Here is a 241996-nt window from a genome sequence, read left to right as displayed (position 1 = left end):
CCAATCCCAAATCAATGGAAATTTCACAAGTTGTTGTAATTGATAATTTCTAGGCAGATCGTTGTGGTTGAACCTTTTCGTTATATTTTGTGTTACAATATTCAAACACTGTACCGTCATCCGGGGATACTTGCAACACCGGGGTTACTTGCAACACTTTGGCGCATCGCGCTTTTGACAGCTCTAACGCATTTGTTTGTTAACATAACCATTTGTCTAAAAATAAAAAAATAAAAAAAAATAAGAAAACTTATCCAATTTAATTCTACTATGTGTATTTTATTCAATGACAGATACGTATTTCGCCTACGACTTGCAGGCTTCCTCAGTGTCTGTTTTCGAAGTTTGAAAACAGACACTGAGGAAGCCTGCAAGTCGTAGGCGAAATACGTATCTGTCATTGAATAAAATACACATAGTAGAATTAAATTGGATAAGTTTTCTTATTTTTTATTTTTAGGTTTCGTATTCTACTAAGACGCTCCAAAAACTTCAGATAACCATTTGTACCCAATGCCATTTTAAAGAAGGGATGTTTACCTATTGTTTAGTTAAGTTTAATCCATTACATCATTGTTTTGCTTGTTTTTATACGATTGGAAAGTAATTTCACTTTCAGAGTAGGTAAAATGGATGTGCAAAGTTGCGTCAGTTCATTGACATGGAATTATTTTTTATTATTTGGTTCCTGTACACAATAAGTGTATCATATAAGCTAACAAATAGCAACTTTGAGCTTTGTTTATATTTTGAACTTGGAGAAGAAACGATGAATTCGTGTTCTTACTTCCAATATGGTGCGGCTTGCAACTCTTGTAAAAATGAAAATTATCGTAATAGACAGTATGTACAAAGTAAGTTTGCATCTGTACGATGTTATTTTGTCAACCACCATCTCCAGAAAAATTAAAATTGTGAAAAATTCCACGTGCCTTGAAACGGCAATTTGGAGTTCGCCGACATGCTGCATATTCACCGAATATCTTTAAAAAAGCGATAGACGAAATTGGGAAACAAAAAACGCCTCCAGTATCTCTTGTTTTACTACAAATACATTCAAAATATCTCAAAATAGTCATTCGCGGTTTGAAATCAGATATAAAATCATAAGAAATGCAAAATAAGAAAAGTGTTGCAAGTAACACCGTTTACTGAGTAACTTGCAACACCCCTATTTTCGGTTCATTATACAGATTCATTTAGTTTATATTTTTTCTCATAATCATAAATCAAAAGTATTCACCACTATACAAGTTTTGGCTACTTACACTTGGACCTAAACGCTATACTTCGAAAGTTATACTAAGTCAAAGTTCAAAAGTGTTGCAAGTATCCCCGGATGACGGTATCGGCTTATCACTACTGTACCTTTGTTTTATGGTTGATATTGGCGAGACCTCATCCGGTTCAAGACAGTTCCTCAACAGGTCGTCATGACCAGTATATTAACCAGAAAAGGCGTGTTCGATATAATAAAGGAGCGGTAATGAGAGGCCTGAAAATAACCCCATGCCTAGGTCACTCAACATGGAAAGATTCGAATCCACTACCAAAACAGTCTCAGTACCCGGAATTTGCGGCACTTCTGGTGGATCTGGCGCAAATAAACAATTTGGTCCGTTGTAGACCTTCATAAATCGGGCCAAATAATTTCCCACAAATCTATTGATTGTTGGCGACAGTGCACGGAAGATGACTTGGGAAAGCAGTTCGCCTTAGCATGTTAGCATGGGCAGCAGCTTTGCCGGTCATTAGCGCCTGTCTCCGGGTCAGACTTTACATTCCTCAACCTAGTGAGTGCCTGCACTTAAGCTGAGCAGCGGCTCATGACAGCGTCTGATCCGGAGGGGACGGCTGAATTAAGAAATGTGATGTTTCAACCTGGTAAAGCAACCTGCCTAAAAAACAATTACTAAGAACATTCAAGCAAACACGGTTCAGATTATTTAACATCAATCAAGGCGACTAAACAATGACGATGAAAGAAAACTCGATGCTTGGAACCAGGGCTTCAATCGACCCTTTTTTACTACCACAGTCACACCACCACGCATTCAAATTCACACCGTCTGTTTAGTGGTGGCATACGAACGCTATGCATAATGCCACTAGCACCTTGCTCAGTCATGCCACCGTTTTGAACGCTAGAACGAACGCATTTTAAACCTTTTTAACATTTTCGTTTCGATCAAGTTGCCTTTACCGTTTGGAGCATGCACATGACTGCAAAACAGTCAAATGCAACGAAAAGCAACCGCGCTATCGTATGATTCAATACTACAAAGCAAACAACCACATCTTACATGTGCATGGAAGAAGTCGGTTGAACTCCGTCCAATACAAACGAACATTTTGCTTGCGTTGGACCGACTCCGGGTGACAAACTATTGCTGTGAGCAGCCGATTTGGAGAGAAAAAGAGAAACGAAAAAATACGTCATCTTATGCTTCTAGTCAGTTTGCAGTTTAGATTCTTCGAATGAACGCGCAAAGCGGTAGAACGACTATGGGTTTTTCTTGAGAGGCCATGAATTATAAGACGGCAGCAGCGCAAGCGGCAGATTGACTGGATTCAAATAATAGTCAAATGATCGTTCAAAAAGCGCAGGTTGAATGCAGAAAGCGTACGCATTCACGCAGTCACATTCAACTTGCGATCCCTTTTCAAGCCCTAGTTGGAACTGCTGCTGTATTTCGTAGATGAGTGCCGGGTACTGCTCGATCAGTTTGAACCCAGCAAACTCGGAAGCGTAACTCTGCAAGAAATCTGTCACAATGAAGTAAAGGGTTGGAAAATCCGTGGCGGAGAGTCCCAGTTTTACCAGAGCGGTGACATTACCCACGAACAGGGAACGGACTTTTAGTGTTGGGCAGAATGCAAGATCGTGTGCCTTTCACCAACAGCACAAAGTTTCGTAAGGAATTATCAGGCAAGTTTCATGGTAGCTCACGTCACTGCGGACCTAATTTTTACCTTCCAACGGATATTGCAGAAATGTCAGGAGTACAACGTGCCCACGCAACACATGTTTATCGACTTCAAATCAGCATATGATACAGTCGATCGAGATCTACTATGACAAATAATGCACGAATACAGTGGCTCGGCTTTTCTTTTATAGTATTTCAGTAGCCTTTACCCGTCAGGAAGGCGGGGTCTACATAAGTGTCGTAAGTTTATTCTGCTTCTTCTTCTTAAAACAACAGCAGCAGCCTTACGCTTGGTGTATGTAATGGTCGTCCGTGCCTGCAATCCAGAAACGTTTCGTCTGAAAAATATGCCGCATGTCACCTTGGAGGAATCCTGATAATCTGCCATCGTACGAGAACCTGCGCCTTTTAATTGGTATTGCTCCGTTTCAGCAACGGCGGAAAGATATCGTCGCTTATACGGCACACAAAATACTAGTGAAGAAATACGAAAGTCCTGCTATACTCTCATCAATCCTGATACACTACCTGCTGCGACCTCAACGACACCAACAGCTTTTACATTTACGAACTACAGCTTGCACGAACCAATCCGTCATTTGGCAACTGAATACAACGGCCGAAGGCAAAATTTTAATTTTTGACACTTGACCAATGTTATTACTATTTGTATTGCAATTATGTTTTATATAGGGGTCATTCCGTGCCAAGTGACCGAGAAAAAGATCAAATGTGTAATCGACCTTCACGGATTTGAATCAAATTTTGCCAGATTTTTCTTTTTCGGTCAGAAAGTAAAAATCAAAAATTTGGCACGGATCAAACATTCCTTCGATTAATGGGAGCGCCTCCATTTTTAAGCAAAATACCCGATTTTGTGAAATCCTCTTTTTTTCTATTTGGACATATAAGTCCAGAAATATTAAGTTTAGAAAGACACTATTTTCACATTTTCAAAGGAAATCATCCAAGGAATAAAAGATATTATTTTTGAGCACCAGTGCTGCCAAATAATTTTAAACTCAATTTGAAAACTAAATTTAAATTTTTCTCTCAATGAAGACAATTCTATCTCAAAAATTTCCACTTCGTCGTGTTCCGCAGATTTTTTTATACAAGAATCACTCATCGCCCCGTCGTATTCTTTGCCGATCCCGAGATACAGCGTTTTAAAGCAAGCAATTCCCCATTTTTAATGTAAAACTAAGAGAAAAATAACTTTTTTTTGAAGCAGTAATTCTCTACACAATGTAAAAATACTTTGGCATTTCGGAAAAGTTAGTTACATTAATTAAGGGAATATTAGTCTCCTAGCAACAATAAACGCAATAAACAAAGAAGGTAAGAGCTCATGTCTATTACCGAGATGAAAAACAGTTTAAAAGACTATGATCAAACAACTAACATATTAATATTTTTTTGAAACGACGGTTTTTACAATGATAACCTCCCCTTCCTTCCTGTCACTCTTTCCCCTCCTTTTCCAAAAAAAAATTCATGGCCTTCCACTACCGTCCCTCCGTCAATTGTAAAAACCATCGTTTCAAAAAAAAATATTAATATTAATGCCTGACCGCATTTCAAGGTCAAAGACTAAAACACGAGTTTGGTCAACTAACATATATTTTACGCCATTTTGAAGTAACATTTCCTCATCTAGTGCTATAAACCAAACTAAAAACTGAAAAGCTGGCAACACTGTTAAGAAAAACTTCGCTATATCTATACCTATAAAGAAGGATTTCTGTCTGGCTGTCTGTCCGTATGTTCCTTATAGAATCGAAAACTACTGAACCAATCGGCATGAAAATATGCATGTAGAGGTTTTTTGGGGCCAGGAAAGGTTTTAGTGATGGTTAGAAACCCCTCCCCCCACTAAGAGGGGGGCGGCCATACAAATGAAACACAAATTTCTGCATAACTCGACAACTAATCAAGCAAATAGAACAAAATTTGGCATGTGGGTGTTTTCGGTGACAAGAATTTATTCTATGGTAAATTGAGACTCCTCCCCTCTTTGTAAGGGGAATTATAACTCCTCTCCTCTTTAAAAGGGGGGGCTTCCATACAAATTTCCTCATAACTCGAGAACTAATCAAGCAAATGGAACCAAATTTGGCATGTGAAGGTTTTCGAGGGCAAGAATATTTTCTATAGTAAATTAGGACCCCTCACCACTTTAAGAGGGGGGGGGAATGTACCAAAGAAACACAATTTTCCTCATAACTCGAGAAGTAATTAAGCAAATGGAACCAAATTTGGCATGTGGGTGTTTTTGGAGACAAAATTTTTTTCTATGATGAATTAGGACCCCTTACCTTTTTAAGAAGGGGGGCTCTCATACAAACGAAATACAAATTTCCTCATAACTCTAGAACTAATCAAGCAAATTGAACCAAATTTATCATGTGGGTGTTTTTGTAGGCAAGAATATTTTCTATGGTATATTTTCTATGGATTTGCCCACTTTAAAAAGGGGGGGGGCTCCTATACAAATGAAAAACAAATTTCCTCATAACTCGAGAACTAATCAAGCAAATGGAACCAAATTTGGCATGTGGGAGTTTTAGATGGCAGAAATTTTTTCTATGGTGAATTACGACCCCTTCCTCTTTTAAGAGGGGAGCTCCCATACAAATGAAATTCAAATTTCCTTATAACTTGAGAACTAATCAAGCAAATGGAACCAAATTTGGCATGTGGGAGATTTTGGAGTCTTGAATTTATTTTAGGATAGTTAGAGACCTCTCACCCCTGTGGTAGGGGGATATGGACTCTCATACAAATAAAACAGAAATTTTTGCGAAAATCATCAACTAATCGAACTCGAGAAATTAAAGACTCTTCCATAAAATATTAGCCAATACTAGACAACAAAAACTATCTATAGTAACACTAGATCATTCAGGACGAGACGGTCGCGAGTGTTGCCGGTGACCCGCCGTCGGAAGCAAAACTCGAGATTGTGACAAAGATCATCCGAGATTCATGATTTATGTACAACACAGGTTAATTTGTGGCAATACGAAGTTTGTCGGGTCAGCAAGTATTGTATAAATGCTTTCCCGATATGGCAAAGTAGTTTCACATTGCGCAGAGAATCACTACTTAAAAAAAAGTTATTTTGCTCTTAGTTTTACATAAAAAATGGGGTATTGCTCGGGATCGCCAAAGAAAACCTCGGGGCGATGAGTGATTCTTATATAAAAACTCTGCGAAACACGATGAAGTTTAAATTCTTGAGGTAAAATTGTCTTCATTGAGAGAAAAATGAAAATTTAGTTTTCCAATTAAGTTTAAAAATATTTGGCAGCACTGGTGCTTAAAAATAATATTTTTTTCGAATTCCTCGCGCAATTTTTTTTTAATGTGAAAATAGTGTCTTTCTAAACCCAATACTTCCGGAGCTATAAGCAAAAGAAAATAAGACAAAAAAGGGTATGTCCCTTAAAAATAGAGGTGCTCTAATTAATCGAGGGAATGTCCGATCGGCACCAAATTTTCGATTTTTGCTTTCTGGTCGAAAACGAACAATCTGTGAATCTGGGGAAATTTGTTTCAAATTCATGAAGGTCGATTATTTGGAGTTCGGACACCGTGGAATGACCCATATTGTACACAAGAAACGATGTTGGGTTTTAACGTCACCTAGAGAACGCATAGTTTATGCAACTCCAGGTGGCTTTTACCAGCCTATTTCATTCAGACAACGAGTCGGTTGAAATTAAAGTGAATAAAGAAAAAATAAAAAAAAAATCTGCGAAAAAACACTTTTTTGATGTGATGATCTAGATCCACTATTACGGAGATATCCGGAATGTATGACCAAAACACTACATGTACCTCTAACGCTAGATGCAACTACGTTCTTTTTTCAATTGCTCTCACACAATGAAAAATGTAGAGACCTGGCAAAATTATTCTTCTGACTGATGTACACTTAAGTCTCGTTTTACGTCCACTAATGGTTGTAATGATGTTCCGCTCTTGAGTTGTATTTAAGGTTTGCCGCATATAATCTTTTGGAAAGCACCATCAACAATGCTCCGTCAGCAACCAGCGTATATGGTGATATTTTTGAACAAAAAAATCACAAAATGCAGTTTAATTCCTTGGTAATGATGTACAAAAGAATAAAACACATAAACATTTATCGTTGATTTAAGAAAATTTTACAAAAATTCTCCTTCAAGCGTGTATAACAGAAAAGATTTCGATGATTGCACAACAAAATGTTTACTATACGGTTTTCATCATTTGATCAATGTAAATCCCAAATTGATACAACGCATTAGATATAGGTATAGTAAGGCAATAATTCCACTGGTTCACAAGTAACTAATCAAGTATGTATTCAAAGCTTCCAGGTGAGATTAAATCATACATCGAACCTTGCTTTTCGTACCTGCCAGTATCTGTCCGAATCTGCAGACAACTACAGGTAATCAATTTGTTCGTTATCAACTACCTCCAAGACGGCGGCTGAGTAAGATTGGCAGGGTAGTTGATCCTAAAGTAGGTACAGTAGAAGACGTTTTAGGCAGATGATGATACGTGTTGTTGTTTGCCGAACCGAACGTGTCAAGAATGAATAAAAGCCATACACTAATGAGTACAGAGTATTATAGCAGCATTTGACCAAGAAGGGTGAGAAAGTATATCTCGCAGTCGATCATTATTATTGCTGTAAACTCGTAGCAAGAGTGTTTATCATCATCCATTCAGTTATCTGCGCGCTACGTTCGGTGGTGTGTCGGTCTGCAACTTCAGTAAGCCGTGAGCTTTTCAGTGCCGACATTTTAAGAAAAAAAACAACATGTTAAATCGACGTTTATTGTGCATAGTTTTGCTAGCTCTATTCGGCACAATTCACGGTCAGGACGATTTGTATAAGTTATCACTAATCCACGTCAATGATTTCCATGCACGTTTCGAAGAAGTCAATACGGCTAGTGTAACATGTGATCCGTCCAGTGATGAAGTTTGCGTAGGAGGGTATGCTCGGATGGTAACGGCAGTGAAAGATCTGCTCGCCAAACGAACGAACCCGCTGTACCTAAACGCTGGCGATAGTTTTCAAGGCACCTTGTGGTATAATCTGTACCGATGGAATGTCACCGTTGAATTTCTCAACATGCTCCCGGCCGATGCGATGACTCTTGGGAATCACGAGTTCGATCATGGACTTGATGGTGTCATACCATTCATGGAAAACATCCGATCTCCGCTATTGATGGTTAACGTAGATAATAGCGAAGAACCTAGCTTTAATAATTACGAAAAATCCATGATTATCGATAAAAACGGTAGGAAAATAGGTATTATTGGTGTCACCCTTCGTGGTATGGAAGAAATCACCGAAGTTGGCAGTACCGGAAATCTGATTTTCGAAGACGAAGTGGAAACGGTCCGGTTGGAAGCGGAAAATCTGACCAATCAGGGAGTCGATATTATTGTTGTTCTTTCGCACTGTGGTATCGAAACAGATATGGAAATCGCAAAACATGGAGGTCCAAACATCGACATCATTGTCGGTGGTCATTCGCACACGTTTCTGTACACCGGAGAGCATCCGCACATTCCGGGCACATCGAGAGGAGCATATCCGGAAGTTGTTGAACAACCGGACAGCAATCATCGAGTTTTGATTGTGCAAGCTGCTGCGTACACCAAGCTTGTTGGAGACATTGTGCTTTCGTTCGATGAGCATGGAATTATTCAAAGCTGGGAGGGAAATCCAGTGTATCTAAGTTCGGAAATTGTACCAGGTGAGACAGTTTTTTGTTAGTTGCTATATTGTACTATATCTAATAATTGTATTTCGATTGATTAACTTACAGATCCCGCTGTTGTTGAGGCCCTCATTCCTTGGAAACAAGCCATTGATGAAATCGGTGGTCGTCGCGTTGGCTTCAGTTCAGTTAATTTACTTAAGTCATCTTGTGGATACGGAGAATGCAATCTGGGCAGTTTTATAGCTGATTCGATGGTGGCAGCCTTTATCCCACGTGCGGAGCCCGGAAGTTGGGCGTATGCGTCCATTGCTGTTCTTTCCGTTGGAGGAATTCGGGTTGATATGTTTAAAGGAGGTTAGTTATGATTGTGATTAAAAAGTTCGTTATTTACTAATGAAGATTTTTCTCCACAGAACTAAGTTATAAAACACTAATTGAGGTGCTTCCATTCGAGAATCTGCTAACCGTAGTTGAGTTACGTGGAGATCGCTTGTTAGGTGTACTGGAATATGCTGTAGAGAAGTCCTGGGACGAGGATCGATTCAGCGGAGCCAATATGCTTCAGATTTCCGGTCTGCAGGTCGAGTTCAATGTTACCAATCCGATCGGTCACCGGGTTCTTTCCGTTGAGGTTCTCTGCTCGGCATGTGCGGTTCCCAAATATGAACCTTTGGAAGCACTGAAATACTACCGCGTTGTGACTAACTCGTTTATTGCCGGTGGAGGTGATGGATTCAGCATTTTTCCGGAGTTTGGTCGAAACAAACTGAACGGACCGATTGACGTTGAAGCATTGGAGAAATACGTCAAAGAACGGTCCCCTGTGATGCAGGGAGTTGACGGCAGAATCATAGTACATACGTAACGTGTGATAATCGTAATTTTTTTAGTGACAGAAACAAATACTGGTAGTTAGGCAATTTGAATGATAAGGCCGTCTTCTCATGATTGGAATAAATGAATGACATTTTTTTAACATGACAATGATTTATTGATTTGAAGTCGTTATTGGCGTGAGTATAAATTCACATGGTTTAACCGTTTAGTTATCTGGCATGAAAAGTAGCTTATCAAGTGATATTTCTAAGTGATCAAAATTGTAAACTGCTCTGGTATAATAATCAGCACCGCACTTTTTGTTATCAACAAGTTTGCACACATTACGGGCTATTTGATTTGTGAATTGATTTGTAAAAAATGGTTTAAGCATTTTTCCCACTCAAGGGCATGAAACATGTGATGCGAACAGTGCCTGTATACAATAGCCATTTGACATTTCATTGGAATACAATTATACCCATGCTAAAACGAAAAGATATTTCTTGTTTCATAGTCGTTGTACAACAAAATTTACGTAAAAATGCTGATTACAAAAACAGTAACACTTTTCCATTGAAAGCAGTGTGAGTTTGTTGTTATCGCTTAATTTTCTAGTATGTTACCTATGTGCATTCAACGAGGAACTAAGAAGAATGTTGTTTTTAATTTTACTACAACAAGTATTACGATCTTTACAGATAAGCGTATTTTGATAACCACTTGTAATCGACTTCAACGTGGACAATTGTGGTCTGGTATATCACTCACCGACCGTAATTCCACCACAATGCATGGGCTGCAAATCAGATAGATAAAATGCCACTTACCATAACCTTAAATTTCTGCATTTTGGATAAATATTAAACTTACCCGCATCTTGCCTGTGAAACCACAGACGCAGAGTATGACATGTTTTTCTGAAACTATGGTACAGAATTATATACGAAAAGCTTTTCTCCTTCACCTATCAATGACGCGGATCATCACAGAGTTGCGAGTGGAACAAAAGGCAATAGAGGGGAAAATTTTAAAGGTTTTTCAGTGGGATGTTCAGGGGGAGAAATAGATGAAAAAATTTATTCAAAATGGTAAGGTCTTACAACATTAGCAATAAAAATATTGTAGATTTGGGCATTTCGGGAAGATTCGACCTTTCGTGATTCGGCCTTCTGTGACTGTTGTTGGAATTCGGCCATTTGGATTTCGGCCATTCGTGATTCGGCCATTTGTGTTTCGGCCATTCGGTACCAGCCCATTTAGTGTGGTTGCTTATATTACCACGATAAAACTAATTGGCTGCACCACGTCTCTTATAAACTTATCATACGTGTGGCGTAGCCAACACAATACGGCGCACCAATCGAAATTGATCTTATTGCGGTTGCTTGTCAAACAGCAATAAATCTGTTAGTTATATAGAGCTATTAAAACGGTAACACCATGACCAATCAGTTTTATTAAGAATATTAAAGTTCAACACCGAAATCATTTTTATACGAGGCCATATTGCCATATTCTAGTATTCTAATTTAGCTCGCAAAGAAAAATTTATCAAAGAAAAATGTTTTGCAAAAAGAAAATTATTATCAATCGGTTTTCCTGTTACAGGAAGCAACTAAATAGATTTTACTGGAAATTGAGATTGACTAACTTAATAAATATTTTGTTAAAACGAGCAGTTTTCGAAAATTTGAATAATTTCGATGGCGCATTGATTTTATCCACCTATCTTATCAATATGCACGATAAATATTAATGCACACGTCGCACGTGCTGCGAACCAGTATAAACTGCTAAAATTTAAATATTCCATGTGATATTTTATTATGGTCGCTGCAAACCAAATCGATCAGGAAGATCTGACAGTAAAATTTTGACTGTTACTCACGAATATATTTTCAAGTTAACAAAGTAGGCGGACAGATTTAGCTTTTCACAAGAGCAAGCTGTATGCTTTATAGCTTTGTAGCGAAAAGCTTCATTCAATTATGGCGGCAGCTGTCAAGTAGCGAAAAATACAATCGGTTTTACTGCTGCTTTCAGCAGAGCGTGATAAGACTACTTCAACTTATGACCTGGTTTAATAGGGGTTATGAAAACCTTCTGAAGAGTCGGCCACTTAGGCGGAAAGCAGTTTTATAGCGGTCATCAGAAAGTTCTGGTGGAACTCATAGTTTTATTAGCGGTTTTATGGAATTGGTCATGAAAACTTTGGCACATTCACACTCCTTTTAGCGGGTGACATTAACCCAAAAACATAAAATGCCTAAACAGTGAACATTAGCATGTTTATAAACAATACACATAAATATCAGTATTAAGTAGTTCGTATAGGGCCGTCCATGAACCAAGTGGACTGTTAAAGGGAGAGGGTTGGCCAAAAATAACGTCTCATACAAAATGTATGAGCGAAAATAATCCGGGGAGGTTTAAAATAACTAAAAATAAGTTCGTAGTCTATGGACAACCTCTATATAACCAATTGCGTTAACAAGGTTAACCTTCCTAGTGCATTGGGGTCGTTTTCGACCCATCGGCATACTTACAAAGCTTGATACTCAGTAACGGTACGAGCTAGAGACTTGAAATTTTCTGACTTTTCCTAACTTTGGAAAATTAGCATTGTGGGGGAGTTTCAGCTTTCAGCGACATCTAGAAGAGCCACAGCAAAAAAAGTTACATATTATGCATTAAGGGTCGAAAACGACCCAAATTTTGAAATTACTCTCATTCATCCATTTTCAATCCGAATTTCGTTTTCTTTACCTCGTTTGAAAGATATGGCCAAAAACTAGCACCCAAGGTATGTTGGGGAATATTTGTTGACTGATGGCCACTTCTGCGTCGGTTCCGGAACACCCACTACCAGGTCCCGGGGAACATTTTTATATTTTGAGATAATTCATTTTGCGGCACATCAAATCACATTGGCTTGATAAAATAAGACTAGTAGAAGTACAATGGGGACATTTTGGACCCGAATGGCCACTTCCACATCGGTTACGGAACATCCGGTACCTGGTTTTTGAGGCCATTTTTGAATTTTAGGATGATTTCTATTGCGGCACGTCAAATTTCATCTCATTGATAACATAAGACTATTGAAATTATAATAAACACATGTTGAAGGCAAATGGCCACATCAGCATCGGTCCTGGAACATCCGGTACCCGGTTTTTGGGGACATTTTGTATTTTAGGATAACTCATAATGCGACATATCAAATCACATTGGCTTGATAAAATAAGACTGATGGAAGTCAAACAATGTCATTTAGAAGCCAAATGGCCACTTTACCATCGGTACTGGGTCATCCGGTACCAGTTTCGGGGGACATTTTTGGCTTTTGAGATAATTCACCATGCGGCACCTCAAATCACATCGCGTTGATAAAATAACAACAATGGAAGTATAATGGGGCGTCAGTCGCATATAATCCGGTACCCGGTATTTATAATGAACCGTAAAACGGGGTAACTCGGGGCAGATGAATTACCCTGTAATCCAAAAATATCCCCAAAACCCGGATACCGGATAGTCCGGAACCGATGGTGAAATGGTAATTTTGGATCCAAAACTTTTCCATTGTACTTCCATTAGTGTTATTTCATCAAGCCAATGTGATTTGAAGTGGCGCATGATGAATTATCCTATCCAAAAATGTTCTCATAAACCGTGCACCTGAGGTTCCGGAACCGATGATGAAATGGCCATTTGTCTTCAAATGGTCCCCATAGCTCTTGTAACTGTTTTATTTGATCAAGGCGTTGTGATTTGATGTGCCGCAAGATGAATTATTTCATAACCCAAAAATATCCCGCGGAACCAGGTACCGGATGTTGCGGAACCGATGGTAAAATGACCATTTGGCTTCTAAATGACCTTATTTTATTTTCATCAGTCTTATTTAATCAAGCCGATGTGATTTGATGTGTCGCAAGATGGGTTATCCTAAAATACAAAAATGGCCCCAAAACCCGGGTACCGGATGTTCCGGGACCAATGCTGATGTAGCCATTTGCCTTCAAAATGTCTTTATTATACTTTCAATAGTCTTACGTTATCAAGCTGATGTAATTTGACGTGTCGCAAGATAAATCATCCTAAAATTTAAAATTGTCCTCAAAAACCGGGTACCGGATGTTCCAGAACCAATGAGGAAATGGCCGCTTGGGTCCAAAATGTTCCCATTGTACTTCCATTAATCTTATTTTATCAAGCCAATGTGATTTGATGTGCCGCAAAATGAATTATCTCAAAATATAAAAATGTTCCCCGGGACCTGGTAGTGGGTGTTCCGGAACTGACGCAGAAGTGGCCATCAGTCAACAAATATTCCCCAACATACCTTGGGTGCTAGTTTTTGGCCATAGCTTTCAAACGAGGTAAAGAAAACGAAATTCGGATTGAAAATGGATGAATGAGAGCAATTTCAAAACTTGGGTCGTTTTCGACCCTTAATGCATAATATGTAACTTTTTTCTAACGCATTAGGAAGGTTAACAAGGGAAAATGAAGTGAGGACGTATAATATCCTAAGGGGCCTTATCTATTTGATACGTCGTTCGAGATCCCTTGGTCGCAGGACAAGTGACCCCCCCCCATCCCACGTTAAAACCGTCAGCTTATACACAGTATTATAACATATTTGTCTTGTATTACAGTGCAGCGCCTCTATGGTTCAAAGATACAAGTACCAGCGAGCCGTCGACCCATGCACCTTCCAGCATTGGACAAAAGGTAGTAGTCAAAACGACTACTTGTTAAGCGTAACTACCAATGCCTCCCCCCTCCTCACCTTTCCGCTCTTTCCCTTCCTTCACCAAAAAAAAAATTTCATTTCTTTCCCCTACCGTCCCTTCATCAATTGTAGCACCACCGTTTCAAAAAAATATATTATATTACAGTGTTTATTCAAACGATCTGAAATTTCCAGAGAAAAGCAAATTTTAGTTTAAATTCTTTTAGCAGACCTACGATGCTGTTGCCGCTTAGTTGGTTTCGAGGTACGATACTGGTGTATCAAGCCAGTCGCCGTATGTTCGAACCTCGGCTAGGCGGTTGCACTAGCCCCGTAACTGTCCTGTACTCTAATAGCCGGCTGCGAAGTCTGTCGATAAAGAAGGGTCAAGTTTTTAACAGGACGTTTTACCCATGTGGCTTTGCTTTTTCACGATGCTGTTGCTCATCCCCGTGAAGCTTGAAAGTATAAAGTTTGGAAAAATATTATTTTCGTATTCAAAAGCATAATAATCTTTCAATACAAAGCGAAGCCTAGGTGCTACATTCCGTTATCGAAACTTGAACTTCTGTTTTTTATGCGATAGACTTCGCAGTCAGCTTTTAGAATACAGGACAATTGCAGGGCCAGTTGCTACGATCCTATTGATTCCAACAGCCTCTCCCAGCCGAGATTCGAACATACTGGCTTATTAGACCAGCATCATACCTCGAGGCTAGAGTGACTATATACAGAGTGGCGACAATGTCAAAATTGGAATGATAATTATCTGTCAGTGTCATTCCAATCGAGCAGACGACCTATCCTAAGCGTATGCAGGAAAGAGAAAAAAACCTTGGAAAACCTGCATTGCATACATTTGGGATGACTTGTCGCCACTCTGTATATAGTCACTCTACTCGAGGCCAACTGGGAGGCTAAACTGTCAATACATTAAAAATATTTACCTTATAAACCTTCAAAATAGCAAGTTGATGCGGTATTTTTGGGTTGGTTTACATGGGACATTTTTTATAAGCGTTATTTCCGAGTATTTTTGATCGTGAACATTGAAACCTTGGTTGGGCTAAATAGGGTAAATTGCCAATTGTTGCACAGCTAAGCACTCGTCTACAGCAATTTGATGATTTAGAACACATGAAAGCAAGTTTTATTTGGCAAAACCACTTACTATGCCAATAAACTAATATAAAATAGGTTTCCATAGCAGTCTGTGTGAAATTCCTTACAAAGATCGTGTAAAATGCGTTTTTTACATAGGTACCCAATTATTGCTCACCAAAATAACCTTCAAATTTTATTATTGCACCTTTTATTTTGATTTTTTCTCATTATTACATTGGGTTTATTGTCAAGTTGTATTATTTGTGGATAGCCACTTACATATACATACTTCAGGATTACCTAAGCATCCATTAAAACCTGGAATTCTCGTAATAAACAGCGAAAACAGGAAAAATCGCGATACGGAAAACTACGGGTGCCACCGTTTGCGTTGACAAAAAGCAATACCGCAAAGAAGTGAACTGTCAAATGCTGGTTGCAGACAAACAGGGGTTAGGACAAGCAAAACAGGTGTGCAATAAAATTGGAAGGAACTTCGTTAGTTGCTCCAATTATTGAACTTACGAATTTATCGGTAATTTGTGTTAGAAAGACTCAATTTTATTCATTAATTGAGTATAGTCAGTTTCTATCAATGCCGCGAAGCATGTTTATTTGCACCCAACGTTCGCTGAAAGCTTATTTTATAAATCAACTTTCTTAATAATTTTGACAAGAAAATCGTTTGATGAGAGCGAAATTGTGACACATGTAAGAAAATTTATTATTACGCTTAAAAAGCACGTTGATTTACTGAGAAAACAGTAACATTCTGATGGATAATGAAATTATCTAGCCGATGTTGTTGTCAAATTACATTTATCACAATAAACCGTCGTGAAAAGGTGCAAACTCTACGGAGTGTGCGATAATCGGGTGATGTGTAATAATTGGAAAATTACCCTGTTGAGTATAATAAACGTTTGAAGATTCTTCTGCAAACCAGTCTGCTGCTAGATTAGATAGTCAGTAGGATTGTTGCACTAGCCCCGTAACTGTTCTGTACTCTAATAGCCGGCTGTGAAGTCTGTCTATAAAGAAAGGTCAAGTCTTAGAAAAACGTTTAAACCCAAGGCTTTGCTTTTTCGCAAATCAATCTAGAAACAGTTCACAATGTATTCAAAACTTTTTGGCAACAAAAAGAATGGTCACGATTATTGTATGAGTGCAGTTAACAGATTTTGAACTACGAAGACTATAAACAACCAGTGCTTAACCGAGTTTCCAGAACAAACAAAACCAAAATATTATGTTTAGTAATAAGTTACATCGGGTATATAGTTAATTGTAGTAAAGCAATAGACATCAATACATCAATCAATCAATCAACAAAATAATAGATAAAATATTGTAAAGACGACGAGGTTTTGTGCCTGTTGGAGAAGAAACCTGAAAGAGGTTTACTCCAAAGGGCTTTTCCCTGCTCCACAGAAAAAAAAAGATAATAATAAATAAATAAATTAAAAAAAAATTCGCAGAAAACCACTGTAGAACTATAATTGTAAATAGAAATTTTAATAAACACGACTTTGTATAAAAAAAGTTAGTGAGAAATATCAATTGATGCTATTTTTTTCAGGCAATCGAACGGCTAAACCATATAAATACATACTCACGTCAACAACGGTTTCAAAGCAATAAATCACTGTCATTAAAAAATGTCATTCATTTATTCCAATCATGAGAGCATGGTCTTATCATTCAAATTGCCTAGCTAGTAGCTACCTGTATTTGTTCCTGTCACTAAAACAATTACGATTATCACACATTACGTATATACCTTAATTCTACCATCAACCCCCTGCATAATAGGCGACCGTTCTGTTACATACTTCTCAAACGCTTCAATATCAATTGGTCCATTCCTTTTGTTTACACCGAACTCCGAAAAAATGGTGAATCCATCACCTCCACCAGCAACAAATGAGTTAGTTACCACCCGGTAGTATTTCAACGCTTTCAAAGGTTCATATTTGGGAACCATACATTCCGAACAAAGAACCTCAACGGAGAGAACCTGTTGACCGATAGGATTGGTAACATTATACTCCACATGCAGACCGGAAATCTGAACCATATTGGAAAAGCTGAGCCAATCGTCGTCCTGAGATTTCTCTACGGCATATTCCAGTACACCTAATAGACGATCGCCGCGTAGCTCAACTACGGTTAGTAAATTTTCAAATGGGATCACCTCAATCAGCATTCCAAAATTTAGTACTGTGTGAAAGAATCTCTTGTAGAATACTGAACATATTCATATCTGTTATAACTAACCTCCTTTAAGCATGCTAACGCGAATTCCACCGATGGCAATGACAGCAATGGACGCATAGGTCCAGTGCCCTGGTTCTGCAAGTGGCATAAAAGCTTCCACCATCGAATCAGCTATCAAACTGCCCAGATTGCACTCCCCGTATCCGCAAGATGACTTAAGTAAATCAACGGAGCTGAAACCGACGCGTTGTCCACCAACAACATCGATGGCCTCTTTCCAAGGAATGAGGGCCTCAAGAATCTCAGGATCTGCAAGTATGTCATTGTTAACACTCTTTGTGTAAATGAGCAACTACAAAGCTGTTATCTCACCTGGTACAACATCTGTACTTAGATACACAGGATTTCCCTCCCAACTTTGGATAATGCCACGTTCATCAAACGAAAGAACAATATCTCCAACAAGCTTGGTGTACGCAGCTGCTTGCACAATCAAAACTTTATGATTCCCGCCCGGTTGATCTACAACTACTGGGTATGTTCCTCTCGATGTGCCCGGAATGTGTGGATGCTCTCCGGTATATAAAAACGTATGCGAATGACCACCAACAATAATGTCGATGTTTGGACCTCCATGTGCTGCGATCTCAATATCTGTTTCGATGCCACAATGCGAAAGAACTATAATAATATTGACTCCCTGATTGGTCAGATTTTCCGCTTCCAATCGGACCGTTTCCACCTCGTCTTCGAAAACCAGGTTGCCGGTACTACCAGCTGCGGTATATTCTTCCATATTACGGAGAATAACACCAATAATACCTATTTTTCTGCCGTTTCTCTCGATAATCATGGATTTTTCGTATTTACTGAAACTAGGTTCTTCGCTGTTATCCACATTAACCAATAACAGCGGGGACAAAATTTTATCCATGAATGGTAAGACACCCTCAAGTTTATGATCGAACTCGTGATTTCCAAGAGTCATAGCATCGGCTGGAAGCATGTTTAGAAATTCAACGGTGACATTCCATCCGTACAAGTTGTACCACAAAGTGCCTTGAAAATTATCTCCGGCGTTCAGGTACAGCGGGTTCGTTCGTTTGGCGAGCAGATCTTTTACTACTGTCACCATCCGAGCATATCCCCCTAAGCATATCTCATCACTAGACGGATCACAGGTTACACTGGCATTGTTCACTTCTTCGAAACGTGCATGGAAATCATTGACGTGGATTATGGATAGTTTATACTCCTGACCATGAGCTATGCCGACTAGAGCAAACGTCACTATGCATATTAATAGTTGATAAAACATATTTTCTTTTTTCTTTAACATAAGCTCTGAAATCGCCACGGGCTGCTAAAATGTGCGGACCGACCACCTCCGAATGCAGCCCAAAGATTACTGAATTGATGATAATATACATCCATTCTACGAGCAACAATCGAATGCGAAATATACTTTCTTATCCTTCCTTGGTTGGTTATGTACTGTTGTTTGTTTGTAAGGTAGACTATGGTTTTTGTAATTATTTTATTGTTGACACATTCGGTTCAGTAATTATTTATAATCAATTTTCTAACAAATAATGTGAAAAAAAACTTCATTTCCTTGCCAGAAATATCCATTTCCTTGCTGCTAAAAACATAACACCAAAAATTATATCTCAAAAACAAAAAGGTTTACATCTCAAAATATTTGATATGTTATATAAAAATGTCTCAGCATCTTTGGCTCGAGCAGCACGTTCCAAAGATGCTCAGACATTTTTTATATAACATATCAAATATTTTGACATGTAAACTTTTTTTTACGATCCCAAAACATGAAAAATCCTACATGTTCTTTAATATAAAACTGAGGATTTTTCTACTCTACCTATTTTCGATTCGATTACCCTGCCAATCTCATTGTATTTTACACTCTTGGAGGTAGTTGATAACAAACATATTGATTGCCTATACTTGTCTGCAGATTCGGACAGATATCGTCATGTATGAAAAACAAAATCCGATTGTTGGTGGATGTTGTGAGTACATACAGCATACCTTACTACTTGCATACGAATTATCGGAATCGCTATTAAAACAAATAGGGGAATCTGTTTTGGACAGAGAATTACTCATACATATTTACAGATATCTGATGCACATTGCATATTTAATAATATCTTGTGTGTCTAAAAAAATCACAATAATACACTATTCCAAGTTCCTTAGTTACCCTATAATCCGTAAATCCATTTTAATTTAACACTTTTATATAACGAAAGCTGTATAGTAAAATTACAGAGTATTCCTAATTTCACACATTTATTTGGTTTCCTTCTAAAATTTATTTTTTGCGTTGCGATCAAACTGTTGAATGAAATCATAATCTGCCTGCTTTATTTGATAATTAAAGTCATTGTTCGAAATCAATTGTATAAAAATTGCATTTATCAAATCCCGCTGATATCAGTGGAATGCATTTTCATACAATCACTCAGTTACTTTGGTCCACTGGTGGCTAAACCGCTTATACGAAATAAGATTAGATTTTCGAATTTCAAACCAAATAATGATAAACCTTCAGGAAACAATGAATTCAGTCAGAAAATATTGTTCAATTATGTGGCTCACAGTCATGTGTATGTATTCATTATCTTCAAAACCTATTAAAGGCGGTTGTTCATAAAGTCCGTTTATAAAGTCGTTTACATGTGTACCGTCGATTCGGGCGAAATTGATCAGTCGGGTGAAATTGATCAGCTTGGACTAACGAGTAAAAAACTCTTTATTCTTCGTTTATACTGATTCATAAAGCTGAATATGCACCCATCCATATAAAGATTGAGTTACAGGTCAAAGTCACTTGGCTTTCAGCAAGATTGATCTTGTAAATGGCTTGATTTTTTAAAATTTACTATTTTGATCGAATCGCAATTTTCAACATGCCCGATAAAACTCCTTGCTGTTAACACAAATTTCGTTGCAGAAGGAAATTTTGATAGAACTAATTCGATTCTCTAATTATCTGGCTGTGCTTTGATAATTTCCATGAATAAAATTATGCGACAGAAATTGTTTGATTTGACCTTTTACGAAATAAAACGATTGATAACATCATGAACTGAGGCAACATAGATTTCTAGATCGCTATGGGTGCGAAATGGAGCTGCCACCTGCGAAAGTTTATTCTTTCTGTAAAGCAGAATGGAGATTTATAAAAGGGTGCAAAAGACAGACAATACTTTGCACAAATTTTACAAACGCTCCATATGGCAGTTGCATGAGAGTGCAAGAGATCGGTTTGTGCTTACATAGCGAAATGCAACTACACATTCAAAGAGACAGTCAAGCTCCCGTATATGAGGAGAATTAAATTATTTGTTTCACTAGATTGGTGAAGATTGTATACGAAAATCGTACATTTACACATATATACAGCAATGTTTAAACAAAAACAAACGATTACGATGCTAAAATTGGCTTAATATCTCTTCTATCGTTCATATTTATTTAGCAGATGCTTCAACCATGCTAATGTAGAGCTGACTGTTTGATTTTTGTGCTAGTTGCTGTACGCGACATTGTTGCCTACATATAGGCAATATCTCGATTACGCCAGATTTTATACTGCACGTTAGGTTATTGCTGTCAGAGCGTATGGTTTAATAGCAATATCGTCTTGATTTCTACGTGATCAATTTCACCCGTTATTTGTAAATTTTCAATTTCACGATTACATTAAGTTTTATCTAAAATAAAACTATTTATATAAGATATAAATGATACTGTCGTGTAGCCAGCACTACAGTACTTATTTTAAAATTGAATCATCTTCCTAAATATGTTTCTATTCAAAGATATTTAAAAAATACTCGAAAAAGTGATCAATTTCACCCGAATTCACGGTATAGTTCAATGTTAGGCTCAATATTTGCAGGCTGATGCAAAGGCGATTTACGAATTTTTAACAATTTTTTATAAAGCGCAAATCAGAGAAGGTACGCCAGGGCAAATGGAATTCCGGTGAGAACAACCGGTGAGAACAACGAACATATCCAGGTTCTTGTAGCTGAATCATCGCGTCCATTAATTTGGCCAAAACAGCACGGAACTTATATTTTCAGTAAGATCGTTGCACTAGCCCCTTAATTGTCCTGTACTCTAATAACCGACTGCGATGTCTGTCGATAGAGAAAGGTCACGTTCTCAGGGACGTTTATACCCATGACTTTGTTTTGCTTGTTTAGCACGGAACAATAGCATTGTTTCAGAGAAGCAAACTTTTTACTAGACATTCGTTCACGAAACTTTCCTGCTTGGCAGCCCGGTTGCAAAGTAAAGGATTACTTTCAACCCACAGCACAGGTACGCTTAGCATGCCAAACCAGATAAGTATTTCTTAGCGATGCTCGTCAGTTTCATATGGTTGAAAACATCTACCACCTCTCTCCTTCCGATTGCCACACAAAACTCCGGCCGTAGTAGCACTTTAAAGTCTGGCTTGACATTTCCTCGTCCATCATCATCACATCAATCGAACTTCGTTCGCATATCGTCGTGTAGGTACAGCTTCCAGAATCGTGCTTTGGTCGTCTTGTTTTGTGTATCGTCGCTAGTTGGAATCACTACATTCTTATAAGTTGACAGTCCGGTTCGCCTTGTCTTGCTCGACGCACGATTGTAGACAAAAGTCTCAGCTTTTTGTGATGTCTCAAAAGAAGTGGACGGAGATTATTGGATTATGGCCATGGATTATGCTGGTAACTCGATGGAGTTGGAGAATGGAGATGGAGATGGAGAATGGATGGTAGACATTCCCTTGCAGAACTTAAACTGTTCCTTCAAGAAGACACCATTCTTATCAGCGGAAGGAAATATTCGGCTTTGAATTGACTTTTCAAACAGCTTGTTAAGGGCAGAAAGCGATCTGATGGGTCGATATTTCTTGAAACAGAATCATTCTTCCCCGATTGCAGCACTGGGATGACTTAAGCCTACTACCATATTGAAGGGAGGAAGCGTGGGAACTTAGCTACTTCCCTTCAATGTGAAAATCCTCTAGCATCTGTGAATCTGTGCCCGCCCAGTTAACTTCGGGGTGGAACGAGGAACGTGCTGCTCGAGCCAAAGATGCTGATACCTGATAACTTCGGGGTACGATGCTGGCCTAACAAGCCAGTCGTTGTATGTTCGATGCTAGACTGGGCGGTGCCGCTACAGAGCTAATAGGATCATTGCAATTGCCCGGTCATTTTCCTGTACTCTAATAACCGGCTGCGAAGTCTGTCCATAAAAAAGGGTCAAGTTCAGAAGAACGTTTGTACCCATGGCTTTGCTTTGCTTTTTTGAACAAATTTGCTACAAAAGCAAATGAACAGCGGCTCAAGTGCTTAAACTCGATATTGAATGTGCCATCGGAACCGGGGACCTTCGTGTGTTTAGATCCTTTGGCATAGCACATCAGATCGTTCGCTGTGTTTTTTCTTCCTATGGAAACAAACTGTCTGATCGGCTAACCTCAGCGACTCCCTCAGCGACAGAATACTCGTGTGTGCTGACAATATTCTGCCCCAGATTATGAAACAATCCAAACTGCTGCCCCAGCGCGCCGCCCCTTCTTGAAGATCTTGGTCATAACCAGAACGGGTTTCAAAGAGGTGGATTTTGACCAAGCTTTTGTTGGAGTTACTTATTTCTTAGTTCTTGAATCTGCTGCTGGATAACCCTAGAGGCTGTTAATCATATGCTTTTTCTGTCGGTCAATAGTTTGCTGGTATTGGGGCCGATATGTATCGCGCAATCGCGTAAGATATTTGGTGGTAGAGTCCATTGGAAGAGAGGTTGTATTGGGCGACAGGAATTGCTCGCTAGAGGGATACCAGCACCTGTTTGATCTGCTCCGGTATCCGGTATCTAGAGGCTGTTCGGGATCGATACTGTCGTTGACGATACACCAAAACTCGACTCAGCTGGTACGGCACGGACCTATCGGCAATGTTGCGAATCGAGCGAGAAGCCAAAGTTGTCTACTTTCACGCGAGTGAGTATGAAAAGCATAGCTTACAACGCTTACACCGCACACGCAAGCGTAAAACAAACAGCCACCGTTGCTGTGTATAGACATTCTGCTACCTGCACACTCGTGCACGCACATCCTCATATCGTGTTTCTACATAGCTTATTCACGAGTCAAATAACTCCTGAGCAATCAGCTGCCCGCGAGGCATAGGAGCGCACTGGGCTACAGGGTTCGCATTACTTTTTCTTTTCTTTTTCATTCTTGCCTTCGATTCTACTCACGGGCGGGAGGGCAAACCTTCGCAAATAATTAGTTTCAACAGCTCGGGGTGCAACAAAAAACAAGAGCGACGAACGTAGCTGTTAGCTAAACACACACTCGCAAAAACTCGTCACAATGCATGAATAAATATTAGCGAGGGTCAGAAAGTGACGCTTATTCCGGCGTGTTCGTAAGAATGAGTACGCGTGTGTGAGAAAATTAGAGCAGATCAAAGGGATGAAATCAGAGATCCCCACTGCCGACGGTTACCCACCAGGACAGGTTTTCGTCAACACCATGGATGTCGTTGGCTATGTTGCATCGCCATGATCCTCTGGATCTGCTTTTTCTACGCTGTCCTTGTGGATTCCAGACAAAGTGCTGCTCTGCAGGTCTCGTTCGCTCCTCCGATTGACTTCTGTTGATATCGGCCATTGATGACATCGACAATGAAGTTTGAGTAGAAAATTCAAGTTTTGGGATGTAGAGTGAACTGGTTTGAACGCCAAATGTTTCGTTTCGTTTGAACGCCTAATGTTTTCGACCTGCAAAGGCCCCCGAGCTTGTCTGATCCGTGAGACTTCGTCTTAACTACATTGACTGTGAGACCTGTTGCCTGGCACCTCAGGTCGAAAATGTATGCACAAACCTTCTGTTGATCTGCTTCCCGTTGCGAAAGTCGAGCAGCTCGATGTGTTTGCTCCTCAGAGAGCAAGCGTTCCAATTACTTGACGGTCTATACTTGCTAATGATGGAGATTACAGCTTGGAGTTGTTCAGCTGAGATCTTCCAGGAACGCTTTATGCCCATACCTCCAGGATGAGTTGGACAAGTTCTCCCGTCGTTAGATAACCGCAGGCGGGCGCTCCGGAGGCGACACCGGCATACGAAAGTCTGAGCGCAGGATTAGAGCCTAGATATTAAAGGGCACCTACAGTGGCGAGACGATGCTGGAGCTAAACGAGAGTTGGAGGCCCTTTGGTGGGTTCATTGATGAGATAGTAGATGAAGATAAGTTTGAGACCTGTCGACCAAGCTGAAGATTATAATATTCGGTACCGTGAAAGTAGGAGCTTGGCGATCAATGTACCCGTGTCGGGTCTATTTGATATTAGATCGCTTGGAGCAGCCACGGTTGATGTAACGGGCGGTAAGACTGCTACCTCACGATTATTCGGAACAGATCCCGGAGGTTACCGATGGTGGTGGTGCCCTTGACGAAGTGGACCAGTAGCAACCGATCCCGAAAACTTCCCTTGGCTTCAGCCCGACAATTCATCTGATGGATGGCCTGCGGTTTTAGCCAAACGTCTCCAGTTCGGCTCTTCATCTCGATTGGCATAACCATGGAACCCTCCTTTTGGGGTTGGTTTCACCGGTGGGTTGTCGTGCGTGAAGTGCAGTGCTTGGAAGCCAGAAATTTCTGGAGGCTGAAGACTAGAACATATAATTTTTATGCTTACGCTGTACAGCTAGAAACGCGGTGTTTGCTGGAGTCAGCTCGGCCTAAAGCTCGACGATGACCTTGATGGGGTAAAAAGTGGCGATGGTATCGCAACTATCAGTGTCCTCTGGGATGATCGAAAACTAATTGCTTTCAAGAAGCCGGGTTGTTGTTGCATCCGCGGTAGCAATGGACTGCGTTCGCTTCTTCCTCAGAGGCGGCCACGGACCTGTTGCTTCCTGATGAGTTTCAAAAGCAACTCCAATGCAGATGACAGCAAAGAATCAGACAACGCGCTGGGAAACGAAAATGTAACAGTACATAATAGAAAACTTTAACAAGCAACTGCAATAAGACCAGTTTTGATTGGTACGCCATATTGTATTGCTACGCCCTACTTATAGCAAGTTTATAAGAGATAGCTCCAGCCAACTAGTTTTGTCGTTGTAATATAAACAACCACAATAGTTTTATTAACAGTTTTATTGTTGTTTTATAGTTGCTATAAGTAGTTTTTGACTCGTATCCACGATTAATACCGTAATAAAACTTTTATGAAGCACAAATAAAATCAAGCGGCTTTAGAATTCTTATTTGGATGTGCTCGGGAAGCAAAGCCAATGTACAAAATTTAAATCCTTATATTTCAAATGTCCCGCCATTATTTCACACATGCGCACATTCATTTGTTCATATCTATGGAGACTTTTACATCAAAACATTACCACAGTTGGTACTTACTTAGCTTGCCAATAGTAAAAAATATCACAATTCTAAAGTTGAATCACTATCCATTTGGCATGAAATCGTCAAATGTGGTAACCAGCAAATCCTGCCGAGCTCGCTCGCCGTCCATTGATCTGTCCACGTTGTCCCGTATCAAAGTTTTATCGCTAACTGAAATTAAACCCCCAAACGAACGTTCCGTACAGCAACACTGTGACAATCCGAAGGATAGTGGCAATGAAAGTGAGAATGAAATCGAACTTACCGGTTACCGTCGGATGCGTACGGTCGGGCAGGGTTCCTTCGGTATCGCTGTCCTGTACGAACGGCTGCTGGACGGTCAGGCCGTGGTGATGAAGCAAATAAATCTTTCGGATTTAACGAAATCGGAGCGAGATCTTGCCATGAACGAGGTGGAAGTTTTCTCCAAGCTGCACCATCCGAACATTATTGCCTATTTGGGAAGTTTCATACGGGGTGATTATTTGTTTATTGAAATGGAGTTTGCTGATGGCGGAACTCTGTCGCAGGTACTGATCGAAAAAAGCCATGGAGAGCGGCTGCCAGAACGATTTATTCTGAACATTTTGGAGCAAATAACCAGCGCGATTAATTACATGCACTCGCAGAATATTTTGCACCGCGATTTGAAGACAGCCAATGTGTTTCTTAACAAGAGGGGAATTGTTAAAATTGGGGATTTCGGAATATCTAAGATTATGAACACAAAGCTGCACGCTCAAACGGTTTTAGGGACTCCGTACTACTTCAGTCCAGAAATGGTAGGAAAATTTATGAAAATTTGATTCTTCTAAATATAAACGTCAATTTGATTTTTTTTAGTGCGAAGGTAAACAATACGATGAAAAAAGTGATATTTGGGCTTTGGGATGTATTCTCGGAGAAATGTGCTGCTTCAAGAAGACATTCTCGGCTTCGAATCTGTCGGAGCTCGTATCGAAGATTATGACCGCTAGGTATGCACCATTGCCGGTTGGTTATTCGGATGCCCTGAAGCACGTGCTGAATCTAATGCTGCAGATAGATCCGCACAATAGGCCTTCTGCTTCAGAAGTGCTTCAACATTGGATTCCGCTGGTTTACAGGAGTTTGGGTAAAAACAATGGGTTAGTACAAGAGTATTATTTATTTTGAAAATTTTAAAACCAAAAACTGTGGCTGTGTTTTAGATTTAAATATGTTTCAAATGATCTGAATGAAGAATTCATGGATGCTGACCAATCAGAATCTGCCACCCTGGTGATGGGAACGTCAACCCGTAATTACATGGAAGCATCGACAGCAACGATGAACAATCTACCGCTTGTAGAACGATCCGTCCTATATCAGCTTAAGTCATTTGGTTCTACGGTCAGCTTGAATCCATTACAATTACCACCGACGGCCAAGATAAGACAACTCGCAACAAGCGGGGCTCATTTCGTTGTCGTTATGTACGGTATGAAAGTATTTAAAATTTATCAATTGCCGCAATCACAAAATTGAAATTTTTTCGCAGATGGATCGGTTTATTCATGGGGTGAAGGAAACAAAGGTCAACTTGGTCACAATTCACTCGAAACATGGCGTCATTATCCGTCCCGGATTGAAGCTAGTAGAAAATATAACGTCGTCGGGTTTGTTACCAATTTTAAATGATGAAAATATTGTCATTAACCGCCATTTCAGATCAGCTACCGGTAATGGTTTCACTCTGTTCTGGACAGACCTGGGGATTGTCCTCAGCTGTGGTGATAACAGTGACGGATGCCTAGGACATGGTAATCGAACCTCCTTGCTAGTCCCAAAAATTATCCAGAAGTTAAATAATATAAAGATCGTGCAGATTGCATGCGGCACAAGCCACGTTGTGGCTCGTTCTGTCGAAGGAAACCTTTTTACGTGGGGTACCAGTTCAGAGGGAGCTTTGGGTCTTGGAAAACAATTAACAAGCAGTACAGAACCACGAAGGTTGATTGTCTCCCAACTGATACACGATATTACGAATATTTGCTGCGGACCAGACTGTACGATTGTGTTGACCGAGTGTGGCTCGTGTTATTGTTGTGGCAGCAATAGTCAAAATAAGCTTGGATTTGGATTGAAAGTAACCCATTTAATAGGACTTCAGAAGGTTTCGTTTATCGCTCAAAGAATAGTTGGAATAAGCGTTGCACAAAGCTGGGGAGCATTCGTAATTGAAGGGGGCTATGTAGTGACTTGTGGCGATAACTCAAATGGTCAGCGCGGATTGGGTCATAACAGTCAACATGTGCCGTCTTCATTGCTAAAAAGTTTGACGAATAGATTTATTACAGTAAGCGTCGATCATTCTCGAAAAATAATTCGGATTAAACATATTTTTTCGATTCCACAGACAGTAAAATGTTACTCAACTTATGCTGTAGCAACAACTGATGACAACTGTGTTGTATTTTGGGGAACCAGATTGGGAATTCCGGAAGCAGATGTGAATACATCAGCGACTGAAGCATCAAGCAGCAGGGTAAAAAAGCAATTATAAATTTAAATATAACCGTCGCAGTAAATAATTCTTTTTTTTTCTAGATTTCTGATAATTTATCAATTGGCAACAGCACGACTGCTTTCACCAATTTTTTGAGTTCTGTTTATAAATACGAAACCGTATTAGATCCCATCGATATTCTTGCGTACTATAAATATTTTGTCGTATTCTCTATACTATAATATCTAATAGATTCTATATTACAGATTATACTCTTCAAAAGAGCAGCAGGATAAAGGAAGTTTTGTTAAACTGGTTGATATTCAACCACTTCTACATAGCGTACTAATAATCGTTGACACAACGTGCCCGTTGATATGAGTATTTTCAATTTACAACGTAAAACCATAGGTCCATAGCAAAACTTCTTTTCACAGAAAATTAAGGTCTTTAGTTTATTAACTTTCATAGAAGTATAAATATAATATTTACATACTAATTTTAAAAAATAATCGAAACGCCACGAGAACCTCAACTAGAGATCTTCGTTCGATTTCTTATTTCGCTGCCGTCTTTTTGATTTAATCTTACTCAACACCTCATAGGCTTGCTGTATTTCCATAAATTTCTCCTGCGCCGCCCGACGTTGGGCTTCGTCTTTCACCTTATCCGGATGGTTCTCCCGCGATAGCTTCCTCCAAATCGATGTAATTTCGGTTTGAGAAGCCGTAGGGCTTACTCCCAGCACCTTGTAGGCGTTTTGCTCTCCATCGGCGTCCATCGAGTCTATAATCTGTTTCCAAACCTCTGCCCATCCGTTATGTTTTGCAAATTGAATTGTATCAGAAATGGTTTGCTTCAAATCCGTCCACCAAGGAGATTTGATAAAGTTGTGTATCGCTTCATGCACCGGAACTTCGTCGCCTTCCGAATCAGTTATAGTACCATTGAAGTAGAAGAAACATCCCCATAAGGATAAATACAGTATAACACAAGGAACGATTATTGCTGCTCGCCTGCAAAAGATTAAATATTACAATTGTTTTCTGCGAATCAGAAGAAAATAATACGTACTTCACAAGTTTTTCACGCTTTGGAACCTCCAAATTCCATTCTTTCGAGAAATTGTCAAATGCGAACGCCGAAGCAAATGCCATCAGGGTAAACCAATAGGCTTCGTCTAGCACAAAGTATCGCAGTGGATACGATATGTAAGCACCCACCAAGCTATGCCAGAAGACTCCTTTTTCTCGGCCAGTATTACCCACCGTCCAAACACCTTCAAACAATTCAAACAAAACCATCAAAAAATAAGCTTCGATAGCAAAAAATAAAAATCCCACTTACCAATTGCTACACCCAACGGAATCAACCAATGCAAAAAGCTCCAATCAACGCCGGCAAACACTTCCTGCGGAATCGAAATCATAATCATCTGCCCGAACAAAAACCCAACCATAATGGCCATCACGAAGCGGGGCGTGTTGAACGGCGGCTTCTTGTGGGTTCGAATCTTCTCGCGAAACTCTTCCACGAACCGGGGATCTTCGTTGCAATCCCGCACCATAGCCGGTATTTGGTAGATCTCCGAAAGCCATCCTACCCCGAAATAGCCACCCAGCGTACACCACCACACGAACGCCCGTCGATCCTGGTGCAGGTACAGATGATGCACCCCGAAGAAACCGCCGAAAAGCCACAGAACGTACGCTACGAATACGGATTTTTGCTGCGGTCGTTCGCTTACGGCGAAATCCGGTGGCGGTGATCCGAACAGTTGATTCAGTTTTTCCTCTCGGCTTTTGCGCTTCGGTGGAGTCTTTTCTGGAAGCTGTTTACCGTTTTGCTTGCCGGGTGATGGCTTCCGGGCCGTGACCGTGCTCGATGCTGACAGTTTTTCACCCATTGTTTGTCTGAAATGTTGAAATGTGTAAGAACCTTAAAAAGAATGTTGATTGGATAAGATAATTAAAAATTAGGAATAATTAAAGGTTGACCACGGAAAATTTCAGATATATAATTCAGGGGTAGTAACGTTTTAAATTTCAAAATTATAGCGAGTGTCTACATCCTTACATCACTCCTTGCGAAGGAAAGAGGACACCCATAAAATATATTGAAATACAACTAGGCTTATCGATTGTCGCCCATCGCGACGGATGTTTATTTCACGAAACATAAACTGGCTAACCCTGCACTTTGGCGCGCTGCTTTTATTCGCTTACGCAGCATACGGACACAATTCGATACCAGAGCAGCACCGAAAGACAAAATAATTACGAACAAAAATTTGATCTTACTTTGGCTGACATGGTTGTTAAAATAACAAAAATAAATAACAAAATTTTACTCTTTTAACACGACTGTATGCAGAGTATTGAATAACATGTTTCAGTCTTATTAAGGTATCAAATAGTTGGTGTTAAATCAGACCGAACCAAGTCACAAAATTAAAAAAATTGAGTTAATGACGATCAAGAATTTTCTAAGCTACATTTTACTCTAATCAGACTACATAAATTTGCAAACAGCAGGAGTTATGAGATGATGTCGAACGATTGATAGCTATAAACCATACAGAGCAACAAACTTTGAACGCGTTTTTCTCGAAATCAGAAATAATATCAGGGTAATGTCCTGAGCGTCGGGCAACTGTTATGGTCGGTCCATCACGATTTCCAAGTTTTAGTAACTCGTGCTATCTATGTCCTGTACAAGAATTGTAAGACTACTTACTATGACAGCTTACTTTTTACAATATTGTGAGTTTCAATCGTGTATTTAAAACTCGCGTACAGAATTCAGTGACTAAACCTAACAAAATAAAGTTTTTAGGCAGTGAACTTTCTTCAAGAAATGGAAATGCGATTATCAAGATACATAGTAAAAATATATTAAATGTGCTGGGCTCTACAGAATGAGTAGTAATGACTGTCAGTATAGTAAATGGTCACAAAAATAAAACGCTTGCGTAAATTATAGTTTTGTGCGTACTTCGTGTAAAGTATATCCATAACATTTGTCTTAAATTAGTCAAATCAAATCTTCCTCTCTTTGTGTTAATTACTCTAAAGTCGCAATCGTTGTCGAAAAGCGTTAAAACTGGCATGCACGATATGCTGAGGCATTTCATCCCAAATCTTCTCCAAACGTTGTTTGAAAGTATCAATTCTTCAATGCTCCCTAGTTTGCCTAGCATGTAACCCCATGCATAGAAGTCAATAGGATTCAAATCAGTCGAAGAGACAGGCCACTCTTTCAAAGAAATAAAATTCGTAAAATTGTCCTCACACCAAGTCTGTGTAGCTTTCGCCTGGTGAGACGGTGCAGAATTATGCTGGTAGCAGTAAGGCATTCTTGAACTATTTTTCGACGGTGGGAAGCAAATGATTCTTTGAAACACTATCGATGTTACATTTAGTGTTAATTTTAACACCATGTTCAATGAACAGAAATGGAACCTTCAAATTTTTGGGAAAATATCCGCATACCATCACCCTGGAAACATTCAGGAACCTTCGAGTCAGTTTTCCAAGCAGCACTTGCAACATCTTCCATGTTGCTATTAAATCTTATTTAAATTGCAAAGTACTTTGCCGGTCACAGTATTGAAATACATAACAAATAAGCAACTTTATGTTATTAATACGTCGTATTCAGGTTATCCAATACTTATACTGGCTGTCGCAAATATATTAATGTATAACCTTCATCGCAACATCATGTTATTATAATGTCATTGGTAAACAATAATGTCTCATGATGTTGCATTATGTTGATTCAGGCATATTTTTAAATTAAATGTAACCAAATAAAAACAATATATGAGTAATTCTCGCTGATACGGGGTCACTACTGACACGAGGTCTTCAAATATTGAAACTTGTGCTTAATTGCTTGAAAATGGTTGAAAAATAAGAACTGCACTTTTGATCAGGGATGGTTCGATCACTTTAACTCAATTTTGATTCATTTGATCCTACCGACTCAGTCGAGCAAAATTTGGCAAAGTTGCATATGGCACATTTGTAGCATTAGTTATTATCTACAATTTTGCTGAATGAAGTTTTGCTGAATCTAATGTGCTTATGGTGGTACAATGCTAGTATCTCATTAGTGACTAAATGAACGTTCATTTAGTCACTAATGAGGTACTAGCATTGTACCACCGTAAATATAAAAGATACAGCAAAACTTTGTTCAGCAAAATTGTAGATAATAACTAGTTCTACAAATGTGTCATATTCAACTTTGTCAAATTTAGCTCGCCTGAGACGGTACAATCGCCTGAGACGGTACTGTGTAACAATTGATTACACATAGGCTCCACCTCTTGCGCTTTTTCAGTCACATAATAGTTCAATAAAGGTAACGGATGCGAATTTCCACCATATTTGAATGTTTCAACTATAGTTACGTAACCCTTCATGCAACAAATGATGCTACTGGGGTTGTCCTGAGGAATATCAGATTGGTGCAATATGAGGTCTACAATATCAGTCAAGAGCAAGACGATCAATCATTCAGCACTGCAGTTCACGAATGAATTGTTTTGAAGGGTAGAAATCTGAGAAAGAGAAACACTGTTAGCAGTTCAGTAGTCATGTCCATGGACTGGCAGGTAGATTAATACTACCAGGAGTAAAACAGTAGATGTATACTACCAGGAGTAAAACTATAGAATTTCATGTAGCCATGCTCCACATCCATGTAGCAGCCATTCTAGGAAGGTCATTGATATAGACCAAGAAGAGGAGGGCCCCAAGTTACTGACCTGGGACACTCAAACGGTGGTATCTAGGCGATTACTAAACTAACCATGAATCATTTACGACTACGAATTGTGTTCTTGATGAGAGATAATTTCTTATCAAATCGTTTACTGGACCAAAACTTTCATCAATGGTCAATCGTGTCGAACGCCTTTTTCAAATCCAAGAAAAGTACGCCATTATTGTGGATCCAACGCACTGTAAATATCTTCAGCTATTTCACTAGCCATAGTTATGGTGCCAGATCCGGTGTGGAAGCTATATAGGTGACTATAAAAAAACCAAGACTTTTGATAAACTCGGTCATTCTGCTCATCAAAAGTTTCTCGAGTACTTTGCTTAGCACTAATAAAATGGATATTGGTCCATAATTAATTGGTCAAAGTATTAAAAGATAGTGGGGTTTTTACGCGCATTTGAGGGTTGACCTCAAGTGGGCTTTTCCCCACTCCTAAATTTCATTGAGACCCAAAAAGGTCAGATGAACTAATGTACAATAAACAATAAACAACAATTGCTAAGTTGCGTTGCATCACCTGTACAAGGGAGTAATTTATGCAATTTTAAGAAAATCTGGAAAGTTAGTCGTTGCTGCTGAATAGTTAAAAACTCACAAGAAAACAGAGAAAACACTGTGATGCAGCTTGACAAAAAAAACTGGAACTTCACCCGGGCCACAGCTTTTCTCTTTATTAAAAAGCCGAATTTTTGCCCAGAAGCAGGTCGTAAATAGATTGAAATATTGAATGGAGTGAAGACAGTCTGGCAAATTTGTTGATATTACGAGAACTGTTTATTGTTGGCGATTTGTCAGCTTGCTGTACTTTTTTGAAAATATGCAAACAATAGTATTATCATTACAGTGGATGGCAAACTCTGAGAACACACGACATGGTCCAAAATATCTCCACTACTAGGTCTAGTCGTGCATGAATTCGTCAAAGTAAAATTATAACATCGTACTTGGTTCGTATATTCTTACACATTCCAATTATCGGGTTGATTGAACGGCATGTAAGCATCTTCAACGATTATAAATCATTGCGCATATCTAACGACAAAACTGACTCTGCTTTCTCTAAGAATCTAGAACAACTGAAAGACGGTGGTCGGAAAGCCGCATGTATGTGAAACTCCTGTACATGAATGTTACAAGACCCTGATCATGGGTATTTGATACCGTTTCAAAGGGAATCGGCTCTTTAATACAGACTGCTAATCCAGTTCCTTGAGCTTCTGGTCTTCAGGAGAAAATACTTCGGTAAACAACGATTTGAGAACATGGGATTCTATCTTGTTTTATCCAGGTTTCACCAATGACAGTAACGTCGATACTAGGACTCCTAGTCTAGGAGGGTAGACTGTAAATAATATTTTGATGTAATGCAGTTTGTCTAGCTCATTCATGCCTCGGATATTGAACTGTAAAATTCCCAACCACCGGTATAAAGCAGACTGCATATTATACATTAAAATAACTATATCGAAAATCGACTGAATTGCCCATTCGACTATCAATTCACATCTTGCAAATCATTGCAGAGACATTACACAACCCAAGTAGTATATTTTAAGAAGAATTGCTAACTAAATTAGGCATGGATGAAAATATTTTTGAAATGATAAAAATTAATTAAGGCCATTTAGGGGTGGTCGAAAAAAAACAAAGAGAATTTTTTAATCGAGCAAAAAAATGGATTTTAGGCATTTTTGCTTAAAGTTTAAACGTGAAAACCAAACCTATTCTTGCTTTTAATAAATACGTTATTATTTTTCATGCAAAAATCTACGAACAAAAAGACAAAAACGAAAGAAAATTTTTTTGGTCGTGTTTCGGAAATTTCACTGTTTGAACTTCCATTTCTATTTCGTGCGAAACTAGAAGCGTTAACTCAACTCGTATGCTCATTTTTCGAGTTTTTCAGGCTGTAGAGCCCATAGACAATTGATTTTATAAAAAAATTAACTCATATCCTACAAATTATTTTTTTGCCCCCCGATTTTTCAAGCCGATTTCCAAGGGGGGGGGTGACTAAAACTTTGAAAATGATTCGCAATAGCCTAATTTTGCATGAATTCATGGTATCATATAGAGTAAGGAGGGGTAAAAGTGCGATGCGGGTAAAAGTGCGATTCAATGATTTGTCGGTGCAGATTTCGAGTAAATTTTCTACATTGGCATGGATGGGCGACTACTTTGACAGCTTGAATCTAACGTAAACTTTTGTTGCTTACGAAGCATAGTTGCTGAGTTATGTTATTTTAGGGCGGTTTTGATGTAATTTTTCGTTATACGGCAAATACGATATCAACAGGAGGATATTACTTGTTGAAAATTTGTAGCAGCGTTTTACATCACTCAGATATCTGTTTTGAAAATACGGCGAAAATAATTTACAAAATATATTTCGCTTTTCCGTAATTTTATCTAACCCCGTCAAGCGCCTAGCGGGGTAAAAGTTCGATTCACGGACGGGGCAAAAGTACGATTCATGGACGAGGCAAAAATGTATAGCTAATTATATACAGCTTTAGGCACTATATTACAAATACTAGAAATGAAAGATCTGCAGAAAACTGTGTGCACTACAGATGCTGGCCGAAGAAAAACAATGTGTTTCCGCTGATGAAACAAAAAACAAAGGTTTGGAAAAGTTTCGATCTAACGGAGGCTGCAATACACCAGCACAAAATAAAAAAGGTGCAAATTGAGAATATTCCTTACCGAAACATAACGCAGATTGAAGATAATATGGTTTTGTTAGCTACTGCTGGGCTAATTTCATGGATTCTAGCTTCGAACTTTTGCCCCGCGGTATTCGAACTTTTGCCCCGCTGGTGGGGTAAAAGTGCGAATCTGCACTTGATCAGAAGAAAGAAGAATTTATTTTGCAAAACGCTATTATCGCAGATGATTTATAGTTGAATGTAAAGACATTGAGTTTCTTCATCACTATAAAATATATTATGTTGTTGTCCTTCTTTATATCTCACGAAAATTGATGACAACTTCAAACATCGCACTTATACCCCGCCCTACTCTATAGAAAACGTCTGTTCTTAATTACTTCAGTTCGACGATATTTCAGAAAGAATTGTACACAAGAGAAATAATTCAATTAATTCGCTTTTTGTTAAAAAATTTTAGAACAATTATGCATCACTAACCCAATTCTGTTTGAATAAATAACTAAAATGACTGACATGTCGTTGTGTCCTGCGATGTCAGTTTGCAGTATTCTGTAGCTCTGCGTTAAATCACTAATTTATGCCAATTATTGCTTGTTTTGTTTAATGCAATGACTATGCAATAGAAATCATAGATGATCTTGCACTAATTATTATTCGTCTGTTTAAAACGTGAGCTGTCGCAGTCAGTAATATCGACATACCAGCCACGCAATTGTCCTTTAAAGTGAGTACTAAAGTCATCTCTGAAGACGCTTAAGTTCAAGGCTTTATGAAGTGTTTTTTGAATTTTCGTTTGTGTATTTGAAAATCAGCTACTAAGTAATAGTCCACCAGTCAACGTTTATGACTTGACAATTGGTTAAAATAAATAATATAACCACTGTTTTCAAAACTATTTTTCAATCCAAAACTATGGATTACTTCCATCCAATGCACACATATCGCGATCCATTTTCTTTATACGTGCGTTCACAACTTTCACTTGTCTCATTCGAAACTGTGTCAGCACAGCGTCGCATATGATGAAATGTATTAGAATTCACAGTCTTGAATGATCTTCAATCATTGAACATAATCAGCTTCCAAAATTATGCATCACAATCTAGGACTTATTAGATTCCATCGAATGAAGCCACATTTTATTTTTAAACCCACATACCTATAACTTGGGCGTTTCGAGCGAGTGGTAAAGATAATTGCAATTCACAAACCGTCTTCAAAATACCGTTAGCTTCATTCAGTTTTGTTTAAACTTACCTGAATTGGAAGTCTGCAGCCGCAAAACAAAATGTTTATTATTCCAATTTATATCCTTCTACTGATGTTTTGATCAACTTACTTATAAACTTCAATTTAGTTGAATTCCGATGACTTTCAACAGGTCTTTCTTCGGAATGAAAGTAGCTCAACCGATCCTATACGTTTCATTTTCTGGTAGCAACTAAAGAACCGATCGTTGCTGACGATCATCGGCAATGTCAATGCCAAAGAAAAGTGAGAGAATGAGAAGAGACGGGCTCAGCCGTAGTGAATGATGATCGGAGATGATCGCCATCCAGCCAACCGGCTTCGACTACGTCAAATCTTTGTACAGTGCTGAGTGCTGTGCTATGTTGATCTTGATAGTATGAGGAAAACTCATTCGTAACAACTTCGGAAGGTAGTGGAGTTTCTCACTTATATTTTGTTTATGTTCTTTCACTCGAAACTTCAAACGATGCATGCTGTCAAGTCTGCAGAGTAACCTCTTTTTTTCTCTCCACTGGTACGCAGGTACGAATTCATACTACATTTCGCGATCAATGCATTGCATATACGGGTTCCTCGTTGGTTGAATACATTGAAGTCTTTGATGTTTTATGACGTTCTTGGATTGACAGTGAATGTCAGTAAAAAGTTGACAATAAAAATAAGTGAAATAAATTAAACATCCATTTTTAAGTCAAATAAGTTAACACCGCTGACGGTGTTTCACTATGATTTTTATTTCCAAGTATCTGAAAGAAACTGTCAATCAAATTGAAGTTTCATTTTTACTTTAAATGGTCTAATCCTAGCTGATCCTTGAAATTAGCATTGTTTTCTTTTTTTTTTAATTTTTACCGTACATTATTTTGAGTATTCAAGCAACTCACTAATATAATTTTTCGTGAATTGTTCCTACATTTCGTCAATGATGTTAATCATATTTTTTCATTTGAGTCATTTTAGCTTCGATTTTGTAATTGATGTAAACTAGTCCTGTATCTAAGGGTCAGAGTTGTCTTAAAAATTGAAAGTCTATCTCAAAATACTTCATAAACATCACATTGACAATACACGTACTAATATGAACAAAATAAATGATGTTAGTACAACAAACTTAATGAAAGTTTATGATGACTGAAATATAGCGGGCAACCATCAAAAGCGTTGGTGCTACGTTACTGTTCTATTACACACATTGCGTTGAAGTTAGCTAAAAATATTTTAATATAAAAAGAGGCACGGTATATTGTGATGAAAAAATTAGTAAACTAATTATTGGAACGATATTCGCTTTTAATCTATGCCTATTTTACTACAACTTTTATCGAACACGACTACTTTAAAATGCGCAACCAACAAGCGAACAAATATGGTTGCTGAAAGACCTGTAAAAATGTCTGCATTTGTGTTCCGGGACATTTCTTCTGTTAGAACTTCAAGCTAGGTCGAGTATAACTGGTTTTGTAGTAAACATCTAGGTTTAATGTAGTTACAAAGAACTTGATTCGGGTATGTAAAACTAAAAGTAAATCATAAAAACCTGTACTTGCTGTTTCTACTACGTATGACATGCTTGACTGTGCTTTAAAATACAATTAACTAAATAAAAAACTGACTTTTATTATTCTTGAACGTGTTAGTTCTGATGGCATGTAAATTATGGATATCAATTGCATTAATTATGATTAAAATCTTACGCTTCCGCTATTGGTATTTTTGCTACTTATGATGATATGAGTATCTTTTAATAATAGCTCTCCTTTCGGTCTGTTCTACCTCACACTACATATAAAAGATACCACTCTTTTCGGTAAATTTGTGCACTCGCTAGCTGCAACCTTTGTCTCTTCGTCGCAAACATTCATACATAATATGTAGAACCGAATATGTAGAGAACACCATTGTATTGATTCACTGCCACGAATGTTTTTGCGTTGTTTGAAGAGAAACTTAGTATAAGTATATTTGTTTTTTTTTAAGTCTTGAGTCTTTTTACTTTTGGTGATCTCTCTGTGACTGTTGTTAATTCATCAGCTTTCTAGCAAGAACACCTACCACCCTCGCCACCGCTTCCTAACGTGAACGGTCCAAGACCGTTCGACCCGGGACCATTTTTGATCATGTCCTGTAAACCCTTCTGGCGATCGCCATCGTCGAAATTTTCGCCCTAGAATAAAATAGAATTGTTGACACAAAAAAACATCTAATTAAGTTAAGCTTACTCGATGTTCTCGCTGTTCACGGATTTTGCGGGCCAATGTTAGAAAAGATTCCTCAATGTTAATGTTCTGCTTGCAAGATACCTCGAAGAATGGCATATCGAAGTTTTCGGCGATCTGAAAGAAGTTATTAACAAAAATTAGTTTAGAAATTAGTTTAGTAAATAGAAAAATGAAAAAAGATTAAAATAAGTTACAAAAAACACAGAAAAAATAAAAACCGTTCACACAAGTAAACTGAAATGAAAATAAAATAATACAATACAAATATTAGACAGAAGTACTAAATAGATCAACTGAGAAATAAAACATTAACAAAATTAAACTAAATTAAATAAAAAAATATGAAGTTAAGTTACATAAAATGAATTAAAGAAAATTAATTTAAAATGAAATGAAATAAAACACATTCGTATAAAATGAAATAAAATGAAACTAAAAAAATTTGACTGAACTGACATGACATGATGCACCGTGACCGCCCCTAATTCTGCGCATTTTTCTTTATATAAGTATTTTTGAACATTGTGCATAACTATGATCATTGCGTTATATTTTTATAAATGTCTGTTGAATATTACGCCATTATTCACAAATGGGCCATAATATTTGAGAGCGAAATAATTTAACGTGAAACTGAAAGTATTTTATATGGCAGAAAACATCGACGTTAGCACCAACGCTAAGATTGTCCTGCTAGAAAATTAACAAATTTATGATCGAAATTCTTTGCAATGATCAAATTACCCAGCATAATTAGAAAGAATAATTAGTTTTAGTCATGTTTTAGACAAAAAGAGTGATTGCATGCATTGCTTTCCTTAGAAAAATGTGATGCAATAATGCGCAGATTTAGGCACAGATTTTTTATTCATGTTCCAAATTCTGCGCAGTAATGTATCCTACGAAGAAAGCGCGAAATAATACGCAACCTCACCCAATTGACTGAGGTATGGAGGCCTGAAAATTCAAGTAGAATCTTTAACTTCCATTGATTGAAATCCTGTGCTGTGTCTCGGGGTCCGAACCCACGAGCGCCAATTCATGAAACCATATCTTCTATTTTTTTAATGTCCAACCTCAAGGGGCTGTCAGAGAGTGGGGCAGTGGTTTCTATATGAAAACACAATTTTTGGTATTAGTCTAAAGTGTAATGTTCAGTATGCAGAAAACCCGAATCAATTCGCCCTTCACGTTATCGAGAATAAAATATTTAAAATGAAGCAATCAAAATGATAACAATATTCCTTTGCCACCCGGACAGCACAAGAAGGCCGGATCATGGATTTAATTATGGTAATGGCTAATGTCGGATTTTTTGGTGTGCTTTCAGCGTATAAAGACATAAACAGCATGGCAGTAGTATTTATTTTCACTTTTTGGGTGCGCAGAGGAGCAAACATGCGTAGAATTAGGAACATGGGCAAGAAAGTGCGCAGAATTAGGCACCGTGGATAAGTTTACAAAACGAAAAATATACTCAATTGTTGGTCGACTTATAATTCCCATATTTTTTGCCAGATATTATAGACCGTAACACTACACGTTGCTGCCATCCACGTTGTTAATTTAAATCTAGAATACTTAGAATAGCGGAAGAATCATACAAATGTCTTAACTGCGCAGAATATGGTACGTTCACGGTATATAATTCGTGCTTCATTCATGGCTGGTCGGGTTTTCCAACCATCATGATATTAAAGCAGTTTTGGCTTCAGTCATTTGAAAACCCCCCAGTTCAACTTCGACCGCGTTGATTACAGCCAGCGGCAAAAACAAGTGCGAACTCAACTTTACCTTCTCTCCCCGCTCTTTATCCACCGCTCGCTGGGGTGGATTGCACTCGCACTTGTTGCCCGCCAGTACCTTAACCACGTCTGGCGATGCGTTCTGCAAAAAAAAATAAAATAAAAATTTCAACAATCTCATTTCTCGTGCCACCTGAGTCATGAAAACTGAATTGCCACTGCCACCCAAGCGAAATAGTAATCATTGGGGCGGGTGGAAGGCACACTACACAGCACAGTCGCAGACATACACGGGTACATACCTCCTGAATGTTCCGTAGCCAGTAGGATAAATTGTTAAACGACTCTAGACTTGTGACGTCGTACATCAGCAGGATACCCATGGCACCACGGTAATAGGCAGTGGTCAACGTTCGAAACCGTTCCTGACCGGCAGTGTCCCAGATTTGCAGCTTAATCGGTACGCCGTCTAGGTTTATGAGTTTTTGTTTGAAGTCGATACCTATTGGAAAAAGGAAAAATATAAAAAGATTTTCATATTCGTGAGGAAACATAGATCAAGCGAAGAAATATCCAATGTGGGTGAGAAAATTCATTGCGTGTGGATAAGTAGGTGATTCATAAAAAAACTCGAGCTAGTGCATGAAACTATTTGGTTTTAAACTTCCGTGAAGATTTGTTTGAGCGGTAATAACATATTCCCCCAATAGTGGACGTAAAACGAGACTTGAGTGAATTACAATTTCTGTAGGTATTGTATTTGTATGGGGCCGTCTTTATGGCTTAAATTTATTTGGCATAATGCTATTTGACATAACGCCATTTGGCATAGTCATAAGGGACCATTTGGCATAATTTCTCAAACATGATTTTATGATCAAATGTTGACTGTTACTATATGATCAAGTGATAGCATTCAAATGAATTTTGTGATAAAGTACCCCACGAATTAACATTTAAAAAGTTTGAAAAGCTTGGTGTTCCTCACTGGCTCATCTCGTGTTTGCTGTCATTCGTATCGGAGAGATCTGCTGTCGGTCGAGTCAGGTAGTTTTTCAACTCCATCCGGTGTGCCACAAGGTAGTTATCTCGGCTCCTTAATTTTCATCCTATTCGAGAACGATTTGTACAACTGATTCAACTCTTACCACCTCATGTATGCCGACGACTTGTAAATATGCCGTACCATCATCTCGTTGATCGATTGCGCAAGATATTGACAACGTAACCAGTTGGTGTGTCTTAAATGACATGGAAATAAACGGGACGAAGTGCAAAATAATAAGTATGACTACCGAGTAAACGTCAATCCTCAATTTGGATCGTAAATTCTCAGTTTGGATCGTGATACATCGATAAATGACTTGGGAGTGGCCGACGTTCGCCGTTTGGAGAGTCCTGAAGTGAAAAAGGTGTTTGTCGAGCAACTTGAATCCCGAGCCTAGGAGTTGCCAGTTGGTGGAACCGTCGAAGAGCAATAGACCGGCATCAAGAACGCCTAAACAAGCTTGTAGGCGAAACAAGAGAGCCTGGACTAACTCCCTAGCCGAACTAGGGGAAACCACCGCCGTCAATGGTGATATTGGTTTGCTGTACGATTATCAGGGACCAACAAAACCAGCAGCGTATGACGCCTACATACGCGCCACCGCTGCATAAAATTGAAACAGCCATCAAAAGTATGAAATCCAATAGAGCGCCACGGATAGACTATATTTCAGCCGAAATGCTCAAAGCTCACCCATCTTTGTCAGCCCAGATGATGCATCAGCTTTTCAGAAATACATGGGAAACCGCAACTTTTCCGGTGGTCTAGATTTAGGGCATATTGGTGAAAGTCCCTAAAAAAGGAGACCTAACTGAGTGCGATACTCTCAAAGTACTCTGTAAGGTAATCCTCAACCGGATCCAGGAAAAGATTACTCTCCGGCAGCAGCAAGTTGGATTCCGTGCTGGCCGATCATGTGTAGACCATATCGCAACGCATTATATTGAAGCAGATCAACGAATTCCAGGACTCTCTTCCGCTGGTGTTCGTTGACTTCTGTAAGTTGCAGCTAACTACAGCCACGAGCATGATATGGACCCCCTGAACCAATATCTCAGGGTCGGCCTGCCTATCCTAGTTTTCGCGGGTAAAGCAAAATGCTCACAGTCCCCAGTCAGCATTTTCATATGTATAATTAAATTGCAAATAAGAGTTACATACTGATATGTATTCAACAAAACCGTATTCGACGCGCAAAAGCCGCTTATCCGTACCATTTTGGAGGCGATATACGCACTGAGGAACAATTTTGAGCGATACACTTATATAGGTATTTCAATACGATAAGATCCGATTAAGCGCGACCAGCTGCATGCAGCTATACGAATTTGTGCTGAATATCGTATGTTTGCCAGTTACTAGCATTATAAACGATAGAATATAAACTTGAGCGCGCTTTATTATGCTTTATTTACGAATCCGAGTTTGTTAAGAGATATTTACGATAGTTCGTACATCGATATACGAGTTGGTGCCGGCTGGGGATCGTCAATGGAAACTCCTGATTGGTTTACAAAGGTTCACAATTTTGTTTAGCGTTCACACCCGCTTCTGGCTTCACTATTCCCACTTTCTTATAGGTTATATAACCTTTCTATCTTCCTGACGTTGACGGGGTTCCGTTTCCACAGCACATCTTCCTTTTTCCTCCAGAAACCGGACAACTAGCCACTCCGTTCCTCTCCTCTCTTTCCGCTTCCACCACTATAAACTTTCGTTACACTGCGGCCCTTGCCGCCAAGTGATTCGAAGAATGGCCTCCATTACAAGAACCAGGATCCACCTAACTAGATTGTGGCCGGCTTAGCGTTGGTCAAAACTCCGGCGCTGGTGATGAAAGTTTCTAAATATGACACAGAGGGGTTCTGTAAATTGTAGCATGGACATTCCGATTTTTTTATATGGCGACGGGCAGCTTGACTGAGAGCGAATTAAGAAGGGTAAGGGGAAAAGGTGTACCATTTGGTATTTAAACTGTATCACTTTTTTCACGTATTATACGTTTAATTGTCGACTATTTCGACCAAGATAATATGCACAAGTGAGCATATTGTATCTTGCCAATACCTTTTTAATGCCTGCAGGTTATTCCCCTCAGCCGAAAGGACGTTGCCCTCTTCCAGTATATAAATAATCCCCGATCGTCATTTTTTCGCCACCTACAGCCCACGACCATCTGTGAGCGCTGTCCAGCTTTCTGCTTGTTTTTCCCCTGGTGGTAGCGGATGGAAACTCGATGGGTGATGGGCTGCGTGCTTGGGGTATATGGCTCGATTTCTGACTCTAATGGCAGGTATTGTGGGATCCGTGACCTATTTCTTCTTCTGTGGGATATCTTGTGGGAGCTCACATTAACCAGAACAAACATTTCTTACTTTTTTGAAACATCAAACATCAAATAAATCCATGAAACCTTCACCGCGGAGCCTACCGACGCTTACACTTCGAAAAGGAGTGCGACTGACTCAACCACGAAAACATCTGACGTGCGTTTAGGCATAGAGAAGTTCCAGAAAAGCTGATCCATCTCATCGAGGCTCACTACGAGGCGTTCTCATGCAAGGTTTTGCAGAACGACGTCTTGTCCGACCCTATAGAGGTTACTGCTGGCGTGAGACAAAACTGCATTTTATCACCGCTTCTGTTTTTCATTGTTATGAATAAAATATTAGTTGGAGCAATTGACAGTTGACCAAATCGAAGATTACTGTGGAATTCTCTAACGATGGAGCAACTAAATGACCTCGAACTAGCCGACGACATTGTCTTGCTCGCTAAGCAAGTTAGATGACCTCTGCGAGAGCTCCCAGGCAGCAGGTCTCACGGTCGAATTAGAAAAAACTAAGTCTATTGTAGTGAACTCTGACAGTCTCACCAACTTTACAATAGCGAGAAAACAGGATGATCAGATGCAAACCTTTCAATATGTGGTAGTCAGACTACGACCGGTGGTGGTATCAAGACTAATATGGCCAAATATAGGATCAGGAAGGCTACGTGGCTTTGAAGGAAACATTTGGCGCTCAAACTCAAACGTTAAATCGTATTGCTGTACGCCTGCGAAACGTAGTGCATCTCAGCGTGGTGGTGACCTCACAACTGGATATCCAACGCGCAAATCCATTGTCGACGGCATCAAGAGCCGATAGCATCGAAAATTCGATGGATAGACGGAAGTGGATCGGACACACCTTGAAGAAAGGAACGAACACAATCTCCAAAGAAGCATTCGAGGAATCTGCAGAGACAACTTCCGGCATTCCCCAAGGCAGTCATTTGGGACCGTTCTTGTTTCTGCTGTACATGAATGACGTGAACATTATCCTCAAATGTTCGAGATTATCTTATGCTGACGATTTGAAAATGTACTGTACAGTAAAAAGCCCTAATGACGTCCATCTCTTGCACCAGGATTTGGAGACCTTCGACGAATGGTGCCGAATTAACAAGATGTCACTAAATGTGTCCAAGTGCTCAGTCATCTCCTTCGGTCGCAAACGTAACATGTATCTGCATAATTACGCCCTTCGTGAGACGGCCCTAAAACGCGAAACAACTGTTAAAGACTTGGGAGTCTTGCTTGACTCGAAACTAACGTTCAAGAACCACATTTCTTTCGTTGTACTTCGTAGGGCTTCCTCGCAACTAGGATTTCTGTTCCGCTTTGCGAAAAGCTACAAGGATGTATATTGCTTAAAATCTCTATATTGCTCTCTGGTTCGTCCTATGCAGGAATACTCCGCCATTGTTTGGTCACCTTTTTACCAAAATGCAATTCATCGGATTGAAGCATTTATTAGGTTTATTAGGTTTATTAGGTTTGCTCTGCGACACCTACGCTGGCGTGACCCACGTAACCTGCCGAGTTACGAAAGCCGTTGCAAGCTGATTAATTTAGAACCGCTGGAAGGAAGGCGCAATCTGCCTAAGGAGTGTTTCTTCGGCGATCTCCTTGAAGGAAATATCGATTATCCTGAATTGCTTAGCCGCCTAGATACCAACACTAGAAGACGTAATCTTTGTTTGCACGCCTTTCTCGTCAATCGACATTCCTGGACTAACTATGGGTTACACGAACCAGTGCTTAGTATGTTCCGGGTTTTAATAGCTACTATAAAGTATTTGATTTTAATGTGTCTCGTAAAAACAATAAGCGTTGTTTTAAAAGATGTTTGTGCTAGGTTAGTTCATGTATGTTTAAATAGATATTTGTTATTGGGATTATACTTTATCAGTTGACTGTAATAATAAATGTAAATGTAAATGTCTACTGATTGCTGATTGTCGTTTGGGTTTGGTAGTTGATCCATTTGCAAGATAACTCATTAATATATTACTGAAAGAAAATTCAGGTTTTAAAAATAGCTACCTAATGAACATTTTCTTTAGTTTCTAGCGATTCAAAATGGCTATAGACGTTTACTATCGATTTCATGTAACGATAAATAGCATATGTCGCTTTATATTTCCGTACCAAAATACATTCGCATTTCTATCTTCAAATACCTCTACTCAATACCTTATACAGTTGAAATAAAAATAGCATCACTAGCTTCCTGTAACGTTGGGCAGCGGAACAAAGAATAATTTCTTTTAACCAAAAGAGAGCACAGTAAAAATCTATCGCTGTTTTACGATGTTATCTTCTTACGAGCATTTTTACTGCCACCAGAGCTAGTAGGTATAGACGACATGTCATTTTTTATTTATCTTACTTCTTTCGTTTCACCCGTACAGTATCGTTTGCTTGTAACGTAATGTAGCGATCGATTAAAATGTTTACTCCCGAAACACCCCCGGCTGCATCCTGTCATCAATAGCGAACAGGGAAATGGTCCATTTTTCCAATAATCTACGTTTGGAAGTATGAAGTTGCCGAAATTTCCGTTTGGATGGAAATTGTAAACCATATAACTAACTAGGTCCTTGTCTCAATGTAAATTTTATTCCAGCAGGCGTGAGTTTGTGAAAATAAAGTACAAACATTCATTCTTGATTGAAACTAAAATAAATATTTTTAAATCTGCTTAACCGTTATGTGTGCGACAAAAAAAACACCTTTAGCAGGGCGACAAGGGTACCCGGGTACCCAAAATTGATATTGTTATAACATCAACAATTTTAAACCGATTTCGACGAAATAGGTGTCATTTGATTCGTTTATTTATCTAGTTTTGAATCATTTGGCCATTTGGCCACTAAAAGACATACGGGGCCCGAAAATCCGGAATTCCGACAGAGTGTCCGCTGTGAGAAAGAGAAATGATTGTATTGCAGGAAAATCAGTCATGCGGATATAAAAACTATAAAAATTCATACAATGTACTATTTCATATAATGAGATGAATCAGGTTGGCCATTCCGGAGTAGGTTCCTGTGAGGTCATGGGTGGCCAGTCCAGGATTGGAGGTAAAACTTAGCAATATGGGTATCAAAGTTCTTGGAATTAGTTCGGTAGATGATATTTTTTACATTTCGATGTGTTTTGATTGGTTATTTCGAAAATGGTTTCTACGGGGTCACAGATGATACCGCAGGATTCAAGATAATGCTTAGCATTATCAAAACCGTTCAAAACGTAGAACCATCCGTTATACATTTGGAACCAGTTCCGAAATTATCAATCAGTACTAAACTGACCATTTCAGTTCAAAACATCTAAAAGATCCGCTAAACCAATTCTAATATTGGATTAGGCACCCAACTCGCCATCTGTATCCCTACAGGAACCAAATTCTGGAGTGGCCAATGCGATCAAAAGTCACCAATTTATATAATTAGATGAAAAAAGGGTCCACAGTGTCAAGTTCAAAGCTAATAGGTTTACTGAAAGCTGATATTCTTTCAAAACATGCGGCTTCCCACGTTTTACCGGATGTTGCTCCGGAATTACCGATTACCGGGAACTACTTGTCATTTGATGGCCAAATGCTTTATCTAATCAAAACTAGATAAATGTATGAATCAAATGCCACCGGTTTCATCCAAATCGGTTCAACATAACTAAAGTTATGAAGATAGCAAATCATGGGTACCCGGGTACCCTTGTCGCCCTCCTACGTAATAAAAAAATTCAAGTGACTCTCATTGCTAAACCCCTTTATGGATATGTACCAAAAAAAACCTCAATTACTTAAGATCAACGAGTTTTACGATGTCGCAAAATTTCAATGACGTATGTTTTAAATTGAATGAGTTATAACTATTTTAAAACTGAAAAGGTACCCGGGTACCCTGTCGCACACATAACGGTTAATGTTGTACCGATATTTGCAATAGCAAACAAAAACATTCGATGTTGAAAGGACGTTTTGCGCCTTCATGCATCATGCAACAACTTTTTCCTGTGTCCCCGATGTGTGCACTGCACCCGTAGAATTGCATATCACGCTCGAATTCCACCAACCAAACCTTATAATACACATTTGTAATTAAAGCATCAAAAGTGTATAAAATCATGAGTGCACAACGAATGCATGGGTATGCTAATGGCTGTCTGAGTGGTTTTTGCATCGTCCCGAATCATCGTGCGAATTAACAACATCTAGCAGGGAACGATGCTATAGGTGCCAACATAAAAGAAGTCTTGAAAATGCTACGCCGCAAGTTAGCATAGTCGGAGTTTAAAGTTTGCTGAAACTTGATATGCTGAAGTGCTTGAAAACTATTGTAAAATGTGGGGTGAACCCTGCATATATTTAATTGGTAGGTAACAGTTTGATTCTGCACTTATAAATGTTTCATACTAATCGAACTTGGCGGTCGTAAAACTGCAGTAAGAGTGCATTAAAACTCGAACTGTTGCATGTGTCATTGCAAACTAAAGAACCTTACTGTATCTTCTGGCAATCTGAGCAATCCGATGAAGCTCCGAATCCAATGGCGATGATATTAACACAAACTAAAACACAAAATCCTAAATAACGGGTACAAGAAGCATACCAATAATTTCAACTACTATCACCTGCCCTCAATGCCGGTATAGATTGGAAACGCGTGATATTATTAAGAAACCCTATATAAAAATCAGTGATTTCCTCCATAGCTCGTCCTGAATCATACTGCTTAAAAAGAGGACGTTATGCACATTTAATACGTTACAAATAATTAATACCATAATTATTTATTACTCATAGCATATATTATGTGCAATGCATAATGTGCATCAGTTGCACAGGGCATTAATTACTGCTACTGGAGCGTTATTATGCTTAAGGCAAAGGACCCCCCCCCCATTTTGTTTGCCACAAGCCGCAGGCATCCCTATACGATTGGCGCCTTACAGGAAACTTTCATTTACTAGCTAATTTTCCTTATGCATCAACCACCTACAAGTCAGTCAACATGTACAATTCTAGACAACTTACCGATAGTTGAGATGTATGTATCATAATATCGTTCATCGCAGTATCGATGAACAATGCACGTCTTGCCGACGTTAGAATCACCCAGTACCAGCACTTTGTAGGTTGCTGCAAAATCCAGTGCCATCCCAGCTGATCCTTTCTCGCCGCGTAGATCCCTGAAATTTCTTTCCTAGGAACCAAAAACCACGAAACCTTTTTTTTTGGTTCAGTTAAGGATTCACTTTTCCGCCGTGCAGTATTCGCAGCCTAATTCAGTCGATTGTCGTCTGATGCTTTGTTTGATGAAAACAGATTGAATAATTAACTCACTCCTTTCTATCGTTACGATTAGTTTCAATTCCAACACAGGTTTTTTATCAGTAACTGCAAAATCGATTAACCGTTTGCTACTGTATATTTTAGTAATTGGCGAAGAGCCTGAAAACAGTTCCAGGAACAGTAAAAACTGAGTCACGACTTTTCGCTTTTCACTTCAAACGAAATACGCGAATATGTATTTCGCTCACATTTTCAAACCGAATTTCGCAAAAACTAAACTATGCACGAGCGTTAACCAAACTATAGGAATAAACTACCGGATAGATGGAAAATCCTGAAGCAAAATGGAATTGCTGCTTTTTGCTCAATCCAGTTACCAGCAATGGAGACGATGGCTATGATTCAACAAACAACTTTCATGAAAAATCAATACAAATTGGGCGCATGCGTCACATCATCTGTTTCGCATCTTCTATTTTGTAGTGGCTGTAACGGAAGGGAATGTCCTCCTCCCCCACTTGGCTGATAGACGCACTATTGTTCTATTGTTTAATCAGTTTTGTTTTACAAATTTGATGTTAATGATCAATACCACAGTCTTAGTACCTTACCATCAATGCGCAGAAGAAATCATTACAGGTTATCGCTTCTGACTAGTCCTTTTAGTAGCACATTGTAATGCACAAAAAATGGACTAATTTCGGATGGCGATGGGCAAAAACCAACAAAAGATAATTCAATGGAACAAATTTCTCTTGAAATTGGCCGCATTATCAGTTGATTTTTGCAGCCATGGCGAAAAGGGTCAAGCAACTATTTACGCTCGATGCTTTGTTCATAACTACCAGCTCCATTTCGGAGCATGGCGTGGGAGGTATATCTGACCTCATCACTTACCTTCTTGGCGGGGAGCTTAAATTTCCTGATCCCAGTCCCCAAACGACCAGTTGTCAACTAGGTCTCGTCATGCATTATGACCACGACTTCGTGCTTCGCTGGAGAGATGTTTTTCATCAGCACCTTCAGGCGCTCCTCCCGAGTGATTACATACTGCTCAGACACGACCTCGACTAACGCTTCTGCATAAAACTGTCGCTAAGCGGCATGCAATCGACAGGAACATAGTATGCGTCATAATGAAACAAAGGATCGCAAGCTGCATTGTGAACGATTAGGGTAAACCCAGAGCTGTCGGATTATGATATCGCCAAGAAATTCAATGCCAGCCAAAGTGCTATTATTGCTTTAAGGTGCAATGATTAATCTTCATTAGATATTATTATTTCATTCACATGTTTCCAAAATTGATCCGTTTTTTGCGTCCAAATATTAAATGACTCAAGCTTCTTCAAGACTCAATAACTTTCCCCTAGTGACAGAAAACTGAACTTGTCGTGGGTTCGAATCTTAGTAGAATCAATCATTCGATGTCAAGTGGCATTAGCATGGGTTTATTCTCAAGCCCCTCATTTACCCTTCCTTCATGCTGAATTCTATGGGGTATCGTATATGCTTTGGCCAAAACGTTGCCATCAGTATATGTTATTGGCCACTTCCATTTGATTTTACCGTAAGTAGCCAATAACATCTAACGGCAACGCTCTGGCCAAAACATATATGATACCCCATAGAATTCAGCATGAAGGAAGGGTAAATGAGGAGCTTGACAATAAACCTATGATAAAGTCACTTGACATCGAATGGTCTGAATTTCTCGGATACCAAGTACTCTCCGCCAGATCTCACTCCACTTGATTTGAGGCGAACACCATCTTTGCAGGGTAGTTGACCGGCATTCTTGCAACATGCCCTGCCCATCGTATCCCTCCAGCTTTAGCCACCTTTTGGATACTGAGTTCGTCATAGAGTTGTGCGAGTTCATGGTTTATCCTCCGCCTCCATACTCTGTTCTCCTGAACGCCGCCGAAGATCGTTCTTAGCACTCGTCGTTCGAAAACTCCGAGCACTCGGAGGTCCTCCTCGACCATTGTCCATGGTTCATGCTGTAGAGAACAACTGGTCTAATAAGCGTCTTGTACAGGGTGCACTTTGTACGGGGACTTAGTGTGCTCGACCGCAATCGGTTGTGAAGCCCATAGTAAGCACGACTTCCGCTGATAATACGCCTCCGAAGCTCACAGCTGGTATCATTGTCCGCCGTTACCAGTTAGCCAAGGCAGACAAACTCGTCGACTACCCCAAACTCATCGCCGTCGATCAATATACTACTGCCTAAGCGACGTCGTTCGGCCTCGGTTGCGGTGGCCAGCATGTACTTTGTTTTAGACATATTTATCTTTAACCCAATCTTTTCTGCTTCGCGCCGATAATATCATAATGTCATCGGCAAAGCAGACGAATTGACTAGATTTGGTGAAGATCGTGCCCCGTGTGTCGATATCCGCTTGGTTCATAACACCTTATAACATAACATAGCACTGTGTACCATCCATCGTAGAATTAATCAGTTTTATAAGCTTCCTGGGGAAACTGTTCTCGTCCATTATTTTCCATAGCCGTTTCCGGTCGATGGTATCATATGCGGCTTTGAAGTCAACGAACAAATGATACGCGGGAACTCTGTGTTCCCGGCCTTTCTGGAGGATCTGCCGCAGAGAAAATATTTGAACCGGTGTAGACCGACCTTCGACGAAGCTGGCTTGATAAGTTCTCACAAACCTGTTCGCAATTGGTGATAGACGGCGGAAAAAGATTTGGGACAGCACTTTATAGGCAGCATTGAGAACGGTGATCGCTCGATAGTTCTCACAGTCCAACTTGTCGCCCTTTTTATAGATCGAGCAGATAACTCCATCTTTTCACTCCTCCAGTAGCTGTTCCGTATCCGAAATTCTAACAATTACCGGTGCATACAAACGGCCAGCTTTTCTGGTCCTATTTTAATAAGCTCCGCTCCGATGCCATCTTGCCCAGTTGACGCTGTTCTTTAGCTGCATGATGGCCTCCTTAACTTCGCCTATCGTTGGGGCTGACACCTCTTCCTCGTTTATTGCACCATCGATATCGCTTTCTCGCCGCCATGGTTCTCCACCTGGACGCCATTCAGATGTTCGTTCGAAAAACCAATCCGTTCAAAATATAGAACAGAGGTGAAGGTCTCCTATTTTGATAGAAAATTTCCAGGAAAATTCCGACTTTCTCGGATATTGCTTACTCAAAATTTCATAATTTTTCTACCAGCGTACAAAATTTTGTGGAATTCAGGGACCCTCGGAAAAAAAAACCTTAAACTGCTCAAAATGTTCTACTGGGAGGATATTTTTGGCATCCACGAAAGAAAAATCGACTTGGAGAGATCGATTAAAACTATTGACAGTAGTCTAAAGCGTAGGTTTTCAGCATTTATGACTCAAGCAGTACGTTCCTCACAATCGTATCAATAACGTAGACTCGTATCCTCTATACATTAACTATCTAAATGATATTGAAGTCGAAGAAAAATGTTGAAATCTTATAGCCTCCCTTAGAAATCAACGCTTACATTAAAATCATAACGAGACAATGAAGCACAAGTTTTAACAATCTTTTATACTAATTATCTATATACAATTTCGACTAGATTTATAATTTACTATTTTCCTCTATCACTGCATTTTTTACTTCTTGGTGGAGGAAGCTTTGCATTCGGGTCAAACATAACATTGTCCAGCTTTTTAGTATCTCCAGTGATTTTGGCTTCTGTAAGATAAAAATTATGTATTGTTAACATATAGGTATTTGACATATTCCACTTCGATACTAACGATAGAGGTTCTCATCGACCTTCACGGCTTGCACCACTGTGCTGCGTAGTTCTACGTCTACATCTTGGGCAATCTTCAATTTCTGCAATATTCAACATTATTATTACTCAAAAATCATTGAAACTGCACACCCCAACCTCTCGGATATCCTTCTCGCTTTGCAGATCCTTGTTTTTTACAAACTCTTCCCGTATTCGTTGCCGAGCGGCTTCGATGGTTCTGCGATCTCCCTTGAAAACTTGATCCTTGGTGCGTTGCAGTGTTTTGTACAGCTTCAAAGCCTGCAATTGAATTACGTTGATTATAATTTGTACATTTTATTTTCGTTGGATTACCTCTTTCCGCAATGCGCTCATTGTTTTTTGGTTCCTAAAAATATCCTCACGAACTGTTATTGAAAACTAAAATTTGTTTGACAAATTGGGTAGGAAAATGAAATGAAAATATAGCCACATAAATACATAAGCCTCACTGTAGCTCACTGAGTCACTGTGTACGCCGTACGTGAGAAGCATAATAGGAGGCGGGCAATTTTCACAACTCTACTCATAAACCGTGGCAAACAAATTCAAAAAATGCAAAAATGTACAGCATATTTAGCATATACTTAGAACAAACAATATAAAAATTACTATTCCTTCCGTGTGTGATAAAAATGGTAAGAAAAATATAACATGAATACGAAGGTTTCACATTTTTCTCATGAGTTAAGAATATAAATTGTGTACACTTTTGCACTCGGGATACGGCGGGATTTACGATTAACAAGTAAACGTCAAACGAAGTTGGGTTGCTCGTTGCTGTCCTGTCAGATCTCTGATTAAAGCACCGTCTTCATAAAAGTGTGGAACTTCTGAGAAGCAAATAAAGTTTATTTGGTTCTCTTACTACATTTTTCAAAATTATCCAATCCCAATGGCTGATCTAGGAGCACCAGTTCGCGTTTCACCACTGATCAAGGTAAGTATTATTGCAATAACTTTATTACGGCTGTGATTGGCGAATCTATTCGCCTTGCTATTATGTAATGGTAATCCGGATAGCCTCCGTTGAAAACATTTTGACAATTCTTTTATTATTCAACAGTTTGGTCGGTGGTCGTTCCTTGCCCTTGGAGTTGCATACGGTGCGTACCATCAATCGCGTCTGTCTAAGCGGGAAGTAGGTATCCGGGAAATCGAAGCACAGCAGAAGGTGATTCGAGACGCGAAATTGGCTGAGGAGAAGAAGCGCAGTGCGGCAGGTTAGCTGGAACTAGCAGTATTACTGGTTTTAAATATTTCTAACTTATTTTTACTTTTAGCTGAAGCCAAAGCCTTGGCCGAACTCTCTGGCCCTGCCAAGAAGTAAGCTATAGGGAGAAAATGTTAGTCCCTTACGTTTTTAATTTCTCCCTGAAGTACACATCTGTTCAACAAAGCGATCGTGAAACAATAGAATACTACTCCCATAAAACCGGCGTGAATGAATAAATAATTGGTACTACTAACTACGTAGGTATTCTTATCTGTGTCGATACTGAGAAAGTCATGATCGTGTAAAATGCTGATTTTATTAATATTCAAAAAAAAACTACAACCCTTCTATGACGTGAAACTACATTTTGCTACGTTATACCGAAAAATGATGATTTACCCCTGGGGGGACTTAGTGGAAGAAAAATTGCACCGAAAATGTGACTTAATTATTAAATAGGTAATAATCGAAGAACTACGATTTCTATTGAACCAATGAAATAGTAATAGACAGTCCTACGTCTACTTATTATGCATTGCATGCGGATTAACCCTCTCTGTCCCAAAGATGCACGACTGGTTTGCAGCGTTTGGTTATCTGCAAAGTTTATTAGCAATGAACTACTACGTTCTAAAACAAATATATTCATCTACTGATTTTAGGGTTGCCAAGTGGCCGGTTTTTGGCCGGCCCGACCGGTTTTTCACCTGCAAAGCCGGTGGCCGGTCAATCCTGCAAAAAAGCCGGTTTTCCGACACAGGAAAGCCGGATCGGTACTTTTTTCCTGATTTGTTAAATTTTCTGATAAATTTATAAGCAATCCTGAGCAGCGGATCATTGAAGATTGCCAGTTTTGCAGTGACAATATTTTGCTTCTGGCGGTAATATACATTAAATTGTCCACCAGCACCAGAAGCAACTAGTTGTCTTCTAGTATTCTAGTATATTCAATAATCCATGCAATGTTCGTTGTGGTTTCGATTCCGACGACAACCTAAATAATAATTAACGCACATTAAGTAATATGCTGTCTTAATATAACTCACACAAGCTATTGAATTGTGCCGAAGTAATATGGCTTAGTGTTGAACATGCTTTTTAGAAAATAATCCATGAAATAATTTTTTCTGAGTAGTCTGAAAATCATTGAAAATTATAAATACAAATACAAAATAGATTCTCGGATATAGGAGATACATTTTAATGCACGTGGAAGCTGCAATGGAAGGAAAAATTTAGCAAGATCTTTTCAAAATAATACTAGTTCCCTGCAGTAAGTCTGATATGATGCGACTCTGTATGAAACTGTGGAATGGCAACAATAAACCGAAAAAATAAAAAATAAGCATGCAAGCCTAACACACGTGTGAACGAACGCTCGGACAGCCAATAAATTTCTATAAACAGACAAGTTAAGGCAAAAATTAACTTTTTGGCGGTTGTAGGTCAGAATTCTAAATATGATAAGTTTCCTGTTAAAGCAGATGTGCCTCAAGGCTCGATCCTAGGCTCAATCCTGTATAACATATACACATCTGACCTTCCTGAATTACCGACTGACTGGACTAAGTCGTAATCTGCGACGATACAAGCATTTCTGTAAGAGGAAAAAATCTTCGCGTCATATGTTTAGTAGTCAACTGCAGAAAAGCTTGGATATTTTCTCCAAATACTTGCATAAGTGAAAAATTTCTCGAATGCTTATAAAACTCAATTATTTTTCCTCATAAGCCAAGAGCTTTGTCCCTCAAGCCAAATAATAATCACGTTATCCAGATGAACGGAGTTCAAAGTTGGTCTAACCAAGTTAAACATTTGGGATTAATTTAAACATTACAAAATATTCACTTTTAAAGACCACATTGAAAATATACAAGCAAAATGTAATAAATATAAAGCAATTGAAAGCCTAGCTGCTACATTCCTTTATCGAAACTTGACAATTGCAGGGCCAGTTGCTACGATTCTATTTACTCTAACAGCACTAACAGCCTCTCCCAGTCGAGCTTCGAACATTCGACGACTGGCTTATTATGTAATAAATATATGAGATGTTTATATCCTCTCGTAAACAGAAATTCTGGACTTTATCTGAAAAATAAACTATTGATCCATACTGATCTATAAACAAATTTTTAGACTGGCAATGTTAAATGCCGTTCCGATTATAGTTACTATATATATAGTTCGGCGGATAGAAAACCAGGCGAATTGGCATCCCTGATTTATGAAATTAAATTTGAAATTATGGTGAAATGTGCAGGTTTTTACGAAAAATAATCACTGGCGGGTGTTGAAAATGACTAGTTCTATGAAAATAAAGTGTATTTTTTTAAAACTACTCCTGCATTTTGGATTTTGAAAAGCTTTTGGCTCCGCTTTTGACGTTTATTTGGCTCCCGATTTTCTATCCGCCGAACTATATATATAGTAACTATAGTTCCGATTTGATCAAGTTGTTGTATTGCTTTATTACTCTAATAGCCCGCTATGAAGTCTGTCGATAAAGAAGGGTCAAGTCTTAGAAAGACGTTTAACCTATAGTTACTATATATATATAGTTCGGCGGATAGAAAATCGGGAGCCAGATAAACGTCAAAAGCGGAGCCAAAAGCTTTTCAAAATCCAAAATGCAGGAGTAATGTTAAAAAAACACACTTTATTTTCATAGAACTAGTCATTTTCAACACCCGCCAGTGATTATTTTTCGTAAAAACCTGCACATTTCACCATAATTTCAAATTTAATTTCATAAATCAGGGATGCCAATTCGCCTGGTTTTCTATCCGCCGAACTATATATATAGTAACTATAGTTTAACCCCAATGCTTTGCTTCGCTTGACTGATATAGTTTGGTATTTTTTCAACATTTAGGGAACATAAGTTTACTGTTTGAAATATTGTAAGAATCAAAAATTTAAAGATGATTCTCAGAGGGTTAGTCTTAAAAGTGGTGAAAAATCACGTGGGACTGTTACACGTTTGTGGGCTGCGCCCATCCCAATATGCCGTACACCATTGTGCTCGTAAAAAGCTGGATAATGACCGGATAATTTTTTATTACATAATGAATTATCAATGCATAGTAAACTTGGTATATTTATATTCCATTGAAAGATGGCTGAGTTACGTGTTTGCAAATCGTAATCACTCTTCGTTACATGTTCATTTCTCGTACTTCTAAAGTGCACTCCAATATAGCAAAGAAAAGCGTAGTTCTGCGTCAAAAACTTTTGAAATAAGTATTTAAAAATAATAAGATTTCAATGCGCGCCCCCTTAATAAAAAATAATTTTTCACGCACTTTACTTGATGGTTCCCTAGCAACAAAACTGACAACACTGACATCAAACAAAAATCCGTTGCATTTTTCTCTCTTGCCCGCCTAGCAGGTCACAAGAAAAGAGCGTTTTTTTTCGTTTGTTTGTGCACCATCGGAGATCGGACGAACATCGCACGCAGAAGATGATAGGAAAGCCAGGTAGAGGCTAGACAGTATCGATAATATTCGTTTCGTCGGTTCATCTAATCATTTTGCTTCGAAGTGCAGCAGAGTAAATAGTTTAGTGTTTACTTCATCGTGTTTGATAAATATCGATTGCCGTTTTATCTCGTCGGAAGTTGGTGGCACTAAATTTCCTCATACCTATTTGGACTGTGAACTCGGGAGGTTTAGTTAACCAGTGTTCGAGGTGGCCATCATATTAAATTGTATCCTGAGGATACTGCGTTGCTGCTTGCTTGTCGAAATACATACGCAAAATACCAGCAACATTTGTGCGGATAATCCCCAAAAGTGGTGTATTGTGAACGAAATCGAATAAAAATGTGTTGAAGAAATCGCTTTTTGTACGGAAAAAATAGTTTCAGCAAAGAAAAATATTCCCAAATGTACCTAATATTTTGACAAAGTGAAAGTGCGATGAAAATAGAATACCCACCAAGAGGGCACTGCATATAATTTCTGTACCTGTGTGTTTCCTTAGCTAAAAGGGAAAGTGTACCTACACCTAGTGTCCGGTGGTCAACAGGATGTGATAATTGTGAAAGGTTATTTTTGAAAATAGGTAGTGTACACTCACAGAAAAAGCTGACCATTAACTGAACAACAGTAAAAGAACTTTCCAAAATGGACGAGGAGGAGGATGTGGCCGATATCCGCGAGCAAATATTCCACAATACCGTCCGGGAGCATATCGTAAGTGTCCTATTATGAAGTCTGATAACATCTTGCCCTTTGTGTGCGGTTTTGTGTGCAGCAAGACAAACAATTGTACCTACAGTGGCATTCTACGGGGCATTAAATATGCCTTCCTAGTTTATAAGTTACCAGCTTGGCGATATAAATTTTATTTTGCTATTACCTAGGTATGAAATAACTATAACTATAATTAACGTATAACAAAAACAACAAAGAAGAAAAGATTTGGACAAATCTATTGGAGCTTATTTTTCAACAACAAACTAAACTAACAACCGTCAACCAAAAAGACCATTTTCTTTTTTTACGGACATAGGTATCAAGATTGTAAAAACCCAGTACAATTTACCTGGGATTCGAGCATGAGCCATTGATTTCTGAAATTTCAAAATGGGTTTTAATGCTCAATACAATAATAATATTCATGAAATTGTTTTCACTTCTTCCTTTCTATCTATCAGGAATTCAGAACACAACTGCATATATTTTTGTGTTTTACCTAAATATATTTTGAGCATAAAAATTACTTGAAAACTTCTACTAAGACGCTCCAATAACTTCAGTCATAAAAATTACTTTTGCAATCACAAAAGTCAATGGTTCGTGCTGGAAACATGAGGTTTTATCAATATTGGAAACACTTTTTTGTAATGATGGAAGTTGTTACGATTATTACATCACTGGAGTTTCATTTCCGTTTTGAATGGTCAGTATTTGAACGTGCTGGTTGATGTTCCGAACTATATATGTATTTATACGTGATTTTTGAAGCGCCTCTATACCGTACAGTATAATTTGGGTATCAGATTCAAAGCAATAATTGATAAGTATGCATTGCTTTTAGTTGTTTTATAATTTTTATAATTTTTTTGATAGATAAGAATTATTTGTTGCCTATACATTTCTACACCTGTTGAAGAGATATAATGTTCCGCGATTAAACATACAAAGTTTCAATTTGAATAATAAGCTCCTTTTCAATGAAACACTACTGATTTACTGCCTCACTGTACCTGAATACTACAGCACTCATTAGTTCTAGTGACTGAGCTTTACAGCCGCGCCTCGGAACAAATACGCGACGTGCCAACAAAAACAAAAAGTAAACTCGACGAACAATCACATAATAACTTGAATGTCCGAAACGAGTTTTGCTTCTTCTCAGTGAACTCTTGTCCTAAATTTGATTTCGAAGCATATCTGTGACATAGAAGAGCTATATAAGATTCATTTGGACTTTTTGCTTTGCAAAATAGAAACTGCAAACAGTACCGCAAAAGGGAGAGCTCAAAAAATTGCTACTTCGTACAAGAGATAAGCTTGCGGGGCACCCTAGCAAAAACCGCAAAATCAACTAAATACATACGTGTTCCTTCTGCACTGGCTATGGCTACAGCAGTTCAGCACTGATGAATGCAAGCGCACCTGGAGATAAACGTCACACAATACCCACATTTTTGTGTGCGAGTGGATTCCCGTGCTTCAATTTGTCATTGTTTTACTATCTACGTTCTGTTTACATAGCACCGATCGGAGGCTTTATGTAATTACAGCCAGGGTTGAAAATTTTAATTGATAGACTATAATTCAATTCAGGTGATAGCCGAGAACTTTTCGCTCAACATCGATGCTTTGGTAATCGACTCATTTGTCACGATTTGAATGGAAATTGTGGAATATTTTCCTATTTAATAGTTGATCTCTATCAAAATGATATTACTAAATTACAACAGAAAGAGTTTTCACACCAATTTTTTTCAATATAATAACCCTTTTTGCGTTTTTATTCTAAGCTTGCATAACCTTGTTTTGTTGCTCCAAAAAGAAAAAATATATTTACTAAAACTTTCACGTGTCGCAGGATTTTGATAAAAATATCAACATTGTTGAAGGTCTGTTGTTCCAGCGAGTTCTGATTAGGTTTCTTTGTGTACTGATATGACGCAGCAGCATAGAAATGAAGCACAGAAAACATTCGACAGAAATAATCTCAAACTCAAGAGAAGTTCTGATACGAAACCCGTTCTGGCTGATTAATACGCAGTGAGTCGTGGACTTTGTCGTCAACTCTTTGCAGAGAGCATTGGGAATAGAAACATTTGAACTTGCCTTTCTGATCTGAATTTAAAAAAAACTTTGTCTTATTTTATCTCACACTAACGCAGCCAATACTTGAAGGCATCCTGGAAAATGCCGATTGCTTGAATCGATCATTTTTCTTGTCAATGTACCGCAGAGAGAATTCCAAAGAATCAAGTGGAATTAGAAATGATACTTAATTCCATTCAGTTCATTGAAATCAAGGGAAAGGAAGAAAGCGTGTACCTCCCGTATCAAACGCTTTCCATGAAAATATTGAATAATTTACAGATTACATTATGTATCATGCAGTCGTTGGGAGTATCTTTGTTAATAAACGTTAAGTGATATTCCGGACCCTCGGGGATGAACTTATGACATAGACATTAACCAAAGTCAGGCTATAATAGGCCAAGGTTATAGCGCCTTATTTCGCTCTCTGAAAATCGATAAAATAAACAGGCATCCCAGAAACCCTTTTGCGTTCAGAAAACTATAAGTTATGTAGTACGGTTTTCACGCCAATTGTAAAAATTCTATTAGAATCTAACTTATAAAAACAAATGGAAATTTTTTCACTGCGATTTGCAATTATCTGAAATGTCACAATACATCTCTGAACGACTTTTTTTCATCTTGATGCAACATGTATCAGTGGAATCTGATTGATTTCGGAAGCTTCACAAGTAAGTCAATCAAAAATTCTTATTGAAGTTGAAAACTGCATTATTTCGCCATTTGATGTGCTAGTTTCATCCAATCCAATATCCTCAAAGCATACCTTCTTCTTCAAGATGCTTTTCACAGAGCAGAAATATAACTTTATCCAACTACGTCCACTGAAGGTCTTCTAAGGCCGTAAAATCCAGGTGCGTTGAAAGATCTTCTCTTCATTCACTAAACTTAGAACCAAACTATTATCACAATTGCGCATAATTTTGTACGTGAAAAATGCACAAATTATCACTTGCATATTAGTTTGAATAAAAAAAAACGAAATTCTAAGACTTCCACTAATTTTTCAGTGAAAAAAAATTCAAAAAAAACTAAACTAATGGTTATTTTATACCGCTTTTGCCATCCAGAAGGCCGTACATCTGTTATACATTATGTCTATTGTCGAGATATTGGAGATCAATTTTTTTTGTGTGCCAGAAGGGCAAAGCAAAGCAAAACCGTGGGCTTAAACCGTCATTAGACATTACCCTTCTTTATCGACAGACTTTGCAGCCGGCTGTTTAGAGTACAGGAAAATTACGGAGTCAGTGTAACGGTCCTACTAACTCTAGCAAGTACCGCCTAGCCGAGATTCGAACGTGCGACGACTGGCTTGTTAGACCAGTATCGTACCTCGAAGCTAACTGGGCCGTGCCAGAAGCGCATGGGGATAAAAATGCCTCTACGATAGTCATGTAGATTGTCTTTTGCAGCTGGAGATTACATAATACTGCATTGAAAAGATTTTCGTTTGTTTGTTAAACAATATTTTCCAATGGAAAATGACAATATTTCAGATCATTAGAAAAGGGTTACCGAGAAAAGTGTCTATTGAAAACAGCCAGTTCTCCCAAGTGAGATGGTTATGTCCGAAAACATCTAAAAGATTGATAGATTCTACTTGAATAATTCTGCAGTTATACTAGATACAATGCTTAGCAGTAGGTGCTCGTGCACCACATAAACAGAAATTAACGAGATATTTTGCGTCTGGATTTTTTCGAAATATACCTGGAAAACCTGGAAAAGTCAGGGAATTTTATTTTCGCTGGATAATCGACACCCTGTAAACAACTGGTTTCAGATTAAAAAAGGATTTCGAAAACTGTTACGTCTGATCGTAAAGTGAAATTACGTAAAAAACCTGAAAGCAAATTGTATTGGCTTCTGCCATTCATGATACGCAGAAATTATGCTCGTCGACTTCCCTAACAAAAGACCAAATGGCCAACAACAACTACTGCAGTGGATTATAGAAACGATTGCACATCGAAATCGTACAGAAAAGACTTCACACTTCACATAAACAAGAAAGCACCTCTGTTTCTTTAAGACAGTGCACCGGTTTTAGAAATCTATGAAAGCGATGGTGAAATTGAACGATTTATGTTCCGAATTGCCTCGACATATGCCATACACTGTGACCATTTTCTAAGGCCAGACACACACATTTCAGGCTTAAACTCGTAAACTAGGAATGATATTGATAGAAACTATTGATGAATCAGAATGAAGTATTTATTTGAGGTTTTTCAGTGGATAAATTCAGTGGATATTTTTTTATAACCGCGCTTAAGTTATGTTCAGATGTTAACGGGATATAAACAACTAAAAATCTTTTTAAAAAATACCTTCGCTTGCTTAGTATTTCGATCCTACAAACTTTTCCGCTTATTTTGATACCAAGTTTTTGTAATGATCCGACCACGGGACATGAATGAAAAACGGCCATACACATAAATACATAAATATTCCAGTGCCGAGTGAAACGAATCGATTTTTACAACCTTTGAGCTTTGTATATTAAACACAGCCAGGAAAAAAAGAAAAGTAAAAAAGAAATTATTATTTTTGTTATCTCTTTTAATTCTTTTTCTTTTTACTCAAGCTGTGTTTGGTTTATAAAGCTTGTTGCAGTACGTTGATTAGTTTCCGAGAAAGAGGTCCACACAGTTTGGAAATCGTGTTTTTACAGGAGCCCCGTTTTGTTAAATCGACTATGTTCCACTCATCCATTTTCCATTCCATTCGAATCATTACAAAATTAGTAGTAAAAGTAAGTCGTTTAAGGGCTCTGAATATTTTCAGCATTTGGTTATTCACACTATTTTGTTATGCAAGTTGAACAAACTCGGCTGCTCGGTGAAATTCTGCAACCAATCAACTGTTTGCAATTCGTGGTTCTCCAGTTATTTTTGTACACCAAGGAACTCAAAATCCCGAAGAAATCTTCGATTGGGCGCACTGAGACAGGTTTTTCGGGTCGTGGTTCTTGAGTAAAAATGGGATCGAATGGGTATTCAGGAACGATTGTGTTTTTTTTTGGCGTAATGCGATGATGCTCTATCCGGCCAAAACACGTATTGTCCATCTGCATGATGTTTTCATAGAAACGGGATCAAAATTTTGTTCAAACATTCGTCTGGTGCATCTTAATTGATAGTCAAACCAAAGGTCTTGTTGTTGAAGAAACGAGAAAGAGAACGATATCCTTCTGCGTCCATAATTTTGGCTGGTCTTCCACTACTTTGCTTGCGAATAGTTGTTGGGCATCTCTGGACATGGTAAACAGTCGAAGCTGCAACATATTTGCTTTTTAAATGTTGTACCGTATACTTTTTGCCGAGATTTCTGTTGCAGTTCGTTGAAGTGTACAACGCGCTCCCGAAATGCTTCTTGTTTCGATGCCATTTTTAGCAAAACTGGGCAAGCAGAAACAAAACAAAAAATATTAACAGAAAGAGGAGAGAAAAGGCTAACACATACATACTCTCATTTCACTCTGAGCTCGTTTGTTGTTGAGCATAAGGGCCGCAAAAAAATTCCAAAATTTTAGTTGCCACCCGTTACTTATGTGCTCATTGAACCCTAATTTCGAGTCGATAGTAATGGCTAGATCAAGGATGGAGTCAACACAGCTCGGACAATCCGGTCCCATATTATATTGATGGAGCAAAAAGGTGCTGCAACTACCGTACGTCCCGTACGATGTTACTTTGAATTAACACGCATGCCGTTATCACTGCACCAGACTAGCAGACGATTATTATCTTCTCGTAGTACGAGACAACCGACTGGCGTAGCAATCATTCAAAAAAATTTAAGATCGTCGGCAAAAGAAAGTTTCGATGATGAGAACAGCCCAGCCGGATCATTAAAATAAATTATAAAGATGAGAAGGCAAAGCAAACTGCCCTGAGGTACACCAGACGGTTTTCTGTCAAATTTCCGCAACGTAGTAAAATCCGTATGCATTGTGTCTGGGCCTTAATGGAAGCTTTGCGGTCGAAAAAGTATGAACAAGTGTGGTGCAGTGTCAAAAGATTTCGTAAATCGAATCGAAATCCAATCCACTTGCGGCTCAGATTCTAGCTCACACGATATCGCTGTAACATAGCACATAAGATTTGATGTAGTTGAACAATGTATCATAAATTCTTACATGCTATTAGAGATGATCAGTGCAACTGACAATTGTATCGATTACTTTTTAAAAAAACTTTGCTGAGGTAGCAGAGTATGGATATTCTACGATAATTGGGTACCGATTTGTAACTTGCGGACTTATGTGTTGGTACTACGGACGTCATTTTCCATGGAATTCAGAAACGATGGTTCTACAATTGATGAAGGGACGGTAGGGAAAGAAATGAAAATTTTTGGTGAAGGTGGGGAAGAGCGGGAAGGAAGGGGGGGGGGGGTATTGGTAGCTATGCTTGACAAGTAGTCATTTTGACTCCTACCTTTTGTCCAATACTGGAAGGTGCATGAGTCGAACCAAGCTGTAATCTGAGATTACAACCGGATTCGAACCCACAACACCCGCCAGGGCATGTGGTTCGCTGGTACTTGTACCTTTGAACCATAGAGGCGCTGGACAAAAGGAGACCGCAAAATCCACTTCTCAAGGATAGCGACGCGTTAGGTTGGGTTATCGACACATATTGTGCCGCTTCCTACATCAATTGCAGATTACCACCGAGCGAGAAGTTTTAATCTAACTACTGTTTACTTTCAGGACGACGACACTATGCCGGCCCTTACGACTTGCAAGGTACTGCACGTGACGTTGTTCGTCTGTCAGCTTGTGTTAGCCGCGTTTCTCAGCGCGGTTTTTCGAGGGAAGGCCCCGTTCCTATGTAATAGACTAATCTCAAGTTTTTAGTCTTGACCTTGAAATGCGGTCATACATATATATTAATATTTTTTGAAACGATGGTCCTACAATTGATGAAGGGACGGTAGGGAAAGAAATGAAAATTTTTGGTGAAGGTGGGGAAGAGCGGAAAGGAAGGGGGGGGGGGTATTGGTAGCTATGCTTGACAAATAGTCATTTTGACTCCTACCTTTTGTCCAATACTGGAAGGTGCATGAGTCGAACCAAGCTGTAATCTGAGATTACAACCGGATAACCAAGCCCAGATAACCAAGGATAACCGGACTGCACTGTCATTTTCTGTTCCGCGTCCTAAACATGAAGTTTTGTGTTACGTCAAATCTAAATTACTATTATCAATTCCTGTTATTTAGAACCTTAGGTCCTTTTGAAAAGTTTCGCTTGCATCATTAAAGTCGACATGTGTTGAAAGGCTTTATTCAAACCTATGCCACATAGTAAAACTTGTTTTGTTTTGAGTTGGAATTTTGCCAGATGTCAATACTTTAGCAACCCTTCTAAAACTGTGGATTTCAAGGCAGCGTAGGACTCAGTTAAACAAAATAAGCTGTAGTTGGGAATGCTTGAATATAGTTACCCGACGCAACGAATTGTGCTGATTTGAATGCCACCGATTGCCTTCAGAAACTTGCGTGACATTGGATGACATCAAATAAATGATTCGCTTTTCATCTTAGGTACTATTCAACATTTGTTTTAAAAGTAGAGTACGTTACCATTATCACGGGATCACACACATTTCTTAGTTATATGGATGACATCGAGATCAGCCGTAGAGCTGCTTCACTTCAGCGCGACATGAGTGGGAGCTTTAGTAGTTTTCGCGCAGAGATGAAGCTGGATGGAGCTCGATTTGAATTTGAAAATTAATATATTTTCGTATGCTCGTAGCGTGTACCAACGCCGTAAAATACCTAATCAAACAACGAGTTGCAGCTACGAAAAGATTCCGAAGTCACACAAAACTAATGGCTTTACAAACATGATGCATGGACACTGATAAAACTTGGTCGACGAGAGTACGGATTTAATCATCGTAGGGTACTGCATAGGAATGGTCACGTGGTCAAAATACCTGACGAGAAAACTGCCAAAATTATCTTCAGTAGAGAACCGGGTCATCGACTAGGCGTTGCACCCGATGGCTGGGCGCTCTGTGCGGGAAGATGCACGGTCAGTTAATGTTCGAGGTGGTTGGTTAGAGAACGGCTGCTTGAAACCGGCAATAATGGCCCACTAAAATTCGTTCAGCAATGGATCGTTAACGGAGCTTTGCCGTGAAAGTAAAAGTAAAGTGACTACTAGCAGTCGGAGGCAGTCGAAGAGTTAATGTGTTTGCGATTTGTTTCACAACACTTATGAAATTTGAAATGCTTGAAATCCATTCAGGAATGCACGAAATTACGAAACTGAAGTTTTTCAATGAACTAAATGACTTTTGCTCATATTAAAGTTATGCAAATCTACTTTCAATCAATGTCTGAGAAAGGGATGATTTCTTATTTAACAAAAAAACATTTTGTAAAGAAATCCAAATCGACTGCATCGCCAGCAAACAATAACGAATAAGGCAGATGTTATTTATATATCATACAACCATCAAAGGATTCCTTTTTTCTTTACTTCGACGCTCATTATGTGTAGAAAGAAAGAAAAGAATCTTTAATGGTAGGTGCCACGGCTTATGGTTAAATGTTCAACAGATTCAACAATTATCGAACACAATTATGGCCTTTTATAATTAAAAAAAATGAAAAAAGTGGTATCGAGTTGACCTTCAAGCTAGGTTGTTCAACATCCGTTGCATTCTATTATAACGATGAATGCTTGCTAATCAACGGATGCTGCTTCCGACGTGAATTAAACCGAGAGTGAACCTCGCTCCTCTGTACGATACTCATGATTCTCACCTCACGAAAGAAAACAACGCTTGCAGTAACAAACTGGAAATAGGCGGAATGCAGAAAAAAGGCGAAACATCTGTGATTTGGTCGTTACCTTTTTCGTCTAATTGCTAGCCTTCTAGGCTGTACCCAAGTCTGTAAGATGAGGGCGACTATGTACCTGCAAAGCATTAAATGTATGTGTGCCGTTGCAACTAATCTTCTACCTATGGTAATGGCACAGGGTAATTGGATGTGACAATTACACTACAATTGTACATGAAGTATGTAGCTGTGCTACCTGCGACTAAGATGCTTTTTTTGGTTATTGAAGTCATTTTCTGGTCTCTTTGCGAAGTTTTGATATCAAACATACATCTACTTCGGTACAAAGTTTTCTCTGTAACTTTCCATGAAATCCTGCTGAAATAAAATGTTCGAAATAAAATCGATCCAAGCTGAGTTTTACTGATTTTACTCAAAATAAATTTGCTTTTCTCTTACCAAAGCAGAGGTCCTCTCGGTAACCTTGATACCTACGAAGGCCCTCTTGAGTAAGGTCTTTAATACTTGAACTGTCGGTTATTAAAATTAAAATCGTCTTTTTTTAATCTCACGCTAAGTTACTGTTACCAGATGAATAGAAACTTGCGACCTAATTAACCTTTCAGATTGCTATATACTTTTGTTTTATCGTGAATGCAATCCACCCGCTTTGTAGCAATGCTCTACAATTAACGATTTTGTGCGAAAATTTCACGGCCACATAAAAATGATTCTACGTTAACCGAGCTTTGAGCATGGCAATTTATGTCGACCAATAAGCGATAACGGTTTCACTCGAAATCAGGTGAAACGAACGAACGAGTGGATTATAGCCTGTATTTTTATTGCCCGGTAGACTCCTGCCTGGCCGACGCGCTGAACCTCAAAATATCAACAGCCATTGAAGCGTTTGCCGTTCGCCGTCTTGTGAATCAAGCGAAAAAGGGGAAACCACTGAAAGCAGCCGCTGCTGGCTGGCTGCCTGCCTACGATATCCATTTCAGATAAGTGCGAACGAAAGACAAGGAACCAGAGCCAACGCTTGTTCAATGACCTAAATAGCGTTTTCCGCCAACCGCTTCAGGGGAAGTGTTCGCCAGTAGACGTTCCGTGGATACCATGTAAGGTGAATGTTCCTTGCGATCTGTTGCTTATGTAAGGTGTAAGAGAAATGCCATGCTTCTTAATTAATTCATATATACATTGGTACTTTTATATAATTTCAGACAAGCAAGAAACAGTGTAACGATTCTCGCCTTGACAAAAAAATCGTGCATTTATTATGCAAATTTATGATTAATTTTATCTAACAAAGAATAAAATTTCATGAGAACTTTCAGCTATCGTCAAGCTAAATCAAGTTGAGAAAATATCGTGATGTATAAGGCATTCCTTTACTTGAGTTTTTATCCGGTTCATTCGAACATTTATTAGCATATACCTACTAAAATAAAAATCACTATAATCAAAGCGCGAAAAGGAGTGTGGCAGGTTGAAAGTTTGTTGCTTAAGTGCAACAAGAAAAATAAATACCTGCACGACAACCTTTTGTGGCTTTCAAAAACGAAGTGAAAGAGTGCTTTTAAATTTCCCCAATCGAACATGGAAACATGGACACAATGAAATCTTTTCTCTTCCCGGCGCAGCGTAAACATTCCACCTTGCTCATCGTTAAATTTGTTGCATCCATATTGCCAACTTTAGACAAAATTCCTCCGTTGTTGAAGAAAATCTGTTAACGCTGTGCAAGCAAACAATTAATTAACAACATATTTGCCATGTTCCTGTGGTGATGTGTGTTTGCTCTCATACCTAACAAAGTGAAAATCCGTTTTACTGATAGGATGCAACAAAAGGTAGCCAGTGAGATAACTTGCGAAATTGGTACATTTTCACTGTCAATGCTATTTTTGAATTCATTGCACACGTTCGACAGCAATAACAACTGTCACTCTTGCTCAAATTAATAAAAAAAAACAAACGTACAAGTTTTATTTTTTAAGACGCAGAAGCATTAGATACATGTCTAACAGCGTGAACGCGAATTGCACATTCTCTGCAACAATTGGTAAATTGTTGCTCCGTTGCTTGAAATATTCAAATTATAAATACTAATATAAACAAAATTAATTAGAAAAACGCGGCTCCTTTTTTTGTCTATCGCCAATGATAAAATTATATTTTTTCAAAACGATCGCTATTATTTTTTTTAACTCAAACATCCAATCAGTGTCGAACGAAATGATAAAATTAGAACATAAACATATGTCGGCAGCAGTTTACCTCCGACTCTAGCAAAAAAAAAACTCGTCGAAGATAAAAATTGTATTTATCTGGTACTAAATTTAAATCTATACCAAGCGCCGCTGCTTGAAATATTTCTCACTTTCGCTTTCCTTTTCCTCGGGGCTGGCTTTCTGTCAGTGTGAAACAGGAGGCAAGGGAAAGCCGCTTTAGCGAACCGGATTCCACCCGCGCTCGCTTATGGCGGTGTCGTAGGTACATATAACCGAACAGACTCGGCGGCTATGCTGATGACGAGGTTGTCGTGCTTGAGTAATTATTAGTAGAAATAAATCAAATCTCCTCATTCACTCGAGGAAGAAGAGGTGTGGAGGTATATTACACCCAGGCACCTGACTCCACGTGTTGGAAATAAAAATAAATCTTCAAGTCTGTGAGCCGAACCAGTAGCAACACGTATACAAACCATTGTGCGCACGCCAAACCTAAAAATTTACTGTTACTGGAGTGCATTAGTCTTCAAGTAAGAGCAATATTCGAATTGGGAATGCAGGCAATGTCTAATGGGTGTTTACGGTATGCCTTCTTGAAATTACATTGAATGGATTAATCCACATGCTTGTAGCGTGCATTCAGCTTTGTCTGTGATTTGAAAATATTTAAATTATTTTCGAAAGCCGAGGAACCCTAAAACGTGTTTGAAATTGGACACTTACATAAAATTTTCACTGGCTTTATCAGTAATCTAGTCTGGCCCTCATGATAGGATACTGCTGATCTTGTCACGGCCCCTGTGATACTGCTTGGAATTTCCCATAGTAAATCAATATGAAGGTTACCTCAGTTAAAGTTTCAAAAATATAGTTAGACAGAGCGCAAAAACAAAGTCAAAACAGGATGGGGAAAGTTGACAAGGTTGAAATGTTTGCATATACAAATCCGCAACTCATATTACTCTTAAGAGTAAGACATGGTGTTGTTAATAAGTGTTGTGTCTTGTCCGTCGATATTTGTTTAAGGTGGTCTTACATTGGCACATAAGCTCAAAATAGTGTTTGCATTTATTTGCAACTAAACACTGTCGGAGAACGATACTAGTACGATCAGAAAGCCCTGCAGTGCATTTTCAGGTCTTTGAAATATTTGACACTCAAACCAAATCAGTCTGCATTTCAAAAGCTGATTTAATCAGGAGTTTAATATTTGCAAACCATATTTGTTCTGAAAGTATGATAAATTGGTTATGGCTTTCCGTCCTAAGACAAATAAATTAAATAAATAAAATAAAACCGGGCGTTCCTCCACCGGATCTCGCTTTAACTGGTCTAATCATTACCGTCACCCTTTGGTTCAGGTGCCAGTGGGGTTGTTGAAGAGAACGTACTACTGACTTTCGCCGAATATACCATCCCTCCAAGCAGTGCACGTTGTAGCCCGTGATCCATACGCCTCCACCACTCTCCGCTTTCAGTTTGCGCTCCGCCAAATATCTTCCGCTCGTATACGGCAAGGCCGTATATGTTTTTCATGAGGAGTGTCACAGCTACAAGTCCATAAAGGACTACCGGTCTAATAAGGCTTTTGTACATTGTCAGCTTCGTACGACGGCATATTCCTTTTGGTCGTAGCGTTTTGCGAAGGACAAAGTAGGCCCGATTTCCCCTGACAGCGAGCATAACAGTACTTTTTAGGAGCTATTAATCAGCGATATCCCGTGATGGTTGCAGCGATCGAACCGATCACCCTTTAGGTAGATGAGATAAACAATTCCTTCCATCCATTCCTCCGGCAGTTTCTTCTCCGTCGAAATCTTGAAAATACGAATAAAATCCATGGGCCCCTCCTTCCATGGGCATTCCTAGGTTAAATTTCGTGTCGCCTTCTTCTACAACTTTGTGCTTATTGAAGAACTGCTTCCACCTGTTGACCACCACGCACTCGTTTCTGAATAAATTCCCTATCTCGTCCTTACACATGTCACCTGTCGGTGTGTAGCTGTTATGAGATTGGTTCTCGTAAAACTTACCCGTAGCATTAGACCGGAATAGTTATTCTAATTCCTCTCGATCTCTGTTCTCTTTATAGAGCTTTTGACGTAGGACTACGTCTTACGGCAAGTTTTGAGATAGGGTGTCATTCCAAAAAATCGAAAAATGCAAGCGTCACGAAAAATGAAAGGTTTTGAGCGCTAATAGCTCAGCGGTTTTCCGATCGATTTTCAATATTCTTACACCAATCGATCGGATAATCTTCTAAGAATTGACCCAAATGAAGAAAAGTATGGATTCTTGATGAAAATAATAAACCTATGTTTTACCAGAATTCTCGCTTCGTGATTGGTTGGAAGATTCTTTACGATGATCTAAACCTATACCAATTGGATATCTATGCTTGGGAAGTAAGCCTAAACAAGTGACAAAGTTTCCTCATTTCAACAAGATTTCTTAACACCGCGGTTCAACCTAGATCATTTTGATGTCCTTACTTGGGAAGTACGCCAGAGAGAGTGACAAAGCCCCCTCGACTTAAACTTAGTCCAATCCGATGTCTGTGTTAGGGAAGTGTGCCAGAAGTTCGTTGTCCCAACAGATCGCAAATTCTTCACTGCGAGACGATTAAACCTCGGCGAATTTGATATCTGTGTTGGAAAAATGTGCTACAGCTGTAGTGTTCGGTTATAATACGACTCTGTATGAATACGCATGCTTGCCGTTTCATTAGAAGTGTAGTGAAAAGATGTGCTGTTGATAAAATAGGATTGAATTGGTAAAATCCCTTCAACGTGGGAAACCGTAGATAATAAAAACAGTCTTTAATTTCAGTAAGGTAGCAGAAAAGCAATAGTTTGTGTTCTTGATTTTGTTAAATTGTTTTTAAATTCACAATCTTTTGAGAATTGAGCGTATGCAATGCTACTACTTTGATAAACGTTACATACAACGCATGTAGCATGTATGTATGTTGCATATAGCATGTATACATGAAGAATCGAATGATTACAAGCATGAATACATGTTACTATCACTACAAAGAGACTTACGTAGTCCTGCGTCACCTATATATGCGGTCATGTCTTGTACACAACCTCTCTGATTTTTAATCCTCATAAATGTGAACAACTGGTTCCATGCTCATTGGTATTGTGCCAGGTTCTCCCTAGTGGCAATCCTCATATAATTTTTCCAAACCATTTTTGACGTAGGACTACGTCTTTGTTTACTATACTAAGACTGGGTAGCATTTTGTGAAAACGAAAATAGAAGCGTAACGTTTGAATGAAAGATATCAAATGCTAATAACTACTAAACTACTGAACGAAACTCTGCAACTTATATGTCGCTGGGTAGTTAAAATGATCAGTAATTTTATGGAGGGGGTAAGAGAACAATTTTATGGAGGGCGTAAGAGGGGGGGGGGGCTCCTATATAAATGAAACACAAATTTCCTCAACACTCGAAAACTAATCAAGCAAATGAAACCAAATGTGGCATTGGGGTTTTTTTGAAGATAGGATTTTTTCTGTGGTGTACTGAGATCCCTTCCACTTCTAAGAGGGGGCGTCCCATACAAATAAAATACAAATTTCCTCATAAATCTCGAACTAATCAAGCAAATCGAACCAAATTTGGCATGTAGGGTTTTTTGGAGGCATGAATTTATTTTATGATGGTTTGAGACCCTCACCCCTGTGGTGAAAAGGACTCTCGTATACGAGGGAATAAAACAGAAATTTTTGCGTATGTGCCATATTTTCTGCTATATAACAAGCGGTAAGCTGTGAAAGTAAACTAGTAAAACCTTCTCGGAGGACAGTGAAACGATGCCGCTAACTTACGTACCTGTTGCTATTCATGTCAAAAGAGAACCACATTCGAATGGCACGTCATATTTGCGATGAACGTGTTTTGACTTGTAACCAATGACATTTGTAACCAATGGCCCTTTTAAAGGCCACAAAAGAGTTAAAGTAAGATTATTGAAACATGTCAAGCTACGCATAAGCATATTTAATACAATAATCTGTGGGCTGGTCATTCATTACTATTTCAACCTTTATGATGCACACAAGTGATTTTTAAAAGACATCTCTATGTCTCAATGGTTGCAGGCGTTGTACATATGAACCCCCATCCACTTATTTTCAAAGCCACCATTGCATTCAATGAAAAATTGAATCTGAATATTTCGATATTCTCCTTTAAACACTCACTTAAACAATGGCACTAACAGATTCTTATAAACATACATATGCCAGAAATGCAGTTACATTAGTCTTTGATCTAATGATCTGATATAGTCCTACGTCACCCATTTGTACAACCCTTAGGGCTGTATACGTTGTAGTTTTTCCTTTCCACAGCTCTTTGGCATTCCACAATCATTTTTTATATTTTGCATTGTAACAATTTGTAATTAACCACATATTGATGTAGTTTGCACCCGAATGATATAGTAGTTCTTCAAAGAAGCCACATTAGTCCTTTGCTATTTCTGATATTCATAAATGATATAGGAAGTCTGAAGCTTGTTCATATCAAGACTTTTTGCAGATGCCTCGGCTTTATTCTTCCCTCATTCTTCTATTCAATCCATCATAATAGCAATGACATCAGATCTATCGTCAAAAGGAATTTGTCCATTTAATTCTACTGTTGTATTAGAATAAGGGTGTAAAAATCTTTTATAAACTTTCTTATATCCTACTACGCTTTGTAGCGTACTATTCTTATATCCACATAGGATCATTCTTATCATAGGATATATTCTTATATCCTTATATATTATTATTCTTAGCACAATTGTGGGTTTTTTTAGTTGCAGCAACTTATTTTTGACTGGAATTAGTCATATATCGGTTGTCATAACCACTTTGTAACAAGCGTGTTACAAGGGTACAGATACTTCTTATATCCTACTACGCTTTACACTATACTCCAGAATCTTTTTTTACGTGCATTCACTTTACGTGATTTCGTTTGACGTCCGAAATTTGAATTAACGTCCTCTCGTTTTACATTCAAAATTTAAATTAACGTCCTTTTTTATGTCCTCTCGTTTTACGTCCAAAATTTGAATTAACGTCCTCTTTTCTATGACCAAACCTCGTGATTTTAGTCATGACCTTGAAATGCGGTCAGGCATATATTAATATTTTTTGAAACGTTGGTTCTACAATTGATGAAGGGATGGTAAGGGAAAGTAATGAAGAAGGATTTTTTTGGGAATGAAGGGGAAATAGTGGAAAGGAAAGGGGGGGGGGATAATAGGTACCTACGCTTAACAAGTTATCGTTGTGACTCCTACCTTTTGTCCAATGCTGGAAGGTGCATGGGTCCAACCAAGCTGTAATCTGATTTTATAACCGTTGGTACCCGTGTACCTATGAACCACGGAGGCGCTGGACAAAAGGAGTCTGCACAATCCCCCTTATTAATGTAGCGACATGGGTTGGGCTATTTTAAGACACAAATTGTGCCTCTTCCTCCACCGACCGATAAGTTTAATCTAACTTTGTGTTTACTGGCGGGACGACGACACTATGCAGGCCCTTGCGACTTACAAGTTCGTCTGCCAGCGTGCTAGCCGCGGTTCTCAGCGCGGGGTTTCGGGGGAACGCCCCGTTCCTGAAATGGTTTGTAATGATGGCGAATATTTAAATGCTATCCGCTTTATTTTATCAGGGTAAGCAATGGAGGAGTTGTTACTGTGTATATGTACTGTACTGTACTGTACTGTATGTATTGTGTGTATTTTACTGTGAGAAAAATTTGTATATTACAACACCCATGAACTCCTCAGAAACTTGCAAAACTCGCGATTGTAATAAAAGTCATCCGAGAATCAGGATTTATGTACAACACAGTTTAATTTGTGGCAATACGAAGTTTGTCGGGTCAGCTAGTATTAGTATAAAAAGCAATGTTTAGAATACGAAAAACTCGAGTGGATTTGCCTTTCGCGTTATCGAGAAAAAAATATTTGAAATAAGGTCAAAATATGGTGTAAAAAATACTATGCCTCCTAAAGTTTTTTATCTAAAAATAATCCCGACTAGTGTGACTTAATTACAGAAGCTCAGCCTGACATCAATCAGTATAAGAGAAGTAATCAGGCTTGTCATTTCCTCACTCATTGTGCAAAAAGTGCAACTTTTTTTATTCAACACAATGAGCAGAACTGCTGCAACAAATGAGAAATACATCCACGCAATGAGAGACAGACCAAAAATAAAGAGAAACATAAACAAACTTTAGATTCACATTGTGCGCTCGTGCTGCAGCAGGCAACGGCACGGGAATTACATTGCTGCCATATCTATCATCCACCATCGTCATATGCAACATTTTTTGCACTGTTGCCGCTGCGAGAAGTCTAAACAGTTATTTTATGCCATATCATGGGCAGCCAAAAAGTGTATTAACACTTTGTTGCTCAGTTTATTCCTCAATGAGAAGAACAATGAGCAGGCTGCTGAGCAATCGCGATCAGTAAAAAGGATAAAAGTTCAAACAAAACGGAGCAACATAAATCGCGACTGAGTAAAGTGGGAATTTTTCTCTTCTCTTTTTTTATTCTGAGGAGGAATCATCCCTGAGTAATAATTTGTTTTCTCCATCCAGTGAATGTTGTAACGACTGTTTTTGTGGGTTTTATATTAAACCTGTCTTGTAAGCATCATCATGGTGGTGTTCAGAGCTCCTAACAATTAACATGACAGTACTGTGTCAAACTTGACTAGTTCTGCATTGACGGCCTAAGCAATAGTCTCGTGACCAAGCTGCGATATCATGTAACTGAATGTGTCGGCAACCAGTGTCCAAAACAAGGGAAAAAGAACTTTTTGTATACATCACGTAGATTTCACTGCTCGAAGGTAATGCTTAAATCCTGCTCATTGTAGTGTGGTTGATTCCGTGTTGAAAGAGAGCCGTAATAATTGAAACGAAGGACGATAAATCGTAAGCTCCTTCAATATCAAGAAAAGCACAAAGTGTCGTCTGCTGATATTTGAGTGATTCTCAATTAATGTCACTACAACACAGTACAGTGCATTCGTAGAATCTTCGCGTATCCGTAAAATATTCGCGATAAAGCTTTCGAGCGCTTGTTTTGGCCGTCGTATTTTGCTTATCATTACGGTTTGGCACAGTCCTCGCCTTGAAAGACTTCATGCCTTGTCGTTGTTTAGAAGTGTGCACGAATGTCGGGGACATTTTTATTTTACGAGAAAGATCTGGTCTCCTCCTTAATATTTGTTTTACCTTCGCATCCTTGTGGTGGTTCCTCAGATCCGTTGTTGTTCCACTTCCCTTCTTCCTAGCTGTTGTCAAGCTAGTATCAAACGATTTTAAAACACTGTGAACAGTGCTTGGAGGAAATCCAAGCTTTTTGGCAAGTTTTCTTAACGAGAGATCCAGATTTTCATTGCGATCGCACACAATTGCTTTTCGCACCTGCTCTTCTTTCGACGCTCTTTTTTTACGCTGAGCGCTTGTAATATAAACAAGTGTTATATTTTCAGAAAGAACAGACATACGTCTACCACTCTGCAAAATATTTCACTCATTGTTAATGTATTTCCGAAGCTGTGTGTGTTTAGGGGTGTCCACATTTTGTCGCGAACAAGCCTTATTTCATCTTTTACAACTTTTCAACGCGTGAACAGTCCTGATGAAATTTTCACCACTAAGTAAACAATGCTTTCAGAAAAGCTGTCACCAATTTCTCGCCATGACAACTAAAGGCACTGCCCTAACTGGAAAGAAGCGGCCAAATACTAGAACAGACTTTACACCATAGAACTGTTCCCAGTTAAGATCTGTACAATACTCAAACCATCATGTTTGTTCATAACACTTTACACAGTCATAATTTTCCACCTAATATCAATTTATTATTAAGAGCTAGCCTGCGAAATACAAGAAATGCAAATGAATTAATGAGAAGCAGAGCTCACACGCATTACAAATGGTTCATCAAAATTTAATGTACTTCTAAACGATGTGAAGGTAATAACTAATAATTAGGTATAGTTTTCAAAAGTGAGCTGAAACAACACATAATCAGAAACTTAAATGAATACATTTTTAAGTGTTCCAATGCCAATCTACATGTTGCATATGTAGGTTTTCCTAGCTCGTGCTGTTCTTTTGTATTGTAATTTAGTTTAATATATTATCATGATCATAAACCTTGTCATTGTATAAATATCGTTGAATACTCGTTTTTTTACGTAAGGGTAAGCGGGGCAAGACCGCCCGCCTAAGCAAAACCACCTGTATAAAAAAAAGTTGTAGCTCAATTTCTAATTTATCTGCTTTAAATGAACAATTGATCTATTACCTACATATAAAAAATAAAAACATAAATATCTGTAATGATTTTCTATTTTTTATTGCGATTTGGAAACACGTCCAAAAAATAGAGTATTTTTTCCATGCGGGGTGAAACACGCCCACTAACGGGGTAAAACCGCCATAGCATATAACTTTAACAATATTCAACCGATTTGAATGAAACTGGTGGCATTGGATTCATGAATTTATCTAATTTAAACAAATTGAATCAGTTTGCTATCAAATAATACATAGTTCCCCGAGATTCGCAAGTTCGAAAGAGTGTCCGGCAACCACTCGTATTGGAAGAATATCAGTAATATAGGTACCGACAGTCTTGAAATTGATACCGTGTAGTTTCTTTAGACAACAATATGGATCGGGTTAGGCATCGTGGAGTCAATCTTTAAGGACTAGAGAGGATCTAAGATAAAATATAACAATATGGGTATTAAAGTTCCTGCAATTGATCCGGTAGGTCATTTTTTGACATTTCAAATTGTTCTGATTGATAATGCAGATACATATTACTTTTCCATTGCTAAGATAATTTGCTATATTTTCATAAAAAATATGTTTATTCTATGTTATTTGTCCAAAGAGGGAGGAATTATTAAAAAAAAGCTATATCCGAGAAAACAAGAAAATGTCCATAGCGCCCGCAGGGAAAATTGGCGATTTAGATTTTTCCAAACAGTCCACCAGCTATAAACTAAGCACATTTATATTGTTTTATGTAAATTTGAGATCCTTTGGTCCAAACTATGCAATTATTTTAAAAATCTCCTTATCGCACTAGCATTATACACGACGGTCTTGCGCCGTTCGTTGTGGGCGGTTTTACCCCCAAATGACCGATTTACACATTTCACTATTTATTTCAACAAAACTGCATGAACAGTTACCTAATTTAGGTACTGTCGGATGAAGACAGGATCAGAGAAGCGATGTGGGTTGGATTTACTGAAAGTTTTAACGTTTTGAATAAAATAAACCCTAAGTTCTGCGGGAACAAAGTTATAAAAAACGAAACGATTATAACGAAAAATCCATTTTTATTTATTTCTCCGATAGTTTATACGATATTGCTGTACAAGGTATTGTAAAATATTGCGTACGCATTCAGTAATATGACTGTCATCAACATTTAACACCAATTTGAGCAAGGCCCTGTAAAACCATGGTGGGCGGTTTTACCCCGGCGGGCGTTGTTACCCCGTTTACCCTTAAACCTTTTCAAAGAAATTAAGGGTTTTCCCATTGTTTTTTTCCTGTTTGTAATAATATTCTCCGCCTTTTTGCTTTTTTCTTGTCAGTAAGGGTTCATTGCCAGGGAGGCTCTTTATGTGAAATTTTTAATGTGGAGGTCAATGAAGGGTATACTAAAAAACAATTGCGAATTTTTGTCCAGCATAATAGTTTCTCTCCAATTACTTATTCAATATTTATTATATAATTAACATCAATGTTTTTTCTCTATATGCTCTATGCTCAGCATTGCATAATCAAACAGAATGCGCCGTGTTCGTTATGTAAATGTTCCTCTTATGCATGAACAGGACTGCCAGTATAAATACATTCCCCTGATTAATTGTTACGCCGTACAATTTAGTTGCTTGGTTGCGTTTACTTACCACTCAATGTATCGTGTGCTCGAGGGTTCAACAACCGCTGCACAATGAGAGCTAGTGGAAGCAGTTACTTACTTTGTATCTCATATTTGAGCTCTGTTTAATGAAGAATATTGGTAAGCCTCTATGTATTTTAATTATTATTTTCAGCGATTAGACGCACCCGAAGAGTTTTCCAATTGGTTCCACCGAAACAAGTTCAAATTCTGCCGATCTCCGCTCTCTTCGTCTAACGATTCATCGATTTTGTTTGTATGTTTTGTACACCGCACTGCCGTGCCGTGAAATTCAATTTGGCATAATTTGCACAACACACACACACAGCACACGGTAGCAAGTAGGAAAACCCCAAACAGCTGATTAGATTCAGGTTCATGGGCGCGGCAACAACAGCGTGCAGAACAGTTGCATGCTTTTCGTTTTGGTTTTTCTTTTGCATGCTTTGTTGCCGGCTTGCACAATGATGGATAGAGGAAAAATTATAAACCATTACCGCGGCCGGCCCGGCGAAGAGGTAACTACATATCAGTACCTACACTATCTTCCATGCATGATATGTTTCGTGTTCGATGATATAAGAAATTATCGTGCAAATTTATTCTATTTTTGTTGCTAATTTGGACCTTATTTTGTCTAGGAACTTGGTTGCAGTTTGACGCTAACTAAACATAGATTATTAGTTAATCACAAACATAGAAATAATGGTAAAAATGCCGCAATATTTTTATGAACATTAGTCGCTTCAATTCTTGTATTGAATTGCAAATATAATCGAAGCGACAATGTGAACGGCGCTGAAAGTACACGCAAATTTCTGTTTTAACAAGGAAAACCTTAGGTTTTCCGGTGAGCAATGAGTGAGTCATCTTATCGGCTTTGTTTGACGGTCATCAAACAATAAATTACTATTAAGCCAGAGTCGGGGTGTTACAAATATAACGCTTTTAATTTATCACCGGCTTCTCTAAGTTATTTGCATAAGTGGCGCCTTCTCTTAATTCTTGTTTTTTTGTTTTTGCCTTCACCTTTTGGCATTAACGAATCCATTCAACTTTGGCACTTAGCAACAGGTCGATGTTTAGCCGAATGATGTTGCCGTACTTCACACATTGAACTTTGAATTCAAGCAGAAATAGACTTGCTTGTTTTTCTTAACAGTCAGCGAACAAGTACGCAGTGCCAGGCACCATTCATGTTGGATTGGGTTTATTCCTGGGTAAATGAATTTAATTTATTTACAGACCTTGCGAATTGTGTTTGAAGCCGCTCTGTGTAGCTTCGACGGATAGATAGTACCTAGAAGAAAGTTATCTGTGTTAAACAATTCGATTGCCTGGTTTTTGCGAAGCGTTGTGTTTCAAATTCACGCAACACTAATAATAAATTCAATCAGTTCATCAGTTCGATTATAAAACGATGTAACAAAAATTGCTCAAGTTTGCTGAACATTAATGTTTCTTTGTTTTCTCTCTTTCGCAGATATTTTTGCTGTTATTTCTTCTGCTGTACCTTGGTAGTTTTGCACTAATCAATCGTTTCAGACGACGCGACCGAGAGGATTTATTCTCCACAGACGACGACGAAATTACCGTTTATAGAATTAGGTGGGTTAAACAAAAGCATAGCTTTTGCATTTTTATTTATTGCCTTTTTTGTGTTTTTACAGTTTATGGTTGTGCACATTTTCCCTGGCCGTAGCGCTAGGTGCAGCACTACTCCTACCAATATCGATTGCCAGCAATGAGGTTCTGCTACTGTACCCCAGCAGCTACTACGTAAAATGGCTCAACAGTTCACTGATTCAGGGTAGGTTCAAACTAAAATTGCGTACCAGAAACAACTCATCCATCAGCTATTTGCATCGTTCGTAGGTCTATGGAATCATGTGTTTCTGTTCTCCAATCTGGCGCTCTTTGTACTGCTTCCCTTTTCCTATCTGTTCACCGAGTCGTCAGGCTTCAGTGGCCATAAAAAGGGCGTGATGGCACGCGTCTACGAGACCTTCACTGTGTTCTCTCTGCTCGCGTTTATCGTGTTCGGCATGACATACGTCATTTCAGCGCTCCGGGATCCCGACAGAAGTACTTTCCAGGCACTATTTAGTAAGTGTGGTTCTATTTTTAGCTGCCAAACAGCTCACAAATCTAATTAAATTGCAATTTGCTTTTCAGATTTAGGGAAATACCATCTACCATTCTTGTACTCCTGTGTCTCGTTTTTGGGAGTATTGTTGCTTCTAGGTAAGTTAATTAAAGACCTAATGTATAAACCGCTAAAAATTAACACCACACAATTCGCTAGTGGGACCGTCTCGATTTAGTCATATTCATATGCCAGCTAACAATTTGCAAAATGCAGGCTTTCGTGACTGGAAGCCATCAACAAACCGCAACCCGTCTAGTATGCGGTTTGCGTTTTTCGTCTTGCAGGAAAGCCCTTCCTGTGCACCCTTTATACCCTTCACTTGTACTTTCTGGTAGTTTCGAAATAACTAGAGTAAGTTTTGTCAATAAAGCTAGCAATGGGCATGGAGACTACGTTCACTACGTAATAAACCTGCTCGCTCATTTGTCAGCAACTTGATTTCATGAAAGTAATTACTTTATTTTGATCACGAAATAACCTGTAGCATTTGTAAAAATAAAATCTAAGAATCATTAGACGAAATTGATTGTACATCGTCCATCGGCAAGGGTCGTTGGCTACTGTCGCCACCTGCTTCCGCACCGGTTGTGTCGGCTCCCTCCGATTCAATGCCTTCCATTGCTGCCACCGCCTTCCCTTCAATTTCCAGCACAATCCGATCGATGTAGTCCAAATCTTTGGGATTATTTTTCTTTGCTTCGTTGATGCTTTTCTCGTACGAACGCATCTCGCCCAATCGAAAATAACCCTGAGCCCTGTAAACCCACGAGCGTAGATTCTTTTCGTCCAACTTACTAATCACAAAATCACAATCTATTATCGCACGCTTGCACAGATCAATTTTGATGTAGGCCAGTGCTCGATTGTTATACAAAATTGGACTATCCCGAATATAATCTATCGCCTTCGTGTACATACTGATTGCCTTCTCATATTTACCCTCCCGAAAAGCGCGATTACCGGCTCGTCGTAATCCTTGAGCAGTCTGCTCTCTATCTTTGCGATCCGCCGCACGCTTAGCGGCGTCGCGCTCAATTTCAGCCATAAATGCAAATTTATCCACAATCGGCCGTTCCAAAGAATCTTCCTCCTTCTTGTTGATCACCGTGCGCTCCTGATTGACACGAACTATGAAGTTGCTTTCATCAATTTTCTCCAACTCCTTTTTGTCTTCACCTAAAAACCTGTGTGCACACAGAATTGCTGTCAAAACCGTCGAATACTCGAAGAATCATACCACTCACCGATCAGCGAACGCCAGTCCCATCTGTTCCTTATTTTTGTCCCCGCTGGTCATCATGTTAAGAATTTTCATAACTTCATCCACCTTGCTCATGGAAGCTTCGAAATCTTCATCCTCCTTCTTGCTACACATTGTTGCAGCCCTTTATTACCGAATAATAATTGCGAAACGATTTGTTTTTTTGGAGGACGACGCGGTTTTGATGTCTACAACGCTCCAGTGACGAACACGGTCTATCTGTTGTTGGTCGTTCGGAGTGGCAGTCGCTAGTCCTAGTTGTTGTTTCCACCTGGATACCAGAAGGGTGATAGCAACGTTTACCGTTGCTAAGTATGTAGGTAGTCGCATCATTTACGTCGTACTTTACAACAACGCGCTTGGTTTGGTTTTCGGTTAACCAAAGGAAATGACTTTCAAATAGCAATGTCATCAGGCTCTAGGTATATGTTGAATATTGCCGGGGGAAATTTTTGGTTTAGTAACGATAAAAAATGACTGTCGAGAGGAAATTGACTTCATTCTATTCTATATTCTAGATTAATATGGTATTACTATTAAACGTAAACCATTTTTACCTTTGTTATACTATAACAAAGGTTTAGAAATTGGTCGAAAAACACGAAATTGATCCGAGGCCCGGAGGGCCGAGCCACATATGCCAATCGACAGGGTTCGACGAACTGAGCAATGTCTGTGTTCTTGATACAGGGAGCAGCTTCCACCAGCTTCCACGGCTTGAACATTCGTTTTTCGCTGATGGTCATCCACAGAAAAACCTTCTTAATGTTGGAGGTATATTTGACGTTATCGCTTATCTCCTTGGTGGGAAATGTAAAATACTTGGTTCCCTGCCAGTCGATGCCGTCCAGCGTCAAGTAGGATCCGTCGTCCATTATGACCACAGCCTTGCGCTGCGCCCTGTGTACCTGTACCTGTGTAGCTGTTCTTTTTGAGTGATTGCTTGCTGCTCAGACTTCTTGGTCCAATGAGCGGAATGATGAGGTCACATAGCTCTCGGTCTTCCTCTTTAGCCTCTGAAAAACTTTATTCAGAAGGGAGATACCTCATCGGCTATAACCGGCGAACACGAAATACCTCACAATGTTCCATTTCGTCGCTCCTGTGTGGAGCTGCCAGTATTGCAAAGTGGCGAGCGAATTTATTTGATTTTTTCGCCATGGCTGCTGCAAATCTACTGATAACACTTTTAAATTTTTTATGTGCACAACAGGGTTGCGCGAGTGGCGTTTCATAGGCGGATCCTCTATCAGGTAACAGAGTATTCGCATTAAAACCAAGAATTACGCTCACTCGCTCGAAGTTGCGCTGCCGGAAGAGGACGAAGCTCCTTTGAGGATTTTGGAAGACAGCCATTAGCAACGTAGCAAAGAACATCCTTCGGCACATTGGAATCAGCTCCAAACGAGGAAAGACGAGGACAAAAGATATGCAGAAAAGCAAAATCTTTCGGTAGAAAAACCGCTGCCTGGCGGAAGTTGAATATGAGAAATTGCAGTAGGTCAACCGTTCTCAGGAAGCGGCTTAGTTCTACCAGAAACTTATTTCGTCAGCGTGATAAATGCGAAAATTAAAAACGCTATCAATCAACTGAAGAACAGTTTATTAGCTGGAAAGAATGGCATGAGTGATCCGGAAAAGCTGTCCACTAACCTGCTTCGAGTGATTGTAGAAAGGATGAGGCTATCTGGGCGATCTATTAGAATAGCGACAAGCAGGACTATAAGAAGTATCGTGTGATCATTATACCTCCTCCGAAGACTCTCACCAATTATGTATAGATTTGTTATCAGGTCGGTTTTGTTGAACGACGGTCTACTACGAACTAAATCTTTACGTCGCGGTCGTGAATAGAGAACCACCATACGCCATCTTTTCATCGATTTCAAAACCGCGTGTGATACCATCGACGGTAAAACGCTGTGGAAAATTATGGCTCGTAGTACTGTGTGTGGATTTCGGGTGGATTGTCGAATTGATTCAAATCATATCGTCAAGGTGCTGGTCTCTCATGTTGGAACAATTGGGGCATGCAGGGCACGATTTTCCACAATTCTACCATACTGAAGTGTAAAGCAGAGAAGATTGGATTGAAGGTAAATACATCCAAAGAAGTATATGTTGATCGGCGTAACCGTAGGCGAGTGATGCTACTTAGCAAGTGGTATAACGACCGTATTATCAGCGGTGATCAGTTGTTCTGTACGGGCATGACACGTGGGCAATGGTCGAGGAGGACCTGCGAGTGCTCGGAGTTTCCAAGAGACGAGTGCTAAAAACGATATTCGGCAACATAAGGGAGAACGGAGTATATGAAGACCTAATATGAACCAGGAACTCACGCAATTCCACGGCGAATCTAGTATTCAAAATGTAACTAAAATTTAATGAATACGATGGGCAGGGTATACTTTAAGAACACCAGACAATTATTCTACAAAGACAGTATTTTCTTCAAATTCGGTAAGAATAAGATGACGAGGAGCAGAGCGAGCAAGGTGGTTAGACCAGATGGTGCCCAAGCTAGGCACCAAGTGAATTGGAAAAATTATGTTTATCGGGCAAAGGTATAACACGGAAACCCAAATAATATTAATAATAATTTGGGGCGAACCAACCTGCCGGTTGAAAGCAATGTGATTGGCCCATCATTACCTTGCGACTCCCGACGACAAAGGCTTTTTCGAACCTTTTTGAGGTTGGGTTGTTTAACCTAATAATAATTATACTAACACAAACTACAATTAAACTTAGCACTAGCATAAGAGGTTGAACACTTCGTAGATGGCTGTATAATCAAATGATATACCTGGCTACGTCCAAACAACCGCAGGGGAAGTAGGTAGCCACTATTTTTGAAAACACAAACAATAAGAATCATAAGAAGACTTTATTTATACGATACTAATCCAAAGTTTCACTGTGAAAAGGTGCTTATTAACAGAAAATGAAACAAATAGCTAAAAAAATATTAGGCTTACCTGCTAGCAAGGCTGTGTGGCTTAGCTATCTGCCCAAAATCGCAGTTTTGAGATCAGGCAGCCGGGAACCACGGAAGATCGTACCTTCCAGCCTGGCTACTCAATAGAGTATTACCAGGTATGGCCACCTGAAGGCGTTTGGGTAGGGACTTGGCAAGCCTTCCCCATTTCATACCTCATATTTAAACTACAATTAAAATTGTGCTAATTATCCCTTATTATTCTCTTTTACAGTGTGCACGCCCATGGGTTTCGTGAGACTGTTCGGCGTCGTTGGACAGGTACTGGTCAAGCCAAACCTGCTGCGTGATGTGAACGATGAATTTCACGCCTTCAACCTGGAGGAGGCAACTGTGAGACGAAAGCTTGCCAACGCGAATATAAATATTGGTAATTAACTTAACATTTTATGATAAATCCTCATACTGACAATGAATTTATATTTGCTGTTTAAAGAACTTAAAAGCATCACAACCGTCGACTACGCACCGTCGAAGTTGGTTTCCGGCCTCGAGGATTTGTATCAAATCCGAGCTGCCAATGGTGGCGTTAACAGCAACAGCAGCAGCAGTAGTATTAGCGAGGCTGCAAAACTTTTCGAAAGACTGAGAGAGCTTGAGTCTGAGCGCAAACTTTTAGGTAAATCTTTTCTAATGGTTTAAGTTTTTAGAATAGTTTTAACGTATTTTGTACTTCAGATAAGCAACGCAGCTCGTCGGCGTTGCAGCGAAATCTTGTCTATCCAGTGGCGATGTTACTGCTGCTACTACTTACCGGAATCACCGTACTGTTGGTGGTTCAAAACACACTGGAACTGCTGATAGGGATTAAGGCAGTGCCACTGAGTACACGGGTGAGTTCAGTGAGACAACTTTTTTTTTGTCAAACCGTTAATTAACGACTGACTTTGTTTACAGCAATTCACATTGGGCATAACGTCCCTGTCAAAACTTGGCCCTCTGGGAGCAGCCCTCGAAGTGTGTATCATAATGTATCTAGGTGTGACCTCGGCGGTCGGTCTCTATACAATGCCATTCATGCGAAACGTTCGTCCGCAGCGACGGAAGACCTCACTATCGCAGCTCATCGCTAACTGTGGACTGGTATTGATACTGAGTTCCGCGCTGCCATTGCTGTCCAGAATTTTGGGTAAATAGTATTAAAACACCTGCAAGCGATAATATACTTAGTTGGAATTTTTGTTTCATTTTTTGCAGGCATTACCAACTTCGATCTGCTGGGAGATTTCGGCCAGATCGAATGGCTCGGTAACTTCCTGATCGTGCTGCTGTACAATGTCATCTTCGGTACGGCTGCCACGCTCTGTCTGGTGAACAAATTTACGGCTACCGTGCGGCGGGAATTGTGCGCACGGTTAGTGGAAAACTATTTTATTTTCACAAGCTACCTATCGTTTATCATAAACTAGGATGTACCCGCCCACGTTTTATCCGTTGCAAGCAAAAAAAGCGTTAGTTTAGTTAGGTTGAGCGCCAATTATGTAAATGCCTATACCCTATGTGTGCTTTTCACGCCCTTGCTAGTTTTTGCTCACGCAAATGCACCCTCACGATGAATGGTATTTCTGAACACGGCAGTGAACCTTAACACCATGCAGTGTGTAGCATCACACAAATTGCAGTGCTTTTCTGTCTATTTATTTTAGATTTTATGTCGTTCTTCCGTGTGGCTTACTTCTAAATGCATTAATTGCTTTCCATCATCAGCTTACGTTTCGTTGAAATATTGCACACTCAGGTGAATGTCAGAATATTTGGTATCAAAATTGACAGAACAGTCATAATTCTGCGTAAACTAAACAAGCGATTTAGTTGCGATGCTATCAACCAATTTGAAAGCTGTGGTTGAGAAAATTGACAGAGAATACAAGACTTATATATCGATTTGAACAAAGAAAATGTTTTCCAATTTCATTGATTTGTACGGTAAATTTATTTAATTGTTCGAAATTAAATGTATTCGAATTTAAATTCTATTTAAAATAAATTTTTATGTATCAAACTGCGGTTAAACCCTACTAGCAGGACTTTTTTTACTGCAGTTTATATTGTTTATTCTCTGAAACGTAAACCATGAAAGAACATAACAAAGTGAGCACTTATAAGTAAACCTGCCGATTGAGATTACGCATTTTGCATATCACAGTTTTTATTAACTTCTTAAAATCTAGTCCTTAAGTTTATTTATAGAGCCATGTTAGGTAAGTCATGGCGAGTACGAGGAGAACGGACAGCATACCGGTTTAATGCACGACCGAAACAAAACAAACTCACTCCTTACTCGACCATATCGTGTCGCGTGTGACTTATATAATACCAAAAGTAAATCAGGCGAGCAAAGTGACACTCGACTCGACGTGACTTACATAATTGGGGCCATAGTCTGTCGAATCACGTTCACTGTCACAAGCAATAAGACTGTTTGTAAATACAAAAACACTTAAGCTTTTAACCGCGGTATTGTGTCGACAGTACATTTCTTAATGGTTTAATATTTATAATATTTCGTTAAATAACGAAGAAGCGAGTGAGATCAAGTGCATTTAATTTATTTGCCACACATTTTTGCAACGTCACAAATAACTTTTTTTCGACATACCTATATAAATATATCAAGGTTGAATGCAGCTGATCTTCGAAAACAAAAAACTAATAAGTTTATGCGGGAATCTTATAAGAGAATACTACGTCATTGTAATTACACGCGCATATTTATGAATATACTTCATTTTCAATAGCCCATTATGAATTACGTGCAGTTTAGGTTAGTTATGTTACAGGTTAGAGACGTTGGAGATTCCATTAGATAAAACAAATTATATCGAATCAAAAAAAACTTTATTGTTGAGAAATTTGGGATAGTGGACTTTAATGCAAAATGTGCCAAAAGCGCATGATGCTCTCTCTACCTTAAAAATCCAATCACATAACCACAATTAAAACGCAGTTTGAGCATTAAAAATGCGATACTAGAGCTATAACATACAAATGAAAGAACTGATTTTTTTTCTCAGCATAAAATTAAACATTTAACGATATTATGAACATTAAAAGTTTGCAACTTTTCAGAAGATAGCTTTAGCTTATTAACCTGTTTTTTTTGTATGATGACTGCACCATTTAGGCTTGTATTTTTCGTGTGTTGCATGTATCTGCTAAGTTGACGTAGTACCAATTGCATTAATCCCATCATCAAGCACTATGATATTTCATTCCTTAATGAATTTCTTCTTGATCGTCTGCTTGACACTTTCTTTTCGGTCACAGATTGCGAGCCCTATTTGACTATAGCAGCCATCTGGAGTCCAGCATTTGTCACAGTTCCCTTGCCCAGCTGACCGCTCACAGTCATCAGCATAATCACCATCCAACGGATGAACCGAATGACGCGCAAACCACCTGCCATAAAATGAATAACTACGAGCGAAATGTAGAACCTGCGAGTAGTACTGGGATATCAATAGCCTCCAATGTTGAGGGAGAGTGTAAGAAAACGATCTGAAAAAATAATGCTCGTTCCGCTTTTATCGGATTTTATCCAAACTGCTTCAATCATTGGTGTTATGTTGGACCAAAGTATAGGCCAACATTCTCTGCTACATGAAATGACTGATATCACAGCAAGCACACAAGAAAATTCGTATCAGTATTGTAAAATTTAAACTAAAAATTTATTACATCAACTGTTTGCAAGTGAAAAAATCTAGGCTATATTATCAAAAGAAAATTCCGATAAAATTGCGATTAATGGTATCCTTTATCCAGGTGTAGTAATGAGACACTCTGGTGAAACCATCCGGAAAACCAGCAGCACAGCTACGCTCTGGTGGAAACCCTAGCCCGAAGCTGGCAACTCCAATTACTTTTCCTTGCTTTACCAGAGGACTGCCCGAATCTCCCTTGAAGAACAAATATGTTAAAGATTTGATCGAATTAATCAAATAGAAATTTACCCGACAAATACCCTGCCCTTCTTGGGTAAAAGTACAGATGTGCCCATCGCCAATCATGTCCAGTTTGATCTTGCATTGATCTTGTTCAATCACTTTCAACAGAACAAATTGCAACTTATCTGACGCAGGCCCACCACTTTGTCGGGTGCCACCCCAGCCAGTCAACGTCGCTTCCTGACCGGCGGTTACGAATTCTTTTGAAAATCCGACCTTTTCTACCAGTGTCGGAAGCCACAAAAATAATCCACGTATTTTCACCAACCCGATGTCGTTAGTAACATGTTCGCTATCGTACTCCGGATGAGCAATCAATTTGCTAACAAAGAAGGGCCAACCTCCCATACTCAACTTGGTAGTTCCAACGATTACGACCACTTCTCTAGGCCGTACACTGAAAGAAATTTTTGATATCAATTCACACACACATTCACTTCCATTAACTGAAACAAGCCTACTCCGATAAGCAGTGAGCAGCTGTTAGAACCCATCTCCGATCGATAATAGCTCCACCACAAAAATGTCCATTCCGATTCTGCAGAGAAACCTGATAGGGGGTTGGTCCAGCATCACCACCTCCTACCACGTGTTTGCTTATCGTGCTGATCTTAGCAGCTTTTCTAGATGTCACATTTTCAGCACAAACAGCAGACACGATCAATAGCACAAAACCGAACTTAAGCATCATCCTTCCCTGTACTTTTGAAACAGACAGTTTAAAAAGCTTTGCTAGGCTTTTATAAATGATCAAATGATTGTTTAATATCCGGTAAATATTGGAACAGATGTCAAAACTACTAATTATCATAACTGTATGATTGCAACGACTTGGAAAGAAAAGCTTAACCGTACAAAATTAGAACTTAGATCTGCCCGATGACATCCAAAATTAGGCTCACATTTACCAAAAATTTAACAAGCAATTAGTTGAACATTTTAGATCGTGCCTTAAGTTTTGATATTTCCTTAGTTCAACCACATACTAAGTTCAACTGTGCAACACAGTTCGGCATAATTCAATGAAATGATCGATAAGACCGAAAACGATTTGATCGAAAAACATGCGGGGTCTTGAATGCCAAACCTAATTTATTAAGCCCACACCTGCTTTACAATAGATATTTGTTTACATCATTAATTCCCTTGGATGGTGCGTTGGATCCAATCGTAGTAATAAGACACCCTAGTAAACCCATCTGGAAAACCGGCAGCGCAGCGAACCGTTGGCGTTGCTATCCCGAAGCTAACGACTCCAATGACTTCACCTCCGCTGACCAGTGGACCACCAGAATCGCCCTTCAAAAAGGATTGAAAAGAAAAAAAATTTAAAGCTACTCCCAGATAACTTCTGGTTTCCATATCTTACCCCACAAGCACCTTGTCCATATTTGGTGAAGGTGCAAATTCGTTCGGGACCGATATTGGATAAGGTCTCCTGGCATTCCGACTCACTAATCACTTGCAGCTCTACAGATTGCAATCGATTTACCGCTTTTGGACGGTACTGGTCGATACTACCCCAACCCGTTAGTATCGCTTTTTGTCCTTCCCTAATGAACTTGTTCGAAAATCCAATTTTCTCTACCAATTTAGGAACCCAATCGAACCCAACTTGTACTCTTATTAGCGCAATATCATTGATACCCGTCTCTCTGTCATGTTCAGGATGTGGAACAAACTTATCCACCGCGTAATACTCTCCACCTCTGATCAGTTGAAGTGTTCCGACTAAAACGGTTATGTAGTTGGGATTTGCGCTGGAAATGCAAAACAGTATATGAATTCAAAAATCAATAATTAACATTTTTTGAAACATTTACTCTCTCACGCAGTGAGCAGCAGTTAGAACCCATTGGTCGCCTATTATGGCGCCACCGCAGAAGTGCATAAACCATCTCTGAAGAGAAACTTGATACGGAGTGGGACCCGCATTGTCACCCCCAACCACGTGTTGGATTAGCGTTGCGTTCTGGATGGCATCGGATGAAACTGCACACAATAATGCACTCAGAAGTGCACTTGTTAGTATATTTACTCCCATTTTAGCGAAGACTGTCGTTTCATTCATAACAGGTATGGATTTTATATTAAACCAAAATGCAAATGTAGCCAGTGAACGGTATCAGTCAATACGTTACATACGTCATTACAGTTTCGATTTTCTGTTTTTTTGTTAGCACAGCCGTTCGATCCGATACCCTCATTCGAAAAGTTAACTTTAATCAATAATAACAACAGCGAATGTCATATGATCACATCCATAAGTCAGCCAGTCTTGGTAACCTAGAATTTTGTTATCGTTCGTGTTGGTATGCAGGCTATGGTACCCGATCACCAGTCTATACATCGCTTCCTTGCTTCCCTGCCAATCTGAGCGTTCATATCTCCAATGACGGTCTTCTTGAAAGCGCTTCCTTCTTTTTTCAAGTCTATTTTCGTGATAGACAGTGCACGTTAATGATGGTTATAGTTGAATTTGTTGATCGTCTTCAAATCCATCACGCGATCCTGCATTCTGCACATCACTACTAAACCCGTCCCAGCTTGGTCGCTCCACGGCTCTGGTAAAGTTGGGCCTTGCCGCCACGGATCCTCCACACCTCCTCGCCTTTGCGGTAGATCTCCTGCAGTACGACGATACCGAACATTCGGGGTTCTAACTGAACGAGCAGAACCCTGTCGTCACTTACGAAGTTTAGCGATCTGCAGTTCCAGATACCAAACATCCATCCCATTTTCTTATTTCATCGCCTTTTTCCATACCAAATGTGTTGATTCGAATTTGCTTAATTTTTCGTAGTTAGTTTAGTTTGAGAAGGGCCACGCCACCGAGTCTCGTGATTGAGCTTTCATCCTAGGTGTAGTCTCGAGACACCAGATTTCTTAATTCAACCTGAAGTGGACATTGGATGATGTTTTCGGTATGATTCTAATTATTGAGCCTACTTTGTTTTCGTGTTACCTGAACCTGACGAACCAGTTTATCACCACGAAACGAATGTCTAACTATCTACGTTGTTCATACATGTATCGAAGGATTCCCGAGTGAGTCAAGTTCAATAAGCTGTGCACGACTTTCGTAACTTAGCAGTTGATGTGGATTATTCCAGGGTAACCACCGAAAAGCATATCGAACAAATCATCGTTGGACCGTTTCGATCCTGTGTACGCCGTTGAGGTAATGAGGGTTCCTACAGGGCAATACTCAAGAACTGAACAAATGAGTGAACAGTGGAGAGATTTCAGGCAGTAAATCTGGCTTTAATTTTCAGAAGGACGCAAAGGTCATGCCAAAGGGTTGATTATGCGACCTTCTGAAAACTAAAGCCAGAAATGACCGTAAAGTTCCTAGACAATCTCATGAATCCCAACCAACGAGATACTTTGGCTACTACCAAAAACATTCAAGAAGAAGGGCATCTCTTCCTCGTGCTCGTACAAATAACAAGTAGCATAAGCAACACCGCACCCATCTCGATAAAAGTTAAAGCAGTGTGTACATGTATTCGTTGGAAAAGATGTGTGCGAGCGTGCCAATTACATTGCATACGTGTTTGTGAGCATCCATATTCTAATATACACACACCACTATGTGCTAGTTCAACTTTAACTCGGCAGATAGCATTGCTGTTACTGTCTCTCGACTTTTGTTGGCAGTATTGCCAGTCTTCTTCATGAAATGTTTTTGCTACTCACCGGAAGTATGCGTTACCTCCTAGGTCAGCGTTTCCCAAATGGGGATTCGCGAACCTCCTAGGTTTTAGTTTAGTTAGCTACAGAATAGTATAGGGGATTCCGCCAGGGGGTTCGCGAACCAAAAAATGTTGGGAACCACTGTGCTAGGTGATAGTCAAATCGAATTAGCATTTTCCTTCGTGTGAAAGTGGTGACCTTAAAAGTGATCAAAGTAGAATATAACCAGTCCATTAAGCATTATCAACAAAAAACACTTCTCGATTTTGTCTTCGTCCCATTTTTGTCACCCCTAAATTCATCATAGGGGTGACAAAATCGGGTCATTACTGTAATAATTTTACGATAGTTTAAAATAAGCGATGTGTGACAAAATCGGTAAAACTTTCTTGGAGTTTTTTTTGGGAAAATAGCTGACCTTTAATTTTTCAAATATCATTTTTGTTCATAACTCCATCGACCATTACCCGTGTGCCAAGTTTCATGAAATTCCATGTCCCTTCGGCCCATCGTAATGACAATTTCGACAAAAAATGCTCAAAAACACTCGTAAATCGTCAGTTACACCTAGAAAGCCCCCTTGAGTTGCGCATGCAATGTAATGTTGCACAGGCAGTCGCTTACACATGTCGTATACCTATTCATGTCGCGTACAGTCTGTTTTTGCGCCTTCTGCAACATTGAAATTGCACCAAAGGCGGTTTCCGGCTGCCTCTGTGTGCAACTATTATTATTATGATTATTTGTGTAATCTACGCTATCACCGACAGTAAGCGTAATGTCTCATAAGACTTATCATGCATGTACCGGTGCGCTATCAGAGCCGCGACCAGCTATGTAAATCATAATAATCCTTTATAGTTTTGCGATGCTGGTCGCATGTGCGTCACAAATGAATGTGTGTGTCAGTTTCAATTCTATGCGGGTAAACATTATTGTGGGAAACTATAAAAACGTAACGATTCGAAATGTATATAACTCATTTGTCATTCGAATGTCATGTTATGTTTTATAATAACATTTCAACTAAAATTGTTTCAAAGAATACTTAGTCATTAACCAAATATATGAAAATGAATTAGAACAAATTTGGCTGGACCTTTCATTTTTTATGAGGAAGGAAATGTGCTTTTTGTGAAGAACGAACATTGGATGAATTGTCCAGGTGGGCCTTTCATTGTTGAATAGTTTTATAAAATTTGATTCCAAGGACAGTTATATATTTATTCTTGCTGAAAAGAACATTAGTTTAATCCAATTTGTATCAAGCTCCGATTACAAACGGGCGAAGTGTAATTCTCGCCGCAGCAGGTGCAAAATGACATAAAGCGCTAACTTTACCTGTCCGGCCACTTGGGGGTACCGAATTATAGCACAGCCTCTAACTACAGTCAAAGATTAGACCCGGCTTAAGCTGCGCTCACTACGTAGCCGTAGGTTCATTGTCGTACTCGTACATAGTCTCTAATGTGGTTTTGAATTCGGCCAGAGCTGCAAAGGTATTGGTGATACCATCCGCACTGTCAGTGGTGTGTACCTCACCGCCGTCACCGTGTGGCATAGACGGGGCAGTATTCGTCAAGCTGAGAGATACCTTCACATCTCAACGAGCATTCTGTCCAACAACATCGCCGGTCAAGGTCTGAAGAGTATAATTAATCTGTAGGAAAAATTCGGAGTTATTTAGTGTTTAGCATCGAACCGTTACATTACTATTTCGTGTTTAAATATTTTTGGAATAATATTTGTTTGGTTTCTGTGTGACACCGAGATATCCGTCTGAGGTGTGAATGAATTGACGGCTGATCACGATTCAGTAAGAGCGAAGCTGTTTGTCGTTTATGATATCAATAGCAGGAAGAAACTGTAATTGAATTATCTGTGATCTTCTAAACAATACGTAGTTATTAATGCGGATCTATAAAGCGTGGAAACAATTAAATTAATTTAACGTTGTATAGTCGTGCGAAGTATACCGCGTCCCAAAGCAACAGATGCGAGCAAATTTCCTGTGCCTCTTTTTGTGCCATCAGTGACGTAGAAACGGCAGGCAAAGCAGTCAAAATTGACAAAAAATAAAATCTCCCAGCTGCCTCGAAAGTGCCGTCGTGCGAGTGCGCGTCAGAGACGACAAGAAGACAAGGTGAACGAGCAGTGATGGATAATGCAGCGAAATTTGCTGAACTTGAGCAGGAAATCCGCAGGATAGATGTCGATGCAGATACCATCCAGGTGACCTACCACTTGCGGAAATTCGCCACCCTGTTCCAGACGCACATCGTCGATGATCAAACGCTGAGGTGAATATAAATGAGACATATTTAACGGGTCTATGTTTCCGTAAGCATCGATCACTTAGAGTAGAAGGTCCGTGGGTGTGGGAAAGTTCATTGATCCTCTCTGTAGCAGGGCCGTCAACGTGTGGTTTGGCACGTAACATTCCTAAAGCATGGTGTTTCGATCTCTATTGATACCTATCATTAGTCATTCTAGTAGTCAGCGACGGTAGTCTAAATGTGAACGGGTTTTGCATAGGCTGTACCATTACTCCGCAGAAGGAGTTAAATGACTCATGCGGGTGAAATGTGAAGCTGCTTGCTGTATGACATTCCGAGTAATTCGTGTTTTTCGGGCCTCCTGCGAAAAGCATAAAAATAAGAGAATAAATCATGAGCTTAAATCATTTTGAAAATACAAAACTTTGAAAAACAATTCTGAATGATTAAAAACGAAAAAACGAAACATGTTAGGAGACAAATAAAGAAAATAAAAAAATCTATGGGTTGGAACTGGTTTCACATAACTCCCGTTTGGGTCAATCGTTTGAAGAGCAACACGTGAATGCTTTCCGTAATACAATTAACCAGTCAATCCTATTCGCCGACCTATATTTTTCCCATAGACGGTGATGCAGAAAAAATGCTTCGTCGCAACCAGCTAGTAGGTATACCTAGTAGTAGATCACGTTTCTACTGTTGTAGCGGTTGTAGCTCCCCACTCACAACTTTTGCTTTCTTTATTTACAATCGATTTTGATATTTAGAAGATTGCATGGGCGTAGCGACGGGAGAAATGAATGTTTAGTTATCACTTGTAAGGTTAAACTTTTCGAAGTTCTCTGGTTAAATCGATTGAAGCAAAAGTAATTTATTCTACTTGACATTGGATTAAATACGCTTTTGCAAATATTTTTTCAGTGTTTTTTGAATTTCAACGAACTTTAGCAACAAGTTTTGACTGTAATATGTTATCAACTTATGCTGAAGATATTCAAAAAATCTGCAAGGCTATTTATTTGGAAGTAATCTATTCATTGGTTTTACCCTATTTTACTAGTTAGAAATTCTGATGACTTTTTCATTCTATAATTACAGCTTGAGGAATGCGATCTTAAAGCATTCCCAAATCTGCACAAGCTGTTGAAAATTTTATGTACGCTTCCAGTTTACTAGCGACCACCGAGACGAACGAGAAGTCTTTTGCATCGATGACACAAATAAGTTATTTAAAAAACACGATGAGTAAAAATCGTGTAAATGGACGTGCGTCACTGAGTATTCACCGTGATCATGATGTGATGGCAACCGTAACCGAAGTGCTTGATAGAACGGCAAAGAAAAGTGGACGATTACAATCTACTACTAAGCCGTACGATGTTTTATTGAATATTGTTACTAAATAAATTGCATCTATTTTGTAAATTTTTATAACGGTAGTCTTCTCAAAAGACGAAGGGAGTGGTGGAAGAAAGTAACGAAAAGAAGGTCTAAAGTTTTTATGAGCGTCTTAGTGGAATACGAAAGTTAAATGAATATGAAGGTGTTTTATAGTATCACTTTGGTTGGACAGGACGTGAAGGGGAAAGAGTGGAAAATTAGATAAACAGAGGGTCATTAAAGCCGCACTCACTAGGTTTATAGTTCGTTACGTTTTATTTCATTTTCTGCCCTTTTCCCTTCACGTCTTGTCCCGCCGTATGGTTCTCATAGAACAATCTTGTTTTATACTTTCTACTACCATTCCTTTCGTCCATAGTAAAAACTACCAGTATAACAATTTCTTCGGATGCCTGACTTCATTATAAGTTAAAACAAAAACACGAGGTCAAGTCTATCTATTGTGTTTCAAATGAGTTTACAAATATGTTGTCATAGAATAAATATTATCTGGCTACACCTCTTGGCGTGTTATACGCAGAAACAATAAAACGAAGAACTACGCAAAAAATGGCTTCTACACCTGTCTTGTCGGTTAATCTAAAGTCGGTAAAAATGTTGGTTGGAAATGGTTGTTCTTGATTTTGCTGTTAATGCTATTTATTTACGTAACTAGACTCTGTCAGTTACAACTTTTACTAAATCTATGGAAGGTCTATGACTTCTATTGGTTGAAGGTTTTGCGATGTGGAAAACAAAGGATCATGTCCAAAGGTCATTCAAGCCTTGGTTAAGATACTAGATTTTATTGCAAGCAAAGGTTCGGTTCGAAGTGGTGCCAGTATTGCATGAAATTTTATATACGTGCGTAGTTAACTCTCCAAACGAAAGACTTGGACAGGTTCAACTTTTTGGCCACATCCCTGATCGAAGCATTGGGATTCCGCCTGAACGCTTCCACGCTACGCTTGTAATCCTGATGACCAATAAAACATCCATTCTGACCGCATTTCTCCTTCCGTTTGATGCTTAGGCTGTGAACCATTTCGCGAAATTTTTAACTTTTTGGTTAAAATTTGACAGTTCGATGGTTTGTCGAAAATAACCCTGCTCGGGAGCATGGTTAGTTTTGACCAAGGTTTTGACAGTTCGATGGTTCGCTTCAGAGCCAATGAGATATGCACAGGTGAGGAAGAGAGCTTCGACGTGTTTCACTGATTTTTCGTTGGATTTTTTTTACATTGGTATGGATGCTTATCGCATAATAAATTTGTTCAAACAATTTGGGTTGAAATGAGATGAATTTTAGCTATCAAATAAAAGCAAATGAACATCAAAAATTCATCCAATTCTAACTCGGACAGAATAAACAATATTTTCATCCTCACCTTCTATGCTCACATTGAGCAAAAATAACTATCAATCCGTCAAATATGAAATGGTTCGCATTCTGAACTGATTTTAACCACTCAAGGAGAAATAACCATCGAACTGTCAAATTTTAACCAAAAAGTTAAAAATTTCGCGAAATGGTTCACAGCCTTAGAGTTTCGTAGTAACCTTCATTCACACGACTCACCGTTGGCTACACGATACCGAGTTGTTTTCCGATGTCCCGATGAGAGAGTTGAGGATTTTCCAGGTGCTTGCGCAAAATAAATTCGTTGCTTTTCGGATGACGCCATTTTTTCGTAAAACTGACCGCGATAAAAAATCGCAATGTCACCCCAGTTCACATTTATCTGGGATTAGTACTAAACGATTGTTTTTGCACCATTCGGCGAATATCGATAGCTCGATAGCGATACTATCAGATGATTGATTAATGACCTTTGAGCGCTATGTTGACGTCGTTAATATAAATTAAAAAAACAACGGTCCGAGCTAGCTACCTTGCGAAATTCCAGAGAAAACGGCGGAAACCGACGAAAGGGACCTGTCGATAGATATTTTAACAAGACGATTCGACAGATGCGATATAAGCCACTGGAGTAGCGGCCCTCCAATGCCGAGTCTGTCTTTACACGGCGACGGTGATTTGATGATTTAGCTTGTCAAAAGCAACAGCGAAGCCCGTGTAGATGACATCTGTTTGAGAACGGTCGTCGAAACGCTCCATTACGTAGCAAGTTAGTGTCAGTAAATTGGTGGACGTTAAGCACTTGAACATAAATTCGTGTTGCCCAACGACGATGTTCAGCTAGACAATCGTGGAATTTGGCACGATCATAACGAGCTTGAAGAGTTTCAATACTGCACATAAGACGGAGATCTCTCTGTAATTGTATACGTTTCTTTTATTACCCTCTTTATGGACTGAACATGAATGGGAAAAGAGCATCCATGAGCAAAAAAGACAACGGATTGGAGTTACCAAGGCATCAATACTGTTCTTCAAAAAGATTGAAGGTATGCCGTCAAGTCCACTAGAGGCAGAGCTTTTCAACCTTAGAGACGCTTGCCTAATCATAGCATCGTCAATAGTCGCTCCGCATTATATTGGAGCAGATCAACGAATTCCAGGACTCTCTTCTGCTGGTGTTCGTTGACTTCGAAAAGACCTTCGACCGACTCAACCACGAAAACATCTGGGGCGCACTTAGGCGTAGAGGAGTTCCAGATAAGCTAGTCCATCTCATCGAGGCTCAGTACGAGGCGTTCTCGTGCAAGGTTTTACACGACGGCGTCTTGTCCGACCCCATAAGGGTTACTGCTGGCGTGAGACAGGGTTGCATTTTATCACCGCTTCTGTTTCTCATCGTTATGGATGAGATATTAGTTGGAGCAATTGACAGTAGACCAAATCGAGGATTGCCTTGGAATCCTCTAACGATGGGGCAGCTAAATGACCTTGACCTAGCCGACGACATTGTCTGGCTCGCACAACGCCGAAACGATATGCAGAGCAAGTTACATGACTTCTCCGAGAACTCCCAGGCAGCCTGTGACCTGCTGCCAATGTAGCGAAAACTAAGCCTATGGTAGTGAATACTGACAATTCCACCAACTTCACAGTAGCGGGACAACAAGTTGAGCAGGTAGACGCCTTTCAATATCTTGGTAGCCAAACAATGCCCGATGGTGGTACCAAGACTGATATAGCCACACGGATCAGAAAGGCCAGGGGTGCCTTTGCAGGTCTGCGAAACATTTGGCGCTCAAACCAGATCACTCTACGTACGAAAACCCGAATCTTTAATTCAAACGTTAAATCCGTATTGCTGTATGCCTGCGAAACGTGGTGCATCTCAGCGGAGACAACGCAAAAACTGCAGATATTCATTAACCGGTGCCTGCGATACTTCATTCGTGCCTGGTGGCCTGATAACTGGACATCCAATGAGGAACTCCATCGTCGGTGTCATCAACGGCCGATAGCAACAGAAATTCGTGAACGTAGGTGGAAGTGGATCGGACACACTTTGAGGAAAGGAGCGAACGAGGTTTGCAGAGAAGCACTCGACTAGAATCCACAAGGACAACGTAGAAGAGGCAGACCCAGAGGCTCATGGCGACGGAGCTTAGCCAACGACATCCGGGTTGTAGACGAGAAACTGTCCTGGCGACAGGTAAAAGTCATGGCGGGTAACCGTCAGCAGTGGAGATCTCTGCCTTCATCCCTTTGTTCTGCCGGACCGGCGGACATGGACACATAAGTAAGTAAGTAAGTCAATAGTCAGGCTATTGAGAGAGTCACCAAGATTGTGAACACTGTTTAGTGCATTCGATACTTTTATTTTAGACAGCCTTTCGTCAATAAATTTGTAGCATTGTCGTATCCAAGGAACATGACTGAAGGAAATAGCCTTGAACCAGGAGGGACTGCATACGTACAAAGTACAGAAGGCTCTAAATCGCGACAAACGGTAAAATACGGTGGGAAAGTTACGGGTCCGGAAACTGCACAGCGAGATGCTGACGAAGCCTCATTGTCTCATCATGGATGATGAGACTTACGTCAAAGCGAACTTCCGGCAGCTTCCGAGGATACAGTATTTTACCTTTCAATACAAGTTTGATGTTCTGGAAGAAGTAAGGATGCAGAAACTTTCAAAGTTTGCTCATGTGACAAACGGAGTGCCCCGTTCGTGATGACCGGGACTGTAAACAGGCAAACCTACCTCAAGGAGTGTCTACAGAAGCGTCTGCTTCCTTTGTTGAAGCAACACGATCTTCTGGCTGGATATAGCTTCGTACCAGGTACCACTATTCAAAGGATGTCCTGGAACGGTACAAAGCCAGCGGAGTTACTTTCGTACCCAAGGATATGAATCCCCTCAACGCACCGGAATTAAGGCCCATCGCAAAATACTGGGCTATTATAAAACAGGCATTGTGGAAGCATCCCAAGGAGGTCAAATCTGAGGAAGACAAAGAAAAACTGGGTTTCCGTACAGAAAAAGCTGCAGCCAGATGTTGTACAGAACCTTATCAGTGGAGTTAAGCGTAATATGCGAGCATACGATTATGGTATTGAAGTTGAATGAAATATTTATAGAATCGGTCAATTAGGTAATATTCCATAGCGTTTCTTTCGTGGTGCAATTTGATGCGGGACACCCTTTATGTGCTGTCTCAGACCGCCTATGCCCAGACCTCGTCTCAACCCAGAGAGCCCCCTGAGATACACATGAAACATGTCCTTTCATGCAACGTTGATTTGATTCGTTGCATAAGTTCGTCCACTGTCTGTGGTAACTGATCTCAATCGTCTTGATCGTATACTAATTGGAAATCGATAAACAAATTCTTGCATTAACTTCGTCGGTAATATCACCTCCCCCCAGACCATGTAGCATTTTTGAAGTGTTGCCATGGTTTCTCTATTGAGTTTGTAGAGCGCTGTTGATAGTTAGTCCTTACCGGTAGCTCTGTATTAGGCTCAGCAGCGTTGTTTCTCGTTTAACCGCTTGAAGATCTGGTACTGGGAGGTTAGTATTTTGCGCGGACAGCCCAAGATTAATTTCCATTCCGCCTTCTTCTGAACATCGCCATCGGGGTATTCATCAAAAAGCTGCTTCCATCACTCGATCATCTAGCGCTCGTTTGTGATCTGGTTTCACTGCTCCACCCCGCACATGTCAGGTTTCGTCAGCTGGGCAGCCCTTACAAAATTGGTTCTTCTGATAGAGCTTACAGGTGTCATTAGTCCGGAAGAGTTTTAATTCGCCAATTATCGACTACGCAGTGTATTTTTGGCGTCATATCGAAGTCTCGCAGTTTCATCCAGTCTACCATTCTTCCCACCAAAGAACGGAGGCCACCTTCCTCCAGCTTTAATAAAAAATAGTTTACGTTAGACCGGGACAAAGTCAGAGACAAGTAAAACATAAAAAAAAGAAAGACAGCTCATCAGTTGTTGACTTTGTGAGTGGGTTGTGCAGAACGATGCTACGAGTGTGCGGGTAGCAAAATGTATGCACATAGTGCCAGCGGTTGTTCGTCGCACGCTTGCGTCAGTGGAGTAAGCGTTGGATGCTATGCTGCTCATACTCGCTCGCGAGAGAGTGGGCCTCGTTTGCTTCTTGCTCGATTTGCAATATTGACTTTCGCATCTTGCAAAATACAGCTGCCCGTAGTTTCAGATATCCAACTTCTTTTCATGTTCGTATTTCGCGACCTGGGTCCATGTCGAACGTTCCGAGTCCAATTTTCTAGTTTGTTCGTAGGCATTTGCCTTACTAGCGACACACCTCCGAGTCTTGTGATGCCCGCTCCAAGTCAGACGGTGTTGTGAGCAGCGCCTAACATGGAGTACATACACTCACTTGGTAGATAATTAGTATTATAGATTCTATAATGGCTTCAAGTCATTAAATACTCATATTTTTATGACCATTTTTCAAGTGATCGATGCTCTATGGACTTGTATGAAATATAATACGATCTTTAAAAAACTATCAATTTATTTAAATCATTTTCAATTATCCCATTTGCTTGTGTACTCAACAGTGATTTATTTACCTACCTCAACCGGATAGCGCTATCCGATGGCAAGTTTGCGGTCAGTATGGCCATCATCTTTGCATCCCGCCAGTTGGATGACCTGGTGATAAAGGAAACGAAACTACGGAATGCAATGCTCATCATTTTGCAGCGGAATTTCCAAAGCATCGAAGAGCTAAAACGAGACAGTCTGGAAAAGTTTTACAATTCGATTACGTTACTTGGGGAATACTATCACCGAAAGAAGTTCGTCAATGGAAAGCGGGTGTTAATATTAGGACAAAGCTTATTGTTATTACTGACAACCGAGTTGGAAAGTGAAATTAAAAAGTGCGAAGAGAACGAAGCACATACGATCGATCCAGAATTCGCCAAAGTGATACTCTCCCAGATGACGTTGAATGGTGGCGAAGCGGCTGTTGAACACAAGCAGGAAATTGAAGATCTTAACTATTCCATTCGGAAGTGTCTCATCAACGTAGCTGGGTTAAGTTCTAGGACGAAAGCGTATTTGCTGATGGCGCTGGACTTGTTCTACACAAACTTCAATCTCGGCACTAAGCTGCTGGAAAAACTTTACGGTAAATACTTGTTTGAACCAGACGAGAATTCATCAGCAAAGCAACCCGAAACTGTACAAAAATCTGATCAGGTAAACTCGAACAAGCCGACGAGTACAGAACCGAACAGAACCAATTCTAAAAGTGCAAATAGTAACAGCAACACAGAGAAGACTGATACCGTAAAACAGATGCGCTCTAAACCATCACCGCAGAAACCGAAAAAACAAGAGGACAAACCAAACGTATCTCCCGTCGTTAAGGCAACGAATGCGTCGGCGAAGAAACTGACCAATGCAGTAAATCATCGACCACCCCTAAGCCATACTTCGCCAAAAAAGGACCAGCGGCCAAAGCCACCCCTTAATCAGAAAGCAGTTCAGCATCGTAAAACACCTGCAGAAAAGTTCAAACCAGCTTCTGCTGATCGCACACCGCCTAAAGTACCGAACGCCAACAATCACATAAGAAACAAAACACCGGACAATCCTTCGGTGTTGAAACAAAACACCAAGGGATCCGGGAAAGGCAGCTCACCTGCATCCAACGGCTCACCAACGGTACAGAACGGTGGCAACGGTGTTAGTCGAAAGCTCCATACGGTGGTGTCGGCCAGCGCCGAGGAAGACAACGTCGAAAATCTCGCCTGGGATGATCTGACACTGGACGATGAGTCGCCCCAGAAGATCAACCCTCATACCAAGTCGTTCCTGTCCTTCCTAGCACAAAAATGAACGTACGACAGTTAAGAAGAGTTGTATAGTTTTCCACACAAATTTGCATTTTAATTGTGCCTGTGGTAAATATGTTCGTTTGTGATATTGCACACTTTTACGTTAAGTTTTATACGCGCATGCAAACGATTGAGAGAGGAAGATTGTTTCTTTCGAAAAATTGTAGGGTTTGAATTGTGATTGTATTAGTTTTTCTATATTTTCCTTTTGCTGTGAAAACTGAATAAGTTTTCATCAATTTAAAATTGATCGGTATAACTGCATTTGTTTGCTAGATAAACTCTTAATGTTAAATGATACTTAAACTATAAGCTATAATTTTCGTAACGTAAGGATAGACTCGTTTATACTTCTTTTATTTTACATGTTCTAGCGGCAGAGATTTTTTCTTGTTTTTGTCTCTCAACCGAAAAGAGTAGCAAACAGCAGACATATCAATTGTGAGCAAATAGTGTTGTAGAATAATTTTAAAACAAAATATAAAGAAGTTTTGTTTAATGTGACAATAATAAAACTGATTTTTTTAAGCTATACGAGTTTTTTGATTTCCCCAGATGCATTCCCAGTATGATTCGACTTGCACAGAAATTTTTACACCGTGTGTCCTTTATAACAAAAGTCTTACAAATAAACTGTAAAAGGTTTGTATAGTTTCTTCCACTCAAATAAAACGAATAATAATTTTAAAAATTTAAATTGTAATTTTCAAAACTTTTTTTTTTTTTGCATAGAAGATAGAGCTTCGAGACCTAGGTTCTGACAAATATGCGACCATTTTTCCGGTAAGACAAATTGTCTTAAACTAACTGAACAATTTTCAATTAAACATGTGACTGAATATTTCAAAATTACGTATCGAATTTTTAATATGAAGGTGAAACCACGAACTACCTGAAAGCATGTTATCGAGCACATTTTCAACTACGACCCTTAATAAATCGGTTGCTTCGGAGCCCCAGTATGTCTGCCAACTCTTTGCCGATAAATTCACATGAAGCTTTTGCGACGGCCAAGTGTTTGCTATGTTCCGCTAATGACGCTCAACATCGGTGACGAAAAGATCTATCGAGCCGACACAACGTTAACATTTTCGACTAAAACCGGCCCAGATACATTGAAAATCTGCTAACTCGCCTCCGACTCGTGTTTGGTTCATCCATCTCAAGTGGGCTATCAGAAAGATGTCAACAACTGCCGAGAAATCTCGTCACGTACTCACACGCTATAAACAATATCTGAGTGATGATCAACATAAAATCATCTATACTGATTTGTTTGCGGCGTTTGACAAAATCAATCATGCTATTGCGATTGCTAAATTGGAAAGACTCGGTATCACCGGCAGTATGTTGCGTTGAATTAGTTCCTACCTCGTAGGTCTAAACTGATTGTGGCAGTTGCAGGTTTTCAATCAAATGCATTTCCGGCCACGTCTGGTATCCCACAAGGTAATCATTTGGGACCGTAAATCATTTGGGACCGTATCTCGTTTATCCTTCACCAACGATTTTAAAATTTGCTTACTGAAACGCTCCAAGGTTGATGCAATTTATCTTCAACGAGAGGTTGACATCTGAATTGGTACAACCTGCACTGGTCAATCCTGAAAAATGCTTTCGCCCGTATTCGAGAACCTGCCATTTTTAGGTACAAGTTCCATGATACCGAAATCAAATGTGTCGACCAGATGAAGGATCTCGACGTGAGAATAATCGTGGCCAGATATAGTACACGGGTCAAAAACCTTACTGCAATCTAGTGATGCACCAACAGATGCTGTCGACATGCAGGAGAAAGAGAGTTTCTACAGTCAGCTGAACAGCGTGGTTGAGAAAATCCAGGAGGATATCCAAATCCACCTAGGCGACTTCAACGCAAAGATTGGCTCAAACAACGCGGACCTTGAACGCATCATGAGACGTCATGGCCTAGGAAAGATGAGCGAAAACGGGGAGGTGTTAACAGGATTTGGTGGTAATAAAGGCATGGTCATTATTGGTGGATCATCCTTTACCCATAGACCAGCACATAAACTGACGTGGGTTTCATGCGACGGCCGAACAGAAAACCAAACCGACCACATCTGCTTCAACCAAAAATGGCGAAGAAGCAAAGATGTACACAACAAACGTAGCCCTGATATTGTATCCGATCATCGTCTTGTTATCGCTGAGATACGTTTGAGCGTCGCCCGTGTCCAACGACGGGAGGAGAAAGTTGGAAGTCGGTACGATGTCCGCACGTTGGAAAATTTCGAGGTGAAAAGTTTGTCGAATAATTTGAGTCCTGAACCTTGGAGTTGCCACCTGGTGGAACCGTCGAAGAGCAATGGACCGGCATCAAGAACGCCTTCATTACGACCAGTGGCAAAACCCTCGGCATAGCGCGCAGCGGGTGGACGGAGTGGATTTCGAATGAAACTTGGAGGAAGATCGACGAGTGGCGAGAGGCGAAATCCGGTATTGAGCGAGCACGAACCAGATCGGCTTAGACTACTACCCGTAAACGATACACCGAACTGAAGAGGGCTGTTAAACAAGCATGAGGTGAGACAAAAGTGCGTGGATTAACTTCCTAGCCGAACAAGAAGAAACCACCGCCGCCAATGGTGATATCCTCTTCCGAGTTTCAAACTGGATGAAATTGAAGCATTGATGGCTGCTTATGAAATCGAACAGAGCGCCAGGGATAAACTGTATTTCGGCCGAGATGCTCAAAACTGACCCATGTTTGTCAGCCCGCCGCCGCCAATGGTGATATCCTCTTCCGAGTTTCAAACTGGATGAAATTGAAGCATTGATGGCTGCTTATGAAATCGAACAGAGCGCCAGGGATAAACTGTATTTCGGCCGAGATGCTCAAAACTGACCCATGTTTGTCAGCCCAGATAATGCATCAGCTGTTCAGCAATGTATGGGAAACTACAACTTTTCCGGAGGACTGGATGCAGGGCATATTGGTGAAACTCCCTGAAAAGGAGACCTTACTGAACGCGGTAATTGGCGTGGCATCACGTTGCTCTGCATTACTCTTAAAGTACTCTGTAAGATAATCCTGAACCATCCTCTGGATGGTCATATGTAGACCATATCACAGGCGACGACATTGTCTTGCTCACACAACATCGAAACGATAAACGAACGACGACGACGACGACGACTCCGCAACGACTCTGCCAACGACATCCGGTCAGTAGACGAGAACCTGTGCTGGCGACAGGTAAATTCCATTGCGTGTAACCGTCGGCAGTGGAGATCTCTGATTTCATCCCTTTGTTCTGCCGGACCAGCGGATATGGACACATAAGGCACTCAACGATCTTTCACTGCTTGTTCTGGGTTTCCACAAGGCAGTATCTTGGACCTTTGGCCTTTCTCATCTACTTCAACGATGTTAATTTCCTGCTCAAATGTCCGCGAATCTCGTATATTGACAAATTCTGCTTAAGAAAGCAGTGTGCAAAAGTAGAGCTTCCGTCCAAATGCGGTGGTTCTGCAGAAGCAGCAATCGACTTTCATGCAAACTTTGAATCGAAATGGTGCATAGATAACCACACGCTGCTGAACTCCGACAAATGTGAAGTTATAATATTCTCCAGGACAATAAACCTTCTCGTCTTTGACTAACCGCTATCAGACGTGCCTTTCCGCCGCAAAAACTATGTCAAGCACTTGGGAATACTGCTCGACTCTAAGCTCGATTTTAACCAAAACATCGCATTTATTGTCAACAAGGTTCCCAAGCAGCAACCTTTGCGCACTTCTGGTTGCAACGACTTATTTACGACTGAAATTAGTCATATATCGATTGACGCAACTGGTTTGTAACAACTGTGTTAGTAGGGTAGGAACAGTGCTGTTAATATTCATAAGCATAACGTTCAAACTTCTGGATTATCAGTCTACCTTGCATTGATAATCTGCTTGCTTTGATCAAACGTACATAATAACTATATACAGCAAGCATGAACTTCATGCACGAGAATATAGAATATCAGCGCCCTGTGATATTGTAACAAACTGATATTCACGTTTGAGCAGTGAAAATCAATAAAAAAAATTTATGTTGTTATTTAGCATCTATTGCGTTCAGCTGTTGGACATAAGATTTTTCTTTTCATTTACTGCATTTAAAAATGTTTTTTTTTCTGAAGTGAATATCACCTTCTGGGTTTGAAAATCACTTTCTCCTGTTCTATTTTCACGATATATTGAACTTGTATACTATGATGAAAATCACTGTGCAGTTGTACATACGAAACTCAGAGGCATAAAAAACAATGTATGCTAAGAAAAAAGATTTTCTGTTTTGTTTGAAATTCGGTGATAATTAAAGGCCCTGGGTAGGAACCCCAAATTTATCATGCGCATCGTCAAGAACTTCTACGACATCCATTGTCTCAAAGTGCTCTACTGTGCACTAAGCCACCCAATCTTGAGTATTGCGCTCCAGTATGGAGTCCCTAGTACCATCCATCCTTCTTGACCCACTGAATACTCGTCGAGAGGTGATCAGAACAATATCTGTCGCCGATATGCCGAGTGCCGACCTCGAAAGTGGATTGCCCACCTATTCGCGCGAACCTCCACATACACGCCCAAAGCAAACCAGCTACAATAGTTTTTAGTACGATCACCAGTCTGCAACACCACCTTAATCGCTCTAAATCCAGCTTCGACTTCGACGTTATCTGCGAGGTACTGAAAACTCGATTCCTGACACTAGCGCGTACATTCCAGGTTAAGTGTAGCAGTATGGTCATAGAGCCTGTTGAACGGCTCAACTTCCAGTGAACTGGATGGCGCACCTTCAATCTTTCTAAAGAACTGCATCGATGCCTTGGCTGCTCCAATCCGACGTCTATTTAACTCCTCGATTAGCTCAGGTATATTTCCTTCTGCTTGGAAATACGTCCACATGTTTCCAATACAGAAGAAGGGGAACAAAAGACAGACAAACAAAAACAACTACAGAGGAATATCTACCTTATGTGCATTATCGAAACTCTTCGAGTTCGTTGTGATGGTGCCAGTTTCCTCGTTCGTCCAGCAATACATCGCTGACGAGCAACACGAATTCATGCCCAAGCACTCAACGTCTACCAATCTACTAACACTCACTAGGTACGTAACGGATTGCCATGACGACCGTTCTCAGACAGACGTTATCTACACGGACCTCTCTGTCGCGTTCGACAAACTGAATCATCAAATCGCCGTCGCAAAACTGGATAAACTGGGCATTGGAGGGCCGCTCTTATTATTAATGTGTCTATCGATGGGTTCACCTCACCGGTTTTCAACGCTTTTTTTCCGGAGTCCCACAAGGCAGCCATCTCGGACCGTTGGTTTTTCTTATTTATTTCAACGACGTCAACTTGATGCTCAAATATCCTCGGCTTGTATTCGCCGATGACTTGAAACTGTTTTCGAAAGTTAACGATTTTTCGGACACTCTCGCACTCCAGGAGCAACTGTTGATATTCGCTGGATGGTGCAAACACAATCGCTTGGTACTAAACCCCGACATATGTGAAATGATAACGTTCTCGAGAAAGCTGAGTTCTATAATATTCGATTACCGATTATTAAGCGTTATCTAGACTGCTGCAACTATCGCGGTATTACGCTGGTAAATGCCGCCTACAAGGTACTCTCCCAGGTCCTATTACACATCCGAAAATGTTGAAAAAAAATATCAAACTATGTCAGTCCCAAGCTACAAACGCATAACAGTCCCAGTAGCGGACGTATAACAATAAACATCTGTTTTTCAGAATTTCTCGAACCGATTTAAATGCGACGACTACCAAACGGAAGATTTAATGGCCTAGGCCAAGAAGAATGCTATTGAACAGAATTTTGATCGGATGAGAATCAGCAGAACTCAGCAGAGAATCCGATAGAGGGGCATGTGGAGGACGGCAGTCCGAGTTCGACAAACATCGAGATACAACTTAAATTCAACATTGAATCGATCATCGGATTGTTGCCAAAAAAGTAATGTAAGTATTTCTATATCTGCATAAATAAAAATACTAATATTAATTCGTCTTCAAATTATTAGCATTATTTAAACAAATCTTCCCTAGATACAACTTTTTACGATTTCTTAACATCATAACTTTCCATAATTTATTCTCACGCAGAAAATGGAGTCCTTAAATTTTTTAACAAGTCATTTTACGGTTCATCTATTATGAATTTTTACACATTTTTCCTTGATTCTAATTATTTTTAAATTCCATACAACATGTGTGCATCATATGGTTATTTCAGACCCAATTTTTAATTTTTAGCTCAATTTTGAATTTTTTAGTATCACACATCAACGGTTTTATTACTTTAAATCAGAATAGGGTTCAAATTGAAAGCAGAACCCGTGCAATGTAATGCGTAGAAAGATTACTTGAGCTGCAGTTCTATCCAAAGGATAAGCATTATGATGTGATGGCCGCGTTATTATTTTAGATAAGTTACTTTACATAAAAATATTAACAAAAATGCATCATCGGCTAGGTTCTACATTTGGATCAGATTCATTCTGAACTAAAAGCATAACATGATCACCAGTGAATGAAACCATTCGGTTTAATTAGAATACAAAATTTATCAGAATAAATAAGATATAAATTTGAAATCGAATAATTAAACACAGTAAAAATGACAGAACAAATTCTGACAAAACTGTTGGGAGTTTGATTACCGTGAAAGCACCATTCACCGCGCATGTTATGGTCGCCGCGCACTAAGTTGTAATTTCATTGATTTCAATTAATTGAGACTAAAACTCTTAATTCTATGCATACAATACTGTTGTCGCAACAAAACTACACGCATATATTCGAATATATCAATCTGAATACGCTGAAATCAATAGAAATACTACCAAGTTGCGCGACAACTGATGCTTTTGGTACTTTACTGTTGACTTTTTATTAAATTTTTCGAGTAAAGATAAACGTTTCCGTGTGCGTAGAAACGATTCTTATAGTTTTGTTCTTCAAAATTTGCATTACAAATAAGACGCTGATCTTAAAAATCAACCATTTGTGCAGTAACTATTCGTTCGATATGATGAAAACAACGAAGATGAAACCAGAAGGTACTAAGCTCCAAGTTTTGTTTTAGAGAAGCGGCCTATGGTTGCGCCCTCTAAAATACAACCTGTAGATGTTACTAGTACAAAAAAACAATACCGTTGATAGTGTGTGCTTTGCAATCTTGAATCATGGGAAGGCATCACGACGAATTGCTTCCGTTGGGGAAAACAAGTATAGCCTATCACAACCGCATACAACCAAAAATAAATTCCAAATAATTTAAAAAGTACTAGATATTATAGTTACGATATATTGGTACGTATTAAAAGCATTGGACAATCAAAAATAATCAATTAAACTTTAAATACAAGAGAAAAAATAAAAGTCACAGACAGAGAAATGCACAACGAATAAATGGTTACACCATGTCCAACAAATCTAAGCCTAATTTAGCACGTTGAAGCATGCGATTTTTAAAATTTTAGGGAATTGCACTGCCGACGACGGTGTGTTTAGACGGGATCTTGTGATTTAATCCGAAGCCTCGGAGCTACATCTAGAGCATGTGTGTGAGTGTGATTGCGCCTATTAAGCTACTTTAACTAGAGTTTCTTGGATGGGTTATCGATATAGATGTTACCTATGTTGCTGTTTTTTCTTTTTATAGAAATGAGTTGTACCGCTATCAGTTAGTAAGAGCGATAGTAATCGTAATAGTTATTTCTCGTAAAATTGGCAATACCGTTCCGGTTGCCACCTGTTGAAACGCTAGTATTTGTTATTTGCATTAGCTAATAGATCTTATTCTGATAAGAAGATAGTTTTTTCCTGGATACAGCCAGGGAAAAAACTTTTGATTGGCTTTCAAATTATGTTACATGCTTCAGAGATTAAATATTCAATTATGTCATACTATTCGTGTTCTGCTTTGCTCCTGCCTGGTAACTACCCATACTAAAACTGAAGGGTGGGAAAACTTTACTAAATTTTTGTTTGGTGAACACAATGCTATGTATTTTTTTGTCGGTTCAGTTCGAATCATTAACCTCGATTCATTTTTGTTTTATTCTACTCTTGAGACCCTACTTAGCGAATCATTCTATAAATACAGTACGCCTGGACGAACCTCTGAGCATTTTGCTTGGTCACAACAAATAAGCGCTGGAGCGTCAATACAAAGATCGGTGATCATACAAACCTTCAACCAAATTAACGAATAAATATTCACCTTCCGTTTAGCCTAATAGTACCGGTACTGAGTAGTACGAGGTTGCAATAGCTGTTGGTGAACAGCGTTAGACTTTTCCTGCTATAGAAGATTATTGATCTGTCCCATCTGTAAATAGCGCAGTGATGCTATGGCAGCAATGCTAGGAATTTTTTTTAGTTTTGTCTTACCAGTGACCTTCGATGCGCTTCCTTTTCCAGTACGACCTGTGTTTGTTGAGGAGAGAACTTCAGAACAGCCGATATCACCTTTACAAGGGTCACGCTATTACCACTAACGTTACCGCTGAGATACTATAGGGATTGTTACAGATAAATCAGAATTTTAGAACAAATATTCTAAATAAAATCTACCTGGAACAGAATATTCCGTAAGTACTCGAACTCAGTATTGGCTGCTATACCCTCATTGCGATGCATTGAAACCTGTTTGAAGATGAAAGTATTCCGTCATTTACTATTCATCGCCGTAATCCACCTCAACTTACCAAGGTTTCATCCAACTGACGTGAAAGCTTCTCATTCTGCAGTTTCAATCGTTCCTTGGACTGCTCCAATATCAGGAAATTTTCACACTGCTGCTCCAGGAACAAATTTCTGTTCGACACATCCTGCACTTCGTGCATGATCTTCTTCAGTTTGTTCTCCAGCTCTTCCTTCTTGCTGACCATTTCGTCGTATGCACGACTCCTTTCGTCTCCACCGTCACTTTGCTGCTGTTTCAGCTGCTCAATTTCCGCCTGAAACCGTCTAACGTTCTCCTCCGTCTCTGCGCTGAATGAGTCGAATTTCTCCTTCAATTGCATGTTCTGTTGCTCTAGGCCAAATTTCTCAGCCATTGCCGTATTTAGTTCGCTTTTGAGCTCATCTAAATCGCGAACGTAATTTTTGTTCTCTAGCTGCAACTCGCGGTTGCTTTGCAACTCCGCCTTCAACCGTTCACATTCCTCAACAGCTGATCTTAACTGTTGTCGTAAATCATCCGTCTCCTGTTCTTTCAAAATACTTGCTTGTTTTGCAGCTTCCTCTAGTTCAGATTGCGTTTGCTCGAGTTTGTTACGAAGTTCTTCCTGTGCTTGCTCAGCTACGCTTAGTTTATCCTCCAAAGTACGCTGCTCTTCAGTGGCTTGCTTAACAAACTCTGCATGCTTACTCTTTTCCGCTTTAAGTTCTTCCCCATTTTTACTGTTCGTCGCTAACGCTTCTGTAAGTCGTTTTTCGGCTTCGCTCTTACCATGCTCTAGCGTTAGTATCTTAGCCTTCATTTCGTTTTCCTTTCCCACAAACTCGTTAATCAATTTCTTAATCTCCTGATCCTTCTCCTCCACTATTTGCTCGCTCTGGCTAACTTTCAACTTCAACGAATTGATTTCCGTTTCTTTGGCTGATGCAGACGCCTGCAGTTTTGTTTGTTCATCCTTTACGGAGTGCAGCTCTCCTTCCAGCTGTTTGATCAACGTGCTAAGGTATTCGTTCTCGATTTTTATCTCTTCGTAATTTTCCAACTTTTTCTCCAGATCGGTAGCGTTTTTGCTGAATGATTGCTTTTCATCGTTTGCCTTCTTTATCAATGCCTCCAGCTCTAGCAGACGTTTCTGGTTACTGTTCTTCATCGAGTCAATTTCACGGTGCAGAGCATTGTTCTGCTCCTGAATCGATTGCTTCTCTTTTTCCAGTTTCGCTTTCAGTTCGATTTGTTTTCCCTTAAGATAATCGTTTTCCAAACGCACTTTTTCTATCTCTGCTTTCAAAGCATCACATTCTTCGGTTAGTGTCTGCTTCTCCTGTTCCAACTGCTCCGTCGTTTGTTTTATTCGAGTCAACTCTTCAAGCAAACATTTATTGCTATCCAGTACACACAACTTCTCCTTTTCCTTCGCTTCCAATTCATCTTGCAACGAACGATGTTGATGATCTAGCAGTTCCTTTTCGTTAAACAACTTTGCATTATCCCCAGCGCATTGATTCAACTGATCCGTGGTAGTTTTAACCTTTTCCTCCAGCTCCTGGCATTTCTTTTTCCATTCATCGCTGCTGGTCGTCACTTCCTTCGATTTTTTCTTCTCGTGCTTGAGGGTGGATTCGGCATCCTGCAACGCAGCTTGTAGCTTCTTATTCTCCTCCGAAGTGCGACGATTGTTTTCCTCCAGAAGACAGTTCTTTTCCGCAAGCTGGGAATTTTCACACTCAACCTTCTGTAGTTTACTTTCACTTTCCTTCATCTTCGCCTGCCACTTGTGAGAGGTTTCCTTGTCGGCCTTGCTCTTCGCGTCCGTATGTTGACGTTGCAACCGCTCAATTTTCTCCTCCAGGATTTGTTTTTCGTCCAAAATAATTGAATGCGAGTGTTTTACATCCTTCAGTTGCTCCTCTAGGCGCCCGATTTCCTGCAGGATATTGGTTACTTGCGCTTTGAGTTCTGTTTTCTCACGAATTTCACGTTCAAGCGTCTTCTCCAGATCCTTCTTCTCATTGCGCAATGACTCTACTTTAGATTTCAGAGTCGTAACCTCTGTCGCCAGATCATCTTTCTCTTTTTGGACTCCGTCTAATTTTTCCCCCAATTCTTCCTTCTCTTCGGTTAGACGTTTGTTTTCATCCGATTTTAACTCTATCACGTGGTTAAGATCTCGTGTCGTCTCCAACAACCGTTCATCTGCCTGAGCTAGACTGACTCGCATTGATTCCTGCAGAGATCGAAGAGCTTCCGACTCTGAGTTCTCATTGATGATCTTTACGTTTCGAATCTCTTCCGCTAGGGAAGCTTTCTGTTGCAACAACCCACTAATCTCCTGCTTACAGCTTTTAATATCCCCAAGCAGTTGATCGTTCTGTGATTTCAAGCTACCCTTTTCCTCGGTTATTTTCTTAAACTTCGCATTAACCTTTTCCAGCTTATCCTTGAACTGTTTCAACTCCGACGTTAGATGATTATTTTGATCGAAAACCTCCTTCAGACTAGCTTCGTTGCTAGCACGATCCCGATCGTGAAGTTCTTTCTGGGCATCCAAAGCTTTGCTAATTTCCGCCAGCCGCTCTTGATCCAAAGAAATTGTTTTTTTCAATTTAATTATTTCGTCCTCCTGTTCGACCAGCTTCTGGCATTTTGCCTGAAGGTCAGTCTGAACTGTCTTAAGACTGACGCTGGTTTCCTGCTGAGCTGATTCCTGCTCTTTCAGTTGATCTTGCAGTCGCCGAATGACAGTTTCCCTATCCAACAGGCTATTTTGGAGGGTTACAATCTCATTCGCGGTGGCTTTAGCATTGCTATCGTATTCGTCTTGTTTTTGACGAAGACTTTCTGCAGTGGCGGAAACCGTTTGCTGCATCTCTTCTCTGCCAGCAGTTAGAACTACGATCTGTTGCTTCAAAGCATCAATTTCCGCAGTAGAATCAACACTATTAGCCAAATCTTCTAGTTCTTTAATTTTTGCCAAACAAGTTTCCTTTTCGGTGGCAGAGGTTTTCAAACTTGCGTCCATTTCCACCAACTTACGTGACAGTTCGTCTTTTTCTTGCTCGAAATTGACGCAAGCTGTTTTCATTCGAGTTTTTTCCTTTTCTAAGTCCAGTATTTTGCGCTCGAACTCGACGAACTTCGATTCAAGTTTGTTCTTTTGATCATTACAGGAACCAATCGTAGTTTCCAGATCTTTTACCCTGGCAGCTACTTTTTCCGTTGCCGTTAGTCTATCTCGCATCTCATTTACCTCTTTTCCCAAAATGTCCTTATCGGAAAGTGCTTGCTTCATACTTTTCTCCATGTTTTGCAGTTGTTCTTTGAGTCTACGTACCTCGGATTCTTTGCTCTCTAATTCCGAATGAATGGCCATTTTATTTTCAGCGACGGTTAGCGCTTGTTCCTCTTCTCGCTGCTTGCATAACTCAACTTCTTTCTCTAAACTTTCCTTGATTTTTATTTCCTCTGCCAGCTTACTTTCCAATGCTGAAATTCGCTGCTCCAGACTTCCGTCGACGTCATCCCCAGCTAGTGTAATCAAGTCCTGTTCTTCGGTTTTAACACTCGCTTCCTCCGTTCGTTCACTAACGGCTTTTAGTTTTGATTTCAACGTTTTAACCACACACTGAAGCTCGTCGATTTCCATCCGCAAAGCTCCATCCAAATGCGCTTTGGCTTGCTGTTCCAGTGAACACTGCTCTCGCAGCTCGCTTATTCGTCGCAGCGCTTTGTCCTGTGTTTCTACCAGCACCGAGCGGGCCTTGTTGTTATCCTTTTCCAGTTCTCGATAACGACGGGCCAATTCGGTGTACCGTTCTCGGTACTTCTGGTAGCGATCCAGTGCTTTCTTATAAGCTTGAAACAGTTTGTCCTTACTCACCAAATCCAACTGACCATTGGTTGTGGTCGATGCGCCTGAAACCGATTCCGTTTCACTGGCTGATACGTCGACGTCAGTCTCCAGGTGGTAGATCTAACATAAACAAATAAATTGAGAAATCTAGATTTTTTCGTACAAACATTAAATTACCGCTGGAGAGTCGTAAGCAGGCAAACGAAACGACACATCGCTGGCCATTGATGAATTGGATAGGCGCCGGATCCGATTTACGGTGGGTGAAACTCCATTGTTGTTGGTCGCATTTGCAGATGCCAGATTAGAAAGAAACGAACTATTGCTGAGATTGTTGCTATTGCCACTACTATTGTTGTTGTTGTTGCTGCCACTATTGTAGGTAGCACTGGGTGTCGAGCCAGACGAAGCACTGCTATTACCCAAGGAGTTATTGTTAACCTGATTCTGCTGAACAGGAGTACTAGTACTACTGCTACTATTTACGGTTTGTGATTGGCGTAACGGAGAATTTTGAGGTGTATCTAAAAACAAAGCATCAATTTTAAAACCACAGTTTAGAAAATAAATATAGTAGAACTCACCATCTTCTGTAATGCTGAAGAAATTTTCACTCCCGGAAATTTCGGATGTGGTCGAGGAAGCGGAACTGACTGCGGCCTAGAAAATGAACAACGTAAACAAATAAATGTTGTTTATTAACTTCCAAATTTAAAATGAAAGTAGGTTTTAAAATAATTATTGGTTCTTAGTCTTTAATTATTTAATGCCTCAATATCAAGCCGATCCCTTGGTTCTTTGTCAATGTATTAAAAAAAATTAAATTGGCATTCAATGCTTATCCACAGTGCATTAAACACACGTAAGCGAAGAAAATCAAAGCTTTGTTGCTTTTTTGTTTATGCAAGGAGTGGCCAGCGCCGAGCACTGCTGCGCATCACAAACAAACATCGTGAGCAGTTTAAGCCACAGTAGCGTAAAATATGTGCTAATAAAAACAAATTCTACAAAAACAAAAGAGAAATTCACGCGCTGTATATAGGAGTAGCCACCATCGTGTCCCTTGCTGCTGTATGCGGCGTGAACCACCGTCGTCGTAAATAAGTTTCTTCAGCAAAAAGAAGACAAAACGCAGAAAAAATTACGAAACACCACAACTCGTCTCGTCAAGGGTGGGCACCCCGATAAGCCACAGTAAATAAAATTAGGCGACGCGCAGTTGCATTCCTCGGCGGAAAACGGATTTCAATTCCAGGTAGAAACGCAAATTCATCAAGCACTAGAACCGATGCAATTTTGTGCAAAGCTCCTCCCACCTGCAATCCTTTGGAAAGTTGTTCCAATCTTTGAGGCGATTGCTTCACCTCCTCGGTGATCTTTTCCTTTAGTTTCCGAAACATATCCACTCCCGGTAATTAGGTCAATTTTCACACTGACATCGTTCCGCGGAACGTAACTAGTTAATTAAAACTGTTTGCTGGTTAAAACGGGACACAAAACCAAAAATTGCACACAAAATTACGTGCACAGATGGAACTCCGAAATTCAGACAATACAAAAAAACTACGTGTAAGAAAATTTTCAGTTCGCCTTCGCCTTTTGCAAAAGTGACAGATTCGATACTGCACAATTAATTGCTGGGGTTGCCAAATTTTTTAAATGTGCAAGAGAAAATCTGCGATTTTAATTATTTGTACAATAATTTCTTTCAGTAGAAAAACATCAGAATGCAACTTATCTATATTAACTATGTTAAAAATATTCATTATACCATACACAGTTTCAAAATGTACCTTTAGAATAAAGAATCTGAATATTCAAAAGAAATCATCAAAATGCGCGTTGCGCATCTGAAATATTATTTACATAATCTAAAGATTGGCAACTTTGCGAGAATAAATACCAAACAAGGATGCCAGATATTTCAAAAAAATTGTATTGAAAACAAATTGTTCTACACGCTAAACTTGTATCTAGCTTTTTACGAGCCATAATGGCGGACGGGTTCGTAATATTTAAACAGCATTTTTGACATTTCCCTATACATCGCACGTTTTCTTTCCGTACATTCCTTTAGTTTTACCGTGAATGCGCGGAAAGAAAACGTGCGATGTATTGGGGAAATGTCAAAAATACTGTACAATTATTACGAACATCCGCCATTATGGCTCGTAAAAAGCTGGATAAACTAAAATTCAAGTTGACATTCCGAAATAAAATTTACATTAAATTTTGTAGTAGATGAAGAAATTGGGTATTTTAGCGGTAAATAAATTTACACATATTATGGTAACATATGATGTCACTGTATCGTCACATGAAGACTTTTTCAAATTTGACGAGTGAAAACAATAAAAAAGCATTTTTTTAATTTAAAAAAATGAGATAAGCTTAGAGAGAGTCGCGGATAGGAAAAAATCCAACGTCAAATGCAGCCAGTTCGAACTGTTAACTGCAGCCAGTCGTTATTATTCGTCAGAAATGGAAAAGTATTGGCACAGACAAACAGACGAGACACTCGCGTTAATTCCATCGTTCATTCAAAAACAACTTATTTTTCAAAAAAGCATGTTTCGCAACATGTCCACACCGCGGCGCTCGAGTGTTGCTTCGAGTTTCCAGTATAAAACCATACAAATGTTAAAAACCTACAGTATAAAATCCTGCAAATGTAAAATCCTACAGTATAAAACCCTGCAAATGCAAGCTACTCCGCAACATGCATAACAGAGGGCATTAGTGTGCAAGCAAAATGTGTAGGACGATGGTTTTTGAAGAATTTTCTTCTATGTGTCATGTCAGTTCGTCAGTGGTATTGGTAACTCATGCAAGTTTTCGGTTGGTAGTTCTTCAGGAAAACTTGACAAAAGTTGAAGTTCCGATTTGTTGCATTTTTCATACAGTATTTTTGCAAAAAAAAATGTCACTCCAAAACACCCACTTATCACCCTTATCACTACGTCCTATGTAGAGTTCACGAATGCGCTTGAACAGTTAGCCAGAAAATGAATACAAACATAGTAGGAAAAAAAACAGTCAAAGCATGAGAAAAAAAGGCCGTCTTCGCGACTCTCTCTCAGGTTATAAGTAAACCACTTTTCTTCTCAGTTCACGTCAGACAACACAGTGAATAGATAAACTATGGTCATCGGATGATCGGATGGTTTCATATGGGAGCTGTCAAAAGCTCCGTCAAAATGAAGAACTCTATCAGAAAGATAGAAGAGAAGGAGAGAATTTCTGACATCATTTCAATTTGTCAATTTCGTTTGTCAATCAATCAGCTTGGTTGATATCTGTCAAACAGCAAATCATTCTATTTTTGATTTTTATCAAGTTTTTCATTAGATATTGACTTAATTGAAATAAAAAAAGAACCGTTAGATTAAGAAAACGACGGGCTATCAAATGAGGTGAAAAAAGCCACTTTTTGGGAAAATTAAAATACCCAATTGACAATGGCTGGCCCCCTCACCTACGTAATTATTCGCATTGCGCTATCCCCCGATGTAATTCTTAACCGTTGATACCAAGGGGTCGGTCACTCGGCACAGCCGTTTTTATGTTAGGCGACTTGAAACGAACTGAGCTGTGCCGATGCTGTACCGAAAGTGCCGAACTGCAAGATTTGTTAAATTCGTTAAAATCTGATAGATCCCGATTGATAGGCAACCGTGCGAGATGATTTTGACAACTGGCAGTGCTCCCATTTCATATGTAAAATTGAACCGGAGGTGTGTAAAGCCCTATAAATGTTATTTTTATAAGGCTTTAGAGATGTGCCGTTGATATCTCTGCAATGCCGGGGCACTATGTGCTAAGTGTCCGACCCCTTGGACGTAGCAATATAATCAACTCTATCCAGCTTTTCACGAGCGATAATGGCGGCTATTGAGCACAAGTGGGCACAATCTTTTGACATTCATTGCAGGAACGTCGAGTTCGCTCTGACGGAGTTACTATGGATACATTCATGATTGTTTGTTATTCGAATGTAAAAATGTAAACATTGTTCAATTTTGGACCCCATTAGCAGCTGTACATAATTTGGACACAAAGCAAAATCAATTGGAAGTGTCCAAATTATGTACAGCTGCTAATGGGGTCTAAAATGCGTTTTGGTTACCCTATTATTGCAATGGATTTTTCTTTTTGCAACTTATAGCGAATTTGTTTATTCAATCCGGGTTGGAACTAGATGAATTTTTTGTGTTCATTTGCTCCTATCTAACAGATAAAATTCATCCAGTTCCAACCTGGATTGAATAAACAAATTCGCTATTAAAGTTTAACATTTTTACTGTGCAAAATTGCTCGAAAAATGTTTGACGTTTATGAACAAAAATCATCTGGCAGCACAGTTGTTTCAATATTTTCAAGCAAAAAGTGGCTAACATCGCAAAACGTTTAACGTGTACGCATTTTGTGCGGTGATTGTTTCGCCAATTAATTGTGGAAAGTTATTTGAAAGGTGTTAAAAAACATATAATTCGTGACTTTAGTGGTTTTACTATAAAGTGAGTGTTATTTTCGCTTCGAGAAGTCATTATTTGGATACGAAAATTCGATTCAAAGTTTTTGGTAGGCCGGCCTCTGCCTCCGCTGAGAAATGTAGTAATGGCCGACATCTGCTCGATGAAAATATTTCTATTTTATTTATTTTCAAATTATTGAATAACATTTTAAGATTTAGAGTATAATTAAATTTTGTACTATTCAACAGCGTAAAAAATGGCTCTTCCGCCATATATGATACCCCCCAACCAATGGGCGGCCCATATGATGGCTCAGCAGCAGGCCTTCGCCGTTCAGCAGGCACAAGCCCAGCAGCATCAGGCAGCTGCCGCCCAGATGCATGCCCAACAACTGGCTGCCACACAAATGCAGATTCCGCCTCCCATGGGACACATTCCTCCACCGGGTCCACCAAAGCCGGATATTATCCTGTCGGAGGAGAAATTAATCGAAAAGGCTCAAAAATGGCAACAGCTGCAGACGAAACGCTTTGCCGAGAAGCGTAAGTTTGGATTCGTGGATGCCCAAAAAGAGGATATGCCACCTGAGCATATACGGAAGATTATCAGGGATCACGGTGATATGACCAGTAGAAAATATCGACATGATAAACGAGTGTACCTTGGAGCGCTAAAGTATATGCCACATGCCGTTATGAAACTGTTGGAAAACATGCCTATGCCTTGGGAGCAGATTCGTGATGTTCCGGTTCTTTATCATATTACGGGAGCGATTACGTTTGTCAACGAAATACCGTGGGTTATAGAGCCGGTTTACATCGCCCAGTGGGGAACAATGTGGATAATGATGCGTCGTGAAAAACGTGACCGACGGCACTTCAAGAGAATGCGGTTCCCTCCTTTTGACGACGAAGAACCCCCACTGGATTACGCAGATAACGTGCTGGATGTTGAACCGCTGGAAGCGATCCAGATCGAACTGGATACCGAGGAAGATGGAAGTGTTCACGATTGGTTTTACGAGCATCGCCCACTGATCGGTACACCGTATGTTAATGGTTCCACGTATCGGAAGTGGAACCTAACGTTGCCGCAAATGGCCACCCTCTATCGACTGGCGAATCAACTGCTGACCGATCTGGTGGATGGCAATTTCTTCTATCTGTTTGATCCGAAGAGTTTCTTCACCGCTAAAGCACTGAACATGGCGATTCCGGGAGGGCCGAAGTTTGAGCCTCTGATCAAGGATCATAATGTTGGGTAAAATAAAACTAAATTACGTTAGTTTCTTGTTGGCAAGGACTTATGTTGGATTTTTTTTTCTTTCCAGGGATGAGGATTGGAATGAATTCAACGACATTAATAAGATTATTATACGGCAGCCAATTCGTACCGAATATCGCATTGCTTTTCCGTATCTTTACAACAATATGCCGCATTTCGTGCATCTCTCCTGGTGAGTTCATCGATTTTGATTGTGATAATTTCTGTTTTTTGCTTGGACCTTATTCTAACGTTTCGAAAAAGTTCATAGTTCATAGTAGGGTTATTGCTAAGATATGCCACTGCTAAATCAGTCGATTTTCTGTAGATATAGATTAGGCTATAACGCAGTGGCTATAGAAAATAGAAGTCGATTAAGAATGAACTTACTATAACGGCGCGCTAATTGCACTAATTAAATAATCTAAATTTAATTGTCGACTGTGACCTGTATGTTGAGTGTTTACTAGAGAACAACGGTAGCATTCGTTGAGGGTCACAAACAATTCCTTATTAGACTCGCATCTCACGTTCAAATTCCGACTATCGATACTATCTCTGGGTTAAAGATATTACGTTTTCTCCGCAGGTATCACACTCCTAATGTAGTTTTCATAAAAACTGAGGATCCTGACTTACCGGCGTTCTATTTTGATCCGCTGATAAACCCGATTGCCCATCGCCATGCAGTTAAATCCACCGAACCGCTTCCGGATGACGACGAGGAGTTTACTTTGCCAGAAGAAGTGCAACCATTCTTGCAGGATACTCCGCTTTATACGGATAACACAGCCAATGGAATATCGCTACTCTGGGCGCCACGTCCATTTAATATGCGCTCGGGACGTTGTCGTCGTGCCATCGACATCCCACTGGTGAAGGGTTGGTACAAGGAACACTGTCCTCCGGGACATCCCGTTAAGGTCCGTGTCAGCTATCAGAAGCTACTGAAATATTACGTTCTGAATGCCCTAAAACACCGGAAACCAAAACCGCAGAAGAAACGTTATCTGTTTCGATCATTCAAAGCCACGAAATTCTTTCAAACTACGACCCTCGACTGGGTGGAAGCGGGTTTGCAAGTTTGTCGCCAAGGTTACAATATGCTTAACCTGTTAATTCATCGTAAAAATTTGAACTATTTGCATTTGGATTATAACTTTAATTTAAAACCGGTAAAGACCCTTACCACGAAGGAGCGTAAGAAGTCCCGATTCGGCAATGCTTTCCATCTGTGTCGAGAAATATTGCGCTTAACCAAGCTGATTATCGATTCTCATGTCCAGTATCGGTTGAACAACGTTGATGCCTTCCAGCTGGCCGATGGGTTGCAGTACATATTTGCCCACGTCGGACAACTTACCGGCATGTATCGGTACAAGTACAAGCTGATGAGGCAAATTCGTATGTGCAAGGATTTGAAGCACTTAATCTACTATCGGTTTAATACGGTAAGGATAAAATAGTTCGTCTTTATTTTTTGTTTTTCTCTGGGCCATTACTCGATTGGTTGATCTTGCAAATGTAGATCAGTTCATATTCCTGGTGGCTAAATTAAGTAAAAATCGGTAAAAATTGGCCCTTTTTTTATCAAATATCACATCTGAATATCACATTTCATAATTTTACTACTTTAACCAATTTTTATCGATTATGATTCAGGCTTGGTTTGCTTGCCAGAAAATAATGGTTGCAAACTACTAAAATCATAAACACCTGTCACAATCACAATCACCTAGCATTGAAATAATCTAAACACGTTTTCATTTTGCAGGGTCCCGTGGGCAAAGGGCCTGGCTGCGGCTTCTGGGCTCCGGGGTGGCGTGTGTGGCTGTTCTTTATGCGAGGAATCACTCCACTGTTGGAGCGTTGGTTGGGCAATTTGCTCTCCCGTCAGTTCGAAGGTCGTCACTCGAAGGGAGTTGCGAAAACCGTTACCAAGCAGCGTGTTGAGTCGCATTTCGATTTGGAGCTGCGTGCGTCCGTTATGCACGACATTGTGGACATGATGCCGGAAGGAATCAAACAAAACAAGGCACGAACCATTCTTCAACATCTTTCGGAAGCTTGGCGCTGTTGGAAGGCAAACATTCCGTGGAAAGTTCCCGGACTACCGATCCCAATCGAAAACATGATTCTGCGATACGTAAAAATGAAGGCCGATTGGTGGACTAACACGGCGCACTACAATCGTGAACGTATCCGACGCGGTGCTACCGTAGACAAAACAGTTTGCAAAAAGAACTTGGGTCGTCTAACGCGATTGTACTTAAAGGCCGAACAGGAACGACAGCACAACTACTTGAAAGATGGTCCGTACATTTCGCCGGAGGAAGCTGTCGCAATCTACACTACCACAGTGCATTGGTTGGAGTCGCGCCGATTTGCTCCGATTCCCTTCCCACCGCTGTCGTATAAACACGATACAAAACTGTTGATTTTGGCTTTGGAACGTTTGAAAGAAGCCTACAGCGTCAAGTCACGACTCAACCAAAGCCAGCGTGAGGAATTGGGACTTATCGAACAGGCATACGATAATCCACATGAAGCTTTGTCCAGAATCAAGCGTCACCTGCTTACTCAGAGAGCATTTAAAGAGGTTCCTTTTTAAACAAAAATGCATTCTAAGAATAGTTGATAATTTGCGTTTTTCTTTCGTTTCAGACTGGTATAGAATTTATGGATTTGTACAGTCACTTGATTCCGGTTTATGATGTGGAACCGCTGGAGAAAATTACCGATGCTTATCTTGATCAGTATCTCTGGTACGAGGCAGACAAGCGCCGTCTGTTCCCGCCATGGATTAAACCAAGTGACACGGAACCACCACCGCTGCTAGTGTACAAGTGGTGCCAAGGTACGTTAATTGTCCAAAATTCTTCAATAGTTTCAGCGGCTGTGACGGTTTATATATTGCGAGAGTGTGCTTTGTGACAATGAGATTCGTGTTCGAAATCATCCCCTTGTTGCAAACCTCACGCTTGCGGTATTAACTAACAATTCGACAGATCGTCCAGAAACATATTTGTCAAATTCGGAATAATCGGTATGGACCCAGTCAAACTTGAAATGTCAGAACTCTACTTAAACTGGTGCGCGCGGGTATCCTGCCGAGAGAGCTGCAGAAGATGCTTCTTTTCGTTCCGTTAAAGAAAGCGACCCATCTATCACGAACGACAACAGTTTGTGATTAATTAACTTCGCTGTAGCCAGCGGAATGGTTATCTGTAGTACCTATTTTGCACGACGGAACAGTCGGAAGTACCTGGAACCTGAAAATATCCTAATAGAGAGGCCTGTTCTCAGATCTAGATCAACCACATTCTGGTAGATGACCAGCACTTTTGGATGTCGTCTAAGGCCGTGTGGCACCGAATCGAAGTAACGAATGATTTGACGAGGAGTGCCAGCAGCGCGGGTACAAAGGCTGCGTACAACCGCCCGTCAAAATGCGAAGCGATACAAACAGAAGCGGAGACGGCAAACCCGACTCTTCTAGGAGAAGAAGCGCCACCAGGAGGAGAAGCAGTACGAAGAACTCGTGCAGCTGTACCGCCTTCACTACACACGGAAGTTCTATGAGAAACTCAACAAATCTCGCAAAGGCTTTGTGCCGCAGGCCAAAATGTTCAGAGATAAAGATGGATGTATTTTGACTGACGACCGTGCGGTGATCGGAAGGTGGAAGAAACACTACGATGAATATCTGAATGGTGTGCAGGCGGAAGACCGTGATAGTGGAGGAAATGATCTCATTGGTGTAGCAAGCAACGAAGATGTGCCCCCATTGATAAGGGAAGTTAAAGATGCCATCCAGTGGATAAAGAACAACAAAGCAGCGGGAAAGGATGGCTTTGGAGTGGCACTTATTAATATGGACCCGGGCAAGTTGGTCAGCTGCTTGCATCAATTGATTATCAAGATTTGGGACCCGGAATTACTACCGGAGGAGTGGAATTTCTTATCTACCCTACCTATCTACAAGAAAGGTGATAAGTTGAATTGTGAGAACTACCAAGTGATCACTATCCTATATGCCACCTACAAAGTGCTTTCCCAAGTCATCTTTCATCGACTTTCGCAAATAATCAATAGATTCGTGAGAAGTTAGACCGGTTTTATGAAGGGTCGGTCTACAACGGACCATATCTTCACCGTGCGGCAAATCCTTCAGAAGTGCCGCGAACTTTTAGTTTCCACGCATCACCTGTTCATTGAGTTTAAAGCCGTATATGATAGTGTAAACCGACAACAGCTCTGAAAAATTCTGGACGAAAACGGCTTTCCGAGTAAGCCCATTAGACTTATGGTGGCTAGGATGGATGGGATGCAGTACTGTGTGAGAATTTCGGGTGAATTGTGGTACCCATTCGAATCTCGCAGGAGACTTCGACAAAGAGATGATCTTTTCTGCCTGCTCTTCAACATTGCATTTGAAGAAAGTGTCATAACAGGAACGGCGATCGGAATGCGGGGCACGATTTTCAATAAAACCAGTCAATTTATTTGCTTTGTTGACGATGTTGATGCTGTCGGCAGAAGATTTGTGGCGGTGAAAGATTAGCACACCAGACGCGAGGCAGAGAATATTGCGTTGAAGATAAATACGTCTAAAACGAAGTATATGCTGGCGGGCGGGTTGAAACGGGGTTGCTTAGGCAGTACCGTGGCAATCGATGGGGATGAGTTTGAGGTAGTCGACGAGTTCGCATAGCTTGGCTCACTGGTAACAGAGCACAACAATACCAATACCGTGAGATTAAAAGGCATATTATCAGCGGCAGTAGGGCCTATTTCAGTAGGGACTTCAGAAATACTTGTGGTCGAGCAATGTTGAGCACACTGTACAAAACGCTAATTGGGCTGGTTGTCCTTTACGGGCACGAAATGTAGACACCGCTAGAAGAGGACCTACGAGTATTCGGAGTTTTCGAACGGCGGGTGCTAAGAACCATCTTTGGCGGAGTGCAGGAAAATGGTGTATGAAGGCGAAGATGGAACCACGTGCTCATGCGCCTCTACGGCGAACCTAGTATTCAGAAAGTAGTTAAAGCTGGACGGATACGTTGGGCAGAACATGTTGCTAGAATGCCGGACAACTATTCTGCAAAAATGGGTTTCGCGTCGAATTCGGTAGGAACAAGACGAAGAGGGGCACAGCGAGCCAGGTGGTAAAACCAGCTGGAGCGAGATCTGACGAGCACTGGGTGCCCGTGGAACTGGAGACCAACTGCCATGGACCGAAATATTTGGAGAAATTATTCTGCGCAGGCCTTGTAAGACGTTAGCGCTACCCGACCAGCACAGTTGTTACAAACCACTGGTGGCAGCTGATTTATGACTAATATCAGTCATAAACACGTTTGCAACCATAAGTGCGAAAAGTGGGCTGCTTGGGCAATTAAGTAAGTAATATTGGTCAAACCAGAAGCAATTTGGGGATTCGGTTTAAGGAACATATTTCAGAAGTGGAAAGGGTAAATAATGGTTCAAAAAATGACACCATATTATTTCAAATCTAAAGCAACCGAACACAGTGTGAAGGAGAACCATCCAATATCTTCGGACTTCCCACTTTTATAGATGATATTTTTTACAACAAATAAACAAAGAAGTAAGGTGCTTCAAACTTCGATTGGTTTATCGGGGAATGTCAACCACCGCACGGAAAGTGTGGCTGCAGAGTAAACTCGGAAAACTGATAAAAGCGAATGGGTGAACAATTTAATTCAGGTTCTCTGAACGAGCAGTAGAAGCACATCCTCAATGTGATCAGTGTAATTCCGTGGCAGATTCAGAGGTCTCACCTCGACTAATTTTTTCAGAAAATTCCGTGGCAGATTCAGAGGTCTCACCTCGACTAATTTTTTCTAATCGTAAACCGAGCACTACGATGTTGGATGATTATTTCGACTAACCATTTGCTAGGATCAATACATTTTCGGATGCTTCAAGTTTCTGTGCTTTACAACCCTTCCACTATTGCGTTGAATATGAGAATCCTAGATCCAGAAACTGAATATCTTGCTTAGCTTTAAACCACTATAACAAACTCGTCAACAACAACAATATCTTGCTAAGCTACTGTAATTCGCCCACTCCATCGTAGCTCCGCTGCAAAAAAAAATAGACCCCACCGTGGTCGTCAGCGTTTTATCCAGCAATTCCTATCCATACCTCTTTCGGAACACGTGCAACCTTAGTGAAGCAGGCTTCATTTTGCTCATCTTATGCATACAGAGGCAGAGCAATCTACTTCTCACAACGATCAAGTTGCTTTTGTTCAACTGTTTCCTCTCCCTCCGGACGATTCCAGAATACTGTTTTCTCTTAAGACCACTCATCTTGCGCAGAAGGAGCACAACGACAAGCAGAGCTAATATTTTCTTCGCGCAGGAGACACGAGACTATTCGCTCCGTGTCAAAGAGAATATGCGATAGGCAATTATATGGAGTGGAACGATTTGCTCCGTGACCTTGAGAGCAAGCATTCGGTAGCGCTCTGGCAGAAAAAGAAAGATGAAACCAAACTGAAGCTCACTGGCCGGCAGAGCAAAGCACTGCAAAAGCAAAACAAAACTCGTCGCCTTGGAGAAGGTAACTGTGAGAGAGCAAATCGATTCGTCTTCTGTGCGTTGGCAATAAACTGCCGAGAATTGTGATATTTTGCAGAGCACGACAGAATCCGGAGCACCTTCCCACGCAAATATTTCCCTGATCCCTGGAGATCACCTGATCAATGTACAATGAACCATATTGACCACATTTTCATCAATCGCAGGTTCTTCTCTAACATCACGAACATACGTTCCCTACGGGGCTCAAATATTAACTCTGACCTAGTTGCCGTATATGTGCGCTGAGGAACACGATCCTGAGAAATAAAAGGCACCAGAACTAGGGCAGAGATCGTTAAGATCTCGAGCGACTATTTCGAATTAATGACATGGCCAAATTTTAGGGGAAGGTGAACCATTCTCTTAAGGGCCACACACCGAGACCTGATATGTTTAGGAACGACAAAAGTGGAGGCTGTTTCTTATTGAACACCTAACGGCGCGAAGTTGTAGAAAGAGAGGGAACAAAAGTTAATCTAGAATTGTTCATGGAAGATAGTAATGTCCCAGCACCTGATCTCCAAGAAATTAAGATTAATATTTTTTGAAACGATGAATCTACAATTGATGGAGGGACGGTAGGGGAAAGTAAATTTTTTGGGAAAGGAAGGGGGGGGGGTTATAGGTAGCTACGCTTAACAAGTTGTCCTTACGGCTCCTACCTTTTGTCCAATGCTGGAAGGTGCATGGGTCGAACCAAGCTATAATCAGAGATTATAACCGGATTTGAACCCACAACACCCGCCAGGGCGTATGGCTCGCTGGTACCCGTGTACCTTTGAACCATAGAGGCGCTGGACAGACAGAGTCGACAGGAATGGCGATGACGAAAGTAGCTCCAATCGTATTTAATATAAATTAAAGAGCTAAGATGAGAGGGCTAAGTGCTCTGTCTTAAGGCACACCAGACTAAAATGGTTTAGGAACGGTATAGACACAGAGGTTTTGCCGTTAGCCGGGTGATGCGTTACTGTGAAGAGGTTTGTACCATATCTGACCAACCGTCGATTGTGTGTAAAACTTGGTGCCTACAAATCTATTGCTTTTAGAAACTTTTTTGGTGCACCACAAGGGAGTCATCTCGGACCGCTGCTATTCTTTATATTGATCAACGATATTTGCTTGATTATACCAGTTGGATACGGACGGTTTTATGCATATCACCTAAACGTTTACTTGAGGTTACGGTTCATTGAGGAGCAAATCGTAACTTTGGATTTTTTCCCGAATTTTCATGAAAATTCAACGATTCGTACAGTCTGCGGGTACTGTACTTTTTGTCTGATGAGTGTTTAGTTTAGTGTTTAAGAAATTCGACTTGAACGTATTAATATTTTTGGAATTTGATTGAATTTAAATCATTTGCAATAGTTTACGACAATAACAATTTCTTCCTCTTCAATAATTTCAGGCATCAACAACCTGCAGGACGTGTGGGATGTATCGGAAGGCGAATGTAATGTGCTACTCGAATCACGCTATGAAAAGTTGTACGAAAAGATCGATTTAACCCTGCTGAATCGACTGCTGCGGTTGATCGTCGATCATAACATTGCCGATTACATGACGGCCAAAAACAACGTCGTAATTAACTACAAGGACATGAACCACACGAACAGTTACGGAATCATCCGGGGGCTGCAGTTTGCTTCGTTCATCGTGCAGTACTACGGGCTGGTGTTGGATCTGCTGGTACTGGGCTTACAGCGGGCCAGCGAAATGGCCGGCCCGCCGCAGATGCCGAACGATTTCCTCACGTTCCAGGATGTGGCCACCGAAACGTGTCACCCGATTCGGCTGTACTGTCGGTACGTGGATCGGATTCATATCTTTTTCCGATTTACGGCTGAGGAGGCACGCGATTTGATTCAGCGCTATTTGACCGAACATCCCGATCCGAACAATGAGAACATCGTTGGGTATAATAATAAGAAGTGTTGGCCTCGCGATGCTCGGATGCGACTGATGAAACATGACGTAAATTTGGGTCGCGCTGTGTTTTGGGATATCAAGAATCGTTTACCCCGTTCAGTAACCACGGTTCAGTGGGATAACACGTTTGTTTCGGTGTATTCGAAGGACAATCCAAACTTGCTGTTTAACATGTGCGGATTTGAGTGCAGGATTTTACCTAAGGTGAGATTTTTTGTTTAATTTTTTATGTTGGCATGATTTAATGGGTGGTTTTCCTTCTTAGTGTCGCACCCAAAACGAAGAGTTCACTCACAGGGATGGCGTGTGGAATTTACAAAACGAAGTAACCAAGGAACGTACGGCACAGTGTTTCCTTCGAGTGGATGATGAATCGTTATCTCGATTCCACAACCGAGTCCGGCAGATTCTGATGGCTTCCGGATCTACTACGTTTACTAAAATTGTAAACAAATGGAACACGGCGTTGATTGGATTGATGACGTACTTCCGGGAGGCAGTCGTTAACACCCAGGAACTGTTGGATTTGTTGGTGAAGTGCGAAAACAAAATTCAAACGCGTATCAAGATTGGTTTGAACTCGAAAATGCCTTCCCGTTTCCCGCCGGTGGTTTTCTACACTCCAAAGGAGTTGGGTGGATTGGGTATGTTGAGTATGGGACACGTCCTGATTCCGCAATCGGATTTGCGTTGGTCTAAACAGACTGATACCGGAATTACACATTTCCGATCGGGTATGTCCCACGACGAAGATCAACTGATTCCGAATTTGTATCGGTATATTCAACCGTGGGAGAGTGAGTTTATAGACTCTCAGCGAGTGTGGGCCGAATATGCACTCAAGCGGCAGGAGGCGAATGCTCAAAACAGACGATTGACATTGGAAGATTTGGAAGACAGCTGGGATAGGGGTATCCCTAGAATCAATACGCTGTTCCAGAAGGATCGTCACACGTTAGCATATGACAAAGGTTGGAGAATCAGGACGGAATTCAAACAGTATCAGGTTCTGAAACAGAATCCCTTCTGGTGGACACATCAGCGACACGATGGCAAACTGTGGAATTTGAACAACTACCGTACGGACATGATTCAGGCTCTTGGTGGCGTAGAGGGTATTCTGGAACACACACTCTTTAAGGGTACATATTTCCCCACATGGGAAGGTCTTTTCTGGGAGAAGGCTTCCGGATTCGAAGAGTCGATGAAGTATAAGAAACTGACCAACGCGCAGCGGTCTGGTTTGAACCAGATTCCCAATCGTCGATTCACGCTTTGGTGGTCACCAACCATCAACCGAGCTAACGTGTACGTTGGTTTCCAGGTACAGCTGGATCTGACAGGTATTTTCATGCATGGTAAAATTCCCACTTTGAAAATTTCTCTCATTCAAATATTCCGTGCTCACTTGTGGCAAAAGATTCACGAATCTATCGTGATGGACCTTTGTCAGGTATTCGATCAGGAATTAGACGCGCTTGAAATCGAAACCGTTCAAAAAGAAACGATTCACCCTAGGAAGTCGTACAAAATGAACTCTTCTTGTGCGGATATCCTGCTGTTCCCTGCTTATAAGTGGAACGTTTCACGACCTTCTTTGCTAGCCGATACAAAAGACACAATGGATAATACTACCACTCAAAAGTACTGGTTGGACGTTCAACTGAGATGGGGTGACTACGATTCTCACGATGTTGAGCGATATGCTCGAGCCAAGTTCTTGGATTACACCACAGACAACATGTCCATTTATCCATCGCCAACCGGAGTCCTTATTGCGATCGATTTGGCCTACAATCTTCACAGCGCTTATGGAAATTGGTTCCCAGGATGCAAACCGCTTATTCAACAAGCTATGGCTAAAATAATGAAGGCAAATCCTGCCCTTTATGTGCTTCGAGAACGTATTCGTAAGGCCCTTCAGTTGTACAGCTCTGAACCGACGGAACCCTATCTTTCATCACAGAACTATGGAGAGCTGTTTTCCAACCAGATTATCTGGTTTGTGGACGACACCAATGTGTATCGTGTGACGATCCACAAGACATTCGAAGGAAATTTGACTACCAAACCGATCAACGGTGCAATTTTCATCTTCAATCCTCGAACGGGTCAGCTATTCTTGAAAATCATTCACACTTCCGTGTGGGCTGGTCAAAAACGTCTTGGCCAATTGGCTAAGTGGAAGACGGCAGAAGAAGTGGCTGCCCTTATTCGATCACTTCCCGTCGAAGAACAACCCAAGCAAATCATTGTCACCAGAAAAGGTATGTTGGATCCGCTTGAGGTGCATTTGCTCGATTTCCCCAACATTGTCATCAAAGGATCGGAACTGCAGTTACCATTCCAGGCTTGTTTGAAGGTGGAAAAGTTCGGTGATTTGATTCTAAAGGCAACCGAACCACAAATGGTACTGTTCAATTTGTATGACGATTGGTTGAAGACAATTTCGTCCTACACGGCATTCTCCCGATTGATCCTTATCCTGCGTGCTTTGCACGTTAATACCGAGCGAACAAAAGTGATTCTAAAACCGGATAAAACTACCATTACCGAGGCGCATCACATTTGGCCCACGCTAAGCGATGAAGAATGGATCAAGGTTGAAGTTCAGCTGAAGGATTTGATTCTTGCCGATTACGGCAAGAAGAACAATGTAAACGTTGCTTCGCTAACGCAGTCCGAAATTCGTGACATCATATTGGGTATGGAAATTTCCGCCCCGTCGGCTCAGCGCCAACAGATTGCCGAAATCGAAAAACAAACCAAGGAACAGTCTCAACTGACGGCCACCACCACGCGAACAACCAACAAACACGGAGATGAGATAATTACGTCAACAACTAGTAACTACGAAACCACTACGTTCAGTTCTAAAACCGAGTGGCGTGTGCGAGCTATTTCGGCAACCAACCTGCACCTCCGTACTAACCACATTTATGTTAGTTCCGACGACATTAAGGAAACCGGTTACACGTATATCCTGCCGAAGAACATTCTCAAAAAATTCGTCACCATTTCCGATTTGCGTGCGCAAATTGCCGGTTATCTGTACGGTGTGAGTCCACCCGATAACCCTCAGGTCAAAGAAATTCGCTGCATCGTTATGCCACCACAGTGGGGCACCCATCAACAAATCAACCTCCCGAATTCGCTTCCCTCTCACCAGTATCTGAAGGACATGGAACCTCTCGGCTGGATTCACACCCAACCAAACGAGTTACCCCAACTGTCACCGCAGGACATAACAACACACGCAAAAATAATGTCCGAAAATCCAACCTGGGACGGGGAGAAAACCATCATCATTACCTGCTCATTCACACCCGGATCGTGCTCGCTGACGGCGTACAAACTGACCCCCTCCGGTTACGAGTGGGGTCACAAAAACACCGATAAGGGCAATAACCCGAAGGGTTACCTACCGTCGCACTACGAACGCGTTCAGATGTTGCTGTCGAACAAGTTCCTGGGCTTCTTTATGGTCCCCGGGCAGGGCAGCTGGAATTACAACTTTATGGGTGTGCGGCACGATCCGAACATGAAGTACGAGCTGCAGCTAGCGAATCCGAAAGAGTTCTACCACGAGGTACATCGGCCGTCCCATTTCTTGCTGTTTTCCAGTTTGGAAGAAGGAGGAGACGGAAACGGAGCCGATAGGGAGGATTTGTATGCGTAAATGTTTTGGTGAGCGCAATGATCGAGCGTGGAGTGTGCGATTTCGAGCACTTGTAAATATACAATTATCATGTATGACTAAAATAATACTGTTCAGAATAAAGCATCTAGCTCCATTTGGTGAACAAGTTGCTGAATCATCCGAAAATTTGTTCCAAGAAGGGCAGTTTCTATCTGGTATAGTTTCAAAAACTCGGAAATAGGTACCTAGCAGGTGGCGATCGGATGCTGCTCGGCCAAGCTTGTGCCCCGCCGATTCGGTTTCGTAACTCTGCAGGAAATCTGTTACAATGGTAAAAAGATTTGGAATAGCCGCGACGGAGTTTTTCCAAAGCGAAAGCATCACCAATGAGCTGCGAACGAGCTTTGTTGTGTTAGGTAGAATGCAACATCACGTGATAGATTGAAAGGCGATCATTCAGGTCATTAAGGATATAAACGCGCAGGTTAGTAGAAAACGATGTATAGACCCGAAGGAGCATGCCACAACCTATACACCGACATCAATGTTAATGGCCAGCGGTGCATCAACTTTGCAGCTTCTCCATGCATCGTGATCGATTGCACTTTTATGCCATGCAAAGATTGCACAAAGCCATCTAGGGATCACTTGATTAATGTACTATGAAACTCCGCCAGTGACTTTTGTTGATGAATTACCATGTCTGACTCCCTAAAAAGAGTGAACAAGCGGTGAGGAAATTATATCGGGACCCTAGACCCGAGTTGCCTGTCGCAAGTCAAGATACACAGCGCCGTACGACTGACAAACCTGTCCTGGAACCATCCGGAGTTGCATAACGAGTCTCTTCCGTGGCAAATCTCGTGAAAAACTCTTCTGCTCCCGATGCCACATTCTGAGCAAATTGCGGAGGAGGACCCCAATCCTCCAAGTAACGTGACCCATGCCTAAGGATGAATGCTTGGGGGAGTGGTCTAATTAATATCGAATTTGTTTATTCAATCCGGATTGGAACTGGATGAACTTTTCGTCTTCATTTGCTCCTATCTGACAGATAAAATTCATCCAGTTTCAACCCGCATTGAATAAACAAATTCGACATAAGTTTCTCAACTTAACCAACGAGGAAGAAACTGCCCGTCTGTCCGAATGTCTGAACATTCGGCGGTAATAAGCGGAAGGAGTTGCTGCAGAGTAATCTCGGCAAACTGATGAGCGAATCGGTGAATAACTTGGTGAGAACCTAAACGAGCAGTGGAGGTACATCCACAATGCGATCAGTACTACAGCGCGAGAAGTGTTGGGTCCTACTGCTGCAGCCACTTCCAGTGAGTGATTCGACGCATAGTGCTTCGAGTAAATGACGAGACAGAGCCAGGACGCACATGTTGGCTGCAACTGTGCCAGAGAGCCAGAGTAGGTAGAAATACCCAGATGCTAGAACTATCGAAAGGAGACTTTACCGTCGTAAGAAACGCCAGTACTGGGATCCCGTTCTTGCGAAGGCAAGAGGCACGATCAATGGAATCAGGAACCGGACTGTGATAAATCCTGTTACGTGCAACCACAACGAAGGGAACCTGATTACACAAAGATCGGAGATGGTCAGGCTTTAGAAACAACAAAAAGGGCCATCAACACGAAAGTAGCAATTATCCTCAACTCTGCATACAAAATTCTCTTCCGTATCCTGCTTTATAGACTAAGCTCGAGGAAACCTTTGTTGGCAAATGTCTGCGGTTTTTGAGAAGGACATTTCAAGACGCATCAAATAAGACAAATCCTCGATAAATTCTGAAAGTTCAATTTGCAGACTCATCATTTGTTCATTGACTTCAAGGCGGCGTACGATTCAGTTAATCGAAATGAGCTGTAGCGGATTATGCTAGAACGCGGTTTTCCAACAAAACTATTTGGGCCGATACCTGCTACCCTTGATGGTTCAAAATCAAGCATCGGTAACTGGAGAGTGGAGAGACATCGAACTCGTTTATGACGTTAGATGATTTGAAGCGAGGTGACGGGTTATTGAATTTCCCGTTCTACATTGCATTGGAAGGTGCTATTCGAAAAACAAGTGTGTTGTGAAAATGGTATTATCATCACGAAATCTCAGATGCTCGTAGGGTCTGCGGATTCGGGGCCAAAATTACGGTATTTTCTAATACCAATTCCTAAACAAGTGAAGGTAGAGGTATACTATATTCAGCAAGGTTGTGGATTTTGACTATTTGTACAATTTTATAAAACATGAAAAAGTCATACAACAACTGATTTTAACGATTCATATGTAAGAAATAGGATTTTTCTGTCTTCCATAAACCTAAAACCAAGTTTTCCCACTCAAAACTCTAATGCGCACATTATTTTGGTTTTAGACCACTGTGCACCGGTGGGCGGTGGTAACCGTAGAGCTGTTGAAGGGGTGTTCTTAACGAGAAAACTGCGATAGGGCGCATCATAAATAGGAGGAGGATCCTAAAACAGCGGATGGCAGGGGCCATTTTTTTGGAGCTTACATGTCGCTCGAAACATAACATAACAAAACGCAAACAATTTAAATGTTCGTACTACCTACTTTTTCTGCTTCTGATATGACGCTTGGTGCTTTTACCAGTTTTGAAAGGCAGTTTGAAGGTTTGAACGCACCACCACGATCAAAATAAAACAAAAATCAGTAGTGAAAGATGTTCGTTTTGTTGGGCCGTATTTAACACATCCCGCTGTATATGGGTTGCAGTCAGTTGCAGTAGAAATCGATAAGGTTACCCCTGGAGGCCCCTCTCCAGGAAGAAAGACGAAGATAATCTTATTATTACTTATAGACTTTTTGAAAAATTTCACGAGATTTCGTTTCTACTAAGGATAAAATTTTCACACTTCTACAAATCCTCCAAAAATGTCGGAAGTGTAACGTGCCTGTGCATCATATTTTCATGGATTTTAGGACGGCATACGATACAGTCAATCAAGAAGCGCGATGACAGATACTGCACGACAATGGTTTTCTAGATAATCTGGCGCGGCTAATCATAACTACACAAAACAAAACTGGATCGAGTGATATCCTAAAGGGTCATTCGAATTGCATAGATGATAGCGGCAATGGAAAGAACTGCTTCGCATGTTATTGAAGAGAGTCTCAACGACGACATAGCAGAAAGAGACGGAACGGAAGTTAACCTAGGAGCGCCTACTAACGACAACAGCGTGCCGGCTCCCGATCTCCAAGAGATACGGCGAGAAATCAGTCAGTTGCAGAATAACAGAGCCGCCGAATAGGACCGACTCCCGGCAGAACTCTACAAAAATGGCCAAGAACCACTAGTAACGGCACTTCACTGGATAATTCAAGGATTTGGGAGGAGGAGAAACTATCGGAGGAGTAGTGGCTGGAAGATGTAGTCTGTCCCATCTACAAAAAGGGCGACCGGCTCGATTGCTGTAACTACCGCGGTATTACGCTGGTCAACGCCGCCTACAAGGTGCTCTCCCAGATTTTCCTGCGTCGTCTATCTCCAATTGTAAGAGAATTCGTGGGGCAGTCTCAGGCGGGTTTTATGGGGGGCCGTGCTAGTACGGATCAAATTTTTACCCGCCGACAAATCTTCCAGAAATGTCGAGGGTACAACGCACCCACGCATCACATTTTCGTGGATTTCAGGGCAGCATACGATAAAGTTGAACGCGAACAGCTATGGTAGATAATGCACGAGTACGGTTTCCAGACAAACAGACGTGGCTGATCAAAGCTACCCTGGAGAGAGTGATGTGTTACGTGCGCGTTTCGGGGACACTCTCGAGTTCCTTTAAATCGTGCAAAGGATTACAACAAGGGGATGGACTGTCCTGTTATTCAGTATGTGATTCAATATCGCTATTGAAGATGTGATGCAGCGGGCGGGCATCGAAACGGCAGGTACGATATTCAGTAAGAGTAGCGAACTCCTAGCATTCGCAGACAACCTTAACATCATTACTAAAAACCTGGACGGCGGAGGCAATATACGCTAGACTAAATACGAAGACTAGGAGGATAGGGTTTCAAATCAATGCGTCGAAAACCAAATATATGTTAAGAAGAGGCTCCAGAGAAAGTAAGATTTGCCTCCCGTGGAGTGACTATTGACGGTGATGAACTGCAACTAGTTGATGAATGCGTATATTTGGGAACACAATAATACGTGCAAGGAGATTCAACGACGCATTCAAGATAGAAATTGAGCCTACTTTTCCCTCCGCAAGACGCTTCGATCAAGGAGCATACGCTCCTCCGCACAAAGCTGACGATGTACAAAGCGCTAATCAAACCGGTAATTTGATCCTGGCGAAACCGGTAGTTCGACCCTGGCGAAAGTGGGGAGACTACGGTGGGCCGGCCACATCGCAAGAATGCCGGATGATAGTGAAGAACCTCACCGGCATCTGGAATAGAGGAGCCCATCGTGCTAGATGGCTCGACCAGGTTGAAGACGACTGGCGTGTGTCGAGACGCGCAACGACTTGGCGACGAGTAGCCCAGGACCGAGTACAATGGAGAGGAATTCTTGATACGACAGGAGCCACCTCGGCTCTCGGCTGGTAAAGTAAGTAAAAATGGTCTCGAAACGATAGGATCGATTTTCAATAACACTAGCCAACTATTTGGTTTCATAGACGACCTTGATATCAGCAGCATTTCATTTTAGAGTTGCGCGGTGGATAATTTTCAATGCAACTCACAATATACAAATATTTTCATTACTATTCCAGGAATACTGAAAATAAAACCATCGAAGCAAAATACCGTCATCCGGGGCGAGATTGTGCCAAAAAAGCATATATTTTTGTTCTTTAGCTCAGTATACACACAATTTAGGAACTAAGTTGATTTCAAACCTGTCAATATATACTAAATTGTGCAATTTACAACTACCGTAGAGATGGTTTAGTTACAATGAAACCTAATTTTACTGGAAGTGCATGAACTTTGACACAATCTCACCCCTTCTAGGTGACATTGTGCCAAAAACATAAAGTTAGGCTAAAAACCTAAACAGTGAACATTAGCATGTTTATAAACAATACACATAAATATCAGTATAAAGTAGTTCACATGGGGTCGTCCATGATCTAAGTGGACTATTAGGGGCAGGGGGTCGACCAAAAACAACGTATCATACAAAAAGTATGAACGAAAATAACCCGAAGAGGTCTGAAATAACTAAAAATGAGTTCGTAGTCAATGGACAGCCTTTATATAGCCAGTAGCGTTTCTAGGTTTAACAAGGGGGAGATATATGAAGGGGTGTATCCTAAGGGGGCATACCTATTTGATCATTTAACAAAAGTAACCATTACTTCGCTCGAGAAACCGCGGACGCAGAACATGTGGCCTATCCCACCCCCTCCCCCTCCTTGAAACTGGCAGTTTATACACGGTATAATATATTCGTCTTATATTAGAGTGTTTATTCAAAGTATCTGAAATTTCCAGAGAAAAAGAAAAAAATAGTTTAAATTGTTTAGCAGACCTATGATGCGGTTTGCTCCAAAATGGATGATGCAATCTAATCTGTCAAAATATTGTGCTCAATAGTAAAGAATGTGAGTGTGCTGGTGTATACTGACGTATTTTTGCTGTGTATGTGAAATCCACAAATTGGATCGATCATTATGGTTTGGCACAATCTCACCCTCGTGAAGCTCGAAAAGTACAAAGTTTCGAAAAATATTATTTTCGTAATCAAAACCTTTGCCAACGCGTAATAACCTTTCAATACATTGTAAATGATTAGTTTATATACCTTCAAGATAGCAAGTTGATGCGATTTCTTGTTTGGGTTGGTTTATGCGGGACATTTTTTACAAGCGTTATTTCCGCGTATTTTTGATCGCGAACTTTGAAACCCTGTTTAGGCTAAATAGTTTGCTAATATTATCTGTCTTCCATTCTAAGTTATGAATATATATGTTATGTTCATCATCATTTTGAATTTAGGTCACCAGTTTTTATAGATATAATAAATTTTCACAAATAAACATTTTCGGTTTTTGGCACAATCTCACCCCCGTGGCACAATCTCACGCCGGATGGCGATATTTTTATTTTATACTTTGTATAATGTGGCAAACCATTTAACTATTAAACGTTACTAAAAAATAGTTTGGAGTGGTTTAAACAACGGTTATTACCGATTTTTTTCACCTAAGATATAGGTATCACTGCGATAGAATCTTCCTGATTTTGATTACGGGAGAACCATGACCTACTCTATAGCCACATGACCACCGCAATTCTGTCTGAATTAAGTTTGTCAAAACATACTAGGTATTTGTCAAGTCTTTCTATAATTTGCATACCCATTAATTTACTTTTTCTTGGTTCAAACTGTTTGTTTAATAAACTAATCTTAATTCACCCTTAGTGTATATAGTAAAATAAGTTTTGACATTATGAGAGGAAAAGATTTTCAGCATAAAACATAATACGTGACAAGACTCCACCAGGATGATAAATGAATTTAGTTTCCTTACCAAATCGCATACAATCCCGTTTCAAAAATGTGCTATACCGGCGTTACCCCCTACCGGTAACGGCGGCGAAGGTGGGTTAGCTGCGAATACGCATGAGCGCCCTACAAACTTTGCGAAATCAGGAATCCGCACTAGAAAGAAGCACCCCAAAAAGGAGGGTGAGCGCGACAATGATGAATCACCATGGCGATCGGATAAACAGTCGAGGGAAAGATTTCAGCGGGATTTCAATGCAGAAGGCTCCTTTAGTGAAGATTGAAGAAAAAAGTTCTATTTTTGTCATAGGTAAAATTTAATTTACTTAGTATCGTAGAAAATAACAGGCAAAACTAAGTGTTTCTAGATACAGCAGCAACGGTAATCGGAACGTGATGGATGATCAACCCAAGGCAGAAGGAGAAGCAGACAAGAAAATCGTTCATGTGTACCCTCTGGTTAAGGTATGATTAACTGTAGCAATTTAAGTTTTTGTTTTGCATATTTGTCAAGTAACCAGCACCGCTTTATTTAAACAACAATTACGCTTTATTTTTGTTTGCATCAATCTGCTTTTCAATGGACCAGTTTTCCGATATGAATGACGATGTCCGGGCCGAGGCGATAGAATTGAGCATTACAGCCTGTGAGAAATATGCACAAAACTACGAGGTAACAATGCTCTGGTTTTTTATGTTTATTTTTATTTCTGCTAACAAACAAATTTCGCTGCTCTTTCTCCGCGACCACAAATCTTAATTGAAATTGGCGAAACAAAAAAAAACGAAAATTGTAACGTGTAGCATGCAGCGAAGGCGATCAAGGAGTTGATGGATAAAAAGTTCGGCACTTTTTGGCACGTGGTCGTTGGCGAAGGATTCGGTTACGAGGTTTCTTACGAAACCAAGAACATTCTCTACCTGTTCTTCGGAGGGAATTTGGCAATTGTTCTGTGGAAGTGTTCTTAGGTTTCGCTAGAATGTTCTGCCCACTGCAGTTCTATATTTTTTCATGAAATGTTTGTAATTTAATAAAATGTAATTGATTATTGTGTATATAGATGTCATTTTTGTGTTTGTTTAAAATACCGTGAAGTTAATGTCCAAACTTAATTCTTGTATATAGATTCAGTCGGTAGTTTGGACGTTTATTTCATGTTGTACAAAATGTACATACAGTGTAATGTGTTAAAGGAATCCGCAAAATTTTTTCTTTAAAACTTTTCATCGTGATAGGTGTATTATTGAAATATTGTCATTTTTGCTGTTTCCTTATTGTACAATGTACATATTTTAAAAATTTCTCACGTACTGCAATGCTGTTCTACTCAATTTTGGAACATACAGCGTCATTGTCAGGGAAATAAAAAATGGAAAGAATTTAAACCGTCTGGAAATGCGGTCCTAGATGTAATATTACTGTTTATATTCATCCTCATTCTGTATTCCGATGATTCATTTGATTCGACTTATTTCGAACGAGTTGATTCGCCCATTTGAACGATCCATCGGAATACAGAATAAAGCTGATTATCTGCACCATCTAGTTTCATTCTATTTGCACATGCTAAGGTATATTTGGAATTTTTATTCAAGCTTTTATTCTGTGTAAATACATTACTCAAATATTAGCCAATAGTTGGCGATAATCACTTTGATTAATATCCTGGCAGACGGATCAGTGAAAGGAAAGACCCCTCTGCATATCCAAATTGGAGGTATGTCAGAATATTAAATGCAGAGTGGCTAATTTAAAGCTTCATTGATCCGAAAGATTGCATTTTGTCGTTGTTTTTAATGAAAAAATAATAAAAATAAAAGCAAATTCTCAAGTTTCGGATTTAGGTAATACAGAATTGCTGATGCATTCACTTGTCGCGCGAACTGCAGTCCAAGAAACGATCTCAAAGAATTCACTGGCTGATCTGGTGTGTTGCTCTGGTAACATTTCCCTTTGCCGGTGAAAAGTCTTTTGTAGAAGATACACTTTGCACGGGGGCTTATTATTTTCGACCGAATTGTGTGTGAAGCAAGCATTACTTTCGCTTATACTTCCCCAAATCTCACGGCTGGTGTGTCATGTTCCGCCGTCACGTCAGCCAAGGTAGAGTGGTAGACAAACTTGTCAACTACATCTAAGTCATCGTCGTCGATCGTTACACTACCGATCCTTGCCGACTAAGCAGTATGGATTTCGGTTTGGACGTATTTATCTTCTCTGTTTTGCGCTTTAGTATGGTGTACTATTCAGCGACTCCCACAAATGTTCTGTCGATAGAGTCCATGTTATAGGCAAAGCAGACAAATTGACTACTGTCGTACATAACACAAAACTTGTTTGGACAAATGTATAGATGATCAAATTGGCGAGCGGCTTGTGAAAGCGCAATGTTCTTTGCGTTCGATAAACCTGGCAAAGGGTGAACATGTGCATTCCATAATCTTTGTTCACTAACTCCTATCCCTACCTCCACGTGATGCCGGCTGGGGTACGCAACCTCCTTTATACGCTACGCTAACAGGAAAGGGGGCACAGTGACTCCCACCCACTTTAAGATGCCAGCCCCGTCAGCAGGATAATGACCTTAGGTTAACAACCTAGAAGCCTAGGTGCTACATTCCGTTATCGAAACTTGACCTTCTGTTTTTATACGACAGACTTCGCAGCCAGCTGTTAGAGTGCAGGACAATTGCAGTGCCAGTTGCTACGATCCTATTGACTCTAACAGCCTCTCCCAGTCGGGATTCAAACAAATGCCGACTAGCTTATTAGGCCAGCATCATACCTCGAAGCCAACTGGGAGGCAACAACCTACTGTACCCGAAAACAAAAAAGTTAATGAAAATGAAAGAAGAAATCTATCTGGATTATTGGTAACCACTTTTAGTATAAAAACACGGTCACGAATCGGAGCATGGAATATACTGACCCTTGCCCAGTAGGGCTAGCTGGCCACCTAAAGCAGGTCGGGTATTGGCGAACACAAGACATCATCCGGGTAAACCTTGCAATGGCATACGAGGTGTAAATGCTACTCGAGAAAGAGGAGTTGGATTCCTGCTAAGCCCAGGGGCACATGCGGCCCTGATGAAGTGGGAACCATTGAACGTAGGAATAATCGTTGCCTGATTTAGAACACGAGTTGAAAACCCTTCAGCAGTGTTATGCTGCCGACCTGCAAGAGAAAAAGAGTTTCTACAGCCAGCTAGAAAGGGGGGCAACCAAATCCACTTGAGCGACTTCAAGGCGAAGATTGGCTCCAACAACGCGGACCTTGAACGCGTCATGGGACGCCATGGCCCAGAAGAGATGAGCGAAAACGGGGAGTTGTTTACAGAATTCTGTGGTAATAACAACATGGTCATTGGTGGATCGCTCTTTCCCCATAGAGCAGCATATAAAGTCACATGGGCTTCCCGCGACGGCCGAACAGAAAACCAAATCGATCACATCTGCATCAGCTAAAAATGACGAAGGAGCCTTGTTAATGTGCGCTGCGCTGATATCGCATCCGACTATCATCATGTTATCGCTGAGACATGTTTGCACATCGCACGTGTTAAACGACGGGAGGAAAAAGTTGGGTGTCGTTACCCAATGTGATACATACAGGTGTGGCAATGTTGGTTAAGTGGTGTTAGTGCAATGAAGAAATTTCATCATTGGGTGGGTGGAATCGTAAATCGACCAATCACGATGAAGCGTGATGTCAAACTCCAAAAACAAACCCCATTGTCCGACGGTTTGTTTTTGTAGTTTGACGTCGTTTTCTGATTTTTCGCTACTAATACCATCAAATGTCCTCATCTGCCACACCTTTTTAAACCTCATTGGTCGTTACCGTCCGCCGATTGGAGAATCCTGAGGTGAAAAGGGCTTTTGTCGAACAACTTGAATCCCAAGGCTCGGAGTTGCCACCTGGTGGAACCGTCGAAGAGCAATGAACCGGCCTTCAGAACGCCTATATCACGATCAATGACGAAACCCTCAGCAAAGTGCACAGCGGGCGGAGCTAGTGGGTTTCGGATGCAACTTGGAGGAAAATCAACGAGTGGCGAAAGCCGGCATTAAGCGAGCGCGAACCTAGACTAACTCGTATGACGCCTGCAAATTCGTCGAATTAATCGCGTCAACCCGGAGGCGCCATTACTGGATGAAATTGTAGCAGCCATCAAGAGTACGAAATCCAATATAGCACCAGGGATAGACTGTATTTCAGCCGAAATGATCAAAGCTGACCAATCTTTGTCAGGCTTGATGATGCATCAGCTTTTCAGCAAAATATAGGAAATCACAACTTTCCCAGTGGACTGGATGCAGGACATATTGGTTTAAGTCCCTGAAAAGGGAGACCTAACTGAATGCGGTAACTGGCGTGGCATCATGTTGCTCTGTATTATTTTTAAAGTACTCTATAAGGTAATCTTCAACCGGATCCAGGAGAAGATCGACGCTACTTTCCGGCGGCAACAAGCTGGATTCCGTGGTGGCCGCTCATGTGTAGACCATATCACAACGTTCCGCATTATATTGGAGCAGATTAACGAATTCCAGGACTCTCTTCTGCTGGTATTCGTTGATTTCGAAAAGGCGTCGGCCGACTCAACCACGAAAACATCTGGATGTTCAGTACGAGGCGTTCTCGTGCACAACGGTGTCTTGTCCGACCTTATAAGAGTTACTGCTGGCGTTAGACAGGGCTGCATTTTATCACCGCCTATGTTTCTCATCGTTATGGATGATATATTAGCCTTCGAATCGTCTAACGATGGAGCAGCTAAGTGACCTCGACCTAGCCGACGACAGAGCCTTGCACGCACAGCGCCGAAACGACATGCAGAGCAAGTTTTACCTCTCCGAGAGCTCCTTGGCAGCAGGTCTCACAATCAATGTAGCAAAAACACTGTGAACACTGACAATCCCACCAACTTCACAATAGCGGGACAATTAGTTGAGCAGGTAGACGCCTTTCAATATCTTGGTAGCCAGACAACACCCGATGGTGGTACCAAGACTGATATAGCCATACGGATCAGGAAGGCCTGCAGGTCAATACATACTCAAACTACATACGAAACTCCGAATTTTCAATTCAAACGCTAAATTCGTACTGCTGTATGTTTACGAAACGTAGTATGTTCCAGTGGAGACAACGCAAAACTGCAGGTATTTATTAATCGGTGTTGGCGATATATCGTTCGTGCCTGGTGGCTTGACAACTGGTTATCCAATGAGGACCTCCATTGTCGATGTCATCAACGGCCGATAGCAACAGAAATTCGTGGACGTAGGTGAATCGGACACATTTTGAGGAAAGGAGCGAACGAGATCTGCAGAGAAGAACTTGACTGGAATCCGCAAGGATCACGTAGAAGAGGCAAACCCAGAGGCTCATGACGACGCACCTTAGTCAACGACATCCGGGCTGTAGACGAGAACCTGTCCTAGCGGCCATGCCATGATGGGTAACCGTCGGCAGTGGAGATCTCTGATTTCATTCCTTTGTTCTGCCGGACCGGCAGACATGGACACATAAGAAGAAGCAGCAGATTTCAGTATCTCCACCTCCTGGAGGAATTCGCCTACCGGTGCAGCAGCCAGCTGCACCCTCATCTTGCGCATCACTAGGGTGATCGCCCCCCAGGTAGCGCTGTTAAAGATGTTTTTTGACATCAATCGTGATAATGGCACAATCTGTCTCTCCGCCTCTTTTGCTTCATTGGCTACTCAAATCTCTCTATGACAGGCTTGATGGTATCGACGATGGACTTGAAACCAAAATTTCTTGCTACGCCAACCTGGTGCTCTTAGTTCTACGCGTCGCGCTTCAATGGCTGTTCGGGTCCTCAGCATAAGTCGTCTCGCCCTATGGCACCGGTCACGATGCAGTCCGATAATCTCGATCCAGCAATATACCGGGCAACGTATGTTCATTGATTGCATGCTCCTAACATGGCTGTGTCACGTACTCTCGTTTGGACGTTGGTCGGTTGCACACTGCGTTGAGTACTTCCACAAATAGGTCTTTATCGAATGCTTTCACTTTCCACCTCCGATCAGTTGACCTTAACCCTTGTTTCGATGGTCTCAGTCGGCCAGTTTTGTACCGTATATCTTGATGATCGTTGTGCGCAGTTGTTCATCGGACACCCTCCAGTCCATCTTGGCCAACAACGTCGGGCTGCAGGTAACATCGATGATACATTGTTACTTCCAGCTTGGATGGAGTTTCCAATAAGCTTCCAGTCCTATGAGTAGTATGCCTACTACCCCACTCCAACGCTCTGGCATTGAAGTCACCTTGAACTGTACCGGTAGGTTGACAGTATCCCTGAACGTACGTATCGTTGAGTCCTTCTAGCACACCTGCAGCGATATGATGTTGAACTTGCGGTTAAATACGTCGGAGAGCATTCGAATGCTTGGAATTTGAGAGATCGGCAATTTGGCGTCCAGTACATTTCGTCACGTTAATCTATTACGGTCCGAACTTTCTGGTTCTTCGCTAATTGTGTATTGATGCAAGGCCTGCGGCTCCAACTCTCTGTCTAGCCGGAGAACCAAGGCGTATAATGTCTCTACGGTAACAAGATATTGATGATCGGCGTGCTTATTCTTATTATTAATACCATCACAGCCACAATAAAGGATTCCTGGAAATAATTTTAATTATTTCTAATGATAGAAATATTTCAAATTATTTTCTTGTCTGTATTAACGTATGGAAAACATTCGAGATACGTCGTAAATGTTAATTCGGCCAGGCTAAGTGTGAAGTATTGCCGCAAAGACGATTCTGTGAAATGTATCTTGTGTGAATAAAGGGCCAAACAGAATGCTGCGTCAACGCGTCCGTCAGCGTTATTCTGACAGTTTTACCATGGGTTTACTGTCAAATTGACGCTGACAGATGCGTTGACGCAGCATTCTGTTTGGCCCTTAAGTTATTCATACATACATATACATACATTTCTGAATCAGCAGGGAAAGAAGAAACGGGGGCGTCTCGTACCAACCGTTTCTGATAAATTACTAAGCTTTGTTTCGTTGGTAGTATTTAGCTAGTAAAGATTAAATAATACTCCGGACCCTCGAGGATGAACTTATGGCATTTAGGCCAAAAGTCCGGCAGCAATAGGCCAAGGTTATAGCGCCTTGTTTCGCTCTCTGCAAATAGATGAAACTACCAAAGATGTAGTAAATAGTATAGATTATTCGTATGACTTAATAAAGTAACAAAGCTATTGTATACTGAAATTACTGGATGACGTAAAAGATAGATAACAGAACTTTTGAACATTTTCCTCACACAAATTAAGGATCTGAACGGATTATTCTGGTTATCACCGCCACTAGCGCATCCAACAGTTACCCCGCTGTAATCTGTTGGTGTATCGACTGGGCCAGAACCCCTGTGAATGTAGTTTTCCATATCCTTGAACTGGGGACAACTTCGTTAACATGAGGATAATCCAACTCCACCACTGAATAACTTTTCCGATTGAATTTGGCGATGACGCATTGAGGACTACTCCGAAAGCTGGGTTTCAGGTGTTTCATGGCCGGACGCCTAGTCTGCAAGAGCTGCTTCCGTGTGAACGATTGAATCGCTAACTTTAAGGCTATCGACATCCACTAATGGTGCTGGTAACTATTTGGTGGCTAGTAATACATATCAAAAACGCTTGATGCCTTATTCTTTCCGTATTGGCTACAATTACAGTACAACACATCTATAGTTCAATTACTTTAAAGATTCAAAATCACCAATGACCTGATTCATTGAATAATTAAATAATTTTCACAATTCACAAGAAAAATTGACAGCAAAAATTTTTGCTGCCGACCACACGCGTTCAGAGGAAGATGATCGGTCGTGCTTAGAAAAAACATCAGACGCAGTCTTGAGCCGCTCCTAGCATAGAGTACAGTAGTACAGACACTCGGAATTTCGAAAGTGCCGCCCTTGCCTGTCAGTATACGACCAACGGAGCTGTTTACCCTGTTTTTCCTTGGTTACTGGTATTTCAGTTGGTACCACATGGATGGGGTACGAATTGCTAAGAACCACTGTGAGTTCTATTTTATAGCTGCAATCGTTTCCCACTGACGATTCCAGATATTCCTATATTTCGTTAACAAAAACTTATAAGCAGTTGGCTGTTTTCATTGGCCTCTTGTTCGAATCTCGACAAAGGTTTAGGTATATATCGGAAGAAAAAACGGTATGACACACAAAGTGCTCAATACGCAAGTTTTATTGTCATTAAAAAGTTAGTTTTTATTACGGATTGGTCGCACTAATTTGATTGTATGTACTGCTACAATGTCACTAGTTAGACAATGAACAATGTGGAAACACCAGGAAACGATTGTCGTTAGTTATTAATGCTATCTAAACATCTCGCAGAAGTTGAAAAATAAATTATTCCTTCTAATGTGTATTACTGGATCTCATTTAAAAATATTAATATACTGGTGACAAAATTAAATACGTTCGATAAAATGTTGTCAAAATACTTCTCTAAAAAACATAATTTGGCACATTCGGCAATCTTTCGTTTTGTTTTCAAACGAGGGAAAAATACTTCTATTGTAGTAGCGTTTGAGGATGTAATTACTGTAAGGTCCGAGCATGAAAATTATTGCAAATAGTACTCTCAAGACTGTTGGAAATGCGTTATTAAAATTTTCGTCGACATGGCTAAGTCGTACGCACATCCTCGAACCTGTTCCATATTGACCTTTATGCTGTCAGAGAGAACCGGTTGCTGGCCTTCTTCGACGAAGGCGCGCTGCAGACGAGTGCATTCCGTCTGAATCAGGTTGGTGTTATAGTTGAGTTGCTTTAAGGCATTGCGAAGCGTTTCCTCGCGCATCGTTGCCGGAAAGATGGCAATCAGTTCGGCAACCGCAACCCGTATCCGTTCGGCACACGGTATAAAAGCGTCTGTCTTGGATAGTTCCTGCATAGCGGCGAAAAGCTCCTTGATTCGTCTGGCCACCAGGTCGGTTCGCTTCTTGACTTCATCGAACGACGGAAACTGCGGTTGGCTGCCACTTCTACTCGCGGAAGAGTTGTTCAAATCGGAACCGGTACTGTTGTTCATACTTGCCACGCCGCCACCGCCTGGATTGTGACCCGATAGAGGGGCCATTGAGTAAAGACTTTGCGTGATGGGTGGTCGGTTTTCATCACGCACGACCTGTCGTGCTTCGTACATACTGGCCGGACGTTTGTAGTATTGGCGACCATCGGAAACCGGTTCGACTTCCTCCGTTTCTGGAGTAGCAGGGGATGAACCGTTTGGGTGACTATCGATTCGGCTATTGGATTGAAGGAAGGATTTAATCAACTGCATTTACTAAAGTTTAGGGTTATATCAAACAGTACTTACAGCAGTACTTCCGGCTCCTTAGGGCTTACATTTCGCGATTTCAGCTGGCAGTTTTCGCTGGTAAGCTTGTGTACCAGTACTCTTAGTTCGTTGATGGTTGATTCCTGATCCTGTAACTTCTGGCGAAGCGTTTCGACTTCTGCATTCGAGACGATACTGGGCGGTGATTTGTTCACCAAAGCCTTCAACAATTGTATTTATTGTTTACAATAATGTAATCATTGTGGGAGAAAATACTGATAGCGAATTATGCAGGTAACATGAACAGGAAAACGAGTGGTGACAGGACAGGTAGATAATGAAAACACAGTTAACGTAACGCTTACTTGTTAGTATTGAAAACATGTATTCTTTGGCCTTTGTTTCCATAAACAATTGTTAGTGTTGTTATAAATAGCATTGCACACTTGCACATTTTCCAGAACTTTGTATAAATGAAACGAGCTAAGCTAATGGAACTAATAGAACGGACTCCGGTACAAGTGGGGCTAATATAGGGTTATGATTAGTACGCGATGCTTCTAACGATAAACCACGAATGAAAATTGCTATGGACGGTTTTCCTGCTGAGTTTACTTGTATTATAGAAATGATATTACCACATTTTAGAGATAAGCTATTGCAGCTTAGTGGAGCAAACCGTGAAACAGTTTCTTTGTGGAAATACAGAGCCTGTGATAGCTGTTAACTCCACAGGGCTTAGTATTATTTATCTTGTTGCATGATCAAGTCTATAATACAATTTTGGCATGCGTTTAAGTACAATCCTGTACAGTTGTACGTATATATACCTACATCTGAATATGTCTGCTTAAAAAAGCTGTAAAATGCATTCGCGGGTTTCTAGACAAATAGAAAAGTAAAATCTGTACAAAGTTGCCATTCCGTTTTCTACTAAATAGTACATATCACAACGTTTTTACTCCCAGCATGCCTCTGGTTAGTAGTTAGTCCTAGTTCTAGCAAACAGATGATTAAAAACGCACACCAGCTAACCCTTCACCCGAAGCTATTGTTGTGGTTCAATCCAACGACCGCTTTTTGGCGAAATAAAAATTTTACCTGTTGCGCGACTGGCGCCAGCGCAGCGTAATCATCATCCGAAGCTACCGCGTCGTACAGTGGCTCATCGTCGGACAGATTACTCTCCCGAGCAGCAGCCGTACGCAGTTGGTTTAGATTGGTCGGCAGCGGTGCGTCGATTGGACGCAAGTTAGCCATATTCTGCCGACGGCGGGCATCGATTAGTACGTCGCTGATCAGTCCGGAAAATTCCTGCTGACTAAAGCGGGCTAACTTTTGACGACCCTGAAAGGATTGGAGTAAGTATATTGTTCGTTCAACATACCTATATTTAGTTAATTTAATCTATTCTATCACTTACCTGATTTCTCGTAGCACTCAAATGTGGATTGGTTGGCAAAAAAGGAACCGCTCCAATTTCCGGATTCAACGAAGTGGTCGACCAAATCGCTTCCGTCTCACGACGATCAACTTCGTCATATAAATCCATCACCAACTCCTCGAACATTCGGTTCGGCACCAATTGCAACTTGCCGCGAGCGATTTTCAACTGATCGCTTATTTCTTTCTTCGATTGGTCTGGTATGAGCAGGTGCTGACCAGCCTGAAAAGAAGAAAAACATTACATTAACTGTAATCCCGCAAACAAATAAATTTACACTTACCAAATGATCTGGTTTTTTCCCGATGAGAAAGTAACTCAAACGATCGGTTACCTCGTACATAGCCTCCGTAAGCCGTTCGGCGATAGCTGTCTGTTTGCACGACTTAGCCACATCTAATGGCGTGTTTCCGTGGGAATCCAACGCATTAACGTCTGCCCCATACACCAATAAAAGCTCCATCTGGGACAGCTGACCGGATCGAGCTGCCACATGCAACGGAGTGGATCCTTTTTCCTCGTGGAAAAAATTCGGATCAGCTCCCTGTACCAGAAAACGCAGGCTCGTTTCCAAATTACCAGAACGGACACTGGCATGCAGTTGCTTACTTAGTTCTGCCTCCAGGCCTCCTTGTCCGGTGACCCCATCTTCCAAGCTTGGTTTGAGAACGTAAGAAAGATTAACATGCTTCGCTCGAATGAATTCAGCCTTGGTCGGATGAAGTGGGTCTTTCGGTGATGGTTTTCGTTTCAAGTTCTTCGGAGCCACCGAGTCGAGCAGCAAATGTTCCCACACACTATTGGCCCCGTGACTGTTGAGTTGGTTTACGAAGGCCAGCACCGATGGAGCCCAGGTTCCCTGACGGAGAGATTTCACTTGCGAAATGTGCCTACCGAGGCTGCGATGAATAGAACAACAATCGGCACACAGCAATATTCCACGGTTTATTGATGCCCACGATGGATCTATGAATCAGACAAATGAATAGTGAATCACCAAAAGAAACATTATTGCAGCTTTTCTCAGCTTCGAATGACAAGCAACAAGTCCATAAATAGCATTGAAATTGCCTCTTTTTCGATTTGCCTGTATATAAGGGGTGTGAGCTAAGGGAAAAATCTTCGTCTTCTCACCTGAGCTGCCGCAATCGCCGCAGATTTCTGTCTGCAGTCTTGATTTGGTGCGAGACATTTTCGGCTTGCTGTTGCTGCGGCTCAAACAGGTAAGCGCTATTTCATGTTTTGACGCAATTTTTACAAGTTTTCACTTTCGTTGGCGGCCAGAAAAAACTTATTCGGAATCAATGGGATACGGATCAAAACAAAAAAATATTACTGCTGCTAAACTTGCACCACAAAATCGCCATCTTTTATTTTGGTTTACACTCTTCTTTAGCCGTCTTTCTTCTTCGCACTGCGAGGGTGCGTTTGACAGGAGCAGATGGATTTTGGTACACGAAATTTCTGTCATCGAGGCGACCAGGCCAGTGACATCCATATATCCCGGCAAATTTTCAATCGACCACTCGTGAAACTACTTCGAATTTCTTTATTCAAAAATTATAATGCTTTGTGTCGATAAATCATTACATTCATTTTTGATAATATCAATACGTATATTTAAACATCTTTATCCAGAGCATGGTGAGACGAAAATGCCGGATAGTGTTATAGCGAATTCATAAATTAACCTGGGTTCGTGCTAACTCGAACCCGAAATTTATGAACGATACGGGCAGTTTGACAGATCGACCCGTAAACCGTAATGCTAGACAGTTTTAACCCGCGCTTCAAACTGAATGCTGTCAGTTTAACCGAGACGCAATCTCGGTTAATTTATGAACGCTTTGACAGCACTTCGATTAAAACTGAGTGCTAATCGACCTGAACCAGGTTAATTTATGAATTCGCTATTAGATAGAATGCTGTCAGTCGGATTTTCACCGTTTTGTTCTTACATTTTATCGCTCGACGAGATACGAGATGCTTGATTTACAGCAATTACTCCCGGATCCCGGATTACTAAGCGTCCCGGAAAGTATCCCGCATTGATTAATTTTTTAATTGAAACTGTTTCTAAGGATGAAACATACGAAATTATGTTACATTGCATGAAAAAACCTACTGCTGACACCGCTCGTTAGCTGGTACACACCCTCCCCAGTCATGGCCTCGGTCAGCCGGCACCACGAACTTATCATCTGCAGCTTTCGCTTGATTACAATATGGTGCACTCAGCTCTTTTGACATGAACTGAAGTCCATTATCCATTGTAACATTCATGCTGAAACTGCGGCAGGCTATCATGGGACTGAAAGGCAAAATCCGCCTGGTGAGGTACCTGCCCCTGTGTATCTCCGAATTCTTAGTCACCATCCGATCGCACAGCCCACGAGACCGGATTCTAGCCTTTGTTTATTGTTTGAGGCTTCTGTGGGCTTCCCACTTGCTTGGATGCTCGGTAACACTTGTAGCCATTCCGAGACGAATTCGCCATACAGTATAGCGGTCAGTATTCAGTTTTTTCGCCAAAGCACAATCCGTGATGCTGAGATTAGCCTTGACTTCCAAAATGACCCTCAACCGCAGTTGATGATCAAGAGTTCAACTCCAACGTCTGGCCTGCGCCTTGCGGACAGCCCTGAGGATTTCCTTGCACCCCTCAATTACTCACATCCCAGTTCTTTTAGGATAATTCGTCAGTCCCACCAGCTCCCGAGCCGACGCTGATGGATTCTGCAGGTGACCGCACACAATTACCTCCATTTCTCCTGCAAGAGAATATATCTTTTAAAATAGGAAATTCGGATAATCACTTTGTTAAACACTGTATATTATCTCGACGTAATCTCGACATCAACTCAACTCAATATATTCAATTATGGCTTTTTATATCATTTATAACATTATGTACTGCTTATGTGCACTGAGACTGAAAGTGACAGCTTTCGTTAACTCAACTAGGGGTTCTACAATTAGTATATTACAGTCCTTATCCTTTTAGATGTTCCATATATATACAGCAAAGTTTCGTTAATTGGTGGTTCGTTAATTGGGCGGTTCGTTAATTGGGTGTTCGCTAATTGGGCTATATGACAACTTGAATGTCAAAATTGTATGGAATTTTCGAGTTTAGAAATTTCTAACAACTGTCAGTCGGCCCAATTAGCGAATCAGCTGGAGTGCAATCGTGGCCCAATTAACGAATTCAGGCTGTATTGCAAATTATATACATAATTTCCTTAAGATTAATCACTTATTCGAGCAATTATAATCCTCTCAACCAACTAACGATATTAGCGATATAAACTTTTAACTTAAATTTTACTAATTTATCTTTTCACCAATAATATTTGAATGCCTCAACGGCTTAAAATTTACTAATTATATATATAATCTTCTTGTATCTTCTTTTTCTTTAATCTGGACGATCTTCTAACCGTATTGTTTCCGGGATCTAATGCACCATGCATTTCGCTACCGGAACGTTTCGAACGCCTCCTTGGCAATACAAAACCTCTGAATTCTGCTTCGTCTTCTGATTCCTCCAACCTCCTTTTTGTGCCGCGTTCGTTTTCCATTTCAACTGGGATCAAATGTGTATTGTTACGCCTCCTATTGATCTTCATTGCTGGTCTTATCTGCTCCCTGTGAGCCGAGACAAGATGCGATCCGACCGCTATCTGAATCAGTATCACTATCGTAATCAGTCCGCAGTCTTTGGAAATAATCGTGGATATTCTCCTTACTTTCCACTTCGTCAACAAAATTTACTGATCGTTTTGGCCCATTTTTCAATTGAAAGCAATTCTTTTGTATGTGGCCACGCTTTTTACAAAAATGGCATACAAAATTCCCGTATCTGGTATTATTCGATGACCGCGGTCCAGACCTTGATCTCTCATCTCTGTAATTATTTCCGCTATCACGAAATCTGGATCTACCTCTGGAATCCCTGTGGTAATATCTTTCCTGAAAATGGTCTGTATTTCTGGGTCTCCCTAGACGATATCTAATCAAATTTATGTTAGGATTGCCATTTTCTTCATTTAAAAGCTCCGAACGCGATTTGCCCAATTCATGATTTTTTATCAGCCTTTCCGCCATTTTCAAAGGCAGCTCATCTAACCCAAGCATATCTTTTTGAACATCTTTACTACGAACACCAAAAACTAGCTGGTCCCTGATAGCTGAATCACGACGGCTACCGAAATCGCATGCTTCCGCTAGCAATTTCACGCCCAAAATAAAATTTTCTCCTGATTCACCAAAACCTTGCTTTCTGCATCGAAATTTAAATCTTAAAACAATATCAGACTCCTTTTTGTCATAGCGTTCTTTAAGCTTTTTTGTTATGTCTGCATACGATAAAGTTTTCAAATCAGTAGCTGGATATAAAAGCTTTAATTCATCGAACACTGTCATGCCACAAAAACTCAGAAAGATATCTTTTTTTCTTGATTCCTCAACCAAATTACTAGAGAAAAAATACTCTAAACGCTCTATATAGTTAGAGAATGATGTGCCAGGCACAGGCTTGTTATTTCCTCACTCATTGTGCAAAAAGTGCAACTTTTTTTGCTCCACACAATGAGCAGAACTGCTTTCAAAAATGAGAAGTAAATCCACACAATGAGAAAAAGACTAAACACAATGAGAAAAACTGACGTGCAGAAAAATTTCTTAATGCGCTCTTTAAATGAGCAACTTTCGGTTTTGCTCCCGGTCCTCTCGGTAGCTACAGCAGTAAACCTGGAAACAAAACAACCGGTGCGCGTACAGCAGCTATAGACTCAGAGGCGTCAAGACAATCAAAAGTCGTTATATTTTGAATCTTAGCGGAGAATTGCCTTTGTTTATAATGGGACTTTCCTGTTGGTACGCGACAAGAAGCATATGTATGGGAATTCAAATGTTGCCATATCTAAATAACATTTTTCGCACTGTTGCCGTTGTGACATGTCTAACCATATGATTCAGTTGCGTTCACGGGCAGCCAAACTCAACTGAATATACTAAATGTAAGAATCATGATTCAACTGCATTAATGGATTAATATTTTTCTGATGGCAATGACCGCTACTGACAATCGTCGTTTTTTCTCAACGCACTACCCATGTTAAAACTACCCGTAGTTGTCATACGTCAGCGCATCGCATCAACTTATTCAAAGTGTATTAACATTCTCCTCAATGAGTAGCACAGTGTGCGGTTGCTCATACAACTGCGTTCAGCAAGAAAGAGCACAGTTAAAATGAATCGGAGCAGAATAAATCGCGTTGAAGACTGAGCACAGTTTGAATTTTTCTCTTCTCTTTTTTTCTTCTGAGGAGGTGCCATCCCTGGCCAGGCACATACGGATCGATTGAACCGATTAAAGCCATTCTAAATAGAATTAGAATTTGTCAACATCTTTCTGGTCAAACACAAATGTAAAAAAACGGAAAAGAAAAAAAAACCAACTAACCTTTTCTTGTTGTCCACCGAAATCCCGCTTCACGGTTCTGTGTGCTAATTTCCGTTTTCTGATTAATTGTATCGATTACAAATCCCGTATCAGGGAGTTAAATGCAGTATTATCAATCGCACCGAAATTTCTTCGCAAATGCTAAGCGTATTCAAATATTTATCGCTGCTACAGCGCACAGAAGTATAATTTTATTTTTCGCCGATCTATCCGATTATCCGAAATGGTAGCGTCGCTTTCGACCGGCTTTACAAAAAAGTAAACAAAAAAAAGGATTAGAATTGTATAAAACTTTTGATTAATCACTATAACGCCTTTTTTAAATAACCCTTCAAAGCAAAAGAATTTCAATAAATTGTTTAATTCTTTTGGAACAAAAGCGACTCACCGTTTAGTTTTTCTTTTGTTTATACGCACTAAGGTTTCCTTTTTGTCAGCAAACTCCAATCCTTTTATATCTTGCCACTATTCACTTTTAAAACTTTTAAACCTTTCATCGCTCGTCGCCACTTTTAAAATAGGAAATTCGGATAATCACTTTGTTAAACACTGTATATTATCTCGACGTAATCTCGACATCAACTCAACTCAATATATTCAATTATGGCTTTTTATATCATTTATAACATTATGTACTGCTTATGTGCAGTGAGACTGAAAGTGACAGCTTTCGTTAACTCAACTAGGGGTTCTACAATTAGTATATTACAATATCGAAACCACGTTACTTTTAAACTGCGAAAAAATAATATACCGGGCAGAACTATTACAAATAACACAACGCTAACAAAAGCTAGCATCCACAGCCACTGCGAGCGCTGCTATCGCCAAAATAAAGTGCCCAATTTCTAAATGATCCCATCTTTACTACCGAACCGATTTAGCAAATAAGCCATTCAATATGCCCCGCTTTCATCCAAAAAACTCTCGTCACTTTACAGTAAGGTAATGTAGTATAATATGCCCTATTAAGAACAATATCTCAATCGGGCTACCCAATCGAACCGTCAAATCGAAGCTTCAAATGAGCAAAGTAAACAAACTTGTGTATCGTAGAGGCAGGGAAGACCTGTAATCTACCTGAAATGTTAAAACTTAAACCACAGAGAACAGATTAACAGGCTCGAAGGAAGTAATCGATTTTTTGTGTGTAAAATCTGTTGGTGGCGCCCTCCAGAAATAGTTTGCCAAACGCATCAAAAAATATCCACGTACCTTTATCAAAATTTCTTTGTGCTGAAGTTACATAGCAGCGATGGCAGCGACATCAAGATTTAGTTTGCCACTTACTGCTCGAGGGGTGCTCTATTGAAGGATTACTCGTAGATTACATAAAAACCTTTTACACACTTTTTGTCGATTACCTGGTAGTCTGTTCTCTGTGCTTAAACTATTGATTTACTATAATAACATATAGATTAGTTACCCTCAATGTATCATATAATGCTTTAATAATTTTAATTGGTTTGATAATAATAATTATTATTCAGGAGGATAGGCCAATTTAGCCGTTCACCGCTGCGTCCGGCGTAAACGCAGTTGGAGCCGCAGGTGTACCGCTTCCCTTTCCGCTTACGCATGCGCTTCTGCTCGTATCCATCGGCGGAGATCTCTGGATACCGCCTCTTGCGAACGGATTATCTAATCCGTCCTCGCTCACTGAAGTTAAATTTGTTTTTGAATCATATTGTATATTCATATAGAATCCCACGAGTTGAGGAGAAAGAAGAGTCCGCCGCATAAGAGCCCCTCATGATGCGGTAAGGGCTAATTACGGTGGAGGGCACTCTGGTACTCCACAGGCTCCGTTTGAGGCTGAGTATTTATAGAACCCCCTCCCCCATTCATGGAAGAGAACAGCTTCCCGAGGAAGCTCATCAAACTGATTAAATCAACGATGGATGGTACACACTGATGTGTTCGGATTTTGGGTGGATTTTCAAGTTCATTCGAATCACACAGAGGGCTTCGTCAAGGTGATGGTCTTTCATGCCTGCTGTTCAACATAGCGCTACAAGGTGTTATGAACCGAGCGGATATCAACAAACGGGTCAATTTGTCTGCTTTGCCGATGATATGGATATTATCGGCAGAACATCTGTGGCGGTGGCTGAACACTACACCAGAATAAAGCGCGAAGCAGAAAAGATTGGGTTACAGATAAATACGTCTAAAACAAAGTGCATGCTGGCCAGCGGATCCGAGGCCGAACGACACCGCTTGGGCAGTAGTATATTGATCGACGGCGATGAGTTTGAGGTAGTCGATGAATTTGTCTACCTTGGCTCACTGGTAACGGCGGTCAATAATACCAGCCGTGAGATTCGGATGCGTATTATCAGCGGAAGTCGTGCTTACTATGGGCTCCACAAGCAATTGCGGTCGAGCAGACTAAGTCCCCGTACAAAGTGCAATGACCCTGTACAAGACGCTTATCAGACCGGTTGTTCTCTACGGGCATGAAACATGAACAATGCTCGAGGAGGACCTGCGAGTGCTCGCAGCTTTCGAACGACGAGTGCTAAGAACGATCTTCGGCGGCGTACAGGAGAACGGAGTATGGAGGCGGAGGATGAACCATGAACTCGCACTGCTCTATGGCGAACCCAGTATCCAAAAGGTGGTTAAAGCTGGACGAACATGATGAGTAGGGCATATTGCAAGAATGCCGGACAATTACCCTGCAAAGATGGTGTTCGCCTCAAATCCGGTAGGAACAAGACGACCAGGAGCGCAGCGAGCAAGATGATTAGACCAGGTGGAGCGAGATCTGGCGGAGAGTACTAGGTGTCCGAGGAATTGGAGGGCGGTAGCCCCCAACCGAGTTACATGGAAAAACTGTTCAACAGGCTTTGTCTTAGGACGGCAAGCCACCTAAGTAAGTAAGTAAGCTCAAGGTATTCCTTGCCGATCCAGAGATACAGCGTTTCAAAGCAAGTGACCCCCAATTTCTCATGGGAAACCAAGAGTAAAATTATTTTTCCAAGAAACAGTGAGTTGGCAACACTGTTGTGTGTTGTGTTGCGTCTAATTCCTTAGACCTTCGTGACCCGGGTTTCTGACGCCCGGTTTTTTATTTAAACCTTTGTCCATATTTAATTTATCATTTTATTTTTTATTTATTGTCAAATAGCATAAGGCAAGCCTTTTTAAATTGCTATATCCCAATAGTGCCCAGGCATAGGCACGGTGCGGGCCAAATCTGGTCGTCCCATGAGTGCCACGGGCTGCAACGACTATTCCTGCGCATAACAAAATATAAAATATGCGGCAGCGAAAACCATTTAGGAATCACCATCGGGAAGGAATTTAGGAAAGGTTTGAGCCGAAAAGCCGAAAAAAATCCACAATATGCACGAGTCATTAGGACTAAACTGAGTGACCCTGTGTCATTTACTCATCTAAGTCCACCGTCCCTCAAATCAGTCCGCGGGTCGCACGAATTATCCCGAAGGGCCGCAGTTTGGCCATCACTGCTATATCCGATGCTCCTAAGCCAATCTCGTTTCAGTTTTCAACTACAAATATAAATTTTACATCTACTATTTACTACAAATAACGGTTCCAATAGTTTAGTGAGCCCCTCTTAAAAAATATGCGGCTATATTTCGAAGAGAAGAAAATCGTTGGGGTCTGGTTATTGCATCAAAAGGTTTTACATAAGTGTGTACAATTTTGTCAGTCAGGAACGCATTGGCAAGCATGGATCGAGCTAGCTAACGTTCTAATTAAACTAATGAATAATCCATAGGCATAACGATATCAGCTAGATTAATGCAGCTGTCATCTACAACCCAAAATATTACGATGGTAGTTGAGTACGAAATTCAGTTGATTTTCGGTAGTTGAATAGCTTGTCATAAGTCCTACCCACATACGAAAAATCAGTAGGTATCATTGAGAAAAGAAAATTTGAAAGAATGTAGTGGGTAGGATGGACCACCCACCGAATTATTCACGAGTCTGCTTTAGTAGACACTTTAGTAAAGCGGAAATATTCAGCGACTTAAGGGGGAGAGCGACGTGGTTATTGCATGTGTTAAACTATGCATGTCGTGTACGTACATGAAACGATAGGCATTTATCTAGCAATTTGCTATACACATCGTTTTCTATCTAAGGAATGGAAGGAATTTAGGATGGGTAGAAAGATTGAATACTTTCCGGTATAGATTTTCCTGAAACCATTATTTTGATAGGTAGAAATTTATTATGAGGATATCATCAATTTGACTTAATAAATTTAAAGTATCAGTTCACGTTGCACCAGTACATTTTCTTGCTAGATTATCTATCCAGTTATACACACCCGGAGAAGAAAACTCTTGCGTCGGAATAGCATTCAGCAAGGTCAAAATTCAAACGACATCCAGACTTTGTAGCAAACGTGTACGCCTGAAGAGCTTTCCTGCGCTCGCTGACGTGACCCCTTCTTAAGCAAATTCATTATCCTCTGACTTTACGGGTGTGTGTGCAAATATATGTACAAAGACTCCAGCTCAAGTATAGGCATGCAGAGCACATGCACGAAGCAAGAAAAACAATAATCGAGATGAGCTTGATTGTTCCGTGAATCCAGGAAAACTCTCGCACCGTGAATGATGTGCTGAAAGAGAATCTCCTCTTGCAATTTACAGCTCGTCGCTGTTTGTTATTACCAGCCTTTTAACCATACCTACCTGCTGGCATCCAGCGAAGGTAGGAAACATAGGAGAAGTTTAGGATGGGTTAAAACGAGTTGGAAGTTCTTTGCTAGCATGCGGGATTAGGGGTGGGGGAGAAACTCAAACCAACCACTTCAGTCACATTAGTAAACCTTCTGAGTGGCATCAAGTGAAAGCATTTATGAGAAAGATTGTTGATTTTATTTATCGCAAGGCGTAAGGGTGCTCCGAACGTTGAGGACTCGGAGGCTTGGAGTTGTTTGCTGTTAAATTGCTGTGCGAAACAGGAAAATACTTCAATGACTTAAATTTATCGCTTCGAGTGGAGATAGCGAGAGCTTTGTTTCTTGTTTGTTTGTTGTTGGTCTGTCTATCTCGACACTCAGACGTTTCGCAATTTATTAAACCGAAAAACTGCCAATTATTTATTAGATGTATAGCTTGAGGAGACTCGATTTGATTACTGTCGTTTCTAGATTGTTGCTGCTTGTTTACTCACCGTGTATGCTTTGTTAGAATGAGATATTTCAATGTTTAATTGAATTGGGTTACAATATCATTAATGGCCTTAAACTGATTGGAATATTTTGAAAGATAACTGCCTGTTACTTCATGGATTTTTAACGCCGAGTTCAAAAAGAGGAAAATTTTTTTCGTGATTTATCTTTAGTCGTGTGACCTCCAAACAGAAAACCTTAAGCATCATATATACGTAATATCGGTTAATTCAAGCGTGTTCTTGTAGAGCACTCATACTTGACAGTCAGGACAACTCGAACAACCAGCAAATGCTGGAAACTGGGCCAAGAAAAATCATTTCAGGCCGCACCATATGCAGTCTACCGCGCGCACGTTTGCCAGTTGCCATTCTAGTAGTTGTGCAATGAAATGAATCTGAAATAATGCAGTGCATCAATTCAATGCTCTAAGCATGGTCAACGTCATTTTCCTCGTGATCCTTGTGAAAACGTGAGCTTCGAGCACGAATGCTTTTTTGTACTCCATCTCTCTTCTATTGTCTTCAGTCCCATCCAGAGGTGAAGGTTAGGTCAAATATAGAAGCCCAGCTGTCGTTCTCGTTATTTACTATCATTCAGCCTCCGCTAGTTTACTGAAGAACAGATTGCCTTCACGTTTCGGAACACAACGTGAATCCGAATGGCGTATGAAGTAAACCAGTCTGTTGAACGAAGGTACCCATCGATGATACAATAAAATTATGCAAATTGTATACAGAAGGGGAAAAACTCTACTATTGTAATTACCCGATGCTGCGGTTGAGTGAGTCTACTTTTACTTCGGGGAAGGATACTATCGCCTTCTCAGTAGAGCTGTAGCTGGTTTTTGCGCGGAGGTGATTTGTGTCATATTGTTTACGATATCCAATGTTAAACATCTTAGTTATTTCGAGAAAGTGTGTCAAAAATTGATTGTATACAGTAGGTTATTTCAGGAAGAACACAAGCGTGAGATTGTTCGTTCAAAATATCGAATTTCAAAACAAACCCTTCTTGCACCGTCAATTTAATCCAGTTTCTTACAAATTGGACCTTTAATTTATTTGAGTAAAACTCTACTGGCGTTATCTTGGAGTTTTGCTGTTTATTTATTTATTACGTTATCCCGCAGCATAAAAAGCAACCATTTGCGGTACAACCTATTTGCGACATACAGACAGAATCCTCCATTAATTGACAGATTGCATGCAATCGATAGGCACTTATCAGATTGTCTGAGCTCAGGTTCTAGGGTAGAGGTTTAAAATTTAATATATCTTACAAAGTTGCATGCTCCCCAGGCATTGCCAAGGGACACATCCTGACAATTCAGCGCTATTTGAAAAGCTACAGCTTTCTCATCCTACCACCAACCATGTCAATCATGGCACCAGTATTGGTCTTCCATCAACGAGGACAGAGAACGAACGTCGTCCTGAGGACATTCACACAAACTTTACCGTAATAGTGAACAAGCTAATCAAGTTTCTAGCATCTGTCTATGTAATATTATATTGTTCAGGTCAGATTTGCAGCTTTAAAATTGCCTTTAAGAGCACTCTCAATATCGAGAAATGTCGCTAGATATGAACGTATCGAGAGGAACCGAGCTAGTTTTTATACACCGCACAATGAAGCTGTTTGACTTGTCGCGTGAATTAAAAAGCCGCGGTGAAAGAAGGGTTGTTCGAAGTAAATTTTGCATCCAATATTTGACTAAACTGCACCAACAAGAAACATGCTTTACAATCGAATTTTTATTTTACAGTTGTAGAGGTAAAAACCGGATCTTGGAAGAGACTGAGAAAGCAGCAAATTACGCGTGCGATTGGAAATGACAAAATTTGTTGTCAGGTTTTTTCATAGTATTTCATAATTACGTCTTTATAAAAATGTTTACATTTAATCCATGGAGCAGATAAGTGATTTCTGAAAAACTAGAGCAATTTCGTTAATTTCAGTAACGTGCTTTCGCTGGAAATTTCCGTTTTTCATCGTGTTTCCTCCGAGCATAACTTTTTAGAGCCTTTTAGAGCCTCGAATTGCAACAACCACGCATTTACAAATTTTAACCAGAAAAATAGCTTACGGAAACGTACAGGTAAGTTTCTCGAAAACGATTTTATTTTTGTTTTAGTTTCACAGCATGTGACAACTGTCGTACTTACATAGTAAGCTGGTTCTACCAAATACTAAGGTTTTTCGTTAGTCATTTTAATTTTAATTTAGGCTAGTTTAGGAAAACACGAAGTGGCAAGCGGGGGAAATTGCTTTGCCGGGGCACATTATACATTATTCCCCTATAGTTTTATCGGTCTGTTTATTTTATGTTTATATCAGTTTGTTTAATCTAGGTAGGTTTCGAAGGTTTCGAAATTTGCCAGTCTTTATGTACAAATTTTTTGACGGTAGAACTGATCAAGAAATCGAAAAGATTCCCATATTCCGACTGTTTCCGATGGTCAATTCACTCTTTGCTAAATTAGAATAGTTTGATTATGATTTCTGAGCTTTGAATATTAAGATGTTTCAACGTGAATTGGAGCACTACCTGTATGTCTGCCTCGAGTCAAATTTAAAGGGAAAACAGTTCGCTGAGTGGTCAACAGCCTTTCTAATCTTCGTTCTTCCGATATCGAAGCAGACATATTTTTGAAGCAAAGTTCTAAAGAAGTGCCAAAAGAAAAAAATGCCTAAATACCGGTTTTCTGTCTCTCCAAAACCGATATTTCGGTTACAGAGAATAGACTAACAGGCTCGAGGAAAGTAAGAAAACCGGTTTTCTGTCTCTCCAAAACCGATATTTCGGTTACAGAGTATAGACTTACAGGCTCGAGGAAAGTAATTTGGTGTGCATATCTCGGTTGGAACTGAAAATCACGAAATCATATGTGCACGAAAACGTAATATTGCACATCACATAAGAACATATAAGTACCAACGTGATGGTAATATGCGTGAAAAATTTATGACAATCGTTTGTAATTCTATCTTGCATTCTATACAACAGTTTTTCGCACACGCAACTTAATACACTTCAATATACGATTAAGATATTACTAAATAACGGGTGACAACTAAATTTTTTTGAATTTATTTCTCAAGCTGTCAAAAAAAGACAAAGATACATGAAGAAGATCTGTTTTATCGAAATTAAAGATACATTATCCGTTGTTGAAAAAAATTAGTGTACGTTTGAAAATGGCCCGTAATCGACTGTTCGGCGAAGCTTCCGTTTGATGTCGGAACAGGAGCGTTGTTCGGCCGTCATGTCAACTTTGCGAATGCATCTCTTGATTCTACCAATGAACTGTTTGCAATTCGTGACTCTCCAGTGATTTTTGTATAGCAAGCTGAGTTCCCCGAAGATTGGGCGCACTGAGACAGATCTGTCGGGTTGTGGTTTTTGAGTCCAAATGGGATCGAATTCAAGAGCGATTGTGTTTTTCTGGCGTAATGCGATGTTGCTCTATCCGGTCAAAACACGTATTGTCCATCTGCATGATATTTTTGTAGAAACGGGATATAAACTATCTTCAAACATTCGTCTGGTGCACATCTTAACTAATAGCCAATCCAGATTGACTGAAGTTTTTGGAGCGTCTTAGTAGAATACGAAATCTTAGGTAACAATCCAGATTGTTCTTGAAGACACGAGAAAGAAAACGATGTCCTTCTGCGTCCATAATTTTGGCTGGTTTCCACTACCTTGCTTGCGAATAGTTGTTGGACATCTTAGGATATGGTGAACAGCCGAATATTCGCTTTTTAAATGTTGTACCATACATTTTTTACCAAGATTTCTGTGACAGTTCGTAGAAGTGTACAACGCGCTTTCGAAATGCAAAATTTTTTTGAAAAATTTTTTGGCCGAGTTTCGGAAATTCCACTGTTTGAACTTCGATTTCTATTTCGCGCTAGAAGCGTTAACTCAACTTGTACACTCATTTTTCGAGTTTTTCAGGCTATAGAGTCCACAGGCAATTAATTTTATCGAAAAAAAATTAACCCATATCCTACAAATTATTTTTTTGCCCCCCGATTTTTCAAGCCAATTTCCAAGGGGGGTGACAAAAATTTTGAAAATGATTTGCAATGGCCTTATAATGCAATTCAAATGTAAAATTGACATGCAAATGACTTAATGTGTACCTTCTATTATGATCATGTGTTATCTAGGCAGCTTGCTTTACATAAGCTTTCTGGCTTAATTCTGGCTTTAGTTTTCAGAAGGTCGCGTAATCAACCCTTTTGCATGCATTATGCGACCTTTTGAAAACTAAAGGCAGAATTCTTTTATCAATTACTGAATAAAGCAAGCAAAAGATAGAATTTAGCACCATGCAGCGTGAACATTGTTTTGTTTTCTGTCTCCATGATATCTGAATGGTCTCATACTTGAAATTTTAACCATGCATTTTTGAAACGAACTAACTTAGTTTCCGAATGATACTGGATAATGATGACTACTTTAGATTCTTACTGTCGTTGGTATGTATCACAAACAACAGTGGACTTGCATTGCTACCTTGAGGCACAACTAGTTAATTTTTTCGGAGTTTGCATCGCCAATTGTCACGAATCACCAAAGCGGTGGACAAACAAGCTGGCAACGGGCTTTGCAGTGATGGACAGAATGCAGGATCGTATGATGGACTGGGAGATCGTCATCGGGGATATGAACGCCCCGATCGGTAGGAAAGCCGTGTTTATCACCAGTGATCGGGCCCCATAGCCTGCACACCAAACCAACACGAACTATACATTATACAAGAGGCAAGGTGAAGTACTGACTTCATATCTCCATTTGCTCCATTCTACCCCATTGGCTCGTGAAGTTAAGAAAAACTAAATCATGAATAAGCGATAACTTTGAAAGGCAAGGTCCTAGAGATTTGCGGTTTTCTGCAAAAGCGCGTGTTTTGAGTTCTTCAATAGCTGTATAAAACGTTGTATACTTGTAAAATGCAACCAACAAAAGTTAAGTATGAATAACTAATTTTTAAAGAGCTTTGTAAGACAATGTTCTATAGCTCTGCACTCGATAGAGATATAAATGCCATTTCTTCGGTAAAGTTTTATGCCTTCATATTTCCTACAATTTTACCATAGAAACTATACCTCCATCTACTAACACAAAATTGTCGACGTGAATTGAGTCTGTGGCAAACGCAAAACACATTCCTTATGGGCGGTTGGGGACAAGCGGCCCCTATAACAAGTTTGTGGTCCTTGTCCTAAGCTTCAATTCGAAGCACTGATTACATATATCCACTTGCCCCATTTTATACTATATGCTCATGAAGCTAAGGAAAAATAAAGCTTAAATTTGTGATAACTTAGCAAGTAAATGACCTAGAGATTTGCAGTCCTTTGCAAAAACTTGTGTTTTGAGAACTTCGATAATTGCCTAGAACAACCTGTTCTTGTAAAATCCAACCATCAAAAGCTAAGTACGAAATACAATTTTTAAAGAACTTTTTATGCTCAATGCTCTATAGTTCTGCATTCGATAGAAATAGCAATATTGTTTCTTCAGCAAATTTACTTGCTCTTATATCCCAAGCAGCACACTTTGGCCACATTTAGTTGAAGAAACTTATTTACGACTGAAATTGGTTCTAAATCAGTTGCCACAGCCAGGGATGGCACGATCACTTTGACTCAATGCACTTTCATTTGACAGTATTATCTCAGCCAAGCAAAATTTGACAAAGTTTTATATGGGACATTTGCTGAATAAAGATTTGCTGTATCTTTTGTAGTTACGGCGCTACAATGCTAGTAACTCATTAGTGACTAAATGAACGTTCACTTACTAATAACTAGTTCTTCAATCGTCCCGTACATAACTTTTTCTAATTCTGCATGACTGAGACGGTACTGTCAAATGAATGTGAATTGAGTCAAAGTGATTGTGCCATCCCTGGTCACAGCTGCTTTATAACAACTATGCTAACAACTATCTGTCACGTGAAACTATCCGCCAAAACTTTTCTGTATTTTTCTCTACCAATGACGTTTAAGAAAATCTGTGTATATTTGTAATTGTTTGACTGTGTGATTAGTAATAGTATAAGAAACCATTATTAGGACAATTGTAGTCTGTTGATGTTGAATAAAATAAATGAAATGAAATATGCTAGTAGGGATTTTATACACTTTGCCGAAGAAACCATGTCTATATTTCCAACAGAAAAGGTATTACAGCACTCGTGCGCTAATTGCACGTCCTCTAATCGCACCGTCTTTTAATTGCACGTCCGCTAACTGCACGATCGTGCAACTAAAAAGCAGTTATCTGTCAAACTACACGTGGTTTCCCAGGTGATTGCTATAAACAAAAATGCAGCGTTGCCGAATGCAAACTCTCTATCTCTGCATTACGTAGATGCATTACAAACAAATTCATGCAAATTTGGCCAAACTTTGATTAATTGAACACATTTTTATTGGGCTTTTAGTTCGTTTCTAAAAATTTAAATGTTTTTCCCAAAATTTAGCGTACGTGTGAATGCATGTGAAAAGTTCTTTACAGTGATAACGCATCACGTTTTACAATAAATATTGGCAACCATCGTGCAATTAAAAGACGAAATTCGCTAATCGCATCGCCTCATTCGTGCAATTAGCGAACGAGTGCTGTATTTTTTATTTTTATCATAGCAAACCATGACTAACTTTTAACACTTTCTATTTATGGGCGGTATTCATACAACAAAAGGTGCTGAAGATCCGAAATACTACAATGAAAGCAAAATACGCAAGGAAAAAGTTCCACTTTTCGCCCTTTTGGACAACTGTGCGAAGGAAAGAAAAAACAAGAGCTTGAAAAAACTGTCTAAGTATTGCCAGGAGGGAAAATCTGGCTAGGTGTAGGTATCGACGAGCGCAGAACAAAGTTAACCATGATCCTGAGGAGGTCGACAGGTGGAAGCATTTCTTCGATGGGCAACGTAATTGCAACATAACTGAAGGTTATGTTATGTATGAACTAACTGAAAACGCAACGGAAGTTAACTTAGGATAGGAGGAGCTACGAACGATAACAGCATCTCGGCTTCCGATCTCGAAGAGGTTCAATGAAAAACCGGTCAGCTAAAGAATAATAGGGTACTTGATCCAATAGTTGTGGTAGTACCATTAGTTGCGCTACTATTCATTATTCATGCATATTTTCGTCACCGTAGCATTTTAGATAAAACAATTACATTCATTATATAAAGTAGGCTTTTAGAAGTATTGGTAGTTAGACTACACCATTTAAAATTAAAGCATTATTTGCTAAAATGCCAATTTTCCAATATCTAACGCGCAGCTGGAGCGCACAACTATAGGCGCTCATCTATAGTTTTGCTACAATGTTTTTACCTTTGTTATACTATAACAAAGGTTTAGGAATTGGTCGAAAAACACGAAATTGATCCGAGGCCCGGAGGGCCGAGCCACATATACCAATCGACAGGGTTCGACGAACTGAGCAATGTCTGTGTGTGTGTGTGTGTGTGTGTGTGTATGTGTGTATGTATGTGCGGGGCGCAACTTTTCTATCGCCTGTTTCTCGGAGATGGCTGAACCGATTTGTTCGCTATTACTTTTGTTTGAAAGGTATTATTGCCTAGTACATCACTATTGAATTGTTTCGAGGTCCGACATTTCGTTTAAAAGTTATAAGTAAAACCCGATTTAATCCACCTAGTGGTGAAAGGAACCTTTGTTATACGGTCTTACTTGCTCTTTGAGATAGAAATCGACACGTCTTCGGAACATAATTCATCTATTGGTTAACGTTGCGTAGTGCGTTGGTTTTCATAAATATTTTGGAAATTGAATAAGTTTACAAAATTTGAACAAAATAGCAGCACCTATAAATTTTGATAGATCCTTTTTTTCATGAAATTACTGAGTAATGGTAAGTTGGTTGTTACTAATTTGAGTAAGTGCCAGTAAAAGCAAATTGTAAGAGGAAATATTATTCTTTAACATATACATTGCGTAGTAAAAGTCTAGTTTATAGGTTTTTGAACTACGCATAAATTTCTATAAAGCCATTCTTTTTGATTGACATCAATAAAGTTTTCTTGAATAAATTTCATCAATTTTTATTAACCTTCGGTTACTCACGCTGTTGCATTTTGTACAACACGTGTAGGTTTTTGAATGCCATATTGTTATAAAGTTACAAATCGCTGTTTAACTAACGTATATTCTGCAATTAACTTGTTATGAGCAAAACGTCATAATCATTCAATGCATTAATACTTTAAATTGTTGGGAAAATGGATTATCATAAACTGACATCACAGAAACGAAGCAATCAGCATGTGAGGTGTACCGCGATTGGCCCTGGAATTTTCTCTCGTTTCTTCACGAAAAAATGGTGTCTGTATGCAGCAAAACTATCAGCAAATATAAAATGTTCAAAATGTATCTGTTGGTGGTCGAGTCATTCGGGGTCAAAATTAAGGCACTTTTTTAATCAAAGTTCTACAGTACCTAAACAAACAAACATAGAGGTATACTATATTCATCAAAGTTGTGTATTTTTACTATTTATATAATTTTGTAATACATGAAAAAGTCATACAACAATTACAAAAAGAGCTAAATAGAAAAAACTGATTTTTCAAATTCATATACAATGAATAAGATTTTTATATCTTCGCTGAATAGATAGAAGGTTACTGTATTCAACAAAATTTCTTGTAATAATATGTTCTAAAACTTTGCAGAACACATCAATGTGTTATATTGAAACTGAAGAAAAATAATTTTTTTATTTCACTTTTAGGGGGATTAATCAAAATTTAAATTGCACCAGACGATCGAACTTTCAATTTCAAGAAATTCTTCCAAAGATTCCATAAACCTAAAACCAAGTTTTCCCAGTCAAAATTCTAGTGCGCATGTCTCTTTGATTTTGGGCCATTGTGCGCGCGACTAATCGTATTACAAAAGTTGGCGCGAGTGTTCGAGGGTTAATATCTTTTGATCGGCAAAATCGATTCTTCTGAAATTTTGCAAATATATTTACAGCATTAAAATCTCTAATTTGATGCCAAAATAATTCAAACTAGATAAATTATCTTAGATGATCTCGTTATATATTATTGTAAATTTTAATGTGTTGTATTCAATTGCTCATAACTTTCAAATTAAACGTCCAATCAAAAAACAAATCAATAGTGATCTATTAGGTTATGTTACCTTCCAAATGAGACTAATAGCATCTAAATCGGTTTAGTCATCTCTAAGAAACAGGCGATAATTATTACCTTGTCAAAACAGGTTTTTTAAGCATAACTTTTAAACTACTTGTTTGTTTTCAATAAAATTTACCCGAAAAATTTGGCGTTAACAAGAGCTTTCATTTGGTACTAAGATCGTTGAAATCGGTCATGTAGTTCTGGAGAAAATCGTGTCACGTAATTTTTACAATTTTACTTATAACTTTCAAACGAAATGTCGGACCGCGAAACAATTCAATAGTGATATACTAGGCAATAATACTTTTCAAACAAAAGTAATAGCGAACAAATCGGTTTGGCCATCTCCGAGAAGCAGGCGATAGAAAAGTTGCGTCGCGCACATACACACACACACACACATACACACATACACACACACACACAGACATTGCTCAGTTCGTCGAACCCTGTCGACTGGTATATGTGGCTCGGCCCTCCGGGCCTCGGATCGATTTCGTGTTTTTCGACCAATTTTTAAACCTTTGTTATAGTATAACAAAGGTAAAAACGTGAAAATTACGTGACACGATTTTCTCCGGAACCAAATGACTGATTTCAACGATCTTGGTATTGAATGAAAGCTCTTGTTAACGCTAAATTTTTCGGGTAAATTTTATTGAAAACAAACAAGTAGTTTAAAAGTTATCTTTAAAAAACCTGTTTTGACAAGGTAATAATTATCGCCTGCTTCTTAGAGATGGGTAAACCGACTTATGCGCTATTAGTCTCATTTGAAAGGTAACATAGCCTAATAGATCACTATTGATTTGTTTTTTGATTGGACGTTTAATTTGAAAGTTATGAGCAATTGAATACAACGCATTAAAATTTACAATAATTTATAGCCATTTCATCTAAGATGATTTATCTAGTTTGAATTATTTTTGCATCAAATTAGAGATTTTAATGTTGCAAATATATCTGCAAAATTTCAGAAGAATTGGTTTTGCCGATCAAAAGATATTAACCCTCCAACACTCGCGCCAACTTTTGTAATACGGTTACTCGCGCGCACAATGACCTAAAGCCAAAAAGACATGCGCACTAGAATTTTGACTGGGAAAACTTGGTTTTAGGTTTATGGAACCTTTGGAGGAATTTCTTGAAATTGAAAGTTCGATCGTCTGGTGCAATTTAAATTTTGATTAATCCCCCTAAAAGTGAAATAAAAAAATTATTTTTCTTCAGTTTCAATATAACACATTGATGTGTTCTGCAAAGTTATAGAGCATAGTATTAAAAGAAATTTTGCTGAAGACAGTAACCCTCTATCTCTTCAGCGAAGATAGAAAAATCTTATTTATTGAATATGAATTTGTAAAATCAGTATTTTCTATTTTAGCTCTTTTTGTAATTGTTGTATGACTTTTTCATGTATTACAAAATTGTGCAAATAGTAAAAATACACAACTTTGCTGAACATAGTATACCTCTATGTTTGTTTGTTTAGGTACTGTAGAACTTTGATTAGAAGAAATGCCTTAATTTTGACTCCGAATTACTCGACTACCAGCAGACGGATACATTTTAAACATTTTACATTTGCTGATAGTTTTGCTGCATACAGACACCATTTTTCCATATGAAGAAACGAGAGAAAATTCCAGTTGGGGTCAATTGCGGTACACCTCACATGCTGATTGCTTCGTTTCTGTGATGTCAGTTTATGCTGATCTATTTTCCCAACAATTTAAAGTATTAATGCATTGAATAATTATGACATTTTGCTCATAACAAGGTAATTGAAAAATATACGTTAGTTAAATAGCGATTTGTAACTTTATAACAATATAGCAAAACCTCAAAAACCTACACGTGTTGTACAAAATGCGTGTTGTACAGGGTGAGTAATCGAAGGTTAATAAAAATTGATGAAATTTATTCAAGAAAACTTTATTGATGTCAATCAAAAAGAATGACATTACAGGAATTTATGCATAGTTCAAAAACCTATAAACTAGACCTTTACTACGCAATGTATATGTTAAAGAATAATATTTCCTGTTACAACTTGCTTTTACTTGCACTTACTCAAATTAGTAACAACCAACTTACCCTTACTCAGTAATTTCATGAAAAAAGGATCTATCAAAATTTACAAGTGCTGCTATTTTGTTCAAATTGTGTAAACTTATTCAATTTCCAACAATTTTATGAAAACCAACGCACTACGCAACGTTAACCAATAGATGAATTATGTTCCGAAGACGTGTCGATTTCTATCTCAAATAGCAAGTAAGACCGTGTAACAAAGGTTCCTTTCACCACTAGGTGGATTAAATCGGGTTTTTCACTTAGCAACCTAGCAATGTATATGGAATAACACAATTAAAGGAACATCAAACTTAATTAAGGAAACATTAGCGCAACTGTTGGTACAATATAATTGAATCGGAAAATTTATTTTTTCTTTATAAAGCTTCTCGTATAACGAAAGCAATTGTCTTGCCTTGTGACAAATACCTTGTATTTGATAAATTTATATCCCACAAGCATTAATAGAAGCATATACCTCAATAAACAAGCAAAATGAAGTTATATTGTGCTTAGTGGCGCAACTAATGGATCATCTACCCTAGTTCCGCCGGAAACAACCGAATTTCGGCAGAACTCTACAAAATTGGTAAGAAATTACCTGCAACACCACTTCACTTGATAATAATTTCAAGCATTTGTGAAGAGGAGAAACTACTGGAATAGTGGATGGAAGGTGTGGTTTGTCCCATTTATAAAAAGGGCGATTGGCTCGATTGCTGTAATTATCGCTGGATTACCCTGATCAATCCGCCTGTAAGGTGCTCTCCCAGATTCGGTTACGTCGTCTATCTTTAATAGCAAAAGATTTCGTGTGGGATTACGAGTTGGGTTTTATAGGACCCCATGGTAAAAGGCAAAACCTGGGTGCTAATTCCGTTATCGAAATTTGACTTTCTGTTTTTATACCACAGATTTTGCAACCAGCTCTTAGAATACAGGACAGTGCGGGGTCAATGCTACGATCCTACTGACTCTAACAGCCTCTCCCAGCCGAGATTCGAACAAACGATGACTGGCTTATTAGACCAGCGTTTTACCTCGAGGCCAATTGGGAGGACCCCATGGTATATGGTTCAAATATTTGTTCTCCGATAAATCCTGGAAAAATGTTCAGAGTTCAACTTGCTCACGCATCATATTTTCTTGGATTTCAGAGCAGCATGCGATACAGTTGAGCGCGAACAGCTATGGCGGATAATGTACAAGAACGGCTTTCCGGACTAACTGACGCGGCTGATTAAAGCTACCCTGGAGCGACTGTTGTGCCACGTGTGTGTCTTGGGGCCGGGGGTACTCTCGAGTCCTTTCTAATCACGCAGAGGGTTGCGGGAATGGGATGGACTGCCGTGTATGTTATTTACCATGGCTCGTGAAGTTGTGATCCAGCGAGCGGGCAACGAAACGTGAGGAACGATATGCGGCAAAAGTAGCCAACTCCTAGCCCTCGCAGGCGACCTTGACATCATTATCAGAAACCTTGGGATGGCGGAAATAATTTGCGGTAGACTTAAAAACTGCACCCTGGCTCTATGCTGCTAGAAGTAAGTAAGTTTGATCGTTTTTCACCCACTTCCCGTGGTCGGACTATTAAAAAAAAAACATTAAAAATGTGGAAAGTATTTCGTATTTCGAAATCTGAAATAAAAAACTAGGCTTTTTTTTCTAATTTCCGTCGTAATAAGTAAAGCCATTCTAATTTTCATCATTTGTTGGATGGATTTATTGAATACTCCAAAAGTTCTTGTGCTGATTTGACTAAAACACACTTACCTTCCGATCCGTGAACTTTGAAATCTCTGAAAAGCGACTATTAAAGCATATTATTGAAATTACGCAACTAACCTTATTTCTAAAATTCGTCGTACCGTTTTAAAATCCGTCCATCAAAATTTTTCATCGTCCGAACTAAAAATCACAACAATGTTTACGAAGCTAACGCGCATGTATTTGTGTAGGACGGCATGACAAATGTTATTCTATAAAATTTCTGCAGGTCAGGCAAGTTTTCCTGGTGTAGAATAACGACAATGCCTGGCGTGAGTTATTTTCATTTATGAATGACGGAAATTAAAACGATTAGTCGACATTGTCTTCTTCGTCGCACGAAAAAACGTTAGAAATTTGGCTGGTAGGACTTCTTTAATGATAAAAAGCATTTAAATAGATCTCAGCTCACTTTGATTGATCGCGTATGATAGACAACTAACTAAAATATTAGGGAATACCTAGGCTTGCATTGTGTGTCACAAAAAGGCTGATATTTTTAATAATTTGTGTTGGATAGGACGGGAATAGGCAATTACGACGATGTAGCAACATACCCTAGTTATTTTTTCAAAGTTTTTAATCGTTCAAGTCAACTTAACATTTACAAAGAATGTATCGTTGTCATCCCTGTTAAGTACGTGTACCTAATGAACAAGCAATATTGATAAAATAGATGAGGTGAATATGTCATCTGAGCTTACAATTAGTAAGGTCCAATGCTCCATTGATGTGAACGCATGGTTATTTGTGAAGTAGTACAGTACAAGGCGCCTCCATCCAGCCAACAGATTGAGACTTAAACTTGATGTCAATATCAATAATGTTAGCTATTGAGTCACGGGGAAAGCAATGAACAAATAAATCGTGTTTGAATAAATCCTGGTAAACTATTTTAAATAAAACATATCTTATGAATAAAAATGGTATCTAACTCATTGAAAACATCAAATAAAACCTTGTTAACTACTACGTCGATTAGTGACACGTACGGATATGGACAGTGGAGTAAACTAGCTGAAAAATCTCATCATGCAAATGCGGGCCGTAAATTTGTTCTGGCATCTGGTGCCTGGTCGTGTGTGCAAATCAGACCCAGAACGGTTTTTTTTTGCGTTATGCTACATCCACGACAAAAATCAGAACAACAACCTACCGGCGCGGCGCCAAGCCCGTTTGTGTTGGTGCGATGTTGATGAAGATGCTCGTACTCTCTCTCTCTCTCCCGATTCGCCACAAATGTGTATCAGGATGCTTTTAGCAGCAGAGTGGCAAATTTTTCCGAAGCCCCTTGTACACACTTTTCATTCAATCGACGGTTCCGCACGTTGTTTTGTTGTTGTTGGGCGGAGAGGGTCCGACCACATGGTCTTGAACTTTACACACCCGAGCGGGAGTGTAACATAAATTTGTACTCCAGCCAGAGAAAGCAGGTTCTCGAACCATCGGAATAGATCTCTCTTTACCGTGACGGGAGTATAGAGGAAAGAGAGCTCCAACAATGGTGAATGGAACGATATGTGCGTGCTACTGGTCTTGATGTTGGAATGAATCGAAGGCTAAATCTCCGCTACTGGCAAGGATTCTGCTGCTCCTGGCGCTGCTATAGCTCTGGTAGTATACTGTGAGCGATTGCCGTAACTAGATGTCTTCCTATCAGAACAGCGTCAAGCTGTCAGAAACTTTTGCTCGCGTTTCGGATCAAGGGAACGATGTCCTGGTGGCCGCCTGGCAGCACAAAGATGCGCGTGCGAAATTCATTTGACGTTATAATTTTACTTTGTCCGTCAACAAATTGTTCAGTGGTTTGGTTAGTGAACGAAAGTGAGTGAGAGTGTCGGTCAAGAGAGCGAGACGAAGGAGTGTCGTTAAACTTACGGGTCGAGTGTTGCAGGATTTGTTCACCACCCACAGCCGCAGCAATGACGCAAAGGGTAGGGGTGTTGTCCCCGGGGTGGTTTTAAAGGAAGCGTCGCCAATCAGGATTAATGTTCTAATGTTTGAAGTGTTGGCATAGCGGGTAGTAGGATCTTTTAGAAAAATGTTCTCGAATTTGGAAACACTTGCCGTGTTGCACAATATTATATAATTAGATTGTTGAAGGCCCTATCCCAATCAGAACAAGTTATTGCTAACGAATGTATTGTATCGCGAATGTGTTCGATTTTCAGTGGTACTGATTTATGTCTGAACCGTACGAAATGATGAAAGAAGAAGTGATAAATCGTCGGGATGGAGCCTTTCTCTGGCTAAAGTGGATTTCGGACTCGCCAGACTAGAAGGTGGTTAAAATCGATTCGATCCGAGCGAACTAAGATGTGGGTTGTTACCAGTGTGTTTCCTAATCCGTTCCATATATATGAAAAAATATTTTGCGGCTTCCAACAGTAACGATGTGGATAAAATAGCAGCTTCATTCTATATCGAGCCTCCACTGATGCTGGCAGATAGTGGATGAGGAATTTCAAATAACAAAACCAGCAATACCTATTGGATGTTTGTATTTGTGCAGCGGAGAGGTTCCTCTCGTAAAACGAATAGTAAATTTGCTCATGTGATCAGAAAATTGCAATTTGTACCTACCAACCAACAGTAGGGGCGCTGCGTCAATGCTAACCAGCTACTTTAAATAATTTAATTGTTGTTCAGCATGATACCGGTGCAATATAATGCGATTTGCAATATTATGGCTTCGAATGTCTAGAGCTGTTTGCGGAATATCCACGCCCATTCACGAACGCGCATTGCGGTGGAGACGCGCCATCATCGGTAAAGGCGTAAGACGTAGCTGTTGCTTTGGAGAAGAAAATTCCGCTGGAACGAAAACATTCGAGTGAATTTTCATATGAAGACGAATTGCTTTCGCGAGAAATTTGAAGCCGTTTTCATCGGAAGATAAGCCGCAGGTTAGTATTTATATTTAAGAAGAAATTGGGTCAATAATGTGGCACGTTTCAACAATATATAAATGGAAGTTTTTTATCACTATCGAGAAGTTTGTATATAGGTGTTAGAGAACTAACTTGATTGGATATTGTACGTGAATTATCAAACAGGATTCTCGGAACTATACATTATATCAGATCAACAGTCAGAATTTATTCTTTTTTTTTGCTCTACAACTCAAGCGGGATAATGGAATGTGGGAAAGGAATAGAAATAAACACAAACGTATGCGATTCAACTTGCGAGCAGGATTTGTGGCAAACTTTCTGTGGATGTCTTGCTTCCGAACAAACTTCGCTGTAACTTTGCCAGTTTACACTTGATTTTTCCAGTGGTGATTTTATTTACTTTTTTAACCCTTTGATGGTCTTGTCAGTTCTATTCAAGCGAGAAATTTTATTTTGGTTTTTGGATTTTAACAAGTTTTCGAAGTTAAAAAAAATCAAAATATTAAACAGGTGGAAGCAGAAATTTATTTTGCTCGAAAATATGAACTAGGTAAGTACTCTTTTCAGTTGAATCGATTACCTCGCTTCTGATTGTTTTCCCCGACGACAGGGTGGTGACAGTGTTCATGAATAGTCGGCGACGGTCTAACTAGAAAAAAACTTAATTAGGATTCTCGCATAGCTGACGTATGGTCTCAGAAAAGTTATCAGGTTAGTATGCTTAATCAGTTTCATCGAAAAGGCATGATTAGTATTGTCTGCGACAACTAAGTTCGTTTGACTGAACCGTACGTCGACTTGAAATTTAGAAACGGATGCTGTGTAAATTGTATTCCTAGCATTCATCTAGAATCAGTAGCAGCGTAAATGTATGGATTGTTGTGGAACGACCTTATCAATCTATAAAATATGTAAAATACAGAAGAGCACTTTATAAACCGTATTGCTATGCTTCGATTGTTCCTACTTTTGAGTCGACTTCTGTGCTTTTAAATGGATCAAATTAGACGATTCAATTAGCTGTTCGCCCAGTTTTCATCCTTCCAAGTCAGCAAAATGATTCAGTTGATCGCTACGTACAGCTAATCGCACGTTATTTGTGAATGTTCGGCCGGCGTTCTAACTTTACCAGGAGTCTTGCTATTCTTCACTTCACTTTATAGCTCTTTTCAACATTTTGCTGTGTTGCTGGCTCAACAGTTTGGTTATCAATATCCAATTCTCTTGCAATTCCCATCCTGATTCTGTAGTTCTCTCCCCATAACAAAGCCTGGAAGTATTTCTTCCACCTGTCTGCCACCGACATTTTGTTAGTAAGCCGGTTACCGTTAGTAAGCACGGATTTTCTCTTGTCTGTGACGTATAATAGCAAAGTATTATACGTCACAGGCAAGAGAAAATCCGTGCTTCTGTTGAGCTGTTTTCATGCGTATGTACTGCCTAACAAAACTGTTTCCATTGCTCTCGAGCGGAATCCCAGTTCTCCGTTCGACAAACGAGCTATCAGTGTCGTCTAAAACTATGCATTGAGTTGAAAACGGCCCAGACAATCGTCCTACAAGCAGTGGCATAACCATCCCCTTCCTGCCGGTCTTATTTCTTCATGAACTGCAACGAATTTTTGCGAGTGTGGTTAGGTAACAGCTACAGTCGTCGCTCGTCGTTCGTCGTTGCAGCCCAATCTGCTGATACCGATTACCCATGACGGCTCGTACTCCCGCCCGCGAGTAGAATCGCGGGCGAAGATGAAGAAGAAGTAAAAGGAAAAGTAGTGGAAACTTTTGTATTCCAGTGCGCCACCAGCCTCGCGGGCAGCTGATTCCCCGTGAGTTTTTTGACTCGGGAATAAGCTATGCAGGAAGACGATGTGATGATGCGCATGCGCGAGTGTGTGGGTAGCAGAATATCTGCACACAGCACCGGCGGCTGTTTCTTTTACACCTGCGTGTGCGGTGTAGGTGTTGTATGCTATGTTTCTCATACTCTTTCGCGTGTGAGTAGACATGGTTGACTTTTCGCTCGATTCGCAACATTGCCTACAAGTAAGTAGGGTAGTGACTCCAAACCGCGACGATAAACAGAACAAGATGGCCAAAACACGATACTTCAAACAACTTTCTGGACTGGAGTTTATACGGTAATTGGAAGAAATTTGCTATAAATTATCTAGTTTAGTAAGCTATCAACACCTGTGATTTTCAATCGGGATTGATAATCCAGAAATTTACGTACGCGGGTGTCTGAAAATACAACCGCTACCTTTCCTGAACCAACATGATCGTTCCGTGCTGTTTTAGCCGGATATGACATGCGGACATTACAGAGCAACGGCCATGGATTGGTATACCGCCAATCATGTGCAGGTGGTGCTCAAGGGCAAGACCCGTTCCAGCACACTAGAGTTCCGCCTAATCGAGAAATATTGAGCCATATTGGACAAATGTCCCTTCAGCCCTGTTTCCGTACAAGACAACAGTTCCGAACAAATTGTTGCAGTATATGGATGCAATCTGGCAAATAGCCCTATTTGTTAAGGAATATCTAATCCCGTGCCGACTCCCTTATGTCAAGGAACATGTAGCACGATGTTCAAAATACCGTTATTAAAAAATAAAATAGGCCATTCAAATCGAAAATGCCAGTAGGTTTGTATTGCCATCCTACACCTCTGAGCCAATTTTTAAAAAAATCGATCGACGAATTTTTGAGTTACGCCCTTTTGAAGTTTTAAAGGGCAGATTGCTCATATAAAATAAATAAAAATCTTCAATTACACTTCCGAAATGAACGTAAATCACAGCCAGTATTGATTTTTCATGCAGCATATGCCAATTGCCGACCATTTTAGGAGTTTTACGCTGTATTCCGACTAACCGGAAATGTTCCGGATTAAGTTATTGCTATGGAAAATAGCCTGTATCGAACATGAACAAATACCTATCATGCGACACCGCAAATTAAGCCAGAATTTAAAAACTAGATCACTGATAGTCAGATCAACTACCTAGCACCACGTTGGTTATAACTGGACAAGTTCCGGGGATTTCCGGGAACACCCAGACGAGTGGCCAATTTCATCCATAAACAAAAGCTTATCGTGCGGCACCTTAAATCACACTAGAATACAATAACTAGATCAATGGAAGCCAAATCTGCTATCTAGGGTCAGGTTTGGTCATATCTAGACATATTTGGGGGACTCCGGAAACCCCTAGGAAATGACTAATTTCGAACATGAACAAAAACTCATCATACGACACCTTAAATCACACTAAAACTTTTAAAATAGATTCGAGTAAGCCAAATTGAGTACATGTCTTTATTATCAAAAATGTACCACATTGAGTTATTGACTTCCCAGGGGTTCCCGGAGTCCCTCAAATATGTACAGATATGACCAGATATGACCAGATCTGATCCTAGATAGCAGATTCGGCTTCCATTGATCTAGTTATTGAATTCTAGTGTGATTTAAGGTACCGCACGACAAGTTTTTGTTCATGAACGAAATTGGCCACTCGTCTGGGTGTTCCCGGAAGTCCCCGGAACTTGTCCAGATATAACCAACGTGGTGCTAGGTAGTTGATCTGACTGTCAGTGATCTAGTGTTTAGATTCTGGCGTAATTTGCGGTGTCGCATGATAGGTATTTGTTCATGTTCGATACAGGCTATTTTCCACTTAACTTAATCAATAACTTAATCCGGAACATTTCCGGTTAGTCGCAATACAGCGTAAAACTCCTAAAATGGTCGGCAATGGGCATATGCTGCATGAAAAATCAATACTGGCTGTGATTTACGTTCATTTTGGAAGTGTCATTGAAGATTTTTATTTTATATGAGCAATCTGCCCTTTAAAATTTCAAAAGGGCGTAACTCAAAAATTCGTCGATCGATTTTTTTAAAAATTGGCTCAGAGGTGTAGGATGGCAATACAAACCAACTGGCATTTTTCGTTTGAATGGCCTATTTTATTTTTTAATAACGGTATTTTGAACACCGTGGTAGGATACCGGAGGGTATTTTCAGCATGCTGATAAATTCAGCCTACATTCCCTTTCTTTTGCTGCGCTTTCATAAATAAAAACTTTGCCGCTATATAACAACACTGAAACGAATGTAGCACTTATCGGCTTTAATGTGTTATTACTATTTTCATAAAAATGTAAGTAATTTGCAAATTTTTATTTAATAAACATCAAAACCACGGTTTCTCCGTTAGCACATAATTAGGCCAAAAAATAAAAGCAATCGCTTACGCGTTTCCGCTCTTGATGATGGTTTGGAAACACAATTATGACTGAAGATTTTGGAGCATCTTAGTAGAATACGAAACCTAAAAATAAAAATAAGAAAACTTATCCAATTTAATTCTACTATGTGTATTTTATTCACGACAGATACGTATTTCGCCTACAACTTGCAGGCTGCCTCAGTGTCTGTTTTCGAACAGTTCGAACAGTCTGTAGTTGGTCAAGTTGGAATCCTTTTCCCTTCTCTGCGCTTACAAATAAGTCTGGTGTTCCTCGAGGAAGCAATACGGACCCTTAGCTATTCATATTCTTAAATGATGTAGTTAGAACCCGGATGCGCATTTATCTCTGTTGACGATCTTAAATTGTTACTCAGTGTGCCCATCGGCGATTGCCATTAGCTCTAAGGATTGTTAGATGCCTTTGTATACTAATATCAAGCAATTGATAGTGAACTCAGCAAAATATGAGGTAAGTACCCCAAGTAGCACTTGTAACTAATCATAAAAATAAAAAAATACAAAAAGGTTGCATAGCAGTTACATTTAAGATACTTGTAACGAGTTAGGTTACATAAAATTAAAAATAGTTACTTTTTAGTTTTCTAGTGACAAAAATCTCAAAAAGTTACCAGGTAGTTGCCAAATGACCAAATTGAAACCTTTTTTTTTCGAACTGTCAACAACTTTGTCGTCGCAAAACAGTCACATATCAGTTACGAGTTACCAATTAGTTATCAAGTGACACACATGAAACCTTTTTCCAAACTGTCATCAACTTGCTGGTCGCAAAACAGTTAATTTTCCGTTACGAGTAGTTACGAAGTCAAAAATAGTCGACTAGTAACATTTTCGCTACAACTTGTTCACTGTTCCTTGCAAACACAACGGATTAAGCAAAAACTAGATCTCAAGAATTTTACTTATGGTAAAGATAAACAATTGGTACACGGATTGTACAATGCTCTTGTAAATGCGTTTATTTACTTAGTTGATGGTACTTGGAATCTTCTCCGCACAGACATTGATATTAAATAAACAAATTTTGATTATTCTCAAACGTCAAAACGATCAAGTTACATCGAAACGAAATCGGCAATGAAAATAGGTTACAGTGTAACTTAGAAATGACGACATAAGAAATAAGTGACCACAACAGATTTAATATTGGTTACCGTAACCGATAGCGTAACCAGGTCGAAGGCTAAGATTACGTGCAACTAGAATGTAACTGAATTGTAACCTTCTATGATTAACATTGCTGGTAAACTATTTTATTCAAAGTGAAACTATTCTTTGATATTAAATTAACACTTTCTTTTCACAAGAATCACTAAAAAACACCTTTTCCCGATATCTATGAACAGTGTCTGCTTAAAATCATTTCATGCAATATGCCGAAAACGATACAAAACTTCAAGGACGATGGTGTAGTAGTTAAAACCAAAGGCAAAATGGCTATGAATTTTACTAAGTGATAGCGAAAACAATTTGTTTTTAATGATTTCTAGGTGAATGCTCCACAAATTCATTATTGCTAAGAATAAATTTAAAAATCAGAAAATTAAAATTAAAATTTTTATATTTGTACATATTTGTTTTACAAAAAATCAATTTTTCAAAGAAGTAAGTAACGAAAAGCTAGATTAAATAAGAGCGCGTGATTTTTTCAAAGCTAGAATCACGCATTTCACCATAAATTTGAAACTGCATTAAAATTTGTGTTGAAATAACAAGCGAAATTTATACACTCTTCTATATTCAACAGTTAAATTTACTGCTTGACGTTGACAGCCATAGATTGAAATAATAAACTTGCTGCATTGTTTTCGCTATGCAATAAAAGTTTCAAGATAACTAATTTGCCATCAATTGAAAGTCAATTTACAGTTTAGGTGTAACTTCAATAGTAACCATTTTGTAACTATACATGTTACATATTGGTTATTGAGTAACTGTTAATGTAACCATATTTAGTTACATAAGTTGCGCTATTTCGGTTACACAACTGTTATATTTTAGGTTACTGTAACCGAAGTTTTACATTTAAATTTGTCGCATATCAGCCGCTGCGACTCAATTGTGACAACGTGTGCTACTTGGGACGTTACATTGCCCCCAGAACCCTAGCGTCTTTAAATATATAATAAACGGAATTACTCTCCGGAGGGAACAACAAGTTAGCGACCTTATGTTTAAGGCTCGCCGTTCTACTATAACTTTCAAAGCAGCTTGGACTTGTCGTTAAAATCGGAAGAGATTAACCGCCCAGTTAGCATTGAGATACGATGCTTGTCTAACAAGCCATTTGTCATATGTTTGACTCTCGGCTAGGCGGTGCGGCTAGATAGAGTTAGTAGGATTATCGCACCACCCGCACCCCAGTCAATAAAGAAGGGTCAAGTCTTAAAAAGACGTTTAAGCCCAAGGCTTTGTTTTTTCGGAAGAGATTTCAAGGACCCTCCCTTCTGTAAATCTTTGTATTGAGCATTAGTTCGTCCCACTAGGCTACTTTATTACTAAGCATTAGTTCGTTCTTTGCATGAAAATGCATGTGTCATTTGGCAACCACACCCGCTCCCCTGGATTTTTTAAAGAATTAAACGCCTATAAACACGATTTATCTGCATTACCCTTAGAGATTTCGAGAGACCCAAAGACTTCCTTCTTATCGAGAACGCTGTCTTCTGCTTGGTTTGGGACACCCTGGAACGGCGCCGAAAAGTTCAGGAAGCAACGCTTATAGCAAAAATTTTGAACTGCAACGATTGATTCACCGACGCTGCTTCCGAAAGTAAACTTTCGTGCATCTCAAACATCTCTGTGAATTGCGGCTTTATTGCACTTTGAATTCTAGCGAACCACGACCCAGAGAAAGCATGCATCCAGATATTCACTCGGATTGAAGGACTGTTCGAGTTGGAGAGCCTGCTCGAATTTTTGATCAAAGATCGTCAGGAGCTAAACTGAATTGAAGGAATTACGTAAAGTAAAGTAAAATAAAATAAAACATAAAACCTAATTACGCCACTGTTATTTAATAGTTTTTCAAAATATTTGAAATGATTTTGTTAGGCGTACGGATTTATCGAATCTTCTATACCTATAAAGAAGGATTTCTGTCTGTCTGTCTGTCTGTCTGTCTGTCTGTCTGTCTGTCTGTCTGTCTGTCTGTCTGTCTGTCTGTCTGTCTGTTTTGTGTTCCTTATAGAATCAAAAACTACTGAACCAATCGGCGTGAAAATTTGCATCTAGAGGTTTTTAGGGCCAGGAAAGGTTTTAGTGATGGTTAGAGACCCCTCCTCCCACTAAGAGGGGGGGGCTCCCATACAAATGAAACACAAATTTCTGCATAATTCGAGAACTAATTAAGCAAATAGAACCAAATTTGGCATGTGGGTGTTTTCGGTGACAAGAATTTATTCTAGGGTAATTTGAGACCCCTCCCCTCTTTATAAGGGGAATTATAACTCCTCTCTCCTTTAAGAGGGGGGGTTTCCATACCAATTTCCTCATAACTCGAGAACTAATCAAGCAAATGGAACCAAATTTGGCATGTGAAGGTTTTCGAGGGCAAGAAAATTTTCTACGGTGAATTAGGACCCCTCCCCACTCTAAGAGGGAGGGCTCCTGTACAAATGAAATACAAATTTCCTCCTAACTCGAGAACTAATCAAGCAAATAGAACAACATTTGGCATGTGGGTGTTTTTGGAGGCAACCATTTTTCCCATGATGAATTAGGACTTCTTACCTTTTTAGGAGGGGGGGGCTCCCATTCAAACGAAATACAAATTTGCTCATAACTTTAGAACTAATCAAGTAAATGGAACCAAATTTGGCATGTGAGAGTTTTAAATGGCAGAATTTTTTTTCTGTGGTGTATTACGACCCCTTTCCCTTTTAAGAGGGTGGGCTTCCATACAAATGAAATACAAATTTCCTTATAATTTGAGTACTAATCAAGCAAATGGAACCAAATTTAGCATGTAGGAGATTTTTGAGTCTTGAACCCCTGTGGTAGGGGGATATGGACTCTCATACAAATAAAACAGAAATTTTGGCGAAACTCAAAAACTAATCCAACTCGAGACTCTTCCATAAAACATTAATCAATAACAAGACCACAAAAACTATCTATAGTAACACTAGATCATTCAGGACGAGCCGGTCGCGAGTGTTGCCGGTGACCCGCCGTCGGAAGCGCCGCCCACTGGGGGACTTGCAAAACTCGAGAAGTGATAAAGATCATCCGAGATTAATGATTTATGTACAACACAGGTTAATTTGTGGCAATACGAAGTTTGTCGGGTCAGCTAGTATTAAATAAATAAATAATTAATTTATTATGCTAGCGCCGAGGAACGGTATGCCGTTGTGCTTATCCAAAAACATACCAAATGTGCTAAACAGGAGACATCGAAGCTATGTCAACTACAAAATTATACATCTAAATAAATTATAACCATTAGTTAATCGAGGGCATAAACATACGCGATATTGTTTTATTATTTTATGAATTTATTATCAGCGTAAAATAAAACGGGAAATAAAATTTTTACACCTAATCATTATCACGCAAAATGATAGCCATCATTATCGGGTAGTTAGCCCTGAGGTTATATTATAATTTGAATGTTTCGAATCACATCAATAAATAGTGGGGACTGGGTACCTTGCCTGACATGATTTGATTGGGAATCCAATTTCAATACTGCTGGTGTTAATTAATTTCGTCATTGTCAGGATTGCCATTTTTTCAAGTGCAAAAAAACAATTGAGCAAGGTTATTAAGTGGTGGTCCTTCCAGTTAGAGCCATTAGGATTGTAGTACTAATTCCACAATTGTGCTGTACTTTAACAGCTGGTCGCGAAATCAGAAAAAGTTTAAGTTCTAAAAACGGTATGTGGCACTGAGGTTTTACTTTTTATGTTTAGGTTTAACAGGAATTTTAATCGCCATTGAGTTCACCTATTCGTGTGTTCTAAAGCTTCATCACCATGTTTTAATCTTCATACAAAAATTGAAAAAAAAAAAGATTTGCCGTTACTTATTCCTAATCGTTATTTATTACTTAAAACATGTTGCATAAGGATATCGTTTCTTTGATATGACTACTATTTCTCTTTCGTTGTCTGTTTTCTAAACTCTTAAGTCGCTTTTGTCTTAACTTTGGATAATCTCAAGCTTCACTTAACACTCAAATAATAAGATGATTTCAGAATGTCAAACATTTTACACACCAACTGGTTTAAAACAAACAGAAGCGAGATTAAAATTTTCAATTTTCTTTCGACATACACTGGTAAGCGTAAAGAGTTTTCCACAAAATACCGCTGTTTCAACAATTGTTATCCCATTTATCTGCTTCTGCATGTAAGTGATCTAAGAGAAATTTTATTTTCAACGCTGTTGTTCGGGCACGGTCTGAAAGCTTTGTGTTAATATTATTAAACCTTCTTTCGGCGCAGAAAGTCACGACCGCAAAAGTTATTTTTTGCCTGCCTGCCCGCCGAAAATCCGACGGAAAGCTCCTCAAACTTGAAAATAACGTTGTAATCTCGTTACAGAACACACAGGCATTTCTTTTCCCCCCTAATATTTTTTTTTTTAGAGAATGGCAGTATTTGAATGCCACGTGCTTTTTTTGTATCCATGTCGAGTGAAGATTGATTTTGCCGACGTTCATTCGCTGAGGAATGATTTTCAGTTGTATTGTGAAAAACAGGAGAACAGAAAAAAAGGAAATCCCATGACGGTGGCGAAACCATCAAGCAATTGCGTCACTAATGTGGTGAATGGAGAACAAACAGCCAATCATATTCTTTCGTGTTTTGGAAGAAATGCGAGCGACTAGACAACTTTCCATATTTTAGGTTCCAGATCATTTGTGCAGATTTTATTGTATCTGTATTTGTTTCGATGATTATCCTTCCGTCGGACAGAATGACGAGACCAGATAGAAAGACCAGTTTTTCATCAGCACACCAGCACGTGCATCAACAATGTTGCTAATACTCGTGGAAAACCGATCGAGCTGTGCTTCGTTTTTATTGAACTGCTGACTACCGATGAATTTTGGTGCATTATCCCCCGGATGACGCATTCTTACTCCGACTGACGCGACGACGACGGTGTAAATAAATCATCACTCTATTCTCGTTTATGCTGACGAGTCAGCTGAAGTGGATATACTATGTTGTACGTATGTAAGTACGAGCGTATATCTGTATAAATATAAATTCCGGTTCAAAATGGAATCGAAAAACGAAATGTGTTTATTTGCGACAACAAGCGCTGGAAAATGATCCTGCCCGACCAGTCAACCCCTTGAAGTTGAGCTGTTGGTTGTTGAGTGATGACACGACAGTGTGGGGCATCGAATGCTGCCACATGAAACATGTAGCGTAGGTGCTTAATGTAGATAAAAATATGTGATTATGGTTGAGTGGTTTTATGATAGATGAAATCTATTTCAAGTGGAATCAGGTTGAAAATTTTCAAAATGTTTTAGGACGTCATTTAACAGTTGTTTGTCATCAGTAGAATATTTACTTCTAAGTTGAGTTGTTTTTAGAATGTGTGAGAATATCATACAAGTACATATTTATGGGTGAATTGATTTTGGCAGAGTTGTTAAGTTGTATTCAAATAAATAAACGTACGGAATGATTGTACTATATTCTGTTTATTTAATGGTGTGGAAATTGTGCTGATTCCTCACAATTCTCCATACCTCCTCAGATGATGGTTGTTTACAAATACACTCTTGTGGGTTGTTATTCACATGTTACGTGTGTAAAAGCATGTAATAAATCACCTGGTAGAAAAATGTTCCGTAGGTCCAGATTAATTCACACATATGTGGTGGGATGCTTTGTTATATTATCCTACTAGCTTACATAGCAAAGAGCAGTAGGTACATAATTTGTTGTTCCATTAAAGAGGGCGAAGGAAGTTGTCTTTATCTGATATTTATTTGCACTCCCGTACTAAACTTAAAATTGGACATTAAATTACCATGAAATTTGACATGAAATTAGACTTAATTTTGGACCAATTTGGACTTTGAGCCTCGTTTCAAATTGAATTAGAAGTGTGAATTTAAATGGGACTTTAAATGGAACTTAAAATTGAACTCCAAGTTGGGCTTGCAACATAATGCAAACCAAAGCCTTACTGCTACATTCCGCATACGGAACTTAACCTTCTGTTTTTATTCGACAGACTTCGCAGCCAGCTGTTAGAGTACATGACAATTGTAAGGCTAGTGCTAAGATCCTATCAACTCTTACAGCATCTTCCAGTCGAGATTTTAACATACCAATGACTGGTTTGTTAGACCAGTGTCGTACGTCAAAGCCAATTGGAAGGCGAGAGCAACATAATGGTTATATCTAAATTCATTCCTTTACATCATTCTTCCAAAAGGGGAAGGTGTAATGGGTCTGAAAACCACCGATAGAAAACAGAAAAGATATAACCAAATAATTGCTAATCGCTTTAAAACGCACATTAAACAAATATTGCATAAGAGTTGAATCCAATTGCTGCCCGCCAGGGACACAGTGCCGGGCCAGACTTCAATTGCAAAAATCCTAGTGTAACTCCCCCGTCGTCTTGCAACTAACATAGGAATAGAATGAGCTTTGAATACATGGTAAAACTTTTGGAAAATGAATTTGCCTAAAAGTACTCTCGGCAATAATTTCGAGTGTTAGTTGAAAATAGTGTAAATCAGTAAAAAATTCCTCACTGTGAATTTGTATGATCAGTGTTAAAAAAGTGGGTAAACCATGCGTGCCAAGTGATTAGAGCCGTAATGAGCGCTGAGAGTCGGCTCGCAAAAATGTTTCCTGAAGATCCCATGAAACTACTCTATAAAGCTGGTGAGTACAGTATGGTCACCCAAGTAAGCAACAAGCCTTAACCTAGGCTATAAATTAACCATTAATTTGCATTTACGGCAATTTTCATGGCACGTTGCAGTGTATTAGCTTTTATTACTATACAGTTATTATTCATTCGAAGTCTTGTAGAAATCAGCTGTAAATCAGTATTGTTAGTACTATAAGAGGGTTTACTTGTTGTTTAAAGCTTGTTCTGTTGAAATTAAGAATAAATTAAAACTTCATTTGTCAAAAAAAATTGAACTCAACTAGATAAAAGAAAGTAAATGTTAATTTTTTGAATCGTTTCAGACCGTGAATGTTGAAACCTTAAGTTGCGTTTATCGTTATCTGAAACGTTTTAATTTAATATATTGCCCGAATCAGTATGAAGTGCATTTGTCAAACAAGTTTCGTAGGAATCGTAGAATGAGTTCAACCACTCCACCTCCAGGTTAGAGCTTAAGCCTGGGCTTGGATTTAGACTTGAAATGAGACTTGGACTTGAACTTGAACTTGGACTAGGAATTGGACTTGGACTGGGACTTGTGGACTTGGGCTTGGACTTGGACTTGGACTTGGACTTGGACTTGGATTTGGACTTGGACTTGGACTTGGACTTGGACTTGGACTTGGACTTGAACTTGGACTTGGACTTGGACTTGGACATGGGCATGGACTTGGACTTGGACCTGGACTTGGACTTGGACTTGGACTTGGACTTGGACTTGGACTTGGACTTGGACTTGGACTTGGACTTGGACTTGGACTTGGACTTGGACTTGGACTTGGACTTGGACTTGGACTTGGACTTGGACTTGGACTTGGACTTGGACTTGGACTTGGACTTGGACTTGGACTTGGACTTGGACTTGGACTTGGACTTGGACTTGGACTTGGACTTGGACTTGGACTTGGACTTGGACTTGGACTTGGACTTGGACTTGGACTTGGACTTGGACTTGGACTTGGACTTGGACTTGGACTTGGACTTGGACTTGGACTTGGACTTGGACTTGGACTTGGACTTGGACTTGGACTTGGACTTGGACTTGGACTTGGACTTGGACTTGGACTTGGACTTGGATTTGGACTTGGGCTAGGACTTGGACCAGGACTTGGACTAGGACTTAGGCTTAGAATTGGCTTGTACGAATTGTACGGAAGTCTTCTTAGTAACGATATCTAAGACGGGTTACCACAGGAGGTGTCCAACTTTGATCAGAAACTGCTAACGACGAGACGAGACATAAATAACAATACAATAGATTTTTTCCACATTAACACTTGCTGCGTTTGCATAACATTAGCATTGAAAGGTTATGCTATAGATTGGTAATGTTTGAGAAAATCAATAGCAAAAAGTTTGATATTGACAGTGCCGATTAAAAATTTTTCTCAAGGGTGTGGTTTGAACATTTGATTTCTAGTTTTTGAAAAACACTTTTGTGTGGAATAAGCTGATTCCGTCATCTAATATTTTCATTTTACTTATTATCGTGTAGAATATCTTGCCGCATGGAGATACTAATTTCTTAAGATGCTTAAATACTTACTTACTTACTTAATTGGCCTAACGTGTTACGACAAGTATAATTTCTCCATCTGTTTCGGTCCATGGCAACTGATGACCAGTTACGCGGGCACCCAGTGTTCGCCAGATCTCGCTCCACCTGGTCTTGCCACCTCGCTCGCTGTGCCCTTTTTCGTCTTGTTCCTACCTGATTTGATGCGAAAACAATTTTTGCAGGATAGTTGTCCGGCATTCTAGCAACATGTCCTGCCCAACGTATCCGTCCAGCTTTAACCACTTTCTGAATACTTGGTTCGTCGTAGAGACGCGCAAGCTCGTGGTTCATTCTTCGCCTCCATACACCGTTCTCTTGCACTCCGCCAAGGATGGTTCTTAGCACCCGCCGCTCGAAAACTCCGAGTGCTCGTAGGTCCTCTTCTAGCAGTATCCACGTTTCGTGCCTGTAGAGGACAACCGGTATAATTAGCGTTTTGTACAGTGTGCACTTTGTACGGGGACACAAATTGTTCGACCGCAAGTGTTTGTGGAGTCCGTAGTAGGCCCGACTTCCGCTGATAATACGTCTTTTAATCTCACGGCTGGTATTGTTGTCCTCTGTTGCCAGTGAGCCAGGGTATACGAACTCGTCGACTACCTCGAACTCATCCCCGTCGATTACCACAGAAGGGTGATGCTTAAATATGAATGATATATCATACGAAATAGAAGAATAAGTCCAAAATGGGAACTCTGAGACTCGCCAAAATGCACGTTTTTGACGTGATCTATATGTTTCAGTTTCATTTACAACGATAGATTAATGAATAGTAATAGCTTTTTTATATGGTTGAAAGTTTTACTGAAGTCTCTATAAAAAGTTGATGAATGTTGAAAATTTCAGTACATTCCAGCGAGTAGTCGAGCAATCTTTAACAATGTCATTTTTTGTTTTTTACTTATCATAAGCTATTTACATATTTACATTTTATTGGACCACCTTTGAAGTGTAGTTCAGTTATTTTTGAGATAATTACCTCTATCAGATTTGGCGTCAAATTTTCATTGGAATAATAAAATGATTGACGGAGCAGAGTCTTCTACTAGGTTTTCAAAAAAAAAAATATAAAGTGGCGTTTTTGTGCTTTCAAAACATCCACTCCCTTTAGGTAGTCATGAAGCAAGATTGTACTCTTTTTCAGAAAATTTACATTTACTTCGTAAAAGAAAGTTGCAACAAATCAACAAATTTCATTACTGGAACTTCTTCTGCTTTATCCATTTGTTCTGGTTTACTTAGGAGGTCCCCATGGATCTGTGGTTTGTATTGTCATCCGGTCAGCTCTCATGGTAGTGACATTGGACTCGATTGCCGCTTACGTGGACGGTTTTTTCGGGTTGAATTTTTTTGATTAGCACTGGGACACGGTATAGTGCAGCGCTTATCATTCATATGCAAAATGTGCCATTTAATAATATCGGAACTCTCTTAACCATTTAGTTTATCGAGTCCGTGAAAGGCTCTCGACCTGAAACACGCGATATTACTTTTTTACTTCTTACATTATATGAATGACATACATTATATAATGATGATGATGATGATGATGATGGTCCCACCTCATACCCCTACAACGGTTTGAGCGGGACGATTTATCTAATTAAGATATTTATGATATAACAATGTAGCCAGGTGATAAAAACAAATAGCGAACTGGCTTCTAATACAGACATATCAAACTTTCAAGTGAATATCAAAATTTCAAAAAATGTCCAAGGCTAGTCCAAAACGTTTCCAACCCGAAAATTATCTGGACTTGATTAGGAATCGAACCTAATATTTTGAGCTACAGCTGGTCAGAATTGGTTCTAGATAACGATCTAGAACTACGAGGGAGATCCTGCAGTCTTTTGGTACTCGGTACCGTCGTGAGCGATGGTATACGAGTTCCAAAGTCCACAAGCGAACCCAAGCCTGTCCAGCTGCTGCTCCGAACCCTTTGTTCAGGACTTTAACCTGATCATTCAATTTCAAGATTATCTATGTCTGTTCTCGCGCGCGTGGCTCAAACATGTGTAGTCTTCTCTATACTTTTTAAATTAATAATAATAACAATTTTAAATCCATCATCATCAGTGAACATGATAACTTAATATATCCAAAAAATATACAAAAATTAAAAAAATATACAATCTTCTTGAATCAATACAAAAAATAAATCAAATTACGTCTATAAAGTAGCTTTAATGTGTAAAATACATAGCCTTTTGAATTCTGCCATTGTTGCTGCACGTTTTATTTGTCGCGGCATCGAATTAAAAAAGTTAATTCCTTTGTACAACAGAGAGTTCTGTGATCTTCCAAACAAAAAATTTGGTGTTCTCGCATCTTCCGCGTTTCTAGTGTTGTACGTATGCAAATCACTTCCCCTTTCAATTCGATCACACAAATATCGAGGCAGCATTCCATTAAGAATTTTATAAAGAAACACCATTGTCAAAAAATAAACTCTTTGCTTCACAGAAAGCCATTGCAATGCGTCCAGCATAATATGTGAGGAAGTGTATCTATTACATCTTAAAATTAATCGCATAACTTTATTTTGTAAGCGCTGCAACTTCAATATTTGTGTTTCGTTTGCAAGGAACAAGATGGATGAACAAAAATCTATATGCGGTGAAATGATTGACTTATATAAAAGAATTTTACTACTAATTGTCAATTCATTTTTTAAGCGGCACAAAACACCGTACTTTTTCGCCATTTTCTTGATGACATTATCGATGTGAGACTTAAAATTTAACTTGTCATCAATGATTACTCCAAGATACTTTAGTTCATTTACGCGATCAATTGCCTCACCATCAATTACAACGTTTACGTCTGGTCTGGAGTTGGCTGAAATAATCATATATTTTGTCTTGGTAATGTTGAGTTTAAGCTGTTTAAACTTTAACCAATCCGAAAGATTATGTAAATCTTGGTTCAGAAGTGTTACAATTTCATTGGGATCCTTAGCCGCAATGAATAGAACAGTGTCGTCAGCAAATAAATTCATGTCGCAGAACCGTAAAACTCGTTTCATGTCATTTATATAAATTATGAACAAAAGCGGCCCTAATACACTCCCTTGCGGTACACCAAGTTTATTAGCTATGGACTCAGAATTAAAATTATCAAAGCCAGTCTTCTGAGTTCTATCACATAAATAGCTTTCAAACCATTTATATGCTAGCCCTCCAATACCAAATCGCTTCAAGGTTTGTAACAATAAGGGCCTGGAGATTGTCTCAAACGCGCGTTTTAGATCCAAAAATACAGCAAGAATAGTTTCTTTAGCTTCGATTTTTTCTTTCCATTTTGCTAGTACCAGATTTAATGCAGTTTCGCAAGAGTGTCCCTCTCGATACCCTGATTGCTCTGGAATTAACAAATGATGACTGTTTAAATAATTCATTAGCTGGCCTTTGACAACAAGTTCTAGGATTTTCTCTAATGTGTGCAATATGTTAATAGGACGGTACTCTTCGGCTTTATCCGTTCCATTAACTTTGGGAATAGGAATCACAAGCGATTCTTTCCAAACTTTAGGCACGTGCCCAGTTTGCAACGATTCATTAACAAGATCCAGCAAGTCGCGTCCGATGACATGAAAGCAATCTTGTATTACTTTTGCGTTGACATTGTCGATACCAGCCGATTTCTCTAAAGAAAAACAAATATCCTTCAACTCTGCAAAAGTAATAGGGCGAAATCCATCAAATCTGATATTAGAAATCGGCTGTATTATTTCGTGAGGTTCACTGACCAAATCAATACTTTGATTGATCAGCTGAACACTATCAACGAAATAACTGTTAAATTTATTCGCTATTACTCGACTCGATTGTTCTTCAGTGCCATTGAAAGTTATGGAGCGCGGGGAGTTATCTTTACATTTTATTGACTGTTTTAAAATTTTCCATAACTCTTTGCTGTTGTTTTGATGGTGATTAATCTTCCGTTGTATATAATCACATCGAGCCATTTTCAAGGCTCGTGAATATACGTTACGCGCGACTGTGTATCTACTCCAATCATCACTACTATTACTTCTACGAAACTTCTTGTACTTTTTATCTCTTTTCCGTTTCAAACGTGTCAGATCTAAAGAGTACCAGTTGTTCGTATTATGTAGTTCCACATATTTTTCAATAACAAGCTTATTGGTACACTCTTTCAGCGTGTTGGTAAGAACAGCTGCCTTGTGGTCCACATCACCAGTTATTGGAAGAAAATCCAAGCTTCTCGAAACAAGCTGAGACACTGCCTGCTTCGAATATCTATTCCAGCACTTTATCTTTACTTTATCATCACGGGTTTGGTCATTCTTGATCAAAATAAAAATTGTCTCATGATCTGAAATTTTATAATCGGCCTCTGTAACAGAATGTACCATGTCAAAGTTCGAAAACACGTGATCAATTAACGTTCGACTGTGTCTGGAAATTCTTGTAAATTGGCAAACTGTTTGTCTAAAGTTGTAAAAATCTGCTAACTGCTTTAATTGATTCGAATTTTGTCCACTAAGCCAATCAATATTAAAATCACCAGCAATAATATTTAGTTTATTTAAGTCTATAAAATTATCCCACCAGTTGTCTAAAATTTCTAAAAAGCGCTGGTCACTTGAGCTAGGGGAATGATATATTATTCCATAATTTCCAATCGTCATACCTCTTTCAACTGAAATCCCTAGAAACCAATTATTCTCAACAGATTCGTTTGTACGAATGTTGAATTTAATTGATTCCCTGGCGTAAATAGCAACACCACCAGTATGCCTGGAATGCGAAAGGCAAAAAGCAACTTTATAACCCGGTATACTATATTGGTTAAAGGCATTAGCGTCCACTATATGAGTTTCAGCTAGTGCTACCAACATTGGACGTTTCATTTCTACAAGATGTCGCAAAGCAACATAATTTGTAGATAAACCAGCAATATTCAGATAGACTATTTCTAATTTCCCATCGCATTGCAATTCCTTTTGTTGCTATTTACTTGACAATATGTTGCTCTTTCTTTTTTCATACAGTCTCCGATAAACCGGACACTGTGAGCTAGATGCTGGATGTTTTACGTCCAAATTCATATTAAGTTCTTTATTTGATTTTATACAATTGACGCAATTAAATTCAGTTGAAGAGCAATCGGATGTTTTATGATTTCCACTACACTTAGAGCATGTTTCAGTATTAACACACTCCGTGCTTTTGTGGCCAAATTCTCCACATTTAAAGCAACGCAAAACATTAACGGCCTCTTTAACAGGACACTTATCCCACCCGATGCCTACTTTACCAGCATTCATCAAACTTTTATAAGTGTCTTTGTCAACTTCAATTACTACATTATATTTGTTATATTTGAAGCGTGGATTTTCATATTGCGCAATTATTTTTACTTCATTAATGCCGATGTTCTCGTTTTGACTCTTAAGCAAGTCAACGAAAACATCGGGGGAATACTGATCACTCATTCCTACAATTTTAACCTTCGGTTTAGCAATTGTAGGAATAACAGCGTTAAACTGTTCACCCAGATTGCTTTGAATGTCATTTTTCACGACTTCAATGTCATCCCCTATTGCACACTCAGCAATAATCGAACCATTTTTCCCGTTTCTAAAGTTACTAATTTTGTGTTTTTTTGGATCTAATGTTCTTTTTAAAAAAGATCTAGTATCTTCATTAGATTGAGAAGACTCAACCGGTTTAATTACAATGACTGGTCGAGCCTTACGCTTCTCTTTTTGCTGGACTTTATTTACCGTATTCCCGGATGAACTCGCTAACACACTCGCGTAAGTTTTATTATTACTAGAAAAAACCTCGTCATCAGATCTATAATTGTCAATAATCGGCTTATCACGAATAATTAAAATTTTCTTACTGGGATTTGAGTCCGATTCAGAGTGAACCGTTCGCTCATTTCGCGTTCTTTTCCTACTCATTGCGGCTACACTAATATCCCGACTCATGTTATCAATAATAGTTTTTTTGAAATCATCCAGCTTTTTGGCAACACTGGCTTCAATGTTTACCATACTCTCACGAAGAGATTCACTGATAGATTTCAAAATACTATCGATACCATTAGAAATTGCACTATTTATCTGGCTTTCAATTTCGCTTTGGCTGTGTGCAAGCGACTGAGAGACAGATGATAATTTACCTATCATCTCAGTCAGCTCACTACAGACAGCGTCATTTTTGCCACCGTTATCTTGGGCTGATAAACATGATGCACACTTAAAGACAACATTTTCATTATCATTTACGATTTTCGCAGCAATTTTTGTTAGGGGCGTACAAACTCTGCAAAATACAGATTTGCATTTACCTACGCAAACAACTGGATCGTCGCTGGCCCGAATTACATTACCACATGCTGCACAATCCATCCCGACTTGCATACACACGCACGCCGGCTGGACTCGTCCAGCAGCAACGGCAGACACTCAAGGCAGTGAACAATGAAAAAAACACAACAATGAAATTTCAAGCAGCCGCCGGCCGTAGCGTCTACTTTCATAGGCACTATGTACGGCGCTGGTTTAGAATTAAACCGTTGATAAACAGAATAAATCAAAAGTATGCAAAGAAACTTTTACTTATCTGTCAATATCACTAAAATTGCCGTCAGATCACTGCAACAGATCACTAATAGCACTTGTTTTCACACAATAAAGCTACTTTTAAACTAGACACAAATGATACACAAGCTACCATGTTCACCGTATCAATCAAGAATGAATCTGAACATTACTGATTCAAAACCACTTTCAAATATACGGTAAATACGGATTACGGTCTACGGATTTTACTCACGTTGTAAAATGGATATCAAGTTGTAACGATATCACACCTTGGTGGTTTTGAATAGATTGCCTATTTTCTGACTTCTCTGCCGAAATCCTATTTCCGTTGAGCCTGGCGCCCGCACGAATGGGACAGCTAGCCGGATGGCTGCTGGAGTTTCGCATTGAGACACAATCATTATTGATTTTTTTTGCTTGCTTCGATGAGTGCTCCTACGCTAGCGAAACCAATTTCGATCGGATAAAGTAGTCCGTTCGTTGTTCGTGTCCGGATTGAATCGAAAAAAAATGCTGACCGACTGTCTGCAGGTTGTGATTCGATTCCCTCCAGAGAGTATCGGATCACAAAAGCCAGGCACAGTTATTAAGCCCGGCGGGAGTCAATGGTAGTGGGACAAAGCAAAGCAAAGCAAAGCCCAGCTATCATTACGTTTGCGGATTTGTTAGAATACTAAAATAATACAAGCCTACCGGTTGGCTTTCAGGTGCGATGCTGGACTAACAGGCTAGCCGTCATATGTTCGAAATGTCACTGAAAAGTATCGACTATTGTGGTCAGCCATCAATCACAATTTTCCTGTAGTTTAGGTAGTAACACATTGCAAATTATTTCGTGACGGAAAGGTTAGGTCTTTGACGTTTTATCTCAAACATTTTTTTCCAAATAGTTGAAAATTATCTGTTTGAGCTAGTTTAAAATATTTTCTGAAAAATGCTTAATACAAAATCCATTTTTTCTTCTACGTTCATCGAGTTAGACCAGTAGTGGACTAACGGTACTATTTTTATAATCTTTATAAACAACCTGAATATTTTCGTAATCTACATAATTAACTGTATCATGATTTCGTGAAATAATAATAAAATAGAAAACGCTTACATCTATTCTCATCCATTTCTTTTTCTGTTCACCCGGTATCAATTTAAGCTAATCAAAAAAAAATTATTTGCTCTAAGATAAATTGCAAAAAATAACATAAATTAGACAACAAACGATTCAAGGTGATTCCACCCACTTCCGTTTGTTTTTCTCGCATTCACGGTGTTGATTTCCTTTGACCAATACTGTCAATATGGTTTGAAGTAGTTCCGTGTGTAAACTTAGAACAGGTAAGTATGTGGGACGACCAAAGGTGGGTCATGTTGGCATGGGTTCGATATATTGTTGCTTGTTGTCGATACAATATATAGTACAGTGTCATCGTTAGTTCGTTCTATCAGTTCCTATCTACCGGGATAGTCAATCCGTCGAATTGGTTTACGGGCGAAACCGCAGTTGCCGGTATCGGATAAGTGATTTATAATTGTCAACTGCATCAGCGACTGTTGCTTGACGTTGCGGTTGTTGTTGAGTCCGATATTGTTGTTTCGCTCAACATTGCTTGTTGATTTTCGGATCTCTGCTGCTGCTGCTGCTGTTGCTGCATTCTGCGTGCATTAGTATCCCATCTGTGTCACCACTAAATAGGCCGTAGGGTATTTTGGCCATCGTCAATCGGTGAAGCTTTGGTTATGTTTTGTCTGTTTGCATTGTACCCCCAGCCTAAACGGGCTCTTAGAAATGCTAAACATGTTTGCTGTACACCGCAGCATGGAACGTGTTTTGTGTTTTGTTAGTATAGTTAGAAGTTATCTTGTATTCTATTGTATGGCACACTCCCGCAGCTATAGTGACCATTAATTAATTAAAGTGAGTTAGTGAATGAGTTTTTCCAGCCCGCAAACTCTCGAGCATTTTTGTTGCTATGTTTTGTCTGCTGCTGCTGTCTGCGATTGAATGCGTTTATTTAAGATGGCATAATATGTTTTCAAACAAATAAGAATAGCGACATAATTCATTAAAAGGAATTTACGGGTGGATAAACTTCATTTAACTTCAACTTCATTTCATTTCATAACTTAAAAGTATTAATCCTACAATCATAGAGATAAACTTGATGTGTCAATTACTAAATAATGAAATTTGTGGATACTTCTGCATACATTTCCTCTGCGGCTTGGGTGTTTTTCAAAATTATCGTACAGTTCAGGCCCAAGAGTCCCAGAATTCAATGAAATTTGGTATGTGTGCATAGTTAATGGACTTATGAATGACAACTTAATTTAAAATGTTTAAGGTCTTCAATTTTTACAGCCTTACTTACTAATTTACTTACTTTAGAGGCGACAGTTCGTTATTATTCCTGCGCCAAACAAATTATAGTACGCCAGTACTAGCGGTTTTGGGCTGCCGTTCTTCATTCCTTTCGAATACCAGCGGAACATGCACGATCCACTTCGACGGCGCTCTTCCATCAGGTATGGGGTATGCCCCGGAGCCTACGATCTCTTCGTGATTCTCTGCTGAAGATAGTTTTGGCTACATTTTTATCTGGCATTCTGGTCATGTGCCCAGTCAACCGTAGCATGCCACATTGTGCTCCCTTCACCATATCAGTATATTTGTATAATTGATACAGCTCGTAATTCACGCGTCTGAGTCATACCCCTTTGTCCATTTTGCAGCAAGGTACTGATCACAGGACACTCAAAAACTCTAAACACTCATCGATCAGCTTTCATTAGCATCCATAGTTTATGTTCGTAAAGGAACCACAGGAGAATTAGTATTCTATAGAGTGTTCGTTTCAAGCAAATTTGCAAACTACAGGACATCAGCTGGCTACGTAATCCATAGCAAAACTTATTTTTCGCGACTTCTATTCATTCATTTATTTATTAATTTCGCGGTTTACGTCGTTGTTACATGTCACGAGCGCATCAGCTTCATTTTTTCATAGTTCATATCGCTCTCCATCTATAGTTTAACCTTGGCACCAATAACATTTGGACTGCCGCATTCCCTATCAGTAACCATGCACTTCGTTTTGTCAGTGTTGTTAATGGATCTCAATGTCGCGGTTTCCAATTTAAAAGGCCTAAAGGCCTTTTCCGCTGCTTTGTGGTTGATTTTGGTGATATTGATCCTCAAAACCATGTAACATATGAAACCTCATGACGACAGTTCCGTTTCTTTTCACGTTTGTCCTCTGTATTGCATCTCTCGTAATATCAGCTTAACTAGTTCCGCCAGAAAATCATGTTTTGGCATTGTCTACCACAGCTTATTTCACTTGACTGAACCGTACGCAGTCTTAAAGTTAAGAAATAGATGATGAGTCTGCAAGTTGTTTTCCCGGAACTTGTCTAGTAACTAACGCAGAGTTACTGATCCGTCGTGGAGCGACCCTCACGAAAACCTTAGCCTGCTTAATACTCACCTACGAAGGACTCCGCTAACGGTCTCTGTCTACAAAACAATGTCTTTTAATCGTTTTTCGTACTTTTTATCATCTGGCTTTCTGGCATTTTTACATCGCCTTTTTACTATTTTCAGCAACGTTTTGTCATTTTTTATTGTCTTTTGTGGCATTTTTAGAACGATGATTGATTTTTGTTGTTACTTTCAGACTTTTTTGGTATTTAAGTGCATCTTTTTGCTGTCATTCATAGTGTTTTTTCACATTGTTTGTCGCTGTTTTATCGACTTTTTATCGCCGTTTTAACATCTATTCAGGTTATAGTTCTCGTTATTGTCTTATTTAACATTTTTTATGCCTCTTTGGCGTTTTTCGGCGTCTTTTCATCGTCTTTTTGCCCACTTGTTATCTTTTGTTGTCATCCCTCTGTCGTCGTTCTTTCGTCGTCTATTCGTCATTTTATTGTTGTATTTTCGACGCTGGTCGCTGTCTTTTGTCGATATTTTTGTAGTTTTTTTTGCTATCTTTTCATCGTATTTTCGTAATTTTTTTTATTATTTGGGTATTTTTTGTTGCTTTTTGGTGGCTGTTGTGGTGTTGTGGTGGCTTTATGTTTTTGTTGTTGTTGTTTTGATTTGTTTTAATTGTCATTTTGCCGACTTTTCTTATATTCATCTTGAAATCGTCCCTTGTCATAATTTCGCCGTTTTTGTAGTCTTTTCGTCACTTTTTGTCTTGTTCTCGTCGTCCTGTATTGTTGTCAACAGAATAAATTGTTGTCTTTGTACTGTCTTTTCGTATTTTTTTATCGTTTTTCTATCATATTTTCGTCGTGTTTTCGTTGTTTTTCTCCTGGGTTTATCTTTCTTTTGTGTTTTATAAACAACTTTTTGCGGTATTTTTTTATTTTTCTTGTTGGGAAGGCACCAACCCAATTCCCATCGTATTTACACGTTATTTCCGTCGTATTTCTGTCAACTTTTCATCGTATTTTCGCCATCTTTTCGCCACTTTATCGTCATCTTTCCAACGTTTTTTTGGATTCTTTCTGTGTTTTTTTTTGGATTATAATGGTGAAAAGATGGCAAAAATACGATGAAAATTTGACGAAATGACGACGAAAAAACGACAAAAATAATACGAAAATGTGATGAAACGACGCCAAAACAGCGACAAACAATACAAAAAATGTGACAAAAAAATCTTTTATCAAACGTCAAAAGGACGACAAATAAGGCAGAACAACGAAATAATGATGATAATACAACACAGGAACGATGAAAAATACTACGAAAAGACACTGAAAAGACAACATTTTTCGTGTTTTCGTGACAAACAAGACCATGGGACAGCAAAAAAACGGGCTGGTACCGAATGACCTAATCACGAATGGCCGAAATACAAATGAGATAATATATCTAATGGACGAAGCACGAATGGCCAAATCACAAATGGCCGAATTACTAATGACTGAATCACAAAAGGCCGAAACACGAATGACCGAATGTCATATTCGCCTGAAAATATTCACGGCCTTTAGCCTGCACAAACGTTGGGTACATGCTGCCCTTACTCGCTGCCCCTCGTTTGGACTTAACTAATCCCTACTAATCAGTATACCTAGGAAAACGCATGCACTTAAATAGAAGTGGTTTCCGCAGGGGGGCTGCCCCCCGCAGTGGCCGGCGCTTCCGACGGGGAGTCACCGGTGCACACACGCGGTTTGCGGCCGTCTCGCCATGAATCATCTAGGAAACATCAGCAACAAAAATTTTCGAGAAGTTTTTAGAGCGTCTTAGTAAACAACTTTGTTGACGCAATTGAAACTTTGTTAACAGCACTAAACAAAGGCGTCCTCGAAGCATTTTTTTCGTTTTATAGTAAATAGTTGCGTTGCTTATTTTGTTTTTTGTTTGATTAAAGTTGTTTGTTAACGCTTGCCAATTCATGTTTTAAATTAAATAGTTATTTAGGCATTCCGAGAAAATTCGATCTTTCGTGATGCGGCCTTTTGTGATTCCGCCTTTTGTGAGTCGGCCTTTTGTGATTCGGCCATTCGGTACCAGCCCGTTTTTTTGCTGTCCCATGGTCTTGTTTGTCACGAAAACTGAGGTTTTTTGTGCTTCTTTGGCCTTTCTCAAAATCTATTCATCCTTTATTGTCGTCGTCGTTTTTAGTCTTTTTGCCTATATGTCATCATTTTCTCGTCATTCATCTGGTGTCTTCTCACCGTCTATTTGACATCGTTCTTTTGTCATCTTTTCGTCATCTTAGTGCTGTCTATACGGCGCCTTTTCGCCGTCTTTTTGTCATTTCTTTGTTGCCTGTTCTTCGTATTCGTCATCGTTCTGTCACTTCTCTGTCTTTTCATGAACTTGTTGCCGTCTGATCATTCTAGTTTCGTCGTTTTTTGAAGTCAATTTTTAGCATTTTTGTTGCTGTTTTCGGCGGCTTTTACTATCTTTATTGTTTTGTTGTTGTTGTTGTTGTTGTTGTTGTTGTTGTTGTTGTTGTTGTTATTTTGGTGCCGTTTTGTGGTGTTTTTTCGTCACTTTTTGTCACTTTATTGTCGTCCTGTTTTGTTGTTAAGGCAACAAAAATGTTGTCTTTTCACTGTCTTTTCGTAGTATTTTTCATCGTTTCTTTATGGTATTATCATCATTATTTCGTTGTTTTACATTATTTGTCGTCGTTTTGATGTTTCATAAAACGTTTTTTGTCGCATTTTTTGCATTGTTTGTCGCTGTTTTGGCATCGTTTCATCACATTTTCGTATTGTTTTCGTTGTTTGTTCGTCGTCATTTCGTCAAATTTTCATCGTTCATTTTTGTCCTCTTTACGTAGTCTTTTCAGCTTTGTCTTTTATTCGCATTTTAGGCTTTCATCGCCTTTTTGCTGTGCCTAGTCTTGTTTGTCTCGAAGACTTATGTTTTTGTGCTTCTTTGGTGTTTTTGGCGTGTTTTCATCGTATTTTTGCCAACATGTCATCAACTTTCGTCATACTTCTGTCGTCTTTTCGTTATCTTATTATTGTCTATGCGCCGCCTTTTCGCCGTTTTTAGTCATCTCTTAGCTCTTTTTTTCGTATTCACCGTCGTTTTGTCATCTCTCTGTTGTATGTTTGTCGTCTTTTCATGGTCTTGGTCTTTCGTCGTTTTTGTAGTCAATTTGTGGCATTTTTGTTGCTCTTTTCGACAGTTTTATGCCGTCTTTGTTTTTTCTTTGTTGTTATTTTGGCGTCACGATAACGTCATTTCTTATTTTTTTGTCATCTTTGCAACGTCTTTTGTCATAATTTCGTCGTTTTTTGATGTCTTTTCGTTACTTTATCCCATATTGAAGTCGTCAAAATTTTTCTCTTTTTTCTGTCTTTTCGTAGTCTTTGTCATCGTCTTTCGGTTGTATATTCGTCATTTTTTCGTTGTTTTCATAAACATCTTTTTGATGCATTTTTGCTTTTTTTTGTAGCTAGTTTCAACGTATTTTCATATAATTTCCGTCGTCAACTTTTCATCGTATTTTCACCATGTTTTCAGTACTTCTGCAAGTAGTTCGTATTGACAGTATGTCAGCATTAATATAAATCTTCGCTTTTTAATTCACTGTTCATTAGAGTAAATCGTCTTTACTATTCTTTTCGTTTCTTTCTCTGAAAAGAACTTAATAGGGATCAATTTCGTGTTTTTCGACCAACTCCTAAACCTTTGTTATAGTATAACAAAGATAAAAAAGTTTCTTTTAACATCAAACCACTGAACATAGTCCAGCGGTATCTGGAGTTATTCAGATAAGAGTCTATATTTCGAATAAAATCCTCACCGTGCGGTGTCTAAACGGTACTAACTCGGGAATGCGGAAGCATCCAGGATCGAACATGTTATGATAGGGCTATATAAGATTGGACAGCATCAAAATGATGAGCTTTCACTGAAGAGACAAATTGATAAACGTATGCTTGGTGAAAACTTAACTTTTTTTAAGAGTTACTGTTACTTGAAATTTGAATAAAATATGTATTTTAATGAAAACTCTCATTGAAGAGTTATTTTCTTGAATAATTATTTAAAAACTTTCACTGACATCCATTCAGGTACATTTTCTTTGGCTCGACAGACTTGCAATTAAATTTAAATTAATCTTCAAGTCATGCTCAGGCACATATTCCTACACTACCATGTATAATACACAGGGCACGGTGCTTTTATTATAACACAAAGATTTTCTTGTAGGTAAAACGCGACGCAGATTTAGTCCTTTGTCTTCCTACTCTTATCCTAGTGAGTGCTATTCACGTAACTATCCAGCTAACATAAAGTTTCTTGCACACGAGTAAAATGAATCGAACAATAAGGCTTTATTCTAGCGAAGCTTCACGCAAGCACTTCAAAAACTGCGTGCAAAGCGAAAATTTAAAGAAAACCCTTGCACCTGGTTTATTATTCGGAAGTGTTTGTAGATAGTAATCACTAGCTGCTGTGATTGAAATTTCTGAAGAAAACACCAACATCAGTTCAGCCAATATTGAATTAAGTTTACTTTTCGGTTTAAAGATTTGCCCGAAAGGGGTTGCAAAAAGTTTAATTCAACTTACTGTACTTGATTTGTTTCCATAAAAAGAAAAAAATAAGAAACTCATTTCCGGCAGCCGGAGCAAAGAAATATTTATCCGCCATAACAGCGCACTAATTGACGCTTAGATCAGAAATCTCGTACCTGTCGTGCCTGAAATTGCATTTGCGCCGTGGAAAAACTGCAACGTACGTGACAGTAATGCTTAATCAGCGGGAAAATGCAGCAAGCATTCAGGTGTTTGTATGGCTGCACGTTTCGCTCGCCGATGTTGCCCCGATGAGTCAACGAATAATTGAATAGACAGATGAATGGCACTGGGAAACCGTACCTATAGCGCCAGCGGACGGTTGAAACACTTAACCTGCTCCTGAGAGCAATGATTTTCCTTTTCTGAGGAAATTTTATTATTTTTATCATAAAAGGGTAAATACGTGTTTTTGCCTCTGTCCGTAGTAACATTTTGTGATTGACTTTAGATATAGTTTTTTTTTACTGAAACAACTTTGTAGTAGAATATTTTGCAATTCATTACTTTTTCCCGGTTCGTAGTGTCGCGAGGTGAATAGAATTTATTCTTTTCCTTTCAGGAAACACTAATCAATTCCGGCGGGTGATGCCATAAGGCATCACGTGACATCTCTAGTAGCAGTAATTTTCTATTTAATTAGTAATTGTTCTCGTATTCTAATTAGGCATAACAAGCACGAGTTTCCCTCGAGATCAGACTGGAGATAACTACCGGCAGATGAATTACAAATATAGCAAGAAGAATCAATTATGTAACTTCGTCTCACTGAGTATGCCCTGTGGTGCACCCTTGGTGGGCTTGTTACGGATCAGGTTTCATGCCGCTACTGCTGAGAACTGAATGAAATTCACCGGGGAGGTAAATGTAATCGAAATGGTTAAATTATGTTTCCGGTCGTCCAATGATTCAAATTCAGCAACGGCTACGTCCTCCCACAGCCACCCAACTGGATCTCCTACAGTTTCATAAAGATGAAAGTTTTAAGACGTGCTTTACAGTTCAACTTTCACTCTCTCTCTCTCTTCTACTAAGAAGTTGGAAAAAGAATGCGAGCCACATCTAGAAATTATTCTGCGGATGGTTGCCTTTTTTATATGACTCGCCAGAGGTGTGGCACCGAAGGACTAGAACACTTGAGGAATTATGAAATAGGACAAGAAAATGCTTCAACAGCTACTTTAATCCGTGTACTAGAAAATGTACGTTTTTACCAAACGATAATAGACTGACAGGTTAGAAAGAAAAATCAATTTTCGACAAAATAATTAAACTTTAAAAGCTTCTTTACGTGTCAACGAAATTGTTCAAAAAAAGTTATATTAAAGCAAAATCTTGAGTTTAAGATGCCTCGCAGATAATAAATTTTAAACATACGAAACTTATTTGTTCAAACCAGCCAACCAATGTGTATGTCCTTATTTTTTCATAATTCGTTTAGCTTGGTTAATTTGATAGTAAAAAACAATTCCCTTACCATTATATGGATTAATGTGGGTTTTCACCCACAGCAAACATTTACATTGAAAAAAAAGTTGTTTCCTTTCGAATGAACAGAAAAAGATTAAGTTTCTACTGAATGAATTACCACAGAGGACGGAGGAAAGTGCACAATCAATTTGAAAATTAAACTTCTCCCTTGCAGGCAGTGATGTTGCTTGCGAAATTTTCTGCCTTCGAATTCAAATTGATGATCGGATAGAGTAACAACCTGTGCAACTTTTGCATTTGTTTGCTGCGTAGATATAATATATGGCAAAGCGTCACCTTGAAGTAATTGCCTGTAATTTTGGTTAATTTTAAATTAGTCTGCTTTTTCTTAATTTCTTTTTTACCATTACAAACTTTGCTGAGCCTCAGGTTTGCATATTTATTTGGAGCTCTTCCACAAAATTATAATCAGCTAAGAAATTTGTGTCAGCTGTGAATTGAAAAAAAGTTAATGGAAGTTTCTGCACATCTCCTGCGGAATCAGAAATATCGGTAGGAGCTCAACTTTTTAGATTTCCACCGCCCCCGGCGGATTGCCGTTCGCTATCGTCACGTCGTCATTATCCGTAACAGTATTAAGTACTTTAGGATGATGATGCTATATACAGGAAAATAAACCGGAAATGGGGGTTACGTTTGGAATGCTGATGGATTCCTGTCATTTGTTCCGGAATAATGGTATTCAAATGAAGCATCGTATAGTTTGGTAGAGTGCCATTCTAGTGGTAGGCCAATTAGGCTAGGTTAAATCTATCTCTATTACGTTTTCCGGTCTTGTTTCTGGCGGTCATGAAAGTCAATTATTATAGGGACTGTATTTGTTGGAGAATATTTGCTGAAATAAAGTTGATTTTGGGAACAGTGTGTTTCTATTGAAATATGTACTGTATTGTCAATGCCTAGAATAACTATCGAACTGTCAAGAATAACCATACTTCGCAGTAGGGTTATTTTCGAGCGGAGAAGAAATAAATACTGAAATTTGTCGACGGCCATAACTCGGGAACAACAAAAAGTGCTATTGCGAAATTATAATCACTAAAAAGATTAGGTATCCAGGCCGTAAGTCCATACACTATGCTCGTTTACAAAACTTCATAAAATTTGGAGAAACTTGTACTATAAAATAAATTTCTGTTTCTTTTGTATTTTTGTTTGTATTTTACAATAAAGTTAAGTTTCGCATCATTTTTTCAATTTAATTTTAAATATTTTTCTTTTTTGACCTTTTCTGAACATTAAAAACATATTTTAGCGGTGTCTATACAAACATGGCTACAATGTGCTGGCCACGCAGAAAGAATGCCGGTTGAGAGACCAGCGAAAACAATATTTAGCATAGAACCCGCTAAAGGTCGACGACTTCGAGGCAGATCACGTACGTGTTGGATGAGCACTGTTGACGAGAGTACAAGAGCAGTGGGTGTTGGGAGCGATTGGAGAGCGTCACCCCAAGACCGATAAACGTGTACATATTTTTCATTTGGCTGCCGTCCTGAAACATAGCCTGATAAACCAATTTTCGACAAACGTGGAGACGGTTCCCGATAAAAAATTACATTAAATTTTGTAGTACAAACAATGCATCTACAACAGTTTTTATTGTGAACATTGAAACTTATGGTAAATTGATTGTTAGTGACTCAAATTCAAATTTTATTCATATTTTTATTTCTTATTTTATGCAATAGAATTGGCCATATTTCATCACAAATTTACTGCCCTTTTTAATTATATTTTGTTATTTCGCCTCAAAAAATTACCATAAAAGAACGATAACTTTTACTGTAAATGAAAATTTTTGTTCGCGAAAAACTAGATTTTTTATTGTTAAGATACTTAACAACCCGTCATTTTTATGGTAGAATCTCTCAAAACCATGAAAGTTATGGTGGACAACAATAAGTTTGATGGTCTGGTTACCCGGATAGAAATGTATAAGGAATATTAATGTTTATTTTATGGAAACATCAATATTTATGGTAACTTCAGTGTAACTTACAGAGATTTTCACTGTTTCTATGAGGTTTTTCGAAGTTTTGTAACAGTGAAATTCAATGTTTTTTGCTGTACATTTTTATTCGGGTTTCTTTTCTGACGATAAATTTTATTGTTCATACAGTATTTTGTATCCTACTGTTACATTAATTTTTATCTTCGAGTTATGGTTAGTTTTTTCCGGGTTGCTAAATTTGGCATTGATTCAATGAGCGGATTGACGCTCGAAGATTTTCCTCGCTGATTAATATTTGCCATTATGGACAATTTAATTCCAAAATTTCCACATTTTATAAATTTTACAAATTTATGCCAACATTCGATTTTTTGTGTTTGAGAAGCCGCCATTTTGCCAAACATTTTTTTTCGATAATTCCTTAGATTAATTACAAGATAACATATTGTTATATATGTATCGATTTTTTTATAATTACGACGGCAGCTCAGCATAAAATGGTAGGTCTACGAAATAATACACATATAAATAATAATAATATAAATAATAAAACATAAATAATAAAACAAGACAATAATGGGTACCAGAACAAGATTTTTCAACTTCAGCAGCAACTTTTATTTTTTTAGTACATAAACTGCTATTTCGACCAAGAAACGAATAAATTCCAACAGCCCAAAACACTTGCCATACTCTTTGGTAAAACTGCATTACGTTACGCTATTCCATTTTTTCCAATAAGCTACGACTCCCCGAGGCTGCTGGATGATGCATCTCTCGTAGCAAATAAACCGAGAAAACAGCTACTACCACTCGATGAAGAGCCGTACCTGCATCCAATGATTTAATATCCCAGCACTGCACTGTGGTCCAAGATAAGAATTTAGCAGGAATAAATTCCTAATGGTTAAAGGTGAAAAATTGCTGGTCTCAATTGGGGTAAAGATTTACAGACCTCATCTATGATAACACAAATATTATAGACAACTATAATATTGGTGTATGCATACACCCAGGATCATTCACTCAAAGCACTTTCAGAGTAACTATAGTTCATTACTGTGTTAACAAGTTAAGCCTGTAAATATTAAAAATATTGTAAACTCAAAAATTCAAAGGACTAAAAAATTCGAACTAATACATTCTTAACACTATGCTTTTCACATGCGCCTCTGATCAATTTTGACGATAGTATATTGAAGAAAAAACTAAGCGCTTAAAAATAAATAAAATTCGCATAAATAACCTACGTAAAGAATTTTGCTACATCTAAATAATCACCAGAAAGCAGATCCAGCGTTCTGACAAGTTTCGTCATAGTTTAAATGACATTGTTTTAGGGTTTCTAATTGATTACAAAACTTCTACGATCAACTTCCGTCCTTTTGTTTAAGTATTTACACGTATTTTACGAAAAAGAGAAAAAATGCCAGTAGCAGGGTTCGTTTCTTTTACATCTAATTAGTTTTTACAGAGAAAACAAATATCAAAGATCGTCAATTTAATAGCAGAAATATCTACTCGTTGTTTCATGCTCGCGTCGTATACTTCATGCTCGTTGCTTTAGCTACGTGTCAACAAACGACTGCCGTGGATTTGCAACGGCAATTGAAATTAATTGAATGTTTTCTATAAATTCAAGTGAACACTACAGATTTTTGGTTAATTACTAATAACTATACCGAAGTAAACTTGTAAAACTCCAGGTACAAAGGCTCCCCTACTAGCACAGTTGTTATAAACTAGTTGTGGTAACCGATTAATGACTGATTTCGGTTATAAATAGGTTGCAACAACCAGAAACAACAAAGGTGTGCTACTTGTAATCGTTATATCTTTAAACTCCTGTTTAGTTTTGTTTACAAAGTAATCGTTTTGCAAATATTTTGACATAATATTCTTGCTATCAAAAGTTTTGTTGAATTAGTATTAATGAATCAACAAAAGCGTCGTAAAATTACCATTGACAAGTGGACTCGAAACTCAGAATATCCTCACTCATTGCAAAAGTGTTAAATTTGGTGACAGTCACTATCGATGCCGTTTTAAATTGATATTCCGAAGCCGTGTCAAAAGCAAGAAAAAATAAGCGAAAAATCCTGTAGAATTGAAAGGGGAAGGCGGTAAAGACGAACACTGCGGGAAAGACGGACACTTGTCATATTTCATAAACAATAATATTTTGAAGCAAATCAATGATGGGAAATGTTTCTATAGACTGAATGAACACTTTTGAATTTACACTGCCGGTTTTTAGCAGCGCAGCTGCCAAATTTATAAGCAAAACAAAGAAAAAATGCGTAGATACGCTAACCGATGTAATTTTGTGTGTGAAGAAAATAGCTGGTAAATCGTTAAAAAACAACTAATTCATGCTAAACCGACGACATTGCGTTAGTTTGATTCTTGACTGAATATCCATTAAAAGCCTGGTGAATTTTTGAATATTCAATAAAAAGTTATTGAAGTTTGAAAAAATGGTATCCGAGTCGGGAAAGACGGACACCCAACGCTAAGATTTTTTACACCACGCATTGCTACACGCTACTGCGTGCATTCATACTTTCAAGTGTGCAGTAAAACAGTTTTGTTCAATTTTTTTTCAGATCTCATCAGAGAATCTTATGAGGTCTGGTCGCTTGGCTGAATGTTAAGTGTCACCAACTGCCACCCCGTCATTCATTGCTACGAAAAGAAACGAGCTTTTCTGATGATGAAAATCGTTACTCATTTGAACGTTACTGCTAATTTGAAGAAACTAGGCCTCCAAGTTGGCTTCGATGTACGATCTGGCCCAATAAGTCAGTAATCGTATGTTCGAATCTTGACTGGGAGAAACTACTAGAGTCAATACGATCGTAGTTCTAGCCCTGCAATCGTCCTGTATTCTTACAGTTGTCTGGGAAGCCTACCGAATTAAAAGCAGATGGTTAAATTTCGTAAGCAGAATGGACAGGAATGGAGTTCCTACAGTTTCTACTGGGTTCCATTCCTGGACCACTGTGCATGGATGTTTCGTGTTTCATCATACCTGTGCGCCATCAAATTTATCGTACGATACAAACGGAAGGAAGGGAGGGCTTCTGCAGTATGCTTTTCAATATAACATGGCCCAAATGGGGCAGCCTGTGATTGGTTTTTTTTATGAGCCACAAGGTTTACTGATAACATTCGGTCGGTATTTCCTACGAAAATACCCCACAGAAGGAAAATGCACTTTGGTATTCCAAATAGCACACAACTCAAAAGATCGTGTTACCGCGTCGGTGTGCAGATGGGCACCGAAACTAGTATACACCTATACTGTTCCGTGTGAATCCTTCGTGACATTGATACGGGCGTGTGGCTCGTGATTTTATTCTGCCACTTTCTACAATCACTTTCACCCGACCGAACGACAAGGTTTCATAGCCACTGAAATATTTATAGTTGCGCCGAAGTTTTTAAACTTTCAACAGCACGTTCCCTGACTGAAACAACGACCAGTTTTTTGCCGCTTTTATATTTATTGGACAGGAGGAAATAGGATTTGGTGTTCCAGTCCTTCCTCCGTCTTCAATGCGCCCTGGTGTAAATGGAAGAATTTTACAGCTGTTGCTATTACCGTTGAAAGTGAAACCGAGCGAAAACGGATAGAGCACCGAGCTGGTGGCTTTGATTCCATTTGCAGAAAAACAATCCGCGAGACGTGCTAAGCTGCTTACGGATTTCTTCCAATGCTTAGTGCAAATGCATTCAATCCGGAGCATTAGAGGGTTTCCATACCAACAGTATACTGCTGCTTGTTAAGATATTAGGAGTGAATTCTGCACGGAATTTAAACTAAATTTTACGTAAAGTAAACTAGTGTACCCACTTTACTTAATAATTTTAAGGGCATCATATATGTTGTAACTTCTAACTACTTTCGCTATCAAGATCTCAATGTTAGTCAGGTTTCGAAAGGAAATCAGAATTCAAGTTTCAAACAAAAATTGGATATTGCTATGATTTGTGATCAATCATAGAACTTCTAGTAATTCAATATCGATTTTTTTATCGTCGTCAATAAAGATATCTTCGTAGAAATTACTAGACTGCTTTATGAAAAAAATTCTGTACCATTCGACTGCGTGCATGAGCACCTTCAAAATGAAAATTGATTAAAATTAAATGGCAAACTTTTTAGTTGATGACTAAATAATAACTTCCAATTGACTGACGAAATCTTCGCGCAGTCGAGGCAGACCGACCGATTGAAACAGATTAGTTGAAAGCTTCCTGCCAACAACCGTGCAGCGATAATTTCAACTCGACATATTGATCACGCCAATCAGGGCGGCACTCCAGCAAGCCATTTCAGTGCCCCATTTGGTAATCAATATTACGGACAAAACTGACAACATTCCAACAACATTCCTGGCCGCCAGAATTCATCTTACCCTCCGCCGGGCGCTTTAGGATCGGCGTCGGCTTTTCGTTTATTTCCCATGCCAGCAAAACCATCACATCGCATTAATACTGCTCTAATGACTGCGACGACGATGCGATGACGACGACAACGATGACGGGTCGTATTTACAGTAATCGTTGGGTGGGCGGTTAAATTACGGAATGTTTCCGTCTGGCATTTTCTCTGGTTCACAGTAGCAGCAACGGCGAGGTTTTCTTTTAAATTAATTCTTTTCGGTCATATCTGATACTGTTTCGTCAAAAACTGTAGTCCATCGTTCGTGTAATTTCGGGTTTTAAACTAAAGCCCTTTAGTGTCGCTGTCAAATATATGAAGTCGCGACGAAACAGAACATAAAGCCATGCTGGAACGAAACTAGCGGGGTTCCGATCATACCAGGGGCAAACGAGGAATTTGATGAGTACAATTTGCGTTGCGCATTATTCGAATTGCATTTCATTTCATTTTATTATTAAATTTGCATTCAATGTTTGTTTGACAGCATGTTGAAAGAGAATTTTCAACTTGGAAAAATGGGTTAGTGTAAACTGCAAATCATTTGTAATATAGCTATATGAAACCGATAATAGCCCTTTGCCACAAATACAGGGCGGCTAGGGTTGTTTGTCAGTAAAGTATACTCTCATAACATCGAAACCAGAGCTCTATAGCCAGCAAACTTCAACCTGAAATTGAGAGTTCTGGAGCAAATCGTTCTAGTCGTTTGAATGCTTTCAAAATGTGACCTTTTGTGCTTCTAATTTAACCAATCCCTTAGATTACTCTGCATATATCGCCATGCAAAGTAGTCTAATGGATTAAAATAAATTGATGAAACATACCATTATTGAGATAATATGAAATGGGGTAAATTCTAACTATACAGTTGGATTTCGAGTTTGTCACGGTACGATTTTGGCAACAAAAGTATTCGTTTTTGGCAACACAAGATATTTCACTTCCAAATATGCATAAATATCAATCAATTTCCGCATACATACGAAAAAATGCCCTCATTATGTTCATGAGAAAAAGTTATGTGGTTTCGAACAATAATATTTTAATTGCCGTAGGACTACGTCTTACCGCAGGGTGTCAATAACTTATTTGCACCGAACGGATAGCTCTTGACGGATTTTTTAAACGTAAAATGGTTGCAATCGTTGATTAATGATATTTAGTCAATTTCTAAAGCATTTACATTCAATTTTTTCTCATTAAAAAAGGGTCTCGATTTTGGCACGGTTTCGATTTTGGCAACATAGGCGACACGCATTTGTTGGCGAATTCGAAATCCTACTGTACCACTGTTGCTTTTGACTGATGAGACGGAGCAATCCTACTGTACCACATGTTGCTTTTGACTGATGAGACGGAGCAGAATCCTGTTGAAAACAGTAGTTTCCCCATGGGATTAATTTCGTTGCATGAATCAGCACTGCCAGCGAGCTCAGACACCAACAACTATTTTAGAATTTTAGACTTGAAATTGAAAGAGTTGTTTCATATTGGATTTTAAATTTTTAATTGAAATATGATTTAAAATCGGACTTGAAATAAGACATGAAATCAGACTTAAAATTAAATTTGAAACTGAGTATGAAATGAGATTTAAAATCAGCCAGAAACGCTTTTAAATATCAGAAAATTAATTAGAAAATATGCTTTTTAAAAGCCAGGAAAGCTATGACATAATAATTTTAAATTAAACCTTAAGTCGTTTCTAAATGTCAAACAATGTCCAATTAAGCTTAAAATGATCGAAAATGCTAAAATCTAAAGGAAGAAAAACGATTTTGAATGAAAAAGAAAATAATCCAAAATTGAGCTCGCATCTAAAAGTTAGAAGACTGAAAAGGGAAATGCAAAATGAACGTGAACATTGAAATCTGGTGAAATGGTGATGATTATAGGATGGTATACAGTACCTATGATTCTGAGGACACCACTTTTGTGTTGCTTTAGGTTGTTGCTTTTGACGATTATTAAAAATATCACCTTAATGTCTTCTGCAATGTTTCTTCGCTTTATAAGAACTTTCTAATAGTTTTGGAAAATTGGGGCTTATACATGAAGAGTGTGTGTTGCAATAATCTTATAAGTTAGCTGCACAAGAAACATAGCACAGAAATAGCAAAAATTTAAACAACTTGAAAACCGGTAATTGCAGAGTTTACACAAGTTCTACAAAAATAAGCAAATTAGCACTGTCTACGACTTTGCATTACATGTCATGTTTATAAGAGTTGAAATAAAAGAGCTGTGTGGAAAAAACTAATATTCAGGGGGTATCCGCAAGTTTCGCTCCGAAACTTTTTTATTTAAAGAGATCGCCACTTTCTTTCTTCAATGATGGTGCTCAAAACAATATTATCTACAAAGTTTTCTCACCGATCGAAGATGTTAAGCTTGAAACTAAAAAGTTATTTTTCCATCTAATTTTCTAATACTATTAGAAAGTTCTCATAAAGCGAAGAAATATTGCAGAGGACATTAAGACGATATCTTTATTAGTTTTGTAAAAAAATGTAGATGTCCGCCCTTTTTTAGTTCCGTCCCACTGTGCGACGATCAGTTATCGATCCTTTTTCTTACTTATGTGTCCGTGTCTGCCGATCCGGCAGAAATCAGAGATCTCCACTGTTGATGATGCGTTGTACGAATTATGGCTCCTCAGCACTGTCGGTCTTGGGCTGCCTCTCTGCAATCTCCTCGAACATGAGCCCAAAAAGCAAATTAGATTTATTAATCAATTTTATAAAACCGCTCATAAAACTATGAGCTGCACTAGAACCTTCTGTTGATCGCTGTAAAACTGCTTCCCGACTCAGTGGCCCACTCTTCAAAAGGTTTTAATAGCTTCTTTATAAATCAGGTTAAGTTCAACTAGGCGAATCACGGTCTGCTGAAAGCAGAAATGAAACCGATTATGCTTTTACCTACTTGACAGTCACCGCCATAATTCAATTAAGCTTTTCGCTTTGTTCAGCAAAGGTATAAAGCATGAAGCTTGCTCTGCTGAAAAGCTAAATCAGTCAGCTTTATTAACATAAAAAAATGTTATATTGGGAAGAAAGGCTAAACTTTTACTCTCAGATTATACTGATCGATTTGGTTTTTAGCGACCGTAACAAAATATTTGATAGAATAATAAATAATAAATTTTTAGCAGTTTCGGTGCTTGAGCAGCATAAGCGCAATAAATTTTATCGTGGATATTGGTATAATGCGTGGATAAAATCAACACGCTATCGAAATTTTTGAACACTATAAATACATATATGCAACTAGTCAATCTAGTAAAATAACTTTAGTTGCTTTCTGTGGCATGGAAATCGATTGATAATAACTTTTTTTTGCAACTCACACTGCTTTGCTTTGATGAATTGTTGTATGCGTGCTAAAAAATTACAACAATATGGCAGAATGGCCTCGTATAAAAAATGTTTTCGGTGTTGAACGCTAATATTCTTTATAATAACAATTGTTATAACAATTATGGTATGGTAACACCCTGACTAAACAGATTTTGTTGTTAATAGCACTAAAAAAACTAACAGATTTATTGCGGTTTGACAAGTAACCGCAGTAAAACCAATTTTGTATTGGTACGCCATATTCTATTGCTACGACTCACTTACATATATAACAGAGGTGATGCAGCCAATGAACTGACAAGCTAATTGCTTCCTGATGCCACCACCCAACATACAATGTAATAAATTTAATGTACATATTGTAGTTTTAAACAAAAATATGCATGTAAAACAATCGGATTCGAAATAGGCCCCCCGTGTCCGATTAATACTGCAATAGAACCTTCATAAAATTGTAATAAAACCAAGCGGCCTTAGAATTGTTACTTAGGCGTGCATTATCCCGGAGTCTAGGGTCACTTCCTGATTCTCTGCTGAAAATAGTTTTGGCTACACTTTCGTCAGGCATTCTCACCTCTTGGCAGCATGACCTACTATATAAGGACGACTCATTTTAACAAATTTTCAAAAAATTGTTCTTATGACACAGTTACAATTACGGTGTCCATAATTCATGTTCGCAAAAGGCCGTCGACAGAACTTGTGTTGCATAGAGCGCCTGTTTTGTGCTAATTCGCCAAATACGGGACTTTCGCTGGCTACGTACAGTCGATATTTGTATAACGCGGGTAATTGGGACCGCGTTATATGAAGCGCGTTATACAAGTACACGTAGCATATGGAAATTGAGTTAATTCGGGATATACTCGAATTTTACGAAATTTTGAATCAACTCAACCATGGTTCCTTTGGGAAAGATGTCAAGTATATATTTTTCCATCTTACAGGTGCTTGGTGAGACAGAAAAAGTCCCCTCTTGGTCTTCCAGAGCTTCCGGAACATCCGCTAAATTTTCATTTCTGTGAAGTCTTCTCATAGCTTCAAAATTCTTTTTAAAGTCCCTATGGCTTATTATTTGGCGTAATATAAGTAAAGTAAACAATTCGTGCTATTGAGAAGCCATCAGGATCCGGACCAAATCCGGAACATCCGTAAAAGCGGTCAACGAGCGAAAATTTCTTTGGGTTCGGAATTATGTTTATTCAATGGTTTATTCAGTGGTCAAATCTTCCGACAAAAAAAATGTTTATTCAACCTCAAATTGAACAATGTGAAATAGGAATATAAATTCAGCGGTTTGTGACTCAATCTGGCCACTATGAAATGCATCGAAAGATCCGACAAATGATTAAAATTGATGATCAAGGGCATCGAACTGCTTATGGCGTTGACGAAAGCAACAAAGTTTTCGTAGCCTATTCGCTCTTACAAGAAGCTCCATTCTGAATTGTCCAGGAAAAGGTGAAAACAAAAGCAAACTTTTCTCTCACTTTTTCTCAGGCAAAACCCATAAAAATATTAGATACCGTCAACGCGGATTACGAAATGGCCATGGCTAACTACGATGGTTAGAATTCTGTTGAAATTTTCCCAAAAGAGCACAATACCTGGTGAAGAGCTTATAAAAAAGTTGATATATTTGCTATTAGATTTGTAAGTACAGTAAATGTTACCGGTAGTTCAGTTTACTATACCACATTTATCAAATTACACTAGCGAAATTGGTAATTTCAACAAACTTGCGAAATAACCTCGTTTATTTGTCAGCGAACATTTGCAGTATTTGCATCATTTCTGTTTCTGAATCCGAAATGTTTTATTTCAAAGCTTTTTCAAATTGTAGCGCGGACTTCCATATGAATTTTCACTTATTGTACACTTTGACGGCAAAACCTAATTTTCCAGTAAACGTTTTGGCGGCCACGTCGAGTCGTGAGTGGCCTATTTAGTTGAGGATTGCTGATATTCCATTTCATTTTGAACTGTTACAAATTAAAAACATTTGCATTTCCAGTGACCAATTTCAGGTAAGCTTTGAATTTTCTCCCGGTGAACCATCCAATGGCCAAATTGAGTCACAAATAGTTGAAATATACTTCTATAGTAGACTAGTAGACTAGACTATAGTCAAATTGCACTCAAAATATTCACGATATATTCTGAATTTTCCGGAGGACCACCTTATGGCTTCCTAAGGTCACTTATTTATTACTTTTTTTTACCAATTACCCGACCTTAGTTACTTCAAAAATATTTTACCAATTTTAACCAACTTTACCAATACGAAAATTTCAACGGATATTCCGGAACCTCCAGCGGGCCAACCCGTAACTTTGTGGTTTCCGTGTATCACTTAGAGAGTCAACTGTTATATGCTCTACAACTTCTTAAAAGACACCACGGTTGTATCTGTTCAAAATCGCTCAAAATTCGAATTTAGCCCCAATTAACTCAATATCCATATGCTACGTGTATTTGTTATACGCGGAAAACCGCGTTATAGAAATATCGTGGTACCCGCGCTATAGAAATCCGCGTTCTACAAATCCGCGTTATACAAATCTCTACTGTAATTCATAGTAAGTCTGATTGGCGGCCGGATTGCGTCGTTTTACATTATTGTCATGCATCACGAGCGCACAGAGGGGCCGGGCCGGACAAAAATGCCAAAATCGATTTGCGATTTTTATTGTTTTCATATTTTTTCTTAAATGTACTATCATTGAATATATATATATGCCAAATTTTTAAGTAAATCGAGTAAAAACTAGAATTGTAGAATTTTTTGAAGATACCAAAGTCAGTGAAATTTGTTGAAATTCGCAATGCGAAAACTTTACACCCTGTGATATTCAATTCGTTTTAGTTAGTTTAAAATATTGAACACCAGTTCATGCAAAGGTGTGTTTTGATATGAAATTTTCTTGGGAATCCAATGGAATTTTTAGATTTCACAAAACATTATTGTTATAAAAGTTACAATATGAAATACACGTTATTATTTGATTTTTAAACAGTGTTTCGGTCTGTAGGACGCCATCTACTTAGGAGTGCATACTAGTGCATCGACCGCTCCTATTTCATTTTACAGGAAATTTTGTCTAGTTTTCAAAAAACATAGCGGCATCTTGCGCCGTTCTGCGCCAAGGTCACAAATTTGATGAATTCTGAACAGGGTTGGCACGATCACTTTGACTCAATTCATATTCATTTGACAGTACCGTCCCAATTAAGCAAAATTTGAAAAAGTTGTGTATGTCGCATTTGTAGAGCTAGTTATTATCTACAATTTTGCTGAATAAAGCAGGGTTGTATCTTTTGTATTCACTGTGGTACAATGCCGCTGCCCCGTTAGTAGTTAAGTGAACGCTCATTTGGTTACCAACGGGGTAGCAACCATATGGTACCTTAAATACTAAAGATACAGCCTAGCTTTATTTAGCCAATTTGAAGATAATAACTAGCTCTACAAATGCCACATACATAGCTTTTTCAGATTCTGCTTGATTGAGACGGTACGGTCAAATGAATGTGAATTGATTCAAAATGATTGTGCTATGCCTGATTCTTTATTATTTCTTTATCATCTTAAATATCTGAAATCGAACGAAATCTTTCTCTGATTCATATGTCGCTTCCATATTAGGTCATTACTCTTGTTATCCATCAATATCTCTTAAATTGCTTCAAAATTTCAAGGATAGCAAGAAACACTATAGCCAAAAAACAGTTTTGATCTGTTTCAAAACATACGTGAATATGAAATAATACTTCAAATTGAAACACAGTTATGTATTGGAAACATGAGCTTGCCCAATTTATTTCAATTTTAGTAGTTCAGTTTGTTGCAAAACACTAAGAATACATAAAAGGTATTTGCAGAAAAATAATCATATACTTTATTAACAGTATTAATATTTTTTTTAATCAACCATAGACGTTCATATGATAATTTTAGAGCATTTTAGATGCAAAAATCAGATTCAGCGACCCAAAATTACCCTTAGGTGGCATTTTCAGCATCTTTGGACAACTTTTTTATTTTTGTCCAGCTTTTGTATGGAGAGGATCCACTGTGGAGCGTACCGAGGTATATGAATTCCTCCACGACTCGTTCATATCGTTCCCCATCCAGCTCCACCTCAGCACCAATACCATTTGGTTTCCCACGTCCTCTGTCAACAAGCTTGATACTTCGTTCTGATAATGTTAATGGTGAGTCCCACTTTCATTGCTTTCAGTTTAAGAGGCCTAAAGGCCTCTTCCATTGCTTTGCTATTGACTCCGATGACATCGAAGTCATTCACAAAACCAAGAAACATTTGAGTTCTCATAAGGGTAGTCCCGTTTCTGTCTACGTTTGCTCTTCGTAAGGCATCGTTGAATAACAGATTGGAGAGTTGCACCCCCGTTGTTCCAGTCCATCCAAGTTCATAGAAGTTGCTGAGGAACGAATTAGTTTAACTAGTTTTGTTGGAAAACCATATTCTAGGATTATCTGTTCCAGCTTATTTCATTTGACTGAATCATACGCCGTCTTGGAGTCAACAAACAGATGATAAGTGTGTAAGTTGTGCTCCTGGAACTTGTCAAGTAACTGATGCAAGATTCAATAAAAAATACTCGCCGATGAAGGACTCCGCTAACGATCTTGGTCTATAGAATAGGATATGGGAGAGCACGTATTGGTAAGATTAAGCAATGTTTTGCTTCGATTTGAGAAATTCAGCCGGGATACCGCCCTTCTCAGCAACCTTGTCGTTTTTATGGGAGAGATTGTGAAGGTCAATAGCTTCGCAATTGTCTTGTACACTAACAGTTGGCTGCAAAGTCTGTCGTACACAAAATTAGGAAATTATTCTAACAACGGAATTGCGTTTTTGGGTGCTCGATTGGAAAAGATCGAGGTTAGATCGGATAGATCATAACCCTATCAGTATTACATGCTGCGAAGGGTCAATTATTGTCCAGCAATTCTTCTGGCGAATATAAAAAGCAAAGTCTTTGGTATAAACGTCTAGACTTGTCCCTTCTCTAACGACAGACTTCATAGACAGACAGTAGAGTACAGGACAATTACGGAGCTAGTGTAACGATCCTACTGTCTCTAACAGCACTGCTCAGCCATGATTCGAACATACATCGACTAGTTTGCTAGGCCAATACCGGACCTCGAAGCTAACTGGGCCTGGTAGGTAATACGAAAGACTATCTAATTATATGGGGGCCTGCACAGGCTCCGGAGTCTACGGACCCGGCATCAGGGAAACTATCTCATTAGGAAAGTGGCCCACCGTTTTTCAAGCAGAAGTATATGCCATATACATCTGTGCGACAATATGCTTGAAACGAAAGTAGAGGCATGCGAAAATCGGTATCTTCACGGACAGCCAAGCAGCACTACTGGCTCTCAAGTCCGCCAAATGCGTGTCCAAATTAGTTTGGGAGTGCAGCACAGCATTGAGGGAACTCTCCCGCCAAAACAAAGTTTTATTACTTTGGGTGCCCGGTCACTGCGGAATCGAGGGCAATGAATTTGCTGACAACCTGGCAAGACAAGGATCAGCTCAGCAATTTATTGGTCCTGAACCGTTTCTGGGCACCTCCACATCCGCCGTGAAAGGCGAATTGATGACTTAGGAAAAGTTAGAAATAGTATCCCGTTGGAATCAAACACAGGGTTGTAGACAAGCTAAACAGTTTATCTACCCAAACCCTACAGTAGCTAAAAAACTACTCCATTTAACTCGTAGTGAACTACGCACGATCACGGGACCCCTAACAGGACACAGCCCCGCTCTTTATCATTTAAAGAATATCGGCAAGGTATCATCTGACACCTGCCGCTTTTGTAACTCTGAATCTGAAAGTTCAGCGCATCTGCTCTGCTATTGCGGAGCTCTTGCATTATCAAGGCACAACTTCTTAGGAAGTTTCCTTCTTACTCCATATCATGTATGAAGCCTAAATCCCAAAACGGTCATTGGCTTTATAAACCATGTAGTACCGAATTGGGGCACAGGATTACAACTATTCCGCTCAACTCCATCAATGGGTATGAGCGATCCGTAAACTGTGTACAGCAATCGGGGCTTGCCACAAAAGACGATCACTAAGACTGTCGCAGTGGCCTTTTAACCCAATGCCCTTCTGGCATACAAAAAAAATCTAATTATATGGAAAATATGTTCCGAGCAGTAGGAAGACAAAAATTTTTACCGAAGAATATTATAAATAATCATTAATGCATAAGAGACTAATGTATAACTGATGTTTCAATAAAAAATGGCCCCAGAGGCAGACTAGAAACAGAATTTATTATTTTTTGCAAGTTTTGTATTCTGTTTACATTAGTACTGAGGCGTTCGCTGGATAGGTTTGCTACATCGGTAGAATGAAATCGTTTCTTGGTATGTATCAGAAAGAAAACTGATTTTCCCTTCCTCGGTATTTTCCTTGTAACTTTTCTTGTTAGCTTCCGGCTTCCCGTTCCCATGGTTTCCATCTATTTGATGGACGGTCGGTCTTGCGCCGCCGGTCTTGATGACGAGTTTCAAAACAAAATACTTTGCGATGGTCTTTAGGCCGCCGTACATGATTACGTTAGGGTGATTCGACAGTGCGTTATTTCTGCCAAGCAAAATACGTGAATTCAACTTGAAATGAGCGAGTTGTATTAATTGCTATGCAATGAAACCGTTTTTGTTTGTATGGCGTATTTTACGATATGTGAGAAAAAGTTTCCACGTAAAATGGTTCCGCTGATAGATAACAAATACAGCCTAAGGTAGAAGCAGCATGGTAATGTGCTTGTACTGGCAGGAGTAGCAACTAATTAACGCACAAAGAAATAAATTTATTCACCACGTGGAGACGCTAATTTGTTGGCAGAGTTTCATTAAAGAAGTTGAATTATCGTGGAAAGTTCTAAGCTTAAATGCTTAGACTCCCATTTCTTCCTTCTTCTACTTCTGATGAATGTAACTTGTATAAATATTGTTGATGAGTTTTGAAGTTGGATAAAACATGGTCAGAATTAATCATAAGTAATTTACAAAAAGTTTTGTGTTATTTCTGCGTAACAGTATCCACTGCTTAGTCACAACAGCATCAATTCATTGTTTAACCAATAATTTTTTAATCAGTTCTTGTATTGCATTGAAATTTGTTTGTGTCAGTAAGTGGGAGTAATTTGATTACAAACTTGAAACATCTAAATTTGTTGCTACAACAAGGAGTACACGATAAAGAAAAAAGAATAAAATGCAATTAGCAGCCACTTTAGCGTAATGTTTCCTTTAGCCCAAGAGTGGTGCTGGTTTCAACTTCATTGCAAAGACTGTGCGTAAACTAAAACGCTTCAGTGATGATACTACCTTGCGAATCTTCTTTCAGACGTACATGTATCCTGTCTAAACAAAAGCAATTTCTAAAGTTTCATTTTATCGGTTAATATTTCATCATCCGGTTCAGGTTCCTGAGAACAACCTTTCTGTTGGATGCTAGGTGAGGGTTGCGTAGGTTGAATAAAAAAATACAGCACATAGACAACCTGAATTATAGTCATTACAGCGACCGAGCAACTGAAGAGTCCTACCGGATGCGGTCTACAGCAGATGCAAACCATTTTATTGAAATTTGTTTTCAATAATCCTCAAAGAGGAACCGAAGCACAAAACTCAGGATGACTGTAACGGTCACAATGTCGATTCTGTCGGCCGATTCCATGGAACACATTGAATCGATGAAACATCGTGTGTGGGTTGGAATAGAGGCAATACACATCTCCTGCACACATGGCCACTCGTGAATATTAGATGGACCTAATCCTCCTGCTAACAGTGTCACTGTTAATTTTAAAACACAGCAAATTAATTTTTATGAATTGAAATAATCTTAATATTACATTCGAAGAACAGTCAAATAAAGTTTCACGCTGAGAGAAACATCGAAACAATACTATACTTACATAATGAACCGATACATATCGGATTCATCCGGCCACAGTTGGCCGTTATTCCCATCCTTTGAGTTCAATAGCATTGTTTTCATCCTGAAACCACTTTCCTGTCATGCAAAGCCCGGAAGTGCATAAAGACAGCTTTCCACCGCCCGGTAGGTAGTGGCAGAACTAGGTACATGAGATGATATCGTGAACAAAACCCATAATCGATCGATTGTGGGTTGGTTAGAAAATTCAACACTATTGTGGTGGGTATTGTGGGATGCTTCTCGCTGGCTTCCGATTGGGGCTTGCTGAAGAACAGTACCCTTCTTCGACGATAAGAGTTTTATTTGTTTTCCTTTGTGTTTGCTGGTGCGGAATTTTTCAGTGGTCCGCAACATATGTGCTATGTTGAATTGCTAGTCAATCATCCTTCAATGGGGCGTTCATCGTTCAGCAAAGTATTTGCTTTATCGTCTGCATAATTTCAGTGCAAAAGACTCTTTTTTCGCACAAAGCAGATTTATCACTGACTCGACCACGCGACCGTGTAACAAAAATGCGAGTAAACATTACGACGGGACGCGACGCGTCGCTTCATTATATGTAGGATATTCATGAACCGTCACGGGGCTTCACATTTTGATGTATTGTAGAAAAGAGGCAGTCGTAAACATATAACGAGTTTCCCTCGTACAATATCACTTTGACTGATGAATCGGTTTACTCAATTTGTTCCAACTGGCCAACGGGTTGGGTGCATGAGAGGAGAAAAAGTCAGTCAGTGCATGTTATGAGAGGAAAGAAAAGGAAATGGAATTTCATATTGTTTATATTTGCATACGCAAATGTTTTATGTGGGTCTTCAAACAGTATCTGCTATCTTCTATGCTCAGTTGAAAGTTATATCCAAATTTGTTTCGTTTTGTTTATTTTTACAGCATGATATAAAACGAATTTTTGTTCATAATAATTCTCAAGTTTCTACATAGAGTACAAACATGAAAAGATATAAATTACTGATCGTTTTAAATGGCATCAAGTTGTGAAATGGTTTTATATTAGTATTTCTAATTTTCTAAAAATCTAAATCTAAATCTAAAATCTAGATCTAAAAATTTAAAAATCTAAAAAAATCTAAAAAAACCTAAAAAGAGCGACGAAATTACTAAGTGTTCCTAAATTAAGAATAACCTCAACTTTTGTCAGCATTGTGTGTACTCCTTGAGCGTTTTTAACCATTCACTTCATTTAGTATTTTGCGCTCTTCACGGTTGCTTCCGAGAACCCGCCAAAATTGGGCGCTCCTGGAGGGACACATTTTAACGAAATATAAACACGTATCAAATCAAAACAGCCAGCGTAGGGTTGCAATCCTACCGGTTAACCGCGTGGCCTACCAGTGACAGCGCACGCATGACATTCCTTTTTAAAAAGTCTGAAAAAACTACAAGGTATACAGCCCTAAGGGTTGTACGAAAGGTTGACGTATATCAGATAATCAGATCAAAGACTAATGTAAACTGCATTTCTGGTATATGTATGTTTATAAGAATCTGTGAGCGCCATTGCTTAAGTGAATGTTCAAATGAAAATACGTGGACGGGATTTCATAAGTACAACGCCTGCAACTTTTGAGACATAAAGATCTCTCTTAAAAATCACTTGTGTGCATCATAAAGTTTGAAATGGTAATGCATGACCAGCCCACAGATTATTGTATTGAATATGATTATGCGTAGCTTGATATGTTTCAATAATCTTACTTTAACTCGCTTGTGGCCTTTAAAGGAGCCATTGGTTACAAAAAACATTAAAGCCAAAACACGTTCATCGCAAATATGACGTATCATTCGAATGTCCTTCTCTTTTCGATTCACTGTGTTTTGCTCCGAGGAGGTTTTACTAGTTTATTTTCACAGCTTATCACTTGTTACATAGCAGAAAATATGGCACATATGCAAAAATTTCTGTTTTATTTGTATGAGAGACCTTATCCTCCTACCATAGGGGTGAGGGGTCTGAAACCATCATAAAACAAATAAATTCAAAATAAATTTATTCTTCCAAAATCGCACACATGCGTTTCCATTTGCTTGATTAGTTTTAGAGTTTACATTTACATTTATTTCATTTACATGTATATATCAACAGACACAGTTGCCCTAATGATAAAAGAGTCGTCTTAATATTAAAATAATTTTTGTGCGTTGCACGTTACGGGACACATGATAGTCGAAAACGGCTGACACTCTGTTGAAAACTTTTTGCAAGCCTATAATTGCACTGTTAGCACCATAGTTAGTTCGTCGGTGCGGTAGACGTAGTGTTGGAACCATCCTTAAAGTTCTGGAGGGGGCGTTTATGTTTATCAACTGGAGGATGTCTGGGCAGTCGATACGGGCTGTTAAAACGTCTGCGACAGTCATTGCACGAGAGGTATCGCGGCGAAGCTGGAGTGTGTCGAGTCGGAGAAGTTGACAACGTTCCTCATAAGGAGTGACCTGCATAGGTTGTCTCCAAGGTAGAAGGCGTAGAGCATAGCGAACGAATCTACGTTGGATATTTTCGATCCGTAAAACAGCGTTGTTGTAGTGTGGATTCCACACTGACGAGCAATATTCGAGAGGAGATCGCACTAATGAGCAGTATAAGGCAGTAAGGCATTGTATGTTTCGGAATTCTCTTGTCATGCGAATAATTAGACCGAGCATTCTAGAGGCTCTAGACACAATGAATGACATGTGCTGTTTATAGGTGAGATGGCAGTCCAGTATTACGCCTAGGTCCTTCACGTGATCGACTCGTGGGATCGGAGTTGAATCAAGGCTGTAATCAAAGTTCAGCGGCTGCAGTTTCCTGGTAAACGTCACTACTGAGCATTTTGATGGGTTGAGTAGCATGCGGTTTAGTGCACACCAATGCGCGAAAATGTCCAGTTGTTTCTGGAGGAGATGGGCATCGCCGATGCAGTTGATTTTCGAGAATAACTTCAAGTCGTCTGCAAACGCCAGTCGCGGGCAGTCGAGCAAGTTATGTACATCATTAAAATAAAGCAAGAAGACCAGCGGACCCAGATGGCTGCCTTGTGCAATCCCAGACGAGGCGGAGAATGGATCCGAGATCTCCTGACCGATCCTCACACGGATAGTTCGTCCTGTCAGATAGGATGTAAACCAGTTCAGCAAGCTCCCACAGAATCCGAGGCGGTCCAGCTTGGCGACGGCAATACGATGGTTGACTTTGTCGAAGGCAGCGGAGAGATCAGTAGGGGAAACAAGGGAGACTTGATCCCCATTTTGTTTTATGTATATTTCTCAAATGTCCACTAAAACAAAACCCTGGGTTTTCAATTTTGCGACAGTTTACAATACAGCTTACTGCCTACAATTTATCAGTTAGTGATACGTAGCGCTAATCAAGAGATATGCGATATTTTGGAATGTACAGAAAATTGTACATATTCAAAATATCCGGGAGACTTGATCCCCAGTTTAGGCACAATTGATCCATTTGCAAATATATATTTTTAAAGCTCAACTTTCATTTGGAAGTTTTATTAAAATAGGCCTAGTTCATGTAGTATCATTATTTAGTGTACAACAGCCTAATTCAAAAGTATAAAAAGTATTTAGAAATCGTTAAGTCCATCGATCTGTAAAAGTATAGCTTTGGACATCTTTTATAATCTGCGACGAGAACTTTTTCGTTGGGTTTGAACTTTTGAAGCATTATATTTTTCCTGTTTAATAATCAGAGCAGCCTCCAGCTTCAATTTCGTTGGTGCATCTGTAACGATGTGCATCTCCTCGTTTTCCTACTCTTCGCATATTTTTACGTGGCGATGCCTTTGGAAATGGTTTTATATCTACAGGTGTTTTGATAATTGTATTGTTCGGAATCATCGGGTACCAATGATTAATAGAATTCTTCTTCAAAGAAGATGAGTTGCTTTGTTCAGATAAATACTTCCGTCCGAGCAGTCTTTCTTCTTCCTTGTAAAATGCACGGGTTGCTCCTCCATAGTCCGGTTGCTAAATGATCTTTTCAGAAGCATTTTTTCGTTTTCTCACATATCGCTTAAGTGTCATTACATTCAAGATGAACATTTTTGCAGTCGTTCTGACCGGATCTCCTGACTATTCATGATTTTTACATGACGAATGTTTACGATATGAAGAATTGTTCATTTTATTATTTACGACATAACGGATTCCGAGCTCTTCAGTTCCTAATAAGAGGATCAAGTGTCACTGAAATTATGTGGATCAAGTGTACCTGTAGTAGTAAGTTTTACTGAAAATTAATTTTGTAAAATGTATACAAGGTTTATTGCAAAATGTATATAGTATCAATGAATACACATGTTTAGCTAATTTTTTGTTTGAAAAGCAATTAAAAAATTTCAAGACAGTTCTCCGTAGCCAAAAAGTTGGACTTCACTAAAAAAAGAAGTATAGAGAATTATTCCGTTGCAAATCTTATTATATTATATTTTCCTTGCAATGTAAAAATTTATTACATTTTTGTTTTGCAATTTTGTTAGTTGAATGAAATGTACAACTTTATTTTTTTCTGCATAAAAAAAACATTGTATTTGCTGAGAAACAATGAATGGATCAAGTGTCCCAAGGGATCAAGTCTACCTGATCTCCCCTATATATTGCGTCAGTTTGCGAACGTTCAGTAAAGCTATCAGTCACGTAATTAGTGAAACAAAGCAAATTCGTAGTGCAGGATCGCTTTGGGAGGAAACCGTGTTGCTCGTTGGCTAACGTTTGTTGGCAATAGGAGAAGATTGGCTCGATGATTACTAACTCGAACAGCTTCGATACAGCACATAAGGCTGATATTCCCCTGTAGTTATCGACTTTTGTTCGATCTCCCTTTTTGAAAACTGGGAACATATAGGCTTGTTTCCATGCTTCAGGAAAGCGTCCGCTGGCCAGAGATAGGCGAAACAGATGTGAGATTGGTGCAAGCAAACCGGTTATACAGTGTTTTATAAGTGTTGCAGGAATTCCGTCGGGGCCGGGAGAACTCGAATGCTTCATTTTGGCAGTTGCAGAGAGTACAACACGGTCGTCGAAATCAATAGATGAGATTGCGCGACCGGTAGGAATAACATTGTTAGCAGCAGTGTCGATTTGACTTGAAGTAAGTGTTTCATTACAAAAGACGCTAGAGAATTTCGTTGCAAAAAGTCTACAGATTGCGGGAGTATTATCTGCCGTCTCCCCGGCAAACTCTAGGGTAGTCGGTAGACTGGATTCTTTACGTTGCTGGTTGACAAATTTCCAAAATCGCTTGGGGTCGGATTTCAGTTTAGCTTCCATACGTCTCGTGTAATTGCGGTGACAGCGGCGACTAAGACGTCTATAAGCATGGTTCAAATGTTGATAATGTTCGCGTAGGTGAAGATTCCTGTTCGCGGAAAGTTTCCGGAAAATACCCCTTTTTACAGTTTTTAGTCGACGTAATTCCGGTGTTTGCCATGGAGGATGTTTAGAAGGCGTGCTCCGTGATTTAGGCACAAAGCGCTCGATTAGCTGGTTCATTAGCAAGGAGAATTCGCTGACTGCAATATTAATGTCGTGTTGAAGTAAGACTATCGACCAGTTGAAGTTCTGTAATGCAAGCAAAAGTCCGTTGTAGTCGGCTTGACGGAAATTGTAACTAGATGGAGGAGGTGTTTCGTGGTAGTCAGGTCTTTGAGAGTTGTGGAGGGAGAGAACCAGTGGAGGATGGTGAGGTACGAGCTTGACTAGAGGGACGGGAGCAATCGTCAACCGAGGAGCAGATTCACTGGCGGAAACGAAGCATAAATCTAAACAGCGTCCATTTTCATTCGCGTTGCAGTTGATCTGAATCAGATTTGAGCAGCTGTAGCCGTCGAGCAGGTCGAGAGCGCAGGTGTGAAATGAAGAATGGTCAGGATCCGGGTAGGTAAAGCCGTTCCGAAAGGCGCGCCAGCAAATGTTAGGAAAATTAAAATCGCCGATAATGACTATTTCATCGCGCGGTTTTGCTTTCGCAGCTATCATCAACACTGAATTGAGATGGGACTCGATCAGCGTTTTGTCACGAGTACGATCGGGTGGAATATAAATGGTGCAAAGATATAAGTTACGGTCCTTCAACTTTATAGATACCCAGACTTGCTCAATGTTGTTCCAAGCTACGTCGTTGACTCTGGATGCTTTCAGGCTACGGCGAACAGCAACGAGCACCCCTCCGCCGGTTTTTTTCGAGCTATTGTGAGGACCGCGGTCGCAGCGGAAGCCTTCGTATTCATGTCCCAAGAGTTGAGACTGTAGAGTGCGGTCGTCGAGCCAGGTCTCCGTTAACGCGATGACGTCGTAGAAACCTTCTGAGATCGCGAGAAAATAATCGTCGATGACAGTATTCATCCCGCAGGCATTCTGGTAGTATAACAGCAGTGATTCCTCGGTTGCACTCGACATGCATGAAGTTGATATTGGCCTATCGGGATGAGGAATTGCGGCCGGTGTAGGAGAGGTGACGTTTGTATTTCATTTGTATGAGAGCCCCCCTCTTAGAAGAAGGGGTCTCAGTATATCATAGAAAAACATCTTACCTCCAAAAACCTCCACATGCCAATTTTGGTTCCTTTTGCTTGATTAGTTCTGGAGTTACGAGGAAATTTGTATTTCATTTGTATGGGAGCCCCCCCCCCCCCTTTGGAAGGGAAGAGGTCTCAGTACACCGTAGAAAGAAATTCTGCCTTCTGAAACCCCCACATGCCCATTTGCTTGTGGCTCCATTTGCTTGATTAGTTCTCCAGTTTTGAGGAAATTTGTATTTAATTTGTATAGGAGCCCTCCCTCTTACGCGCTCCTTAAAATTGCTCTCTTACCCCCCTATAAAATTGCTGACCATTTTATCTATCCGACGACATATAAATTGTTCAGTTTCATTCAGTAGTTTAGTAGTTATTAGCATTTGAAATCTTTCATTCAAACGTTACACTTCTATTTTCGTTTTCACAAATTGCTACCCTGTCCCAGTATAGTAAACAAAGGCGTAGTCCTACGTCAAAAGAGAAAAAGGAGTCTTTTCATAAGCCTTCCAGTTGTCCTCGAGGTACGAAGCTGATCTAGCAAGCTAGTCATCGTATGTTCCAATCTCAGCTGAGAGAGGCTGCGAGAATCAATAAAATCGTCGCACTAGCCCTGCAATTGTCATGCATTCTAACAGTTGATTGTAACGTCTGTCGAACAAAAACAACTTTCGAAAACAGAATGTAGCACCTAGACTTTGCGTTTCATTCATAAGTCCAATAACAATGTCTATGTACAAAGTTTCATGAAATTCTAGGACCCTTTGGCAAACTTTAAACAACTTTCTGGGCAGAATCGACAGACATTTTCAAGCATATGAAACTAGCCTAAGTTTTCTAAAAATGTCTGGTTTGACGGGTTATCTGACCTGTGCAGGATGAAGTACACTGAAACAAGTTTTGTAAGGAAACTGCTGCAATCATATTGTTTGTTCTCATCATTAATAGGGAGCTCTTTTTGTTGGGGCTCTTCACCGTGAAATTTATACTTTTTGGTGACTCACATGTACGCAGAGTAATATCTAAAGCCGTCGGATGGGAGATGTATGGAGAATTGGGGTTAAATAATAACGAAAAATTGACCTGGGCTCATGCTAACTCGAACCCGAAATTTATAAACGATATAGGATATAGCGAGTTGGACCGACCGACCCAACTAGACATTTTAACCCGCGCTTTAAAAACCAGTCAAATCCTACAAAAAAAGGTTTAGCAATAAGTTGTTATACAACCAAGAGATGAACTCTTGGTTAATTCTCAGGTAAATTTTCAAATAGACCTAAGTGACAATGAGAGATTCTCTTCGCGTCTCCTCTCTTCCGCTTTTGACGGCGATCCTAAAGCATTTTAACACATCAGCTTTGCATAAAACAGTTGCCGGAGTCACTAGTTAGCTAAATGTTTTGAAAATTTCCTTCCTCCGTTCTTTGCATTTATGTAGCCGTGAAAGACGGAAGAGAGGAGACGCAAAGAGAATCTCTCATTGTTACTTAGGTGAATTTGAAAATATACCCGAGAATTAATACACACCTTTGCAGCAATTCGATTCAAACTGAGTGCTAATCCAGTTAATTTATAATCTTTCATTTGACTTTTGATGTTTGTCTTCCAAGTTTTGCTCTTGACGTTTAACTATTTACTTTGGGCTTTTGAATTTTGACTTTTGAATTGGAGCCTGCGACTTTTAGTTTTCCCTTTAGATATTCGACTTATGGCTTTTAAACCTTGACTCTGATTGTTAACTTTTAACTTTTAACTTTTAACTTTTAACTTTTAACTTTTAACTTTTAACTTTTAACTTTTAATTTTTGGCTTACGAACTTTGACTCTGACTTTCGTTTCTGTTTGACTTAGAAGTAAGACCTGGAGTAGACTTCAAACAATAGCTAGCAATACCGAAACATATGGATAATTGGACTTTAAACTTCTTAAAACCATCTGGAATAAGCAAACAGCATTAAATTTTGTTAGATATAATTCTTAGCCTATGGAGGTGGAATTTTATATATAAAAATGGATTTCTGTCTGTCTGTCCTTGTAGAATCGAAAACTACTGAACCGATCGGCGTGAAAAATTGCATGTAGGGGTTTTGGGGCCGGAGAAGGTTCTTATGACGGTTGGAGACTCCTCGCCCCCTAAAAGGTGGGGCTCCCATACAAATGAAACACAAATTGCCTCAAACCTCGAGAACTAATCAAGCAAATAGAACCAAATTTGACATGTGGGAGGTTTTGGTGGAAGAAATTTTTTTTATGGCGAATTATGACCCCTCTCCCCTTTAAGAGGAGAAGCTCCCATATAAGCGAAATACAAATTTCCTCATAACTCGAGAACTAGTCAAGTAAATGGAACCAAATTTGGCATGTGGGGGATTTTGGAGGCATGAATTTATTTTATGATGGTTTGAGACCCCTCACCCCTGTGATAGGGGGATGAAGACTCTCATACAAATAAAACAGAAATTTTAGCGTAACTCAAAAACTAATCGAGCTCGAGAAATTTTAGTCTCTTCCATAAAACATTGGACAAACATTTTATCAAGTTTTGGCCCTTCCAGTGTTCGATAACTGAACGGAAAGAGAATTTTTTAGTTGAGAAAAACTAATGCATTTTTACCTAAAGTTTAAACGTGAAAACCAAATCTGTTCTTACTTTTCATATACTTGTTATTGTTTTCCATACAAAAACCTACGAAAAGAAAGAAAAAATGGCGATATTTGCAAATTCTATTGTTTGAATTTCCATTTGTGTTTGATGTAAGACGCGTGAACACTACAAATTATTTTTTGTCCTCCGATTTTTGAAGCCCATTTTAAAAACTTTAAAAATAATTTGCAATGGCCTAATAAGACCATTAAAAACTATCTATAGTAACACTAGATGATTCAGGGCGAGACGACCGTAGGCTGCGAGTGTTGCCGGCGACCCGCCGTCGAAAGGTAGCCCCCCGCAGAAATCACCTCTGTCTAGGTGTTTTTGTTTTCCTAGGTCTACTGACCTCTATTACTTTCCTTCAGTAGGGTCCAAACGAGCGACAGCAAGTAAGGAGAGGATCACCGCTGCGAAATGGTATTTTCTACGGAAAAGTTTTCCGTGAAATGGTACATTCCGCCTAAGGTTTTTCGCGAAATGGTACTCGGCAAAATGTTATAAAAGATACAATCATGGCGAATATTGCTATCCGGTTTGTCAACCGCTTTCTGGGTCAGCAATGGGGGGAGTTGTTTTCTACTTTACTGTTCGGAAAAATTGGAAATTTGTATATTAAACTACCCATGCTTTCATAGTTACGTAACGGCCAAAATGAATCATCAAAGGTGGAACTCCTTAGAAACTTGCAATACTCGAGATTGTGACAAAGATCATGCGAGATTCATGATTTATGTACAACACTGTTCAATTTGTGGCAATACGAAGTTTGTCGGGTCAGCTAGTTACCAATAAATTTGCCACTTTCTTCTCGGTGAATTTCCTTTGCAAACAAATCTATTGAAAAAATCTGCTAACTGTATCGTTGGTTGGCCTATATTTATAATTAAATTTTAAATTGGAATTTTCCTGAATGTGTCCATCTCTACCCACTGAATCTTTCTTTTTATTCGAAAATATTTTCCCATCCAGACAAGGGTAGACTTACGCTTCAAAGCAGATAGAATGAATATTCAGCCATACACAACCTAACGAAACCACGTTTGGATAACAAGTTACAACGTATAATCTTATCCGGCTGCTCGTCGTAGGTCTTGATCTCATTCTTCTCCCTTTGATGTAGGGTCGGAAATAATTTTTATTACGGCAAAAGCGTTTGATCTCACACACAAGACACAAGGCGTCACAGTCAACCGATATTATTTCTATTTCGTCATTATTCAATATGTCATAAGCTTCAGCTTGGCGTTGTGTGGGTATGCTCAAAAGTCCTAATGCGGTCCTATGTCTTTTGATATAATTTCCTGCTTTGTGTTCCTGATGAAAGAGAAGTGAAATCTGTGCTTCATCGCGTGTGCGACAGTAGTGTTTCAATATCTGTGTCGTATTTTACTTCTTAGAGACTTGTTTTCGAATTGTTGGTACAGTAAACACACATTACGTGATTCTTAAACGGATCGTCAAAATCCATTTCTAAGTCTGGAAAAGTTACAACGATGGTTTTTAATGGTTTTTTCACTTTTACACAATATGTACACAAAGAGGACGAAAGAAAAGATACTTTATATTGTGCACATTTAAACTGTAGTGGGTGGGTTGGTTGGTGTTTGCAGTTTACTTCTGTACATCGTAAATAGGTACGTGTTTTACGCATACGCTTTAAATGTTACAGCAGAGCATGTTTTCACAACAAATTTATTCTTTAATTTGTGGATCATATAAAGTTTCAAGAAAAGTTTAGTGATTTTATGTTTGATTTGTTATAAATTTTAAATGCATTTCTAAATTGCAAACTTGTAATATTCGTATATTCCACCTCTTAAATAAAATATCGACAGTTCAATTCAGTTCCAAAAAAAATTGAAAACTTTTACGGTACGGAGCTCGTTTCGGCAACGTTCACCTGTTGAGGTAAAATGTGATTCTAAGTTGGAAAAAAGTTTCGTTCACATAAAACAGCGATTGAGTACACGTAAGTATATAAGTTACCTTTACGATGCCGTACAATTTTCATCGGTTGCCAGCCGCTGCAACCGAATTCAATTGCTTTCGTGGTCTTTCTCCAGTGCGGTGTGCTCACAGAACCACCAGTTTGAACTCATACGGATACTACGCAAATTCACGGTTGGTTGAGTTAACAAAAGCAATCCAGGAAAGAGTTTTCTTTTGCATAACTCTTCGATTCCTTCTTGATACTAAATTTAAACTTGAATATTGCACTGTTTCATTCTTTTTTCTTCATTCGGTCGTCGCTCAGTAAAATTGTATTTCCTGTGACTGTGAGAAGCAATTGATTAATCTTACCGAAAAACTAACAAAATTGAATTAAGGAAAATCAAGAAATTCTAACGCATATAACTCGTAGTATATCACATTAAACAACGTCAGTCTCATTTCAAAGAAAATTATATTCGATATTAATCGACACCTCAGCTCGACTGTGTCTAGAGAGCTTTCATCACCTTTGTTCGTTGCATGTCAGCTATGATGTGAGCAGCTAACAAAGCTGTCACATTTGATTGAAATGATGAGCTGTAGCAGGGTCGAGTTAAATGCAATTAAATTAAATGAATTCGAGTACATTAAACCGAGCCGAACTGAATTGAATTGACTAGAACGGAATAGACCTCATCGCCCAGCGAGTGAATGAGACCAGCAGTGGTGGCTAGGCAGTCGTTCGATTATGGAGTCGATAACTATGCTCTCGAGTGGAGTACTTTCTCTGCGATACAATAATTGCAGTGATTGAGAAATATTTTGGTAATTTGGCCGAATTTGGAGAGCTGAAAGGTGTAATGTTTTACACCGTTCTGGCGTTTAGTATGAGCTAGTGAAATTAATTATTCATTATTGAAGCTAAATTGACCGCTACTCTCGGTTGGAAAATTTGGCGCAGGTTCGAAACTTTCGCATTGAAAATTTCATTTCATTCGATAGAACTCATGAGCGTGGTTATTCGACATGGACGTAGACAAAAAGTTTTTCACAAAATTTTTCACTGCGGTGGAAAACTTCAAGGAAATGTCAGATCAATTATGTTCCGTTCTGTTTCGTGTGCACTAAAATCGCAAATAAGTAAGCTAAGTCGTGGGTTATAAACATCTTTAAGACATGTATTTCTTAATCGACAGCCGTTTAATTAGAGTGCAAGGCAAACAGCTTTTCCAAGGCTTTCGACAAGGTACCGCATTGGTTTACCGGAATGGATAACCAATTGACTATTATCTTATTTAATAGGTTGCACTGCTTTTGTGAACCTGAACCGTACCAAGTCGTATTGTTTTGATATACCTTCTGAAGTGCCACAAGGCAGTATTCTGGGTTCATTGGTTTTTACACTTTTCGTAAAAGATATCTGTGATAGTCTTGAGTGTGAAAAGTTACTATATACCGACAAGTTCAGAATATTTTGTGCTGTCACAACTTCTCTCGAACGCGACGCTTTACAACGTGATGTGAACTTTTAGCATTGGTCGTAAATGGTATAGAGATAAATGCATCGAAATGTTGCATCATAACTTTCGCCCGCCTTCGTAATACTCAACATTTTACGTATATAATGAGCGCATGCAAAATGGAACTTTGTAGCCCTGTAAAAGGTCTGAGAGTCACACTTGATAGCAGTCATTTTGTGACACCAAAGACGAATATTTTTACCATACAATAGAAATTTCGCTCATGTTTCCAGCTCTATTAAAAACATAGGAAAAAAAAATCAAATCATCAAAATAGAATGTTAATCGCAATAATAAAACTGTCATCTGATCTGTCTTCAACTAAATTCAAGTAATTCTACATTAAGCGTATGTTTGTCTCAACTGGTAGTGATTAAAAAGCAAGCTTGTCATTTTGATACTTTCCAATATCGCTTTCTGTATCGTTTAAACTTGTTTTTTTTCTTGGCTGCTCTGTTATTTCTGAACTGCAACAGCAAAATTGATTTATAGCAGCCAGTCCGGATACGTTGTGTTGTTCGTGTTAGGGAATCTGGTAAGTCATGATGAACAAATTTCAAAGAAAACTTCACATTACTATTTAAAACAAAAAATTGAAAAACGCTTCAAAAGAATTTGCAATAAATGACATTATCCCGTAGACGGCAAAAAAAAAGTTTCTTTTAAATATTCTCTCATGAAGAAATAGTCATTAGGTTGATGGCATCGCTTTTACAATGTTGCCCATAAGAAGGTTAAGCGTATGGTTGTCCATACTGTCGATGTTCGAAAAACGAGCCGACCGTTTGGATACTATTTCATCCTGTTCTGTATCGTTCTCGAACATATTCGCCTGTTTGCTATGTGGACAGTTAGACTATTTGCTGGCGTCTTAAATGTAAAATATTGAATAAATAAAATAAAAAATAATTCATCATCTTGCATTTCAATTTTTTATCGATTGTAATAGTCCTTGTAATAGTGACATGTAATAGATCTCCGTTTCAGTTTACGATGAATGTGAGATTTATATTTTCGTTCTGTGCAATACCCAGTAACTCATACCGCTCGATTACCTCTGAAGTAAAAGATATGACATCAAAACGAAGGAGAACCCGTTATCTGCCTAGACACTGCGAATAAACCGCTCCCACGCTTCACCCTAATGTGGTGATAGAGGTGGCCTGCAGATCTATTGAGTGTGAGTTGAGATAAATTCATACGCTAGCTTATTACCCAAGTAACAAATTCAAATTTAAGATGCACTTGAAGAGGTCTCCAGCATTTGCTCCTTAAAACCGAATATAAAACTTGAAATTCTACAAATCTGCGATAAAACAGCCATAAAACCCTTATAAGGCGAGGGAGGCCCACACTAAAGAAGGTTCTCAAGAATATTTCTAAAGGTCCTTTTAAAACTTGTAATTCTTATCGATATGTATTTATAGTGACTTCCAAGAGTCGGTTGAAACTAAAAGAAAACCACTACAAGTGTTGATGATTTTATGGTTGTCGTCTCAAAGAACACTTGCAAGATATCATACACTTTTCACAGTCTTAATTTTTTTAAATTGACTAAAAGCTATAAGAAAAAAAGCATTCACAGATATTGCTTTTCCAAAATGGATATGAATGAAAATTGAAAATAAAAGCAGCTGCTTTGTTGTCAATCAATGCGAAATTTTTCATGTCACGCTCAGTTTGTCGATGTTTTGTGACATGAAAGTTGGAAAATTTTAACGCGCCGGTTATTTTCGCTAGATTATTAAAAAAATTAATTAATAAAAAATAATTCAATAATTTCATAAAGAAGTTGATAGCTATCAAATTTTCAACAAATTACGGCAAAAAGTCTTTTAAGTGTCCGAACATTTATTTAAAAAGATAAGATCACTTATGATATTGCATGACAACATATTTATAAACGGTTTACGGTTACAATTGGTTAGAATTTCAAAAGTAATCAAAACAGTCCTGTTCGCCATTTTTTCAATGGTTTTACCTAAATCAACCTGAAAGCGCTCATTAGACTAACATTTCTTGCACATGACAAAGAAAAATTTTCCAAGAGGTCGATAAGTTCATCTATACTTATTGTATTCTTGAAGAAGACAAGTTGTGCTTGAACAAGAATTGTTTGAATTACTTAAGGGGACCAAGTTTTTTGCGAGATAATCATTCTCGTATAAACAAAGAAAACGTCAACAAAGTGTCAATGTAAAATGTTTTTTGTGCTGGAGGTTCACCTACTTATATTGAGTTTAAGATTTTTTAAGTACAGCAGTCATTATGATTACCTATATAAATTGATTTTAAAAAATAAAAGAGTCGTTACAACC

The 241996-nt window shown here is 39.4% G+C and overlaps 17 protein-coding genes across 17 annotated transcripts; 7 read left to right on the top strand and 10 right to left on the bottom strand.

The window, feature by feature from the left end:
• The first annotated feature begins 7687 nt into the window (after positions 1 to 7687).
• On the top strand, positions 7688 to 9593 carry LOC128736947 (apyrase-like). Its single transcript, XM_053831462.1, has 3 exons — positions 7688 to 8698; positions 8771 to 9019; positions 9079 to 9593. Exons 1-3 carry the CDS (start codon positions 7747 to 7749, stop codon positions 9528 to 9530), a joined length of 1653 nt encoding a protein of 550 aa, XP_053687437.1. The 5' UTR covers positions 7688 to 7746; the 3' UTR covers positions 9531 to 9593.
• A 7504-nt stretch (positions 9594 to 17097) lies between these two features.
• Positions 17098 to 25150, bottom strand: LOC128736462 (apyrase-like). The gene is made up of 4 exons (XM_053830945.1): positions 25018 to 25150; positions 17919 to 18836; positions 17607 to 17855; positions 17098 to 17549 (listed from the first exon to the last, which is right to left on the bottom strand). The coding sequence occupies exons 1-4, from the start codon at positions 25148 to 25150 to the stop codon at positions 17098 to 17100; spliced, it is 1752 nt and encodes a 583-aa protein (XP_053686920.1).
• A 914-nt stretch (positions 25151 to 26064) lies between these two features.
• On the top strand, positions 26065 to 28838 carry LOC128736461 (serine/threonine-protein kinase Nek8). Its single transcript, XM_053830944.1, has 8 exons — positions 26065 to 26772; positions 26834 to 27117; positions 27181 to 27449; positions 27510 to 27627; positions 27680 to 28307; positions 28368 to 28496; positions 28559 to 28662; positions 28724 to 28838. The coding sequence occupies exons 1-8, from the start codon at positions 26065 to 26067 to the stop codon at positions 28836 to 28838; spliced, it is 2355 nt and encodes a 784-aa protein (XP_053686919.1).
• A 154-nt stretch (positions 28839 to 28992) lies between these two features.
• On the bottom strand, positions 28993 to 30264 carry LOC128736460 (dnaJ homolog subfamily C member 22; the record flags this gene model as incomplete). Its single annotated transcript, XM_053830943.1, has 3 exons — positions 28993 to 29473; positions 29532 to 29736; positions 29805 to 30264. Coding segments are annotated over 3 exons (1146 nt in total), but the record flags the coding sequence as incomplete, so codon positions are not given.
• Positions 30265 to 39206: 8942 nt separating this feature from the next.
• LOC128736909 (ras-related protein Rab-8A) lies at positions 39207 to 49674 on the bottom strand. Its single transcript, XM_053831419.1, has 5 exons — positions 49551 to 49674; positions 41438 to 41637; positions 41185 to 41277; positions 39391 to 39504; positions 39207 to 39335 (listed from the first exon to the last, which is right to left on the bottom strand). The coding sequence occupies exons 1-5, from the start codon at positions 49672 to 49674 to the stop codon at positions 39207 to 39209; spliced, it is 660 nt and encodes a 219-aa protein (XP_053687394.1).
• A 3618-nt stretch (positions 49675 to 53292) lies between these two features.
• Positions 53293 to 53989, bottom strand: LOC128737797 (complex III assembly factor LYRM7). Its single transcript, XM_053832503.1, has 4 exons — positions 53908 to 53989; positions 53710 to 53853; positions 53573 to 53654; positions 53293 to 53507 (listed from the first exon to the last, which is right to left on the bottom strand). Exons 1-4 carry the CDS (start codon positions 53926 to 53928, stop codon positions 53401 to 53403), a joined length of 354 nt encoding a protein of 117 aa, XP_053688478.1. The 5' UTR covers positions 53929 to 53989; the 3' UTR covers positions 53293 to 53400.
• A 381-nt stretch (positions 53990 to 54370) lies between these two features.
• LOC128737350 (ATP synthase subunit e, mitochondrial) lies at positions 54371 to 55134 on the top strand. The gene is made up of 3 exons (XM_053831973.1): positions 54371 to 54532; positions 54659 to 54815; positions 54876 to 55134. Exons 1-3 carry the CDS (start codon positions 54488 to 54490, stop codon positions 54920 to 54922), a joined length of 249 nt encoding a protein of 82 aa, XP_053687948.1. The 5' UTR covers positions 54371 to 54487; the 3' UTR covers positions 54923 to 55134.
• A 3186-nt stretch (positions 55135 to 58320) lies between these two features.
• Positions 58321 to 90423, top strand: LOC128738342 (protein Lilipod). The gene is made up of 11 exons (XM_053833393.1): positions 58321 to 59007; positions 81602 to 81726; positions 81789 to 81928; positions 81994 to 82224; positions 82294 to 82362; positions 86744 to 86899; positions 86966 to 87148; positions 87208 to 87362; positions 87427 to 87658; positions 87727 to 87883; positions 89797 to 90423. The coding sequence occupies exons 1-11, from the start codon at positions 58939 to 58941 to the stop codon at positions 90029 to 90031; spliced, it is 1752 nt and encodes a 583-aa protein (XP_053689368.1). The 5' UTR covers positions 58321 to 58938; the 3' UTR covers positions 90032 to 90423.
• On the bottom strand, positions 82737 to 83898 carry LOC128738340 (tetratricopeptide repeat protein 12-like). The gene is made up of 2 exons (XM_053833391.1): positions 83512 to 83898; positions 82737 to 83451 (listed from the first exon to the last, which is right to left on the bottom strand). Exons 1-2 carry the CDS (start codon positions 83640 to 83642, stop codon positions 82770 to 82772), a joined length of 813 nt encoding a protein of 270 aa, XP_053689366.1. The 5' UTR covers positions 83643 to 83898; the 3' UTR covers positions 82737 to 82769.
• On the bottom strand, positions 90177 to 91203 carry LOC128738338 (chymotrypsin-1-like). Its single transcript, XM_053833390.1, has 3 exons — positions 90938 to 91203; positions 90483 to 90873; positions 90177 to 90428 (listed from the first exon to the last, which is right to left on the bottom strand). The coding sequence occupies exons 1-3, from the start codon at positions 91165 to 91167 to the stop codon at positions 90246 to 90248; spliced, it is 804 nt and encodes a 267-aa protein (XP_053689365.1). The 5' UTR covers positions 91168 to 91203; the 3' UTR covers positions 90177 to 90245.
• A 345-nt stretch (positions 91204 to 91548) lies between these two features.
• Positions 91549 to 92541, bottom strand: LOC128738341 (chymotrypsin-1-like). Its single transcript, XM_053833392.1, has 3 exons — positions 92300 to 92541; positions 91846 to 92236; positions 91549 to 91775 (listed from the first exon to the last, which is right to left on the bottom strand). The coding sequence occupies exons 1-3, from the start codon at positions 92518 to 92520 to the stop codon at positions 91614 to 91616; spliced, it is 774 nt and encodes a 257-aa protein (XP_053689367.1). The 5' UTR covers positions 92521 to 92541; the 3' UTR covers positions 91549 to 91613.
• A 3285-nt stretch (positions 92542 to 95826) lies between these two features.
• Positions 95827 to 105569, top strand: LOC128738208 (uncharacterized). The gene is made up of 2 exons (XM_053833169.1): positions 95827 to 96472; positions 103781 to 105569. The coding sequence occupies exons 1-2, from the start codon at positions 96330 to 96332 to the stop codon at positions 105066 to 105068; spliced, it is 1431 nt and encodes a 476-aa protein (XP_053689144.1). The 5' UTR covers positions 95827 to 96329; the 3' UTR covers positions 105069 to 105569.
• LOC128738207 (golgin subfamily A member 4) lies at positions 105250 to 119178 on the bottom strand. The gene is made up of 7 exons (XM_053833167.1): positions 118967 to 119178; positions 118235 to 118310; positions 117828 to 118174; positions 113826 to 117770; positions 113692 to 113763; positions 113509 to 113631; positions 105250 to 113446 (listed from the first exon to the last, which is right to left on the bottom strand). Exons 1-7 carry the CDS (start codon positions 119048 to 119050, stop codon positions 113420 to 113422), a joined length of 4674 nt encoding a protein of 1557 aa, XP_053689142.1. The 5' UTR covers positions 119051 to 119178; the 3' UTR covers positions 105250 to 113419.
• Positions 119179 to 122052: 2874 nt separating this feature from the next.
• Positions 122053 to 135723, top strand: LOC128738933 (pre-mRNA-processing-splicing factor 8). Its single transcript, XM_053834427.1, has 8 exons — positions 122053 to 122167; positions 122374 to 123385; positions 123456 to 123581; positions 123978 to 124839; positions 125163 to 125987; positions 126053 to 126245; positions 131417 to 132141; positions 132203 to 135723. The coding sequence occupies exons 2-8, from the start codon at positions 122382 to 122384 to the stop codon at positions 135614 to 135616; spliced, it is 7149 nt and encodes a 2382-aa protein (XP_053690402.1). The 5' UTR covers positions 122053 to 122167; positions 122374 to 122381; the 3' UTR covers positions 135617 to 135723.
• Positions 135724 to 142464: 6741 nt separating this feature from the next.
• On the top strand, positions 142465 to 143037 carry LOC128737973 (dynein axonemal light chain 4). The gene is made up of 3 exons (XM_053832765.1): positions 142465 to 142533; positions 142658 to 142741; positions 142873 to 143037. The coding sequence occupies exons 1-3, from the start codon at positions 142465 to 142467 to the stop codon at positions 143035 to 143037; spliced, it is 318 nt and encodes a 105-aa protein (XP_053688740.1).
• A 7297-nt stretch (positions 143038 to 150334) lies between these two features.
• Positions 150335 to 154227, bottom strand: LOC128734708 (ARF GTPase-activating protein Git). Its single transcript, XM_053829020.1, has 6 exons — positions 154007 to 154227; positions 153156 to 153838; positions 152852 to 153094; positions 152530 to 152775; positions 151468 to 151649; positions 150335 to 151396 (listed from the first exon to the last, which is right to left on the bottom strand). Exons 1-6 carry the CDS (start codon positions 154062 to 154064, stop codon positions 150730 to 150732), a joined length of 2079 nt encoding a protein of 692 aa, XP_053684995.1. The 5' UTR covers positions 154065 to 154227; the 3' UTR covers positions 150335 to 150729.
• A 1315-nt stretch (positions 154228 to 155542) lies between these two features.
• Positions 155543 to 233457, bottom strand: LOC128736459 (uncharacterized). The gene is made up of 5 exons (XM_053830942.1): positions 231640 to 233457; positions 201191 to 201386; positions 198424 to 198721; positions 197813 to 197919; positions 155543 to 155643 (listed from the first exon to the last, which is right to left on the bottom strand). Exons 1-5 carry the CDS (start codon positions 233455 to 233457, stop codon positions 155543 to 155545), a joined length of 2520 nt encoding a protein of 839 aa, XP_053686917.1.
• Between the last annotated feature and the right edge of the window lie 8539 nt (positions 233458 to 241996).

This window comes from Sabethes cyaneus, chromosome 2, assembly GCF_943734655.1.
Source record: "Sabethes cyaneus chromosome 2, idSabCyanKW18_F2, whole genome shotgun sequence".
Lineage (NCBI taxonomy): Eukaryota > Metazoa > Arthropoda > Insecta > Diptera > Culicidae > Sabethes > Sabethes cyaneus.
Note: the sequence above shows the minus strand (reverse complement) of the source record. Positions and strands in the feature narration are given on the sequence as shown.

Excerpts from the sequence above, each read along its gene's own strand:
- LOC128738207 (XM_053833167.1), bottom strand. The coding sequence starts at position 119,050 with ATGTTTCGGAAACTAAAGGAAAAGATCACCGAGGAGGTGAAGCAATCG. Across the intron at positions 118,175-118,234 it reads CTTCAGCATTACAGAAGATG|ATACACCTCAAAATTCTCCG; the intron begins GTGAGTTCTACT and ends CTTTGTTTTTAG. Across the intron at positions 113,447-113,508 it reads AAGCGCATCGAAGGTCACTG|ATGGGACAGATCAATAATCT; the intron begins GTAAGACAAAAC and ends CGCTATTTACAG.
- LOC128738933 (XM_053834427.1), top strand. The coding sequence starts at position 122,382 with ATGGCTCTTCCGCCATATATGATACCCCCCAACCAATGGGCGGCCCAT. Across the intron at positions 123,386-123,455 it reads ATCAAGGATCATAATGTTGG|GGATGAGGATTGGAATGAAT; the intron begins GTAAAATAAAAC and ends TTTTCTTTCCAG. Across the intron at positions 124,840-125,162 it reads TCTACTATCGGTTTAATACG|GGTCCCGTGGGCAAAGGGCC; the intron begins GTAAGGATAAAA and ends TTCATTTTGCAG.
- LOC128737350 (XM_053831973.1), top strand. The coding sequence starts at position 54,488 with ATGGCTGATCTAGGAGCACCAGTTCGCGTTTCACCACTGATCAAG. Across the intron at positions 54,533-54,658 it reads GCGTTTCACCACTGATCAAG|TTTGGTCGGTGGTCGTTCCT; the intron begins GTAAGTATTATT and ends ATTATTCAACAG. Across the intron at positions 54,816-54,875 it reads GAAGAAGCGCAGTGCGGCAG|CTGAAGCCAAAGCCTTGGCC; the intron begins GTTAGCTGGAAC and ends TTTTACTTTTAG.
- LOC128734708 (XM_053829020.1), bottom strand. The coding sequence starts at position 154,064 with ATGTCTCGCACCAAATCAAGACTGCAGACAGAAATCTGCGGCGATTGC. Across the intron at positions 153,095-153,155 it reads GGAAAAAACCAGATCATTTG|GCTGGTCAGCACCTGCTCAT; the intron begins GTAAGTGTAAAT and ends TCTTCTTTTCAG. Across the intron at positions 152,776-152,851 it reads TGAGTGCTACGAGAAATCAG|GGTCGTCAAAAGTTAGCCCG; the intron begins GTAAGTGATAGA and ends CAATCCTTTCAG.
- LOC128736462 (XM_053830945.1), bottom strand. The coding sequence starts at position 25,150 with ATGAAGAGCCGAACTGGAGACGTTTGGCTAAAACCGCAGGCCATCCAT. Across the intron at positions 18,837-25,017 it reads CAAGGGCACCACCACCATCG|TGACGTTTGCTCTAGTCGGC; the intron begins GTAACCTCCGGG and ends TAATATGCATAG. Across the intron at positions 17,856-17,918 it reads AAGTACAGATGTTGTACCAG|ATCCTGAGATTCTTGAGGCC; the intron begins GTGAGATAACAG and ends ACATACTTGCAG.
- LOC128738340 (XM_053833391.1), bottom strand. The coding sequence starts at position 83,642 with ATGTGTAGCAAGAAGGAGGATGAAGATTTCGAAGCTTCCATGAGCAAG. Across the intron at positions 83,452-83,511 it reads GGACTGGCGTTCGCTGATCG|GTTTTTAGGTGAAGACAAAA; the intron begins GTGAGTGGTATG and ends GTGTGCACACAG.
- LOC128736461 (XM_053830944.1), top strand. The coding sequence starts at position 26,065 with ATGAAATCGTCAAATGTGGTAACCAGCAAATCCTGCCGAGCTCGCTCG. Across the intron at positions 26,773-26,833 it reads ACTACTTCAGTCCAGAAATG|TGCGAAGGTAAACAATACGA; the intron begins GTAGGAAAATTT and ends GATTTTTTTTAG. Across the intron at positions 27,628-27,679 it reads AGAAAATATAACGTCGTCGG|ATCAGCTACCGGTAATGGTT; the intron begins GTTTGTTACCAA and ends CCGCCATTTCAG.
- LOC128738341 (XM_053833392.1), bottom strand. The coding sequence starts at position 92,520 with ATGGGAGTAAATATACTAACAAGTGCACTTCTGAGTGCATTATTGTGT. Across the intron at positions 92,237-92,299 it reads GCTGCTCACTGCGTGAGAGA|CGCAAATCCCAACTACATAA; the intron begins GTAAATGTTTCA and ends TTGCATTTCCAG. Across the intron at positions 91,776-91,845 it reads ATGGACAAGGTGCTTGTGGG|GGCGATTCTGGTGGTCCACT; the intron begins GTAAGATATGGA and ends TCCTTTTTGAAG.
- LOC128736909 (XM_053831419.1), bottom strand. The coding sequence starts at position 49,674 with ATGGCACTGGATTTTGCAGCAACCTACAAAGTGCTGGTACTGGGTGAT. Across the intron at positions 41,638-49,550 it reads TACATACATCTCAACTATCG|GTATCGACTTCAAACAAAAA; the intron begins GTAAGTTGTCTA and ends TTTTTCCAATAG. Across the intron at positions 39,336-39,390 it reads GTGAACAGCGAGAACATCGA|GGCGAAAATTTCGACGATGG; the intron begins GTAAGCTTAACT and ends ATTTTATTCTAG.
- LOC128737973 (XM_053832765.1), top strand. The coding sequence starts at position 142,465 with ATGGATGATCAACCCAAGGCAGAAGGAGAAGCAGACAAGAAAATCGTT. Across the intron at positions 142,534-142,657 it reads ATGTGTACCCTCTGGTTAAG|TTTTCCGATATGAATGACGA; the intron begins GTATGATTAACT and ends TCAATGGACCAG. Across the intron at positions 142,742-142,872 it reads AATATGCACAAAACTACGAG|CATGCAGCGAAGGCGATCAA; the intron begins GTAACAATGCTC and ends TGTAACGTGTAG.
- LOC128738338 (XM_053833390.1), bottom strand. The coding sequence starts at position 91,167 with ATGATGCTTAAGTTCGGTTTTGTGCTATTGATCGTGTCTGCTGTTTGT. Across the intron at positions 90,874-90,937 it reads GCTGCTCACTGCTTATCGGA|TGTACGGCCTAGAGAAGTGG; the intron begins GTAGGCTTGTTT and ends AATTTCTTTCAG. Across the intron at positions 90,429-90,482 it reads AAGGGCAGGGTATTTGTCGG|GGAGATTCGGGCAGTCCTCT; the intron begins GTAAATTTCTAT and ends TTGTTCTTCAAG.
- LOC128736947 (XM_053831462.1), top strand. The coding sequence starts at position 7,747 with ATGTTAAATCGACGTTTATTGTGCATAGTTTTGCTAGCTCTATTCGGC. Across the intron at positions 8,699-8,770 it reads AAGTTCGGAAATTGTACCAG|ATCCCGCTGTTGTTGAGGCC; the intron begins GTGAGACAGTTT and ends ATTAACTTACAG. Across the intron at positions 9,020-9,078 it reads GGTTGATATGTTTAAAGGAG|AACTAAGTTATAAAACACTA; the intron begins GTTAGTTATGAT and ends TTTTCTCCACAG.
- LOC128737797 (XM_053832503.1), bottom strand. The coding sequence starts at position 53,928 with ATGAGCGCATTGCGGAAAGAG. Across the intron at positions 53,655-53,709 it reads GCGAGAAGGATATCCGAGAG|AAATTGAAGATTGCCCAAGA; the intron begins GTTGGGGTGTGC and ends TGAATATTGCAG. Across the intron at positions 53,508-53,572 it reads GGTCGATGAGAACCTCTATC|AAGCCAAAATCACTGGAGAT; the intron begins GTTAGTATCGAA and ends TTTATCTTACAG.
- LOC128736459 (XM_053830942.1), bottom strand. The coding sequence starts at position 233,457 with ATGTCGAGTGCAACCGAGGAATCACTGCTGTTATACTACCAGAATGCC. Across the intron at positions 198,722-201,190 it reads TCGACGGATTGACTATCCCG|GGGATGACATTGAAGTCGTG; the intron begins GTAGATAGGAAC and ends AGTGTGCAATAG. Across the intron at positions 155,644-197,812 it reads AGGGATTTCAGTTGAAAGAG|GAGAAATGGAGGTAATTGTG; the intron begins GTATGACGATTG and ends ATTCTCTTGCAG.
- LOC128738208 (XM_053833169.1), top strand. The coding sequence starts at position 96,330 with ATGGATAATGCAGCGAAATTTGCTGAACTTGAGCAGGAAATCCGCAGG. Across the intron at positions 96,473-103,780 it reads GTCGATGATCAAACGCTGAG|TGATTTATTTACCTACCTCA; the intron begins GTGAATATAAAT and ends TGTACTCAACAG.
- LOC128738342 (XM_053833393.1), top strand. The coding sequence starts at position 58,939 with ATGGACGAGGAGGAGGATGTGGCCGATATCCGCGAGCAAATATTCCAC. Across the intron at positions 81,727-81,788 it reads ATTACCGTTTATAGAATTAG|TTTATGGTTGTGCACATTTT; the intron begins GTGGGTTAAACA and ends GTGTTTTTACAG. Across the intron at positions 86,900-86,965 it reads CAACGCGAATATAAATATTG|AACTTAAAAGCATCACAACC; the intron begins GTAATTAACTTA and ends TGCTGTTTAAAG.